Raw genomic sequence first — 288,358 nt, 5'->3', positions numbered from 1 at the left:
TCACTTGAGGGTAACTAAAGTAGTTAAAGTTCTCCATCATAAGACTATATAAGATGTTCAGAGCTGAAACAAGCCATCAAATCTTTTTTTTGCTGATTTCATAGTCCTCAACTCCACTTATACCCGTAATACTCGATTCCCTGAATAATTCAAAATCTGCCAATTTCGGCCTTCAATATAATTAATGATCAAGTCTTGACAGTCTTCTGCAGTAAAGTGTTCCATAAATTCACTACCTTCCAGAGAAGGAAGTCTTCCTTGTCTCTGCATTATATGTGCATCCTCTTACTCTGAGAATTTGAATCTTTGACTTTCCCTCATAATGTCAGGAATGTAAAAGCCCATGGTTTGGAAGTACACAAAGTTCAGTCATGCAGTTACCATGTTGGGAAATAGCCTTTACTGGACGCCAAGAGACAGTTAATGTACTTAATTAGGTCAATAAGGGTAATTCATAAAAAGAGCAAACTCTTTGAGCAGCCAGCAATAAACCATTACTCTCACAGTCTAATGGATATGTAGAATGGAATCTGAAGGTCAAGTGGTTTATGACACCTTCTATAAAAGAACTGGATGAATTTGTTTGGGACAACAACTGCAATTCATAAGATCAGTTACAGAATGAAACAATCAAATCCTGTGTGGATTCTGAGGACTGTTAGAAATGTCACATTGAGGTGATTGCACAGTGTAAGATGCTCTGTGATATAACAGATCAGTCATGCTTTGTGGGAAATACAGATTCCAGTTGGACTTAATTGACAATTAATGATACCACTGAGTCACCAATTCTGTCCATGCAGGAAGAGAAAGCCTTCTCAAACTGATCATTCAATCAGCTCTTGTCAGCAGTCAGGGTTACAAAGGGGAAATGTAATCTACCCCAAGGATTGCTGCTGCCCCTATTTAGGACAAGTGCTGTGGCTCTTTCTGGAATGACCATGTTTATTTTCTGTGCCATATTGCTGAATTGGCCATTCACAAATGACTCCTTTTTAGTGTAATTGTAAAGTGCCTTCAATCAATCCAAAGCTCAGTCTTCAGACAAAAGGAAGAACCACCACATCAAGGTCATAGAACTGTAACCCAAATCAGATATCTGCTTACTCTATCTTTCCGCTCATTGATCCTCCATGTATTTTCAGCATTTGTGGCTTTGCTCTTCCATATTTACAATTGACACTTGTATTAATTGGGACAAGTGCAGGAAATTGGGATTCGTACGCCTTTTTTGGTAGTTATGTCAGTGCAGACTCGATGGACCGAAGGGCCTTTTCTGCACCGTATGACCCTAAGTAATTTATTATGTATCATCAAACAAAAGAGAAAAATCCCCATCACAGTCACTATATCACATTCAACAGTAACTCTCAGTCAGGTGTCTACTGGCCCTCAGCTTAGGAACTTAATTCTCTCATTTTCCTTGCCCTATTCCCTCTACCACTAGCTCTGAAGCACCCTTTATGATCTCACTTACCAGATCCTGCAATTGGATCTCCAGGCTGCTCCAACTAAGGCAGTGAGTGAAAGAATGCTAGCAGAGGCATCAAGTTTGATGGAAAGTAGTATTAAGCATGCTACCTTGGCACTTGGCTCTGGAATGCCAGTGGATTCGCAAGTGGAGGGCCCAGTGGCTAAATTTGCATTGACACTGAAGGCAAAATTAATTACTGAGGGTAATAATGAGCAATAACCCCTGTTAATAGGCCTCCTGATGCTCATTAGCAAGAATCTGATATTGACATCAGAAATCTGGTTGGATAATGCGACTGTTGTTCCCACTGTTAAGAAAGGTCTCATACAACTTCTCACCCCATTCTCCTGAATTTCCTGTCATAGCCCGCATTGTTTAAGGGCTGGGGACATACTGCCCACAGTCGGTTTGTGGACTCAGTTTGTCTTTAAATTCATTCAGGTGGTGTGGGCGTCAATTGTTGGACCAGTATTTATTGCCCATCCCTAAATGCCCATGAGAAGGTAATGGTTACCTGCCTTATTGATATAGGTACGATCACACTGCCACTTGCAAGGGCTGGTTCCACAATGTTGACACTGCCACACTGAAGGATCATCGATAGCTGAGAGACTGAAAGGGAAGGTAGAAAGAAGCACTGGCTGGAAATATCACTGATCCATGAACAATGGAGAAATCTCCCTTCACAATTGGTCATATTTTAGGGCCATAGTGGGTATTTTTCATTGTTTTGAAGGTATACAGTCAGTTACTGTATGGACAAATTGTAAATCTGAAAAAGCAAAGCTACAAGTGCTGGAAATACATTGAGGATCAGCGAGCAGAAAGGAAAAATAGATTTCTCAGAACTGGCATGAATTATTGTTCCTGTTTTTGTGCGTATATGATTCCTGTACAGAACAAAAAAACTGCTAAATTAATGCTTGGGGGAGTACAGACATGCTGATATTTTGGATTTGAAAGATGGTATATGAAGTCCCCACTATTTGAAATGAAGGAAATGCTCCCACAGATCCTAGCCTGAGTTTGTCGATATCTTTACTGGCTCAGCCCCTGTTATTAACTCAACCAACTTAGATTGGTAAATGCCACGGTGACAGGCAATGTCTGTATATCACTGCTTACATTTCAGGAAGGACCTATATTTGACACAGGGCCTCATGAAGATACAGACTGATGCACAGAGCAGTCATGGTTTGTTAACTCCCTCCAGTGTCAGCATCAAGTGTTCCTGGGTGAGTATTTTGCCTCAGCAATGTATCTGACTCAATACCACCATAATGGACTAGTGTGGCAATGTATACAGTTTCCACACTGAATGACATGAACTCGGTATTCACTCTTGTACCCTGCAGTGATTGGCAGATGGATCTCATGGTATAAGAGTTCCCTGACTGGGGCTGTTAGCCTGGGCTAATCAGGGAGCCCTGGCTGACAGATTTAAAAATCAGCATGTCAGAGGGTCTGGCTAATTCTGAAGAGGGTAATACTAGAGTCAAGAATTCTCCACAAGTAAATAACTGGTGACTTGGTGATGGGATACCAGCCTTTGTGGAGATATTTCAGTACCCTTACAGCCACCAAATAAATGACACTATTTACCATCCAGTTGAACTGAGATTTAAACCTATTGTTCACCAACAGTGGCGGTTCAAAACCAAGAAATATGGAGACTTGTGGCTGCCCCAGTGGAGTTCCGAAATAGAGTCAAATCAGACTTGAAACATTAAGAAGATTTTTTCCTACATGGACGCTGCCAGACCAGATGAGGTTCTCCAGCATTTTCTGTTTTTATTTCAGATGCCCAAGGCTTGTCTGATGCAATATTCTACATGCGCAAGGACCTCAAACACTTTTTTTCATGTGATTGTGTAGGGGTTCTATGTAAATATACAACTGGGGGCCGGCAACAGTTAGAGGATGGATGTTGCAATCTTTAAGCACAGAGGAGTGAAGCAGCCCCCGTCTCTGATTCAGATGTTTAGAAACTCAACCTCCCATTCCAGAGTGCTGAGCCCAAAATGTCTCTCTTAACAACCGAGTGTGATAGCAAAGGAGTGCTGTACTGTGGGAGATGCCGTATTTCAGATAAGGCCTCGTCCACTCTGCACAAGTGGATATAAACAGTCCCATGGCATTATTGTGCGGAAGAACAGTTGAGTTATTGACAGTGATATGACCAACATGCGGCTATTAAACAACATCACAAGACTGATAATTTTTTGAAAAATCCGTTCTTTGTTACATTAATATTTACAAGGGCTTACTATGCATAACTTGGCTGTTGTGTTCTCTATGTTACAACGGTGACCTATTCATTGACTCTGAAGCATTTGGGCCTCCCCTAGACAGTGAGAAACACCATACAAACACAATCAGAGAATCATACAGTGGAGAAGAGGACCTTTGGCCCATAAAGTGTACACTAACAAAAATATATTCTACATCTACACTAGTCCCACAAGTCTTTCTTTATCCATGAAAGACACACAGGTTGATGTTGGGTGTGAATTTTTTCAAGTGCATACTGGCAATGGCAAATTTACGCAACATAAATGCCTATAGTAAGCTGCAGCTGATAAACTGCAGACAGTATAACATGTACACTTTTTGGAAGTTATCAGGTATTAGCTTAGCCCCTCAGTACTTGCAAAGGGAAAGAACATGCCCACATATTGTATCTTATACAACTGTTGCCCATGTCAATGCCTTGATGAATTGGAGACAACTTGGTAAATTTCAACTTAAATGATAGTTTGGCAGCTAACTGTTCTCTGATGCATCTTCCATGGCAACAGCTCAATCAATCAGCATTGACCTGCCAACCAAACAGCACTCTCTTTTCATGTATTAGAAATTCCCTTTGGGATTTGGTGTTCTTGCAATTCTGTCCTGATGAGTGCAAGACAACACATTTTGACAGCATGACTGTTTTCTCAGCAAGTTATGTATCATCAAGTGACTACTTCTAATAAATCTTCTTTAAAACTTCCAGCTGTAAGCATGATTTGTTATTACTGAGTATTAGCAAGGTATAGTTACAGCCAAAGATCTGCATACTTTTTAAATGGAAAACCAGTGTTTTATTTGCAATGAAACATGACAACACCATTCCAAAAGCATTGCCAGGCCAAATGCGTTTGAAATAAACCAGCTGATCAGTGAATGACTGCTGAGTTTAGCAAGATTTTGTTGAATTAGTAAGTTTTACCAACCATCCTTTTGGACCCACATCCCCCAAAAGGAATCGACAGAAACATTGAACCTGAAATATAGAATCATGTTGTCTTCCACTGAGAACAGTGGCAATATATTCTGAATTCTTTAAATTCTTAATATTATTGAGGATGGAGAATATCATTCCAATTAGTCTCAGATCTAAAAAAGTTGTTTGGGGAGCAATATGATCCATTTTTGCTTAAGAAAGAAAGGAATATGCAGAGGCCATGCAAGGTCAGTTTAATGATGAAAGGTTTGCTATAAAAGTTCTGGAAAATTTGCCTTGTAACACACAAAGAATTGTACCTTGCCTTAGTACAATGTGTATACCCAATTACCTTACATACCATGTCCCAGTGCACTACTGACACAGTGCTGTATTTTCTGAGGTGGTATCATTCAGTTAAAATATTGAACTCCCAACCCACAATCACCTAAGTATTGAAAAGGTTTCAGTGGAAAGGGAGCATGAGTTCACTCAGTGTCTTGGCTTATATTCCTTCTTCAAGCTAAAAAAAATGCCAGAAACAGAGCAGTCAGTAATTTATCCACTCAGTGTTTACAGAATGTTGTTTGGAGCACCATTGGCAGCTGCCTTTGCTTGCTTAACAACAGTGACTACACTTCAAAACATAAATAATTTGAATGTGAAGTGTTTCCAGCTGTAAGGAGGAACGATAAGGTGCTACGTGAGTGTTTGTTCTTTCTCGTACCATCAACTGCAAGCAATTTGCATTGATTATACGTACTACGCTCCCCTTTCTAAGCAAATAAAAGGCATTTTGCACAAAGGCACTGAGTGCCATCTGTAGTTTGGCCTTTGCACAACCAGGAAAAAGTGAGGACTGCAGATGCTGGAGATCAGAGCTGAACATGTGTTGCTGGAAAAGTGCAGCAGGTCAGGCAGCATCCAGGGAGCAGGAGAATCAACGTTTCGGGCATGAGCCCTTCTTTGCACAACCAGTAATAATATAGCCCCGAGACTATTTATATAAAAACATTAAGTGCATTCCAAAGACTTTTATCATTTGGAGGACCCTGGGTGCATTATTGTCATTTAAAGAAACACTCTAAAACAGTGGGGATAATTTGAGCTTCCAACAATGATTGAGTTGGGGACAAATGGGATGTTGTAATTTATAAAAGGTTTTCAAAGCAGACCGCACCGACCCTCCAAACCACACACCTCCTGTATCATTTTATTCATTCACAGAATGCTGGCATTACTGGTCGGGCTGACTGACTTAGCACAGCTCCCTGGACTGGTTCCACTGGAGCTGCAGCACTGACAATGGCCTGGCTATGGGCCTGGAGTGATATGGACCTTGCAACCCCTCAAGCTACTGATTAATCATGTCAAAGCCCCTAGGCAGACTGATATCAGAAGCTGCCCTTTGCCTACCGTGCCTGGGCTCCTGGTGTTTTCTTTAGCCTGACTGAAGACTTCACCCCCTGGACTTGAAATATGACCATTTGATTGAAGCACATGCAGTGTATTTGCTGCAGAATCTGCTGACAGTAGAGAAGCTGTGAGATTGATGCTACGCAACCACATGTTCCCACCCTTCCCTTGACTGCTCACTGCTGACAACTCTTACAAACTGCCTGGCTTTGAGCCGGTGTTAATGGCAAGGCAAGACAGAAGTACTCTTGAGTGTTTAAGCTCTGGCTGTCGAAGCAAAGGAGAAAAAGGCAAGGCAGGGGAAAGCTGAGGTGCAGTGCACATCCAAGTCGGGACAAAGTGAACGAACGCTAAGATTATAAGCGAGGATCATTGAGATTCTCCCTCTGTGAATCCATGAACTGACTGCCTGTCCCTCTGCACAAAATGGCCTGGCAGCAGCATTCCAAGAAAAGGTGCTGGTACATTCCAAAGTCCAACATTAAAATGCAGAAGCATGTTGTAAGAGAGTCAGAAATGTACCTAGAGGGTAATTTTGGGCCTGATGCATGTCCAATGCCAATGTTATGTCCAGGGGTGACTGCCTTTAGAGCACGCCCAATGATGTTGGTGCCTGCTGACCAAGACTGAGGCCTGGATTCAGCAGGTGCCTGCTCTGAATTAGAGGGCAGATAGCAGAGTAGAGACCACAATAAGATCAGCCATGATTGTACTGAATGGCAGATCAGACCAGAGGGAGTGAATGATCTACTCTTGCTTTTAATTTATACATTTATGTATTTGCATGTGCCAGGACAATCAGTAAAGGCTTTTAAGGAGCCTGGGATTTCAGGATTTGGGGGAGTGGACTGAAGAAAAGGGAGCAAGAGGAGTTCAACAAGTGAGATTATTGATTCTAAAGCTCTGCTTATGGACCAGGAGGGAGAGAAACCTTTCCTCCACATCCAGCAAAGTTTATCCCTTAACATACTTCACAATCATAGACAATCCTCCCTGATCTCTAACGTTCCTGCCTTCTAGTCTCCAACTCCCTAATCCCACTTCCCCATCTCACAACCTTCCTCCCTTATCCAAATCATCCTGCCCTGAATCCCCTGCATTTCCTGTGATCCTCATGATTGTAACATACACCCTCACAATCTTGGCATGTGAGCAACACACCATCCAAAATGAATAGCTCAAGTTTAAAGTCTCTGTGACCGTGCACCCCACCCCACCTCCTCCAGTGATGTGCCCCTATGCTGTTGGTGATAGCTCACCCACTCCTTCCCTTCCTTCCCTGCCTCAGAGATGGCCTTGCCACAAGCTTTCCTGCCTGGCGATCAGCCATGCCTGTCAATCGGACTGACTGTTGAGCAGGAAACCTGCTGAACAAATGTAAAGGAAAGCTTTTTGTTAATGTTGGCAGAGTGCCCTGAATCTCGTTCTTCCTCCTCCCCCACATCCATGGTTCCAGTGCCCATTATAATGAAGAGCCTTCTTCCCTACCCATACCTTTCCCAATTCACTTCATAAAGACTCCATCCAACAACCCTTCCCCCCTCCACCTCCCTCTCCCAAACAAGTTATGCTGCACAAAAACATCAGAATGCCCTATGAAACTACCAGCTGGGTAAAGTTATTGAGTATTCATCGCTTGGCTGGCCAATTCTAAAAGTTGTGCCCAATCCTCTAGTCCATATTATTGCATCAGGGTTTTTATTGTAAATTCATACAATTATAAAGAACATAAGACGGTGCTTTGAAACATCATATCTGTGCTGGGTCTTTGCTAGATCATTCTAATTAATTCCGTTCTTGTACTCTAGCCCCAGAGAAAACATCTTTCAAGCCTTTATTCAACTTCCTCAAAAGGTTCAAATGATTACACACTGTTCATTCTTGATCATAACAAGATTTCCTCTCATCACATCTGTGTCTTTTGCCAATCCCTGTATATTAACATCCTCTCTTATCAATTCTTCAACAGTGGATAAGTTTCTTGTGGCACAATGGTAGCAACCCTACCTCACAGCTAGGAGGTAGATAGGATAGTGAAGAAGGCGTTTGGTATGCTTTCCTTTATTGGTCAGAGTATTGTGAACAGGAGTTGGGAGGTCATGTTGCGACTGTACAGGACATTGGTTAGGCCACTGTTGGAATATTGCGTGCAATTCTGGTCTCCTTTCTATCAGAAAGGTTTGTGAAACTTGAAAGGGTTCAGAAAAGATTTACAAGGATGATGCTAGGGTTGGAGGATTTGAGCTATAGAGAGAGGCTGAACAGGCTGGGGCTGTTTCCCTGGAGCGTCGGAGGCTGAGGGGTGATCTTATAGAGGGGCATGGATAGAATAAATACACAAAGTCTTTTCCCTGGGATCGGGGAGTCCATAACTAGAGGGCATAGGTTCAGGGTGAGAGGGGAAAGATATAAAAGAGACCTAAGGGGCAACTTTTTCACGCAGAGGGTGGTATGTGTATGGAATGGAAAAGTGGTGGAGGCTGGTACAATTGCAACATTTAAGAGGCATTTGGATGGGTATATGAATAGGAAGGGTTTGGAGGGATATTCACCGGGTGCTGGCAGGTGGGACTAGATTAGGTTGGGATATCTGGTCAGCATGGACGGATTGGACCCAAGGGTCTGTTTCCATGCTGTACATCTCTATGACTGTTGTGGTTCTGTTTGCCGAGCTGGGAATTTGTGTTACAAACGTTTCGTCCCCTTTCTAGGTGACATCCTCAGTGTTTGGGAGCCTCCTGTGAAGTGCTTCTGTGTTGTTTCCTCCAGCATTATGCGCTTCACAGGAGGCTCCCAAGCACTGAGAATGTCATGTAGACAGGGGACGAAACGTCTGCAACACAAATTCCCAGCTCGGCGCACAGAACCACAACAAGCACCCGAGCTACAAATCTTCTCCCAAACTTTGAATCTCTATGACTCTATGACTCTAAGTGATTATCTGAATATTCCTTAAATGTTCATTGTTTATGATTCAACCAAACCTTCAGGTAGTGAGCTCCAGACTTCCCCCATCCTCTGGGTGAAAAACATTCTCAACTCTCCTCTTAGCTTAAATCTAGGCCCCACCCCCAATTACTGGCCCCTCTACTGTGGAAATGTTATCTTTTATTAACCCTTTCTATGTACCTCAGACTCTGATGCATCTCTATAAGGTCCCCTCTCAAACTAGTCTGCTCCAAGGGAAACAATCCCAGCCAAAGTACACATTGGAATATGCACATCAAGGTCCCTCTGATCTTCCAGGGTCCTACTATTCATAGTGTACTCCCTTTCCTTGTAACCTCTCCACAAGTGCATTACCTCACATTTTTCTGGCTTGATTTCCATTTGCCACTGCTCTAGCCAGCTGGCCAGATAATTTATATCTTTTACAATCTATGGCTATCTTCCTCACTATTTAACACCTTACCAACTAACTTCTCTGAACTTCTTTTTTTATATAATATATTTTTATTAAGAAAAAATAGATTTTTAAATATTACAACAAATACAAAACAATGCAATTCAACAAAGTACAAAAATAGTACAAAACTAAACCCAAATAATAAAAAAGATTCCCCAGCCCACCCTCCTATACGAATGTATAAACATATATAGAGAAGTATAAAATTTTTAAAAGGCCTAAACTAGCTATTTAACTAACTAAATAAATGCCTAACAACAAACAAATAAATAGTAATAACTCAGCCCAGCCAAACAAAACATTCATACATTCACAGCTCCTACTCCCTGGATATTGGACTCATGAAACACAATCGTTGTGGCTATATAAAAGCCCTTGTTAGTGTGGCAGATAAACCTGTGTCCAGGTATCTCAAAAAGGGTTGCCATGTCTTGTAAAAATTCTCAGTTTTGTGGTGTACCATATTTGTGAGAAAATCCAGGGGAATATGCTCCATAACAATCTTCCGCCAACCCTACAGGCCTGGGGGGTTTTTCTGATATCCAACCGAGCAAGATATTCTTCCTTGCACAGAATGTAAGAATATTGAAAAGTTTTTCCTTATGCAAGTCTGCAGGAAATACAATGGGTAGGCCCAAAAGGAGCGAAATAGGGTCTCTGAACGTCTTGATCATACCCCTACATTGAAGTCCGATTCATTAATGCACACCTCAATCAGCAAGGAGCTGAGCACCACGTCTTGTGGGACCTCACTAAAAATAGACTTCCAGTCACAGTGACATTTCTCTACTATCATCCTCTGCTTCCTAACTCTCAAACAATTGTAAATCCAACAGGTCCATGGGGTCTCACTTTATTCGCCAGTCAGCCAAGGGAATCTTGCTAAAGTCCACGGAGAGCAGCAAATATGTTACCTTCATCAGCACTCCGAGTTATCTCCTCAAAAAAATTTGATTAAATTTGTAAAACAAGAACTTCCTTTAACAAATCTGTCCTGACTATTCCTGGTCTCTCCATGAACAGATATATTGTGTCCCTCAGGACTTTTATTGATAACTTCTGTATTGCCAAGGTTAGACTGACTGGCCTGTAATTTAGGCAAAAGTGAGGACTACAGATGCTGGAAATCGGAGTCTGGATTAGAGTGGTGCTGGAGAAGCACAGCAGGTCTCTATTCTCTTCTAGCGATACAAGCCAGCTTTCTCAGTGGTAATTCTTTTTCTGCAGTCCAAATATCTCTTTGGTACTTGAAGTTTAAAAGGACTTTTGTTTTTGGATGTAGTGTTTTATTTCAGACTGTCATATCCTGGTTCTCTGCCTAGTCACCAGATGCTACGCCAGTCAACCATTTTCCTTCTCAGGGTTAAACAACAGATTTCCTTTCCTCTCTGGTCAGGAAGCTGGCCACTTTTGAAACAACATCAGGAGTCCCATTTGAACTCTGAGTGAAGGACTGGGGTTGGCACTGGATCCTGGACCAGTATGGGTCACATGTGAGGGAGAGGGGGAGGTTAAAGCAGCTTTTCAGAATAGCCGAAGAATTTGTAAACTTAAAGAAAAAAAAGACTAAATCATAAGCAAAGCTATGTGTTTATGATTCACTTAGAATCAGACGGAACTTGAGAGGTCATCCAAGAAATAAACTGTCGAACAAAGCAGTCAAAAATAATCAACGAGAACATACTGCTTTTAGTTTAGCAGATGAGGGGCTAAATGGATGAACAACAGAACAACAGGAAATGTTTTATGAATTTTATATTATCATTTAAAAAATCATTTCTAGGCTATTAGGCGATCCTTTAGCAAGTCTGAGTTAGCTTCATGACAGAGAATGGTCTCCTCTGTGCCATACATATCTCCATATGTTGAACATTTTACCCCAATCTGGGACAGGTTGCCACCAGGGAGCTAGCAACAACTTGATTGGTCGATAGCTCTTCGAGACGGAGTGATCTTTCCCCAGATGTGGGCAGAAGATTCACCTGAAGCTACATAACTCACGCACCCTCCCGCCCATCAGAGGGGCACATTGACCAAGTGACGTCTGTCTCTTTGTATGCCAAGGTAGGGATGAGGGTTTCCGCTCCAGTATAAAGCCCAGTCTGTGTCTGGTTTATAAAATCATGAGAGGTATAGATACGATGAATAGCCAAGGTCTTTCCCCATTCTTTGGAAGTCAAAACCGAGACGGCATAGGTTTAAGGTGAGAGGGGAAAGATTTAAAAGGGACCTGAGGGGCAACGTTTTCACTCTAGGGTGGTGAAGTATGGAACAACTTGCCAGAGGAAGTGGTAGAGGTGAGTATGATTTAAACATTTAAAAGATATTTGTATAGGAACATGGATAGGAAGGGTTGAAAAGGATATAGGCTAAATGCAGGCAAATGGGGCTAGTTCAGTTTGGGTCAGCATGGATGGGTTGGGCTGAAGGGCCTGTCTCTGTGCTGTATGATTCACTGCTGCTCACACGCTCATTTGGCAGCAGGGGTACTTTACTGGTGGCTTTAGGGAAGGTGTCTAGCAACATTCCTTCTATCTATGCAGATCTGTAGTGATAAGGAATGGAACACACAGGTATCAAACAGATCGCACAAGAGCAGTGGTCTCTTTAAGATGAACACTTGCAACGCTGCATGACAATCTTAAAGGACCCCATGCAGAAACAAACATGATGTGTGTAGTGAAGCTATAGGAACATTAGTGACCATCAATGTTTGATATTGCCAATCAATAATCATGAGATAACTTACACTTCAAGCTGTGTGAAGACACAGAAGCACCGAGTTAGATAAAACAGTTTTATTTATCTAGCACCTTTCATGATCTTTTAAAGCCAGTGACACATTATTGAACTGTAGTGGTTGTTATGATGAAAAATCACAGCAGTTAATTTGTGTACAACAAGATCCCACTACCAGCAATGTGATAATGACCCTGTTCAATTGATGTTGATTGAGTGGAAAACATTGGCCAGTACACAAGGGATAATTCTTTATTCCACATCTCTTGCTTCCACCTGAGAGAAAATACAGAGCCTCCATTTGATGTCACATCCGAAAGGCAGCACCACCAATAATGCAGCAATCTATCTGTACTGCACCAGAATACTAGACTAACATTTTGATGTTAAGTTCTGAAGTGTTCTAACTCAAAAGGACAGAAGGCTGTACCTGTGTGTAAGCTGTTATTTTAAATCTTTGTGCTTGCATTTCAACTTCACTGTGAAAATAAATGGAGACAGTCCAACAAACAGCAGACAGCTGTGGCTCAGTCCAATGCCTCTGAGTCAGAATGTTGTGAGATCAATTCGCGAGACAGAGACTCCTGATGAATGAAGTGTTCCATTGTTGAAGATGCTGTCTCTTTAAATGAGGTGTTGGTTCCATCTGCCAAACAGTGGTGCGTAACACATCCGCTGGCTCTATCAGAGGAGTCTTACTACTCATAATACCACGGCCAGTTGTATTTCTCAGTTAACAACACTAAAACTGATCAGGACATCATGTTGAGGTTTTACAGAACATGATGAGGCTACTTCTGCAGTACTGTGTACAGTTCTGGGTCACCCTGCCATAGAAAAGATATGATTAAGCTGCAGAGGGTTCAGATGAGATTTACTAGGATGTTGCTGGCAATGGAGGGTTTGAGTTATAAGGAGAGGTTGGATAAGCTGGGACCTTTTTCACTGGACCATTGGAGGTTGAGAGGTGATCTTAGAGAGGTTTATAAAATCATGAGGAGCATAAAAAAGTGAATAGCAACCTATGGTTGGGAAGTTCAAACTTAGGGGCAGATCTTTAGAGTGAGGGGAGAAAGATTTACAGGTATTCCCCGCTTTTCGAAAGTACGGTTTACACTTTTTCGAAAACCCTACATTAGTACCTGTTTTTGCTAACTGAAAGAAATCCAAAGAGGATTTTCGCTTTTATAAAAAAAAGTGAAATTTTTCCCATATAAATTAATGCTTCTTATTTATGCCATTTCAGATTACAAGAGGTTTCATAGGAACGCTCTACTTTCGGATAGCAGGGAACGCCTGTAAAAGGGCAACCATTTAGGCAGAAGGTGGTTTGTATGTGGGATGAACTGCCAGAGAGGTAGTAGATGCAGGTACAATTTCAACATTTTAAAAATATTTTCCAATTATATGAATAGGCAAAGTCTATAAGGATATGGGCCAAATGCAGGCAAGTGTGATTAGTTTAATTTGGGAAACTTGGTCAGCATGGATGAGTTGGTCTGTTTCCATGGAGATCAAGTAACTGAATATACTTAAGAGAGAAATAAATAGGTGTATATGTCCATGTATAGATTTTTTTAAACTAGCAGTTATTGTTTAAAAATAAGGGGTCTGTTTTTTTTTCTCTCAGAGGGTTGTGACTCTTTGGAGTTCCTTTCCTCAAAAGACAGTGGATGGAGAATCTTTAAATATTTTTAATGCAGAGGTAGATAGATTCCTAATTACCAAGCGGATGAAAGATTATTGGCAATATGCAGGATTGCAGAGTTGAGGTTAAAATCAGATCAGCCATGGTCTTACTGAATGGCAGATCAAGGTCAAAGGGCTGAGTGGCCCACTGTTATTCTTTATTCATATGTTTATACACTAAAGGCATCAAGGGGAATGAGGACAGTGTAAGTGTCTGGCTTTGAGATGGAGGATCAGCCATGATCACATTGAAAGGCATAGCAGGCTTGAAGGGCCAAGTGGCCTACTCCTGCTGCTATGATCTATATTTCAAACATTGCAATTCATAGCTCAAAGCTACAGCACGCATATAAAGGTGTATGTTACCACAGCAACTCAGACTCCTTGTGTGAACTGAAACACATCATCATCATCACTTAAGGAAGAAAGGATAAGATGTTTATTGCCAATGAGGATCAGAGTAAGTAATGTGGGAGGAGGATTGGATGGAGCATTAATGCTGGTATGGACCCTTTGGGCTGAATGGCCTGTTTCTATGCTGCAATCTCTGTGTATACTACATGCCATAAAGCCAGAGAAGGTGACAGTCCATAGGTTGAATATCACATCATGTTCTGCTTCACTCTGTGTCTAAACGTTCATGGCCATCAATGATGCAAAAAGCCTGAATGTTATTCTGGCAATATCAATCTTGATATTCTCAGGAGATGTGCTATCAATCTGTTACATTTGATAGCTGGCCTAGAGAACATATTAGCTCAATTATTTTTCTTCTCTAAGCTCCATAAGTTATAATGTAGTACAAACCTGATCAATTGAACAGCCATCACTCCCTCCCATTCATCCAAATGGGTAATTACCTTCAGTGAATGATTTCATCTGCTCAACATGCAGTAGAAACAATCACAATACCTATGTGCAAAAGCAATACAATTCCATTAATGAAATTAATTTATGTCCAGAGATTAAAGACACAGCAAGCACTGACGGGACATTAATTAAGCAAGTACCCTTCAGGTGACCTTATAATGTCAATGCAAATTCAATAAGCCAAATGGTTACAATAGCTCCACAGCTTCTTCCCCTACTGCACTATTCTCTGATACACAATAATGCACTCAGTATACATTGTTTCTGTGACTAATGTCCTCTTACTCAATTTAGTTAGTCTCGAACAAAGTACATGGCAATAATAATTATCAAGCGTGCTCCAAATTATAAAGTACTGTCTTTAATTAAAGTTATATTTAAGGTTTCCTCAAATAATAGACTTGGTGGGGGTCAAACTGTAGAAGACCAAAGGAAACAACATACTACTAAAAATGACATGAAATGCAGATGTGAGTACATAGATCTATAATGCACCAACAGAGTAGTTGGAAGGTGTGGCTGCAGAGAACCCACCCACCCCCACCCCCTGCCCCGTGCTAGAGGTGGATGTTAAAGTTCTGTTTCTGAAAAAAAGATTCCAATTTAACCTCTGTTGTCAAAAAGGTGTCCTCAACTGATTGCGCAGTGCATGGAATCTTCTGGTGTGCTCGGAGACAGAAAGTGAATTTAATTAGGCAAGACGGTGGCAGATGAGATTTGAGCTACAGGGTGAGGCTGAATAGGCTGGGGCTGTTTTCCCTGGAGCGTCGGAGGCTGAGGGGTGACCTCATAGAGGTTTATAAAATCATGAAGGGCATGGATAGAATAAATAGACAAAATCTTTTCCATGGGGCGGAGGAGTCCAGAACTAGAGAGCAAAGGTTTAGGGTGAGAGGAGAAAGATATAAAAGGGACCTAAGGGACAACGTTTTCACTTGGTACGTGTATGGAATGAGCTATCAGAGGAAATGGTGGAGGCTGGTACAATTGCAACATTTAAAAGACATCTGGATGGGTATATGATTAGGAAGGGTTTAGAGGGATATGGGCCACGTGCTGGCAAATGGGACTAGATTAGGTTAGGATATCTGATTGGCATGGATGAGTTGGATCAAAAGGTCTGTTTCCGGATTCTACATCTCTATGACTCTATGTTCCAATCTCTGTCCCAATTGTACTCTCTTGGAAGGCTCAAATTCAAAACCTTCCTGTCCTGTCACCTAAGTTATTTTAAAGGTCAATTAATGATGACACAAGGTCTCAGCTTGCCTGAGATGTAATTAGTTCAGTTCCAGGCAGGATATCGGGCCTGCCTGGACTAGTTGGCCAAGGCAGACAGGCTGTCAGTTTGGAGGTTCGGGTTAGGCAGTCCCTTAATCTGCTCTAATTAGTGGGCAACTGCGAGATTGGCCTGGGTCTCTGGATTACTCGTCCGGTGATGTTGCCATGATGTCACCACCTCCCCAGGGGAAAACTCCAGCTGGCCCACCAGCTTTGCAAAGAAGCCACTTACCATTCCTGCCCAGCTGAGCCAGACTCCTGGGTCCTGGTTACACTGGCAGAGCAGGTTCAATGTGAGACACAATTATTTTTACATTGCCAACTGACCTGCTGGGAGCAGCTTAACTTTTTATCCTAAGCCAACCTCCATCCCAACTCAGAAGGTCAGAACAAGGTTGGGGGTCGCATGGGAGATTTTATAATTCTTCTGTCTCATCTGACCTTCCAGTCTTCATTTTGAGGGTTAAAATAACCTTTTATTAAACCATTCATAGCACAGAGGTGTCACTGGCTGGGCTAGCATTCATTACCCATATCTATTTGCTCAGACGTAGATAGTGTTGAGATGCCTTCTTGAACTGTTGCAGGCCTGTGAGTTGGGAGGACGCCCACAATGCTGTTAAGAGAGTGTTCCCATGAAACTGCTACCCTTGTCCTTCTCAAGGTGATGCATTTAGAAGGTACTGCCTAAGGATCCTTGGTGAGATGCTCAAATAGTTCTGGTTCTATCACCTTGTGGTGAGGAGGCAAACAGCAAACCAGAGTGGAAAGGAAAGCAGTGTTGTAGTGATAATGTCACAGAACAAGCAATCCCGATACTGTGAGGACATGGGTTCATTTCCCACCATAACAGATTGTGAAACTTTAACTTAACTAAACATCTGGAATTAAAAGCTCGCATGAAGGAAGACATTGTTGTGAAAACCCATCTTGGTCACTAACATCTTTCTTATCGGTCTGGCCTACATCTAACTCCTATCCCACAGCAATGTGGTTAACTCCTAACTCCCTCAGTAATGGTCTAGCAAGCCATCCAATTGAGGGGTAATTAGGAATGGGCAATAAGAGCTGCCCCAGCCAGATTTGCACACATTTCATGATTTAAAGCTATGTTGGTCCACGTGCTTTAATATGACTGGAAAGGTCCCATTTGACAAAGGTCAGAATCTGATTGTGAAGTGTGTCTGACTGAAAAGGCTATTTGCATATACAATTGAGCGATCCTGAGTGATACCTGTCCATTTACCTCCTCCCTCCTCACAATCCAAGGTCCCAGACATACCTTCCAGCGATTTACCTTCACTTCACTTGACCTAGTCTAAAATATTCACTGCTCACAATGTGGTCTCCTCTATACCCGGGAGATGAAATGCAGATTGAGCGACCATTTTGTGAAACACCTACATTCTTTCCACAAAAATAACCCTGAGCTTCCAGTTGCCTGTCACTTCAACACACCACCCTGTTCCCAGGCCAATATCTCTTTCTCAGGCTTGCTGCAGTGCTTCAGTGAAACTCAACACAAGCTGGAAGAAAAACATATCATTTTCCACTTGGGGACCTTGCAGCCTTCAGGACTCAATACCAAATCCAATAATTTTAGGGCCTGACCACCTTCTTCCAGGTCCCTCTCCCAACCACCACACACCAATCATCACATGGGGTGCTACCACACTCAACTCTCCCATCATCCACTCATGGTACCCACTGGCAGCTACTGATTCTCCCAAGCTAATCATTACCCATTCCTTTGTTTGCCCGACTACTGTTCCCTCTCTCTGAGCTAAGTCTCCACCTATCATTTACTCCTCCCTCCTCCCTGACTCCACTTTCAGCATATATACCAACTTTTTCCTGGCTACAATCGGTTCTGAAAAAGGGTCACTGGAATCAAAATGTTAACTCTGCTTTCCCTCCACAGTTGCTGCAGGACCTGATTAGATTAGATTCGTGATTAGATTAGATTCCCTACAGTGTGGAAACAGGCCCTTCAGCCCAACAAGTCCACACCGACCCTCCGAAGAGTAACCCACCCAGACCCACTTCCCTCTGACTAATGCACCTAACACTACGGGCAATTTAGCATGGCCAATCCACCTGACCTGCACATCTTTGGACTGTGGGAGGAAACCGGAGCACCTGGAGGAAACCCACACATACACGGTGAGATTGTGGGCCTTTCCAACACAAAAGGGGTCACTCTACAAAGGTATTAGGAAAGGGGGTTTCTGTCAGAGTACAGTGTATTGAATCCATATTATGCACTGTATTGAATCGAATTTTCATGATGATGAATAAAAAGACCTGCTGAGTTGCTCCAGCAATTTCAATTATTGTTTCAGATTTCCAGCATCCACTTTTTTTTTATTATTCTGTTGAGAGGACCTCATTTCTTTCTGAGGTGCCCTCTGTTTGTGCCTGTGCATTTGGAGAAACCAGACCTTCTAAGATTGAAGTGAAGTCTCTCAGCAGCTTGAGATCAACAATTTTTTTTTGTTCTTTATTTATCGCATTCCTCACATCAAAAACATGCAGGTTGGCATCCTAGTGCCTTCCAGCTTCCATTTCCCAAGATTCCATTCACTCCCTTCAAAACCTCCTCGACATTGGACACAAATATCCTCTCCCACCCCAACCAATCCACCCGGCCTGCCCCAGTGACTAAGCACAGATTAACTCCCCCACAGTCAGCCTCCTGCCCCCCTCTTCTCGTGAGGTTGCTTCCAGAGTTACAGTGGATTGTAGTTCAATACTACTTTTACTGGGCAAGGTGCTCACTGTTTTCCAAAGATGCTCCTGCATCATGGAAATGAGGCACAAATTTCTAAAAGGGTGGGAGGAGGAGTCTCCTCAGACTTTACCATTCGTGCTTGGTGATGGGGAGGGGGTTCCAAGGCCTGCCAATTACACCCCCATCTTCTGCAGTCCTACATTTTTAACTCAATTTTGTCAGGTACTGAAAAGCTGTGGGTTACACAGTCAAATCTTTTCAATGTTTTAACATAGGAACGTACATTTTAATACCTTTGTTTTGGCTCAGCTGCCTAACCGGGCCAGGCTACTGTACAACAACATGTCTTTCATCATCATTATCAGTGTAATTGTCATAGATTAATTTACAGGAGGTTCTGGAATGGGTCTTATTCAACAATGTCAACATGGACACCTGCCAGTATAAGCTGACAACAGCCTCATAGCCCAGATCCTTGCAGGTTGGCAATCACTGACATATTCCACCCAATTCCCTGTTTCCCCTAATCCCACCCACCAATTGTCTCTGACTAGACCTCTCCCCACTGCAGGATATTGAAAAATAAAAAGTGTTTTTAAACGTCTTGCTATGTAAGTTGTATCAGCGTCAGACATCTAATATGTACTGCATCTGAGTATGTGCCTTTTTTTTAAACAATAAGACTGCTCTGGGCTTCTGTTCTTGCTTCAAATTTATTCCAACAACCCCCCCCGCCACTTTCTACTCACACTTCCTACCCTCTGCTGAACATTTCTTACCCCATTCCCAAAGTGCACTCTGACCTTTGATCTTGTCTTCCTCCCACAAAACAACTAAACTTCACTTCCTTTCCCTGAACGCTATTCGCTAGTGACTGACTTCAGCCCTCTCTCTGGCAACAGTCTGGGAGTAGCCCAGTCTGATGTTGTACTTGATTTGGAATCACCTTCCAATTTCATTCCCTCGCTGAGACCACCTATTTCCACTTTTGTAATGTTAAGGCCACTCCCTGATGAGAATTCCTATTTCGTCATGATCCGAGGAGAAGAGGGAGGAACTGGCTTCCTTCTTTACTCAAACCCCATCGCCCTGTTCTGTTGGTCTCTTAATTTAAAACAAAGAAGCCCTTTCCTCATTAATACCTTTTCAGGTTCCTATGTAGTTATGTTTCAAATGTAACAAGGTTTTGTTGAGTTCAAGAGAGGGTGAATTTGATAGTCACTAAAATGTGAGGTAAAATAAAATGCAATACCCATGGACACAGGGCGTCCATGGCAGCAAGCAAAAACATCATGGGTAAAAAAGATATACAAATCAGGCTTTGGTTTATCCATGTGGACAAGGTGATAAAACACGGAAGAGTTTAAGTTGATTAATTCTGGTGCCATTGACTCTCGTATTTGAGCAGTTAGTTTGAAAATTCTGAGTTCTGCAGATTTGCTGAGTGGAACTTTTCAGTTTCCTGTCTGACTGTGGCTTTTAACTGGCAACTTGGTTCCAGCAATCAGAGAAGTGTGTTCAGTTTCTAACTATTTCTCTTGTGTATTCCTGCAGGGAAAACACAGACATATCTTTCACCCAGACTATTATATTATATTGCACCACATCCACAGACTTTGGATGTAACTCACAGGCGATTGGGCAGGATTTTGCATTGCATCACTTTCTTTAAAGTTCCTGTGAAATTCCTTAACATCCTTCTAGGATGTTACGATATTCCAGGGTTTCTCTCAAGGCTGAGTACAATGCACATGGGGATTTTTCCAGACAGTTAATGAGTTTCATTCTCAGCAGAAAAAAACCTGTCTTACATAAAAAGGTAATCTATCCATAGGTAGTGAATTGTGAATTAAATTTATTGTCACGAGGCACAGTGAAAAGCTTTGTCTTGTGAGCAATACACGCAGATCATAGAGTTACATAGAGAAGTGAATAATAGGTAAACAGCGGCAAAAACAAAAACACAGGTACAGGCGAATGTTAAGAGTTTGTGGGTCCATTCTGTATTCTCACAACAGTAGGGTAGAAACTGTTCCGGCTGGTGCGTGTGTTCACATTGTAGAAAAACATTGCCAGGGTAGGATGGATCTTTGAGAATGCTGGCGGCCTTTCCTTGACAGCAGGCCTGGTAGTTGGATTCTATAGATAGGAGGTTGGCCTTTGGGATTGTCCAGGCTGAGTTCATCACTCTCTGCAACTGTCTCTGATCTTGAATGGTACAGTTGCCATACCAGGTAGTGATACATCCAGACAGAATGCTCTCGATGGTGCATCTATAAACGTTGGCAAAGGTATTCGCCGTCATGCCAAAGTTGATTAATGTCATGACCAGCCTTTCAATGCACTTCATGACCATTGAAGTTAGGGCCACTGGGCGGTAGTCATTGAGATATGCTGCATGAGCCTTCTTAGGCACAGGGATGATGTTGGTCCTCTTGAAGCAGGCAGGGACAGGGGCCTGCTGCAGGGAGAGGTTGAAGATGTCCGAGAAGACCTCTGCCAGTTGATCTGCACATGCTCTGAGTGCACAGCCTGGTACTCCATCGGTCCTATCACTTTACTTGGATTCACATGAAGGAAAACTGATCTGACCTCTGATGCAGTGACTGTTGGGATCGGACTTGTCGGAATAGGTGTTACCTTTCTGCCAAGCTCTGCTCAAAGCGAGCTTAGAAGGCGTTGAGATGATCTGGGAGGGGTGTGTCATCGTCTGCTATCTTGCATTGTCTCTTTTTAGGACCTGTGATGTCATTCAGTCCTTGCCATAGTCGCCAGGTGTCTGTCCAGGTTTCTAGTTTGGGTTGTAAGGTTATAAACTATTGTCATGACAGTAACATAGTCCGATTTCACACCTGTCTCAATTCATCTGGTGCTGAAATCTTCATCCATACTTTTAATACCATTAAACTCAACTATTCCAATGCAAAGTTAAAAGCCATGCAACACCAGGTTATAGTCCAACAGGTTTAATTGGAAGCACTAGCTTTTGGAGCATCACTCCTTCATCAGGTGGTTGATGAAGGAGCGGCGCTCCAAAAGCTAGTGCTTCCAATTAAACCTGTTGGACTATAACCTGGTGTTGTGTGATTTTTAACTTTGTACATCTCAGTCCAACACCAACATCTCCAAATCATGACTACAATCTATTCCAATGCACTTCTGGTTGCAAGTCTCTCAAATTCAGCACTTGAAATCATCCAAAACACTGCTGCCCATATGTTACTTGGGTCCTGGGTCAAAACCTAGAATTCCCTTCCTATGGCATAAGGGGTCTACCTACAGCATGTGGACTATATGTGTTCAAGAAGGCAGCCCACCACCACCTTCTCATGAGCAACTAGGAACTGGAAAAACATGCTGGCCAGCTAGATGTTCCCACATCCCCCAAATGAATATATATATATATATATATATAAACTTATAGAAAATCCCATTCCTTATCATCCCTGATGCTCAATAATCTTTACTAGCTCCTGGCCAAGCCATGGAAGAAAGTGAGGACTGCAGATGCTGGAAAGTCAGAGTCGAAAAGTGTGGCGCTGTAAAAGCACAGAAGGTCAGGCAGCATCCAAGGACCAGGGCTTATGTCCAAAGCATCAACTCTCCTTCTCCTCGGATACTGCCTGATCTGCTGTGCTTTTCCAGTGCTACGCTTTTCGACTGCCGGGCAAGCCATGTCTTGTTTCCTGGTCTAGTAATGTCTCCTCCCTGTTCGCAAGTCCATCAGTGGCCTCGCCACTCCCTAATTCTGTAATCTCCTGCAGCTCAGAAACACCCCTCTGAGGAATTGGTGCTCCCCTAATTCTTGCCTGGTGTGCATTTCTAATTAAAAGTGCCTAACCATTGGTGGCTGCAATTTTCATTGCCCATGCCCTGTAATTCACTCACTGCACCGTTTCCACTCTGACCTCCCGTTCCTGCTTTAAGACATGTATTAGAGCCAACTTTTATGGTCACGCTTTTGCTCATTTAACCTAATGCCTCCTTATGTGGCTTGATACCCATAAGGAACACATAGATGAGTTTTTGAGGTATACTCCAATGTAACAATGCCCTCAGTGGTCACGTATTACAGATTAGAAGTTGCAGCTCAAAGCAGGGAACCCTAATGCCTTTGTCATCATGTATATGTTGTTAATGAAGATTGTTGGAAAGAAACTTTGAGGTCTGGCCTGAACTTGTATGAAGAATACAGAAACCCATATTACAACAGTGCCATAATTTGTTTCGTCACCCTCTTGTGAGACACTTTGTAATGTTTTGTTATGCTCAAGTTGCTATATAAATATAAATTGTTGTTTTCAAACCAGCCCCAGCTTTTATCTTTTCCTTTCTCACTCCTGAAAGCTCAGTCCTGACCTTTCCTAGTCACAGAAGCAACGCCTTCACTTCCTTCCCATTCTCAGCAGCCGCACAGGACCATCACAGCGTTTCTCCCTTCCCCAGGACCTGAGAGCTAACTTTCTGGTATTGTGCATGTTATGGAAAGGAATTCCCATTCTCGCCAGAATCCTCTATCCTAGGAGCACTTTACAGCTGGAGTGTCAAAAGGTACAAACTCAACGTCAGTATTCGGGGTAATGCACACTGATTTTGAACAAATAACCAAGACAGGCCCGGGATACTGACATCCGTGTCAAAGATGGATGGGTGGGGTGCATTGTTTCCACTTCCATCAATTTCAACACAAGATCACTGAAGGAAACAGCTCTGAAATCACTTCTCTGCACACAGCAGCTTTGAGGTAATTGGATACACATGTTGCCATAGACACATACCTTAATGACGGGAAACAGCTACAGACAGCATTGCCAAGAGCCCAGAAGTGCCCTAAAGTCTCCAGCAGTCAAAAATTATTTATGTCAAGCAACCTGAAAGATGCATCAGAAGGATGTTAACAGAATTGTACATTGTTTTCATTCTCGTTGAATGATTAGTTATTTGATTCAAAATTACTTGTCTGAATAGGCAGTGAGGATGATAACACGAGTGACACATTCTCTAGTTATTTTTGGCAGTTGTGTGGTGTCCACAATCCTTTTAGTTAGAGTCCAACTTGTACACAACTGGATCTGGTTATCTCTGGGCTATTTAGAAGGAACCATGGGAGAGAGATCACGTGATGAAGGGTCTTGGAATACATCTAACTAGAACGGGTAGCCCAAATCACTCTGGTAACAGAAGGGACAGCTAAAATCTAAGATGTCACCAGTGGTGATTTTGAAGTAGGGAATGAGCCAATCACAGATCTAAAGTGAAGAAGTAGCAGATGGACTGTTGGTCTCTTCTGTCACCAGACTAGCTGTAGCCTCATGGGAATGCTGAGTTGTCTTCAAATCTCCCTCTGTATAAATTGACGCGATTCCCATTTGCTTTAGTTGGGCACTTCTCCTGACCGCAAATCCCTGCTTATTAGCTATCACAAACCGTCAGTTTAAACTACTAATTTTTAACAGCCAGCTAGGTAATGTCACGACCAACCCTTATAAGTATGTGCTCACACTTGCTCTGTGATCTACATGCTGTATCTAGAAGGAAATGGGCACCACTCAATTAACATGCAAATTTGTATGTGATCTGTTTATGAAGATCACATTCCTCAAAGCACTGATTGCAAGGAATATTCACAATATTTCACTTCATTTTATAAGCCACCCTTCTCCAACATTTCCATTCATCTATAGGTTGAAAGTCTCTCCCCTCAGCCTGGTTCCCCTGTTTGCAGTAAAGAGATCTGTCATTGGAGGCTTCAAAGAGACTCCAATGCAAGCATGTTGTTTGTGTCCAATTTCATGAGGACAGGCCAAGTTTAGGTCATGATTCTCTGGGTGCGATAGTATCCACCACCCATCTGAGGGCAAATATATTCCTTGCCCTAGTTTCCCTGGGCATCTGTCATCTGTTTCTATGGGTGAATTGCAAACTTTGTACCAGTTAGCATTTTCAGTAACATTAAATTTAGGCATTGCCCTTCAGCTCTATTATGCCATAGTAAACCAAAAAAATAACAAAACATCTGTTTTATTCATTCATAGGATGTGATTGGCCCGGTTAGGCTAGTGTTTATAATCAATTCCAACTACCTAGAAGAAAATGAAGTTAAGTTGCCTTGAATTGCTGCAGATATCAGGTTGTAAGGACACTTCAGGTGTTTAGAAGTGAGTTCCAGGACTTTGACCCAACAACAAGAAAGGAATGGCAGGTTCCAAGTCTGGATGGTGTGTAGTTTAAAGGGGAACTGGAAGGTAGTGGTGTTCCCATACATCTACTGTCCATAGCTTCTAGGTGGTAGAGGTCGCAGGTTTGGAAGGTGCTATTGGAGGAGCCCTGGTGAGTTTCTGCAGTGCATCTTGTTGGTGCTGTCCTCATTGTCTGTCAGGGGTGACCAAAATATTAATGAGGGAAACATTACAGTGCAAGAGAAAGGAAGCCATAAATATAAAATTAAATCTCTACAAATATTAAATGAAGAAAAAGAATAAACAAAGTGAGCGTTGGTCCTATTGAAATTGAAACTGGAAAATTAATAATGGGAAGTAAAGAGAGAGCAGATGAACCAAACCAGGTACTTTGCATCATTCTTCACTATAAAGGATTCAAGTAACATTGCAGAAACAGTGATAAGTCAGGAGCTCAGGCAAATCACAGTCACAAGAGAAGTATTCTAAGCAAATTGTTTGAACTGCGGGCTGACAAGAACCCAAGTCCCGATGGACTTTATGCTTGGGTTTTAAAACAAATGGCAAGCGACATAGTTTATGTCTTGGCTTTAATTTCCAAAACATCATCGATTCAGGGACAGTCCCATTTGATCAGAAGATAGCGAATGTAATCCCTTTATTCTCAAAGGGAGAGAGTCAGAAAGCAGGAAACTACAGGCTAGTTAAGCCTAACAACCGTCATACAGATGATGTCCGAAGTTATGATTAAAGATGTTTCTTACAGGGCACCAGGGTTAAGTTCAAGGCAATCAGGCAGAGTCAACATGGTTTGTGAAAGGGAAATCAAAATTGGAGATTTTCGTGGATATATCAGAAATGGGTAAAGGAGAATTGGAGGAGGCATTGCACTTAGATTTCCAGAAAGCATTTGAAAAAGTGTCACATCAAAGTTTATCACAGAAAATAAATCCTCATGGTATGAGGGGTGGGGGGTGGAGAGGTGTAACATATTTGGACAGAAGAATCTCTGCTTAGCAGGAGGCAAAGATTTGATTCGGTTTATTATCATCACATGTCCTGAGATACAGTAAAATATATTCATTATTGCACAATCCAGACAAATCATACCTTACATAAGTACATCAGGGTAATAGAACAGAATGGAAAATATAGTGCTATAGCTACAGAGAAGGTGCAGTGAAAAATTGATTTTAATGTAGGAGAGGTACGTTCAAAAGTCTGATAGCAGTGAGGAAAAAGCTGTTCTTGAATCTGTTGGTGTATGTTTTCAAACTTCTGTATCTTCTGCCCAACAGAAGAGGGTGGAAGAGAGCATAACTGGGGTGGGAGGGGTCTTTGCCTATGTTTGCTGCTTTACTGAGGCAGTGAGAAATATCAATGGAGACAATGGATGAAGGCTATTTTCGTGATGAACTGGGCTACATTCACAACTCTCTGTAATTTCTTGTTGTCTTGAGCAGAGCAGTTGCCATACCAGGCTGTGTATCCGAATGCTTTCTATGGTATGTCAGTAAAAATGGGTAAGAGTCATTGTGGATCTGCTGAATTTCCTTAGCCATCTGAGAAAGTAGAGGCACTGGTCTGCTTTGAGAAGATGTAATGTGTGGTATGCCTCAGGGATTGGAATTGGGCCTCAACTGCTTACAATTTAAGTAAGTGACTTAGATGAGGTCTGGATGGCACATCAAATTTACTGATAACACAAAGCAAGTGGAAAAGTAAGTTGTGAAGAAGATATAGGGAAGCTACAAAAATATACAAATGGTGAGATGTGACAAATGGGAGTACAATGTGGGAAAATGTGCAATTGTACATTTTGATAAGAAGAATAAAAATGAAGCTTATTACCTAAATGGTGAGAGCTTGCAGAGCTCTGAGATGCAGAGGGATTTGGGTATCTTCGTGTATGAATTGCTCATGGTAAAAATGCAAATATAAAGCTAGTAGATTTCTAACATATATCATGAGCAGAATTAAATATTGAAGTAGGGAGGTTATGTTTCAATTATAAAGGGCACTGGTGAGATTGCATCTTAATTCACTCATGGGATATGGGAACCTTTTAGACAGTTTCAAGTCATCCAAATTCTCTACCTGAAGAGTCTTTGAATATTTTTAAGGCAGACGTAGATATATGCTTATTAAGCAAAGAGGTGAAAGGTTATCAAGAATAGGTGGGAATAGGATTACAATCAGATCAGCCGTCATCTCACTGAATGAGGCAGAGGGACTGAACATGCTGCTCCTACTCCTAATTCATGTGTTCTTATAGAAGGAAGAAGTGAATGATGAAGATGGTGGATGTGCTGCCAATAAAGTGGCCTGCTCCACCCTAGATGGTGTTGAACTTCTTCAGTGTTGTCACACCAGGCCATGACAAGAAGCTGGAAAAAGTGGAGGTTATGAAAGGACAGTACATCAGAGTTGTGACAGGCAGAGCTCAGAGAGGAGGATGTAAGGGACACCGAGCAAAGAAAGAAGTCTTAGGGAGAATATATACCAAAATAAGATTCTTATAATGCAGTGGTAGCATCCCTACCTCTAAGCCAGAAGGCTTGGGTTCAGGTCACACCTGCCCCGGAAGTGTATCATAACAACGCTGAAAATATTGCTTCATAATATCTACCAACAAAAATAAAAAGATCAGCTATTGACCAAGGAGCAGCTATGAGAGAGGAAGGGATAAATGGAGAAGTGGAGAGGTACAGCAATGGCAGAGGAAGACCAGAAACTAAGAGAGACCGGAGGAAAGGGGGATTTAAACAGGAAAGTATGAGGAGCCAGTGTTGTGATTAGCACCAGCCACATCAACTAGGCACAGAGTACATGTCACAGCTTACTGTGAGGTCAGATGCTCCCTGTAAATTCTATAGGCATCCATTGCTTCTCACATGACTGAGATTACATGACAGAGAAATGAGGCTGTTTAAAATTAAAGTGAGTTGAAAATGTGTTGCTGGTTAAAGCACAGCAGGTTAGGCAGCATCCAAGGAATAGGAAATTCGACGTTTCGGGCATAAGCCCTTCATCAGGAATGAGGAGAGTGTGCCAAGCAGGCTAAGATAAAAGGTAGGGAGGAGGGACTTGGGGGAGGGACGATGGAGATGTGATAGGTGGAAGGAGGTCAAGGTGAGGGTGATAGGCCGGAGTGGGGTGGGGGCGGAGAGGTTAGGAAGAAGATTGCAGGTTAGGAGGGTGGTGCTGAGTTGAGGGAACCGACTGAGACAAGGTGGGGGGAGGGGAAATGAGGAAACTGGAGAAATCTGAGTTCATCCCTAGTGGTTGGAGGGTTCCCAGGCGGAAGATGAGGCGCTCCTCCTCCAGCCGTCATGTTGTTATGTTCTGCCGGTGGAGGAGTCCAAGGACCTGCATGTCCTCGGTGGAGTGGGAGGGAGAGTTAAAGTGTTGAGCCACGGGGTGGTTGGGTTGGTTGGTCCGGGCGTCCCAGAGGTGTTCTCTGAAGCGTTCCGCAAGTAAGCGACCCGTCTCCCCAATGTAGAGGAGGCCACATCGGGTGCAGCAGATGCAATAGATGATGTGTGTGGAGGTACAGGTGAACTTGTGGCGGATATGGAAGGATCCCTTGGGGCCTTGGAGGGAAGTGAGGGAGGAGGTATGGGCGCAAGTTTTACATTTCCTGCAGTTGCAGGGGAAGGTGCCGGGAGTGGAGGTTGGGTTGGTGGGGGGTGTGGACCTGACGAGGGAGTCACGAAGGGAGTGGTCTTTGCGGAACGCTGATAGAGGAGGGGAGGGAAATATATCCCTGGTGGTGGGGTCCGTTTGGAGGTGGCGGAAATGACGGCGGATGATACGTTGTATACGGAGGTTGGTGGGGTGGTAGGTGAGAACCAGTGGGGTTCTGTCTTGGTGGCGGTTGGAGATGCGGGGCTCAAGGGCGGAGGAGCGGGAAGTGGAGGAGATGCGGTGGAGGGCATCGTCGATCACGTCTGGGGGGAATCTGCGGTCCTTGAAGAAGGAGGCCATCTGGGCTGTGCGGTGTTGGAGCTGGTCCTCCTGGGAGCAGATGCGGCGGAGACGAAGGAATTGGGAATATGGGATGGAGTTTTTACAGGGGGCAGGGTGGGAGGAGGTGTAGTCCAGATAGCTGTGGGAGTCAGTCGGTTTATAGTAGATGTCTGTGTTGAGTCGGTCGCCTGAGATAGAAATGGAAAGGTCTAGGAAGGGGAGGGAGGAGTCTGAGACAGTCCAGGTGAATTTGAGGTCAGGATGGAAGGTGTTAGTAAAGTTGATGAACTGTTCAACCTCCTCGTGGGAGCACGAGGCAGCGCCGATACAGTCATCGATGTAGCGGAGGAAAAGGTGGGGGGTGGTGCCAGTGTAGTTGCGGAAGATGGACTGTTCCACATATCCTACGAAGAGACAGGCATAGCTGGGGCCCATGCGGGTGCCCATGGCAACTCCTTTAGTTTGGAGGAAGTGGGAGGATTGAAAAGAGAAGTTATTCAGGGTGAGGACCAGTTCAGTCAGTCGAAGGAGGGTGTCAGTGGAAGGGTACTGGTTGGTGTGGCGGGAAAGGAAGAAGCGGTGGGCCTTGAGTCCTTCGTGATGGGGGGTGGAGGCGTACAGGGACTGGATGTCCATCGTGAAGATAAGGCGTTGGGGACCGAGGAAGCGAAAATCCTGGAGGAGGTGGAGGGTGTGGGTGGTGTCCCAAATGTAGGTGGGGAGTTCTTGGACTAAAGGGGACAGAACCGTGTCAAGGTATGCGGAGATGAGTTCGGTGGGGCAGGAGCAGGCTGAGACAATGGGTCGGCCGGGGCATTCAGGTTTGTGGATTTTGGGCAGGAAATTAAAGTGATCCTACTTTCTAGATTCCTACATAAAGAAATCTTTTGAAAGGACATAGCAAGACTGTGTTAGTCTGAGTCAGAACCTTCAGAAAAGGAGAGCTTGAAGATTGGAAGAATTAAATCGGTACATTTTTAAGCTCTGATTTCCCCATGAAGTCAGAATTTCTGAATAAATTTGAAACCAGATGGCTATACACACAGGACAACATGTCTTCAATAATGTTTCTACTTCCTATATTCATGAAAGATCCAGAAGTCCTCATATAGCCTGGGGACTTTTGAAATGTGTGATAAGGGGTATTCCAATCTCCTGGTAAATTCTTACTGTTTTTTTATGAGTTTTAGATGCTGACAGCAGCTTTGACGATTAAAACTGTGAAATTATTCAGCATCATAGTCACTTGAGCTGATTTGTGGGTTTTTCCTTGAAGATAAATTAGGAATTTCAAGTGCCAGAGATACTGGTCTGTTGTACTTTGCACTGTGGCCGAACAGCACGATACATTAAAGTACTTTCCTCCCACTCCTTGCCATCTTCCTTGGCCCAGTAAATAGCTGAGCCCCTCAGAGTCAAAGCATTCCCTCGCTCAGTCTGTTACAAACTCACTGCTCTCAGGCAGACTAGTAGGAAGGTGTGCGCAGAGCCTAGAGTTAGAAGAAGGAGATTCATTGGGATTTTTGGTGCGCAACACCTTCCAGTGACCCCGGTTGTAAAGTGTAGACATTTGATCAAGGCCAGATTGCCCTCAATGTTTATTAGAGTTTGCCCATGCTCAGGGCATGAGGGCAGCCTGAGGCAAAAAGCTTTCAACTTCTTCAAGAATGTTGATGGAAACCTAAAGCTGATGCTTGATGTACAGGAATGTAATTGACTTTTACACTCAGTGAAAGACATATTTTTACCTTCTTTTCATTCAACATCATGAAAATTCGATTCAATACAGTACAAGATATGGATTCAATACACTGTACTCTGACAGAAACCCCCTTTCCTTAATACCTCTGTAGAGTGACCTTTTTTTCTGCTAGAAAGGCCCATAACTTTAGGAATTAGTCAGGCTCCCCACCATCATCACAAATTGTGGGTGGGAGCTGTTTGTTTAAGTTCAATGTTGACATTAATCTCCAATATTCACATTGCTGTACCTGCCAGCAAGTGAAGTTCTCTGTACTTATACTTCTCCATTGCCATGTGACCATCAGGTATCTCCCCAGGAGGTTCTTTCTGCGTTTGATTATTCTGAATCCGAACAACAGAACACCATCTTGTATTGAGATTCCATTTCCAATAGGCCAATACCGTGCTGCATTTGCCAGATCCCATCAGGCCATTCTCTATATAACTTGCTGAGAGATCATCTGCAATTCTTAGTCTTTGCTGCTGGCCTAAGTTGACTCAGTTTTGTTCGCGTCATAGAATCATACAGCACAGAAACAGCCCCGTCAGTCCAACTTGTCTATGACGACCAAATTTCCCAATCTAAACTAGTCCCACTTTGTCTGCATGTGGCCCGTCTCCCTCCAAACCTTTCCTATTCATGTATCTGTCCAAATGTCTTTTAAATGTAGCTGTATCTGCTTTCTACCACCTCTTCTGGCAGAAGTGGTAGAATGCATGAACCATCCTCTGTGTAAAAAAGGTTGCCCCTCAGGTGCCTTTGAAACATTTCTCCTCTCCTCTTTAAAATATGCCCTCTACTTTTGAACTCCCCCACCCTAGGGAAAAGGCCGTAGCTATTCACTTTTTCTATGCCCCTCATGATTTTATAAACCTCTATAATGTCACCCCTCAACTTCCTACACTCCAATGAAAAAATTCCCAGCTTATCCAACCTATCCTTTAACTCAAACTCTCTAGCAACATCTTTGAAATCATTTCTGAACCCTGTCCAATTTATCTTTCCATAGCAGAGTGACCAGAACTGTCTCCAGTCCACCAGAAATCACCTCAGCACCTTCAATATGATGTCATAACTCCTATACTCAATGGGCTGAGCAATCAAGGCAAGTGTGCTAAACATTATCTTAACCAACTTGTGACGCAACTTTCAAGAACTGTGTACCTGAAACTCTAGGTGTCCCTGCTTGACAACACTACCCATTCTTGAAGTGAAGGTTAGTTAGCTCAGTTACCATAGAATCTCTACAGTGTGGAAACAGGCCCTTCAGCCCAACAAGTCCACACTGACCCTCTGAGAGTAAACTAACCAGAACCTATTACTCTATGTTTACCCCTAACCCTAATGCTCCTAACCTACACATTCTGAAACACTGTAGGCAATTTTGAATGGCTAATTCACCTAACCTGCACATTTTTGGATTGTGGGAGGAAACCCACAGAGACACAGAGAGAACATGCAAACTGCACACAGACAGTCACCCAAGGCTGGAATCGAATCCGGATCCCTAGCGCTATGAGGCTAGCCACTGAACCACCATGCCGCCCAGGCCAGAGAATTAGAGCATTGTACAGAATAAAGGCAACAGCACAGCTTTAATCCTCATACTGACTATGGCAATTGTAGGAGTTCCTATAACTTCCCCCTGTCCCATGTTGTGTGCAGTGCTTACCTAGCAGCTGTACCAAACCAATTCTCTCTCTCTCTAATGGAGAGAGATACCTATAGTCTTTTGTGGGCTATGACTTCTTACATTTGCAAGGCGATCGATCTAGCTCACACATCCCAAGTACCTGTCTTCCTCCTAGTCGGGGCAAAATGGAACCTTCCTCACCCCTTGAAGGGGTGGGGCACCTGGAGGGAGATCAAATGTCCTTACACACCCCCGAACCTGACCTGGCCAGTAAATGAATGTATCCATTGCTCAGGTTGTAGGAGTCTAGCCCCTGTACATCCCCAACAGAGAGTGAAGCCCCTGTACATTCCCAGCAGAGAGTGAAGCCCTTGTACATCCCCAGAAAAGAGTGAAGCCCATGTACATCCCCAGCAGAGAGTGAAGCCCCTGTACATCCCCAGCAGAGAGTGAATCCCCTGTACATTCCCAGCAAAGAGTGAAGCCCCTGTACATCTCCAGAAGAGAGTGACATGCCTGTACATCCCCAGCAGAGAGTGACACTCCTGTACATACCCAGCAGACAGTGATGCCCTTGTATATCCCTAGCAGAGAGTGATACCCCTTGCACATACCCAACAGATAGTCTCTCTGGTGTCGCTGTTTTACCTTTATTTTTGAGAGAGGGGGAGCTGAGTGCTGATTTTCTGATGATCCTGGTCTGCAGACAGTGACGCGTCGTATCAGTGACCTTTATATATGAGCTCTAGATTAGAGTAGTGCTGGAAAAGCACAGCAGGTCAGGTAGCATCGACGTTTTGGGCAAAAGCCATTCATCAGGAATAGAGGCAGGGTGCCTGCAGAGTGGCGAGATTAATGAGAGGGGATAGGGGTGGGGAGAAGGTTGCATAGAGTACAATAGGTGAGTGCGGGTGGGGATGGAGGTGATAAGTCAGAGAGGAGGGTGGGGGAAGGTAGCATAGAGTACAATAGGTGAATGGGGGGGATAGCATAGACTACAATAGGTGAATGAAGGTGATAGGTCAGAGAAGTGGGTGGAGTGGATAGGCAGGTAGGACAGGTCATGAGGGCGGTGCTGAGCTGGAAGATTGGAACTAGGGTGACGTGGGGGAAGGGGAAATGAGGAAGCTGGTGAAACTGGAGGAAACTGGTTTATATATGGGGTACCAGGAACTTCAAGCTTGGAATTTCCTGGTGGACATTGGAACTTAATGCTTGCCCACCCATGAAATTCAGCACTTTATCCTGGAATGAACCATGTAATTACATGAGAACACCCTCCTCTGAGTGGAAATCCCTCCTGTTTGTGGGCCCACCACCCACTTTTAGTCTCAATAAAAACAAGGATCTGCCCATATTCTCTGGACTACTGGTCCAGTAACTTAACCATTCTACTATCTTATCCATTAAATCCCTTCAGAACGTTACCAATACACACCAGACTTGCTATCTGGTCACTGACTATTGCAATAAACAGCTCAGATGAGAATCTTTCCAGTAACATGATCATACTACTGGAAGGATTCTCATCTGAGCTGTTTGTGAATCTTACTGGAGAATTTAACAGATCCTTGTGGAGTGCCACTGCTTACAGACAACCCCCAGTCTTAGCCAACCCCATTGTCCCATTTTCCACTCAGCATCACATTCCCTTGTCAAACCAATCTCTATTTCAGCCAATTAAGTTACAATTAACCCTGCATTTAAAGCTGACATGCAGAAAGTTAGCGAGGACATCTGACAAACCAAGTAAGTAAATTATAACCATCAGAGAAACCTCATCCATTAATTTAGGGCCATTTTCTCAAGGAAATCCGGTGATTTGTGAGATGTGGTCCTGTGGCTCCTTAAATCATATTCTATGTTGTTGAGCAGAAACCAGTCTTCCAAAACTTGAGAGGCAGACTAAGAAAGAAATAATTCCATCCTGGCTTACTCAATGACTTCTGAATCCCCATCTTTCCGATGAGATGTTAAACCATCCGCCCTTGGGCAGACATCACAGATCCCACAGCTCTATTGAGATAAGATCGAGTGTCGGGGGGTAGGGGTAGTGCCAATGTTCTGGTCAACATTTGTCTCTCAGCTAAGATCTTTAACATGGATTATTTATTCATTAATCAGCCTGCTGTGCCCCAATTACCTTCTGACGTTATAGCAACACCTTTAATTCATGAGATATAAAGAACTTTGAGGTCATGCTGAGGCCATGACTGGCACTATATATATGCTTCTCTCTTTCATTTGATCACTTTGACCACTGCATCACTTACCTTGCCATCTTACCATCTGGCACCCAAAGCCTGTCACTTGGCACCTACTTAACTGGCACCTTCCCACCCTACAGCCCTGTCACCTACACCCCTACATCTGGCATCCCACTCCCAAAACCTACCCGCTCCCTAGATGGCACCCTTCCTACTTGGTATCCTAGCTACCTGGAAGTCTACTTACTTGGTACCCCATTCCCACTTACCCATCTGGCAACCTACCCTCCCATCCTAACCTCATGCAGTTATAGTTTAATGGCAGCTGTCAAAGTGGTTGTCAGGGTCTTTACATTTCAGAATACTGCACCTCACTACCGTGAAAGGGGGTTGGGTTTGCCTTCCTCTGACAGTTCTGCACTGCAAAGGAGCCATCAGAATGCAAGTATGGTTCTGCATTTCTGAAGAAGAGAATCTCCTCTCAGAAATACAGAGCACCCTGCTTTCTAAAAGAAAGGAAATGGGAATTTGTGTGTGATTGCCACTCCTTGGCAAATCAGCCCATCATTCCTAAAATGGGAGCATGTTTCAATATCTTCCATATATTATACTTATTAAAGTCAATATATGTACTCACCCCAAGATGGGTTGCAGAAACAACAATAAATGTGTCTGTGTAAATACATGAACAAATTGCCACAAGCACAACATTAATGGAGATATAATTGAAGAAGCTAATGGTAATCGTTGTGCATACAAGGCCGTCTAACAGGCAGACATTAAGCTCATGAATGCTTTAATGAGAAATTGATTTGCATAAATGGAAAATATAATGTTACCTATTAAATATGATAGAGACAGAGCTCTAAAAATAATTGTACATCACGATTTTCTTTCAATCTAATTGTTATGAGTTACATCACATTTAACCATCAAAAATAACAGAAGTGAACTCACTTACTGTCACCCAGTATCTGCCATAAAGCCCACTACCTACAGCTACCTCTCCAACAGAGAAATATTACAAACCATTCTGACTGCCAGCATCAACAGGCTATCATTACTGCCCCTGCATCCCCCTCAGCTATGATACAATTATACACACAATGTACCATTGATAGTAACCTCTTACTTAAATCAGGTACACAATACATCACTCGGCACATGGGATTTTCTTGATCTTTTGCACATATTTTTATATCAAGGCTTATGAAATTTTGACAACTTTACGAAGACTTTACAACTGGACATCAAGGTGGAGAGAAATTAGAGGCCACAAATACAAATTTGAGAGATGTGTGTTTAGAAATTATGTCCAAGACTGGGTGTCTCATAAACTACAGCAAAATATGAAGATGCCACCTCCTAACTTGAAGGTAACAAGGCAAAAGAGGGAACTGCATTGTAAATATCAAACGTATTCTAATTTCATTGAGGCAACTTAGAGTGCAACATGCCAAATGCCGAAAAGTTGAATTATTTGTAACCTGCAATTGGAAACGTTTTGGAATGTACCTTCACAAATGTTATGAAAAAGTAACCTTTGAAAGAAAGGATCAAATAGGCAAGGCTATTGAGATTGAATATATTTGGGAGTATTAGTGGGTTAAGTGCAGCCAAAGAATTGAGATGCCTTTACTGGTGATACAATCTGACCAATAACAGTGCACCCTTTAGTTTTGCTTCTCTGCATTAATTTGGTGCCTTTCCCCTCTAGAATTACAGTTAGCTGTTGGATGACAAGGATGCATTTGTGCTTCAAAATGTAAACTTGCCTGTAACATTGAGCTCTCAAAGAAAACTCGAAAGACATTGTTGACATTCCAGAGGTAGGTGTTCTCAGTGAGATAAGCAAACATCTCTGAATGCAGATTGGTGAAAAACAACTTGCAGCCAGTGGTTTGGGGGCGTTGATTGCTTCTTAGATAATGATCAGTTTGAAATATGATGTAGAGGAATGTAAGGCCTTTAATGAGTACTTGTTACCCCTGGACTGTGGGACCTCTTGTGTTGCAGTATTCCTACATCTGAATCAGAAAGCCTAGGTTTTAAGTCTCGTTTACTCCAGAGGTGTGTCATAACATCTTTGAACAGGTCGATTCAGAAAATACCTACTGCTGGAGTATAAATTGTCATGAAAGTTTGAAGTTTGCTGTCATAGATTCACAGAGTCCTACAGGATGGAGTCAGGCCTTTAGGACCAAACTGGTCCATGCTGACCAAAATGTCCATCCACGCTAACCCCATTCTCCTGCACTTGGCCCATATCCTTCTAAATCTCTCCTATCCATGTGTTTGTCCAAATGCCTTTTAAATGTTAACATACCCACCTCAACCACTTCTGCCGGTAGCTCATTCCATATGAGTACCACCCTCTGTGTAAAAAAATTGCCTCTCAAGTTCCCTTTTATTCTCTCCTCTCTAGCCTTAAACTGATGCTCTCTAGTCCTCAACTTCCCAACCCTGGGAAAAAGACTGAGTGCATTCACCCTATTCATGCCATCTTATACATGTCTATCAGATCTACCCTCAGTTTCCTACGCTCTAAAGAAAAAGTCCTAGCTTGTCAAATCTCTCCCTATAACTCAGACCGTTGAGTCCTGACAACATCCTTGTAAGTTTCCTCTGCACTCTTTCCCGTTTAATAATATCCTTCCTATAGCAAGGTGACCAAAACTGAACACAATACTCTGAGTGCGGCTTCGCCACGTCCTGTACAACTGCAACATAACTTCCCAACTTCTATACTTAATGCCCTGACTGATGAAGGCCAATGTGCCAAAAGCCTTCTTCACTGCCCTGTGTACCTGGGCCTCCAGTTTCAGAGAATCGTGCACTTGAACTCCAGGTCCCTCTGTTCCACTACACTCAGTCAGTCCCCACCATTCACCATGAAACTCCTACCTTAATTTGACTTTACAAAATTCAATACCTCACATTTATCTATCCCTGTGTTCATCCTAAGGAGCACAAGATGATAAACTTCAGCAATATTTGGTGTAGAATTTCCAAAGATATTCTAGAAGTGGTTAACTTGCAGAGTTTTACATCAATTTCTCATTAGTCTCAAACCATTGCCACACATTGCTCACATCTTTGATATTGAGGAGAAGCTAATTACAGGAACTGAGAAAAACCAAAACATCAGATGTAACACATGAGTTGAATAGAAATGGAAAAGGAAATGTTGACAAAAGCCGAAAGGTTGGAGAGTTTTGCTTTACTTTTCTAACATGTCCTCCAACCATATGAACTGCTTATTGATTCACAGAAAAAAAAGTATCATGTTTTTTCCCGGTTCGACCCATCAGAATAGCTTAGATTTACTTATATGATTTACCAGTGACAAGCCTCACTTCTCAAACATGTCGATCAGCAAATGATGAGTATACTGGTCACAACTATCTGACCATTAATGAACCTCAAATGAAATAGGGCCCTGCTAACAACAGTCTTTTGTAAAATTGATCCTTTTGTATCAACAAGATGAACAATTAGGAAGAAGAGCTTTCAGATTATAAATAATAACTACTTTATAGCTATTAATGCACTTGATGACAACACCTATAATTTTCTCAGGTTGAACAAGAACTTACTACTGATTCTTTTTCTTTCTGCAGCACCATTGGGAATGTTTCTTTTTAGCTACTTGATCTCATAATGTAAGAGCATAGTGTCCTCCAGACACCAATAAAGAGCAGATGATAATTCTCCAGAAAACGCCAGACTGTCAGAATCTATTCGCTCAGGCAAATGGAGCGGAGGCCATCGAGTCAACATTAAATCAAACAACTAAAGTAAGATGCATTGTGCAGGAAAGGGACCAACATCAATCTATTCAGGAACAGTTTGTTCATGTTTCACTGAAACTGCAAGTCTGGATCATGAGTTCTCAAAGCCTGGAAGTGAATAAGGATTAGAGAATTACTTGCAATGCTTTCTTTGATTTTATTTTATTTCATTTATTATTGTCATATAGAGCATAGAGTAGGATAAGAGGTCAGCACAACATCGAGGGCCTGTACTGTGCTGCACTGTTCTGAGATCAAGCTAACCTACATACCCTTCATTTTACTATCATCCTTGTGCCTATCCAAGAGCCATTTAAATGTCCCTAATGTATCTCACTCTATTACCACTGAGATAATAGAATGGTAATTATCTCATTCCATACACCCACCACTCTCTGTGTAAAGAACCTCCCTTTGATATGTCCCCTAAACCTTCCTCCAATCAACTTAAAATTATGACCCTCGTGACAGCCATTTTTGTCTGGGAAAATGTGGCTAGCTATCCACTCTGCCTAAGCTTCTCATCATCTTGTATACCTCTATCAAGTCACCTCTCATCCTCTTTGTTCCAATGAGAAAAGCCCTCGCTCCCTCAACCTTTCTTCATCAGACATGCCTCCAGTCCAGGCAGCATCCTGGTAGATCTCCTTTGCACCCTTTCTAAAGCTTCCACATCTTTCCTATGATGAGGCGACACAATATTGAACACAATATTCCAAGTGTGGTCTAACTAGGGCTTTATGAGCTGCAATATAACCTCACGGCTCTTAAACTCAACCCTTGCTAATGAAAACCAACACACTATATGCCTTCTTAATAAACCTATTAACTTGGGTTGAAAAATGTGTTGCTGGAAAAGCACAGCAGGTCAGGCAGCATCCAAGGAGGAGGAGAATCGATGTTTCGGGCATAAGCCCTTCTTCAGAAATGAGGAAGGTGTGCCAAGCAGGCTAAGATAAAAGGTAGGGAGGAGGGACTTGGGGGAGGGGCTTTGGGTATGTGGAACAGTCCATCTTCCGCAGCTACACTGGCAGCACCCTCCACCTTTTCGTCCGCTACATCGATGACTGTATCGGCGCTACCTCGTGCTCCCACGAGGAGGTTGAACAGTTCATCCACTTTACTAACACCTTCCACCCCGACCTCAAATTCACCTGGACCATCTCAGACTCCTCCCTCCCCTTCCTGGACCTCTCCATTTCTATCTCGGGCGACCGACTCAACACGGACATTTACTATAAATCGACCAACTCCCACAGCTACCTAGATTACATCTCCTCCCACCCTGCTCCCTGTAAAAACGCAATCCCATATTCCCAATTCCTTCGCCTCCGTCGCATCTGCTCCCAGGAGGACCAATTCCAATACCGAACAACCCAGATGGCCTCCTTCTTCAAAGACTGCAACTTCTCCTCAGATGTGGTTGACAATGCCCTCCACCGCATCTCCTCTACTTCCCGCTCCTCTGCCCTTGAACCCCGCCCCTCCAATCGCCACCAGGACAGAACCCCACTGGTCCTCATCTACCACCCCACCAACTTCCAGATACATCATGTCATCCTTCGTCATTTCTGCCACCTCCAAACAGACCCCACCACCAAGGATCTATTTCCCTCCCCTCCCCTATCAGCGTTCCAGAAAGACCACTCCCTCCGCGACTCCCTCATCAGGTCCACACCCCCCACCAACCCAACCTCCACTCCCGGCACCTTCCCCTGCAACCACAAGAAATGCAAAACTTGCGCCCACACCTTCCCCCATTTCCCTTCAAGGCCCCAAGGGATCCTTGCATATCCATCACAAATTCACCTGCACCTCCACACACATCATTTACTGCATCCGCTGCACCCGATGTGGCCTCCTCTACATTAGGGAGACAGGCCGCCTACTTGCGGAACGTTTCAGAGAACACCTCTGGGACACCCGCACCAACCAACTCAACCGCCCCGTGGCTGAACACTTTTAACATCCCCTCCCACTCCGCCAAGGACATGCAGGTCCTTGGCCTCCTCCATCGCCAGACCATGGCAACACGACGCCTGGAGGAAGAGCGTCTCATCTTCCGCCTAGGAACCCTCCAACCACAAGGGATGAATGCAGATTTCGCCAGCTTTCTCATTTCCCCTCCCCCCACCTTATCTCAGTCCCAACCCTCGGACTCAGCACCGCCATCTTGACCTGCAATCTTCCTCCTGACCTCTCCGGCCTATCACCCTCACCTTAACCTCCTTCCACCTATCACATTCCCAACGCCCCTCCCCCAAGTCTCTCCTCCCTACCTTTTATCTTAGCCTACTTGGCACACCTTCCTCATTCCTGAAGAAGGGCTTATGCCCGAAACATCGATTCTCCTGCTCCTTGGATGCTGCCTGACCTGCTGCGCTTTTCCAGCAATACATTTTTCAGCTCTGATCTCCAGCATCTGCAGTCCTCACTTTCTTCTAGATGATTTTTCCCTATTAATTTGGGTGGCAACTTTGAAGGATTTCTGGATGTGGACCCCAAGATCCCTCTGTTCCTCCACAGTGCCAAGAATCCTGCCTTTAATCTGTAAGCTGCATTCAAATTCAACCTTCTAAAATGAATCACTTCACACTTTTCCATGTTGAACTCCTTCTGCAACTTCTTTGCCCAGCTCAGCATCCTGTCAGTGTCCTGTTGCAACCTACAACAGACCTCCACATTATCCACGACTCCACCAACCTTCGTGTCATTGGCAAACTTACTAACCCACCCTTCCACTTCCTCACCCAAGTCATTTATAAAATCACAAAGAGCAGAGGTCCTACATATACCGACATACAGTGAAAAGCATTGTTTTGCATGCTATCCAGGTAAATCATATCTTACATAAGTACATCAGACCTGAAGGCAAAATATAGAGTTACAACTGCAGAGAAAGTGCAAAGAAAGATCAACTTAAATATATGAGAGGTCCGTACATAAGTTTGATAACAACAGGGAAAAAGCTATTCTTCAATCTGTTAGTGTATATTTTCAAACTTTTGTCTTCCTCTTCCACTTCCTGCTCCAACACTATTACCTTACCCCTTCCCTCCCATGCTGCCCTTGGTGACATCAATTAAAAGCACAATGTGCTGACACCAGCTTTACCTCACCACTAACTTGATTCCTGAAGCACTGTGAGACCTTCCAACCACCATGCTGACATCCCAAGCTGGGTGAGCTGAAATTTCTTCCTGTTAAATATTTGGGACTCAAACCATTGCTTTCAATTCATTCTCCAAACTTTAATCCTAGCTTCCAACTCTATTCCCTTCACTGGCAAGTATGTGAGATTAAACCAGTCTGTCTAACCTTGGTGTCACATCTAATGACTTTCACCCACATATTTGCATCATTGATAAGGCTGCAAAGTTCACCTTCTGCTGAAGCCCTGAATCTTTCCATTGTTGCTTTATATTTGACTATTCCAATGCAATCCTCACTGAACTGCACACAGTCTATAAACCCAAGATCAAAATTCTGCTGCTCATGTCTTAACTTGCATCAAGTCTTGATCACCTACATACACTGTATCTGGCCTTCCTTGGCTCTTGGTCTCAAATGTCTTGATTTTAAAATTCTCATCCTTGTTTTCAAATCCCTCCATGGTGTCTCCCCACCCTAGCTCTACCCAACACTGAAACTCCCTAAGATATCTACACACCGACAATTCTGGTTTCTGAAACATGCCCAAATATAATTGCTCCACGATTTGTGGCAATGCCTTCAGCTGCCTAGACCCCAAGCTCTCAAGTTCCCTCCCCAAATCTTCTGCCTCCCTACCTTGTTTTCTCCTTTAACATGCTCCTTAGAACCAGCTGAGAGCTGTTGCAAGCAGCTGGACAATGATACAAAGGTCTCAGTGAAGGGTGAGGTGAATAATACCTAGTGGTATGACACAAACAGTGGGATAAAGAAAGAGCAGTACTTACTTCTGCTAGGAGAAAGTGAGGACTGCAGATGCTGGAGATCAGAGCCAAAAAGTGTGGCATTGGAAAAGCACAGCAGGTCAGACAGCATCCGAGGAACAGGAAAGTCAACATATCGGGCATAAGCCCTTCCATTCCTGATGAAGGGCTTATGCCCAAAATGTCAACTCTCCTGCTCCTTGGATGCTGCCCGACCTGCTTGCTTTTCCAGCTCCACACTTTTTACCTCTGCTAGACTGGTGAGGCCATTGAAACAGCTCCTGTACTATATCCAAGTGGATATCCAAGTGCCCACTTGAGAGCTGACCCCCTCCCCCATCACTGCTGTCTGTGCCTAGTGGACAAGGTAATCATAGCACTCCTGCTACCCCTTTACCTACACCTTTACCAGATTCAGTTCAGAGAAAGTATTTTCCAAAGATGATGATACAGCAAGAACTAGTAATCTAAAAATCCAAGCTAATCCTCTTACATCGGATGGAATTCCTGTACAATTAATAAAAATATGGAAATGACCATGAAACTATCATTGATTGTTGCAAAAACAAACTAACTGGTTCACTCTGAGGGAAGAAATCTGCCATCCATACCTGATGTGATCTATGTGTGACTACAGGAGAAAATGAGGTCTGCAGATGCTGGAGATCAGAGTCAAGAGTGTGGTGCTGGAAAAGCACAGCAGGTCAGGCAGCGGGGGAATCGATGTTTCGGGCCAGCGGCCCATACTATTCAGTTCAAGTGCAGTTAGAGATGGACAACACATGCTGGCTTTGTCAGTGAAGACCGTGAAAGAACAAACCTCTGTTCAACCCTCGAACCCTGCGATACTTACCTGGATAGTGTTGAGTTCAGGGAGCATTTCTGATGAAGAGCTCTGGCCAGAAACGTCGATTCTCCTGCTCCTTGGATGTGCCTGACCTGCTGTGCTTTTCCAGCAATACACTCTCCACCACATGTGACTCCAGACCCACTGCAATGTAGTTGACTCCTAACTGCCCTCTGAAATGGTTCAGTACACCATTCAGTTCAAGAGCAGTTAGAGATGGACAACACATGCTGACTTTGTCAGTGAAGACCATGAAAGAACAAACCTCTGTTCAACCCTCAAACCTTATGATATCTACTGGGATAGTGTTGAATTCAAGGAGCATTTGGATTTTAAAATCTCAAAAATATACCAGTCTCTTTGTGCCAAAGAGTGTGCAGAGCCATCTGTTGAGTCACGAATGGTAGACCATGTGATAGCTTCCCATCTCCGCTGGGTAGAACTGATAGTGTTTGAAACTTGAATTGTGGTGCTGTAAATGTGGATCGCAGCTGTGATCTCATCTCCAGACACTGAACTAATGAGCAGCTATCATGGGATTTACAAGTCGTTGAAACATAAATAAACATTTTATTCCAGGAGCAAATGTGTGTGATTGTGGGAGGTGAAGAGAAATCTCTTCATGAACATATGTTCACCGAGAACTAAAGGCAGTGCAGCTTTGAAAGTGGTTGTAATTGCAGGAACCAAGACGTATGTAATGTTTTTCAAAGGATGTTTTTCCGGATCCACATAACTTTGATCGGGCCTGCTCATCTCTTCAAGTAACTTCTACTATAGATTGTAGTGGATATTCCAAAGAAATGTCTTAGAAACGTGGACAAGTTATGACCAGTGAGACTTGTATCAAGCAACACAGACACCATGCTGCTTCACTGAGTTTTTCAGCTCTGTTCTGTAGTCCTAGAGGTTGCAGCTCTTTAAATGTGCATCTCATGTGGTTTAACTGTCTCTTCCAAGCCAAGGAGAAGCTGGTAGATGGAAATGCAGGTACTTCTCCAACTCATACATCATTCAAATGTGGAAATACACTAACCTTTCCTTCATCATCGCTGGGTCAAAGTCCTAGCAGAGCTGCAGCTGCATCCACAACTGTGTTTTAGATGAGACATTAATCCGAGTGCCCGTCTGTGTGCTCAGTGGCTGTAAGAGCTACATAACGACATAAGAAATAAGTGCAGGAGTAGGCCATGTGGCCCATTGAGACTGTTCCACCATTCAATAAGATCATGGCTGGTGTTTTCGTGGACTCAGCTCCATTTATCTCCCTGCTCACGATAATCCTTAATGATTCCTGTTCAAAAATCTATCTATCTTTACCTTAAAAACATTTAACGAGGCAGCCTCACCTGCTTCACTGGCATAGAATTCCACCAATGCACAACCCTTTGTTCCTCCTCAACTCAGTCATAAATCTGCTCCCCCTTATTTTGAGGCTATGCCCCTAGTTCTAGTTTCACCTGCAGTGGAAGCAACCTCCCTGCTTATGTCTTATCTATTCCCTTCATTATTTTGTGTTTCCATAAGAATCCCCCCTCATTCTTCTAAGTCCCAAGGCCTCACTTATGTGAAGCACACTGTACTTATTCCCAGTGCCCTGGACAATCTTAATCTCCCAAGCAGCATCACACAAAAAAACAGATTATCTGGTCATTATCACGTTCCTGGTTGTGGGAGTTTGCTTTGTGACTTCGAAATAGCCATGAAAATTTCTACATAAATGCAAGTCTTTTGATTAATATGTAAAATGTTTTATTTTCAATGGTTATGCTCTTTAAATAAGAATTAATTTATTTATTTCAGTTTGGTTACTTTTCATGTTTCCCATAATGCAGTAGTGACTTCATTTCCTGCTCTAAAGTCTATCAGTAATTCATAAGATCGTGAGAAACATTTCTCTAGTAATTCCAGTTCCAACAGCACTTTAAAAACTTACCACTATCCAGGACAAAGCAGTCTTCCTGACTGGCACGACATCCACAAACATCCACTCTGTCCACCACAATGCTCAATAACAACAGTGGGTACCATCTTCAAGATGTAATGCAAAAATTCACAGATGCTCCTTAATAGCGGCATGGTGGCACAGTGGTTAGCACTGCTGCCTCACAGCGCCAGAGACCTGGGTTCAATTCCCGACTCAGGCGACTGACTGTGTGGAGTTTGCACATTCTCCCTGTTCTGACAGTCCAAAGATGTGCAGGCCAGGTGAATTGGCCATGCTAAATTGCCCATAGTGTGGGGTAAGGGGTAAATGTATGGGTGGGTTGCGCTTCGGTGGGTTGGTGTGGACTTGTTGGGCCAAAGGGCCTGTTTCCACACTGTAAGTCATCTAATCTAATCTAATAGCACCTTCCAAACGCGTGACTGCAATTATCTAAAAGGTAAAGGATAGCAGATACATAGGAAAACTACTAACTGCAAGCCACTCAGACTTGGAAACATATCATTGTTTCTTCACCGTGGCTGGGTAAAAATTCTGGAATTCCCTCCCTAATGGCATTGTGGGTCAACCTACAACAAATGGACTGCAGCTGTTCAAGAAGGCAGCTCCATGTCGCCTTTTCAAGGACAACTAGGTTTAGGCAATGAATGCTGGCCTGGTCAGTGACACCCATAATCCAAGAGCGAATTTGAAATGGAATCCTGCATCCCAGGCCCACCTATCTTCTGGGGTGTCCTGGTCCATGAGTTCAAAGATCTGTGGCCAAGAGTTAATCTGTTAAATCACATGAAAAGCCACAGCAGAAACCCTGAGTGCACTTCATCCTCGAATTGAGGGACAAACAATAAAAACCATGCTTCCAAAGTAGGCCTTTGACTGGGAAGCAGATCCAATTGCCCTAAAATGATTAAAGGTGCAACATATGGTCAAGCTCTATTTTCTTTACAAACTATTTGTTGACAGAATCATTGGTTGCGCTAGTTCTAATTAAGTATTGGACTCAAGATATTGCGCGGTCTCTGTTTTGGTTGAGTAAATAGTCGGCAATGCCCCTGTATGTACACCAGACACACAGGTGCCAGGCGAATTTGAGTAACACTATCAGTGGAGACTTTGGTTGCAGTAAAGTTGAGCAACACAATAAAACTCTCCCTCTGTGCTGGGAGTACTGAGAAATCTATTTGGGCATTTGAATGTAATGCGGTCGTATGTTACAGACTTAGTGATAAAGCACAATAATGATCAACCACACACAGCCTGTGTCATGGAGACAGCAACCATCTTCTTTTCATCAATACACCCTGCAGCCTAGATCTTCCCAGCCCTGCAGCTAGTCACGATGCAGCAACCAAACCAGCCCAGTCCTGTAAATCACTAGCCGACGTTAGTCACAGGAGGTCCCACGCTGGCCTTTACAACTCTGACTGAAGAAATACCCCAGCATGCTCTTTGGCAGGGAGAGGTGATGACCTAGTGGTATTACCATGCAACTATTAACCCTGAAACCGAGGTAATGTTTTGGTAATTCTACCTTAGCAGATTGTGGAATTTGAATTTAATAAAACAAAAATCTGGAATTAAGGATCTAATGACGACCATGAAACTGTTGCTGATTGTCAGGAAAAAACCCAACAGGTTCACTCATGTCCTTTAGGGAAGGAAACTGCCATCCTTACCTTGTCTGGCCTACACGTGACTCCGGACCCACAGCAATGTGGTTGACTCTTAACTGCCTATTGGTAATTAGGGATGGGCAATAAATGCTGACCCAACTAGCAATACCCAGATCATATGAATGAATTAAAACAAAATGTGATGTATGAGTGCTCAACAACTTCAGCTGGCATTTGGTAACTCTTAGGTCTGCCGCCAGTTGAGTCCATTGCAGCTTTAATTTTTTTTTGTCAGCAGCTGTTTCTCTACTTCTGTCTTTAATATCTCATTTTGGTTTCAAACTGTGTTCTTTTTGACATTTTGTAAATAGCTGTCTTCAGGAGACGATGCTTTCCACTGACAATGAGTGTGATTGATTTATTCCAGGAGTTGGGGATGAGAAAATTTCTTTAGGAGGTTCCCATTGGGCCACATGATTGATGAGAAGACAATCTCCTCAGCTTCGATAATACCTCAACTGGTTTGCTTCCTGCCTTCAATTCCACTTCCTCCTCCAACATCCCAGAGGCCTCACCTCCCAGCCATGACATTCTGACCTGAGGTCACTAGGGGGCTGGCCATTATGGATGGAGTGACTGAACTGGGCAACAAACTGACCTGGAGACAACCCAAGGATGACGTTAGCTTTTCCCATACATCTAACTGTGGCATGAGCATCAGGCAATGAAATGCCTCCAAAAATGACGACAGCAGTAACAGTAAAACGAAAAAACAGCGGATGCTGGGGATCTGACATGAAGAATACTGGAAATGCACAGCACAGTATAGACAAAGCATCTGTTACCAAAGGCATTTCTACATCTGTGCCATTTAGTTGCTCCCCTCACTTGTTTTACTAAGTAACAGGTTTGGACAAGGTCAGGGATTGACCATAATCACAAACATAATGCTAGGAGTTCGAGAGCCATCTGGTGGCCAAAAGGAAAAGGCTAAGATCTCCAAATCAACATTAATAATTATAAAAACCCACACCACAAATTTCTCAGACTTTGCACTACAGTTTTTTGCAATTACTTTCAGTTTTTTTTGTGGGGGGGGGGGGGCGAGTGGGGAGTGGGGCAAGTGGCGTCATTCTAGCAGACTAGTAATCCAAGATTAATACCCTGAGACAATAGGTTCAAATTCCATTATAACAGAGAGTGGAATTTAAATTCAATTAATGACAGATATGTAATATAAATAAAACTAGTTTCAGTAATGGTGACCACAGGAAACTGAAGAACCAGAAAGTCCTGGAGAAACTCATCAGGTCTGGCAGCATCTGCAAGAGAGAAACAGAGTTGAGTATAACATGATTCATCTTCAGAAACGATCTAGTTCACACATGTTCTTTAGTAAAGGATGTCCTTACCTGGCCTGGTCTCCATTGACTCCAGACCGAGAACAATGTGGCTGACTCTTAACTGCCTTCTGAAATGGTCCCCACCAACCCATTCAGTTCAAAGGCCATTAGGTATGGGCAATAAATGATGGCCTTGCCTGGGACACAACATCTCATGAAATCCAAGTATAAATTGTCCACCAATAGAGTCATAATAATAAGTCCTACTTTTCAAGACAGTTTACAGGACATAATGCTTTTTTTTAACAATTCAATGCAGTTGATAATTCGAATCAATGTAAGTTTGGTACCCAGGGATTCTCCACTCTCTCTCAGCTTTTCTATAGGAACGAATAATCAAACACACTTGTTCTTGACAGAATTCAGTGGTTAATCACGTGTAGTAAAAAGACAAGGACATAGATATCAGCTACACACCAGAAACCACCGTACATGCGCTGAAATGAAAATAACTTGTAAGTAAAATACTAAGCTCTATTCTGTAACATGACTTTCAGAGAGTAACTCAACACAAACTATAAACGTGATTAAATTTGCAACTGAACTACTTCAGTATAGCCCCAAGTACATAGAAAACAATCTCGCATAAATATAGTCTCAAGGTCAGAAAAGAAAACAAATGAAGACAGGTATCTTATTGTGAATGCTGATTGGGGCATTAACCCTGAAAGTGCCTCTATGGAATTTGTACCAGGATTTTTGTTTTGTTAGAAGCAATATTCTCCATGATAATAAATATAATTATAGATCTAAATCAATGAATTGCACTCCTCATTTCCAGATTAAGATTGTTTAGATTTGTTTGCAAACTCCTGACTTCTGGAGCCAAACAGAATGAACAGAACAGAAAACACAACTGAAGCCATCTCTTATTCAAACACCATTGCTTAAACTTTTGCATTAGCACACATAAAATTATTGAGCTATCCATTGCTGTTACATTAACCAATCATTGTTCATGTCTAAAACCAAGTGTTATGATCCCAGCTGATGTTACTACTGGATAAGTCAGATCCCAGAATGAAATCTGGCTTGATAGATTGTTGTGATTTTTTTTTAACATGATTGTCTCTCACTAAAACATTACTGAACAAAAACCCAAAGAACTGCAGAAAGGAAATCAGAAAGGAAAACAGAAATTGCTGGAAGAACTCAGCAGGACTGGCAGCATCTGTGGAGAGAAAGCAGAATTAAAATTTCAGGTCCGGTGACGCTTCTTTAGAACTATCACTTTCCTTCCCAATAATACCTATGTATTTGACTAAATTGTTTCTTCTCAGTTGCAGTCCCATGAATTGCATGGACTTTTCCCTTGGTTACTCACACTGAGATCTCAGATTTCTTCAGTCATTTAGAAATCGGCAAAGTTACAACCAACACACACTTATGTAGTGATTGCAATGAGGTCAGCTAGGTGGACCTCAAAGAATATGAGTTCTCTGATTGAGGCTGTTAATCTGGTCCAATCAGGGATCCTGGGCTGACAGATATAAACAGAGTTGTTCACACAGCATTGCCCTCTCTTGAGAAGAGCACTGCTTGTCACTGGCCACTCTGATGTTTCCTTTCATCCTGGTGGTGGAACATAAATAAAGATTTACACACTTGTTGTTGTATACTGTGTCCTACACCTGCACACACACAACATGGATGCTGGGGGAAAAATAAGCACTATCACTGTTAGGAAGTAGTGCGGGGAGAAATATAAAGGAAAACAAGAAACAAGAATGTTGGGGTAAAAAAGTAAAAGATAAAGAAAGAAAAAAGAAATAAGAGTAAAAAAATTTGTAAAAAGGATAAACAGGATTGTTAGGGGTTCTGCTCATTCTAGTAGCCAGCACTGAGCTAACTGGGTTAGTGTTATGTACTATGCACCAGTCTTCATGGAGTTATTTTATCCTGAATTAAGTACATACCTCTCTAAGTTGTGCTGATTACATCTTTAATTAACATGGCTACCCCTCCACCCTTTCCGAGCCTCCTGTCCTCCCTTTGTGGAATTATTTCAACTTGGTCTGGACATTTTCACAACCTGCAACCCTTACACCGAAGCAATTCATTCTCTTTGTTTCTCGAAACAATCTCACTTTCTAGGAAAAACTATTCTTGCAAAGACCTCAGTCAAGTCTTCTTCAAACTGCCAAACAAATATCGCCATCTCTGGGATCATCTAAGCTCAAATCAATTCTTGATTATTCCATTCCCAAAATCAAGCTAATGTCTTTCGAGAGTATTTTTTTATTTCTCATCTGTTGTAAATGTACACAATTTAAACAAACTCCCTTTGTTACTCAGGTTCCAATAAAAGTAGGAAATGATTAAACTCTTTCACAAAATAAAAGGGCAGCATGGTGATTCGGTGGTTAGCACTGCTGCCTCGCAGCACCAGGGTCCCAGGTTCAATTCCAGCCTTGGATGACTGTCTATGTGGAGTTTACACTTTCTCCCTGTGTCTGCGTGGTTTTGCTCCGGTTTCCACCCACAGTCCAAAGATGAGCAGGCCAGGTGAATTGGCCATGCTAAATTGTCCATAGCGTTGGGTGCATAAGTCACAGGGAAATGGGTCTGGGTGGGTTACTCTTCGGAGAGTTGGTGTGGACTGGTTGGGCCAAAGGGCCTGTTTCCACACTGTAGAGAATCTAATCTAATCTAAATCCCTGATATACCACTAGTTTGTATTGAAATTCTCATAACATAATGTTAATGTATATAAATCACACTTTTCATCATGTTATTCCTGATTTCAAAGACAAACACTGAATTCTGACTCATAATCATGACTATTAATCAGTCAGGAACAAACCCTTATTACTGATGGACAGATAATCTGGTGAGTGATAGGAAACAGTGAATGGGAAAAAGGCTTCAGGTTGGCGAGCCATGACCAGTGGGGTCCCACAGGGCTCAGTGCTGGGACCACAACTGTTTGCAATATGTATTCCTGAGAAAGAAAATGAATATACCACAGACAAATTGCAGATGACACAAACATAGGTGGAAAGGCAAGTTGCGAGAGGGATACAAACAGTTTAGAGAGAGAGATCGATAGTTTAAGTAAGTGAGGGAAAAAGCTTGCAAACGGAGTATAATTTGGGAAAATGTAACGTTGCTCATTTTGAAAGGGGCAACAAAAGAACGAGTTTTATTTAAATGGAGACAAAATGTGGAAAACTTCAAGACAAAGAGGGTACTTGTGCCCAGAACATGGAAGCTAGCACACATATGCAGCAGGTAATTAGAAAGGCCTTTATTTCAAGGGAGGTTGGAGTATAAGAATAGGGAAGTCTTACTATACCTGTACAAGGTGCCAGTCAGACCACATCTGGAGTATTATGAGCAGTTTTGGACTCCTTATCTTAGGAAAGATACCATTTCATTGGAGACAGTTCAGAAAAGGTTCACAAATATGATCCTGGTAAGGAGCAATTACCTGATGTGCAAAAATAACAGGTTGGGATTCTACTCACTAGATTTTTGAAGAAGATTAGTTGATCTCATTGAAAAAGAAAGGCTTCTTAAGGGGCTTGACAGGGTAAATACCGTGAGGATATTTCCCCTCATGGGAGAATCTAGGCCAAAAGGGTATAGTCTCAGAATAAGGGGGCGCCAATTTAAGATTGAGATAAGAAGGAATTTCTTCTCTCAGAAGGTTATGAATCTTTGGAAATCTTTGCCACAGGCAGCTGTGGGGACCGAGTCCTTGTGTATATTTAAGGCTGAAATAGATTCTTGAATAATAGGAGGATAAAGGATTATGGGGAAAACACAGGAAAATGGACAAAAACACAGGAATGTTGGATCACCATGATCCTACTGAATGGCAAAGGAGGTGAGAAGGGCTGACTGTTCTACTCCTGTTCCCATTTCTTCTGGTCTCATAATCCTATTATCAATTCCGAATGAACCATTCATACAGACCACTCATGAACAAACAGTAGCCGGATGGGCCATCAAAATAATGAACTTCTGATGGAAAATAATGATCTTATTATGAAGTTACAAAAGATGGACAATGATTAAAGCATGCTGGGAAATGGGAACCAGCCTTGACCAAGGGGTCTGTGCTCATCCACAAGCTGCAGAATCCAAACAGGCTGCAGCTACCAACAGACAGTTTGCAAACGAATGTGGCAGCTGCAGACCCTGCAATACCCCACACCTGGATTTGGGTTTGAATGGGACAACTGAATGTCATCCCCAGGACAATCAGAGACATTGAGGTTTGTACAGGACATTTAAGAGCCTCACACCCTTATTTGTAGGAGGCCCTACATGCACTCGGCACCTCCAGTAATGAACACATAAGGACTACCCTGCCGTCAGGAAGCCAACACCTGGTGGGTCCAATCGATCAGGGTGATCGAAGCTGATCGATCCATTGAAAGATACTCAAGACTCTCCCAACAGTGTGTGGAGACTTCGGAGTTAGGAATCACTGCAATACCTCCCTCAGGAGTGTTAACTTGAGCAGTAACTCGAGAATAACCACCGAAAGTGAAAACACCTCGGAAACCATCAGAAGGTGACCAGATGACATCACCACGTGAAGCCTGGCCAAGCTTTAGTCCAGTGGTATATGATCATCCAAAGTTAAGTTAAAGAATAAGTTAAGATTTGTAGTGTTTATTGTTAGTTCGTGGTGTATTTGTTATTCTAATATTAATTGTGTCAAATAAATGAACATTATTATTTTACTATGATTAAACATCAACTCACAGTTCCTTTGTTGGGTATAAGAATTCAAACACACTGTGTGGCAGGCATAGCAACACTATTGTGATTGATCTGTCCTGAACAAACCTTCGACTTTCAGATAGTTTTACACTATCATCCACCGCACAAATGTAGTGACTTCCATTGGACCCTCTCCAATACAAGTACATCTTTCCTCAAATATAGAAACATCATGCCAGGCAGTGGTCACACCAATGCCCTGTAGGTCTGTAGTAAAACTTTCTTATTAAAGAGTGACCATTTATTTTCTTCATTGCTTGCTATAACTGCAGGTTAATGTTCTGACTTCCTTGTATGAACAAGTACAGCCAAATCTGTTTGAACATCAACATTCACAATTTTTGTATTCTTTCTAAAATGGTTCTCCTTTTCTATTCTTTAATCCAAAAGGAATAATGTCACATTTCCCTACACAATGCTCCATCTACCAAATAGTTGTCCAATCTCTTAACCTGTCTCTGCCTCTTTGTAACCTCTGTGTGGTATCATTCCAGAATTCTCCCCTAAGATTTGTATCATCAGCAAACAGAGACATATTATTCTCTGTCTCTTCACCTTTGTCATTAATATTGATTGTAAATAGCTGAGGCCCTAGCACTGATCCTTGTAGCACTCGATTAGCCATGATCTGTCAACCTGAAAATGTTCCGTTTACACCTCGTGTTTACTTCCTTTCCATTAACCAATCTTCTGTCCTTGTTCGTAAATTACTCCCAAACATAGATTAAAGGTTGGAAAAAGAATAAAATTTACTTATGCAAAATATTTCAGCATTATGGCAAAGGTTTCAAATAACCTACATAATTTATAACTTCTCTGACTCTAAAGTATAAAATAAAAGAGGATTACTTACGAATTCACCTGTATTTGAACACAATGGGTATGTGGCTTTAGATCAATGGTAATTTAGACAAAGAATGGGACCAAAACAAAATTCCCACATCACAGTTTGAGACAAATGCAAGTCTTCCAAGAATTAAGGATTAGTCTTCTTTTGTAGCTGGTCACTCCATCATCTTCTGGAAGATAAAGAATTTTAGAATTAGAATTAGGTATAATGTCACATAAGTGCAGTGAACAATTTACAAAGTTGCCATATTAGGTACAAAGCCTCCAGACCACATCAGACTTTGCCTCCAGACCGCATCAAGGCCTTACCTTTAGACTGCACCAGGCCTCGCCCCCAGACCACGCTAGGCCTCACCTCCAGACTGCATCAGGCCTCACCCACAGACTGCACCAGGCCTCACCTCCAGACCACGCTAGGCCTCTCCTCCAGACCGCGTCGGATCTCACCTCCAAATGGCAAAAGGCCTCACCTCCAGACTGCGTTGGGATTCATCTCCAGACAGCACCAGGCCTCATCTCCAGACCACACTGGGCCTCACCTCCAGATCATGTTGGGCCTCCCCTCCAGACCGCATCAGGCTTCACCTCCATACCATGTTGGGCCTCACCTCCAGACCGCATTGGACTTCACCTCCAAACCGTGTCGGGCCTCTCCTCCAGACTGTGCCAGACCTCAGCTCCAGACACGTGTGCCTCACCTCTAGACCGCGTTGGGCTTGACCCTCAGACAGCACCGGCCCTCTTCTCCAGACCGTGCCGGGCCTTGCCTCCAGACTGCGCCAGACCTTGTATTCAGACCATGCCAGGCCTCGCTTCCAGACCGTATTGGGTCTCAAATCAAGACTGTGTTGGGCCTCACGTCCAGATAGCACCAGGCCTCACCCCCAGGCCACACCAGGCCGCGTCTCCAGACCGCGCCAGGCCTCACCCCCAGGCCACACCAGGCCTCGTCTCCAGAGCACGCCAGGCCTCGTCTCCAGACCGCACCAGGCCTCACCTCCAGAACACGCTAGGCTTCTCCTCCAGACTGCGTCGGGTCTCACCTCAGTTGGCGTCGGGTCTCACCTCCAAACTGCACTGGGCATCTCCTCCACATCGCGTCAGGACTCACCTCCAGACTGTGCTGGGCCTCACTTCCAGACTGTGACAGACCTCACCTTCAGACCGCATCGTGCCTCATCTCCAGACTATGCTGGACTTCTCCTCGAGATCGTGCTGGGCCTCGCATTCAAACCACACTTGGACCTCACCTCCAGTCCGTGCCAAAGCAGGCTGCCCACCCAGGTGTGTGCTCCTATTATTGATTATATAACTTCCCTCCATCAATTCTAAATGTTGGAGTGATATGTGTCAACATGGTGCGCAAATTACATTTAATTTTCTGCCCTGGTAAGGAAGGATCTGTTGTTGTGAACCACTTGACTGATAAGCAATGGAACAATCACTTCACACATATTAGAAATAAGAATGCTGTGAGTCTGTGCTCCATCACTGGCACATCATGATCAGAGGAAACCCCACAGGTACCAGTACCAGAGACCACATGCGCCTTTGGCTTTAAACATTCTGCTGTTAGTATTAATACCGTCTACAACTGCAGCTTAGGAACTTTCAAAAAGGGACTACTGCCACCTGGTGGATTTTCATTTTAATTTAATTTAACCAACCTGTGGGGGCAATACTCAAAATGATCTTATCAAGTGCTTGCTGTTCCTACTACACTTCTGTTGCTCTGAACTTCCCAATGTCCTGTCATGCATTGGTCACTCCATTGTCTTGTTACTTGTTAAAAGTGCATCACCTCACACGTATCAGGGTTAAATTCTAACTGTCTCTGATCTGTCCATCTGAGCGATATCCGCCTGTAACCAGCTTCCTCACAGTCAACCACCCAGTTAATCTTTGTGCCATCCACAAAATTATTCATTCTTCCCCCAACCATATTTTACTTTTATATCATTATATACTCTATATCACAAATAACAAGGAACCCAGCATTGACCGCTGTGATATGCCATGGACACTGGGTTCCAATCACACTAATAACCTTCCACCACCACTCTCTCTCTCCAACCACCAAACCAATTTTGGATCCAACTTGCTAAGTTATTCTGGATCACAGGTGCTTTCTTTATTGCATGTCTTCTTTATCAATCTCCCAAGAGAGAACTTGTCAAAAATTTTGCAGATATCCATCCACTACCAATGCTCAGTAGTAGCACTATGTATTAGCTACAAGGTGAACTGTAGAAATTCACTAAAGATCCATAAACAGCAACTTCCAAATCCACGACCACTTCCATCTAGAAGGACAAGGACAGCATATACATGGGAACATCAATAGCTGCAAGTCCTCCTCCAAGCCATTCTCTATCCCGACTTGGAAATGTATTGCTGTTCCTTCGCTACAACAGGGTCAAGATCCTGGAATTCTCTCTCTCAAGACATTGCGGTTTACAGCACATGGTTTGGTAGTGGTTCAAGAAGACAGCTCATGACCATTATCCCAAGAGTAACTTGGGATAGGTAATATATGCTGGCCCAGCCAGTGACACCCACATCCCATGAGTGAATAAAGAATAAGAATACAGAAACTGTATTACCTTTATCTGCCCGCCTGGTCATCTCCTCAAAAAATTCAATAAAATTTGTCAGTCATGACCTCCTGCTGACAAATCCATGTTTCATTATCCCTGACGAAACCTTGGCCTCTACAATTTTGGTCAGCATGATTAGATTAGATTAGATTACTTACAGTGTGGAAACAGGCCCTTCGGCCCAACAAGTCCACACCGATTGGACTGTGGGAGGAAACCAGAGCACCCGGAGGAAACCCACGCAGGCACAGGGAGAATGTGCAAACTCCACACAGTCAGTCGCCTGAATCGGGAATTGAACCCAGGTCTCTGGCGCTGTGAGGCAGCAGTGCTAACCACTGTGCCACCATGCCACCCACAAATGGACCAGAGGGTCTGCTCCTGTGCTATCTCTACTACCCTTCTTGAATAGTGGAATCGCATTAGCTGTCCTCCGATCCTCTGGCACCGCCCCTATGGCCGAAAAGAAATTAAATATTTTGGTCAAAGCCCCTTTAATTTCCTCACATGTCTCCCAGAGCATGCTGGGAGAGAACTCATCCAGACTGGGAAAATTCCAATGCCTTCCTATGTCAATTGCTCAAGAATCTCGGAGTCCCTCTTCCCAAATTCTGTACCTACATGCTCCTCCTCCAAAGGGAAGAACCACCTAATACCTTACCAATTGTCTTTGGCTCCATGCAACTCAAACCAAATCAAATCAGATTGCCTCCCTACTTTTTCCCTGGTTATCCTCTTCCTCTTGATGCACTTACAGAAAAGCAGTGTAGTGGCTCATGGTCAGCACTATTGCCTCACAGCACCATGAACTGGGTTCGATTCGAACCTTGGGTGACTGTCTGTGCAGAGATTGCATGTTCGCCCTATGTCTGAGATTAGATTCCCTACAGTATGGGAACGGGCCCTTTGGCCCAACAAGTCCACACTGACCCTCTGAAGAGTAATCTACCTAGACCCATTTCCCTACCCTATACATACTCCTGACTAATGCACTTAACACGATGGGCAATTTAGCTTGGCCAATTCACCTGACCTGCACATCTTTGGATTGTGGGAGGAAACCCGCATAGACATGGGAAGAATGTGCAAACTCCACACAGACAGTTGCCCAAGGTGGGAATCGAACCCGGGTTACTTGATGCTGTGAGGCAGCAGTACTAACCACTGAGCCACTGTGCCACCCATGCCATCTGTGTGGGTTTCCTACTGCTTCTCTGGTTTCCTCCTGCAGTGCAAAAATGTGCAAATTAGGTGGATTGGCCAAGCTAAATTGTTGTGTAGTTTCCAGGGCTGTGCAGGCAAGGTGGATTAGCTCTGGTAAATGAAGGGTTAAGGGATAGAGTGGGTCTGGGTGAGATGCCTTTTGGAGGGTTGGTGCAGGCTCAATGGACCAACCTGATGAAGGGCTTTTGCCTGTAACATTGATTTTCCTGGATGCTGCGCTTTTCCAGCACCACTCTAATCTTGACCCTGAAAAACCTGTCCAGCTTCATTCCCCAGAGCTAGGAGAGGTGATGGCCTCATGGCCTTATCACTGGACTGTTAATCCAGAGACCTTGGCAATGTTCTTGGGACCTGGGTTCAAATCCTGCCATGGCAGATGGTGGAATTTGAATGCACGTGGAATTAAGAGACTAATATTGACAATGAATACATTGTTACTTGTCGAAAAAACCTGTCTGATTCACTAGTGTCCTTTAGGGAAGGAAACTACAATCCTTACCTGGTCTGCCATACACGTGATTCCAGATACACAATGATATGATGACTCTTAAAAGCTCTCTGGGTAATTAGGGATGGGCAATAAATGCACAAATGAATAAAAGAAAGGTTCTGAATAACCCATGTTGGGCCTTCTCCATGTTAACATAAGACGCTCTCCCATCAGTTGGAGATCCAGACACAATCAATCATGGGCAATGTTGGATATGTCAGTGTATGTGCTTGGACATAGTCAGTTGATCCCTCAGGACAGTAAGGACCATATGTTTTGTATCATTACAGTTCAGGGAGTGCACCCAATCAGTCCCACAGTCCCAAAAGGGCGACACAGCGTCTCAGTGGTTAGTAATGCAGCCTCACAGCACTTGGGACCCGGATTCGATTCCAGACTCAGGTAACTGTCTGTGTGGAGTTTGCACATTCTCCTTGTGTCTGTGTGGGCTTCCTCCGGGTGCTCCGGTTTCCTCCCACAATCAAAAGATGTGCAGGTCACGTGAATTGGCCATGCTAAATTGCCCATAGTGTTCAGGGATGTGTAGGCTAGGTGCATTAGTCAAGGGAAATGTAGAGTACTAGGATAGGTGAACAGGTCTGTGGGTGGTATACTCTTCAGAGGGTCGGTGTGGACTTGTTGGGCCAAATGGCCTGTTTCCACACTGTAGGGATTCTACTAAAAGTCCCGTGCAACAAATCCAGCAATTTATGGTAAATTAGCAATTCATCATTAAAAATAAATGTAAATGGCAAAGAAGAAATAATTGGCAAGACAATCACAATGTAAACCATATTGGTGTTGATCAAGGAGGTAAGTAAGACTGATAGTTTTTATGAAGGGACACAGCAGGATTTTGAGTGGTGGCAGATTTTAATGAACACAGGTCAGGGAACCATCAACACTGTGAAGAGAAAAACAGACTGATCAGAGGAGCTGCAATGGAAATTTAAAATAAAGGAGCTGGAAGTAAACATGATCCAAGTAATGTGAGCCTGTCATTGCAAATTATCAACAGTTATTAGGAAAACAAAAGAAGTGTCTCAGAGGTGTTACATACAAAAAACAAAGTATTCAATTAATTCTAAATCTGTGCATGAATAGTAGTAACTGTATATTGGAGGTAAAACAAGGATTAAGCTTAATTCAAGTTAATATAAACTGTGTTTTGCATCTTTCAGAAAAAAGTGAGGACTGCAGATGCTGGAGATCAGAGCTGAAAATGTGTTGCTGGAAAAGCGCAGCAGGTCAGGCAGCATCTAAGGAGCAGGAGAATCGATGTTTTGGGCATAAGCCCTTCATCAGGAATGAGGAAAGTGTGTCCAGCAGGCTAAGATAAAAGGTAGGGAGGAGGGACTTGGGGGGAGAGCTGTGGATCCGGAGGGAGATCTGTTGCTGGAGGCTTCAGATTTGTTGTAGGTACTGGTTGTCCTGGTTGGGTCCAAATTTTGTTGGTCTGAATGTAGTCCGGAGTCCATGCGGGGTCAGTCGGTCCCGTAGGCAGGTGCTGAGGAAGGAGATGTGGCTGTGGTAGCGAGTCTGTTTGAGAATGTGGATGAAGAGCTTCTGGGAAGAGGAGCAGAGGATCTGGAGGGAGGTCTGTTGCTGGAGGCTTTGGATTTGTTGTAAGTACTGATTGTCCTGGCTGGAGGCTTCGGATTTGTTGGGCCCCTCCCCCACGTCCCTCCTCCCTACCTTTTATCTTAGCCTGCTTGGCACACTTTCCTCATTCCTGGAGAAGGGCTCATGCCCGAAACGTCGATTCTCCTGTTCCTTGGATGCTGCCTGACCTGCTGCGCTTTTCCAGTAACACATTTTCAGATCTTTCAGAAAAAGCCAAATAAACTGGGAATCCACCTAACGTTTGGAGATAGAGTGCTGAGGATAAAGCCAAGTACAGCAGAGTTGGACTCTAGTGTCACATTGGATGTAGCTTCAGAGAAAACAGAGAGCCCTGAGGCTATTATAATGAAGAACAAAGATATAAGAGATGCAAAGAACCAGGTTTGAAAAGAATTTAGGATTATAAGAACTTTGGAATGGGAATTAGCCTTTAATCCTGTTCCATCAGTCAACAAAATACATTACAGTGTGGAAACAGGCTCTTCGGCCCATCAAGTCCACACTGACTCGCCGAAGTGCAACCCACCCATACCCCTATGTTTATCCTTTACCTAACACTACGGGCAATTTAGCATGGCCAATTCACCTGACCTGCACATCTTTGGACTGTGGGAGGAAACCAGAGCACCCGGAGAAAACCCATGCAGACACAGGGAGAACATGCAAATTCCACACAGTCAGTCGCCTGAGGCAGGAATTGAACCCGGGTCTCTGGTGCTGTGAGGCAGCAGTGCTAACCACTGCGCCGCCCACATCTGATCTCTAATCTAATTCCATATGCACACCTTGATTCCACATCTCTTTGGTTGAAGAAAATGATCAATTAGCTTCAAAATTAACAATTAATATTGGGTTAATTCCCACAGGAAGAAGAGAGTTTAAACTTTTGCATGAAGAAATGTTCCTGATTTCACGTGTTGCCTTAATTTTTTTTAACATACTTCTGGTCCTAGACTTCCTAACCAACAGAAATAGTTTCTCCCTAATTAGCTGTTCCCCATAGTATTTTGACTAGCTCCATGATATCATACCTTAACCTTCTAAATTCCAAATAATTTGTATAACTTCTCCTCCTAGCTGCTTCCTTCAAATCCTTTCCGAAATGATAAAAGGTTATTCAGAGCTTAAATCTTAAGAACATTAACAGAAGAACAATCAGGAGAATTACTGGTATAAGCAAGTGATTGGGCAAATGAGTGATAATAGAATTAAGGTAGCAAAAAACTTGGGCGAGGTAGAAACAAGTACTTCAGGCCTGATTGGAATTGCTAACAGATAATCTTTGGTTAAGAATATCAGGAAGACTCTAAATTTGTCCCTAATCTAGTGGCATGTCATAGGTGAAAGGTGGAAGTGATTAGAGGCAGTCAATTAGTACCAGTGCAAGGGAAGACAGAGCCCTATTGAGTTAAAAATATCTCAAAGGCCTAGTGAAGAAACAATAACAGAGATTTGATGGGTGCTGAGAGCATAAATTACATTTATTGCCTCAACTTGAACAAGACTATTACAGGAAACTTTGAAATTACAGCTACATTCATAATAAACAAAGATCTATTATATAATAATTGCCCCAGAGCAACAAACTTGACAACTTGAAAACTCATCAGTCAAAAAGAAACAAAGAACAAGGGAATTTGAAGACAAGATTCTTTCTCATTTATTCAATTAAAGCTGGTGTTACCATGGGTTACCATCAAAATGTCTTGAAGGAAAAGTGATGATCAATGAAATAGCAGATGTGCTAAAGGTACTGATGAGGCAGTTTAACTTTCTCTTTGTTTTGAAATGATTTAACATCCTGAACATCATATTCCAATATTTTAATATGAAAGGTATTCAATAAGAAATATTATAAATGCCAGTTGCTGCATTTTGGAAAAGCAAATCTTAGCAGGACTTGTACATTTAATGGTAAGGTCATGGGGAGAGTTACTGAAAAAAGAGACCTTGGAATGCAGGTTCATAGTTCCTTGAAAGTAGAGTCGCAGGTAGATCGGGTAGTGAAGAAGGCACTTGGTATGCTTGTCTTTATTGGTCAGAAAATTGAGTACAGGAGTTGGGAGGTCATGTTGCAGCTGTACAGGACGTTGGTTAGGCCACTTTTGAAATATTGCATGCAATTCTGGTCTCCTTCCTTTCGGAAGGATGTTGTGAAACTTGAAAGGGTTCAGAAAAGATTTACAAGAATGTTGCCAGGTTTAGAGGAGTTGAGCAAAAGGGAGAGGCTGAACAGGCTGGGGCTGGTTTCCCTGGAGCATCGGAGGCTGAGGGGTGACATTACAGAGGTTTATAAAATCATGACGGGCATGGATAGGATAAATAGACAAAGTCTTTTCCCTGGAAGGGGGAGTCCAGAACTAGATGGTGTAGGTTTAGGTGAGAGGGGAAAGATATAAAAGTTACCTAAGAGCAACATTTTCACGAAGAATGTGTGTGTGTATGGAATGAGCTGGCAGAGGAAGTGGTGGAGGCTGGTACAATTGCAGCATTTAAAAGGTATCTGGATGGGTATATGAATAGGAAGGGTTTAGAGAAATGGTCCAAATACTGGCAAATGGGACTAGATTGGGTTGGGATATCTGGTCGGCATGGACGAGTTGGACTAAAGGGTTTGTTTCCATGCTGTACATCTCTATGACTCTATGAGAGTTATTGTTATACACAGTATTCAGCTGACATTAGCCACCGATTCACAGTGGATTAAACAACTATGAACATCTCTAAAAATTCTCCAGTTTTCAATATTGACAGTCAACAATGTCATTATTTAGACCCACTCTGTCCCAATAATTTTTACTTCATATTTATGAACAGTTTAAGTAAAAATTGGGTGATCTACTTGAAGACTTCAGAGGAAACTATAGACCCAAAGGGGGCTCTGTGAAAGGGAGATTATCATATGAAGGTGAATAATTAGGAACAAGTTACGATGTTAAGGTTAATAGTTAGGACAGTGGCATTAAATCACATAGAAAGATCTGTAAGCTTCCAGATAAGATGTTCTATCTCAATTTCTTCTGCATACAGTTTAATGTCATTTACAAGTACAGTTGTCATACTCTGAGAAGATGCAAGGGGTGCCCTCTCATTAGAGAGAGAGAGAGAGATAACTTGTGGTGAGTTCAAACTCAAGGTCACAACGTGTCAGGTGAGAGGCTAAATAGAAAAGGTGGCATACCGAGGAAGAAATAGTATAGCAGGGTTGTCACAAGGTATGTAATCCAGAAACGCAGATAGAGGGTGAAATTTGCATTTGATAAAATTAAATGTGTAATGATGACTATGAGTTGATTGTCATGAAAACTCATCTGGTTGACTCATGACCTTTAGGAAGGGAAAACTGCCATCTTTGTCTGGTCATGTGATTCCACATGTTGCCCTCAAATTCATTTGTATCAACCACCAAGAAGTCTCAAAAAAGCATTAGAATCTGATATCGAAACAGGCACCAGAAACGACAACAGCAAACTCAGCTGTCAAGTCCTTATTTCTAGTATCTGGGGGCTAGTGCCAAAATTTCGAGAACACTCTCACAGACTAGTCAAGCAACAGCCTGATGTAGTCATACTCAAGATGTGATTCCTTACACATAATGTCTTAGACACAGCCATTATCCATCAGCAGGACAAGTCCCGCAGAGGTGCAGGCACAGTGAGGATGGAATTTCCCTGGCGGCGCTTTACATTGACTCCAGACCCCGTGAAGTCACACAGCACCAGGTCAAACATGGGAAAGGATCTAACATATCCAGTAGTTACTTCAGCTAGGATCATAACAATAGTTGCAGTAATTTTATCCACCTCAATACAAAGATAATGATGTTGAGATGGTTATAAACTGTTTTGCTCTCAGCTGAACCCATTCTTGGCCATTACAACTGTGTTGTACATTGTTGTCAAATACAGACAGAAGATGAAAGATATAATCAAGTAAGTTAGTAACTGAGCATTGGTCTGTTAGAAAGTGATTCTATAAAATGAATAATAAAAAAGAAAGAGATGTCAAATGTATAAGTAATTTGCATTTTGTTTATTTTGAAAGGAAAGAAGCATATTATCTAAATGGTAAGGAACTGCAGGGGTCTGAAATGTAGAGGGATCTGGGCATGCTTAGACATGAATCACAAAACATTAGAATGCAGGTACAGCAAGTAGGTAAAAAAGCTAATAGAAAGTTACCATTTATTGCAAGGTGAGGTTATGCTTCAAAAAATTAGGGTGCTAGTGAGGCCATACTTGGAGTATTGTGCACAGTATTAGTCAGGTCAGGCAGCATCCAAGGAGCAGGAGAATCGATGTTTCGGGCATAACCCCTTCTTCAGGAATGAGGAAGGGGTGCCAAGCAGGCTAAGATAATAGGTAGGGAGGAGGGACTTGGGGGAGGGGCATTGGGAATGCGATAGGTAGAAGGAGGTCAAGATGAGGGTGATAGGCTGGAGAGGGGGTGGGGCAGAGAACAACTTCTCTTTCCAATCCTCCCACTTCCTCCAAACCAAAGGAGTAGCCATGGGCACCCGCATGGGCCCCAGCTATGCTTGTCTCTTCGTAAGATATGTGGAACAGTCCATCTTCCGCAACTACACTGGCACCACCCTCCACCTTTTCCTCTGCTACATCGATGACTGTATTGGTGCTACCTCGTGCTCCCATGTGGAGGTTGAACAGTTCATCCACTTTACTAACACTGTCCACCCCGCCCTCAAATTTACCTGGACCATCTCAGACTCCTCCCTCCCCTTCCTAGACCTCTCCATTTCTATCTCGGGCGACCGACTCAACACGGACATTTATTATAAACCAACCGATTCCCACAGCTACCTAGACTACACCTCCTCCCACCCTGCCCCGTGTAAAAACGCCATCCCATATTCCCAATTTCTTCGCCTCCACCGCATCTGCTCCCAGGAGGACCAATTCCAATACCGAACAACCCAGATGGCCTCCTTCTTCAAAGATCGCAATTTCCCCTCAGACAAGATCGACGATGCTCTCCACCGCATCTCCTCCACTTCCCGTTCCTCCACCCTTGAACCCCGGCCCTCCGCCCTTGAACCCCGGCCCTCCAATCACCACTAGGACAGAACCCCACTGGTCCTTACCTACCACCCCACCAACCTCCATATACATCGTATCATACTTTGTCATTTCCATTATCTCCAATCAGACCCCACCATCAGGGATATATTTCCCTCCCCTCCCCATCAGCGTTCCAGAAAGACCACTCCCTCCGCAACTCCCTCGTCAGGTCCACACCCCCCATCAACCCAACCTCCATTCCCGGCACCTTCCCCTGCAACCGCAAGAAATGCAAAACTTGCGCCCACACCTCTCCCCTCACTTCTCTCCAAGGCCCCAAGGGATCCTTCCATATCCATCACAAATTCACCTGCACCTCCACACACATCATTTACTGCATCTGCTGCACCCGATGTGGCCTCTTCTACATTGGGGAGACAGGCCGCCTACTTGCGGAACATTTCAGAGAACACCTCTGTGACACCTGCACCAACCAACCCAACTGCCCTGTGGCTGAACACTTTAACTCCCCCTCGCACTTTGCCAAGGACATGCAGGTCCTTGCACTCCTCCATCGCCAGATCATGACAACACGACGCCTGGAGGAAGAGCACCTCATCTTCCGCCTAGGAACCCTCCAACCACAAGGGATGAATGCAGATTTCTCCAGCTTCCTCATTTCCCCTCCCTCCACCTTATCTCAGTTCCAACCATTGGACTCAGCACCGCCTTCTTGACCTGCAATCTTCTTCCTGACCTCTCCACCCCCACCCCCACTGCAGCCTATCACCCTCACCTGACCTCCTTCCACCTATCGCATTCCCATTGCCCCTCCCCCAAGTCCCTCCTCCCTACCTTTTATCTTAGCCTACTTGGCACACCTTCCTCATTCCTGAAGAAGGGCTTATGCCCGAAATGTCGATTTGCCTGCTCCTTGGATGCTGCCTGACCTGCTGCACTTTTCCAGCAACACATTTTTCAGCTCTGATCTCCAGCAGCTGCAGTCCTCACTTTCTCCATAGTATTAGCCACTTTATTTAAGGAAGAATGTAAATGTGTTGGAAGAAGTTCAGAGAATCTATAGTGGACTCGTACATAAAATGAGTAGTTTGTCTTTTGAGGAAACATTGGAGAGACTAGGCTTACAGCCACTGGAGTTTCGAAGACTAGGGGACAATTTAATTGAAACATATGAGATCCTGGCAGCTCTTGACAGGGTAAAATCTAGGTTTGTGAAAAGATTTGTAGCTCGGGTGCTTGTTGTTGTGGTTCTGTTCGCCGAGCTGGGAATTTGTATTGCAGACGTTTCATCCCCTGTCTAGGTGACATCCTCAGTGCTTGGGAGCCTCCTGTGAAGCACTTCTGTGATCTTTCCTCTGGCATTTGGAGTGGTTTGAATCTGCCGCTTCCGGTTGTCAGTTTCAGCTGTATACCGATATACCGGCCACTGCAACGGACAGCTGGAACTGACAACCAGAAGCGGCAGATTCAAACCACTCCAAATGCCGGAGGAAAGATCACAGAAGCGCTTCACAGGAGGCTCCCAAGCACTGAGGATGTGATCTAGACAGGGGACGAAACGTCTGCAACACAAATTCCCAGCTCGGCGAACAGAACCACAACAGGTAAAATCTAGAACTAGGTCATCACAGCTTAAAATTCAGGGGATCGTCCAGTTAAAACAGATAAGCTGAAACCTTTTCTCTCAGAAGGTGTGTAAATCTTTGGAACACTCCTCCTGAAAAGGTGGTAGAAGTAGAGCCCTTGAATATTTTTAAGGTAGATTCTTCCGTCTTGTTAAGATTCTTGTTAAGTAATGGCATAAAAGGATGGAAGCATATGTAAGAACTAGGAGGGTGGGAACTGACAAAAGCCCTTGAAGTATATAAGCAAAGTAGGAAAGAACTTAAATAAGAAATTAGAAGGGCAAAAAGGGGTGATGAAAAGTCATTAGCATACAGGAGAATTGAAGTGGATGAGTCCCTGGGTCCTGATGGGATCTATCACAGAGGGAGGCAAGAGAACAAATTGCTGGAACATTGACAGACATCTTTGTATCCTCTTTGGCCACAGGTGAGGTCCCAGAGGATGGGAGAATAGCCAATGTTGTTCCGTTGTTTAAGTGAGGTAGCAGGATAATCCTGGAAATTTCAGACCTGTGAGTCTTATGTTGGTGGCATGGAAATTATTGGAAAAGGTTCTCAGTGACAAGATCTATATGCATTTTGAAGCAAATGGACTTACTGCAATAGACAGCTAATTGTGGGATTTTAACTATGAAGGAAGGTTAAATAGACTGGGTTTGTTTTCACTGGAATGCAGGTGGTTGCGGAGGAACCTGATAGAAATCTATAAGGCTGTGAATGGCATGGATACAGTGAAAAGTATGAGGCTTTTTTCACAGGGTGGTGGGGTCAATTACTATGGGACATAGGTTCATTGTGCAAGGTAGGAGAGGGAGGCGTTGGTTTGGAAGAGATGTACGAGGCAGGTTTTTCACAAAAAAGGTGGTGAGTGCCTGGAATGTGCTGCCAGATGAGATGGTGGAAGCAGACACAATATCAGCATTCAAGAAGCACCTGGATAAATACATGAATAGGATGGGAATAAAGGGATATGGATCCTGTAAGTGAAGACAGTTTTACAATGGAAGGGCAAAAGCTATTGGCGCAGGCTTGGAGGGCAGAAGGGCCTGTAATTGTGCGGTGTTGCTCGTTGTTGGTTTTCTTTGCTATCAGGGATAGGCAGGAATGCAGATTTCAATCAGATCAGTCATGATCTTGTAAAGCAGGGGTTGAATGGTCTCCTAATTCATGCAGTGATTCCATATGTTTCTCCAGTTTGCATCTTCACAAATCTGAGATATCAATTCAAACAGTCTGAAAGATTCAATGTCACTAACATTATAACACTAATGTATTGATAACAATAAGCACCAGCCACACGTCCCTGAGAGAGGGGCTGGTCCCATCTGTGAGGAAACCTACATCAACAGAGGGAGGGGGTGGATGTCTACAGTGAAACACATAATAACATCCAAAGGAGCACATAACATCAGATTTAAAACATTTTACATTAAATATATCTTTCATTCTCTATTCGGTTCTGATAAATATTCTGTAGAAAGCAAGATTTACGTGAAAATATTTCATCAGTGTTTCACATCTCCCCCCTTTTCATGTGGATGATCCAGGATGGTTGAGACCAAGTTTGTCTCAGCAGGAGGGGATTTTTATCTAAGTTATAATTTTCTTTGCCAGTAGAGGGGTATTTATGGAAGTGAATTGCCTACATCTTTATATATTTCAGAATACTCTGTACATTATGTTAATGAGAACCGGTTTAGGTCGTGAAGAACTCTGTCCAGCTCCCTCATTCCACCGTGACTCCCCTCTCCAAACTGCCGGCAGTGGTGTGTGCTGAGTAAGATGGCGGCGGTGAAGCGGCGTGAGGGCCTGAGGTTCCCGGCTCGGCCCAGCCTCCCCGCCCCGGGCTCGGCCTCCGCCCCCGCTGCACTGCCCCTCTCCCGGGTCAAACTCATCATGAAGAGTTGCCCCGACGTCTCGAGTATCAACCAGGACGCCCTGTTCCTCACTGCCAAGGCCACGGTGAGCGGGTCCCGGCCCGGGATTGCGGGGCGGGTGGGGGAGGAATAGGGGAGAAGGGGCTGAGGTAATGGAGTGCAGTCACAGAGATGTACAGCATGGAATCAGACCCTTCGGTCCAACCCGTCCATGCTGACCAGATATCCCAACCCAGTCTAGTCCCACCTGCCAGCACCCGGCCCATATCCCTCCAAACCCTTCCTATTCATATACCCATCCAAATGCCTCTTAAATGTTGCAATTGTACCAGCCTTCACCACATCCTCTGGCAGCTCATTCCATACACATACCACCCTCTGTGTGAAAAAGTTGCCCCTCAGGTCCTTTTTTATATCTTTCCTCACTCACCCTAAACCTATGCCCTCTAGTTCTGGACTCCCCCATCCCAGGGAAAAGACTTTGACTATTTATCCTATCCATGCCCCTCATAATTTTGTAAACCTCTATAAGGTCACCCCCTCAGCCTCCGACGCTCCAGGAAAAACAGCCCCAGCCTGTTCAGCCTCTCCCTGTAGCTCAAATCCTCCAACCCTGGCAACATCCTTGTAAATCTTTTCTGAACCCTTTCAAGTTTCACAACATCTTTCCGATAGGAAGGAAACCAGAATTGCACGCAATATTCCAACAGTGGCCTAATCAATGTCATGTACAGCCACAAAATGATGTCCCAACTCCTGTACTCCATATTCTGACCAGTAAAGGAAAGCATACCAAACACCTCCTTCACTATCCTATCAGCCTGTGACTTTACTTTCAAGGAACTATGAACCTGCACTCTTTGTTCAGCAACACTCCCCAGGACCTTACCATTAAGTGTATGCGACCTGCTAAGGTGTTGTACATGTTATATTGTTTGGTGATATAAAGTTAGTGTACTGGAAAATCTCAGCAGGTCTTGGCAGAGAGAGAAACAATTAATGTTTTGAGTCAAGTGACTCTATATCTCTAACAATTCTCATTTAGTGAGCTGGTGGAGACATAATGGGCTGCATGGTTTCCTTCTGCACTGTAATACTTCAACCCTGGAAACTTTTCCAAAGGACAGTGATTAGACTTGAAATATAACTCTTTTTCTCTCCATGTTTGCTATCAGATCTACTGAATTTCTCCAGCACTTACTGCTCATATTTCAGATTTCCTGCATCTGAATAGTTTGCTTCTATTGAACTTCTTGTTATTATATTTCAGGAATTATTTGTGCAGCACCTAGCCACATGTGCATACAAAAGCAGCAGTTCAGAAAAGAAGGAATTAACATACAATCACCTGGCTGACTGTGTGGAGAACTCTGAAACATTCCAGTTTCTGGCTGGTGTGTATATTTCAATAACTATTATGAAGAGGTTAAAACGACTTTCACTGAGATATTTAGGTGATGGAAAGGTCATTAAGTACAATGAATAACATCAAGTAGAGAACATTTGAATTACATCATTTACTTTTTCAAACTGGGAACAGAAAATTCTCGGAACCACAGGTCAGGCAACATCTGTGAAGAGAGCAAGCTAATGTTTCAAGTCTAGATGACTTTTTGTCATCTAAACTGAAGCAGAGCTCTGGTGAAGAGTCATCTAGACTTGAAACATTAGCTTGCTCTCTCTCCAAGGATGCTGCTTGACCTGCTGTGATTTCCAGCTTTTTTTTGTTTTCAGTACAGATTCCAGCATCTGCACTAATTTGTTCCTCCTTTTACTTTTGAAACTAGTTTGACAAATCTCAAAAGAATATAAATAAACTTGCAGAACAACTTGGTAAATAAAATTCCGAACAGATAAATCTGATGTCATATGTTTTAGTGGAAAGAAAGAATAGGAAGATCACATGTCTTGGAAGGTGCAAGTCTTAAGTGGGAGGAATAAAGAAATCTGAGTAAAAACGCAAGTCGTAAATCATTGCAGAATAAGCCTAGAGTGATAACCACGTGTGAACTTATGCCAAACAACGTTAGAGTAATCTTGTTGCCGAATTATAAAAAGAATAAAGAAGAAATGGAGGGGGTGCAGAGAAGATTGACAAGGCTAATACCAGAAGTGTGTGACTTTGCACATCAGGAAAGGATTGACAGACTGGGTCTCTTTCTTTGAAAAAAAGAACTTGAGGGGGATTTGTTTTTCTCCCCCTTTATTGCTGTATGGAATGTGGACATTAATGGCAAGGTCAATATTTGTTGCTCATCCCTAATTCCATTACAACTGAGTGCACTGTTAAGCCATTTTAGACAGCAGTTTAAGAGTCAACTGCATTGCTGTGTTTGGAGTTGACTCTAGGTCAGACTGGGAAAGGACCACACCTTTCTGTTGTGTTTACTGCTATCCATATTTGGTGAGTTCTTTAGGGGTTTACGTTGTCTTGTGCAAGCAACGGTAGACATCTTCTGGCCTAATTAGAAGAGCTTTGTCGAGTAAACAGATGTATTTTATTACACTGAAAACCACAAATGCTGGCAATCACAGCGGGTCAGTCAGCATCCATGGAGAGTGAGTAAGTGTTTGAGCGTGACCTGTTGTGATCTCCAGCATTTGTTGTTTCAGTACAGATTCCAGCATCTGCAGTAATGTGTTCCTAGATGTTATTCAAAAAGCCTGAAGTTGCATCCACCTCCCAAAAAATCCCACTTTACTATGTCACCAAGTCTTTGTGATATCACAGTGTCATGCTTATTGTGCTCAGTCAAGTAGTAACCTTTTCAGAAATCACAGTTCCACATACAGCATTTGTCCCAGTCTTGACATGACAAATTCAGTAGCTGTAGGTTTCTCATGTTTCCCTAAACAAATTATTTTCAGACTTGCAATAATTTTCTTTGATGTGTAAAAAGCAATTGCCTTGAACTGTCTTCCTGGTGGTCTGAGCTTCTCTTCTGAATTTTTAATCCCTTGTGTTTCTTTCATGTAGGATGTTATCCCTGCTGGAGCAAACACTTTTATCTTTGCGTCATCTTAAATAATTGCTTATTTCTCTGAATTGCATGCACCAATTTTTCAGTTTGTTTCCATGGGTGTTTGGTCTCGAGCTCCCCCGATTAGATAGATTTTGTCCTACTTCAATTAATTGATTAGTTTGCAATTTCTCATTTACCCTCCGCGGTTGAGTTAATAGGGAAGTAAACTTGCTCATTTCTTCAATTGTGCTATGTGAAGATTTCTTCCTTTTTGATGTGATATCTGTTTTGGTTATTGAAGATTAGTCTTTGGGCGGTAGGGAGGTTAGATGTTCAACTTTCACTTATTCCTCTCCAAGTCACCTTCACATCTAACGTGTGACTTAGATTTGTCATAACTGGTTGTTCACCATTCTATATTCAGTAGTCTGGCTCAATTCAGTTGCAGATGCTACATTTGCTTCTCATGAGGAAATTGTTCGGTTGCTACTTTATTGACCTTTTACTTTTGAAGCTTATTGTTGGAATCTTTGATAATGGTGTATACTATTTCTACAAAACCAATGTACTCACTTCCATCTCATTGTCTACATGAAACCAGAGGTACAGAAAGACATTTCTGTGGCCAGCAGAGTAAAAGCCGAATGGTGTGTTGTTTCCCTGGTGCCCGGATCAAGGATGCCTCAGAGAGGGTGCAGAATGTTTTCACGGGGGGAGAGGGGCCAGCAGGAGGTCATTGTCTACATTGGAACCAACATTGGAAGGGAAAAGGTTGAGATTCTGACGGGAGATTACAGAGAGTTAGGCAGAAATTTAAAAAAGGTCATCAAGGGTAGTAATATCTGGATTATTCCCAGTGCTACAAGCTAGTGAGGGCAGGAATAGGAGGATAGAGCAGATGAATGGATAGCTGAGGAGCTAGTGTGTGGGAGAAGGATTAACATTTTTGTATCATTGGAATCTCTTTTGGGGTCGAAGTGACCTGTAGAAGAAGGATGGATTGCACCTAAATTGGAAGGGGACTAATATACTGACAGGGAAATTTGCTAGAACTGCTTGGGAGGATTTAAACTAGTAAAGGGGGAGGGGGGGAACCCAGGGAGATAGTGAGGAAAGAGATCGGTCTGAGACGGGTACAGCTGAGGGCAGAAGTGAGTCAAATAGTCAGGGCAGGTAGGACTAATAAATTAAACTGCATTTATTTAAATGCAAGAGGCCTAACAGGGAAGGCAGATGAACTCTGGGCATGGTTAGGAACATGGGACTGGGATATCATAGCAATGACGGAAACATGGCTCAGGGATGGGCAGGACTGGCAGCTTAATGTTCCAGGATACAAATGCTACAGGAAGGATAGAAAGGGAGGCAAGAGAGGAGGGGGAGTGGCATTTTGATAAGGGATAGCATTACAGCTGTGCCAAGGGAGGATAGTCCCGGAAATATATCTGGAGAAGTTATTTGGGTGGAACTGAGAAGTAAGAAAGGGATGATCACATTATTGGGATTGTATTATAGACCCCCAATAGTCAGAGGGAAATTGAGAAACAAACTTGTAAGGAGATCTCAGCTATCTGTAAGAATAATAGGGTAGTTATGGTAGGGGATTTTAACATTCCAAACATCGACTGGGACTGCCATAGTGTTAAAAGTTTAGATGGAGAGGAATTTGTTATGTGTATACAAGACAATTTTCTGATTCAGTATGTGGATGTACCTATTAGAGAAGGTGCAAAACTTGACCTACTCTTGGGAAATAAGGCAGGGCAGGTGATTGGGGTGTCAGTGGGGGAGTACTTTGGGGCCAGCGACCATAATTTTATTCATTTTAAAATAGTGATGGAAAAGAATAGACCAGATTTAAAAGTTGAAGTTCTAAATTGGAGAAAGGCCAATTTTGACGGTATTAGGCAAGAACTTTCGAAAGCTGATAGGAGGCAGATGTTTGCAGGTAAAAGGATGGCTGGAAAATGGGAAGCCTTCAGAAATGAGATAACAAGAATCCAGAGAAAGTATATTCCTGTCAAGGTGAAAGGGAAGGCTGGTAGGTATAGAGAATGCTGGATGACTAAAGAATTTGAGGGTTTGGTTAAGAAAAGAAAGGAAGCATATGTCAGGGAAAGACAGGATAGATCGAGTGAATCCTTAGAGTATAAAGGAAGTAGGAGTATACTTAAGAGGGAAATCAGGACGGCAAAATGGAGACATGAAATAGCTTTGGCAAATAGAATTAAGGAGAATCCAAAGGGTTTTTACAAATATATTAAGGACAAGGGAGAGAATAGGGTCCCTCAAAGATCAGCAAGGCAGCCTTTGTGTGGAGCCACAGAAAACGGGGGAGATACTAAATGAATATTTTGCATCAGTATTTACTGTGGAAAAGGATATGGAAGGTGTAGACTGTAGGGAAATAGATAGTGACATCTTGCAAAATGTCCAGATTACAGAGGAGAAGTGCTGGATGTCTTGAAATGGTTAAAGGTGGATAAATCCCCAGGACTTGATCAGGTGTACCCTAGAACTCTGTGGGAAGCTAGAGAAGTGACTGCTGGGCCTCTTGCTGAGATATTTGAATCATCGATAGTCACAGGTGAGGTGCCGGAAGACTGGAGGTTGGCTAATGTGGTATGATTATTTTAGAAAGGTGTTAAGAACAAGCCAGGGAATTATAGACCAGTGAGCCTGATGTCAGTGGTGGACAAGTTGTTGGAAGTAATCCTGAGGGACAGGATGTACCTGTAATATGGAAAGGCAAGGACTGATTAGGGATAGTCAACATGGCTTTGTGCGTGGGAAATCATGTCTCACAAACTTGATTGAGTTTTTTGAAGAAGTAACAAAGAATATTGATGAGGGCAGAGCAGTAGATGTGATCTATATAGACTTCAGTTAGGTGTTCGACAAGGTTCCCCATGGGAGACTGATAAGGTTAGATCTCATGGAATACAGAGAGAACTAGCCAATTGGATACAGAACTGGCTCAAAGGTAGAAGACAGAGGGTGGTGGTGGAGGGTTGTTTTTCAAACTGGAGACCTGTGACCAGTGGAGTGTCATAAGGATCGGTGCTGGGCCCTCTACTTTTTGTCATTTACATAAATGATTTGGATGCGAGCATAAGAGGTACAGTTAGTAAGTTTGCAGATGATACCAAAATTGGAGGTGAAGTGGACAGCGAAGAGGGTTACCTCCGATTACAACAGGATCTGGACCAGATGGGCCAATGGGCTGAGAAGTGGCAGATGGAGTTTAATTCAGATAAATGCGAGGTGCTGCATTTTGGGAAAGCAAATCTTAGCAGGACTTATACACTTAATGATAAGGTCCCAGAGGGTGTTGCTGAACAAAGAGACCTTGGAGTGCAGGTTCATAGCTCCTTGAAAGTGGAGTTGCAGGTAGATAGGATAGTGAAGAAGGCGTTTGGTATGCTTTCCTTTATTGGTCAGAGTATTGAGTACAGGAGTTGGGAGGTCATGTTGCGGCTGTACAGGACATTGGTTAGGCCACTGTTGGAACATTGCGTACAATTCTGGTTTCCTTCCTATTGGAAGGGTGTTGTGAAACTTGAAAGGGTTCAGAAAAGATTTACAAGGATGTTGCCAGGGCTGGAGGATCTGAGCTACAGGGAGAGACTGGGGCTGTTTTCCCTGGAGTTTCGGAGGCTGAGGGGTGACCTTATAGAGGTTTACAAAATTATGGGGCATGGATAGGATAAATAGACAAAGTCTTTTCCCTGGAGCTGGGGAGTCCAGAACTAGAGGACATAGGTTTAGGGCGAGAGAAGAAAGATATAAAAGAGACCTAAGGGGCAACTTTTTCACGCAGAGGGTGGTACGTGTATGGAATGAGCTGCCGGAGGATGTGGTGGAGGCTGGTACAATTGCAACATTTAAGAGGCATTTGGATGGGTATATGAATAGGAAGGGTTTGGAGGGATATGGGCCAGGTGCTGGCTGATGGGACTAGATTGGGTTGGGATATCGGTCGGCATGGACGGTTTGGACCAAAGGGTCTGTTTCCATGCTGTACATCGCTATGAAACACATTTGTAATTCCACTGTAACTGACCTTGGGATTATGCCTTTTCTTATGGTTCTGCATGAGCTCATTAAGCCCTGTAAAAGCATCTACCAGCTGTTCTTGACTTCTGCTTAACTTTTGAATGAGATTGAGGTTCAATACTCTTTTACTCAGAAGTAAGAATTCCTGGTTATGAAGTACGTTATTGATTTTCTGCTACTTGAATTCTCCTGTATTGGAGTTTTGCTTGCAGCACATGTTTAACATCAAGTACAATGCCTCTGAAGCATGTAGTTGAATTTCTGTCAGCTGTAAGCAGTAATTTGTTATTGAAGGTTCAGTATTTGATAATATTGTGACACTTGTTCCCATGTCTAGCTTAAAATTTGAGATATTTATTGACACAAATGTCTACTTTTCAATTTGTTTAATCTGAGTTAAGTTTCCCCAAAGAGAGCTTTAGAATTGGAGAATGTTGTACCTCAATTATCTCTTGTTTTCATATGTTTTTTATAGAGCTGTGTATAACTTCAGCACATTTTCTGGAAATGACCTTTTGTTTTTGAATAAAGCCATCACTTTTAATAGCTGGGCACCCCTACCGAGATCTCTTTGCTCCACAATGTTGGCAAAGTTTTTGTCTGTCCTATTACATTGGCTTATCATTTTGTCTCTTTCGTACTTCAGAATTGAATGGTTTTAAAGAGCCTTCCTGCCAAGTTTCTCCGGTTAAGATTGGTGTTACCTCTGGTCTTCTGCTTCATTTATCATCTGAATGACTTTCTCGTGTCATGTTGTCTTTGGACTGCAGTACATTTGAATCATCAATGCATATGTATCATGAGTGAGCTAAGGAAATAAAAGGCAAAGATTTGTCTGTAATGCCAGCAATAGTCCAGTTTCTTGAAACCACCAGAGTCTTATTTGTTCACCTGTCCTTAGAGATTCCCCTGGATGTTATATTCTATATTCATCTGTTTAAATCCTGATTTTCAAGTATTTATTAGAGATTTAAATATTTGTCACAGGCTTTCAGTATCTTTTCAAATGTCTTTTTTGCTTTTATTATTACTTGAAGAGCAATAACATTTTACTCCTAACTGTGTACAGAAGTGTATTTACTTATGTAGTTTCTGAACTTGGTATCCAGTTTCAAAGATATTTTATGCCTTAAGAATTTTTTTCCACAGAATGTCCAATTGTATGTTCTATTAAGCCCATCTTTGAAATTGAATCTTTATGCTAACACTATTTCCTATTGTGATTGTGTACTCTATATGGAGGATTTGGTTTGCAATAATGGTGGTTCTCCCTCATTTTGCTATGGAGGATTTTTCTGCTGTTTGCAGCTGTGATTGAGATTCACAGCTTTGGGGAGTATCCTGAATAAGATTTACACCAGAATCACTTACTAATTTTAAAATACCAACATTTGTCTGCATTAAATGTTTGATTATTTTTTATTTCCCCAAAAAGTTCATTCCTGGATTTTGCAAAATTCTGTCTTGGGCCTATTGGCTCCATCTCTGTACTGAGTAGTATCTGTATGTCATGGTGGCATTATTTGATCTGAACTACTATTTATTTGGATTCTTGTACCTTCAGCCTGAATTACTGTACTATTTAAAGTTTCCCTCTTTGTACCAGAGATTTTTTAGTTTTGATGCATACATTTTCCAAGTCCATCCACTCACTGGTTCAACTTGGCTTCCCAGTTTGTGATGCAGCCTGAACCTCTTTCTTGGATCTGCAGATTTCTTCAATCCCAGCGTTCCTCTTTTCTGGTCTAGAATGCTTTCTCTCTCCCTCTCTCTGAAGTATTCTTCAGTGTTGTTTCCATAGATCTTTTTGTGGTTTGCAGGTTTTGGCAATCAATAATATCAATGTTTCTTGAAGTCTTTTGGGTTACTGACCTATTTGCCATGTTGGGATTAGTGCTGCTGAATTAAATCTTCAGATCTCTCACCATTCACCATGTTGGGTGTGCTGTAATCCCATATCTTTTAAATAATGCTGACTGCCTGTCACCTCCCTTGCTTGCTCCCTCTGGAAAGACACAATCTTTGGTCTCTGTCTCAGAATCTTAACTTACTCTCCCATGAAGTCCTCATGCATCATAGTGGGTGCTGTTTATTGGATTCAATCTAGTATTAACTCATTAGACCCTTGCAGTTCCATTTATAACAATTTCCTTTCCTAGGAGACATTACCCTACAGGGCACTTGTGAAACAAGTGGTAATTTTCCAACAATCACTTCAGTATTTTTATAAATCAGTAAAAAGTGCTTTTTAATCCAAATTGATTAATTGAATTTAAATTACACAGCCTGCAAGAATGGGATGGCACAGTGGCTCAGTGATTAGCACTGCTGTCTCAGCGCCAGGGACCTGGGTTCAATTCCAGTCATGGACGACTGTCTGTGTGGAGTTTGTACATTCTCCCTGTGTCTGCGTGGGTTCCCTTCCGCAGTCCATAGATGTGCAGGTTAGGTGGATTGGCCATGCTAAATTGCCCATCGTATGCAGGGATGTGTAAATTAGGTGGATTAGCCATGGGAAATGCAGTGTTAGAGGGTGAGTCTGTAACTGCGTGTCACAGGTGCCTCGCCTCCCTTGCTTTTTAGTGATTCATAAAAATACTGAAGTGATTTTTGGAAAATTCTCACTTCTTTCACAAATGTCCTGCAGGGTTATGTCTCTTAAGGAATGAAATTGTTGTAAATAGATCTGGAAGTGAGTCTGTAATAGGTGAGTCTTGGTGGGATGCACTTCAGAGAGTTGGTGTGGACGTGTTGGGCCAAATAGCCTGTTTCTGAATTGCAGGGATTCTATGATATCTGTGAGAGGTTTATAAAATCATGAGGGGCATGGGTAGGGTAAATAGACAAGGTCTTTTTCCTGGGGTGGGGGAGTCCAGAATTAGAGGACATAGGTTTAGGGTGAGAGGGGAAAGATATGAGACCTAAGAGACACCTTTTTCACAGAGGGTAGTGCGTGCATGGAATGAGCTGCCAGAGGAAGTGCTGGAGGCTGGTACAATAACAACATATAAAAGGCATCTGAATTGGTATATAAATAGGAAGGGTTTAGAGGGATATGGGCCAAGTTCTGGAAAATGGGACTAATTAGGTTAGGATATCTGGTAGGCATGGATGAGTTGGACCAAAGGGTCTGTTTCCGTGCTGTACATCTCTATGACTGTATAAACCAGCTTCTTCAGCCTGGATTACTAGCCCAGTGACATTATGCCATCATCTGTAGTTTAATAGGGATCTTTAAAATGATATAAGGCATTGTTTGGTTAGCAAAGAACTGTCCCTTTTGTGGGGCAGAGTATTTCTAGTGGCTATCAATATTGGAGCGTCACTCAGGAAATTCAATGGGGTGTTCAGGAGAGATGTCTTTACCCAGTGAATGATGAAAATGTTGACCATGAACAGGATAGGTGCATTTAACGGGAAAATATACAAATGTGAGGGAGAAGGGAAAAGAGAGTTGCAATGGTAGATTTTGACCGGGCAAGATGAGAAGAGACTCGAGAAGTAATCACCTGTGTTTGGGGAGGGGGAGGGGTGCAGTGTGGTTGTTGATTTGAGTGACCTGCTTCTGCATCTCATATCCTGTATACTTTGGAATGGACTGCAGAAAAGACCTAAAATTTGGAAGTAGATAAGAAATTGGCTAAAGCACAGGCATCAGTAGGTACTTATTAGAGAGGTGTTTTATGGGGGGGGGGGGAAAAAAGGATATGCTGGGTTATAGTTATTGCAAATATGACTAATCAGTCACATACTGAAGCAATGATTTGATGGATATCTGCTTTAACAAGGTGATAATACTGTTACAGATATCTTACCAAAGAAGATCTTAGCAAGTGAATACCTCAAGATGCTCGAGGAGGAGAAAGAAGGAGGAGGTGGTGATGCAGAAGGCAATGATGAAAATGACGAGGATGACGAGGAGGATGAAGATGAGGACGAAGAGGAAAATGAGTCCTAAAGGAAGTTGCAAAGTGCCTTTTCACTATACCAGCATCTCACTGGCGATTGTAAAAATGCTGCAATATATCGCAAATCTCAATGCCAAGACTCTTGTGTACTTTGAGATTATTCGACACAAACCTGCATATGCAAAACTTGTAAATTCCAAAGTATAGGTAACTGTGAAGAACTGAGTAATGATCAAATAGGAAGTCTGGAGTTAGCGTTAACAGTTCCTTCAGTTCAATGATAGGAAACTGTTTTACTTTTTGAAGAGTTTTTTTTCTTCCTGGTTGTGTTATTGGTAAATAACAGGACAAATTTGGTATAATATTGTGTAAATATGTGAAATATACTTTTGTATGTTTGGAAAAATAAAGAGACAAATTTATTATTGGATTGAGATCATTTAATGACTGAATTAGATATTTATTTTGTAGAAATGCTCAATTTTATATTTTTTAACTTTTAGTGGGGAGAATTGAGTGCTCTTACTTTACCCTCCAAATGAAAATATCCATTGGCGATGCAAGATCTCCGAACTATTTAACATTTGTATAAAAAAATTTGTTTGAGAACAAATTCCAAGTAGATATTCAGAATTTGAACTAAGCCGTTTTACTAATGTCTCAAAATCTAAGAATAGGCAGCTGCACTGTGCAGTATGTGTTGCAGTGATTCTGATGGTCAAGCAGTGAAAAAAGTCCCTCATTGTGGCTAGAACTTGTTACTTTGGATGTGTGTCATGAGTTAGGAAAGCCGCTGTACAAACTTAACAGTTCTTAGTGATGATAGCCAATCTGTCTTGACAGAGTGCCTCACTCAATGTTCCCTAGCTTAAAATTAGCATTTTGTGGGTATCTAATTTAATCACACTTGATCCAACTCAGCCATTCCACTTAGACTTGGTTCTCTTGATCTAACTGCTGTACTTTGTCAGGAAAACATTTGGAGGACTGCATCTTCCTGCACAAGAATCACAATGCTGTGAAAAATGTGGAAATGACATGTTCTGGACGTGGGTTTGCACCAAATCATCCTACACTGGCTATGCACACATGCAGGCAGCTGAATTTTTAAAAATTCTCTTACAGGTTGTGGGTTTTGTTGTCTGGGCTAGGTGGCATGGTGGCTCGGTGATTACCACTACTGCCTCACGGGGACCTGGGTTTGATTCTTGCCTCGGGCAACTGTCCATGTCTGCATGGGTTTCCTCCCACAACCCAAAGATGTGCCGGTTAGGTGAATTGGCCATGCTAAATTACCCATAGTGTTAGGTGCATTAGTCAGGGGTAAATGTAGGGGAATGGGTCTGAGTGGATTACCCTTTGGAGGGTAAGTGTGGACTTGGACCGATGGGCATCCAATTTAATCATTTATTGCTCCTCCCAAGTTGCTTTTGAAAAGGTGATGAGCTGCTGCCTTGAACTGTTTGAAGTCCATCTGGTGACTTAAAGCTTTTCCACCTAGACATTGGAGGTTGGGAATGTACTGCCTCAGAGGATAGTTGAGGCAGAACACTTCATAACCTTTAAGAAATACTTGGATGAATACCAAGTGTTATAACATTCAAAGCTATGGGGTTATTGCAGGAAAGTGTGACTAGTGTATGTAGTCAAATATTTTGACCGTACAGACTTGAAAGACTGAAGGACCTCTTCTGTCCTGTGTGATTCTACGAATCAATTGGGCTGCTTACTTTGGATGGTGTCAAGCTTTGTTGGAACTACATCCATCCTCTTCTCACCTGTGCCTTGTAGATTGTGGACATGCTTTGAGGAGTCAGGAAGTGCAGTTACTCCTCACATGTTCCAGCCTCTGATTTATTTCTGTGGCTCTTTAGATCAATGGTAACCTCTTAGCCTGTAGATAATGTGGGAATTCAGTGATAATTATGCCAGTGAACATCAAGGGGTGATGAGTGGTTTCTCTCTTGTTGGAGATGGTTATTGTCTGGCACTTGTATTAATGCTACTTGTCGATATACACCTGAAACTTGCCAGTTCTTCTTGTCTTTGGATACAGACTGCTCCAGTATTTGAGGTATTAACAAATGAACATAAATCTACTCCTCTTTAAATATTTCCAGTTAACGAGCAACTTTCTGGGATCGAGAATTTCAGATATTCAGTACTCTGGGAAAAGAAATTGCTTCACATCTCAGTTTTAAATATGTTCTCTCACTTTGTGACTCCCACCCGAGAATTCCAAAATATCTTCTCAACATCAAGCCCCTTCAGAACCTTGTATGTTTCAATAAGTTCATTCTCCATTCTTCTAAACTCTAATGAATAAAACACTAAGCTCCTCTCCATTTTTAATTCTCCAGTTGAATACTCCAAGGCTGACAAGTGCAGGAGGAGGCCATTTGACCCTTCAAGCCAGCACTACCATTCATTATGATCATCCACAATTGGTATCCTGTTCCTGCCTGATCCCCGTAACCCTTGATTCCACTATGTTTAAGAGCTCTATCCATCTCTTTCTTGAAAGTATCCAGAGCCTTGGCTTCCACTGCCTTCTGGTGCAGGGCATTCCATATATCCACCACTCTCTAGGTGAAAAAGTTTCTCTTCAACTCTGCCCTAAATAGCCTACTCCTACTGTGTCCTCTGGTTCTATACTCACCCATCAGTGGAAACATGCTTCCTACCTCCAGAGTGTCCAACTCATCTATATTGTTACAAATGGTGTGTGTAGATTTAGAGTCATAGAGACGTACAGCACAGAAACAGTCCCTTCAGTCCAACACGTCCATACTGACCAGATATCCCAAAGCACCTGCCAGCATCTGGCCCTCCTATTCATATACCCTTTTAAATGTTGCAATTGTACTAGCCTCCACCACTTCCTCTGGCAGCTCATTCCATATATGTACCACTCGCTGTGTGAAAAAGTTGCCCCTTAGGTCACTTTTATATCTTTTCCCTAAACCTATGTCCTCTAGCCCTGGACTTCCCTACTCCAGGAAAAATACTTTGTCTATTTATCCTATCCATGCCCCTCAATTTTGTAAACCTCTATAAGGTCACCCCTCAGCCTTCGACTCTCCATGAAAAACAGCCACAGCCTATTCAACCTCTCCCTATAGCTCAAATCCTCCAAACCTGGCAACATCCTTGTAAATCTTTTCTGCTTCAAATTACTGCTTACAGCAGGCAGAAATTCAACTACATGCTTCAGAGGCATTGTACTTGTTAAACGTGTGCTGCAAGCAAAACTCCAATACAGGAGAATTCATTAGCAGAAAATCAATAACGTACTTCATAACCAGGAATTCTTACTTCTGAGTAAAAGAGTATTGAACCTCAATCTCATTCGAAAGTTAAGCAGAAGTCAAGAACAGCTGGTAGATGCTTTTACAGGGCTTAATGAGCTCATGCAGAACCATAACAAAAGGCATAATCCCAAGGTCAGTTACAGTGGAATTACAAATGTGTTTCATAGAGACGTACAGCATGGAAACAGACCCTTTCGTCCAATCCGTCCATGCCGACCAGATATCCCAACCTAATCTAGTCCCACCGGCCAGCACCCGGCCCATATCCCTCCAAATCCTTCCTATTCATATACACATCCAAATGCCTCTCAAACGTTGCAATTGTTCCAGCCTCCACCACATCCTCTGGCAGCTCATTCCATACACGTACCACCCTCTGCGTGAAAAAGTTGCCCCTTAGGTCTCTTGTATATCTTTCCCCTCTCACCCTAAACCTATGCCTTCTAGTTCTGGACTCCCTGACCCCAGGGAAAAGACTTTGTCTATTTATCCTATCCATGCCCCTCAATTTTGTAAACTTCTATAAAGTCACCCCTCAGCCTCAGGTGCTCCAGGGAAAACAGCCCCAGTTTGTTCAGCCTCTCCCTGTAGCTCAGACCCTCCAACCCTGGCAACATCCTTGTAAATCTTTTCTGAACCCTTTCAAGTTTCACAACATCCTTCTGATAGGAAGGAGACCAGGATTGCACGCAATATTCCAACAGTGGCCTAAGCAATGTCCTGTACAGCTGCAACATGACCTCCCAACTCCTGTACTCAATATTCTGACCAATAAAGGAAAGCATACCAAATGCCGCCTTCACTATCCCATCTATCTGCAAATCCACTTTCAAGGAGCTATGAACCTGCACTCCAATGTCTCTTTGTTCAGCAAAACTCCTGAGGACCTTACCATTAAGTGTATAAGTCCTGATAATATTTGTCTTATGTTTTGACTTGTTACTGATTATTCTAGTTCTAATATTTGCTGTTTCTTCTATGTATATTTTATACTCTTTTCTGTCATACTTTGATTATCAATCACTTCTGGCCACTCTGCTCCATTGCTATCCTTTCTATTTGATTCTTTAAACCTTTCATTTGACATCAACCCAATTAGTTTAAATTCTATCTACACCCCCAATTATACAATTCGCTAGAGGCTAAGAAGTCTTGCTGAACATTGTGCAATTATCAGCAAACACTCCCATTTCTGACTTTGTGATGAAGTGATCATTCATGAAGCAATGCAAGATTGTTGGTGTCTAGGACATTACCTTGAGCAACTCCTGTAGGAACGTCCTCAAGCTGAGATGATTGACTTCCAAAAATCAAAACCATCTCTTTGTGTTAGGTATAACTGCAAATAGCAAAACAATCCTACCTCACCACCACTCCCCCACCTGCACTGATTCCATTCACTGCAGTTTTACAGCTAAGAGGGATTATTGGTCTGATGCAACATGTGGGTGTGTGTCAAATATGGCCTTGATGTTAAGGACAATCATCTCATCTTATTTCTGGAATGAAACTCTTTTATCCATGTTTGGATCAATGTAATGACATCTGGGGCAGAATCCAGACTTGGCACTGACCAAGCTATTACTTTAAAGAAGCCACTTGATAACACTATCGACAGCACTTTCCATCACTTTCCCAATGATAGGGAATAGACTGAGAGTCACAATGGATGTGGTTAGCTCTGGAGCACAATTCCTCAGTGCTGGAATGTTGGAACAGTCCATAAGCTTTGTGGTAGCAACCATACATTAATGATGTTACACAGAACAAACTGAACTGGTTGAAGACCAGCATCTGTGAAGCTACGGGAGTTTAGAGGAGGCAGTGATGGATCATCCACTCCTTCTGACTGAAGATTATGTTCCCCATTACTAAGAATGGGGCTATTTGGGGAGCCTTCTCCTCCTGAGTCCATTCCTGTCCATGTTTGATCTCAAGCCATGAGGCTTCATGGAGTCTGGAGTCAAAATTTATTCCACTGCACAACCATCTCTGGTGCATCTCACCTGCTGATGGTACATTACGGCAGTAACGATGTTTGAGATACTGTGTGTAAGATGTAGTTCCATGAGAGGGGTTGCTTTACCAGTCTGTTGGGGCAGCTTAACTCAATTCTAGCAGTCACAAGATGTTAATAAGGTGGCTATGCAGAGTCTACAAAGGTGCGCATGCTGTTGGCATTGCTGGTGTCTTGGTTAATCACTGATATCCTGTTGGTCCTGCTACATTCCCTTTTTTAAGGCTTTGCAGCATTCAGAAACAACTGAGCAGGACTTGGGACAGAGGTTGAATAACCAGGGCCTGTGCCAGGAACTCATCAGGTTTTTGACTGCTGCCCCTGCAACTGAGTAGCCTGCTCAGCCATTTCAGTGAACAGTGAAGAGTCATCCACATTGCCGTGTATTTGGAATTACATGTAGGCCTGACCCAGCGAAGGAAAGCAGCATTTTCTTTCTCAAAAGAACGGTGTAGTAAAAGCCTATTTACTTCACCAATCAACAAATAGTTTTATGATCACTATTAGACTAGTTTTTAATTCCAGATTCATTAAATGAACTCAAATTTTACCACCTACTTACATCCCATGTTCAAACTTATATTCCCAGAGAATTAGCGGGTCTTTGGATTTCAGGCCCAGTGACAATACCACAATATACTGCAAGCTCTCTTCTAATGTGAAGCTGTGCATTATTACTAGGTTACAGAATTGATTTAATCAGCTTTGCTGTAGAAGTTGAAAAACGTTTGTAGTTTTGTGTAATATAGGAACATGGCTGTCTACATCAAAGACATTGCAGATTCCTGTCAACGTTGAGAGCCTACAACTGAGAGACCTTGATACAGCCAACCCTAATCAAGTTGTATCAATAGAAATGAATAAAGCTTTGTGTTTTCTTCATACAGACAACATGTCAACAGTTGTTACATAAAGGGGTTTAAATTAGTCATGTAGTTTGCAGATTAAAGAAGTTAAAAGCACCCTTATAAAGAAGGATGGAAGTTTGTTTTTATTCATTCATGGGATGAGGGCATCGTTGAGGGCAGTTAGAAATCAATCATTGCTGTGTGTCTGGAGTCACATGTAGGCCAGACCAGGTAAGGATGGCAGTTGGCTTTTCAGAAGACAGTGAACCAGATAGATTTTTGATATTTGACAATGGATTCATGATCATCATTAGACTTGGAATTCTTGATTTTATTGTATCCAAATTCCACCATGGCAGGATTCTAACCTGGGTCCCCAGAACATTACCTGGATCTTTCGAGTAACAGTCCAGCGATAATACCACTAGGCCATCACTTCCCCATAAATGTCTCTTGCTGGCACAAGTAAACCTGAGAATGGCCATGAGTTCTTTAGAGATTTGAATCATTCACGTGGGTGTGGATTTAAGCTCAAAGTTAATGTAACTTTGTTTCAAAGATGCCAGTTATGACATGTTGCAATGAAAAGCTGCGGGTGAGAGAGAGTTTCCTTTATTTTGTACATTGGCTCACAGAAGCAGGCAGCCAGTAGTTCAGTTTAGAAACATAGACAGTTGTAACCCATTGAGCCAAAGGAGTAAAAGAGACAATGTTAGCAAGAATTGCACTTTAAGCAGAGAAAATACTATCATTCACTGCACAGCACTGGTGAGGGAGCAGGAGTTCAGTTGAGAGAGGAGACAGGCTGGACAATTTGCCAAGTTTGGAGACAGAAGAAATTTACATAATCTTCAGTGAAAATAAGCAAATAACTTGAAGTCTAAGCCTGAGCTGCAAACAGCACAGTTGTTAGGCTTTTAAAAAAAAAAGTTGAAGGATTGCTTAACCAAAAGCTGTTGTAAGGATCCCCATGAAATACCATAGTTCAGTTAACCAGAACATGGAAGAGAAATTAAAGTGAATTTTTGGGCTGAATCAAAAGTTCTCATTCAAATATACAATTTTTTTGCTGGAATCTACAGAACAGATACAGGATGTTTCCTTCGTTTTTGGTGTCAAGAACCGCACAGTCTCAAGACTAAGGAACAGGCCACTTAGAGTGAGAAAAAGTCTTTATTTGAAGCATGATACATCTTTGAAATTGGCTGTCCCAGGAGTCTTGAGAAGGTCAATTGTTGAGTACATTCAAGACTGAGATAACTAGATTTCTACATTTTTTCAAAAAAAAATCAAGGATAGTGCAGAAAATGGTGTTGAGCTAAATCAGCCATGATCTCACTGGTTGGTAGAGCAGGCTTCAGATGATGGATGGCTTCCTGTTATTTAAGGGAGGGCTGTTTTCTTGGAGAAGGTTGAGAAGTTTGACTGAGGCATTCAAAATCATGAATAGTCTGGTCAGAGTAAGGTAAAAACCTGTTCCTGTTGGTCGAATGATCTTTAATGAGAAGGCAAATATTTAAAGTAACTGCCAAAGCAAATTAGAGACAAGAGGAGAAACATGTTTCATGCAGTGAGTGTTTACAATCAAGGAATTCAAGAGGGAATTAGATTATCTAAACAGAAAGAACATGTATGGCTATGGAGTGAAGATGGAGAAATGGCATTTGGAAAATTATTTATTTAAAGAGCTAGTGCAGATATCATAGGCCAAATGGTGGACTCCTTTTCTGTAGAAATGCTGATTTAAACACTTTAAAACATCATATAACTGCCATTACAAATAGCACAAATTCAGATCATAAACATATGGACTTTCATTTAATGATTTTAAAATTTGTTCATGAAATGTGGATGGCAGTGTTTAGGCTAGCATTTACTGCCCAACCCTAATTGCTCAGAGGACAGTGAAGAGATGGTCACATTGCTGTGGGTCTGGAATACTCTCCCTGAAATGACATTAATGAACAAGATAGGTTTTTATGACAAACAGGAGTTGTATTACTGTCATTAAGCTAACTCTCTAATTTTATTCCAGATTAACAAGTGAAAAATTACTAAATGCAAACATTCAATCGCTGCAGACCGTACCCATCTTCACCAAATTAAAAACTCCATTACAGTACATGGTATGTTTAAAAAAAAGTCATTGTAAAGTCACTATAGTCCCAGAGGACCACAGAGTTGCTCTTCGTAGACTGACATGACTAGTAGTGGTTTAACCAGAGTGTTACTAGGCTCAGGTGAGGGGAGAAGTTGAGAAGAAGGGCCATTCATGATAACCTCAGCAGGAATTAAAACCATGCTGTTGGCTGCATAAGGAATGTTTAAAGGATTTATATTTTAGAACATACAAAAACTAAGGCATAGTACGAGTTAGATAGAAGGACACTTTCAGGAAATGGCAATTTTTTTATTTTACACAAAACTGAGTTTGTAACATGGTGCATGATATGCAGCAGTTTTCTTGGTGAGATTGTATAGTTGCAGTACTTTTGAGTGAGGGCTGGGAAAACAGAAGACAGTATAACTAAAACTAATTTACCACTTGTGGGCAAGTAGTTAAAGATACAGAAGTTTATTTGTTAAGAAAATGATCATACCATACTCCTAGTCAAAAAAAATTGATATCTTAGATTCACAAACTCATATAATGATACTTGTACATCATATTTTGTCAAATGTTTACAGCATAGTTATTCACCTCATTAAAAATATTGACTGAAAAAGGAATGGACAAATTTAACCTACAGGAAGTATTTACACAGCATTAGTAAAACAAACTGCAAGCAATGCAAATCCTCATTGCCACAGGAGTGTAAACTGCTCATTCAAGCGCAAATGGACCACAAACACTAGGTTAGGTAACAAACCTCACTTGTGCTGGTTAAAAATATTTTTAAAACGATTTGCATTCAGGATCAAAACCACCCTAGATTAAAACATGAAAGCATGAAAAAAAATTTACTGGAAGTCCACTTTGTGCCCAATTCTACCAGTGCCCAAAAAAAGGAAATAAGCCAACATCTTAAAATGCAGTAGTTACAGAAGGTAGATGAGTTTGTGCAATTCAAAACAAAAAAAAGCAAAACAAAGAATACTCAAAACTTTATCAATGCAGCATATGTCAGGCTTTTGAGGTACTTGAAAATATTTTAAATCCTCTTTTGTATTAAGGATTTACAAGTAGCATTTTTTCTCTCTTCAAAACCATTGTCCCGATCACCTCGTTTTTCCTGCAAACAGCCGTCATATGGCATAAGTGACTGCTGAGAAAGTGCAACAATACTGATCATTCTATGCAGCATAAATAACGATGCTTTACATTTTCTCAAAATATATTAAGTTTTCAACCTATTTTGTTCATTTAAGCAGTTTACGTACAGTATAGTCATACACTGCTATTTAAGCCTGCCAGCAGATTTTGACATGCAATGGGATGATTACACAAGGCACAAAGAACAAAATAAAGCACTATCATCAACTTTCGAGGAAAACAGAACTGTCTGCCTAACTTTGCACCATTTTAAAATTAATTTTTAAAAACTAGGATGTACGTTTTGAAATGTTCTTTTGGTCTTCATTTTTTTGAACCAGGGAAATATGCCATTTCTTAATTAAAGTTGCAGCAACCAACAAATGTATTGAGGTAGGTCCAGATTCAAGAGCATGGGTCAGGATTGGGAAACAAAAGAAAAATGCAAACAACAGCCAGTTTTTTTTTCCCAGCTGTCAGTGTCTCTTCCTCAAACTTGAAAATATAAATCACTCAATCTACCAGTGGGAAGGTTTGGCTGGGAATGGCCTATGTGGTTTTGAGGCAGAAATAGTAGGTCAAGGTGACCTCAATACAGATGAAAAATCTAAATGTCTTTTGTCTCCTTCTTGTGCAGTATGATAATAACTTATATTAAAGCAGTTTACTAAGCATTAATACAGAAATTTGATCCACATTTCGATGAAAGTAGAGGCCAAAGTAATAAAAGGGAGGCCGAAGTGTACACAATGTTGCACAGCCATCTTGGCACCAAGTTCACTTTCTATTCCCTCACAGAAGTAATAAATCTATGAAATATCACAAATTGTAGTTTTACTTCAAGATTTAAAGTGATCATTTAAACAAATATAACAGTCTGTGAAACATCATTAATTCCTTAAGTGGTCTTACAGTTTGTTTTCCAATGTTTTGGTAGGTTCATTTTCATTGGAGGCAAACAGAAGACAGTTGACACATTTCAGATTATTTCTGAATTTTGGATATTTCCAAAGCACCTTTTCGTTTTTGCATGATAGCTTGATTGAGGATATGTCTTTTGCATTAGTTTTTCTTCTTTAAGTGTACAGTGACATGTTATGGACAATCTGCTTAACATGGTTTGGCTGCTCAAACCTTCTTAAAAAATAGTATTTTCTAAACAAACAGATTGGAGGTTTTAGATGATGACTCTGCTACTACACAATCTGATTTGTCTTGCATCAACATAATAAACTTTAAAGCTTTTAGGAGGAAATGACAGATCAATAACTCAATGCTTAAGCTCACAAACCGAATCAAAACTGGCAGCACGATGGTTCTGAACAGAGCAGAAAGCACAAGATCTAGACCTATCTGCAAGACTACCAGTTTCTCAAATGACAACCAGCAAAAACCCCAATGCAAAATTATTCAACTACAAAGAATAGAAATCACAGCAAGGTCAAAGATGATGTCATCTTATATGTTAACATTAGTAATATAACACAAGGCTGTATACATTCTACATAGTATAGCCTTGGGATCTTCAAGTGGACTTATCCCAGGATCATAAATGGACTCCTCTATTTCTCTACATTTCAGAAAAGATTTGTTGCCATTGCTTCTCAAAATTAAAGTATGCCATTAGGATGATCCCAAATTAGCACTAAATTTTATTTCCACTGAATGTCAGAATAATTTACCTTTTATTTAAAATACGGACATGTTTCTGAAAATTTTCATCTACACTCATTCAGAGAAATGTAAGAATGCATAATTTAAAACATTTAGGAAACACTCATTGATTCGCCAATTGACTTTCGTTTGCAGAGAACGAGTGAATGTATGTTAGTTTTAACAATTTTAAGTTAAACACATTACCAGCTTGACTGACTATATCCCAGTTATCTGCATATTAAAGAAATATTTTACGTCTTGCACCTTCTAAATTTCCTGGGAGCTTTATAGGTCTATAGTCCCCTGTTGCTTTCTCAATGACAACGCATTGACTAATTAAAGTCAACCAATCAACATTCCTTCTTCCTGCAAATTGTGATTGTTTGAAGTAGACATTCTAGCAACTGCCCCGATGACAACACGAAAAGAGGTTCTGACAACCTGCCTCTCCCATCAGCAATATTCAAACTCTGTATTTACTCTATTGGAAAGTAAAGGGTTTGACTATTTTTACTGAAGCATCGTGTAGAACAAACAAGATTGGTCAGATAAATAAAAGTCAGATTTCCAAGTTTATAATTTAGACACTGTCAACTTTTCACTTAGAATTACAGCGACTTCAATATATTAATCTAAAAGTTTAAACCTTTGAAAATACAAAAGAAAGGCCTTTATTGCTAATATCCTTGGGTGTTTTCATTGTTGACAGTGGATTTCGGCTATAGATAAGTTAAATCTTGTGAGATAAGAGTACATTTCCTGGGCATTCACTATTATATATTTCTAGTATATTAGTACGCATTAGTTGGGTGGATAAGACTAGAAAACAAAGCACAAAAATTCTCTTGCAACACATACAAGATGCAGCTTATTTTTAGCACCTCAGCAAACCTTGTGAAAAGTGCGCTATAAGTATGTTTCACACATTGCTTGAAATTACAAATATGTCATGCAGTGGAGCTACTGAAGCTAGAAATTGCAATATATAAAGATATCCTTTACAAAAGCATGGGCATTTTGAGAAAAGATGATTTTTGTTTTGAAGAAAGGCCACGCAGGCTGGATATTGTCCTTCGTATGAAGACTCTCAAAAGAGAGACAGTACATAGTGTTCACAAAGACAGTAACCTCACTAACTTACAGGTGCTTATTTAATATACCTCAGAGGTCACTATGCTTCTTAACTGTCACAGCCAAGAGCTGGCAGGCATCTTACAAGAAAGAAATACAAAAGAAAATTCTGCAGTGAACTGATATCATTTTAACTTTGTCATTAGTTTTTTTTAGTTTACTGGGTTGTTTACATTGAAGTTTACAAAATTATTTACAAGCATTAATATTTCTCAATTATGCACAAGTACATTTACAATAAAAATGCTAATGGTTTTTAAAATTCCCATGGTGAATTCTGCTACATGCTTAAAATACTACACTGTTTTACACTCTAGCTGCTTCTCTACAATTTTTTTTTTAAAAACAGATTACCAGAATAATTATCCCAGTTGAATGTTGGCCACCAATGGCAGTAACTAATAAGGCAGATTTAATCAGCCAATTGCAGCACCAATTATTTCTCAAATGGCAGTGACTGCAATACATTTTCACAAAGAGCTGCTGCTATCCATTGATCACAGCATTTTATTGTTATTCATTGTCTCAGATTTATTGTCGTTATGACTGTCAATGTATAGCACAAGAACAGAGAATATAGGGGCCAGTTCACAGTAGCACCCATAACTTTGAAGCAAGGTGTAAACTTTTTGTAGTGCTGGTTAGAGATTGCTTAATAGCTAAGGACACTTTAATAACCAAATCTGCCCCAAAAAGCAGAACAGAGATACGTATCTAAGGATTGTCCAGTTCTAAATAAACAGCCCAACCTACTCATCCAACTGTAGGCAATGATGAAAAAAATGCAAAAAGAAATAATGATTTATGGCTATGTATAACTATGTATGGCTATGTAATTTGTAAAGCTGCCATAATTTGCTTGTGAATTTATTTTTTAAAACAGATTACAAAATAAGCTGAGTTGGAAGTCACCAAATAAGTGCATTAGTCAATGTGTTAATAAAAAGCAGAACAGATAGAATCACAGAATCACTACAATGTGGAAGCTGGTCATTTGGCCCATTGAGTCCACCAACTCTCCACATAGCATCCCACCCAGACCATCCCCTACCCTATCCCTGTAACCCCACATTTTCCATGGCTAATCCACCCACTTTGCATATCCCTCGACGCTATGGGCAATTTAACATGGCTAATCCACCTGACCTGCACATCTTTGGACTGTGGGAGAAAACTGCAGCACCCAGAGGAAACCCATGCAGACGTGGGGAGAATGTGCAAACTCCACACAAACAGTCACCCACATTCCAGGTGCTGAGAGGCAGCAGTGCCAACTACTGTGCTGCCCATTAGATGGAATGAAACAATTTGAAATACAATGGAACATTGTTATTGAAGATTTTTCAATTAAACTTTTCCTTGAACTCAATCAATAAACAGAGCAGCTCAAATAAGATAAACCTTTGGTTCAGAGCTTCTGTCTGGTCTATAAATTTGAAGCTCAATCATCCACTTAAACACAAAATTAAATGAATGTCAACTACTGCTTCATCAGATTATCATGCTGATTTCAGTATGCTTAGAAGGGATTAAGTTCTAACATCAGCTCACTCTATTCCAATGAAATAATCCCTTATTTCCATGATTAAGCTTTTATAAACATCCTTCCTAATTCTGACATAGTATTTCATCATTGTAAAAGAAGTGCAGTCTTTAAAGCCCTGAGTATTCGTCATGCTGTTACTACTTGCTATATTGTCACTTATTTTAATTGCCAGATTGGTCGCCCTGCATATTTGAAATTACATTGCAATCCACCATGGGGATTTTCATGGACATTAGTACATGTTCTTTGGCCAATGAACTAATTAGCTATATTCAATCTTTCTGAAAAGGATCCCCTCTCCTTTATCAGCCAATTCACACAACTGTTGATTGGCAGGAAACCTAAATAGATATGTCAGTTGAGACTCAGCCTTGAATGTGGGTATCCCAAGTAGGAAAATTGAATGCGTTAGTGTTGTAACTACTGAATGTCACAAAGACATTACTGTACTTGCACAGATTTTTCACAACTATTCAGAGGTCTCATTAGAACTATTTCAGGATTGAAAATTGATACACTTACTGTGTCCTTTGCTACATCCATTCCTCAAACTGTTTTAAAATAAGTAGAAAAGAATTATATGATTCCATAAGAAGCATTAGGAGAACATGTAACTTGCCATTTTTTTTTAGAAGCATAGCTCATTACTTTTTCTGTAGACATTTCATAAATAAAAGATCTTAAAAAAATATTGAAGACTTGTTTGGCAAAATATGCCCATTTTTGTAATGCAATTTGCAACATTACCATCCTTGTATACAAACATACCAAGTAGCCAAATACAGAAACAGTTGAAAACAATTTATCGAACATTTCTGCAATAGACTTACCTATATCTATATCATGTTTATTACTTAACTTCAAACGCAAAAGTTTATCCTGAAGATCTATGTAAAATATGGTTTTTATTCATGGCCACATGTAAGTTGTTAACACTGTAATTTATGCTGGTTGTGCCTTCCAAGAGATTTGAACATTTGAAGGGTTGAGGTATATAAAACTGGATACTTTATACAATGCTTTGAGTCAGAAGTGCATATAGGCCACTGAAAAGATGTTATATATATTCATAAAAAGGTTTGGCTTCAATCTTGGGATGGATTTTAATCCAGGAATTAATTTACATCAATTAGATGACTACCATTACAAAAATGCTTGCCTCGTGGCAAAAATCTAGCACCATCTTTGAACTGCTTTGCCAACATAACAGCGGCATGTCCTCATTCTGTTTTTGCTGCACGAGAATAACCACGAGGTAGTTAAAATTTACTTCATGCTAAAAAGTTTCAATTTCGATAGTTCTTATCTGACTGACTGTACTAACTGAATTCAAATTGATGAAGTGATAGTCATGGTAACCCTTATATTGACATGATGCCAAGCCACAGGAGTGGCTGAACAGACAACCACAGCATAAAAATGTCACTTTTGCATCACTAATGTATCGTCTCGAGATCTGAGAACTAAACAATTGCAGCATCTTACAAAAATATTAAGAGCTCGATATATAAAATAGTAGTGCCCATCTGTTCTTGTTATGTTTTATAGATTGTCTCCAAAGATTAATTGCTTCAAACGCGCACACCAATATTTTCTACTAAACACATCTTAAAAAGAGACTGCATTCCTTCTGTTAATAGTCATAGATGACATCTCAGAACTGAGAAAGTCAAACCGATACAATATATTGCCTGCACAAAAAGGAAAAGCACTAGTTCTTCATAAACTTGCTTTCAGTGTTAAAAGACTTTTTCCCCATACCCACTCAAGATGGCCGTGCTTCACAGTACTGTATTACAGTAGTCTTCACTGAATTCACTGGATAAAACTCCAGATATAATAAAAGGAATGCTGTTGATGTTCAATTCCGAGTTTCAAAATTCTGCCATTTGAAGCCAACAGTCGGGATTACTATGTCTTTAAAGACTCAAACCATCCTTAAAATTCTTCCACAATTTTGCAGTCCTAAACAACCACCATTAAATATGCTGCTGCAGCATATTATAATGTTTCCACCAAATATATATTTTCTTGTTCTACCTACAACAGCCTCCAGTCTAGTTTTAACTAACAAGATTAAGTTGCAGTTATTTAACTTCAATTCGTGACTATATATATCAAGACATCTATTACAAGCCTCCTAATATTCCCTGTTGTTGCTGTTCAAAGAAAGATTTACAGGTGATTTGATTCATACATTAACAGCCAGGTCACATTTTACCTCATAGCTGAAAGAGACCTGCAAGGTACCGCAATGTACACAGCAACAGAAACACATTAACTGCACGTTCGTCACTACACTGCCTGGAAAATGCAGCCGGTCTGGTCTTAGCCCGGCTCTGTTCAGAAATCCCAACTGAGGACACCTGTCAAGCAAAATACATAGTGCGCAGAGTGTCCTGGTGAACCTGTACTGCTTTAGCCAAAGCCTGCTGATCCCGGCCATTGCTCTGGCCAGATGTGTGACTCCCTTCAGCGCTGAAAAGGATAGAAAAGAGCAAGATTAGTTTAACTTGTCATTCTATGCTTTACATAAAATTTACAGCACAGAAATGGGACACTGTTCAAAACTACTCATGCACTAGCCAAATCTGACACCTTACTTCAAACTACATCGAGCACAACCTTGTACTTTTTTTGGCCTTATTTACTTTTCCAGCTTTTCCTCTTAATGCTTCAGTGCTGTTTACTTCAATTGCATGGAGTAAGTTTTGTATTCTAAATGCTGTCTGGGACAAAGAAAATATTCTGAATTCCTTTCAAAATTTTTTAGTAACCATCATTTGATGGTAAGGGAAGGAGGAGAAACTAAAAAGGGTCTTTATACCAACAATCAGGCAAAATAGCTGAGGTTTCTTTACCAAAGACAGAGGTGCAACCCAGGCAATGGTGACATAACAGGGAACTCACAGAAAGATTTAAAATTGACAGGGCAGAAATGTTGGATAGACTATAAAGTTAACAAGGCACCGAGGACTTTGAAGAAAGTGAAAGTGGAATTTGCAGGGACACTGGTCACAATCTTTCAGTCTTCCCTAGACTCAGGAGAGGTGCCATTTGACTTCAGAATCATAAACATTATGGCCTTGTTCAAGAAAGGTTCAAGTACAAGCCCAGCAATTACAGACCAGTTCAATTTCAGTGGTGGGAAGTTGGGTTGATTAGAAAGAACATTGATTTCTAAAAGGGAAATGAAGTGTAATTAACTTGGTGTATTTTGAAGAGGTAATAGAAAGGTTTAATGAGGGCAATGCTGTTGATGTGGTGTATGTAGATTTTCAGACAGCATTTGATACAGTGTCACACAACAGAATTGAGCAAAGTTGCATGTCATTAAATTAATAAATGAGAACCAACTTGGATAAAAACAAAAACTGGCTGAGTGATAGGAAACATTTTTTTCAGGAAGTAGACTGGTAGAGGATCCGTCAGGGTCGATACTTCGACACATGCTTTTCCTGATTTTTGTTAATGATCTGGATCTTGATGTTTCAGGGCAACTTCAAAGTTCACAGATGACATAAAACTAGTAAGTGAAAACTGTGAAGAGGACTGTGTAAACTGTAGAAGGACACAGACGAGTTGGTGGATTAGGCAGACACATGGCAGATGGATTTCAATGCAGTAAAGTGTGAAGTGTTTTTTGGTTGGAAGAATATTGAAAGACAATATGACATTAGACATACAATTCTAAGGGTGGGGGTTGGGTTATAGGAGCAGAGGGACTTCGGGTCTACAGATCATTGAGAGCGATTGGACAGGTAAAGAGAGCAGTAAGGAAAGCATGCAATTTACTTGATTTTATAAACACAGGTACAGAGTACAAGAGCAAGGAGAGGATGTTGAACTTGCATAAGATATTCGTTTGACCTCAGCTGGAATACTGTGTCTAGTTCTGCATGCCACATCACAGAAAGGATGTGAATTCATTGGAGGGTTCAGAATAGTTCCAAGGATGAGGACCTTCCGTTATGGAGATACATTGAAGAAACTGAGGCTGTTCTCTTTGAAAGGAAGAAGGCTAAAGGAAATCTGATAGGCAGTTTTCAAAATCACATGGATACAATAGAAAGGGAGAACCTGTTTCCTCTCATAAAAGGAACAAGAACAAAAATAGTAATCTGCAAAAGAAGCAAGGGCAAAGTGAGGGGATAGTTTTTTACTCAGTGAGTAGCTCTATATGGAATATAATCCCATGGAAGCATAGTGTGGACAGATTCAATTGGACACATGAGGACTTTGGATGACTATTTAGATAAAAATAATGTTCAAATGCATTGGGGAAAGACAGGAAACTGGCACTAGGTAATGATGTTTTTAAAGGAGCTGGTGCAGGCACAATGGGCTGTAACATTTGAGATTCTATTATTATATTCATGAGCAAATAATGGATTCCCTCTCACATGGCAAACTTTTTCCTTTACGTCCAGCCTATCAAATTTGTTCATGACCACTGGATAAAAACCTAATCATTTTTTCATTAAAAGTGTAACTAGGAAGTCGTTTCTTACATAATTTTCTGCTCAAATGTTTCAGAATAATGGTATTTGAAACTTTTTTCCTCTCGAGCATAATGTGACAGCATGAAATTTATGACTTACTGTCCAAACAACAAATACAGGTAGACAATCCTTTACCTGAAATCTCCAAGTCCGAAAAGCTCCAAAGTCTAAAGGTTTTTTTGTGAAGTTTTTTTCTCATTAACAAGGTTGTTTGGTGTGCAAACACTTAACCCAAGTCCACATCCACGCGATGCATGTCACTTAGATGCGATGTGTGGGGGCATGCCCAGCACTGGCAGATCTCAATTTTGTTTCAGTAAGTCTGATTTTTGGAAAGACTTAAATATTTTACCATCAAACTGCCACTTATTCTGAAATTTGAAAAATTCTAAATTCCGAAAACCAGCTGGTCCCGAGCATTTCGGATAAAGGATTGTGCACTTGTATTTGAAACAGGAAGGTCAGTCACAAGATCCTCACTGATAAGGCAGGCTACCGAGCTCACGTTAACACATTCACAGTATTTACAGCACAGGAGGCAGATATTCGGCTCAGCTGGTCTATGCCAGTATTCATGTTTCATTCAAAGATCCTCTGATCTCTGCATTTGCTCACCCTATCAGCATTTCTTTCTCTTCCTTTCTCCTTTCTGTATTTACCTAGCTTCTCCTTAAATGAATCTATATGATTCGCCTAAATTAAACTCTATGGTTGGGTTCCACATTCCCATCACTTGCTGGGTGAAGAGGTTTCTAAAAATGGATGATTAGTGTTTTTTTTTTAAATTTGTTGCCCCAAGTGGAAGCAACTACCCTATGCAAACCCCCTTCTAATTCAGAGCGCTTCCAAACCCTGATTCATCCTTCCTGATTGTAGAGAACAGAGGTCCAGTCAGTTCAGTTTCTCCAATGAACATTAAACCTATTGATTCTGGCACCATGTTTATTGAACTACCCTTATTCACGTTTCTGTCTATTGCTTGTTGTGAGACCATGATAATTCACCCAGAAAGATATGATGGGACTTTTCAATCTCTACCGGCAGTCATTTCCATGATGAAAGATCATGGGCCTGAAATGTCAATGTTATTTCTCTGCACATGCTACTAGACTTGCTGAGTATTTTTCAGCATTTTCTGTTTTTATTTCAGTTTTCCAGTACACTCTGCATTTTGCTTTTGTCCAGGTGTCAAATGCTCTGAAGAACCTCTTCAGATCCATCCCAAATTTAATTGTTTAAACCTTTTTTCAAAAATTTGCTCATGAGACAGGGGGTGTGTTGCCCTGGAGAAAATGGTGGCATGTTTCTTAGATCTCCTCAATTCGAGGGACACCCAGCGTCGTTAGGAACAGAGATCCAGGATGGTGACCCAGTGATAGTGGAAGAATAGCGACACAGGTATAAGTCAGAATGGTCGGTGGTTTGGAGGAGAAGTTACAAGTGATGGTCTCGCATCGTCTGCTTTTGAACATGTAGGTGGTAGAGGCCACAAAGCATTGGTGAGTTATTATTGCCCATCATATAGATGGGGAACACAGCAGTGAAGCAAGTGAATGTTGGAAGTGGTGGACAGGGTGCCAACCAAGCGAGCTGCTTTATCCTGTAGCTGCATTCCCGTTGAATAAGTTCACCGTATTGCATCACACTCTGAAGTGTACCTTGTAGATGGGGTGAGTAGGCTTTGGGAGACACAACAGGATTTACTCACTGCAGAATTCATAGCTTCTGATGTGTTTTTGTAGCCAAAAGAATTCATATGGCTGGTCCAATTCAGTTTCTGGTCAATGGTAAGCGCCAGAATATTGACAGCGAGGGAATTAGTGATGGTAATGCCACTGAACGTCAAGGAACAACAATTAGAATCTCTACATCACATGGTCCTAGTTTAATCTGGTGATATTCCAGATTTATCATTTCCACTCATGACACTAATTTATGTGCTCTCTAAAGTAGTTTCTCAGAGATGCTGTCCCAAGGCAAGTACATTAAAGTTTTTCCGGTCTTTTCTTGGAGTTTAGATACTCAACTCTAACAGATCAGCTTCTTGAACACAAAATTCACAGATGAAACAAAACAGTCAAAGTCTCAAAAGTGTTTTCATACCTGTCATGCTCCTTGTCCACCAAATGGTATCTGGCACGGAAAGCTACCAAATGAGCGTAATAGGCTGGAGCTGGGATGGACACTGACCGCGTACATCTGACATACGTGTGACAAAGTTGATATGTGAGGATCTGAAGTTCATCTGCATTGAAGCGATTATCATCCCAAAGAACATGGTAGTGAGATGGTCTGCTTGTCCCCTAGAAAATACAAATTATTAACACTCATTTATAATTATTTTCAATTTCTTTCTTAAATAATGTAGACGTACAATGGTTAGAAAACAATCTGCTGATGCATTATCTTACGTATTATGTTGGAATCCCAACCAGAATATTAGCACCTCTTCTGAAATGTCAAATTTGGGATTCTGATAATGATGTTTTATTAATGTCTTCAAAGGATGAAAATAAAAGCACGAAAGCATGTTTTCGTACACAATCACATGAATCAAACAGCTCTGACAGCTGTATAGCCGTCGATACTTCAGTAGATGGATAAATATTAGGATAAAATTACACATCTCTGACTCTATTTGCAAATTCAAAATAGATTGGATCAAGCCTTTCAGTGACTGGTCCAACCATGCACAAATTTAAAATTTGACAGGTTTGGCAATTGGTTAGATTTCTCTTGTTATCCATTCAAAACTCTCAAAATTCTATTAGAGGACTTTTCAAACTACTTTCATCTTCCAAACTACTTCATGTTTGCACTCTCTGAAACAGAGCATCCTTTAAATCAAATTGCCTGTTCAGGTTGATGTTAAAGATGTAAACATTGTAGAGCAGTCATGATTTGGAGATGCCGGTGTTGGACTGGGGTGTACAAAGTTAAAAATCACACAACACCAAGCTATAGTCCAACAGGTTTAATTGGAAGCACACTAGCTTTCGGAGCATCGCTCCTTCATCAGGTGATTGTGGAGGGCTCGATCGTAACAACTGCATGAATTTATGTAAAACTCTGTTATTGCACTTTTTAGATTAGAATCAATCTAAACATCAGGTCATAGACAGAGAACACAGGGGGCTAACACCTTCAACATATTGTCTAGCTATCACCATTGTTAACAGCTAACCTGAGAATGCAACTTTTTTAAAAAAAGGGTTTTGTGATTTACACATGAAATAAGTGAAACTATCACTGTATTCTAACAGATGAAAGGCTGAACATACAATCAATTTTTCAATGTATAATTTCAGTTACATCACACTGCAAATTTTTGCTATAAATTCTGTGTTACGATCGAGCCCTCCACAATCACCTGATGAAGGAGCGACACTCCGAAAGCTAGCATACTTCCAATTAAACCTGTTGGACTATAACCTGGTGTTGTGTGATTTTTAACATTGTAGAGCAGAGTTTTCTCTTGATGTCTTGACCAACATTTCTGCTCAACAAATGTCACTGAAGAGATTGGTTAGTCATTTATACTTTTAAAACACTGGCTGTCAATCAGCTATTGTACTCAAACTAGCTTGATGCCCTGAAGTCGACAGAGACAAACTGATCTTCTTGATTAATATTTTCTTTGCAATATTACACCACTTAAATGATGCATTGACCCAGAGTCAGTAGCATAAACAGTAATGTCACTGGATTAGTAATCCAGAGGTTGAGGTTAACGCTTGAGGGATCATGTTCAGGGCTCCTCATAGAACTGAAACTAAATAAATAAAATCTGGAATACAAAATTCACTCAGTTACAGCATCCATAAAGCTATGAACAATTGGAATAAAGACTTCTTTGGTTTACCAATCACTTTCAGAGAAAGAAATCTGCCATGATCTACACATGATTCCAGGTCCACAGCATGTGGTTGACCTGTAACTTTCCTCCGAAATGGCCTAGCAAGTCAGTTCAAGAACATTTCAGGATCAGCAAATGCTGGCTATATCCACATCCCATAAAAGTAATGTGACAAAACGGTGTAGTCAAAGCTAGAAATTTAGCTCTTTCAACCCTTTTCATTAAGGAAAATTTGGTCCATTCTGGAGACTTCATATCTTTGCCACAGATTCTATTTCCCTTCCTGCTACTGATGCAGGATGGATCAAACTGTTTAATCATTTTAAAAACAAACATTTTGCATCCACATCCTCCTATTCAATTTCATTGAAGCTTCTAAGCTTCTTTAGAACTTGTGGTAATCATTTCTGGGATTTGGGCTAAAATTAGAAGTAGAGAGATTTTGGACAATTCTATTTCTTTTTTGAAAGAAAGGTTAGAAAACATGTTTAAATTGCTGTTCCAAATTATCAGTTACAAGACAACATGTGACTGCATATGCTTGGGAGAATCCCTATGGTGTTAAAGGATCAGATGTTTATACTGCTGAGTTTCTGACAGGCAAAGTTTTTTTTAGTTTTATGGCAATTTTTTTAGTTTTGACTTTAGAATGGAAGGTTCAAAGTTAGTTCAGAAGCGAACAGTTCTATCCTAACATAGCAGAGTTTCACAGTTCAATTCAGGGGAATCAGTCACCTGAGAAGTGATACCTCGCCTGAAACTTCCAAAACAGGAAAGTTTGAATAAAAATAGAACATAGAATGTTACATCGCAGTACAGGCCCTTTGGCCCCCGATATTGCGCTGACCGGTGAAATTAATCTGATGCTCATTTTACCTACACCATTCCATTATTATCCATATATATGTCCAATGCCCATTTAAATGCCCTTAACACTGGTGGGTCTACTACTGTTGCAGGCAGACCCTACTACTTTGAGTGAAGAAACTACCTCTGATATCTGTCCTAAATCTACCACCCCTCAATTTAAAGCTATGTTCCCTCGTGTCAGCCTTCACCATCCGAGGAAAAAGGCTCTCACTGTCCACCTTATCTAACCCTCTGATTATCTTATACGTCTTGATTAAGTTACCTCTCAACCTTCTTCTTTCCAATGAGAACAGCCTCAATTCCTTCAGCCTTTTCTTTTAAGATCTTCCTTCCATACCAGGCAACATCCCAGTAAATCTCCTCTGAATCCTTTCCAAAGCTTCCACATTCTTCCTATAATGCAGTGACCAGAACTGCATGCAATACTCCAGGTGGTACCTTACCAATGCCTTGTACAGCTGCAACATGACCTCGTGGTTCTGAAATACAATCCCCCTACTAATAAACGCCAACACACCATATGCCTTCTTTACAACCCAATCAACCTGGGTGGCAACTTTCAGGGATTTATGCACCATGACACCAAGATCTCTCTGGTCATACACACTGATAAGAGTTTTACCATTAGCACAGTACTTGGCATTCCTGCTATCTCTCCCGAAGTGAACTACCTCTTACTTTTCCCCATAAAATTCCATTTGCCACTTCTCAGCCCAGCTCTGCATCTTATCTATGTCCCTCTGTAACCCACAACATCCTTTGGCATTATCCACAATTCAGTTACCTTAGTGTCAGCTGCAAATTTACTAACCCATCCTTCTACATCCACCTCTTGATCATTGTGGCACACTACTGGTAACTGAGCTCCAGGATGAACATCAATCACCAGCCTCAGTCTTCTTTCAGCTAGTCAATTTCTGATCCAAACTGCTAAATAACCTTCAATCCTGAAACTTTGTATTTTGTGCAATAGCTTACCATGTGGAATTTTATCAATGCCCTACTGAAGTCCATATACACCCCATCAACCGTCTTACCTTCATCCACCTGTTTTGTCATCTTCTCGAAGAATAGGAAGGGTTTGGAGGGACATGGACGAAGTGCTGGAAGGTGGGACTAGATTGGGTTGGGATATCTGGTTGGCATGGATGGGTTGGACCGAAGAGTCTGTTTCCATGCTGTACATCTCTATGACTCCATAACTCAACAAGGTTAGTGAAGGCACGATCTACCCTTGACAAAACCATGTTGACTATCCCTAATCAAATTATTCCTTTCCAGATGATTATAAATCATATCTCTTATAACCTTTTCCAACACCTTACCCAAAAGTGAAGTAAGGCTCACACGCCTACAATTACCAGAGTTGTCCCGACTCTTCTTCTTAAACAAGGGAACAACATTTGCTATCCTCTAGTTTTCTGGCACTACTTCTGTTGACAATGATGACAAAGATCGAAGCCAAAGGCTCTGCAATCTCCTCCCTGGCTTCCCAGAGAATCAGAGGATAAATCCCACCTGGCTCAGGGGTCTTACCTATTTTCAGAACTTCCAAAATTGCTAAAATCTCCTCTTTGCCAACCTTGATCCCATCTAATCTTGTAGCCTGTATCTCCGTATTCTCACTAACATTGCCCTTTTCCAATTTGTTAAGCACTTCCTCTATGTCCTCAGAGTCCAGATACAACTTTCCACTACCTTTGATTGGCCCTAATCTTACCCTAGTCATACTTTTATTCTTGATATACCTATAAAAGGCCTTAGGGTTTTCCTTGATTCTATACACCAACAACTTCTCATGTCCCTTCCTGGCTCTTCTTAGCTCTCTCTTTAAGATCTTTTCTGGCTAACTTATAACTCTCAAGCTCCCCGAGCCTTCATACCTCATCTTCAGATAAACTTCCTTCTTCCTCTTGACAAGAGCTCCAACGTCTTTAGTGAACCATGGCTCCCTCTCTCGACAACTACCTCCCTGCCTGATAGATATATACTTATCAAGTTCAAGTTCAACCTTAAAATTGTTAGAACTGAGAAAGTTCAGGCCATCACAATGTGAAAGGTTCATTCCAACAGATTGCAAACTAATTGTAAAAACTGTCTCAAAGAGAAACAAACTGAAAAGTATCAGATAAATAAATATTTAAAGCTGCAAAAGAAGTAATATTTCCCTGGCTATTGAGTTTCTATAATAAGGTAGAGCTGGAAACAGGCTGAAAATTTGTATTGATGTTTGTGTTAATGGTTTATTATCTAGCTGCAGTTTTCTCTCCTTTAGTGCAGTAATGTTTTAGATTAGACAATAGACAATAGGTGCAGGAGTAGGCCATTCAGCCCTTCGAGCCTGCACCGCCATTCAATATGATCATGGCTGATCATTCCTAATCAGTATCCGCTTCCTGCCTTATCTCCATAACCCTTGATTCCACTATCTTTGAGAGCTCTATCGAACTCTTTCTTAAATTAATCCAGAGACTGGGCCTCCACTGCCCTCTGGGGCAGAGCATTCCACACAGCCACCACTCTCTGGGTGAAGAAGTTTCTCCTCATCTCTGTCCTAAATGGTCTGCCCCGTATTTTTAAGCTACGTCCTCTGGTTCGGCACTCACCCATCAGCGGAAACATGTTTCCTCCTGCCAGAGTGTCCAATCCTTTCATAATCTTATACGTCTCAATCATATCCCCTCTCAGTCTTCTAAACTCAAGGGTATACAAGCCCAGTCGCTTCAGTCTTTCGGTGTAAGGTAATCCCTCCATTCCAGGAATTGACCTCATGAACCTACGCTGCACTCCCTCAATAGCCAGAATGTCTTTCCTCAAATTTGGCGACCAGAACTGCACACAGTACTCCAGGTGTGGTCTCACCAGGGCCATGTACAGCTGCAGAAGCACCTCTTTGCTTCTATACTCAATCCCTCTTGTTATGAAAGCCAGCATGCTATTAGCCTTCTTCACTACCTGCTGTACCTGCACGCTTGCCTTCATTGACTGGTGTACAAGAACACCCAAATCTCTCTGTACTGCCCCTTTACCTAAATTAATTCCATTTAGGTAGTAATCTGCCTTCCTGTTCTTGCCACCAAAGTGGATAACCATACATTTATCCACATTAAACTGCATCTGCCATGCATCTGCCCAATCTCCTAACTTGTCCAGGTCACCCTGTAATCTCCTAACATCCTCATCACATTTCACCCTGCCACCCAGCTTTGTATCATCAGCAAATTTGCTAATATTATTGCTGATACCATCTTCTATATCATTAACATATATTGTAAAAAGCTGCGGTCCCAGCACGGATCCCTGCGGTACTCCACTGGTCACTGCCTGCCATTCCGAAATGGAGCCATTTATCACTACCCTTTGTTTCCTATCAGCCAACCAATTTTCAATCCAATCTAGTACTTTGCCCCCAATACCATGCGCCCTAAGTTTACTCACTAACCTCCTACGTGGGACTTTATCAAAAGCTTTCTGAAAGTCAAGGTACACTACATCTACTGCATCTCCCTTTTCCATCTTCAGAGTTACATTCTCAAAAAACTCCAGAAGATTGGTCAAGCACGATTTCCCCTTCATAAATCCATGGTGACTCTGTCCTATCCTGTTACTACTATCCAGATGTGCCGTAATCTCATCCTTTATGATAGACTCCAGCATCTTTCCCACTACCGAGGTCAGACTAACTGGTCTAGAATTTCCTGCTTTCTCTCTCCCACCTTTCTTAAAAAGTGGTATAACAGTAGCCACTCTCCAATCCTCAGGTACCGATCCAGAATCTATCGAATTCTGGAAAATCACAATGCATCCACAATTTCCCGAGCCACCTCCTTCAGTACCCTGGGATGTAGACCATCAGGCCCCAGGGACTTATCAACCTTTAGACCTAACAGTCTCTCCAACACCAAATCCTGGCAAATACAGATTCCCTTAAGTTCAGGTCCTTCAGTCACTGTTACCTCAGGGAGATTACTTGTGTCTTCCCCAGTGAACACAGATCTGAAGTACCCATTTAATTCTTCTGCCATTTCTTTGTTCCCTGTAATATATTCCCCTGTTTCTGTCTTCAAGGGCCCAATTTTAGTCCTAACCATTTTTTTGCCTTGCACATACTTGGAAAAGTTTTTACTATCCTCCTTTATATTATTGGCCAGTTTACCTTCGTACCTCATTTTTCCTCTGCGTATTTCCTTCTTAGTAATCCTCTGTTGTTCTTTAAAAGCTTCCCAGTCCTCGGTTTTCCCACTTATCTTAGATACTCTACAATATGGAAACAGGCCCTTTGGCCCAAATCTACACTGACCCTCTGAAGAGTAACCCACTCAGACACATTCCCCTACCCTATATTTACTCCTGACTTATGCATCGAACACGTTGGGCAATTTAGTATGGCCAATTCACCTGGCTTGCATCTTTGGATTGTGGGCGGAAAGCAGAGCACCCGGAGGAAACCCATTCCCCCCCCCCCCCCCCCCCCGAGGCTGGAATTGAACCCGGGTCTCTGGCGCTGTGAGGCAGCAGTGCTAACCACTGAGCCACCCACAATTGTTCTATTGAAAAAGAACATCTGCAGTGTCATGTGATTATGTTTCAGTGAGCAACCACGTAAACTAATTACAAACTTTAAAAATGAGCCAGGTTCCATTCTGGGATCTGACTTGTACAGTAATACACCAGTTGAAATCACATCACACTTAAGGCTTTCTGTACCAGGCTGCACATCACTGTTCACTACCTGTCTTAGACCATTCACTACTGAAACCTTCAGCTATACTGACTTTTCCACGGCTCTTCTGATCAGCCTTCTACTCCACATGCCCTAGCCCTCAATTTATCCAAAAATTCTGTTACCCATATTCTATGGTGTACCAATCACCCATCAATTCTATCCCCATCCTAAATTAACTCTCCCAAAACCTTTAAGCTCCTTCTGATTAAATTCTTTCATGATTCTGCTTCCCCAGACTTATAATTGCATCAATTCAATTTCTTTAAACTTTCGCATATGGTGCATTCGTCACTCCCTTAGTCTAATAAATGGAAGTTATGACAATCCCACATGTCAGTATTCCTTACTTAAACAAGCTCTTTAGCTGCTGTAACCACCATCTACACAATCATCTTGATCAAGCTTGTAAGTCTCAAGCTTGGCTCAGCACTGCTTTTGCACCTTGTTTTCTTTTCAAATTAAAGATGATTGAGAAGTGCAAAATGATTATTATTTCAAAATCTTATTGATGTGGCACTTGGGAACATTCTGGCGTATCCTAATTGATTTCAGAAAAGTAAACAATCAATTACTTGCATAAACACAAAAGAGAAACGTTTCCAGATCAAAATGCAGGTCTACAGACAGAGGAGTGAAGAATTAATGAACTTTAACTATGTTCAGACACAGGCAGCATTTTGGACCACTTAAAGTTTACAGAATATAAGAGGAACTGAGCTAGGAGCATACTCAAATTTGTAGCTAACAAAACTTGGATTGTTGGCTAATTGCCTTTGGGACTTTTGTTTTTTTAAAACCTACCTGAATGCCAGCATGGCTGCACAGGTAAAAGTCAAATTCTGATGGGTGCGTTATTTTTGTATCCACCGTTGTGCCTGCTGGAATATTGCCACTTTTACCAACCTATAAACAAAAAGCAAAACTTGAATGATTAATACAAATCAGCACAGGGTACAATGGAAAAAGCCAAGCCCAATGATAGTTTACAGGGTTGAATTTAAACTATTCATATACAACTTCTACCTTTTCCAGAGAATTCTGTGGATTGAGGATACAAGATCAAATGACTGGGATATCATCCCTTCTTTCCAGAGACCACCAAGGATTGCATTCCCCCCTTTCTATTAACTGAATGTTACTGCAATATTTAATAAAAGGTTACAGGTCTTCAAGACTCCTGGATGAAATCTTGCTGAATTTTTAAATGATGTCTGTCCCATACAGAGAAGTACTAATGCATATCTCAGAGATATATGGCCCAGTTAAATTTCACAGCCTGTCACGTGCACATTGAATGTACATTTAAGACCACACTGAATTATCAATTACTCACCATTATCTGCACGAAAATCTAGATTTTTTTTCACCTTACTAAAATCAAACTCTTCTTGTCACAGGGTCCCGGGGATTCTATTTCCCTTCTTACCACTGGTTCAGGGTGGATCAAACTGTTTGATCATTTTGAGAACAATCCACAGCCTCCTATTCAACTTCACTTGAAGCTTCTAAAGATCTAAGCTTCCTTAGAACTTGCTCTGATCATTTTTGGGATTTGGATTAAGAATAGAGGCAGAGAGACTTTGGACAATTCATTTGTTTTTTTTTAAAAGCAAGTTCAGAAAACATATTTAGATCACAGTTCCAAATTGATTGGTTACAAGACAACATTTGACTGCATACCACCACGAATCCAATTTATATTAAGATATTAAAACAAACAAACCCTTTCATTCTTGTCGGTACAGAAGAGTCTGGTGTGATGCCGTTTTTGAACTACAATAAAAGTAATGCCAGGTTGGTAGTCCTTTTCAAGCTTAATACAGGCCTCTCGAATAGCTAGCAACTCATGATGGAGCACCTATGGAAGTAGTGCACAATCACGTTAGGGTTATTCGGAGAAATTGCAATAAAAACTTTGAAGCAAAATACATCGATACAGGACATACAGATAAACACAAATTCAAATAATTTCTTTCGAACACAAAAACAGAATTCAAGTATAAAATTTATATGTGAGCAAAACTATGTGGATGATGCCACCAATAGTTACTCTTTTCTAATCCAACAATTTTCCAATACCAACCAATCTAATTCTGTTTAAATTACAAAGCTTTCAAGCACATACTATTTTACAGTAGGTTAGAAAACTGACCTTGGCATAAAGTACATTTAGCAGTCTATCAACATAAATAATTTGATTTGATTTTTGGGGCTTTAATTATCTGATTCAACATTCCAAGAGAAAAAGCTCCATTAAAGGAATCTTTATAAATTTTTCATTTTACACAGAAATTGACTCACGGCAGTGTAAACACAAAGAATAACTACTTAATTTGATTAGTCTCTTTCCCACATTTTCTGCCCTATGTTCATTTCCGTTCCATTTTTCTTCAGTTTTAAAATTGAATTTTGTCTTTTGACTACATCTATTTGGGACAAGTAACATTTAAAAGCAGTGAAAAGCTCAAAGACAGCCTCACATCCAGGTATGTATCATCATGTATCCCACAAAGGACATCCTGGGGACTAGTCACCATTGACCAGAAACATAACCAGGACAACCAGAGAAAGGGCAGAGGCTGGATATATTTTGTAGATTGGCTCCTTTCAATCTTCTAAAGCCTCTCCACTACATAAAAGCCATTACATGCCACTAATGGGGTTGGTGTATGAGTACAAATGTAAGGTTGACATGGTTTGCAATTTTTGAAAAGATTTGTAGCTCAGGCAGAGGTTCAGTTTGTAAGTTTGCTCACTGAGCTGGCAGGTTTATTTTCAGCCCATTTACCAACCTCTGAGAAAAAGAATCGGAAATGTATCACCCACCTTAAGAGACCAAAACACAAATTAAAAGCAGGCCAGAACTCCAATGCTTCATTGGAGGCTCACTGATGATGTTACCTAGCATGGTGATTAAACGTCTGAAAACAAACCTGCCAGCTCAGCAAGCAAATGTACAACCTTAATTCAACTGTCTATTCAAAATCGTTTACTTGCTCAGCACCTCATCTACTCATTCAAATATACATTTAGTCCACCACTGACATACTGTGGTTGCAGTGTGAACTATCTACATCCAGGAACTTGCAATTGCCTCTTCGGGCAATACTTCTCAAATCTATAGAACCCATCACTAACGCTGGCATTGGAAGTTATATTTTACATTGGAACAAATGAAATCAGAAGAAATAAACATAGGATCCGAAAAAGAGAGGCCAATAATCCACTATAACAAGATCATTCCCTTCATCTTTTTTTGTACATTTTCCTACACTAATTCATGTAAAAACAATAATATGGTAATATATTGGAGATTTCAACTAGTTCAACATTAATTGTGATAAACGTGGCATAAAAAGGTTTAGAGAGGCAGATTTCTTGAAATGCATACAGAAGAACTTTATATAGCAACATGTAGATGGTTCAGAGCTGAACCTAATTCTGGGGAACAAAGCCAGACAGGTATTCAAGGTGACAATCGGGGAACATTTTATTGATAACGGCCATGAAACCACAGAATAGGAGGAAGACAGGTCTGCAAAAAAAGAGTTTTAGATTGAGGTAGGACAGATTTAATTAAAACAGGACAGGATCTAGCCAAAACAGACTGGGAACAGTTATTTGAGGGTATACCGAGAGCAGACAGTAAGAGGCATTCAAAACAAAGGTATGGGGAGAGTACACACCCATGTTCCCTTTAGAGTGAAATGTCAGAGCAACATGTCCAAAGAACCCTCGATGTCTAGGAATATTTAGACAAGGAGGAAAAGAGAAGCTTTAAACAGGCACCAAGGGTGAAAATCATCAGAGGCCCCAGTGGAATATAGAAAGTGCAGGGGGAAACTCAGGAAAGCAAGTAAGAGATCAAAGAGGATGCATGAAGAAAGAAGCCAGGCAAGATTAGGGAGAATCCCACCATTCTACAAGCATATAAAGGGGGAAGAGAAAAACCAGAGCAAGAATTGGGTCCATTCGGAGACAGGGACATCTGTGCATTAAGTTGGAGGAATTGGTAAAGACTGGACAAGGAGGTTGCAAGCACAGAATTCAAGAAAACGAACTGTGAAATTCTCGAACAGATTGATACAAAAAGATGGAAGGTACTGAACGTTTGAGCAGGTTTTAAAATGTCAAAGTCCTAGCTCCGGATGAGATGTATCCCACACTGCTGCAGAAGCTAAGGGAGGAAATAACAAGAGCTCTGACATATATTTTTAGAACATAGAACATAGAAAAATACAGCGCGGTACAGGCCCTTCGGCCCTCGATGTTGTGCCGATCCAAGCCCACCTAACCTACACTAGCCCACTTTCCTCTATATGCCTATCCAATGCCCGTTTAAATGCCCATAAAGAGGGAGAGTCCACCACTGTTACTGGCAGGGCATTCCATGAACTAACAACTCGCTGAGTAAAGAATCTACTCCTAACATCAGCCCTATACCTACCACCCCTTAATTTAAAGCTATGCCCCCTCGTAATAGCTGACTCCATACGTGGAAAAAGGTTCTCACTGTCAACCCTATCTAAACCCCTAATCATCTTGTACACCTCTATCAAATCTCCCCTAAACCTTCTTTTCTCCAATGAGAACACCCCCAAGTGCCTCAGCCTTTCCTCATACGATCTTCCTAACATACCAGCCAACATTCTGGTAAACCTCCTTTGCACCCGTTCCAGTGCCTCCACATCCTTCCCATAGTATGGCGACCAAAACTGCACACAATACTCCAGATGCGGCCGCACCAGAGTTTTATACAATGGTCTTTAAAATGGTCTCTGGCACAAGATAAGGGCCAGAGGACTGAAGGACAGCTAATGTGATTCCACAATTCAAGAGGGGTGGTAGAAATAGACCAGGGAGACCAGCAAGTCTCACATCAGTGGTAGTAGGGATAATATCAGAGAAAATAGTGAAGGAGAAAATTAAACTCCACTCAGAGTGAAGTAAGGTTTGATCAGGAATAGTCAGCATGGCTTTGTCAGTGGGAGGTCATGTCTAACAAATCTGGATGAATGTTTTGAGTTGACCAAGTATGTAGATGATGGTGGGGCACTTAAGTTGTTTACATGGATGCCAGTATGGCCTTTGGCAAGGTCCCACATGGAAACTGATAAATAGTTAAAGGCTAGTGGGATTCAGGGTAACTGGGAAAATTAGATCCAAAACTGGCTTAGTACCATGAGACATGGGGTGGTGACAGAAGGCTCTTTGTGTTATTGAAGCCCAGTGTGCAGTTGCGAAACAAAGGGATCAGTACTGGATTTCGTACTGTTTGTGATCTTTATAAGTGATGTAGATGACAAATACAGACAACATAGATTAGCTAGGCTGGTGACAGTGAGGAAGGAGGTCTTAGGTTACAGTGGCAGATGGAATCTAACAGTGATAAGTCAGAGATGTTGCGCTTCGGAAGAAATAATGAGACAAGAAACTACTCAATGAATAGGAAGCTCAGAAGGAGGAAGATCTTGGGGGTGCTTGTCCACAGATCACAGAAGGTCGCTGGATGGGTTAACTTGGTAGTTAAGGAGGCATACAGGATGTTTACCTTTATCAGTCGAAGCAAAGATTGTTAAAGCAGGGCAGTGATGTTGGAATTTACAGACATTTGCTCAGGACACAGGAGTACTGTGGTAAAAACAATGACTGCAGATGCTGGAAACCAGATTCTGGATTAGTGGTGCTGGAAGAGCACAGCAGTTCAGGCAGCATCCAAAGTGCAGCGAAATGGATGTTTCGGGCAAAATCCCTTCATGTGCTTGGTTCTCGTCACCACACTCTAAGGAGGATGCAACTGACAGGAGATTCACCAGGATGTCATCTGGGATGAAGCAACTCAGCTATAAGGAAAAATTGATAGTATAGCTGAGGGTGATTTTTTTGGAGCAGAGAAGGTGAAGGTGATACTCGATAGGGGTATATAGATAATAAGGGGTACGTACAAGGTGAACAGAAAATAATTGTTCCCCTTAGCCAAAGGGTCAATGACAAGGGGGTACACTTTTAAAGTGAAAGGCAGATAGTTTAGAGAGGATCTGAGGAAAATATTTTTCACCCAGAGTGTGGTAGGAATGTGGAATGCACAGCTTGGAAGAGTAGTGGGTAGGCAGGTGACTTCACAACTTTTAAAATTACTTGGATCAACATTTCAAGGTTTCAAAGTCTTGAACATTGTGGGCCTAGTGCAGGAAAGTGTATTTTTGGCAATTCAGACACGAAGAGCTGAACAGCTTCTTCTTTACTATGATTCCTCACAAAGGATTATAGCTCTTGTTCTTGACCTGTTCTGTCATATCTTCAGATCATGATCTGTGAACAATCTCCACATACTTGCCATTACCTCATTCATAAAATCTTGGAGGGGGTTAGGCTAAGTGATCTACTCTTGCTCCTGCTCACCAATGAAGCAGTAGTTCTTATATTTATTAGACTTGAGGGGTGTAACCAACAGCAATGGGCCATTCAGCCCATTGGGTATGGCCCATCATTCAATGAGATCATGACTGATCTGATAACCCTTAACTCCACTTTCCTGCCTTTTCCCCATAGCCTTTGATTCCCTTACTGATTTCAAGTCTACTCTGCCTGAAATTTACTTAATGACAGCCCTTTGTGTTAAAGAATTCCACAGATTCACTACCTTCTGCGAGACCTTCATCGCAGTCTTAAGTATGGAATCCTTTATTCTAACATTATGCCCTCTACTTCTAGATTTTCCCACAAGGTGCAACAAGCTTTCTGCATCTACCCTGTCAAGGCTCCTAAGAATTTTCTAAGTTTCAATAGGATTGTCTCTCGCTCTTCTGAACTCCACTGAGTACAGGCCAACCTACTCAAACTCTACTCATAAGGCAGTCTCTTGTAGCAGGTATCAGCCTAGTGAACCCACTCATGAGTGCCTGCAATGCCAGTAGTTTTTCTTAGATAGGTAAACCAAAACTATTCACAGCAAAGTATTAAAACTTGCAGCTAATGTGAAATTTATTTTTCCAACTTGGATCTTTGTTATACTGAAAACTCTTTGTCCCGCTTCTCAATTAATTTCGCAGGTAGCACTGCCTGAGATTTTATAAGCCCCTCCTCTAAAATTCAGTTAGCTTGTCAGCAGAGAAGCATTTTCCATGCAGAAAAATTACATGACTCCATAAAATCTACATAAAACATCAACTCCATTGTTTGATTCATCAGTCAGGTTAATATCAGATTATGCAAGGAGAGGTGATTTTTTTTTCCTTTAAAAATCATGAATGTTAATCCACTCAATTGGTAACAACTATGCACAATCTTTGGCTGCAATTGGCTTGTAAATGTGCAGCTCTTAAGTAAAGGACGGTACCATTTCAATTAGGTTAGTACATTTATAGATTCAGCAGCTTTTTTAATCTCATCTAGCTAATAAAACTCAGTTGAACGATTGAGCTGAGTCCCCTAAATTGTTGCTTACCTGTTGAAACTGTCCTTCTGAAACTCCATCTCTATAGAATATAATGCGTGTCGGTTTGAAGCGAGTAGATTTGTAAAATTGAATGAGCAGTTCTCTGACCATGAAAGCAAGGTCCTGAATGATCTCCTGCCGATGTTGCTGTACACGGACTGTGGCACAGTAACGACTTGGATGAGCATCCATACTACCAACCACCTAAGAAAAATGATGTAGGATGAAGGAGAAACAAGCCTAAGGTAAGCTTCAGTATTTAACCAAATTACATTCATATAGAAATACAGCACACAATCATGTCAGGAAGTTTTAGAAGTAATGCTTCAGTGAAACTGCTAATAACAAAAACAGACTTGAACTAAACAAAATATTTACACTTGCAAGGGAGAAATGAAGAAAGATTGTTTTAAAAATAATGAGCATGCTCAGCAAACAATGCTAAGCAGGTCCTTACATTTGTGGATCATTATAAAACATCACATAAAACGTGCTTCAGAATTGATAATCCAAATTGTCATTGCACTAAATATTGGCATTTTTAGCATGCCGCTAACCTATGTTCTATGCATCTAAATCAAAAATTATTTACCAAGACTTGTGTGAAATAATTAATCATTTGAATGGATTTGGGTATAGAATATAGTGTTCCGGTCTTTGATGGATCCTTAGAATCTAACAGCAGAGCAGGAATGTAAAATGAAGGCTCCAGTTTGGCTATCTATTTTCTCAGAGTCTTCACAAACTGATTTTGGCATTTTGCAATTGGTTCTTGAATATTTATCACCAATAAAAGGTCATTAATTCTCTTTCGGCTTCTCAGCCTAAATGGAAAGCATACATTTTCTAACCACCTACCGGACTCTATTGGAGAACATTTTAAAAAAGCAACAGAAATTCAGGTTAGGAAAGATTTTTAAAAATCATGACAGCTTGACATTTCAGAAGTTTAAAAAAAAATTTAAAATTAGTTTGAAGTATATTCTATTTGAGTACACTTCAAATGCAAATTAAGCATTGGTGAACAAAACAAAAGTTGAGTTTACCAGCAAGGTAAAACATTTTTATAACCTGAACATAAACTAGTTAGATTAGGTAAAACTAGTGTAAATCATCATCTTTGAAGTAAAAGAACCACTAAAACAATGCTTCAACAGAGATTTCTATGGACAAAGCCAAAACACAACCTAAAGTAATTGAATAATTGAGAAATAGAAACTATCCAAATCTGATAAGGTTGAAGCTAAGCAATGGAGACATTGAACACATACAGATTTTTAGGATGTCTTTAAAAACAAGGGTATAATGGGAAGATGAAGTGGTTTTGGAAGATATTCAGAAGACCACACTGCTTGCAAAGAATGAAATAAATCCATCGAAGAGGTTAGGAATCTCACTTCAGATTGATACTTGGCAGATTGACCTTACATTCATATATAAATCACACTATTTCAATTTAAAAATTGTGAAGCAATAAACGGAATGTAACTAGAAACACTGGTACTCACTGCAGCAATGGAAGGTTTCTTCCCATCTCCAGCTGGTGGATGTGTTACATCTGCACCCAGAAATATCACTGGCTGCTGAAATACCGCAGGTCTGGAAAAAATACGTAGGGATAGCTCCAATAATTTACATAATGGAAGCACTTTCCAATAGTTTTCCTCAATATGTCATTCAACTTAATGTGAAAACGGAATATTAAACACAAACTCCCATTTCCTAAACATACGTTCAGCATCATGTGACTTAGAAGACCAACCCGACAGTGTATGAATATACCGTAAAATTTTGTTTTCAGTATCTCCATTGAATTTCTGCTACAAACATTCTTTAGACTTTCATCATACAATATTTTAAAACAGTTGTCACCAGTGGAACTTGGCATATTAGTTGCAACACAAGAAACTTATATACTCTTCCTTAGATAGACACAGGTGTCAAGTTAAGCCTCACAATCTATTGTCATGGAATTAACAACTGCAGGAAGCATTCATTTAGTTTTGGCATATTATACAAATTATTTCTTAAAAAAACAATATTGAAAATATTTGCCACATTTCTTTTTAAAATATGTTATTTAAATATTGAACATGTATAGATCTACATTAGCCTTCAGACTTGGTCTCAACTGTTCAGCAGTAGCAGCAGGTGACTTCCTCCATTTGGCTGTAGCATACTAACCTAATTTGTGGTACAAGCCTAAATACTATCAAAAGTGGTGTATGTAAACCACGATTAAAAGTAATTTTACTATGAAATATGATACATTGTCGGAGGGACCGTCTTTCAGGTGAAGGTCTCTCCCTCACCTTGACAAAACATTCTACACTGCTATTTCATAGGACAGCAAGGGTAACTACCTGGTTTTCTGGTTTACATTTATTGCTCAATGAAAATAAAAGTCACATTATTAATTAGTTATTGGGTTTTCCTACATTGCTACACAACTTCACAAACTATTTCATTAGCTGTAAAGCACTTGGATGATCGGAGGTCACAAAGAGTGCTACATAATGTGCAAGTCCTTTCAGTTAGAAATGCTGAGTCAACTATACTTGCTTATTATATCTGGAGCAGATTTCATATATATGCTAAATCGTGCAATACTGGAGTATAACATGGGCAGGTGTCAGGAGTATCAGATATTCAATACAGGTCCAAATGGGATAAAACAGGAACCAGTAAGCAGAAATCAAAAGAATTATTGTTGCACAGGAGACCATTCCCACATTTGTGCCTGCGTCAATAATTAGCTAGTGCTGATCTCCTGCCTTTTCCCCGTATTCCATTACTACCCCAAAAAACTATCCAAAGACCTCCTGAGTGCCTCAATTGAATCTGCTTTCACCATATTTCCAGTCAGTGCATTTCATATTCTAGTAATTTGCTGAGTGAAAATGCTTTATTTTCCCCAAACCACAGATGCGATCAAAAGCTAAATTAAAGCAATTTTTAAAAAAACTTTTCTCACTTCACACAGGAAAGATTATAAACCAAAAATATCAAAATGGTGTAAAGAACAAGTGAGGAAACAAGAAAGAATCAGAATGTTGGCAGTAAGATGATTACAACAAGCAAATAGAGAAACAAAGAATGTGAACAGAGTGCAAAGTTTTGGCTGATGAGATGACACAAACTCGTCATGAGCTCTGCTCCACAACTTTGGTCTCAAAAGATAATGTAATCCATTAATGAAGACAAATGTAACTTTACGAAATCTTGCCTTGAGAAAAAGCCTGACATTTTGGAAATAAAATTCTAGAAATCAAGTCACTTGGCAGGGACAAAAGTTCAACTGACCTTCCTTGTGGCACCAAGATGTTGTTGACACCACCTAGTTTAACATTGATCTTCAGACAGAGATTGGAAAGTGTTTGAGGAGAAGTTTTCAGCACATTTTTCACCTGCACGCATTGCGTTGCCATGCCAAGTAATGTGTCACCCACACGTTTAACTTCCGCTGTCAATGAAACATACCACTTATTACTAAAACTATTAATTGAATTACAGTTCATTCTTATTCAATATTTAAATACACGATTAAAATAATACAGATGGTGAGACATAGCAAAAGTATCATATTTAACTACTTCAATGATTTAAACTAGTTCAAAATTATGACTGATCTGTTCCTAAATTTAATTTCTAACATTTTATTCATATTTATTGATATCCTTATCTAAAAGAGATTCTTTTTCTCAAATTTCAATCAACCCACAATCTTGTCAGATAGAATCACAGATTCCTACTATTGTTAATGATAAAAGTATTTTGTAGCTAACTTCTGAATGACACATTTGAAAATTGTGCTCCAGCTTGTTCCAAATTTCTCCATCAGGAATTAGTTTCTCCATCTATCCTATCATCTTTAAGCAACTAAATTAGACCACTTCAGCATTCTAAATGAAAAGACATGCAAGTTATTGTATTAGATTAGATTAGATTAGATTACTTACAGTGTGGAAACAGGCCCTTCGGCCCAACAAGTCCACACCGACCCGCCGAAGCGGAACCTACCCATACCCCTACAATTTCCCCCTACCTGCACATCTTTGGACTGTGGGAGGAAACCCACGCAGACACGGGGAGAATGTGCAAACTCCACACAGTCAGTCGCCTGTGGTGGGAATTGAACCCGGGTCTCTGGCGCTGTGAGGCAGCAGTGCTAACCACTGTGCCACCGTGCCGCCCATAATTATATAATCAGTCTCCATAATTTAATCTCTTAGATCTCAGTCAGACCAATTCACCCTGCATTTTCATCTCCCTTCCGTGTAAACAAAGGTTAATATATTCTTGAACTGTGGGATCCAAAGACAAACACAAAACTTCAGAAGGATTCCGACCAAGGCATTTTAAACATTTTATATCAGGGCACTAGTTTTTAGAATTTGAATATTTGGACAACAAAATACTTTCGCTTAAAACACAAAGTAAAACTGAATTATCTTTTTATGTTACAGACCAGGTAACATTCTTCTGCAAGAATTTCATTCACTCACAATGGACCTCATATTCCTTTGAGCCCTCCAGTTCCCAACTACACACCCTTTAATGACTCAATCAATGGTCATTTGCAAATTAGTGATACAATTCTCTGCTCTCTCGGCCAAGTCATTGATTCTATCGGGTGAAATGCTTGAATTTTAGGAAGCTCTATCAATCATATCCTTCATCCTCACACTGAGTTCTGCATTATAATTACAAACTCATCACAAGGAATGCTGGGAATTGTTGGGAAATAGACATGTTTCTTAGCTGAGGTAGCCACTTCACAATCTCCCAGATTAGATGTCAACCAATTATGTTCAAAGTAAACTACCCACCACCAAGTGTGCCTAAGGTACCACCCTAAGGTTTTCTGAGCAAGATGTGTCAGCTGTGGTAGCATTCTCAGTTTAACTGAACTGGATAAGCCATCACATATTGCAATGGCTCAAAGTCAGGTGAGTAACTCACCTGTTGTCTCCCCAACATCTGTCCCAGGCATAAGGTGGTGATGGAATATTCTCCACTCGCCTGGATGGTTGCAGCGCCAACACCACTCATGAAGCTTGACACTATCCAGGACAAAGCAATCCACTCAAATAGCACCTCATCATTATCTTCAACATTCATTTCCTCCCCTGTCAATGCACAGTGGGCAGCAGTGTGCAACATCTACAAGGTATGTTATATTAACTCACCAACGCTCATTTGACAGCACTTTCCAAACTAGTGACTTCTACCAATCTAGAAGAGCAACAGAAGGATATACATGGGAACACCACCGCAAGCAAGAGCCTTCCAAGCCACAGACCATTCTGACCTGTAACTGTATCACTGTTGCTTCGCTGATGACACTTTGACAAATCCATGAAACTTGCCTTCTAACAGCACTGTAGGTGTTCCTATGCCCCAAGTATGCAATAGGAGAAGGCAGCAGGGAGTCATCACTTTCTGGGATCAGAATGGACAGTGAAACGCTGGCCGAGCCAGTGATGTCCATATCATTTAAAAAGTAAAAAGAATTCTCACCCCGAGTCAGAAGGTTGTTAGTGCAAGTCCATCCATAGACTGGAGCATAGGATCCAGTGCCAGGACAATACAGCACTATAGGAAGTGTCATCTTTTAAATGAGGCTTTAAGCCAATGTCTCATCTGTTCCCCAAGGTGACCACTGCATCACTTCAAAGAACAGCAAGTGACTTATCCATAGTGCCCTGGAGAATAAATAATCTAACCAAATGACTAGGAATTTGGCTACATCTACTTTTGCATTTCTTCTTTTTCAAAAAAAAATGCACACAGATCACTAACATTGCAAATATCTTGATGGTTACATTACAAACATTTTTCAATGCATGCTAACAGGGAAAAAAATAACTTTGGAAACCATAAAATACTCAAAATACTGACCATAAACTGGCGTTTTACCAGGAAGCACCACCACTACCAGCTGAAGTCCTGCGTACGTATTCTTCAAGTGCCTGAACATAGGTTCCACACTATCCGCACCTTGAGCATATTTACAAAAACAAGGTTGGCCTTGTATTGGCATTCCTGCATCTCTGGATATCTTCCTTAATTGGTCTGTGAATGCTCTGAACAGAAGCAATATAATTGGTGAGTAAAAGCTTTTTGATCACAATTTTAAAAAGCTAATAATAAAACAATCTGGTGGGGAGCAGTAGAAGTAGTAATAGGGTTCGAATTATCACAGTTTCTTTTTAGTACTTGGCATTAATGGTTGATATAATTCAAACTTGAAACAAAAAAACTTTTTCATATTATTTCAAGATCGTGGAATTATAGCACGCCCTACAGTGCAAAAAGGGGTCATTTGACCCATCAAGTCTTGCACTGACCCTCTGAAGAGCATCGCATCCAGGTCCAGCACTGCCTGAATGCCTAATCTAATTTTTGGGCTGTGAGAAGAAATGGGAGCACCTGGATGAAACCCACACAGACACTGGGAGAACCTGCAACCTCCACACAGACAGTTGCCCAGAACCTTGGTGCTGTGAGGCAGCAGTGCTAACCACTGAGCTACCATGCTAGAAATATAAGAATAATAAGAGATGGTGCTGGAAGATTCTCAAATTTGCTCATCTGTAAAGCATAAGGATCCTTCAGTATCTCAGAGTAATGTTGAATGTGATCTTTGCCCAATATCCACACATGCATATCTACAGGGATGACAGATATTGGAGCCTAAATCAGAGGCTAATTCTAACTTGCATACTGTAAGGGAGCTGAGATTAACAAACTCAGCATCCATGAGGAATTAAACATGGACTCTTTTGTCTGTATGGTTTAGTATTTATTTATATGAAGTTCTCCACTCTATTTTTCTCCAAAAAGTTAGATTATTCATCATGCTCAGCGTTTTCCTAGTATTTAGATGTTCACTTGCAATGCCAAGGCATATGAGGCTTTTGGCCAAGTGCTGTAAAATATGATTAGAATAGCTAGTTGTTCATCTTGACCACCATAAATGTGAAGGGCTAAAGGGCCTTTGTGCCATAAGACTTCTATAACATTATCTCCACAACTACACTGTCAAGACCCCTCATGATTATGTATGTTTCGATCTATCACTTCTTATTGTTCTACTTAGAGGGGATTTTTGTGCACCACCAAGCTCTTGCTTTTCACATCTGTTGAATTTCTTGCGTACAAGTTTGGAAACACTGGATAAAATATACTGCTTACTTGAGCGTATCTTCTCTGCATTGCCTCTGTGGAGCAAAACAGGCAATTGCCCAGACTTTCACTTCAATGCCTGTATGAAATTGTTTTCCCCGCATATCCCACACACCCTGAATTGGGGTAGCAATTGTCTTGTTCTGCAACAAAAAATAAAAAATAGCATGAAAGCTGGAACATGTTAATGTCACACACTTAATTACCTACTAGCTGGAATGGCTTTCGTGAATTGCAGAATACTGTTGAGTGCTATTTACTTTCTAAACCATTTATGTATGTTCAGAGGTACAGTAGTTAACTTCAATTAACATCTATACTACACAGGTCTGTTACAGATCTCCAAAGTAAAATTTATCTTACACTCTCAGCATTTTTCTCAAATGAACAATTGTCACAAAAACTTAACTGTCACAGGATTTTTTTTTCAATCTGAGCAATTCAAGATTTAATCTTTGCCCGAGTGATTCATCGACTTTGTAAAAAAAAATGCAAGTTTCCAGTTTATGAATTTCATTAACTGTTGCCAATATTTTTGTTTATTCATTCATAGGATGCGGATATCTTGGGATGAGCCAGCATTTACTGTCCCTCTCTAGTTCCGATGAGCTGCCTTCTAAACTGTGGCAGCACCCTGATTGAATTGACTGGGATCATTCTGTTCAATAGATCGGCCAAAGAGGAAACCTTTTGAAAAGCATTGATAATTTATGAGAGCTTAGGAAACTTCAAGAAAATTAATAAGCTGTGATATAAAAGCAAGACAGTCCAAATGTAAATCTGAAAGAAAAACAGAAACACACAAGCAGGCAATATCTGCAGAGAGAATTGGACTGAATGGTAATTTTGTTTCACTCAGATGCTTCCTGACCTGTTCTGCTTTTTCAGTATTTTCTATTTTTATTTGAGGTGCTGCTTAACTTTTCAAACATGTAGATTTTAGCAAAGCTCAATATTCCAACAAACTTGACAAACACTTGAGGGCAGAAGGACAAAAAAAATTCCACTGGGTGGCAAGGTGGCTCAGGGGTTAGCTCTGCTGCCTCCCTGCCAGGGACCCGGGTTTGATTCCAGCCTCTGACAACTGTCTGATTGGAGTTCGCATATTCTCCCTGTATCTGCATGGGTTTCCGCTGGTAACTCCAGTTTCCTCCCACTGTCCAAAGATGTGCAGGTTAGGTGAATTGGCCATGCTAAATTGCCCGTAGTGTTCAGGGATGTGCAGGTTAGGTGCATAAGCTAGGGGGAAATGTAGAGTAATAGGGTAGGGGAATGAGTCTGGGTGGGTTACTCATTGGAGGTCCGGTGTGCACTCGTTGGGCTGAACATCATGTTTCCACACTGCAGGGATTCTATGATTCTTGAAGAAATGAGGAATTAGCAAGCTAACTATAGTACAATCAATCAGTTTTGTAACCTTCAAATAAAATGCCTCAGCATTATAGAGACTGCACTGAAGCTGGGTTAATGCCTCAAGATTTCAGAAAATAAATTAATTTAAACAGATTTCAAATATAGCAAAGTTCCAACTGTTGATCAATAGTTTGTCTGCTCATTTAGCAATAAAAAAGTCCTTACCCGACCACCGTACAACAAGGAAGGTGCCTGAAGAACACGACCTGGTACATCTGTCATGTCATCTCTCACTCCTATCCCAAATTCCTGAACATAGGGGTCAGCATTAAAACTCGCACTTTTCATCTGCAAGGAAAGAGCCTTCTTTGAATAATTGAAGCACACATCTGCACACAGAAAATAACTTGGTTGGCACTATTATAATATTCAGTACAGCATCTATTGGCGCACCAAGCAACCTTAAGCCATAAAGAAAATAACTGCAGAAATAAAAATAGAAATTGTGGGGAAAACTCAGGAGGTCTCACAACATCTTGGAGAGAAAGCTGAGTTACATTTTGGGTCCAGTGACCTTTTTTCAGAAATAATAACTCTGCTTTCTCTCCACAGATGCTGCCAGACCTCCCGAGTTTTTCCAGCCATTTTTGTTTTTGTTCCTGATTTCTAGCATCCGCAGTTTTTTTTTGTTTAGTGAAGAAAACAATTACAATTATTTCACCAGAATGCCTTCACCAAATTAATCACTATTCTGTTCACTGTGATTACAACTTTCAGTAGTGTTGTGAAGTCAAAAAGGAAACCTGAAACAATAGAAATGAGAGTTCCAAAAACAATCATACACTATCTGGCATGCATTGTATACCTACACATCAGGAAGATACTTCCATAGCAAGCCAAATATAAGCAATTTTAAAGGCAGTACTGATGCATGCGTAAAATTATGAAGGGAGGGAGATTAATGCATTAATTAAATGGACAAAATTAAGACAACAAAATTCAATGAAATTAATTTAATTGTGAAAAGCTAGAAACAATAGAGGCCACAGATACACAGATCACTAAAATATCATAACAGGTAATGAAATCAATCAATAAGGCTGACTGTGCTGGTTAGCTTCCTTCTTGAATTGTTGTAATCTTGGGAGTGGAAGGAATATTACCTTGCTGTTTGACAGCATGTTCCAAAATGTTGACCCAGCCACAATGAAAGAAAAGCAATTGCAGTTCCAAGTCAGAATAGTGCATGACTTGAAAAGCAACTTGCAAGTGGTGGGTTCCTTTGGATTCCCTGCTCTGCTTGTAGAGATCACAGTTTTGGAAGGTGTTGTTAAAGAAGCCTTGGTGAATTACTGCAATGAATTTTGTAGATATTAAATCATGCTCCTTTTGCTCAAAAGAGTGGATAATAAAGGTAGTTTTGTCCTGGATGGACTTGGCAAATGGAGAGTAATGCAACACTTCCGACTTGTGCCTGGAAGATAGTGGACGGGCATTAAAGCACAGTTGATCACTGCAGAATTCTTAATCTCTACTCTTTTCGCACCAGTACTGATACAGCTGATCCAGTTCAGTTTCTGGTGAATGGAAAATCTTTGCAAGTTGACAAGAGGACTTCAGCATAACTAATGCCTTTGAACATCAAGGGGCGATGGCTCAGATGTTTTGAAGATTGCCACTGAATAGCACTTGTGTGGCACGAATGCTACTTGTCAGTTATTAGCCCAAACTTGGATGTCTTCCAGGTCTTACTGTATATGGGCATGGAGCACTATGGTACCTGATGAGTTGGGAATGGTGCTGAACATTGCAAAATCACCAATGAACGTTCTGCCTTCATGATGGTGGGAAGGTCATTGATGAAGCAACTAAGATGGTTGGCTGAAGGACACTACTGTGAGGACCTCCGACAATGCTGTCCTATGCTTGAGATAATCAAGTTTCAACAACGACAACTATCTTTTGCACTAGGTACGACTTCCAACTAGTAGACAGCTTTCTCCCCAATTCCAATTTTACCAGGGCTCCTGGCTGCACATGCAGCAGTAAACAAAGTAATATTGGCGTTCTCAAAGCTTTGCCTCCAGAAAAAATTTAAGCAAACTAGGCTGCAGTGAATGAAATTCAGCAGGTTTAGGGGTAATTTGATCAAAGTACTCAAGGTATAAAGGGATGCAAATATTCAGAAGAAGTATGTCGCAGCTGGGAGTCTAGGATTCAGGTACAAAAATTCTGGTTCTCATTTCAGATTAAGATAAATTTACAAAGATATTGTAAAACAATATGGCAAATGTTTGAAACTAGTTTGTGAAGTGGAATTGATGACAGATCAATTTCTAACTCTAAATTTGAGATCCACAGATTTCTGTTGGGAAAGGCATAAGGAATACTGGTAAAGTTAGGTACGTGGACCCCAGAACTGAATGGCAGAAAAGATTAGAGCAGCTAGATGGCCCCCTGCTATTCCTTTATTACTCACCAGTTTGCTGATCTCATCTTGTCTGTCTGGTGCAGACCTGGCAGTGGCTCTAATCATGGTTGAGGTTTGATTGTCGGTCAGTTTTTTTATACATCTCTGCCCAGCTACAATGTTACACACCTGGGAAGAGATCAATTAAACATCAATAAAGTCCAATTTAATTGAATTGTACAAATCTCAAGTACCACTTTAAAATCATGGTTCCATTCAGGAACTGTTTTTTAATTACACAAAATTTGAAAAAACTAAAACTTTCCATTGGTGCTAATAAGTATTTTTAGTTCACACTTCCAACATTAGAGGTTTCACTTCTAGATTTATGACATCTACAAAATAAATAAATGATTTGATAATGAATTATAAAGGTGCACTCTTCTATCTCACTCTCAGGAGTAAATGTTACATTTCTTATCCAAATATTGCATCAATATTTCAAGTTTATCCTAAATCAATCACTCACTTTGATGCACTGAAAACAATACATGCTGGAGATCACAGCAAGTCAGATAACTAATGCTTTGAGTCTAGATAACTCTTCATCAAAGCTGAAACGAAATGTGCAGGGGGAACAGCATTTATACTACAGTGGAGTGCAGGGTTGTGGCAGTGGTGGGGTGTATAGTCTGGTGGAGAAAAGGTGTTGATAGTTCAGATTAAGTGATCAGAATGAGAGAATGGCAGAACAATGGTTATCTAGATTAGAATGTTAGCTTGCTGTCTCTCCATAGATGCTGTCTGCCTTGATGTGGTCTCCAGCATTTGTTGTTTTCAGCACAGATTCCATCATCTGCAGTAATTTGCTCCTACTCATTCTGATGTATCGGATTTGCTATCTCTTAATTCCTCAACAGACAACCTTTCATGCCTAATGTTCAACCAGAAAACAAAAAGTCTGCTTTCCTAACACTCAATATAGTATTTTTTTCTTCAAACAGAAACACTCAAGGCTTTTGAGTTATTAAAGGGACCACACAAATATTTTACAAATTTACCAATTTTTGGGAACAAAGATTTTGTAAAAATAGGGGTAAATGGGATATGGGGTACTGATGTGGAAATTAATAAAACTGACCAGTTTGGCTCAACAACCTTTTTCTATATCTGTGTAATTCTACATAATATAAAGTGACCAAAAATTGTCATTGGATAAAAGTACTACATCAGTGGAGAAAGTGATTGGCTAAATAGGAAAGCATCTCAATATAAATTTCTGTAAACTGCACCGTGTTCCTTTTAACTCAAAGTGTGTTATTCACCTTTGTAAAGGGCATGGAAGTTTACATAGAATTGTATATGTATCACACTGGCAGAAATAATTCACAATTAGTGTAGAAAACTTATATTAAAAGTGTGAATGTTTATTTAAGGGATTAGAAGACAAAAAGGCAAACTCAACACAACAAATTGAAGTCACTGTTTTTTTAGTTTCATCCAGGATCTGTACTATTGAATGAAAAGAATATTGGAGTGCTTACATGTCTAGAGTTAAGAAAAATGGACAAACGTCCTTTTCTCTACAATTCCCAATCTTATCAGTGATATTTAAGGAGGAAAACTCAAACTGAATAGGAATCGTGGTCAACCTCGCATCTGGTGATGAGGGAAAATCAAATGAGAGAGTTGGGCAAGGTCTCTGACAACTCCAGTTGCAGGCAATTGTGGCAGGTGTATGTACTCTCACAATGTGAAACTAGATGGGGAAGGTTGGAAGAAACCAAAATAAGAAGGAAACATGGGAAAAGGGGGAAAAAACAGTAGAAAATCTTCAACCAACAGACCTGGTGCAAAAGCAATTATTTTATTTCATATCTTTAATAAGAGATTACAAAACTGACGTGCCTCAAGAGGAAGATACGTATGTTTTTGCTCCTGTCCAACTTGTAGACATGGTAAATGAGGATAGCGAAGATTTAGTTTGTGCTTGTCCTTGAAATATTGTGCTACCGTGCATTCAACAGTCTGCCCATTCTCCTGCTGAAGTGGAAATCTAAATACATTCAAATGGTAAAACAATATCAGAAAATTTTACTCAGACATCATAACTTGCAAAACAAAACTATTTTAACCCTTTTTAAAGAAAAACACTTGAAAGGGTCAGTGAAGAAAGTATTTCAAGAATGAACAACATTTTCATTAAAAAATACCTTTAAATTAAACTCAGTTCAAGGAATTATAATAGCCAAATTATATCTGTTAAGTGTCAATATTTATTGCAACATAGATGATATTTCCAAGCTGAAATGCCTTACGTTTGATGGCTTGCTGGTCTTCTGGTAACATTGCACACTCTATACTTTCTTTTCATTTGTCCACAATGAGTGATCTCCACTTTGAGTCCTGCAGAAAATTAAATCCAAATTTTAACAACTCATCAAATGCTAATATTGTTACTGTACTAACTGCTAACAAAGACAGTGCAGAACCATAAAATAAAAAGTACATCACTACTCAGCCTATTAAGGGTGTGCTTTCTCACAGCCCACTAAATTCTTACCCTTCATTTATTTATCCAAATGCTTTTCAAGTCGGCAATTGAATCTGCTTCCAACACAACTGCAGGTAGTGCAGTGCAGATCAGTCACTGCATATATAAAAAAAACTTCTTGTCATCTTGGGCTTCTCTGCAAATCATTTGAAACCAGCAACCTCTGCCTATCAAATCATCTATAACTGGAAAAAATTTTGTTGAACTGCTTAATCAAAACCACTTGACTCTGAACACTACTAAAACGACCCTTAAACATCTCTGCTTCAAAGAGAACAATTCTAGCTTCTCCAGTCTCTCGACATCACTAAAGTCCCTCAATCATTGGAGTAAATTCCTTTTTCAATGTCCTTCAGGCCTCAATATAATTGAGGCTTTGCACAGAACTGCTCAGAACACTTTTGTTGAGACTCACTGCTTTTATACTCAACCACTTGTTCATAATACCAATTCTTTTTTGAACAGTTCTAAATGAACATATTTTGCACAGATTTAACAACCCAAAATTAGACAAAGTCGAACTCATGTTGCTTGTCATGTGAGTGTGTGGCTACTAAGAATAGCTGGTCATGTCGTTTCGTGGCTAGTTGGTGTTCATGGATGCGGATCGTTAGCTGTCTTCCTGTTTGTCCTTTGTAGTGTTTTGTGCAGTCCTTGCATGGGATTTTGTACACTACATTGGCTTTACTCATGCTGGGTATCGGGTCCTTCGTCTTGGCCTGGACCATAGAACAGGCCATCACCATAGTACAGAACAGGACCACACACCGCAAAAAAAACGGCACTAAAAGAAAAAATGGCCAAACTAACACACAACAAAGAGGACACCACAACACACTCCTAGGTTAGAAACCTCTTCCACAGACAGCTCAGACACGGAAAGAACAATACTGGCCAAGGGACTCAACTACAACCACAGGGACACCAAAACAGCAGGCTTCCTAGCAGCACTAGAATGCACACTCAGAAACAATGGACTGACAAGAAGAGACACAACAAACATGTGAGACAAAGTATCGTCCCCCTGATAACAAGGAAACTCACCAAGATGAACGACCCAATACCCAGCATGAGCAAAACCAATGTAGTGTACAAAATCCCATGCAAGGTCAGTACAAAACACTACATAGGACAAACAGGAAGACAGCTAATGATCTGCATCCATGAACACCAACTAGCCACGAAACGACATGACCAGCTATCCTTAGTAGCCACGCACTCAGATAACAAGCAACATGAGTTCGACTGGGACAACACTACTATTATAGGAACTGCCAAACAGAGAACAGCCAGGGAATTCCTAGAGGCGTGGCACTCATCCACAGATTCAATCAATAAGCACATCGACCTGGACCCAATATATCGACCACTGCAGCGGCAGATACAAACCACTATAAATGCCGGAGGAAACATCACAGAAGTACTTCACACAGGAGGCTCCCAAGCACTGAGGATGTCACCTAGACAGGGGATGAAACGTCTGCAACATAAATTCCCAGCTCAGCGAGCAGAACCACGAGCAAAATTAGACACCCAGCTGGGTTTCAACATCAGCAGAACTAGATTTAACAATCATCTGTAACCTCAAGGTCCAGCATATCCCCCAGTCCCTCACTGACATTAAGTCAAGAGATCAACCCTGGTTCAAAAAAAAGAGTGCAGGAGGACATGCCAGGAACAAACATACCCAAAGTTAATGTCAACCTAGTGAAGTGACAACACAGGACATCTTGCTTGCCAAACAACAGAAGTAGCTTGTAACAGAGAAAGCTAAGCAACCTCATAACCAACAAATCAGTTTGAAGCTCTGCAGCCCTGCTATATCCAGACATAAATGGTGGTGGACAATTAAAGCAACAGAAGGTGGTTCCACAAACACTCTCAACATCAATGACAGTGGAGTCCAGCACAAAATCCAAGGCTGAAGCATTTGCAACTATATTCAGCCAGAAGTGTTAGATGGATAATCCATCTTAGTCTTCTCCTGAGATCCAGATCATCACAGATGCCAATCTTCAGCCAATTTGATTCACTCCACACGACCAGAAACTACAGGAGTAGAATTAGGCCATTCGGCCCATTAAGTCTGCGCCACCATTTAATCATGACTGACCTGCTTCTGCACTCCATTCTCCTGACTTTTTCCCATAAATCTCGAATCCCTTACCAATCAAGAACCCATCTTTGTCTTAAATATACTCAATGACTTGGCCTACACAGCCCTCTGCTGCAATGAACTCCACAGATTAACTACCTTTAGGCTGAAGAAATTGTTCCTCTCAGTCCTAAAGAGTTGCCCCTTCACTTGGAGGTTGCGCCCTTGGGTCTTAGTCTCTCTTACTCACGGAAGCATTGTCTCCACATCCACTCTATGCACCAAAATATCTGCAACTGGAATCATTCAATCATTGTTGAATCCTCCAATAACATTCTGGGGTTACCACTGACCAGAAACTGAACTGGGCCTATATATATATATAACTCTCTGCAGAAAATAACTCAACGTCCTCCTCCATGTCCCCAGTGCCCGGTCCATCAACTATAAGGCACGGAACGTGAAGGAATACTCTCCATGTGCCTAGATGAGTGCAACTTCAACAATACTCAAGAAGCTACAATATGTCATAATGATTTACAAAGTGGCAAAACTGTTGGGGAAGCAGACAGGATAGCAACTTTCAAAGACGGGCAGGATAATTACCTGAAAGGGGAAAAGATTTTCAGTATAACAAGGAAACAACCGAGTTGTTAGACAATTTTACTTAACTACCCAGCAGATAGTATGGGTTAAATGGTCTCCTCTAAGCTATAACATGATGATTCCGTTTCCAAAAGTAACCTTGGCAAAATAATTTCAAAATAGCTTATGCACCCATCTTGATGAATCCATAGTCCATGCAGGGGCGGTACGGTGGCTCAGAGGTTAGCACTGCTGCCTCACAGTGCCAGGGACCCGGGCTAGATTCCAGCCTCGGGTGACTGTCTGTGTGGAGTTTGCACATTCTCCCCATGTCTGCATGGGTTTTCTCCGGGTGCTCCGGTTTCCTCCCACAGTCCCAAGATGTGCAGGTCAGGTGAATTGGTCATACTAAATTGCCCATAATGATAGGTGCATTATTTAAGGAGCAGGGAAATGGGTCTGGGTAGGTTATTCTTCGGAGGGCTGGTGTGGACTTGTTGGGCCAAAAGGGCCTGTTTCCGCACTGTAGGGATTCTAATCTAATCACTCCTAGTCACCCAATCAGTTTATAAAATGAAAACCTTTCCAGTAGAAGTGAAACCCATGTGTTCTTTCTTATAATATGCAGTCTTAGAATTTGGGTGGCGCTAGCAAGGTAGCATTTGTTGTGCACCCCTAAGTCAGTGTTAGACTTCAGTCATGTGTAAGCCTAACTAGCCAAGGGTGCTAAGTTTCTTTTTCTGAAGAGCATCACCGCAGCAAGTGATGCATAGCAACAATCTGATAACATCATGTTTTTGCTGTCAGTTCATAAATGACTAAATTTATTGTATCCCACTGCAAAACTCTCGACAGTTTTCAACCGCTGGGCTGCACATCCAGTACCATTAGATTACCACATCCCAAACGGCCTTTTGATACCATAAGCCCTCAAATAATATTGAGAACTGTTTAGTCTACTATAAGAAATAAAACCCTAAATATATATTACACACTAGCATATTAAAAATAAAATGCAGTTGCATTCGGTTCCTATACTCACCTTTGATCTCCTTGGTGAACTTCACTCTCTGGGAGTCAGTTAATGGTTTCTGCTGCTCTTCAATATTTTTAAAATCCAAAACTTCACACATGAATTCAATCACTGGTTGGGCTTTATAAAACGCTGTAGCAGATACTGAAAACCAAAGGGAAAAATATATAAAACTCACACTCTCGCTTTTCCTCTGAAGCAAATATCTGTTCTCAAAATATGTCGCATTGCCATAGATGATGAACAAATGCAATATTTCCATGCTGTGACACCCAAGAGCCAATTGCAGCAAAGAAAATTCTGCAGATGCTGGAGATTTTGAATAAAAATAAAGCTCTGGATAAACTCAGCAGATCTAGCAACATAGAGTCATATTGCTTCAAGTCCAATAGAAATTACTTTATTGGGATTGTATTATGTACCCCCTAATAGTCAGCAGGAAATTGAGAAACCAATTTGTCAGGAGATTTCAGTTAGAATAATAGGGTGGTAATGGTAGGGGATTTTAATTTTCCAGACATAGACTGGGACTACCATAGTGTTCAGGATTTAGATGGAGAGGAATTTGTTAACTGTGTACAAGAAAATTTTCTGATTCAGTATGAGTATTTACCTACTAGAAAAGGTGCAAAACTCAATGTACTCTTGGGAAATAAGGCAGAGCAGGTGACTGAGGTGTCAATGGGGGAGCACTTTGGGGCTAGCAACCATAATTCTATTAGCTCTAAAATAGTGATGGAAAAGAGTAGATTGGATCTAAAAGTTAAAATTCTATATTGGAGGAAGGCTAATTTTGACGGTATTAGGCAAGATCCTTCAAAAGCTAACTAGGGGCAGATGTTTGCAGTTAAAGGGATGTCTGGAAAATGGAAGCCTTCAAAAATGAGATAACGAGAGTCCAGAGACAGTACATTCCTGTCAACGTGAAAGAAAAGGCTGGTAGGTGTAGGGAATGCTGGATGACTAGAGAAATTAAGGCTTTTGTTAAAAAAGGAGGAAGCATGTGACAAGTATAGACAGGAGAGATCAAGTGAATCCTTAGAAGAGTATAAAGACAGTAGAAGTATACTAAAGAGGGAAATCAGAAGAGCAAACAGGGGACATGAGATAGCTGTGAATGCTGGGCCCCTTGCTGAGATATCTGTATCATCGATAGTCACAGGTGAGGTGCCAGAAGACTGGAGGGAGGCTAACGTGGTGCCACTATTTAAGAAAGATGGTAAGGAAAAGCCAGGGAACTATAGACTGGTGAGCCTGATATCAGTGGTGGGCAAGTTGTTGGAGAGAATTCTGAGGGACAGGATTTACATGTATTTAGAAAGGCAAGGACTGGTTAGAGATAGCCAACATGGCGTTAAGAATTGGACTTCATTTCTAACAAACTTGATTGAGTTTTTTGAAGAAGTAACAACATGGATTGATGAGGGCAGAGTGCTAGACATGATCTGTATGCACTTAAGTCAGGCATTCGACAAGGTTCCCCGTGGGAGACTGGTTCACAAGGTCAGATCTCATGGAATACAGGGATAACTAACCATTTGGATACAGAACTGGCTTGAAGGTAGAAGACAGAGGGTGGTGGTGGTAGAGGGTTGTTTTTTAGACTGGAAGCCTGTGACCACTGATGTGCCACAACGGTTGGTGCTGGGTCCACTACTTTTCGTCAATTAATGTAAATAATTTGGATGTGAACATAGGAGGTACAGTTAGTAAGTTTGAAGATGACACCAAAATTGGAGGTCTAGTGGACAATGAAGGAGGTTACCTCAGATTACAAAGGAATCTTGATTAGATGGGCCAATGCTGAAAATGTGTTGCTGGAAAAGAGCAGCAGGTCAGGCAGCATCCAAGGAGCAGGAGAATCGAAGTTTCGGGCATGAGCCCTTCTTCAGGAATGAGCCAATGGGCTGAGGAGTGGCAGATGCGAGGTACTGCATTTTGGAAAAGCAAATCAGAGCAGGACTTATACACTTAATGGTAAAAACCTAGGGAGTGTTGCTGAACAGAGACCTCGGAGTACAGGTTTATAGTTCCTTATAAGTAGAGTTGCAGGAAGATAGGATAGTAAAGGTGTTTGGTATGCTTTCCTTTATTGGTCAGAGAATTGAGTACAGGAGTTGGGAGGTCACGTTGCAGCTGTACAGGACATTGGTTAAGCCATTTTTGGAATATTGTGTGCAATTCTGGTCTCCTTCCTGTTGTGAAACTTGAAAGGGTTCAGAAAAGATTTACAAGAATGTTACCAGGTTGGAGGGTTTGAGCTATAGGGAGAGGATGAATAGACTGGGGCTGTTTTCCCTGGAGCATTGGAAGCTGAGGGGTGACCTTATAGAGGTTGTTAAAAATCATGAGGCATGGATAGGATAAACAGACACGGTCTCTTCCCTGGGTTGGGGGAGTCCAGAAGTAGAAGGCATAGATTCATGGTGAGAAAGGAAAGATATGAAAGGGATCTAAGGGGCAACTTTTTCACGCAGAGGGTGGTGCATGTATGGAATGAGCTGCCAATGGAAGTGGTGGAGACTTGTACAAATACTACATTTAAAAGGCATCTGGATGTGCATATGAATAGGAAGAGCTTAGAAAGATATGGGCCAATGGCAAATGGGACTAGATTAGGTTTGTATATCTGGTTGGCATGGACGAGTTGGACCGAAGGGTCTGTTTTTGTGCTGTACATCTCTATGACTCTTCTTTGGAACTCAAAGTACAGTAAAACGTGAGGTCTGCAGATGCTGGAGATCAGAGCTGAAAATGTGTTGCTGGTTAAAGCGCAGCAGGTCAGGCAGCATCCAAGGAACAGGAAATTCGACATTTCGGGCACAAGCCCTTCATCAGAAAATTCCTGATGAAGGGCTTGTGCCCGAAACGTCGAATTTCCTGTTTCTTGGATGCTGCCTGACCTGCTGCGCTTTAACCAGCAACACATTTTCAACTCAAAGTACAGGTCAACTGTAGCAGTTGCAAGCAGAATAAAGCTGCATCTTCTCTGCCCTGATAGATAATATAATCCTAACCTGTAAAAAGCAAATCTACCAATGTATGAAGCAGCAGCCTTATCTCACTATAAAAAAAATCAGGAAGTCTAAAGGAGATTCTAGAGGGTAGCCAGAAATCTTCGAGTAAAAAATGAGGTCTGCAGATGCTGGAGATCACAGCTGCAAATGTGTTGCTGGTCAAAGCACAGCAGGTTAGGCAGCATCTCAGGAATAGAGAATTCGACGTTTCGAGCATAAGCCCTTCATCAGGAATAAGAGAGAGAGAGCCAAGCAGGCTGAGATAAAAGGTAGGGAGGTGGGACTAGGGGGAGGGGCGATGGAGGTGGGATAGGTGGAAGGAGGTCAAGGTGAGGGTGATAGGCCGGAGTGGGGTGGGGGCGGAGAGGTCAGGAAGAGGATTGCAGGTTAGGAGGGCGGTGCTGAGTTGAGGGAACCGACTGAGACAAGGTGGGGGGAGGGGAAATGAGGAAGCTGGAGAAATCTGAATTCGTACCTTGTGGTTGGAGGGTTCCCAGGCGGAAGATGAGGCGCTCCTCCTCCAGCCGTCGTGTAGTTGTGTTCTGCCGGTGGAGGAGTCCAAGGACCTGCATGTCCTCGGTGGAGTGGGAGGGGGAGTTAAAGTGTTGAGCCACGGGGTGATTGGGTTGGTTGGTTCGGGCGGCCCAGAGGTGTTCTCTGAAGCGTTCCGCAAGTAAGCGGCCTGTCTCACCAATATAGAGGAGGCCACATCGGGTGCAGCGGATGCAATAGATGATGTGTGTGGAGGTACAGGTGAACTTGTGGCGGATATGGAAGGATCCCTTGGGGCCTTGGAGGGAAGCGAGTGTGGAGGTGTGGGCGCAAGTTTTACATTTCCTGCGGTTGCAGGGGAAGGTGCCGGGGGTGGAGGTTGGGTTGGTGGGGGGTGTGGATCTGACAAGGGAGTCACGAAGGGAGTGGTCCTTGCGGAACGCTGATAGGGGAGGGGAGGGAAATATATCCTTGGTGGTGGGGTCCGTTTGGAGGTGGCGGAAATGGCGGCGGATAATACGTTGTATGCGCAGGTTGGTGGGGTGGTAGGTGAGAACCAGTGGGGTTCTGTCTTGGTGGCGGTTGGAGGAGCGGGGCTCAAGGGCGGAGGAGCGGGAAGTGGAGGAGATGCGGTGGAGGGCATCGTCGATCACGTCTGGGGGGAATCTGCGGTCCTTGAAGAAGGAGGCCATCTGGGCTGTGCGGTGTTGGAATTGGTCCTCCTGGGAGCAGATGCGGCGGAGACGAAGGAATTGGGAATATGGGATGGCGTTTTTCTGGGCTGTGCGGTGTTGCCAAAGCACTGACCTGTACACCGCTGAAGCCAAACGCCAGCTCGCGGACGCCTCCTCTTATCGCCCCCTTGACCACAACCCCACCTCCCACCACCAAACCATCATCTCCCAGACCATCCAGGACCTCATCACCTCAGGGGATCTCCCATCCACCGCCTCCAACCTCATAGTCCCACAACCCCGCACCGCCCGTTTCTACCTCCTGCCCAAAATCCACAAACCTGCCTGCCCCGGCCGACCCATTGTCTCAGCCTGCTCCTGCCCCACCGAACTCATCTCCCAATACCTCGACACGGTCCTGTCCCCTTTAGTCCAAGAACTCCCCACCTACGTTCGGGACACCACCCACGCCCTCCACCTCCTCCAGGATTTTCGCTTCCCCGGTCCCCAACGCCTTATTTTCACTATGGACATCCAGTCCCTGTACACCTCCATCCCCCATCACGAAGGACTCAAAGCCCTCCGCTTCTTCCTTTCCCGCCGCACCAACCAGTACCCTTCCACTGACACCCTCCTTCGACTGACTGAACTGGTCCTCACCCTGAATAACTTCTCTTTTCAATCCTCCCACTTCCTCCAAACTAAAGGAGTTGCCATGGGCACCCGCATGGGCCCCAGCTATGCCTGCCTCTTCGTAGGATATGTGGAACAGTCCATCTTCCGCAACTACACTGGCACCACCCCCCACCTTTTCCTCCGCTACATCGATGACTGTATCGGCGCTGCCTCGTGCTCCCACGAGGAGGTTGAACAGTTCATCAACTTTACTAACACCTTCCATCCCGACCTGAAATTCACCTGGACTGTCTCAGACTCCTCCCTCCCCTTCCTAGACCTTTCCATTTCTATCTCGGGCGACCGACTCAACACAGACATCCATTATAAACCGACTGACTCCCACAGCTACCTGGACTACACCTCCTCCCACCCTGCCCCCTGTAAAAACGCCATCCCATATTCCCAATTCCTTCGTCTCCGCCGCATCTGCTCCCAGGAGGACCAATTCCAACACCGCACAGCCCAGATGGCCTCCTTCTTCAAGGACCGCAGATTCCCCCCAGACGTGATCGACGATGCCCTCCACCGCATCTCCTCCACTTCCCGCTCCTCCGCCCTTGAGCCCCGCTCCTCCAACCGCCACCAAGACAGAACCCCACTGGTTCTCACCTACCACCCCACCAACCTGCGCATACAACGTATTATCCGCCGCCATTTCCGCCACCTCCAAACGGACCCCACCACCAAGGATATATTTCCCTCCCCTCCCCTATCAGCGTTCCGCAAGGACCACTCCCTTCATGACTCCCTTGTCAGATCCACACCCCCCACCAACCCAACCTCCACCCCCGGCACCTTCCCCTGCAACCGCAGGAAATGTAAAACTTGCGCCCATACCTCCACACTCGCTTCCCTCCAAGGCCCCAAGGGATCCTTCCATATCCGCCACAAGTTCACCTGTACCTCCACACACATCATCTATTGCATCCGCTGCACCCGATGTGGCCTCCTCTATATTGGTGAGACAGGCCGCTTACTTGCGGAACGCTTCAGAGAACACCTCTGGGCCGCCCGAACCAACCAACCCAATCACCCCGTGGCTCAACACTTTAACTCCCCCTCCCACTCCACCGAGGACATGCAGGTCCTTGGACTCCTCCACCGGCAGAACACAACTACACGACGGCTGGAGGAGGAGCGCCTCATCTTCCGCCTGGGAACCCTCCAACCACAAGGTATGAATTCAGATTTCTCCAGCTTCCTCATTTCCCCTCCCCCCACCTTGTCTCAGTCGGTTCCCTCAACTCAGCACCGCCCTCCTAACCTGCAATCCTCTTCCTGACCTCTCCGCCCCCACCCCACTCCGGCCTATCACCCTCACCTTGACCTCCTTCCACCTATCCCACCTCCATCGCCCCTCCCCCTAGTCCCTCCTCCCTACCTTTTATCTCAGCCTGCTTGGCTCTCTCTCTCTTATTCCTGATGAAGGGCTTATGCTCGAAACGTCGAATTCTCTATTCCTGAGATGCTGCCTAACCTGCTGTGCTTTGACCAGCAACACATTTGCAGCGGTAGCCAGAAATCAATTTCTTCTCAAGAGCAATAACAGATGGGCAATAAATGTTGGCCAAATCAACAACACATTCAGATATTGTCAGATATTTAAGTATTCTAATTTGTGTTGTTATTTCATGAGCTTAAACATGGGTTAGAACAATAATTTGGGCAATTACAATCTATAGCTAGAAAGAGCAAGTGAAAAACTGGAAGGCACACGGCAGTCAGCATACTAAGTCATAAAAGCAGAAATATCGAGCTAAAGAAACCATGTGGATAAATCGCTAATCATGCCTGGGTATTTTGTCATCATGCTTAGTTTTGGCAGAAGCAGTTTGTCAACTGATTGGATTGCTAAACCTGTACCCATTGTAAAAGGATCACTTCACACAAGTAATATTCACGTGGTTAACAATAGATGTGCTACATCTATTTGATGAAAGCTCAGCATCTGTACATGAAATGGTTTTCACATTTCTTTCAACTAAGGTTCACTTCAGATGTATTCAATAACTAAGGTCTGTTACTTAATCTTAAGGAATTGAGTTGGTGGATGGCTGTTGCAAGTGATGTGAAATGAAAAAGTAACGTTGCTATAGTCCCAGAGGAAAACAGAGCTGCACTCTAGAGATGTGACTGATGGTGATTTAACCGGAAGGTCAATTCACCTCAGGTGACTGGAGACAGTGAGGACAGTCCTTCATGATAACCTTAATTGGTGCAGAAATCAACTCGTGCTTTTGCACCATTCTGCATCACTAACCAGCCACCTGACCAACTGAGCTAACCGATCGCCAATGTAACGCATCATGTAGGTACAAAATAATAAAATGCTGCAGATACTAGAAATCTGAAATGAAACAAATAATGCTTGGAAAAACTAAGATCAGACAACAGTTGTGTATGAAAGAAACAATATTTCACACTGGAACTTTTCAGGTCTTCTGTTGTGCCTCAATAAAGGAGAGTAGAAATGAAAAAAAAATTAAGGTTTATTCCTATATGGACAATACAGTGGTATGACATACTGAAAGGGAAAATATGAAATATGTATAATGAGTTGAAGAGGCATCCATCAGATATAATGGAAATGATTTGAATGCTATCATTCACCATAAATTATCTAGTTATTTGGAAAATATCAGGAAAGAGTAAACAAGTGTATTTTCTTGACAGATTTGCTCAAATTACGCTAACCTTGCAAAGATCATTAACAAACACGCTGACAGAATGGTGTAATTTTGACACTAATTTTGAAAGGATACTGGATACACAGTTTTGAAAGGATACCATCCTGACCTTCAAAATGGTTTGTATAATTAACCATTCTTTACCATAAACAGGGTTATAATTATGAAATCATGAAGCTAATGCAAAAGCTTTACCTGATTCCAGCAGCTCCTAAGTTTGGGTTAAAATGTATGAAATTTTAGTTTGTCATCAAAATTAGATCAGAAGTTTAACCATGGTTTGAATACCCAAATATACCATACCAACTGCACACACAAAATCATCATTTTATGTTGTCATAAATTTCTTTAACATAACTCATGCATGTCAGTGCATACTGGACTTTTAGTTTGGTTCTGAGCGAGTACTAATTACCTCTTTCTTTGTCAAAGTCACAGTACAAACTGTTAAAGCCAGAAGGTCCACAAGATTTTATATATAAATATATATACACACATTAACTCAGATATGGAAGTATAAAATTGCCATTAGTCACTTTAGCACATTCACACAGGTCAACATCCATAAAATACAGAAATCACTGTGCATAACTGTTTAGAACTTAAGCTTCAACGAATTTGTATTGAGAGTAAATTTCAGTGCTATTTTGAGTCAAGTCTCAAGTGAACATTTATATCTAAAATAAAACGGAATTTGAAAAAAAGAAAGCATTCAACATCTTGGGCCATTATTTCCCTCAATTAAAACTGCTATAATAAAAAAGACTGCCTCACCAACCAAAGTATTTGTTTGAGGTAATGCCCTCTGCATGAATTGGATACTGTGTTCCTCAATATTGCAAGAGTCAATACACTTGAAAAAATACTTGATTGGTTGTAAAGTACTTTGGAAAAACCAAGAGTTTGTCCAATGCGCAATCCAAACACATGGCTGTTGATTCTGCCCATTACCAAAATTAAACTGGTGAACACTAGTCAATGTAGCCCCACGGTCACATTTACTGGAATTCTCAAACATGTAGCACTAAACTCATTAATCGAAGTAATTAAATCACCAAATATATAACACAAGCCCCTCAAAATTAGAACAAATGAAAGCAGTAAGAATTCTATCTGAAAAACAAGAATAAATTAGTTCAATACATTAAACTCTGAAACCTACCATCAATATTAAGCATCATTTTCCACAATGAAGGTCTGACTGACTGATGAAATCCAAACCACACTTCCCTGCCCCCTCCCAAGGGATTAGAGCACCCCTCAGATGGTGTGAAGAATGAACGGCCTACAGGAGTGTACCTGCAAAGAAAACAGAATGTACTTTACTTAAAGAGTACAATCACTAATTAGTTGATTGCCATGACATTAAAATTTCTATTATGACAACTAACTGAAAAGCAGGAACAACATTTTCTTTTCTCTGCCTGGCATTGGGAGCCCAATTGCCAAGGTGCTGAATTTTAGCCTCACTGCCCACCCACCCATCTGCAAACCCTCACAGGAAAGTCAGTCATGAGCCAAGTCAATTGACTTTAAAAATAGTTGCCTGCAGCATTAATATGTGGAGGCAACCTTTACAAGGCAAAATATAGGCATCTATCCCGCAGTAACGGTGTTCTACCCAACAGCTGTTAGCCAATCAACAAGTAGCTCCAATAATATCACAACTCAGTAGTGGGCATTGCTGGAATTACGATCAGATCTAAGATTTAAAATGCAAGACAGAGGGAGAGGTCATAAGCATTGGGAGGGGCAGGGTTTCACATTTTGAAAGCTAGAGGGGAGGTATGATTTTAGGGGAAGTGGTTCTGGCAGGAGCAGAGTTTACAAACTTGCTGAATGCATTACCCACCACTATTATGCACAGAGTTTTGGGGTAAGCAGGAAGGCAGTGGGCTAGCAACCATGGAATTTCAATCATCCCTGCACACCTAGCTATAAACATGTCCAACACGGCGATCCAGAACATTGGGTGGCACGGTGGCACAGTGATCAGCACTGCTGCCTCACAGCGCCAGAGACCCGGGTTCAATTCCCACCTCAGGCGGCTGACTGTGTGGAGTTTGCACATTCTCCCCATGTCTGCGTGGGTTTCCTCCGGGTGCTCCGGTTTCCTCCCACAATTCAAAAATGTGCAGGTTAGGTGAATTGGCCATGTGTTAGGTGATGGGGTAAATGTAGGGGAATGGTTCTGGGTGGGTGGCGCTTTGGCGGGTTGGTGTGGACTTGTTGGGCCGAAGGGCCTGTTTCCACACTGTAAATAATCTAATCTAATTTAATCTCTTTCTTAGGTTCAGCTGGTAGCATTTTCTATCTCAGAACCAGCAGAGTCTGAGTTCAAATTCCAGTACAGGACTGGAACACCAAAATCAAAGCTGGCAGCTAAATGAATTACTGGGGGTAGAGTGCAGCATCTTCCACTGACAGTGATTTGCTAAGTAATGTTAATCAGTGGGTGCATGAGACATTATAGGTAAACATAAAATGTCTCAAGATTAAAAAGCTAAATCCCCGATGTACTAGCCATTAAACTTTAACAAAGACTTAGGAAGGCTAAAAGGGGCTATGAAACATCCTTAGCAAACAAGATTAAGGAAAATCCCAAGGCATCTTATATGTATATAAAGAACAAGAGGGTAGCTAGGGAAAGGGTAGGTCCACTCAAGGAAGAAAAAAGGGAATTTGTGTGTGGAACTTGAGGAAAGAGATGAAATGCTTAACAAAGGTATTCACAAAGGTGGAGGATTGAGATTAGATGTTTCCCATAGCTGGTAAATCCATAACTAAGGGATAAGGGAAAGGTTATTTAAAACTGAGATAAGGAGGAATTTCTTTACTAAGGATAATAAAATCTCTATCCTAGAAAACTGTGGAAACTTAATCTTTGAACATGTTTACAATAGAAATTGATAGATGCCTGGATACTAATGTCTTCAATAGATATGGTAAAAGTTGAGGTAGATAATCATATGTGACCTAATTGAATGATAGTGTAGACTCATACAGCTGAAAGGCTCACTTCTGCTCATGTAAGTTCACATCGTAATAAGTATCTGATCCCTACTGATTTTTTACATGTCTCCCTACAACTCTAGTTTCTACTTCCCAAGTTCACTGGTGTGCTGTAATATAATAAACAGAAAATATGTCAGGGTATTTAAAACAAACTACGACTTCTGAGGAGCTGTTTTATGAAACTTCTGAGCTACACTCTCCGTTCACCACCTCCACCTTTAGCTTCAATGTACGCTATAAACCTAAACACCAGCACAACTGAAGATTGGAACTGACTGCAGACAAACAGGAAGTTAAGGAAAGCTGAGCAGGAAACAAGTGATGTAGACCCTAAAAAATAACAGCAGGATTGATCCAACAGGTTCACTCACCTCATTGAGTTCCACTTTGACCAACAGCAATGAGTAATGGATACCCTTCCCTAACAAACTTATGGGTCCTACATTTCTTCCTCCACACATGTACCACAGCTACAAACACATACAATGACAAATATACTCAAAATATTTAACTTTTTGGGTTATCCAAATGTCAGAGTTTAACAAATAATAACTTAATGAAGTGGGTAACTAGTGAAAATAATGAAGGAAGAAGTAGGAGTGAGAGTTAACCAGGGATACATAAATGTTAACCACAATAACAATTCAAGGAAATTTAATTTGCAGAAGATGCCAAGGTAGAATGGCTTGGGGGTGCAGGACGCAGCCAAGTTCCTACAAAGGAATTTAGACTCAGACTAAGGACAAATGCAAGATACAGCATGTTAAAGTCTGGTTGAAGATTTGTAGCTCGGGTGTCCGTTGTTGTGGTTCTGTTCCCCGAGCTGGAAGTTTTTGCTGCAAACGTTTCGTTCCCTGGCTAGGGAACATCATCAGTGCTATTGGAGCCTCCTGTGAAGCGCTGCTTTGATGTTTCTTCCGGTATTTATAGTGGTTTGTTCTTGCCGCTTCCGGGTGTCAGTTTCAGCTGTAGTAGTTTGTATGTGGGTTCGAGGTTGATGTGTCTGTTGATGGATCTTCTTGCCGTTTCCGGGTGTCAGCTTCAGCTGTAGTGGTTTGTATATGGGGTCCAGGTCTATGTGTCTGTTAATGGAGTTTGTGGATGAATGCCATGCCTCTAGGAATTCCCTGGCTGTTCTCTGTCTGGCTTGTCCTATGATGGTAGTGTTTTCCCAGTCAAATTCATGTTCCTGGTTGTCTGAGTGTATGGCTACTAGGGATAGCTGGTCGTGTCGTTTTGTGGCTAGCTGATGTTCATGGATGCGGATTGTTAGCTGTCTTCCTGTTTGTCCTATATAGTGCTTTGTGCAGTCCTTACCATGCTATATAGGACAAACAGGAAGACAGCTAACAATCCGCATCCATGAACATCAGCTAGCCACAAACCAACCTGTCCTTAAAACTGATTTTCCGAAGTGACAAACGTCTAGAAGGCCTTTGCCTTTCCTTTAGGAACTAGTCAATGAGTAATCAAGAGCAACTAGCTGGGTCAAGGAAGGTTAGAATATTTCTGATTATATCAATGGCTACTGTGGGAGATAGTGCATATGGCATACTCTTAGTCTTTATTGAATACCACCCTTTTCAGGACAATTATTCGTTGAACTTGATCAATTATTTCCATTTGAAGGAAAGCTGCTGGCTCTAATTGACCTGTCACTCACCAGTGTGCGGTGGCTATATCATAAAATCCACTGACTGCATCATGTCATGGTCACACCACACCTGAAGTATAATTACGGTCACAAACACAATGGGAGGCTTACACACATCCTACAAGAAATGTAGAGTGTATCACAAGGTTGATCCTTGCTGCAAGAGCAAAGGATGATAAGGAATGAGTTGATCAAGTTGGCAAAGAGGTATGCATCATCGAGAACCTCAGAATAGCAGAAAAACAACCCAGAACATGGAACTCCCTGGTATTTCTAAAAGAAGGAAAACTGGTGTTATTGAAATTCTGGGATAGACATTAGGAAGTATTACTTTATGTCGAATGGGGTCAATTGCTGGAATAAATAGTCAAGAAAGATGAGAATCCAGAGACAATCCAAATTCTCAAAGCTGAAGTCGATGATAGATGGAATATCTTATTTCAATGAGGTCTAAATTGAGTGACTGCAAACATATGGTTAAATGCTACATAACAGAATTCGTGAAATTCCCAGGCAGTGGTGAACAAGTTAAAATAATTTTCTTTAGTCAGTAATCCTTGAAAGAACCATAATTACTTGTTAAAGTTGGTAATAGAACATTAAAAAAGAGATTGGTTTGTGGAATGATGCACCAGTAAGATACATCATTCGTGATTTTGTAACAGAAGTACTGGTTTCCTTTTACTACACATCCAAAAAGTCACATGCAAAGTTTATCTACTAAATGCCACATTTAGTCACTAGATGGCTCTTCTCACCTCATGGAGGGCAGATGTCTCATCACTACATCTAGTGCTTGAATAGATTCAAAAGGAATAGCTGGGAGACGACCTGAAAGTGCATCATGCAGGGCTTGGAGACTGACACATGCCACCCACTTTATCACCACCTTAAAGATTCTGTCCTTTCCTTCCCCTGGCAGAGTTACCTCTAGCTCCACCTATTTAAAAGAAAAAAATCAAATGCTGAACATGGATGAACAAGACAATAAAAACTACAACAAATCTAGGAGCAAAAATACCTATTCATAAGGCACATCACCAGAATCCATATTAAAATAATAACAGCAGTAATCAATTTTAAGTAGCAAGTACTGTGGTGATAATAAAAACAAATTATGATTAATAATCTTCAGTAGATAGTCACAATGGGAATTGAAGGGAGTCCAACTTTGCACTTAATTCATTGCGTTTTGCATCAAAACTAGATTAACAAACTTTCAGTTATTCAAGCAAATGATTAATGCAATATAGTCATATTAATCATGCTAAGCTACTTATAAAAATGTATTTAATAGGATTAAAAGGATAGTGCAATGGGCATTTTCCTTTGTTTATTTACTTAGGGCGTGTCAGTTCGCTCACTGGGTTAGAACTCATTTCCAGTTACTACGTGCCCTCAAGGAGGCAACGGTCAGTCTTCTGGAACTGCTCCAGTCCATACAAACAAAATTCAGCTAGCTGCTACTTGCTGGTGTGTTGGGAAACAACAGCACAAATTTATTGGGCAAGTGAAGAGCATATGGGGTTATTTTATTTTAACTTGGTGTTGTGCTAATTTGAACTGTAAAGCCTGAGTACACCAAGTGTAGAGAAAGTAGATTAAATAACTTTCCAAAGGAATTTCTAATTATACTGTGTGTTTAACATAACAGATCACCACGAGTCATATCACTGGAATTTTTTTAATCTAGACCAAGGTTCATATGTGGTGATCAAAGATTCCAGTTTTGCTTGGTGTTCTGGATTTTCATTAAACCTTGTGGAGTTTGGAAAATTTCCTCAAAATATTTGAAACACCACAAAATTTTTTGAGCTTTCACATTTATTTTTAAAGTGAAATGAGATCTAATTGAATTTAGGTTTGAGCACATGAACTTGGTTCTGGGCCTTGCCCTATAGTCAATGCAACATACTGCCCTGTCCTACAGCATGATGCTGCATTTCTGGATAACGTGTAACAATCACTTCAGGATGAGCAGGCAGAAAATGGGCAGCAGGTAGAGGTTGTTTGATTTGTTTATACCTACAGCACATAGCTTCTCAGGTCTTGTTGTGGAATCAACTTTGAAAAGAAGGGCACCAAAGTACGGTCACTACTTATTTCAGTGTTATGCTGATAAAAGCAGAGGAAGTGCTACACACAAACAGTATTAGCCCACTTTCACTCAAAGACTGATCAGCCCATTTAGAAGAGCATGTTAAGTCAGGTGACCAAAAGTCTGGTAGATGCACGATTTAATAACTTCTTTAAAGCAAGTAAGCAGAGGTAGAGAAAGGGACATATTTAGGGATGTGTTATGACTGCATGGTTTTTATATATCGCTTATGTTTTAAACTATTCTGTTTAATTCAAGGTAAAACAGAATAATGCGTATTCTACACAGTAGGAAATACAGATGCTTTTGTTAACAGATGTTTCAGCAGGAGAAATGGAAGCTCATTCCTCCCAAGCTGAAGAGATGGGACCTGCAGAAAGTTAAGGATATGGAAAATTTATCCCCACATGGTCTTGAAAAGGAACCGTCAGAACATGCTACCAGAAATCGATTGGATAATTCTGAGAAAATGGAGGGAACAGACATCTAATGTTATACCTTCACAAGGGAGATGAAAGCCCATTCAAATTTGGAAACAGTCTACAATACATGAGATATAAAAGCATAAATGTTATGTAAGGCTTTCAATCATGTTTACATGTTTAAGGAGGGTTACCTTTTCTGTATTGTTGTAGTAACTACCTATGATGCAATGTTTAGTTGATATTGATTGAGTCTGCTTTCTTACTTTACAAGTTTAACAAAGGGAAATCCTTCAAGGTGATCCTGTAGTTGGTCACTGGGTATTGTAAACTGAAGGCACAGCCACCAAGAGCGGAATAATTAAAATCGGAGATGTTTAAGAAGCTAGAATTAGACAAGCACAGATGTTGGAGAACAGATTACAGGGATGGAGAGGGATAATGTTATGGAGGGATCTGAAAACAAGGATGGAAATTTTACAGCAACCTAAAATAAAAAAGATGCTTTCCCCAGCAATATGGATTGAAGGCCAAAATGCAGGGGATAGCCCAGAAATCCTATTTTTTCAGCTATCATGCTGCTATTCATAAGAGTTTCCTGTTACCATGTTACAATTCAAACTTAAACTCTGCAATACTTCAAGCATATATAAAAGCTCTACGTAAATGTAAGCATCTACTTTTGAAAGATTGCAAAGTGGGACAGAATGCTGGAGAAACTCAGGTCTGGCAACATCTGTGGAGACAGAAACAGAGTTAGCATTTCGAATGGTATGTAACTCCTTCAGAATTCTTGAAGAGTCTTACTGGATACAAAATGTTCACTGTTTTTCTCTCTACACATGCTGCAAGACCTGTGTTTCTCGAGTATTCTGCTTTTGTTTCAGATTTTCAGCACTAACAGTACTTTGCTTTTTTAGATTAGATTAGATTCCCTCCAATGTTGCAAAAGACCCTTCAGCCCAACCAGTCCACACCGACCCCCCCCCCAAAGAGTAACCCACCCAAACCCATTTTCCTCTGAATAATGCATCTAACACTATGGACAATTTTAGCATGAACAATTCACCTGACCTGCACAACTTTGGACTGTGGGAGGAAACTGGAGCACCCAGAGGAAACCCACACAGACACGGAGAGAACGTGCAAACTCCACAAAGTCACCCGAGGCTGGAATCGAACCTGAGACCTGGTGCTGTGAGGCAGCAGTGCTAACCACTGAGCCACTGCGCTGCCCACTGTTTAAAGTTAAAGTGGGAAGCTGGCCAGAAATCCTTGGCTCCATTTCAAATCCCACAGAGACTTATGCACAAATATTTCTGTTGGCTTTACAACTAGCAATCATGATTTCAGCTGCCTACACCTCATGCTTTAGAGTTCCCTCAACCCTCTCTCAATCACTCTTCACCTTCTTTAGACACCGCAACCTCATCTTTAACCAAGTCCACATGATTACTATTCCATGTGATTGCTTCGTTATTTCAGAGACACTCCTGTCAAGAACCTTGAGATGTTTGACTATATCAAAAGGTGCTGTATAAAAGCAGTTAGTTTCAGTACAGCCACTGAGCGACAACTGGCACTTAAAATTCTCAATATCTTCCCCTTGTATCATAATCTGTATAAAGACTGATTTAAAAAAAATAAATTCAGACTTAAAGTTTATAGCTGAACTGATGACATGATTTCATATTTTAAGATGCTTGCTGTGACAGACTAAACGCATTATCAACTAAACACTACTTCTGTTGAAAATTCAATACTTTAACGTCCAGAATAGCATTAATAACACAATCAAAATAACTATCAGAATTACATTCTGCTGCCCTCTCAGTTTACATTCAATTTATGCAGAAGCCATCCAAAATGAAGCTTGGGTCTAACAGTCTGCTTCCCATCTTTTCTTTTCCCAGGTTGGAAACTTAACTCCAGAACTGTCTTTCATTGGCAAAATCTCCAGGCAAAGTTGCACATCGAACAAAAGCTAAGGAAATCATTCAACTTCATTCTAACATAAATTTTGCCTTTCCAATCAGAGTGTGAGCTCCCACACATATTCCTACAAGGTCATACTGCATGTATTTTCTTACTCTCACCACCAGAAGTTGGCAGGCAAACCTTGTCTGAAAGCTGAAGGATATCTTAGAAATTCTTCCCCTCTCAGCATCATATTGAATTGCAGCCTAAATAATATGACCATTGTCTCCAGTTGAAATTCTGATTAGTTACCCTTCAGACCCCAACTCTCTCATCTCAGAAGTATTGGTTGGAGGAGCAAACTCAAGGACGAAATGGCTTATTCCTAATTCATATTTTTGTATTACGACCTTGTACCTTTTTCCCCAATGAAACATCTACGGTCCATACATTTTGTAACAATAAACCACCAGGCTTGCTGACAAGGCAGACTTCAAAACAAGTTACATTCCCCCTTTCATTTCATCTTAAAGACTTCTCCAAAATATGACAATTTATAAATCTCAATTGTAGCAGCTGATAATCTAATAGAAGAAACGCTAAAATCTGTATAAGGTAATAATTTACCTCAGCTCCTAATAGCAATCACCTCCCTCCCCTCTAACAATGGGGGTACACAATCTTCACGCAATATTGTTCAAATTTAGAGGATATGGAACTTTTTGAATAGAAACCACTAATGTTTATATTTGGGGGGGGGGGGGAACTATGACAATAGAAAAGCAACACTAACTTTTCCCACAATTGTACATATTAAACACAATGTTCGTGCTGACCTAATTAATTCAACTGTTAATTACATGAAATAACCCTACTCACCCTGTCTCGCCCTATTGGTAGAGGCATTGCTGTATAGAGGTTCTTCCTTCCATCAAACACTGGCTTCCGATCACCAAAGATCTGATTTTTAAAATGCTGAACCATGTGTTCAACAATTTCTCTAAAAAAAAACAAAACAATTATTTCATTTCACAGCTGATTGGATAAAGACAATACTTATCCATGCATTCAAAATGATACTTTTCAAGCTGTTTCAATTTACTTCTATTGTAAAAGCTTAATTAAAATGTCTTCCCGTCAGTGTATTTTTTTAAATTCACTGAAATTGCACTTGGTGTTGTATGACAGGTTAGCACTCTCGTTGATAAGGATGGAAGTGGTCCTAGTGGCCTTATAAAAGGATCTTCTTGAAGCACAGTGGTAGCATCCCTACCCTGACTAGTTCAAGTCCCATTGGCTCCAGAGTTGTGTAATAACATCGCTGCATAAGTTGATTAGAAAAAGAGACTAATGCATTTTTCAGAATCATGTATATACAATATGGAATTATACATTATACATCACAAAATAACTTTACACAACAAATTATTATTGAAAAGTAATGACCCATCAAGCTAAACAATGGCTTAAGAATCATAGGTACCTAGATTTAAGTTTTGTTTCCATCTGTTTATAATATTGAAAAAAATAATTCCAGCTAAGAGGTCCCATTATTTGATCAAGTTCCTTGAAAGTGGAGTCGCAGGTAGATTAGTAAGTGCAGAAGACAGTTCGTACACTTTCCTTTATTGATTAAAGCACTGACTATAGGAGTTCCGAAGTCTATTTGCGGCTAGACAGGACATTGGTTAGGCCACTTTTGTGTAGAATTCTGGTCTCCCTCCTATAGGAAGGATGTGGTGAATTTTGAAAGGTTTCAGACAAGATTTAGAAGGATGTTGCCAGGGTTGGAGGGTTTGAGCTTTAGGGAGAGACTGAATAGGTTTGGGCTGTTTTCGCTGGAGCGTCGGAGGCTGAGAGGGTGACCTTATCGAGGTTTGTAAAATCATGAGGCATGGATAGGATAAATAGACAAAGTCTTTTCCCTGGAGTGGGGAAGTCCAGAACTAGAGGGTATAGGTTTAGGGTGAGACGGGAAAGATATAAAGGAGACCTAAGGGGCAGAGGATGGTGCGTGTATGGAATGAGATGCCAGAGAAAGTGGAGGAGGCTGGTACAATTACAGCATTTAAAAGGCATCTGGATGGGTATGTGAATAGGGAGGGTTCAGACGGATATGGGCTAAAGTGCTGACAAATGGGACTAGATTAGGTTAGGATATCTGGTTGGCATGAACGAGTTGGACTGTAGGGTCTGTTTCCGTGCTGTACACCTCTATGACTCTGACCAGACTGTAATTTATGGAAGCCATACAGCTCCAGATTTGCCTGCCACTATGCTAAGCAGCACCAAATCCATACTTCCACCATTTTTCTATTTCTTTATTCACAATGTGGTTAATGCCCACGCAAACACACTCATCCCATTTACAAGTTCCCATCATGCAAGGTGATGTTAATCTTAAAATAAGCATCATTCTGGTCACTACTTTTACACTGCTATCCCTTTTATGCAAACTAATCCACTGCCACTTGAGTTATTGCACCCGAGTAACCAATTATTCCTTTTTTTTTTAAAAAGGGACTCATAAGTGTCCTATAATTTCACTCACTGATCCACATCTCATTGTTTGGGATTAATTCCAGTTATTTGTGTAACTGTACTCCCACCCAGTTGCAAGATGACATTGGCTTGTAGCCCCGGAGTACCATGGCTGCCACCTTTATAGGGCGTAATGTATAGCACAGTGCATTTTACTGTGAAGATGCTTCATTAATATTTCTTTAAACAATTCATGCTTAAAAGAGTTGTGAATCATTCACTTTAAAATAACTTAAGGATTCACTTTAAAAAAACCTTTTAAAAAAGATGTCTTACAAGTCAGGTTTAATCTAATTGCTCGGATTTGCAAATTGGAAATCACATGTTTGAGTTTCTCCTTGTCAGAGGTTAAACTTTGTCCAAATTCATTTGAACTTCAGACAGGCTAGTCTGCTGACAAAGAAGCTACCCAGTTCATCATTTGCCTTTCTGAGAAAACCCTTATGGAACATTCAGTTTGGTAACAGAAATGCCTGATCCAGCTTTTCTCTTGAAAAGTCTCTGAACGAACTGCAGTGGCAAAGATCCAAGCGACAACTATTTGTGTTAATGACACCTGCCTGTGTGCCAGGATGCCAACTAAAAGACACTTGAACATCTCTTACCTTTTCTTTTTTTCTTCAAAAATTAATTATTGGCCAAAGTGCTTTTTTTGTTTCCAAAGATCTCTGCAGATTTTTTTTAAAATGGTGTGTATACTTGCATGCCTGTGGGATTTATTTACTTAACACTGATAAAACACACAGTTAAACAAAACATTTAAATTAATGTTGTGACCAGTGGAGTAATGAAACTAAAAAGGAAGCGTGAACTGCTCCAATCTCTACGCAGACAACTTGGACAAAGAAGTTTCAGTGAGCCTTCCCTGAACAGTGTGCATGGAGAACTTGACTGAAATCAAAATTGGTATATGAAATAATTTTGCAAACTAACTTTCATATTTATAAGATGTACTGCACTATTGCAATTGAGAGCAGCAACTGAATCTTACTTTAATACCCTTATCCTGTTGACAAACTCCATTCTCAGTCACAGCGCCTCATCCCACTCCCATGGAGATGAGCAGCACCACTACTCAGTCAAAATCTACTTTATTTCAAAGAGTTGGTCACACTGCAGATATTGACTTCATACATCATATTTCTTCTATTCCTGGTGGTAAGAATTGAAACAAATTTTAATTTAAACTGGTGAACAGACTATATCTGTGGAGAATCCACTCAGAAATCATTTAATACTAAAATGGAGCTATTGACAGTTGTGAGAAACATTTGAAGGACCATTTCAGAGAAATTGTATTAAGACATAAGTGCCTTTACAAAAGGAAACTAATCATTTCACATTACCTGTTTACTCTTCTTGGGCATTTATCTGGTTTTATGTCTATATCATAATGGTAGATTTCTATTTTTGGAATGTCCACTTCAAAGAAGTTGGCCTGTAACTTGATTGGTCGACCCATAGTACCAAAATCAGGTCTCACCGGTGGTTTGAAAGTTGACAACGTCTGCACAGGTGGTGTTGGGGAAGGTAGATCTAGAAGAAAACGTATTTGTAGTAGAGTTAAAAATAGATTGAGCACATAAAACTGTAATAATTGTCATCATAAGCTTGCTGGCATCTATAACAAGATAAACAAAACTTGAATAATTCTTATCAAATCAATAATTCAGAGCTAAGCAGAAAATAATACTCATTTAGCCCACCTATGCTTGTGCCAGCATTTCATAAGAGCCATCAAGTGTCTCATTCCACTGCTCTTTCCCCACAGCCTCGCAAATTTGTCTTTTCAAGTATATATCCATTAAATTATAAAAATTTACTGGTGAATCTGCTTCTAAGCAGTGCATCCTTAGTCATAAATCTGTGTAAAAACATCGCTCTCCTAGTGCTGATGTCAATTATTGAATATCTACATTTTGACAACAAGACCATAAAATATAGAAACAGAAGTAGGTCATTCAGTTCATCAAGACTGCTCCATGGTTCAATGAGATCATGACTCATCAGACAATCCTGAAACCACTTTCATGTCTCTGATTAAACATATGTCTCAGCCTTGATTAGAGTCTCCACAGCCCTCTGTGATAAAGAATTTCACAGATTCACCCCCTTCACCCTCCTCATCTCTGACCTAACTAGGCAACCCCTTAATCAGACAGTGTGTTTTGGTCCTTGACTCTCCCAAGGGCAAACCCCAAATAGATTTATATATTTCAATAAAAGTTTCCGTCAGTCTTCTAAGCTCCAAAGGTACAGGCCCAGCATGGTCATCCTCTCCTCATAAAAAATTCCTCCATACCCAGAATCAATCCACTGAACCTTCTGCAAAATCTCTCAAAATGCCAATCTGACTTTCCTTAGATAAAGATAGCCAAAACTGTTCACAATATTGTAGATGTAGTCAACTAGGATATTTTATAGTTTTAGCAAGATGTCTCTATTTTTATAAAACAAAGAACTGCAGATATTGGAGATCTGAAACAAAACAAAACAAAGCAGGTCTGGCACCACCAGTAGAAAGTAGTTTCTAAGCAAGTCTGATGGTATTTGTAGAAAGAGAAACAGAGTTAACAAAATGATACAGTGATAAAGGGTCACTGGGCTCAGAACATTAACTCTCTTCCTCCTTCTATTGGTTCTGCTAGATCTGTGTAATTTTATTAGATTAGATTGGATTCCCGATAGTGTGGAAACACGTCCATACCGACCCTCCAGCCCAACACGTCCATACTGACCCTCCAAAGAGAAACTCCCGCTCAGACCCGTTACCCTACCCTATCTTTACCTCTGACTAACACACCTAACACTATGGGCAATTTAGCACGGTCAATTCAGCTGACTTGCACATCTTTGGATTGTGGGATGAAACCGGAGCACCCAGAGAAAACCTACACAGACACGGGGAGAATGTGCAAACTCCACGCAGACAGTCGCCAGAGGCTGGAATTGAACCCGGGTCCCTGGCACTGTGAGGCAGCAGTGCCAACCACTGAGCCACTGTGCCGCTGCAATAAAAAAATCAAATTGCTGGAAAAACTCAGCAGGTCTGGCATCTGTGGAGAGAAATCAGAGTTAACTTTTCGGGTTGAGTGACCCTTTTCTGAGGAAGAGTTACAACGCAAAACGTTGACACTAATTTCTCTCTATAGGTGCTGCCAGACCTGCTGAGCTTTTCCAGCAATTTCTATTTATGTTTCTGATTTATAGCATCTGCAGTTCTTTCAGTTTCTATTTAGTTTCTCCAGCACTGTTTCTGTTCCTTTTTTTTAAAAGCAGTCTTTTCCCCTTCAAATAAAGACCAACAGTCTATTTCCTTCCCTGTTACCTGCTGAACTTGTATGTTAGCTTTTTGAGATTTACATAAAGGACCCCAATCAGCTCTTCTATTCTTCCTGCCTAAGTGCATAATCTCACATTTTCACACATTATATTCCACCTGCAAAGTTTTTGCTCACTTGCTTAATCTGTCTATATACCTCTAAATTCTTTGCATCATCCTCATCACTTACCTTCCCACCTATTTTGTGTCATCCTTAATAGGGCATTTACAATCCTCATCCAATCATAAATATATGTTGTAAATAATTGTGGAACACTAACTCCTGTGGCACTCTACTGGCGACAGGTTACCATTCTGAAAATACCTCCTTTATTCTAACTCTGTGTTCTATTAGCTAGTCAATCCTCTATTCTTTCAAATATAGCTCTCCACACAATTCAGGGTCTCTTAGCCTTACTTGTAGTACCTTAGTGAATGCCTTTTGGAGATCCAAATATATTACATCTACTGGTTCGTAAACCTATCCTGTTACTTCCTCAAAGAATTTAACAAATTTGTCAGGCATTTCTCTTTCACCAAGTGTTGCTGACTCTACTTAATTATATTATGTTTTTCTAAATGTTCTGATATTACATCTTCTCTAACAGCTGACTGGTCTTTTTCTGAAAAAACTGTCTCCTTGCCTTATTGAATAAGGATTTCAAGATGTAAGGATACAAAAAAACAGTATCAATCTGCCAGTTAGCATAACATCTGACAATAGGGAAGTGTTATTAGAAAGGATGTAATAGCAACTCTCCTGCCAGTGAAAACAGTTACTCATTTACTCAAAATCTCTCACATGAAAATTAACATTTGATATTTAAAACTGTTAGCTGCTCCAAGGAATAGATATCTAGCTTCTGTTTACACATTGGAAGTCTCTCATTTCTAGCATTCTTCTTGTAAATCTTGTCTACAGGAACCTGAAATCCTTAAAACAGAGTGCACATAACTGAGCATAATACTCCAGTTGCAGCCTAATGAGTGTTTTCATCAACGTTTAACATAACTGCTTTGCATCCCACATCGCAATTTAAAAATCACAAATCTCATATATTCTACTGCCTTCAATAATTTGCTTTTCTGTGGTCTTCAAGAATTTGTAATTATAAACCCTTAGGAGTTTTAGGACTACATTAAAACTAAATTATTTTAGCTTTATTTCTCGGGAAACCAACTAATAGTCATATCATGAGCCTTAATACAGTACTAAAATTATACTTCTTCTGCAATTCTAACTGATCACCTACGGGCGATTTTCCCATCACCAGACCTACATACAGTATTCCCTGTCAAAGGATCTGACAAATGCAGATAGAATGATATGTCTCAACTGCTTTGAGATGCTTGTTGTATGTATCCACGGATCCGAAGAACACAGGAGAACAGGGATTAGTATTGCCTGGAAAGCCATGACTTTGAGATTCTATTCCTCACTTGACTGAAGGTTAACTGGCACACTGCATGTGGAAAATTCATCAGCTGGTAGCCTTTGATGAGAAGATGAGAATGAAAAGATGGTCCACGCTTTTTAGCATATTGCACGCACTGTCAATTTTCTTGTAGGTTTCAGAGGAATAGTTTGCGATGGCCCAGAGCTCAGTAAGTGGACATAATGACATCATCTGCACACTGATGCTCAATGATAGAGGTTGGATTTCAGTTTTGGATTAAAGGTAGGGTTGTTTGAGCACTTTTCCATCTATTATGTAGATGATGTCTATCTGTGGCTATTTTGCTGAAGAAGATGAGGTACAGTAATGTAATGAGAAAGGATGGAGAATAGGGTTTGTGCAAAGGCACAGCCTTGTCTGAATTTAGTTTTCATTGGGGCCAGACTGTGGTGGTTCTGTTGGTGAGGATCACAGCTTATACATCATTGTCAAGTAGGCGGAGAATGGTGCCCTAATTTGAGGGTGTCCAAGTTTACATTCCATAAGCCTACACGGCAGGCAGAAATAAAGATTTCTGAGGTGCCCAAAAAGGCAACATATAGCAGTTAGTGTTATTCCTTGCATTTTTTTTTAATTTTCATTATGGGGTAAGGCAGTATAACAACAAATGCAAGCCAATTTGTCCAGTATTAAACTGTTAATCACACAACACCAGCTCCACTGGGCAGAATGTGGGTCATGTGCCTGCTATCAGGCTCCCAAACCAACTGTTCTACTCAAAATTCAATCATAAGTGACTCCCAATGGGATGACAGAAATGATTTTTGGATGCCCTTAAAAGCAACAGTGTAGAAATCAAACATGCCACTGACCAGTGGAAGCCCCCGACTTGGGACCGACAAATGTAGAGATTTTATTTGAGAAGGCACAAATGCATTTTGAAACTTAGAATCAAGCAGAGGCAAAGAGCGCACAAACCTCTCAAAGTATCACTACACATGACATAGAATCATAGGATACCTACAAAGTAGTGTTGCCCCGTTCTCCACCACGCCGCCCCCCCCCACCCCACCCCACCCCACCCCAGACAAAGCAACGTGCTCAGAGAGAGAATAGTTTTATCTCCTCCATCTTTATTCTGGGCCCTGGAGGGAGAGAGAACGATCGCCCATGGGCACAGGGACATTAGTTCTCGGTCTTCTCTTTCGAACAGCAGTTTCTTAATGACTTGCATAGTTATTTTACAGGGAAGAACATCCAGATATGGTAACATACATATTGATTGGGTGAAATTACAATCAGCGAGTGTCAATAGCAAAGATTAAGTAATTTGGTGTTACACAATGAATGTTCTTAACTTTAACTGGCTTCACATAATGAACACATTTCACCTTGCGAATGTGTCACTTACTGAATGTTTCCAATATTGTTTAATGGTTCTACATAAGGAATGCCTTTCCACTTTGTTAACCCATTCCCCTTGCCTCCAGCACCCAATTATTAACTCTAAGTTCTTACCTGATGAACCCCTTGTTTCACAAAACTTAACACTTTCCCTACATACACTCTCAGTAGAAGCAGGCCATTCAGCCTATTGCGTCCTCACTAACCCCATTCCACCTCTCTATCTTATCCTTGTAACCCTGCATTTTCCATGGCTAATACACCTAGTCTGCTCATACCTGGACACTACAGAGCAATGTAGCATGGCCAATCCACCTGCATATCTTTGGTCTGTGCGAGGAAGGCAGAACACCAGGAGGAAACCCATGCAGACATGGGGAGAATGCACAAACTCCACAAATACAGCAACCCAAGGGTGGAACAGAACCTGGGTCCCAGGTGCTATGAATCAGCAGTACTAACTACAGGCACCATGCCGCAGTAATGTCTGTAGCTTGCTATCGGATTCATCAGCCACCACAGAACCCACTAGTGTAGAAACCAAGGGAGTATCTATGAAGAAACAACATCTACTGACATGTGAATTGGGACTGGAACGTGAAGAATTTAAAAGGAAAGTAAAACCTGCAGTCTATGACAAGTTTTCTGCAGTTCAAGTGATTATGAAAATTAGAAGCTAAACATTGCACTTTCCTCAACTTTCATTTGAAAAACATCTAGAATTTAGTAATATAAATAATTTTCAAGACTTACCATTATTCCTGGCTAAAATCATAAAATCTGACTGCATTTTTTGACCAAAAGTAATACCTACCAGCTAATAAAAATGAAGAACGCTAGAACAGTATAGCGTAAAAAACAAAAATACCCCACTATAAATTGTACATCATGCAATGAGTGGGCCCCTACTGCAAATGGTGATTATCTACTTCAACAGTACTCTTCACTGGTCCTTATCTAACTTAAAAAGACATGCTCCTCCGAGCAAATTCCTGCTTTGTATACAATGATAAACTAACAAGTCTAATCAAGGAAGTTAATGAATCATAAAGTGCTGGAGAAACGAAGCAGGCCCAGCAGCATCTATGGATAGAAAAGCAGACTTAATGCTTCGAATTCAGTGACCCTTCAGAACTCACTAGTCTCAAAACAAAAACTCTGCTTCTCTCTCCAAGCTGCCAGTTCTGCTTGGTTTTTTTCCAGCTCTTTCACTTTTTGTTTCAGGCGTCCAACATTGCCGTTATTTATTTTAAACTAAGGGATTAAATTGGTGTTGTTACCAGGCACCACTGCAGACAGCACAGTGTCTAGCCATTAAACTATTTATATTCTTTCTTCTTTATCGCATGACATTATGCACAATGTTATTCATTCACCTTGATATATATATATTATATATAAAGAGGTGGCCAATTCCTATGTCCAAACTTTGAATATTAACAGGGAGATGGTAGCCAATAGAAATCTAGAACATTCACTCTCTATGTGTTCCTTATAAGAAAAAGATTAATCTCTGATCAAACTTCCATTGTGGGATGGAAAAAGCAGAAGTAAATCAACAGCACAAACTAATACTGCAGAACTAGCTACATCACTAGTTTAGTCTATCTGCAGAGCAGATTTCAAAAGTACTAAACAGCAATGGAAAAACAAATGCACAAGGTCAATCTTCCATGCACTAAGTAAAAGGAGTTGTAGTCTTACCAGATCTTGGGTTGCTATAATAAAGAGAGAACTGGTGGTGGTTTAACCCGAGGGTCACCACACCTCAGGCAAGGGGAGGAGATGAGAAGGATAGTCACTTGTGGCAACCCCATTCTGTGCAAGAATTGAACCTATACAGTTGGTATTACTGTGTAACACAAATCAGTTATCCAGAGCAACAAATATTTCAAAGATGGGATCAGCAGTTTTTATATTTTACCCAACTTCTTTGCACTACTGTAACTTCCACTGGTGCTTATATCATCGCATTACAAGAAATGTTTAACTTGAATAAGGCACAATGAATCAAACATGCAACATTGGTAAGTTCACAATTGCAAGCTGGAATACTTCATCAGTACTTCAATACAAAATACAGTAGGGAATTATTTGCCAAGTACAATATTGCAAAATGGGAGGCATATGCATACTGAGGCGGAAACAATAAAGTCGCAATATTTTTTGTGTTTTTCAAGCAATTTTATATAAATACAAATTTACAGTAGAGACAAAAATTAGCTCAAAATTGTAATTCATAATGAAATCGGTGAAAGCTGGGAAAGAGAGTCATAAAATAAACTATCCAATCAGACACAACATTCCATTACGTGACATTCCAGTGTGCAGGAAACTGCATTTTATTTCTATTGAAGTAATTAAGGAAAACAAATGAAACAACAGACGTTTAGGTCGAATATAAAGAAAACCTTCCAAAACATGCTTTCACAAATATATTTCAAAACGGTTTCTCAAAGTAAAAATAGGAATGCATGAAACAGACTGAAAATCCATTAAGTTATATAAAGGCAGTTTTCAAAACATTCTCAGTTAACACTCTTCAACTTTAAAACTAGTTATTTGAACTAATAACTTGTACTGAAGTGCTTTTGGGATTTTATTATCTTCACTTCTTTTCTTTAATGAGCGGTTTTATGTTTAATAATAAGCAGGCACTGTAGTACTATTCAATTTTCTACATTTATTTAAACAATCATCTTTGTTCCAAAGCTAGATACTGTGTCTGAGAGAAATAAAGCAAACCAAAGGGAAATGTATCATTCAGCATTGAAGGAACATTTTGACATTCTGTATTTATAGCTGCTCTATTGGTTGCTTGCTGATTGTGTAGAGGCTGGCCTCTACACAATGTTAAAGTCCTAATTTAGTCTACAGTAAAATCAACTTAATGCAAGGATAGTGAGTGCTGATCCAAGCAATAGAAGAAGCAACTGTTGATGGGGACTTGTGCCACAGAAAATATTCACTTAACTGGTGGTGTGCTTTTTTAAATACTGACAATATTGTTTTCCAAGCTTGTCATGCCAAACCCAATTTGATAAGATACACACAGGCTGTTCTTGCTAGTTTGCAATCCAATTGTTCACCAAGTAGGTTAGGAAGTCACAACCAGGATCAATCTCATATTTTTGTACAACCAACTCCCAAGTATTTCCATCAGGGTCAATATGTGAATCAAGAATTGGAAATTTAATTTCTTTGGCCTCGCCCAGCCAACTATTGCAGCCCAACCATTGTCTTGGTGAACAACTGTAATTTTCCAAGCATTTGTATTAAAATATCCAGCGTAGTAAGGATGGTGGGTGAAAAGTGCGCGTGTGCATCATAAATGGAAAAAAATTCATGCTCAAAAATGACAGAGCTCCCACTTATACAGTCAGAGTAGTACAGCACGGAAACTGATCCAACCAGTCCATACCGAACATAATCCCAAGCTAAACTAGCCCCATCTGCCTGCTCCTGGTCCATATCCCTCCAAACCTTTCCTATTCATGTCCGTATACAAATGTCTTTTAAAATGTTCTAAATGCACCCGCATTCACCATTTCCTCAGGAAGACTATTCCACACACAAACCATCCTGCGTAAAAAATTTGCTTCATGTCTTTTTATAAAATCGCTCTCCTCTCACCTTAAAAATGTGTCCCCTAGTCTTGAAATCCCCTATCCTGAGGAAAGACAACTACTAGTAACATTATCTATACCTCTCATTATTTTACAAACTTCTATCAGGTCACCTCTCAACCTCCTATGCTCCAGTGAACAAAGTCCCAGCCTTTTTTTTAATAACACAAACCTTCCATACCTGGCAACATCCTGTTAAATCTCTTCTGAAACCTCTCCAGCAAAATAATAACAACATCCTTCCTAAAATTGAACCGGACCAGAATTGAGCACAGTATTCCTTAAGAGGCCTCACCAATCTCAACTTGACTTTCCAGCTCCTATACTCAAAGGACTGAGCAATGAAGGCAAGCATGCCAAATGCCTTCTTAACCTTTTGTTGATATGTGCTGCAAACTTAAAAGAATTGTGTACTTGCAGCCCTAGGTTCCTCTGTTTTATAGCACTACCCAAGGCCCTGCTATCAATTGTATAAGTCCTATCCTGGTTTATTACCAAAATGCAATACCTCACATTTATCCAGATTAAACCCCACTGCCATTTTTCAGCCCATTGACCCACTTGATCAATTCTTGTCAACAGCTATTACAATTCAGCACGGAAGCTTCATAACTTCATACAGATTCTAAAACCTGTTATGGACCAGGCCAGGTCCCCTCAAAACATTTCAAGAAAGTAGCCCAGACTCTAAATTTGCTAGTTGTTTGAAGCAGGTGTAGAGTGGATATTCCAGGAGATACAGGTAGTCAAACCACTTAGATTTAAGCAAAACAGAATTTATATTTACAAGATTACCAAATGAAACACAAACAAAAGAGAATACAGAAGAACTTGACCCATCCAAAAACCCAACAGATTATCCCAGTTTAATGATGCTGTTCCAAATACGTGCAACAACCCCCTATAAACACCTCAAACAGTCTTACAGGAGAGATGTCAGAGAGAGGGGTGGCAGCATGGAACACCCTCTTCCATGTAGCTCTTTCTTGGACCAGCAGCCTCAAACTGCTTGATTACTTTCAGCGAATAGCCCGACTTCCAAAAACGAAATCAAATTAGAGTAAAGCTAAGCTGGGAGAACTGCCATTCCCCCTTCATCGTACAAGTTTTTTTTAAACTTGAAAGCCTTTTTGCATGAAGCAGTATCTGTTAGCTATAATCAAATTAGCACTAAAACTCATCCAAGGCAGACATTTCAGAATCGCTGCTTTTATGAGCTCTCTGAAAAAAAGGGATAACATAACCTTGTTAAAGGAGTAACGCCATTAAAAGTCTAATTCACTAAATCACACATTTTTGACCTCAATAACACTGGTGAAAATAACCAGTTCACTCATTGCGTTAATGAAATTTCTTTACATCATGCAGCATTTCTTCGAAGTGGAAGAGGGGTAAAACCACACAAAATATCTAGCAGACCAAAGTTGAGAATTCATAAGACACAGTAGGCCAACACAAGATAACCAATTTATTTTATAATATGCAAGATGTTTCTGTAATTATAACTGTTTGCTCAAACAATTTTGATAATCTCTGAAACACAAACTTTTTAACTATGTCAGGCAGACAAATAGTTTTCAAAGATAATATCTAACTGCTATAGATTTTTGATTATAGTTGACATTTCAGACTTTTGTACAGCTAGTTGATCCTTCGATAATAACAGAGGTTCATTTCAATTTTTCTGATCTATAGGTACTTATTTTTGGATGAATTATCCAATTCTGGTATCACATCAATATGTATACTATAAACTCTGGATTAATTGTGCTACTTTCCTAGAAAGACAAAAACTTGTTTGCCAATCCCACAGAACCAGTTTAGAAGTTTATAAAAGCATCAATAAATTTTGATTTGCTCAGTCAGTGTCCATAGCAAAAATTAAGTTTCATGTTCCGTCCAAGACCCAGTATGAAATGGTAAAGCAAACTCATGCAGTTAGAGCATAATGCAGAGCTAAGTCACAGTGGTCTATGAATCAGATATATTTAAATCATTCTGCTCAGAGATGTTCTGACACATCTTTGGAGCAGGTGGGACACTGAAGCCAAGCCTTCTGGCTCAGAGGTAGGAACATCACCACCGCATCAGAAGACTCCAAGCCTTGTTAGATTACGAATTATCTAACTAGGCTGCTGCATATCCATAGTTAGCATGAGGCAATGCAGTTTGCCGGTCAGAGCATAAACAATAGTCAAGCTTCAGATACAGGACAACAGCTCATAGTTGAAATAGTGTATAATTAATTATTTTGTGATGAAATCCATTTGCAGCGTTGCGACAATGCAATTTTCAAGATACATTCGTCTCCAAGGCTGCGACATTCGATTGTTTCAAAACATAAGTATCACCCAATTCAGCCCCGCAATAGGAGACAGGCTTATTATAAGATTGTCATTTTGTCACTCAGGACAACTCAGAGTTACTGCAGAGGAGTTCAAATATTATGGGCAGTGAAAGAGGATGTGAGAAAAAGACAGAAAGACATTCCATATTAGGAGTGCTGTGCTGCTGGATTAGCACTTTAACTACAAAGATCCTAAATATGGGACACAGTGATGAATCAAATGTGGCTGCTGTAAGTGTTCTTGAAATAATCAGTAGTTAAATGTTAGAATCAGGACTTGGTAGTCATCCTGGGAGAGTTGAGAAAGTGGGAGAAGATGCAAGACACTCAAGGCATTTTATGCGTATGTGAGAAACATGAGAATGACGAGAACGAGGGTAGGTCTGATCAAGGACAGTAGTGGGAGATTGTGTATTGAGTCGGAAGAGATAGGAGAGGTCTTGAATGAGTACTTTTCTTCAGTATTTACGAACGAGAGTGACCGTATTGTTGAAGAGGAGAGTGTGAAACGGACTGGTAAGCTAGAAGAGATACTTGTTAGGAAGGAAGATGTGTTGGACATTTTGAACAACTTGAGGATAGACAAGTCCCCCGGGCCTGACGGGATATATCCTAGGATTATGTGGGAAGCAAGAGAGGAAATTGCAGAACCGTTGGCAATGATCTTTTCGTCTTCACTATCAACGGGAGTGATACCAGGGGACTGGAGAGTAGCGAATGTTGTGCCCCTGTTCAAAAAAGGGAATAGGGATAACCCCGGGAATTACAGGCCAGTTACTCTTACTTCTGTGGTAGGCAAAGTAATGGAAAGGGTACTGAGGGATAGGATTTATGAGTATCTGGAAAGACACTGCTTGATTAGGGACAGCCAGCACGGATTTGTGAAGGGTAGGTCTTGCCTTACAAGTCTTATTGAATTCTTTGAGGAGGTGACCAAGCATGTGGATGAGGGTAGAGCAGTGGATGTAGTGTACATGGATTTTAGTAAGGCATTTGATAAGGTTCCCCATGGTAGGCTTATGCGGAAAGTCAGGAGGCCTGGGATAGAGGGAAATTTAGCCAATTGGATAGAAAACTGGCTAACCGGTCGAAGTCAGAGAGTGGTGGTAGATGGTAAATATTCAGCCTGGAGCCCAGTTACAAGTGGAGTTCCGCAGGGATCAGTTCTGGGTCCTCTGCTGTTTGTAATTTTTATTAATGACTTGGATGAGGGAGTCGAAGGGTGGGTCAGTAAATTTGCAGATGATACGAAGATTGGTGGAGTTGTGGACAGTGAGGAGGGCTGTTGTCGGCTGCAAAGGGACTTAGATATGATGCAGAGCTGGGCTGAGGAGTGGCAGATGGAGTTCAACCCTGCCAAGTGTGAGGTTGTCCATTTTGGAAGAACAAATAAGAATGCGGAATACAGGGTTAACGGTAGGGTTCTTAGTCAGGTGGAGGAACAGAGGGATCTTGGGGTCTATGTACAAAAATCTTTGAAAGTTGCCACTCAGGTGGATAGAGCTTGTAAGAAGACCTATGGTGTATTAGCGTTCATTAGCAGAGGGATTGAATTCAAGAGTCGTGAAGTGATGTTGCAGCTGTACAGGACTTTGGTTAGGCCACATTTGGAGTACTGTGTGCAGTTCTGGTCACCTCACTTTAGGAAATATGTGTAAGCTTTGGAGAGGGTGCAGAGAAGATTTAACAGGATGTTGCCTGGAATGGAGAATAGGTCGTACAAGGATAGGTTGAGAGTTCTCGGCCTTTTCTCGTTGGAACGGCGAAGGATGAGGGGTGACTTGATAGAGGTTTATAAGATGATCAGAGGAATAGATAGAGTAGACAGTCAGAAACTTTTTCCCCGGGTACAACAGAGTGTTACAAGGGGACATAAATTTAAGGTGAAGGGTGGAAGGTATAGGGGAGATGTCAGGGGTGGGTTCTTTACCCAGAGAGTGGTGGGGGCATGGAATGCGCTGCCCGTGGGAGTGGTAGAGTCAGAATCATTGGCGACCTTTAAGCGGCAATTGGATAGGTACGTGGATGGGTGCTTAATTTAGGATAGATGTTCGGCACAACATCGTGGGCCGAAGGGCCTGTTCTGTGCTGTATTGTTCTATGTTCTAAGCCTGCGAGAATGGAGAATTCAGTACAGCTGAAGGAGAGTGTGAAATGAAAATCTTAAGCAGTATTTGTTTATTGCAATGGAGGAAGATTGGAGCTCAAACTGCATTCACCAGCATTCAGAATAAAAGGAGGGATCTCATTGAAACATATAAAATACTGACAGGCAACATTCAGCAGACCAATGTGGATCACAACATTAACTCTCACTTCTGGAAGTCACTATCACTCAGAGATTTTGGAGGTCAATGCAGCCAGAAAAAGAAATAGAGAGAACTCTACTTTCAGATTTGATGCAGAGATTGAATTTCCCCTCGCTGGGGAAATTCAGAACAGAGTCATGGGGGTCTCAGGATATTAGGCCATTTTGGACTGTGATGAGGTGAAATTTTCCACTCAAAAGTGGTGAACCTGTGGAATGCTCTACTGCATCTGTGGAGGTGAATTCACCGAATATATTTAAGAAAGAAACGAATTTTCACAAGATAAAGCTGTGTTTGAGGAGAGAGCAGGAGTAAGGCTTAGAAATCAAAGCATAAGCCATGATCATGTTGAATAGAGGGACAAGGTCTATGGGTTGAATAGCCCACTTGTGCTTCTGTTTTCAGCACCCCCATGTTTTGTTTTACAATCAAGCTTGGTGAGGCAACCACTTGATGAAGAGCTGAGGTTATACTGCAATAAGTACAATTTTGGAGTCGAGAGGGTAATCGATCCAGTGAAGGAGCCTGCACAACTAGAAACACAGTAGTCATTGAAACATGGTGAGCAGCTTCTTAATGTGTGTGTGTGTGTGTGTGTGTGTGTGTGTGTGTGTGTGTGTGTGTGTGTGTGCGCGCGCGCACACGCACACGAGTGAGAGTGAGAGAGACAGACACAAAAGGAAAAAAAAGAGACAAGAGAAAAGAGAGGGCAAGAGACTGCAACAAAGAGGAGAGAGTGTTTCAAAGCTGGAGTTATAAAAGAGAAGAATTTTGATCCCTTGAATTTTAATGAGATTTGATAAAGCAACCTTGGCATAAACACCTGGGTGAGTTGCTAAAACCTGTGCATGTGTCTTCATTGCATTTGATGTGCATTATTTAAGTCATTTACCTGTAATTGCCACTAAATTTTGAAAGTTAGAAATAAGTTTACTTGCATTGTGGATTATTAAAGCTCTAAAGTTTATTGTTACTTGTTCAAACCAATGGAATATTATGGCTTTAATCTGTTAGCAAGTCATCTCAAACTTGCACTTTATTGCTTTAAAAAAAAGTGAGAATTGTGAAATGTTTCACGAAGACACCGTCAACAGAAAACTGCCACTTAAGTATCCATTCAATAGTCCAATTTCAAACACTCATATCAGAAAAATCACCAGAAATCACAAGATATTGTTATAGAACTTGGGTTGAATGTTAAAAAAGTTTTCTATCTTGTTTTCATTGAAACTGGTTGATGCTGACATGAGTTTCACTACCTCAAGGAGGTGGCAGAGGAAAGCAGATTCATTCTGAGAGGAGTCCTTAATACTGAAGATGCTGTTAGCAGCAATTTCCATGCATTCGGGGTTAGAGAAGAATGTCAGAGTCAAAAGCAGAACATTGTAGAGATGTCAGAGAGGGAGACATCCTGTTAAAGACAGGAGTTTAAGGAAGCCTGGTTAAGCAATGAAAAAAACAACTGCAGATGCTGGAACTCAAACTCAAACAGGAACTGCTGGAGAAACTCAGCAATCTGGCAGTATCAACGAGGTTAAAAACAATGAATGCAGATGGTGGAAACCAGATTCTGTGTTAGCCTCCCTGACCTATCACCTTCATCCCCTCCCCACCCACCTACTGTACTCTATGCTACTTTCTCCCCACTCCCACCCTCCTCTAGCTTATCTCTCCACGCTTCAGGCTCTCTGCCTTTATTCCTGATGAAAGGCTTTTGCCCGAAACATCAATTTTGCTGCTCCTTGGATGCTGCCTGAACTGCTGTGCTCTTCCAGCACCACTGATCCAGAATCTGGCAGTATCAGTTCTGATGACAGGTCACTGGACTTGGAAACATCAATTCGGCTTCTTTATCTACAGATGACGCCAAACCTGATAAATTACTCTTGCATTTTCTGCCTGCATTTCAGGTGAAGGAGTGAGCAACAACTACGCCTAGTCAGCAGCTTAAGGGTCTGAGAGAGACATTAAAAAGAGAAAATAGCTAAAATGATTGTCAAAGGAAGCCAATTACAGCCATGCCTGCTGAGCAAGAAGCTTTAGTGTGGAAATACGGGTAACTTAAGTGAGGTTTGAATGTCCAAAAGATTATTGCTGGGATAAAAGGGATAAAATATTTGCTATTTGTAATGTGATTTTTGTACATTGGCTTTCTGCATAAACTTTATGCTTTTTTGTTAAAGGTACATCAGAAGCCTCATTTGTATATATTCGGTGACTAATCGCCACAAGAAATAAAATGAAAAAGTAAAACTTATGGGCTATCAAAAACAGTTTCCACTCAGGCATCTCTGTCCAGTATGAATGAGTATAAAATACATTAAACCTGGATAGTTTTTACTAAAGTCATTGTTCTGAATGCTCTTATTTTAAGTAATCATGAAAAATACCATGAAACAGAAATTTCTGATAAAATAAATTTACAGTTTGCAGTTATTCTTAGGCTAGAATTTACAAGTAAAACCAGCAAGTTAATGATGCTCATTACTTATGCGCAAATTGGGTGAAAGGGAAGAGGGTGGTAACATACTGAGTTCACTGATTATACAAAATTATGGCCCAAATGAATCAGGAAACATCTCTCAGAATTGAATGTTAAAAAGTCCTGCCAAGAATTCTTTTTCTCTCTGAAAATGGTCTGGCATGGCTTTTCAGCATTTATAGAACAAATAAAGTAGATAAAATAATAATTGACCAAATTTAACAGATTAAAACAGTTGCAGAGCATTATCCTATCTGCCAAAGTGTGAAGTTTTAATATCTCATTTAGTGGATTTCTTTAGCTGTATTACAGTTTGGGAATATTTTATCCAAAAACCTCAGGACCAACTGGTTTTCAGCTAAAGGATGTTTTCAGTTTTCAATTTTCACATACACTTACAATTATAAGTCCACTTGAAGCATTTTTCTAAAGGACCTAAATGAGCCTAAAAGAGGAAACAAAAATGTTTGTTTTCCCTGAAGGCCCAAACTCAGCCAGTCTACAGGTCTGATTTCAAAAGATCTTCTGCTTTTAGGTCTCTTCGCTTTTTGCCATGTGCATATAAAGGATACATGACTTGACCCCTGCATTAGAAATATTTTACCAACTTTTTATAGCTTTTAATAATTTGATGTCACAATGGGAAGGGAGAGAAAGAAACATAAGTCGAATTTATTTTATGATAGCCATAACTGAACATAGAAACCCCATGTTCATCTGCAACATTCAGCCACACAAGGTTAACAAGCAAGATTTCAGTGAAGTCTAACAGTGTGCATAAAACTTTCACATAACAGCACTTTTAAACACCTATCTTGACAACAACAGGCTTTGTCCTTTAAGTTGAGGGTCACAACAGGAAAAGGTCCCCCCCACCCACTCAAAAGTTATCCACCATTTTGAAACAGCTGCAGTAGAGCTGGTCTGGGTGGTACTGATGAAAGACAATGAATAGTAATGCACTCTGCTTTAATTTTTTTTTTCCCCTGTTCCATATTGGCACCAAGAAACCCAAGCTCTCACTGCAGGCACTTCAGGTGCATACTCTTCCTTTGAAAATATAGCTAATTTTCATCAGAGTTAACAGAGCAACACCAAAGATAAAATATTCTACTCTAATTTTTGGAAGAAATTTTTCATTTTTACAGCTGTTGTAAGTATTCATTAAAAGCAAATTATTCATAATTACAGGATTCCATTGATAAATAGAGTTTACAAGCCAATTAAAATTGAAGCTGAGGGCTTAGAAGAAATAGAACAGAAATAATGAAGGGAATGCAAAAAAGAAAGTTAATAAGCAGGACAAGGATGGTTATAAGAAACTAGTAAAAAATTTGAAGAGAACATTAACATATTCATAAGCAAAAAAATTCTCAAAAACAAAAATAAAGCAGATCTCCAGAATTCCCGGTATTTTGCTTTTAAAATTAAAAAGGTCAGATCCTCACAGAAATGTCCATTTATGCTGTACTTTAATCATATTTAAAGAACTTTAAAAACAGTTTACAGAGTCTGTACTAAAGAAAAGGACAGCTTAGAGGATACAAAACCTGAAATGCTTTGGAGCAAGGCAAGTGATATTTTGACAGAAAGGGAAGTCTTCTTAAATTTAGTTAGGATAACTGAAAGACATATTTGAGACCAATGGAATAGCCTCTACAATCCTGAAGGAGGACATAGCAGGTGTCCAGGAAATCATATTTCAGGGACCTTGTGAGATGCAGTTTTGTGCCAGAGGAATGACAGTGGCCAACAAGTATCCACTTCCAGATGGTGAAACAAAAATAATCAACAGTAAATACAGGTCAGTTTAGTGTACGGATAAATGTTAAGGCTTTCAATTAAAGTAAGGAATTACCACATATTTAAGAAAATCGGTAGAAGTACTAAGACTTCTAAAGGAGCAATTTGATTGGCATGCTTCAAGTTTCTTTTTGAGTTAATAGAAGAGGGAACTCAAGTGAAAGATCATTTTAGGAAATGTTTAATGCACCAAACAGAGCAAGATTTAGCATATGGAAGAGTAGAAACACAGATTACAAATTGGTTAGCCACATGGTGCAGTGGTAGTGTCCCTCTCTCTAGATTAGAACACCAGGGTTCAGGTCCCACCTGCACCAAATGACTTCCTGTCCGAACACATCTACAAATTAGTTAGGAAAGGAGGATCTGGTTTTTGTTCTTAAAACCAAACACCTTAATTCAAACAGGAATGCCTACATCGATGAATAGGGAATTCACAAAATCAACTGATATGTTTGCACATCAAATTAGTGGTCAAAAAAAAAACAACCATGGATGCCGGAAATCAAAAACAAAACAAAGATTGCTGGAAAAACTCTGAAGGTGGCAGCATCTGTGGAGAGAAAGCAGAGTTAACATTTCGGATCCAGTGACTTTTGTTCAGAACTCCTCCAGTTCTGGCAAACCTATTGAGTTTTTCTAGCAATCTACGTTTATGTTTCAGGTTAATGATCATGTCACTGCTGATATTAATTCAAATTCAGCATTGGATTGAATAAATTATTGCATCCCTCCCTCACTTCTCTCTATCAATGGTATAAAAACGAGGAAAGTTCACAAAAAATTCAGTAATCAGACAACACAACCTTTGGATAACCAAACTTGAGACAGTTTACCTGCATTCACTGTCTATATGAATGACTCGAATTTATCTATGTGGAATGGCATCAAATAACTGCACATAATAGTGCAATATTAATTGTAATTTATTTCTTGCAAGAGACCTGCAAATGGATGATAAGAAATTGATAAATAGGATCTGGTCCCATTTGGAGATGGACTTCATGTCTTTAAGCCCAAGATAATGCATTCTGGTTTAAAAATCTGTTGGGTTTAAGGAAAGTGAGGGTTAAAGAAGATAGGGCTTGGAAATAACCTGGTCAAAGGGACTAAGCAAAACCACCAGCCAAAAAAATTTAAAATAAAATGGTTCTTGATTCCATTTGAAGATACTCTGAATATAAAACGGGGCATTGCAAAAAAAAAAATCTTAAGAAAACCCCAGCTACGGTTCTATCGACAATATTGGATTGCCAGACTATATGGGAACATCATTGCTTTAAAAAGAGGACACTGTTAAGTCAATAAGGTGCTGTTCGATAATTGTTCTAGAATAGTTATCATGAACTACAATTATATAAAAAATGAAAAATTAAGAACTCCTTTTATCAAAACAGCAGATTGGAGGACAAGTGATTAAAATTCTTCAAGGGTAGGAACATGGGAATACACTACTGTATACCATTTCACTCCTTGGAAAGGTGGAAGAGGTTCATGAGATTGTACCTTATCTGCTTGCCCAAATGCATGCACTGCCTTTGTCACATCCCTTACTGGCATTGGTTAACAATGCAGTGATCTCAACTATAAATTTAGCAATTAATGCCATGATCATTCTTTGCAGAAGAGGGCTCAAAAAGTGAAGTCTTTAAATGTAAAAGTGTTGCCTCAATTCAGTTAGACTAGTGGACTAGTGGAAATACTCTCTTTATTCAAGCCAATCAACCTTACAGTTCCTTCGACAACAAGCCCCTAAGATGTGGTGTCCAGATTGTTTACAGTACTCCAGATGAAATGTAACAAGGGTGTTGTATAGCTGAAGAATGACTTCTAAACTCTTTGCACTCTTGTCATTTAAAGAAAAAAGCAGCATTCTATTCACCTTTTTGATTGCTTTCTGTACTTGTCCATAACATTTTAATCATCCACACATCTAACCCACCTCCCAAAGTTTCTTTGGACTTTGCTGCTTCCAGCTTTTCGCCATTTACAAAGCACACTGTTCCATTACCTTGTAGTCCAAAGTTGATGACATCACATTTATCTACACTGACATCCATTTGCCACAGTTTTGTCCATTCTCTTAAAATTACCAAAATACTGATAAATTATGCTTCTACCTACACTGCTAAGGAGCTTTGTCGTCAGAAAATTTGAATTCTATGGCCTTCTGGTCTAAAGTTGTCAATTAATACAATGAACGATTGATACTTCAGTGTACATCTTTGAGGTACGTTGCTGGGTTATACCCTGTCAATTAGGAATCCTGCTTGTTATTTTCACTCTATGTCCTATGATGAACATATGTAGATAGTTTGTAGTCTATTAATGACTAATCATTACAATCCATATAATTGGCAAGAGACATGGGGACATGAAAGCCCACCAGTGATGGAACACTAGGTGCCAGTGGTCCAAAGACATCCATTACACACACTGCAGTTATCACAATGTCAATTTACCTACACAGTACATCCCAAAATATGCCTCTTGAAAAAAGTTGCTTTTTTATTTGAATCAATCTACATTTTGTTCGCCAAGGAGCCTATTCCGGAGATTTTGCACACTATCATTCAAATAATGTTTCTATAGCTTAGTTTCCTAGACCCTTTCATGGTATTGTGTCGTCTGACTCTATTGTTCCCGAGAAAATGCAAAAATTGGGCATGATCTACAATACTAATTCCTTTGAAGAAAACAATAAAAATGCAACTGTACAATTGCTCAACCTTCATCCCATTACTCTGGTCGCCTTCTTCTCGATCCTCTCAACACTAGAATTACATTATTCGTATTGGTAACCAGAACTGTATATAGTGTGCTAAGCATGGTCACCATACTTTATAGTTAATTTTAATCGTGTTCAGACATGTTAAACACACATCTGGGTCAGGAAGGACTTGAACTTATACCTCCTAGTCCACAGGGAGGAGCAGCACCATGGGATAACCACCACATTTGCACTTCAATGTTCACTCTTTTATCTGATTTGCATTTAACGCTACCAAACATAATCAGTCGGTTTATAGTAGATGTCTGTGTTGAGTCGACTGACTCCCACAGCTACCTGGACTACACCTCCTCCCACCCTACCCCCTGTAAAAACTCCATCACATATTCCCAATTCCTTCGTCTCCGCCGCATCTGCTCCCAGGAGGACCAGTTCCAACACCGCACAGCCCAGATGGCCTCCTTCTTCAAGGACCGCAGACTCCCCCCAGACGTGATCGACGATGCCCTCCACCGCATCTCCTCCACTTCCCGCTCCTCCGCCCTTGAGCCCCGCTCCTCCAACCGCCACCAAGACAGAACCCCACTGGTTCTCACCTACCACCCCACCAACCTCCGTATACAACGTATAATCCGCCGTCATTTCCGCCAACTCCAAACGGACCCCACCACCAGGGATATATTTCCCTTCCCTCCCCTCCCCTATCAGCGTTCCGCAAGGACCACTCCCTTCGTGACTCCCTTGTCAGATCCACACCCCCCACCGACCCAACCTCCACTCCCGGCACCTTCCCCTGCAACCGCAGGAAATGTAAAACTTGCGCCCACACCTCCTCCCTCACTTCCCTCCAAGGCTCCAAGGGATCCTTCCATATCCGCCACAAGTTCACCTGTACCTCCACACACATCATCTATTGCATCCGCTGCACCCGATGTGGCCTCCTCTATATTGAGGAGACGGGCCGCTTACTTGCGGAACGCTTCAGAGAACACCTCTGGGACGCCCGGACCAACCAACCCAACCACCCCGTGGCTCAACACTTTAACTCTCCCTCCCACTCCACCGAGGACATGCAGGTCCTTGGACTCCTCCACCGACGGCTGGAGGAGGAGCGCCTCATCTTCCGCCTGGGAACCCTCCAACCACAAGGAATGAACTCAGATTTCTCCAGTTTCCTCATTTCCCCTCCCCCCACCTTGTCTCAGTCGGTTCCCTCAACTCAGCACCGCCCTCCTAACCTGCAATCTTCTTCCTGACCTCTCCGCCCCCACCCCACTCCGGCCTATCACCCTCACCTTGACCTCCTTCCACCTATCACATCTCCATCGCCCCTCCCCCCTACCTTTTATCTTAGCCTGCTTGGCACACTCTCCTCATTCCTGATGAAGGGCTTATGCCCGAAACGTCGAATTTCCTATTCCTTGGATGCTGCCTGACCTGCTGTGCTTTAACCAGCAACACATTTTCAGCTGTGATCTCCAGCATCTGCAGACCTCATTTTTTACCCATAATCACGATGGCCTCAATTTATCAATTATGACCCTCAAGAGTCTCATTTTCCGTAGGGAGCAAGGACAACTGCTTTTGCCTCTAACAGGTTTTGCATATAAATTAATCAAGAGAGAAATAGACAATTTACAGTTGTGGTTAATAGGTGAAAAATACCTCAGGTGATTTGGTGATGGGGAAAAAAACTTCAGTGTGTAAGAGCACATCTGGATTCAAGGAAAAAAACAATAAAAATGGACAACATTTCCTGTGGCTTTTGTGGCACAACGGCAGTGTTCCTGCCTCTGGGACAGAAGACCTGGGTTCAAGGCCCATCTGCTCCAGATGTGCATCATAATATATTCAAACAAGTTGATTAGGAAATACTTATAACAAGACAACCTCTTTAGAAAAAAAATGAAGTAAAGAGAGAATTTCTGCTTTAACTACCAACTACAGAACTAATATCAGCATTCAAGGTTAGATTAAATATATGGGTCATAGCATCTCGTACAAACATGACTAGGACCAGTCGATTGCACAAGGATAAATTCTTATGGAAAGGATGCTCTCTTTGGTAGTTGAGATCCTGGTTAATGTACGGCACAGATGACTGAGTGAAAAAAATGCAATTGCATGCACTGCACTGAGACTACAATGCAAATAAATCAAGCAGGATCTTGCGGCACAGTGGTACTGTCCCTGTCTCTTGGCCAGAATGAGAATGTGTATAGGGTATGAGCAGGTAGGGTAAAAGAGTTAAGTTTTGAGAAAATGAGGTTCAACTGAGCATGACTCAGATCAGATAAGAACTTGCATTCAATTGGGTGCCACAGGCAAGGGTAATCAGTTAACAAAGTAGAAAAACATTCATTATGTAGAGCTATTTAACAATATTAGAAGCATTCAGTATGTAAGGTCAGTTTAACAAGGTGAAAAGTATTCATTATGTGAAACCAGTTATTCATTGTGTAACAGCTGATGGCTTAATCTCTACTATTGACACACGCTGATTATAATGGTCACCTAATGAATATGTATGTTGCCTTATCTGGATGCTCCTCTCTGTAAAATGACTAAATAACTCATTAAGAATCTGCAGTTTGAGAGGGGTGACAGAGAACTTGTCTCTGTGCCCATGAGCAACTGCTCTATCTCCCACAGTGCCTGGAATAAAGATGATGGAGGTAAACCGATACTATGTCTCTGAAAGTTTTGCTTCAACTGAAGGGGGGAAAACAGGACAATAAGAACAGCGAGGTTCAAATGCTGGAAATAGAACACAATGTTACAGTGCAGTACAGGCCCTTCAGCCCTCGATGTTGCACCGACCTGTGAAAATAATCTGATGCCCAACTAACCTACACTGTTCCATTATTATCCATATGTATGTTCAATGCCCATTTAAATACCCTTAACTTCAGCAAGTCTACTACTGTTTTAAACAGGCCATTCTACATCCCTACTACTGAGTGAACAAAACTCAAAACCCCTAATATCCGCCTTAAATCTATTACCCCCTCAATTTGAAGCTATGTCCCCTTACATTAGCCTTTACCATTCAAGAAAAAGGCACAAGGGACACTGTTCAACCTATCTAACCCTCTGATTATCTTATACATTTTTAAGTCACCTCTCAACCTTCTTCTCTCAAATGAAAATAGCCTCTGTTCCCTCAGCCTTTGCTTGCAAGACCTTCCTTCCATACCAGGCAATATCTGAGTAAATCTCTTCTGAACCCTTTCCGAAGCTTCCACATCCTTCCCATAATGCGGTTACCAGAACTGTTTGCAGTACTCCAGGTGGGACCTTATCAGTGTCTTGTACAGATGATGCATGACCTTGTGGCTCCGAAACTCAATCCCCCTACCAATAAGTGCCAACACACCATATGCCTTCTTAATAACCTATCAACCTGGGTGGTAACTTTCAGGAATTTATGCAGCGGGACACCAAGATCTTTCTGGTCATCCACACTGCTAAGAATTTTACCGTTAGCCCAGTACTCTGCAATCCTGTTACTTCTTCTGAAGTGAAGTACTTCTCACTTTTCTGCATTAAACTCCCTTTGCCACTTCTCAGCCCAGCTCTGCATCTTATCTATGTCCCTCTGTAACCCACAACATCCCATTCACAACTCTTCCCAACTTAGTGTCATCTGCAAATTTACTAACCCATCCTTCTACACTCACCTCCAGATCATTTATAAAAATGACAAACAGCAGTGGCCCCAAAACAGATCCTTGTGGCACACTACTGGTAACTGAGCTCCAGGATGAACATTTCCCATCAACCACCACCCTCTGTCTTCTTTCACCCAGCCAATTCTGATCCAAACCGCTAAATTACCTTCCATCCCTAAATTCCGTATTTTGTGCAATAGACTACCATGTGGAACCTTATCAAACACTTACTGAAGTCCATACACACCACAAAAACCACCTTCATTCACCTGTTCTGTCACCTTCTCAAAGAACTCAATAAGATTAGTGAGGCACGATCTACCCTTCACAAAACCATGTTGACTATCCCTGATTATAAATCCTCCCTCTTATAACCTTTCCCAACACCTTACCCACACCGAACTAAGACTCACTTACCTACAATTACCAGGGCTGTCCCGACTTCCCTTCTTAAACAACAGAACAACATTTGCTATCCTCCAGTCTTCTGGCACTACTTCTGCTGACAACGATGACAAAGATTGAAGCCAAAGGCTCTGCAATCTCTTCCCTGGTTTCCCCAAAGAATCTGAGGATAAATCCCATCCGGCTCGGGGTCATTTCTATTTTAGATCTTCCAAAATTGCTAAACCTCCTCTTTGTAAACCTTAATTCCATCTAACCTTGTAGCCCGGATCTCTGTATTCTCATCAACATTTGAAAAGGACAAAGTATTCATTAAGCACTTCCCCTATGTCCTCAGATTCCACATACGACTTTCCACTACTATCTCTGATTGGTTCTAATCTTACTCCAGTCATTCTTTTATTCCAGATATACCTATAGAAGGCCTAAAAATTTTCCTTGCTATTAATCGTCAACACTTTTTCATGTCCCCTCCTGGCTCTTCTTAGCCTTTCCTTTAGATTTTTTCTGGTTAACTTATAACTCTCAAGTCCTCTAACTGAGCCTTCATACCTCATCTTCATAAAAGTCTTCTTCCTCCTCTTGACAAGAGCTTCAACTTCTTTAGTAAACCATGACACTCTCTCTCGACAACTATCTCCCTGCCTGCTAGTTAAATACAGTAGCTGTTCCTTGAATAAGCTTCACATTTCAAGCCTGTCCATTCCCTGCAGTTTATTTCCCCATCCTATGCATCCTAAATCTTGCCTAATCACATAATTTCCCCCAGTTATACCTCTTTCCCTGAGGTATATACCTATCTCTGCCAATTGCTATTGTAAACATAACTGAATTATGGTCACTATCATCAAAGTGTCATCCACCTCCAAGTCCAACACCTGGCCATGCTCATTCCCCAGTACCAAATCCAATACGGCATTGCCCCTTGTTGACCTGTCTACAATACTGTGTCAGAAAACCCTCCTCCACACATTGAACAAAAACCGACACACCTAAACTGCTTGAACTATAGCATTCCCAGTCAATATTGGGGAAGTTGAAGTCCCCCATAACAACTATCCTGTTTGTTATTCTTGGTGCTAGTGAGAATCATCTTTGGGGAAAGGCAATTATGATGCGAATAGGCAAGATTTAGGATGCACAGGGTGAAGAAGGAAACTGCAGGGAATGGCACGATGACTCAGTGGTTAGCACTGCTGCCTCACAGCGCCAGGGAACTGGGTTTGAGTCCCACCTTGGGTGACTGTGTGGAATTTTTACATTCTCCCTATATCTGCATAGGTTTCCTCCAGGTGCTCTGGTTTCCTCCCACAATCCAAAGACGTGCAGGTTAGCTGAAATTGACCATGCTAAATTGCCCATAATGTTAGGTGAGTTAGTCGGGCTAAATATAGGGTAGGGGAATGGGTCTGGGTGGATTACACTTTTGGAGGGTCAGTGTGGACTTGTTGGGCTGAAGGGCCTGTATCCATACTGTAGGGAATCCAATCCTTTCCTCTACATCTCTGGGACAAGTCAGAGGTCTATAGAAAAGTCCCAACAGGGTGACATCTTCTTTCCTGTATCTAACCTCAGCCCAAACTACCTCAGTGGATGAGTCCTCAAACATTATCTCAGCTGCTGTAATACTACCCTTGACTAACAATGCCACACCCCACCTTTAACCATCATTTGTTTTCTTGCTGAAACATTTAAATCTGCAACAACCATTCCTGTCCCTCCTCTGAAATGACCACAACATTGAAATCCCAGGTACCAACCCATGCTGCAAGTTCACCCACCTTATTCCAGATGCGCCTGGCATTGAAGTACACACATTTCAAACCAATATCCTGATTGCTGGTACCCTCTTGCGACCTTGTAAACCTATCCCTGACCTCACAACCCTCAACCTGTACACTGGAACTACAATTCAGGTTCCCACCCGCCCCTGCTGCATTAGTTTAAACCTCCCAAAGAGCATTCGCAAATTTCCCCCCCAAGGATATTACTAACCGTCTGGTTCAGGTGAAGACCTCCTGTTTAGAGAGCTCCCACCTTTCCAGAAAGAGCTCCAATTATGCAATAACCCAAAACCCAAAACCCTCCCTCCTGCACCATCCCTGCATGCACGTACTCAGCTCTGCAGTCTCCCAGTTTTTTGCTTCACTAGCACGTGGCACAGGCAAGGAATCAGAGATAACAATCCTGCTTGTTCTAGCCCTAAGCTTCCACTCTTGCTCCCTGAATTTCTGTCTTAGATCCACACCTTTCTTCCTACCTAGGTTGTTGGTGCCTATGTGGACGGCGACTTGGGGCTGCTCCCCCTCAAGGATCCCAAAAACACGATCAGAGACAATCAAATGTCTCTCAACATATCCAGACAGATTCAAAAAACTATATTCACTGCAATCATAAAATTATAAAAAGAGTGCACAATTATGAACAGTACACATTCACAATACTTTGCAAAATCTAGGTTTCCCAAATTTTCAGAAACTACTGCACTCTGCATTTTGCTTTAAAGTTCGTAAATCATGTACGATCAGGTTGAGGTTGTTAAATTCTCAATCATTCATATATGGTTTATCAGAGTTTTATAAAACAAGGGATTGGGCTGTTTTGTACATATTCCTTCTAATCTTACTTATGTAAAGGGCATTTTCTTAATTCTATCGCACATTTGTGGTTGTGACAGGAGAGCCACAATTGGAGGACGGACTCAACCATTTTCTATCGACACAAATGGACTTAGACCAAAGCAAGTATGACAAACAATCCACTGTCAAACAAGTCATTCTTCTTTCATACTTTAAATTCCACCATAGAGAATCAATCCTCCAGGCTAGAATAAAGTTTCATCAGCTACTGAATGTATCAACACTTTGTTAAAGATCCAAAATATGTTAGTCTTACATTGACTCAAATTTAATTGATTAAACCTTGTTAAAAGGTGGGAGCAGACACCATTGAATAGCTTTGCCTTTTTAAAACGAAAACTAAGTATGGAAATGAAAAGATACAACAGGCAAGGTGATGAATAATGAAAAAAAATTACAAACAACACAAACTCAAACATGGAAAAGGCAAAAGTTGATGTCTGCATCCGAGAATGCCAAGAGAAGTGAAAGAGCAGAAGCCCTAATGATAAACTTTCAAATAATCTTCAATGTGTCAGCATTATCATGACCAGAGGGCAAATGATCCAACAGCACTGTTCAAATAAAAAGCCAAGGATAGAGCAATTATCTACAGATCAGTCAATCCAATATAGATACAAGGTACTGAGTTTCCAGTGGCCAACTCTGACTCTTAGAAGTGCATGGTTAATTAAGATGAGAGAGCATATTCCTTACTCTCAGCTGGTTGGAGTCATATCTAGCACATGGTTGATAGTTGTGGAGGTTGGTCATCACAGCTCCAGGACATCTCTGCAAGAATTCCTAAGGATATTGCCTAGGCATAACCATATTCAGCTGCTTTATCAGTGACCTTCCCGCCATCATAACGTCAGAAGTGGGGATATTCACCAATGACTGCACAATGCTCAGCACCATTCATAACTCCTCAAACAGTGAAATAGTTATGTTCAAGTGCAGCACGATCTGGAAAGTCTCAAGTAATGTTTGTTCATATCATACAAATACCAGGTGATAATAATATCCAGTAAGAGACAATCTACCCATTGCTCCTCGAAATTCAATCGCGTAACCATCACTGAATCCACTATGAAGGGTTACCATTGATCAAAAATTGAACTGGACTCACCATATAAATATTCAGTGGCTGCAAGATCAGGCCAGAAGCTAGGAATATTGCACTAAGTAACTCACCTCCTGACTCCCCAAAGCCTGACCACTATTTACAAGGAATAAGTCAGGAATATTCCCCACTTTCCTGAACAAGTGTAATTCCAACACCACTCAGGAAGCTTGACACCATCCAGGTCAAAGCAGCCCACTTGATTGGCACCACATCCACACTCAGTAGCAGCAATGTGTACTATCTACAAGATACTCTACAGAAATTCAAAGATCTCAAGACAGTATCTCATAAACCCACAACCACCAACAAGTTCCCCTTCAAGCCACTCAAATTCCCGACATGGAAATGTCTCACCATTCCTTCACTGTCACTGGGTCAAATCCTGGATGTCTGTCCCTAATATTGTGAGTCTACCTATAGCACATGGACTGCAATGGCTCATCATTACCTTCCCAAGGGTAACTAGGGACTAACAATATTTCTGAAGGTAGGTTTGCTCGCTGAGCTGGAAGGTTCATTTTCAAACATACTAGTTAACATCTTCAATTGAGCCTTCGGACGAAGCACTGCTGGTGTTTCCTACTTTCTATTTATATGTTTGGCTTTCCTTGGGTTGGTGATTTCCTGTGGTGATGTCATTTCCTGTTCTTTTTCGCAGGGAGTGGTAAATAGGGTCCAAGTCAACATGTTTGTTGATGGAGTTCCGGTTGGAATGTCATGCTTCTAAGAATTCTCATGAATGTCTCTGTTTGGCTTATCCCAGGATGGATGAGTTGTCCCAGTCGAATTGGTGTCCTTCCTTATCTGTATGTAAGGATACTAGTGAGAGAGGGTCATGTTGTTTTGTGGCTAGTTGATGTTCATGTATCTTGGTGGCTAGTTTTTTGCCTGTTTGTCCAATGTAGTGTTTGTTACAGTTCTTGCACGGTATTTTGTAAATGAGATTAGTTTTGCCTGTTGTCTGTATATGGTCTTTAAAGTTCATTAGCTACTGTTTTAGTGTGTTGGTAGGTTTGTGGACTACCATGATGCCAAGGGGCCTGAGTAGTCTGGCAGTCATTTCTGAGATGTCTTTGATGTAGGGGAGAGTATCAACAAACATATTGACTTGGACCCCATTTACCACCCCCTGAGAAAAAGAACAGGAAATGACAACACCACCCCAAGGAAAGCCAAACATATAAATAGAAAGCAGGAAACACAGCAGTGCTTCGTCCGGAGCTCACTGCAAATGTTACCAAGTATGGTGACAAAACGTTTGAAAATAAATCTTCCAGCTCAGCAAGCAAATCTAAAGCCAGAACTTCAACCTGAGCTACAAATCTTCTCAAACTTGCTAATGAACCATAACTGCTGGCCCTGCCAGCAATGCCCACATCATAAGTGGGAAAAAACTGACAAATTTTAGCTCTCTGAAATGGCAACAGAATCATTGGGTACTGTACTGTATGTATAAAGGCTCACAAAGCCTTCAATTGGAGGCCTGGCAAAGTTAAGGTAAAGGAAACTTAACATTGCGAAGGCAGCTGGCTTGAAAGTGGAAGTGCTTCTTGTGAGTGGGATGTAAACAGCAGTGTCTTCCAGTTCATAAAATGGATGCTGCATTGGACATCACCTAAGTTCATCAAGTGTCTTAATTAAAACATAATTAAATTTTTAATTGTTTATTAAACATTCCAGTGAGCAACAAGGATAATAATCAAAGAAAATGTACCTCGAACCAAGGAATGATATTTAAGAATATATACATAATCAAAGGGGTAAGTTTTAAGCAGAATTTTAATTGAAGGGGAGAGACAAAGCAGTTTGTGAAGGGGAATCAGAACATTCAGACTTAGACAGCAGGAAGAAAAGTAGGCAATTAAGGGGCAAAGAAAGTGGGAGTTTCTAAACGAGGTTGGAGATAGGAAAAAGGTCAGAGTGTTGAGGACTGGAGAATTGAGGGGCGGCACGGTGGCACAGTGGTTAGCACTGCTGCCTCACAGCGCCAGGGACCTGGGTTCAAATCCCGCCTCAGGCGACTGACTGTGTGGAGTTTGCACGTTCTCCCCGTGTCTGCGTGGGTTTCCTCCGGGTGCTCCGGTTTCCTCCCACCGTCCAAAGATGTGCCGGTCAGGTGAATCGGCCATGCTAAATTGCCCGTAGTGTTAGGTAAGGGGTATGTGTAGGGGTATGGGTGGGTTGCGCTTCGGCGGGTCGGTGTGGACTTGTTGGGCCGTAAGGGCCTGTTTCCACACTGTAAATCTAATCTAATCTAAATGCAGAAATAAAGCTCCAAGATTTAAACTTGGGGTGACGTTTTAAAATCATCATACTGGTGGACCAGGAGTCAATGAGTACTAGGATGATGGGAAAACAGGACAGGATGTTCCTAACAGTAGTTACAGTATTCTAAAGATAGTTTATGACTGTGATACTTACAGGACATTGAATCTTTGGAAAAAGTGTTTTACAAATGCAAGTTCTCTGTCATATGCAGCATACAACTTGAAGATGGATATGGTAAGCACAATCTCAATTTATGGGAGAAAGTGAGGACTGCAATCTCAATTTATGACTATTGAAAATAGACATGTTTAATTTTGATCAATTTCAAGGAAGAGAAGAAGTAAAAGATAGCTGATTGATAAAATTTTTATTGCAGAGAACTTGCAGGGATGCATTGTCAAAGAACAAGGAAAGAAAAAAAAACTAATACTAACACTTTTAAAGAACAGAAATTTAAAGACATACTCATCTGCACCCCTAAAACAGCCAGCTTAGAAATCTCTTAGCAAGCAGTATGTAAAATCCTAGGATTTAAAAATGATGGTAAACTACAAAAGCAAGCAGAAAATGCTAAACCTATAGAAATGAAGCTAGTTAGAAAGATGTACAGGGCGACTGCCGTATCCGCGGAAGTGTTTTCTGCAGATTCAGTTACCCGCGTTTTACCGCAGCCCTTAGGGAACCTTCCAGAACCTGGAACCAGGGGGCTGCCAGGAAGGTAAATTTCCCATTTAAATGAATGGGTTCACTCCGATCCCCGGTTTTGGACTTCCATGGTAGGTCTTGGAACGTATCCCTCATGGGTATAAGGGGACTACTGTATTTACTTTTTCTCAAGTGAGCTGCCCAAAGCTGTAAAGCTGCCACAGCCACTTAGGGATAAGAACATGACAAAACATAGGAGGAGAAAGCTTGTCAAGCCTGATCTATCATTCAACATGTGCATGTTGACCTTAGGTTTCAATTTCACTTTCCTGCCCACTCTCATAACACAATTCCCTGCAGCATCAAATAATTGTCCACCTCTTGTATTAAATATATTCAACCATGATACACCTACATCCCTCTGGAGTATGAATTCCAAAGACTCTCAATTGCTAAATGAGGAAATTTCTCGTCTCAGTGCTAGATAATGGTCCTATTTTGAGACTGTGACCCATGTTCAAGATTTCACAACTGGGGGAAGCAATCCCTCATTGCCCATCCTAATCAAGCCCCTTAAAAATCTTATGTTTCAATCAAATCTAACATTCTAAATTTCAGAGAACACAGGTTCCAATTTACTCAGCCGCTCAAAAGTAGAATGCACTCACCTCAGGAACCAACCTAGTGAATATCCACTGTACTGCCTCCAATGCAAGTCAATCCTTTCTTATATATGGAAAACAAACTAGCCCCAATATTTCAGACATGTTCTCATCAAAACCCTGTTCAACTGTAACAAGGGCTCTTTATTCCTATGTCCAGTCCCCTTTCAGTACAAGTCTACATACCATTTATTTTCCGAATTGCTTGTTGTCCTGCATTCTAAGTTGTGTTCCTTGCATGGGTACACGTACGTCTCTCAGAATATCAATTCTCAAGTTTCACACCTATTGGTAAAGAATTTATTTTCTATTCTTATGATCAAGTAAATAAGCTCACTTCATGATAACATCATCACAGACAACTGTCCTTCAATTTGAGGATGTCATCTGATCAGAGTTATGAGTTTCTGCTGCAGATCTTCATGTTACTGAACAGGCTGATTGTTTACCTGTGGATCTCTAACAACATGCAACAGGATGTCCCAAGAGGTAGTGGAATCCAGAGTACAGGAATTGATTCCATTCACATTCTTTGCAACTGCTCTGCTACATCTTTAAGGCTTCTGGCTGCACGTATCACTACCTGGTATGACAACTGTATCATTCAAGAACGGAGACAGTTACAGCGAGTGGTGAACTTGGCCCGGACAATCACAAAGGCCAACCTCCCACCTATAGAATCCATTTACCAGGCCCGCTGTTAATGAAAGACTGCCAGAATTCTTAAAGATCCATCCCACCCTGGCAATGTTTTTATACAACCTCTACCATCAGGGAGAAGATATAGAAGCCTGAACACACACACCAGCCGGTTTCGTAACAGTTTCTTCCTTACTGTTAGAATGCTGAATAGACTCTCAAACTCTTAATATTTGCCTGTACCTGTGATTTTGTTTTTGCTGCTGCTTACCTATTATTTACTATTATGCTACTTAACTATGCAATCTGCCTATATTGCTCGCAAGACAAAGCTTTTCACTATGCTTCAGTACATGTGACAATAAATTCAATTCAATTTTGGACTCAAAGCTTAATGGAGCAGCTGGCATCATTTTGTAAGACTGATCTTGAAGCTTCCTGATGAAGGGCTCCAGCCCGAAACATCGATTTTCCTGCTCCTCAGATGCTGCCTGACCTGCTGTGCTTTTCCAGCAACACACACAATGCTGATCTCCAGCTTCTACAGACCTCACTGTCTCCCGATAGCGAAGTGGTCCCCACCATGAATATCAATGCTGCCACACTTCAAGGAGGACTTCACAGTACTTCTGATTCATTGTTTTCCTCCTTTGGAATACTGGCCATTCAAGGTTTGAGAAAATAGTACCTGGCCAGGAAGACTGTTTTCAGATAACTGGATAGTGCCCAGTCCACAATACACCCCATCTGCCACTTTTTTGCTCACTTCATTAACGTGTTGATTTTACTTTATTCCAAATCTGCCTCACAGCTTGCATTCACACCTACCTTTGACAGATGATACAACCTTGGTACATTACTCCCAGCCTTGTCATCCAAGTATGTATTGGAAATAGCCAAAACTCCAGCACTGATCCTTGCTTACGGTCTACGACTAGTGGAAACGCCCATTTACCCCTACTCTCAGCTTACAGTCTGTTATTGATTTTAAAAAGTTGCTGAGTAATAGAAAATAAATAGCAATAGTCAATGAATATCTTCTGGAAGAAAAGCTTGTAGTGCAGTTGCCTGGATTCAATATTGGGACCCGTGCTTTTCCTGATATGTATTAATGATCTAGACCTTGATGTACTGGGAATAATTTAAAACTTGTGTATGATACAAAATTTGGAAGCATTCTAAACTGAGAGGAACTGTGAGAAATCAGACATATTCTTGGAATGGGCGAATTGGTGAGTGATGCATTTTGATAAGAAGGACATAGTTACACAATGGGGATAACTCTAAAGGATGAGCAGAGGGACCTGGTTTTTATGTAGGCAGATAATTAAAGTTGGCAGGTCAGGTGGAGAGAGCATTAATAAAGCATACAGTATCGTGAGCTTTATACTAGGGCCATAGAGTACAAAAGTAGGGTGATGCTGAATTTATAACGGACACTCAAAGACCTCAGCTGCAGTAAGTTCCGGGTGCCACATTGGAGGAAGCGGACAAGAAATTTACAAGAATGGCTTTAAGAATGAGACTTCGGTTACAAGGATAGATTGGGAATGTTCCCCTTGGAGGGAATAAAGCTAAGCGGTCACAGTTTTCAAAATCATGAGGGGTGTTGAATAGTATAGAAAGGGAGAAGTTAGTCCACTCAAAAGAATCAAGAACACAAGGCCACTGATTCAGGGTGAATTGCAAGATAAGAAACTGTGATGTGAGAAAAAAACATTCATGCAAGTGGATCAGTCAGAATATACTGCCTGGAAGTGTGGTGGAGACAAGTTTAGTGAGGTATTCAAGAAGACATTAGATGATTATTTAAATAGATACAATATGCAGGGGTATGGAGAAAAGGTAAGTGAACGACAGTCATGATGCTCATTTGAAGATCCATTGCATACAAGATGGGCCAAATGGCCTCTTATTGAGATTCTACAAACCAATCTAGGTCAACTTGACCAATCTATGCCAATACATCACCTCCAAATCCATGAACCCTTATATCTTATATATTTTTAAGTGTCAGATTTACTAAGAGGATAACAAGTGTTTATATATGAAGGGACAGTACTTAACGATTTCCACAAGCACTAATGTTAGAGTATTGACTAGGTTCTTAAATTTACACCATTTTAAGGGGTAAATAAAAGTAAACTATTTCAAGTGTTGAGAGTCAATAAGTAATGGCCATGGATTTAAGATACCTTATGCAGTTGATATAAGCAGATTATGCATAATTACATTGAGAAAGGAAAGTGGATAAACACTTTAATTAAAACTTGACAGGGTATAAGGGTAAGTGGATAATTCTTTCATAAAGTCCACAGATGGTCAAATTCACCAGTGATCCTGTAGGATTTCGAAAACAGTAAACAAAATCAAAAAACAAAGAGAGTCATAGACCACTCTAGAATAAAGTCCTGATTCCTGATGAAGGGCTTTTGCCCAATACGTTGGCTCTCCTGCTCCTCGGATGCTGCCTGACCTGCTGTGCTTTTCCAGCACCAGTCTAATCTAGAATGTAGCATCTGCAGTGCTCACTTTCACCTAAGATAAAGTCCACACTTGATCTTATGTATTTAATAATGCACATTTCCTTCTTTTAAACAAAAGTGACGTTTTCGTTTGCCATGCATTAAGCTGAAAAGCACAGTAGATATCCAATTCTAGTACAACACTCCTTTCTCTCTCACACACACTAACCCTTTTTCGTATGTTATCTTTCACTTGCTAACTTTGTCAAGCCATTCAATCTAGTTTACTTTAGTTTAACTGTGAATGGCGAACAATTGCTCTGTCTCCTCAGATCTTGAATGTTGCTAGTTAAAATAGACATTATGCCCATTCGAAGCTGAACCACAGGAACCGTGTTAAGCCCACACAGTCCTCATTTACTATATTTATGAAAAGAGCAAAGCACCACCTTTATGATTACATTTAAATTCATGGGGGGGCGTGGAAGGTGGAGGGGAAGAGAACTAAAGACAGAAACTTTCCAAACGCGAGGTGAACCCACTGCACAGCAAAGCTGGCAGCTATAACTCGACCCAGATTACAGCAAGAAAGTCGCCCTTTCAACTTCAACCCGGGGCATTGCTCGTACCCGAGTCCCAGGCTTGGATGAGGCCTGAATGCAGACAGAACCAAAGGGTGGCCGCGAGCAACATCAAACTCCTCAGACCTTGGTAATACGCCGCTTCAAAACATGAAAAACGTTTTAAACAATAAAAAAAAGTGAAACAATAACTTACCGGGTTCGCCTGCGGAATACATCCTCGTTTAAAGGGGAGGGAAGCAGTTGGCTGAGAAGAGATGGAGAGCTTCTCTTCCCTCCCCCCGTGTTTATGTAAAATTATAGTACAAACAGGAACAAAAGAGCGCTCATGAGGAAGAAACAGGAAGAAAAACATTAATAATTCCCGATGGAGGGATGGGGGAACATACGAGGAGAGATGGAGAGAACGGGACAGAAAACCCCGGGCCAGACACTTGACGGACAAGCCTGCGCGCATGCGCAGGAGGCAACCCCCGACGCGAGGGGGGGCCGTCCGTCCTGACGTCACCACCCGCCGCCTCGCGCCTCCCGCGCGCGCGCCCGCCATTCGAACCAGCCGAGGGCGCCAACGGGTGGTGCGCGTGCGCCTTGCGTCGGTTGGCCGTTGCCTTCCGGCGCAGTGAGGGCGCTGGCGCGTGCTGCGGGCCGCGGGCCGGCGTTCCCCAGCAATGACTAAGTGGGAGGATGAGTGTGAGTGTACCTGCAGGGAGACAGCTGTGGAGGCAGAGCCCTTGGGTTACATTGGAGGGGAAACAGCAAGAAAGTGAATGTGCGCAATGTCCGATTGGGCACGGTCCTATTAAATGGCAAAACAGGCTGGAGGGGCTGCGGGTCATTTAAGCGCTGCAGGATTTTTTTTGCAACCAGTTAAATACTTCTGTTTTTTTGCATTGCAAAAGCATACTTTATTCACAAAAGCATCTTTAAGTACATATGAAAGTTCTGATTCGGAGATGCCGGTGTTAGACTGAGGTGTACAAAGTCAAAAATCACACACCAGGTTATAGTCTGACGTTTAATTGGAAGCACACCAGCTTTCAGGGCGCTGCTCCTTCATCAGGTGGTAGTGGAGGGCTCAATCCTAACACGCAGAATTTATAGCAAAAATTTACAGTGTGATGTAACTGAAATTATACATTGAGAAGTTGATTGTTAAGTCTTTCATCTGTTTGAATACCATATAGTTTCACTTTCATGTGTAAATCGCAAAACCTTTTTCTCAGGTTAGCTGTTAACAATGGTGATAGCCCCCTGTGTTCTCTGTCTATGCCATGGTGTTTAGATTGATTCTAATCTAAAAAGTGAGATAACAGAGTTTACGTGAATGCATGCAGTTTTTGAGCAAAGTACAATGTAACGCTGCAAGTACAAATTCACCCACAAAATATATGTGTGCATGTGGGTCTTTGTGTGTGTGTTGGGGACTGTGAGTTTGAGAAAGTGTATGTGTGCAGTGAGTGTAGAGAGTCTTAAGTCTGTGAGGGGATGCATGTGGGAGTGTTTGTGGGTGTCTGTGTGTACATCTGTGTATATGTGTGTATAGGAGTGCCTCTGTGTGTGTGTGTGTGTGTGTGTGAGAGAGAGTGAGTGTATGTGTGCGCGTGTGTGTGTGTATATATAGTGCAATGGTGGTCACCTGTAATGTGACATGAACCCAAGGTCCTGGTTGAGGCCCTCCCTATGGGTACTGAACTTAGCTATCAGCCTCTGCTCGGCCACTTTTCGCTGCTGCCTGTCCCGAAGTCCTCCTTGGAGGATGGTCACCCGAAGGTCCGAGGCTGAATGTCCTGGACCATTGAAGTGTTCCCCAACTGGGAGGAACACTCCTGTCTGTTGATTGTTGTGCGGTGCCCATTCATCCGTTGTCATAGCCTTTGCTCGGTTTTCCCAATGTACCATGCCTCGGCGCATCCTTGCCTGCAACGTACAAGATAGACAACGTTGGCTGAGACACACGAGTATCTGCCATGTACAAGGTGGGAGGTGTCCCCACGTGTAATGGTGGTATCTATGTCCACACTCTGACACGTCTTGCAGCACCTACCGTGACTGATTTGTATGAAGTTGACCTGAAAGCCGGGCAGCTTGCTACGAACAATGATCTGTTTGAAGTTTGGTGGTTGTTTAAAGGCAAGTTGCGGAGGTGTGGGGAAGATCTTGGTGAGGTGCTCATCCTCATTGATAATGTGTTGCAGGTCACGAAGAACATGGCGTAGTTTTTCAGCTCCTGGGAAATACTGAACAACGAAGGGTACCCTGTCGGTTGCAGCACGTGTCTGTCTCCTGAGGAGGTCATTACAGTTCCTGGCTGTGGCACGTCAGAACTGGCGGTCGATGAGTTGGGCATCGTACCCTGTTCTTGTGAGGGTATCCCTGAGTACTTCCAGGTGTTCGTCACGTTCCTCCTCATCCTCATCTCCTCATATGAAAGTTCAGTAGAGTCTTTGCAGAGAAGATACACGTTGGAATTTGACCTTCCTCAGAGCTTAGGAGAAAGTGAAGACTGCAGATCTGAGTCAAGAATGTGGTGCTGGAGAACCACAGCAGGTCAGGCAGCATCCAGGGAGCAGGAGGATCGACGTTTCAGGCAAAAGCCCTTCATCAGGAGCTTGCCTGCAGTTGCAAAGCAAAAACATTTTGTATTCATGGCAGAAAAACATTTACACACATTTTGAGGCAAAGAGAGGATATGATAACTGAACCATTTCATTTGGATAAATACTGGGCACCATATTACATTTAGTAAAACAAACAACGACAAGACTTAGATAATTAAAAGTAGGGCCATGGGCAGCATTGTAGAACAGAGAGACCAGGGGTTCAGGTACATAATTCTTTGAAGTTTGCATCACATTTACATAGGGTAGTTAAGAAGGCATTTAGCATATTTGACTTCCTTCTTTAGACCTTTGAATTTCGAATTGGGATATTATGTTGAGGTTGTATAGGTGAGGCCTCTTCTGGAGTGTTGTGTCCAGTTCTTGTCATCCTGTTTTAGGAAGGGCATTATTAAGCTGGAGAGCCTCCAAAGGGCATCCCATCCAGATACACCACCTTATCCCTGGTTAGTTCCTTAGTTAATCCGCCTAGCCTGCACATCTCTGGATACTACAGACAATTTAACATGGACAATCCACCTAACCTGCACATTTTTTGATTTGTGGGAGGAAGCCAAATCACCTGACAAAAAGCCATCCAACACGGGGAGAACATGCAAACTCCACACGGACAGTTACCCAGACAATGGAATTGAACCTGGGTCCCTGGTGCTGAGGCAGCAGTGTTGACCACTGTGCTGCGGTACCACCCCAATATGATTTTGTGTGCTTGGGATTAAGGGAATATCATTTAATTATAAATGGTAACTTAGTTGGTAACCAGTTATGACACTTTTAAGTATGTTTTGTTGATAACAAACATGTTTGAGTTTATTGAAGAAATTGTGTGAAAACCTCTTAGTTTGGATAACTTTTAAAAACTTCAGTTTGACCATTTTGTTGATTAAATAAAATATTCACTCGTGATATAACTCATGTTGTAATGGAACTTGATTACCTGCATTCTCCTCCAATTAGACTTGTTACAATTGGCTCATAGAACTTTGTGACTGAGCAAATGTTTGTGCTTTTATGCATTCAGTGGCTTACGTGCCACTGCTGGATGGTTGGCTTCCACTAGGTAGAAACTAGCAGAAAGTCAAGATGAGTTTCATATTGGCTCTGCAGTGTGATTCTGCCAATGCAGAGAATTATACTCATTAAATGCTATGGAGCAGTCTCTCAAAGACTGTACCAAGGAGTTCCACTTAATCTGTGTATATACTCTTCAGGATGATGTGTGGTATTAAAATTTTGGCACTAACATATTATCAGTTTTAGTGTGTGTTGTCCTGCCTTTTCAGGACATATGATGTTAATGATTGTAAAAGGTTTGTTCTCCAATTTCAAATAACCTCCCTTCCCACCCCTTCCCTTCCTGTCTATTCCTTTGAATGACCGTTCCTAACAGCTGCCTGCCTTCACACTGCTGCTGAACTGAATCAAAACTCTAATCTAAACGAAGCCAGCTACACAACGAGCTGGTCATTCCCCTTTGATTATATAATTTTTTTAAAGACATGAAAGCCCCATTAAAACTTTCAAACCCAGCCTAGTTGGAGCCTGGTCAATTATCCCCTCTCTGGAAAAGAACTCATGGGAATAGTAAAAAAAAGCAACATTGTGATATCTCCTCCCTTCAGGAAAATGAACCAGTAATATCCAAATATGGCTTCATTTTTCAAAACTCCAGAAGTAGTGTTTAGTACCCTGAAACACACATACACATTGATGCAAAACTACATCCAGATTCAGTCTGGTTCTCCCACCACCGAATGCCTCCATGTTTCATTTGAGTCTCGATAATGCATCAGCCTTCACGTTTTCCCAACCTGCCACATGCAAAATTTTCAAATTGAATGGTCGTAACAACAGGCTTCATCGAAACAGTCTGGCATTTTTGTCCTTAAATTTCTCCACATATTTCAGTGGGTTATGATCAATGAATACGATTATCTCAGATGCATTGCTAGTAAAATAAACACTGAAATGTTGTAGTGATAACACCAAGCTCAAAGTCTCTTTTTCTACTGTCAAATATTTCTTCTGATGAACATTCAGCTTCCTGGAGGAATACCTGATAGATCTTTCTGTTTTCCTGCAGGAGCACAGCACCGACACCCGCATCACTTGCATTGATAGCCACCTAGAAAGGCTTTGCGTAATCAGGTGTGGCTAATACCGGGGCACTGGTTAACAGTCTTCAGGCTGTCAAATGCCTTCTGACAGTCCGCTGTCCACTGAAACTTCTTTCCCTCTTTTTAGCACTTTTCTGGACACTCTAGGCTCACTTTATATAATTGAGCACTTTTTGTCTCACCATGAATTCCCATTAGCAGTACCTTCTCAGGAGTACATATCCTTCAGCATCACAAAGTGAGAGGATCCTGTGTCCCGTAATATTGTAACCTCTTTACCTGCTACTCCTGGCCTATGTGAATAAACTTTACCTTTGCCGGTATATTTTCTAAGCAGATCTGTTACTTCCTCCTTAACCAACCTCTGATCAGCTTGTACACTCTAATGCAGTTTTCTAGCTTCCACTGTGCATTCTGTTACCATTCAAACAAAATTCCTGACTTGTCCTGTTTCCTACATCTGGCTTTTTCCTAGCCCACCATAAATGTGGTTTCATGTGGCCTACTTTATTGCAATGAAACACTGGAGCTTTATACCTTCTTTTTCCCTTCAAGGGTTTCCTTATTACCCTGTGGTCCTAATAATCTTCACCAAGATCTACCTTTCCCTTTCCACGTGAGGATTTCGCTTTGCCCCAGTTTCTATCCCTCATGAACTGAAATTGACTCTGGAAGTCAAACCAGAATGGACTAATGCATAATTATCAGTCACTGCAGCTGCTAAACTTGCCATTTTAACTCTCTGCTCTTCATGAGTTCACATTACGTCAGGCAGTGAATTTTTGAAGTCCTCCAAAATAATTATCTCTCTCAGAGTATTGTAAGTTTGCTCTATTTTTAAAGCTCTTATCCACCTATCAAAATTACTTTGCTTGATCCTTTCAAACTCAATATAGGTTTGACCAGGATCCCTCCTTAGATTCCTGAAACATTATCTGTAGGCTTCTGGTACAAGCTCATATGCTCCCCAGGTACCTCCTCTGATAGTGATGCAAATACCTCACTAGCTCTACCTGCAAGTCTGGTTTGGATCAATGAAACCCACATGGACAGTGGCCACTGCATTTGTTTAGCCATTTTTTCAACTGAGATGAAAAAGACTTCCACACGCTTCTCATCAAATCTAGGAATGCATGAACATACATAAACAGTTTCTCACTGTTGTTTGTCAGGGGCTTGCTCACCCTCACTCTCTTCACCCAGCCTACCTTCAGCCTTCATCTTTTAAGCTGACTTTCTTTTCTAAGTGTCATTTTCTGAAGTTCAAACTCTGTTTTTCTTTCTCTTCTGCAAAAGCCGTTCATTTTTTTCTTTCTCTTCCAATTTTAATCGTAACTGAAACTGTTTCATTTCTGCTTCTAACTGAAGCTTCTTCATTTGCAAATGAGGTTCAGCTGTCTTTACAGATCCTGATAGGATTTCCAGCAAATTTAAATGCTGAGCTATTGCTGCGATCATCTCATCTTTCCTCACATTAGGAGATAACTTCAACCCTGGCTTGTCCACACATTCCCACAGCTTGATCTTACTTGACTTTTGTCAAACCCCCAAAGTCACTTCCTCTACCTCCAGTATCTCCTTGCTGACTGAAAGAGCCATTGCTGTCCAAGTGCTGTTTAAATCAACCAAATCCACACCCGAAATAAAAGACACTAACACCTACCACTCACTGTTTAAATCCCGCAAGGATCCCCCAATCTGTTATGGACCAGGCACGAACCCTCAAGACGTTTTTAAACAGGTAGCCCAGACTGTAACTTTGCTATCTGTTTTAGGTTAGTGTATAGTGGCTATTCCTGGACTGAATTAGCTGATTCAACTGCCCAGTTTTTAAACAAACAATTTATTTACAAAATTACAGAATGAAACACAAAGAACAGAAAACAGAACACAGGATAACTTATCCTATCCAAAAACCAGACAACCTGTCACAACTTAATGATGCTGTTGCGAAAATACTTGCAATAGTCCCAATAAACACATCCCTTAGCACAAAGAGTAAAAATTAGACAAACCAGGGCTTACAGGCTTGAGGTTAGAGAGAGAGAAAGAGAAAGTGTACCCAGCTGGACTTGCCCCAGCAGCCTTTCTTCTCATACACTGCTGCTGAACTGAATCCAAAATTCTAATCTAAACGAAGGCTAGCTGCACAGCGAGCTGGTCACTCCCCTTTGATTATACCAGTTTTGTTTAAGATATGAAAGCCTTAGGCCGGAGGCGTTATCTGTTCGGGGTAGACAAAAAGAGCCCCAATAAACCTTTCAAACCCAGGCAAGTTGGAGCCTGGTCAATTATCCCCTCTCTGGAAAAGAACTCACGGACATAGTAACCTTGTAAAAAGACCAACATTGTGATACTGGTCAATGTCAGAGAGTTGTTTGTGAGGGATTCAGCTTGGCAATGTCATTGAATGTTTAGATTCTGTTTCATTGGAGGTGGTCAATGTTTGTCACTTACGAGATGCGAATATTACTTTCCACTTGTCAGGCCATATTTTCCAGATCTTCTACATCGTAGCATGGATTGCTTTGCTACCTGAGGAATCATCCTAAATATTATGCAATCATCAGCAAGCGCCCTCCAATTCTGTCCTTATGATTATGGTCAATGATGAAGCAGTTGAAGATGATGAGGCCCTCAGGAATTCTGACAAAACTGGCTTGGAGCTGAGATGATTCACTTCCAACACAAATAACCATCTTCCCTTGTGCTAGGTATACCCCAAACCAGCAGAGGGCTACTCTAGGATTCCATTGACTCCAGTTTTGCTAGTATTCTTAGTCACATGTGGTTGTGATCTGGCCAATAACTCATCTCTCCTCTGGAGTTCAGCTCTTTTGTCCAAGTTTGAAATGAGATTGTAATGAGGTTAGGAACTAAATGGCCCTCGTGAAGCATCAATGAGTCGGTTATTGCTAAGTAAGTGCTGCTTAATAATATTATTAATGTCACTTTACTAATGATCAAAAGTAGATTGATGGGGCATAATTGGCTAGGTTGGATTTTGAGTACAAGATGTGGAGGATTTCCCCATTGTGGATTTCAGTGTTGTAGTAGTTGGAACCAGTTCTGGATCACAATTCTTCAAGCTACAGTGTTGTAGTGTTGCACAGTCTTGTTGTCACCTTATTTTCCTGGGTATTGTCTTGGCCTTAGAAACTACATTTCATGCACATGCTTTCCAATGTCTCTTGGTGCCACATGCTTTACAAATATCCAGAAAAGTGAGACAACATATGAGTTAGTGCAATGAATGGCAATTGTTAGTGATTTTGTAAGTTTGGTGAACTTTTCTGACTGTAGCAGCAGTATTAGCTGCATCTATTTGCCATTGAGCTGCCACTATGGCCTGATTGACTGTATAGTATGGTATGACCCTCTTTCTTGCCCAAATGATCCTTCTTAAAAGTGTGGACACAATCATTATGTCGAAGAACCTCTTTGGAACCAATACTTATTCCCATATGCTGCAGCACCTTTAGACAAATTCCTCAGTAGGCTATATGTATGAGATGAGCTGGGAGTCTGTTAATCCTGAAATTAATTCTTGCCTTGGATTGATCTTTGAAAATTTTCTAGATTTTTTTCTGGATCTTTCTGACTGTCCCTGGAAAGTTAAATAAGGTTTTTAATCACTCTCTTCTTGGGATTGTCTACTATTTGATCTGAAAAATAGTACTACTTTCTTATTTGCACAGTTGTAATGAAGTTATGGTATCACAAGATACCTAGTTCATAAGTAAATATTAGCCTTCCATATCTTGATCTTTTCTCAGAAGTAGAATGTACTGCTATTTATTTCTTTCATCTGTTTTGCTTCTCCTTTAATTTTCCTTTTCCCTTACCCCTCTATTTCTCACTGCTGCTTCTTTACTGGCCTTGGTCCTTTTAAAAATATTACTTTAAGAACTACAGATGTAAATTTTTGCCCGAAACGTCGATTTTCCTGTTCCTCAGATGCTGCCTGACCTGTTGTGCTTTTCCAGCACCACTCTAATCTAGACTCTGGTTTCCAGCATCTGCAGTCTGTGTTTTTACCTAGTAAAGTTTAAAAAGCAAAGGTTTGTAATTGCATGTTGCAGCCTCTAGGTGGCAGTCATTCCAAATACGGACAGATTACTGTGCATTACACAAGGTTTTGACATGGATTTGAAGAAAGACCAACTGAAGTTTGGACAGAGATAAGCCTAGGTATGTAAAAATAAAATAGTGCATTTTGTGTTTTAAAAGCTGTACTTTCTTCAGTTTATTGAAACTTTTCAGATCATTTAAAAATTAGAACAATGGGCTATTGTTTCTTTTAAAAAAGAAAAGCAAATAACTCACTGGTACAACTCTTAGCCTTTGGTCTTGATTGTATTGGTACTTTGGATTTTCTTTTATTTTTAACGCATTTAGATATTCCTGGTATATTGAAAGAATTTAGATTTTAATCAAAAGAAGATGAGCTCGGTTTGGTCAATGATCTACCGATAGATCTGTTTAGTTGCTGTACTCAACTTAGCTGATGCTGCTGATTGTTTGAATTCCATTATGTCTGAAACTGTTGTAATGATTTTTAATTAGTTTTCCAAATATCTTCCACATTACCTGGGAGTCTTTTTCCTTAGAGGTGACCACAACTACTAACCTTAACATGGGTTTTGCCTCCAGCAAGTATCTTTGCCTGATGCAGCAATGCATCACAAGAAATTAGGTATGATAATGTGTTATTGAAGGATCTAACAAACATTTATTAAACTGGGAGTTTGTGTTGCAAATGTTTCGTCCCCTTTCTAGGTGACATCCTCAGTGTTTGGGAGCCTTCTGTGAAGTGCTTCTGTGATGTTTCCTCCGGCATTTATAGTGGCTTGTCTCTGCCGCTTCTGGTTGTCAGTTCTTGCTGTCCGCTGCAGTGGCCGGTATATTGGGTCCAGGTCAATGTGCTTGTTACAGTCGGAAGCGGCAGAGATAAGCCACTATAAATGCCGGAGGAAACATCACAGAAGCGCTTCACAGGAGGCTCCCAAGCACTGAGGATGTCACCTAGAAAGGGGACGAAATGTTTGCAACACAAACTCCCAGCTCAGCGAACAGAACCACAACGAGCACCCGAGCTATAAATCTTCTCCCAAACTTTAAACATTTATTAAAGCTCACAAATATATATAGAACTATTACATTCACAGGCTTATTAGTGTCTGGGTCAGTGTTAAACTATTTTGGTCACAACTGTGCAGCATGCTTGGCATGTCATGCTTTAAGTGATCCCATCTGAGACCTTATACCCTCAGGTCACATGTTATGAGACAGTGATGACATCATAAGCACATCTTTTAAGGGTATTATTAAATACTGACCAAGACATAACAAAATAGAGACTGCATATCTTCTCGTTTTACTTATTTAATCGGATAGATTGATGTTTCTCTTTGAACCTTAACATGAAAATAGATTGAAAGTAATTTTGTTGAAATCTAGCAAGCTCATATTCAAATAAATTGTAAAACAGAAAGAAACTGAGGATGCTGTAAAGCTCAGCATGTCTGGCAGCATCAGTGGAGAGAAATCAGAGTTAGCATTTCAGGTTGAGTGACCCTCCTCAGTCCTGAGGAAGGGTCAATGAACACAAAACGTTAACTCTGATTTCTCTCCACATTTGCTGCCACACCAGCAATTCCAATCAATTGTCCCTCCCATCCTCAGAAAATTTCCTTTAACTAATGTAGTCCTACATTCTGGAATTCCCTCCCTGTGCCCTTCCATGTGGTTTCATCATTTGCAGCCTTCCGAAACTTCCTCAGAACCTTCCACCCCCCACTGCAGCTCAAATCATATCTCAATTTTCCTCTGCCTTGATTTCCCCTCCGTTTGAAGTTAGAGTTGATCTATCCATCAGGGGAAATGCCTTGAACTGATTGCACAATGAATAGGTAGAGAATAACCCAGGGATAAACCCGATTATTGACTAACATACTTGTTAAATAGTATGTTGCAGTTCAAAGTTTGTGAGAAGATTTGTAGCTCGGGTGCTCGTTGTCGTGGTTTTGTTCGCCGAGCTGGGAATTTGTGTTGCAGATGTTTCGTCCCCTGTCTAGGTGACATCCTCAGTGCTTGGGAGCCTCCTGTGAAGCGCTTCTGTGATGTTTCCTCCGGCATTTATAGTGGTTTGTCTCTGCTGCTTCTGGTTGTCAGTTCCAGCTGTCCGTTGCAGTGGTTGGTATATTGGATCCAGGTCGATGTGCCTATTGATTGAGTCTGTGGATGAGTGCCACGCCTCTAGGAATTCCCTGGCTGTTCTCTGTTTGGCTTGTCCTGTAATAGTAGTGTTGTCCCAGTCGAATTCATGTTGCTTGTCATCTGCATGTGTAGCTACTAAGGATAGTTGGTCGTGTCGTTTCGTGGCTAGTTGGTGTTCATGGATGTGGATCGTTAGCTGTCTTCCCGTTTGTCCTACGTAGTGTTTTGTGCAGTCCTTGCATGGGATTTTGTACACTACATTGGTTTTGCTACATTGGTTTACTAAGGACCAGCTATCCTTAGTAGCCACACAGGCAGATGACAAGCAACATGAGTTCGCCTGGGACAACACTACTATTATAGGATAAGCCAAACAAAGAACAGCCAGGGAATTCCTAGAGGCATGGCAGTCATCCACAGATTCAATCAATAAGCACATCGACCTGGACCCAATATACTAACCACTGCAACGGACAGCTGGAACTGACTACTGGAAGGAGCAGATTCAAACTACTACAAATTCCGGAGGAAAGTTCACAGAAGCGCTTCACAAGAGGCTCCCAAGCACTGAGGATGTCACCTAGACAGGGGACGAAACGTCTGCAACACAAATTCCCAGCTCGGCGAGCAGAACCACAACAGTATGTTGCAGTATGAAGCACCTCTGCCTCTCTCTCAATCTGTGGACTGTCACTAAGTTGTCAAACTGCTTTTAAATAACGCAGAGAGTGCTGAAGAAACACTTAGCAGATCTGACAGCATCTGTGGAGGGAGAAACTTTGTTCTGAAGAAGACTGATACTGAAATCGAAATGTTAATTCTGTTTCTCTATCTCCACAGATGCTGCCAGACCTGTTGGGTTTCTCTCGCATTGTCTGTGTTTGTTTCAGACTTCCAGCATTTGCACTCACCTGTTTGCCAAATAACCAGTACTGGATGCATAGAAATTTTCCCAAATTACATATTGGTATCCAAAGCCATTGCCTTTAGTTCCTGTTACAAATTTTGTTTCCTAAATAGTGTAATTTCATCTCCTTGACAACTGTTTGATGCTAAATCAGATTGTTCACAATTTTACTGTCACCTTTGATCCCAACATTGTTGTCCAACCACATAACTGTGTTATCCATAGAAATACGTAGTTCCACTTCTGTAGCATCACCCTACTTTGTGCATGCCTCAACCCACCTACTGATATCCTCAGCCATGTCTTTGTTACCACTAGACTTGACTATTCATGTGTATTCTGAGCCAGCCTCTGTCATGTTACCCAGCATAAATTTGAGGCTATTAAAATTTCTCTAACCCATGTTCCAGTTCAACAAGTTCTGTTCCCCTATTATCCTAGCACTCACTAACCTGCTTTGTTGATTGGTTTAAGCAATGTCTTGAATTTAAAACACACACCCCCGTTTTCTATTTCCTCCATGGCTTTGCCGCATTTTTTTGTGCCATAACATTCCAAATACCTGTACTCCTCAAATTCTGTCATCTGAAAGATTCCTCATTTTTATTGCTCCACCCTGGTAGCCATGACTTTAGCAGACAAACCCTCAAATTTTGGAATTCCCTCAAAAAACCTCTCTGCCTGTCTACCTGTTTCTCATTTAAGACAATACTGAAAACTTCTTATTCTTGAAAGTGTCTTGCCAGTGTCAAACATTGATTGAATATTGTGGTATCATGAGGTGTTTTTCCATCTAAAAGCAATACACAAGTACAAGTTACTTTGGTATAAAGTAGAATGAAAAAAATTGCCCATCTCTAATTATCCTTAAAAATGATGGCGAGCCACCTTCCAGAACCGCTATAGTCTATCTGGTGCAGGTATTTCCACAGTGCTCTTAGGAAAGGAATTCCAGGATTGTGTCCTAGCAACCCTGAAGGAATGGTGAGGATGGTGTGTGACTTTGATGAGAACTTGCAGGTGGTGCTAATCCTAAAAACACCATTGTGTGAATCATAATCCTGTTTGCTTTGGGCAGGTTGTGGCAGTGTGTCCTGAGGCACACTTGTAATTCCAAAAATCTGAATACAGAAAGTTTTGTGGCAACAATAAATTAAATCAAGGCACTGTAGATGCTGGAAATCTGAAATAAAAACAGCACGTGCAGGATAAACTCAAGACATTTGACAGCATCTGTGGAGAAAAGAAAACAGTTAACATTTCGAGTCCCATGACTTTTCTTCAGAACTGAATAGAGCTAGAAAATTATGGTTTTTGTGTTCTTGACAAATTTGAGGTGGAGCAGGTGGAACAGAGAGTGAAGGTGCCCAGAGCATCAGGCAAAGGGAGTGATAATGGTCATAAAGGAAAGATCTTGATGTGAAATAGGTGTGAATGATTGGTGTGGATAGTCAAAAGTAGTTTGGTTTTGATTGGAACAAACCCATTCAAACAAGAAACTGGGAGAAGAGGATGTATAATCAAAATTGAGTCACAATTATTCACACTCTAAAATTAATCTCAGTGTTGAGTCCTGGAGCTGTGAAGTGCCTCAGCAGAAAATAAAGAGCTTTTCTTCCAACTCACATTGTGCTCTGCTGGAACACTGCGGCAGGTTTTAGATGATAATGTTAGCATAAGAGTAAGATAATATATTGAAATGACAAGCTGTTGAAAGTTTGAGGTCAACAACCTGTTGGAAACACTTTTTTATTTGCTTTATTTTTTAAAGTCCCAAGGTAAATTTTAAATGCATTAGCTCCATAAACAGCAGGAAACTGATTGAACCTTAAAATCCATTGCACTTTTGCAGTCTGTATAAACAACCATTAACCTGAGGATTGATATAGAGTCATAGAACTGTACAGCATGGAAACAGACTCTGCAATCTAACTTGTCAATGCTGGCCAGATATGCTAAATGAATCTAGTCCCATTTGCCAGCACTTCACCCATATCCCTCTAATCCCTTCCTATTCATATACCCATCCAGATGCCTTTTAAATGTTGTAATTGTACCAGTCCATCACTTACTCTGGCAGCTCATTCCATACACGCACTATCCTCTGTATGAAAAAGTTTCCCCTTGGGTTCCTTTTAAATCTTTCGTCTCTCACCATAAATCTCTGCCCTCTAATTCTGGACTCGGAAAAGACCTTGGCTATTCACCCTATCCTTGCCCATCATGATTTTATAAACCTTTATAAGGTCATGCTGCAGCCTCCGATACTTCAGGGAAAATAGCCCAATCTATTAAGCCTCTTGCTAAAGCTCAGTAGGGTGACCAAAATTGAACCGTAGTATTCCAAAAGTGGCCTAACCAATGTGCTATACAGCTGCAACATGACCTCCCAACTCCTATAGTCGGTGCACTGACCAATAAAGACAAGCATACCAAATGCCTTCTTCACTGTCCAATTTGCCTGTGATTAGACTTTCAAGGAACTAAACCTGCATTCCAAGGTCTCTGTTCAGCAACACTCCCAGGATCTTACTGTTAAGTGTATAAGTCCTGCCCTGATTTACCTTTCCAAAATGGAGAACCTCACATTTATGGAAATTAAACTCCATCTGCCACTCCTTGGCCCTTTAGCCCATCTGATCAAGGTCCTTTGAATTCTGAGGTAACCTCCTTCACTGTCCACTACACCACCAACTTTGGTATGGTCTGCAAACTTATTAACCATACCTCCTATATTCACGTCCTTTTAGTCCTCAACCAATTAAACTTTTAATCCTCCTTTGTGTGATTTTAACTTTGTCCACCCAAGTCCAACACCAGCACCTTAAAATTCTCATCGCTCCTTTAATTAAGCACAGATAGAGTCATAGTCACAGAGATGTACAGCATGGAAACAGACCCTTCAGTCCAACCTGTCCATGCCGACCAGATATCCCAACCCCATCTAGTCCCACCAGCCAGCACCCAGCCCATATCCCTCCAAACCCTTCCTATTCATATACCCATCCAAATGCCTCTTAAATGTTGCAATTGTACCAGTCTCCACCACATCCTTTTGCAGCTCATTCCATACACGTACCACCCTCTGCCTGAAAATGTTGCCCCATAGGTCTCTTTTATATTTTTCCCCTCTCACCCCAAAAATCTATGCCCTCTAGTTCTGGATTCCCCGACCCCAGGGAAAAGACTTTGTCTATTTATCCTATCCATGCCCCTCAGATCCTCCAACACTGGCAACATTCTTGTAAATCTTTTCTGAACCCTTGTGACTGGTGTGAAATGTTTTCTAAATCTTGAGTAGGAAAACAACTGATACACTCCCTCAAATCAGGACTGAGACTGCGCCATATTTTGGATTCTACCCGATTTTAGGTTGTATGTTTGGGACAGTGAGTGATCTGAATCAGATGGGGTCAAGGATCATTTGAGATGCTAGAATAGACTGGCATGTCAGAAGTGAGACAGGTAACGAGTTCAGCGCTGTGCAGAGCCTATTTGAAGTTGACTTCAATTGAGTAAAATTTTACAAAAATATATACATTCTAAACGGTTGATTTTCAAACAACTCTGATTTCTTTAGGAAGACAGTTTTGAGTGTGCCTATATTTGGCATGGAAATTTAGACCAAACAAACAACAAACAAAGTTCAGTCAAACAAAGTGCAGGTTACTTGTGTATTGTTGGATTGTTTTGCTCTAAAACACAATACTATTGATCCGGTTTCATATGGAAACAAGGGCAGCTCTGTGTCTGAATGAAGGGAGAAACATTGGTTGCGAGGGATATGGTAAATTAATGCAAATATTAAATTACCTTTTAATTTGCTATTTATTATTAATGAGATGAATTTGCAGTAACTACAACAGAGACTAATAAATGGGAAGATAAATTACTAACTACTTTGCAAAATATCACATGCATCAGGGGAAATTTATTTCCAAAAATGATCCATATTTTGCTTAGCAAAAAGTCATCAACAATTAATTTTCTACAGCAAACCAGAGTCATTGTGGTGCAGTAGGGTGTCATTCTCCCACTTCAACCCTGTTGCCATGGAAGTTGTATCCAGCCAATTTCTTTTTGAAATCAATTTACTCCTAAATCCATCACCTTCATGTGGCAATGGGTTCTAGATCATTAGTTCTCACTACATAAGATTATTCCTCTTCACATCTTCTTTCCTACTATCACCTCCCACCATTCCCCCAAATACATGCTAGAATTCCTTTTCTCTCTTTCAAATAAAAAGAAAAAGCGAACTTTCTTGCTTGCTTTTCATCGCAGCAGAGCTACATCGAACCATGAAACGCATGAGAACAGCACCTCCTACATTGATACAGAAGAGCAAGGACCCTGTGCCCTCTTTGTCTGGCACTGGTGGAGAGCCAGGTCCTGTGCAGACACCCATTATACTCTCATTGATGGGATGCTAATTATTCTTACTTCAGAACAATTAAATCACTTAAAGTATTATGTGGATGGGAAATAAAAATTGCATTCCCTCCATGATCTTCCATCTTTACATCATTTGTGTGCATGTAGAATCTGTACGTACACTTTTTGGATACAGGAAATTAACCTGTACTTCACCCCAAGAAGTGCAATTGCAGGATGGCTGGAATCACAGAGCATACGAATGGGAAAGTTATTTCAAAAGTTGTTTCTGGAATGTTAGCGTCACAGAATTATTTGGTGTAGGAAGCCAGTCACCCATCGTGTCTGACTTCATTACATGTCAGGTATTCTTCACCTATACATCTAAAAACTAAAAAGACCTAAAATCCAAAGGTCTTTTCAGAAGTGGACCCAAATGGACCTGTAAACAGGCTGAGACCTTCACTTAACCTGAATGTGTTTAAAAGTGAAACACATTTTGTGAAGGGCCGGAAAGGACCTGTAAAGACCCAGGTGGACTATAGTCAATCTATTAATGAAAATGTTTTTTATCCAAAAACCAGTTGGGTCCCAAAGATTCTCAAGCTGTATCTATTGTCATGTCAGATTGCTGACTGTATTTTGAGACATAAATGTAACAAATCTTGGTTAACATTTCACAAACACCAAATCACATTTCAGCTTGTTTCCAAGACCAGAGTTTACTCATCCAAAGAGACTGGGGGGTAAGAAATTGGAGGTCGTGCCTCACAAACCTTATTGAGTTCTTTGAGAAGGTGACTAAGGAAGTGGATGAGGGTAAAGCAGTAGATGTTGTGTATATGGATTTTAGTAAGGCGTTCGATAAGGTTCCCCATGGTAGGCTAATGCTAAAACTTCGGAGGTATGGCATTGAGGATACATTAGAGGTTTGGATTAGGAATTGGCTGGCTGGAAGGAGACAGAGGGTAGTAGTTGATGGATTATGTTCATCTTGGAGCGCAGTTACTAGCGGTGTACCACAAGGATCTGTTTTGGGACCATTGCTTTTTGTTATCTTTATAAATGATCTAGAGGAAGGGCTTGAAAGCTGGGTAAGCAAGTTTGCGGATGACACAAAAGTCGGTGGAGTTGTGGATAGTGAGGAAGGAAGTGGTAGGTTACAGCGGGATATAGATAAGTTGCAGAGCTGGGCGGAAATGTGGCAAATGGAATTCAATGTAGCTAAGTGCGAAGTCGTTCACTTTGGTAGGAATAACAAGATGATGGATTACTGGGCTAATGGTAGGCTACTTGGTAGTGTGGATGAGCAGAGGGATCTTGGTGTCTATGTACACAGATCTCTGAAAGTTGCCACCCAGGTAAATAGTGCTGTGAGGAAGGCATATGGTGTACTGGGCTTTATTGGCAGAGGAATTGAGTTCCGGAGTCCTGAGGTCATGTTGCAGTTGTATAAGACTCTGGTGAGGCCTCATCTGGAGTATTGTGTGCAGTTTTGGTCGCCATACTATAGGAAGGATGTGGAAGCTTTAGAACGAGTGCAGAGGAGGTTTACCAGGATGTTGCCTGGAATGGTAGGAAAATCTTATGAGGAAAGGCTGAGGCACTTGGGGCTGTTCTCATTGGAGAAGAGAAGGTTTAGGGGCGATCTGATAGAAGTGTATAAGATGATTAGGGGTTTAGATAGGGTAGATACTAAGAACCTTTTACCGCTAATGGAGTCAGGTGTTACTAGGGGACATAGCTTTAAATTAAGGGGTGGTAGGTATAGGACAGATGTTAGGGGTAGATTCTTCACACAGCGGGTTGTGAGTTCATGGAATGCCCTGCCCGTATCAGTGGTGAACTCTCCTTCTTTATGTTCATTTAAGCAGGCATTGGATAGGCATTTGGAAGTTATTGGGCTAGTATAGGTTAGGTAGGACTCGGTCGGCGCAACATCGAGGGCCGAAGGGCCTGTACTGCGCTGTATCCTTCTATGTTCTATGTTCTATGTTCTAAACTGTCATCTAGGCCAACGGATGCACAGTAGGCCAGACAATTCCCTGCCTGTCGGGATTTTAGAATGATTTGAATAGCTTCTAGTTCCAGTTCACCACCTGCCATGGTGGGATTTGAAGTCATGTTTCCAGTACATTAGCCTGGGTTCCAACTTACTAAAGCAGTGACAAACTTAATGTTTGTTCAGACCCTGGCGGTTACAGTTCACTCAAGTAATCTGAGTTGCTGAGGCAATGTGCATTTCTTACATACATGCTGGCATCTAGATTTATAAAATTCAAGATACAACATATCAAAGTTCACAAAGGTGACATTTTAGAATATCAATACTATGCAGTGGTACAAATTAATTTCTAGACAATGACAACATAATAGTAATCGGAATGGAGATTTTAAAATCTTTTCATATTCAATTGATTTACATTTAAATAATATGTGTGAAATTTAATGCTGTACATAAAAGATGTACAATTAATTATATCTGTGGGATTTAGTACTTAACATTTCATCTAGAGTGTTGTGTTTCTAAACACATGACAACAATTGCTAACAACATTTCCCCTTACATTTATAAAGCGCAATTGAGAGCATTCATGTAAACTGCGGATCAAGATGAAGACTGTTTTATTCATCCTGCTTATGAGTTACTTCTTTATTCCATCAGGTATTTTTTTAACAAATACAGACTTAAATTTAATGTTATATATCTCATTATTCAAGAATTTTTTTAAAAAAATCTTCTGTTGCTTTACAAATTTATTTTGGGCTCAATGTAAAGGAAGATTGAACAAGCTTCTGCTGAAATAAAAGCAAAAGACCGAAGGTCTGAAAGAAAATAGATGTTACCAGACCAACTTTCTCCAGCACTTTTGTTTTAATTAAACTTTCTGTTATGTTGGGAACATAAGTGATTAATTGTTAGCAGAAGTCAATGTAACTGAATTTAACTTTCTCAATGAAGTATGGTAGTTTGGGGGAGGTAGATTTTTGTGCTGTGGTGCTGACACAACATACTGCGGAAAATCAAGCCGGGAAGGTGTATAACAGTAAAGCAGGCCATTCGATTTTCTACATACAATCGCATCTAGGCTCACCTACCCCCTTTGAATTAATTTCTGCTTCCTCAGGTGGCTGCTCATTCAGTTTACATGGCCCTCAACTCTGGACTACTTTCTCTAGACCTCTACATTTCCTAACCTCAATTTCCTGCTCTAAGAAACTCCTGCAATTAATTATCTCCTTCTGGAGGTTAGTATCTAATGCTTTGTTCCTGTGAAGTGCTGAGGATTAATCACATGATAGTCATAGAGATGTACAACATCGAAACAGACCGTCCGGCCCAACTCATCCAATACGACCAGATATGCTAGATGAATCTATTCTTTTTTGGCCCATATCCCTCTAAACCCTTCCTATTTATATTCCCATTCAGATACCTCTTAAATATCATAATTGTACCAGTCTCCACCACTTTCTGTGGTAGCTCTTTCCACACACGCACCGCCCTCTGCACGAAAAAGCTGCCCCTTGGATCCCTTTTAAATCTTGCCCCCCTCATCTTAAGCCTATGTCCTCTACTTTGTATTCCTCCACCCCAGGGAAAAGACCTTGTCTATTCACCCTATTCATGCCCCTCATGATTTTATAAAACTCGATAAGGTCACCCCTCAGTCTCTGACACTTCAGGGAAAATAGCCTCAGCCTATTCAGCTTCTCCCTATAGTTCAAACCCTCCAACCCTGGCAACATCCTTGAATAGCTTTTCTGAACTTTTCACAACCTTCTTCTATAGCATGGAGACCAGAATGGAACACATTATTCCAAAAGGGGCCGAACAAATGTCCTGTACAATTTCTTGATGAAGGGCTTATGCCCGAAATATCGATTCTCCTGCTCCTCGGATGCTGTCTCACCTGCAGTGCTTTTCCAGCACTACACTCTCGACAATGTCCTGTATTGACACAATATGACCACCCAATTCCTATAGTGAATCCACTCACTAATAAAGGGAAGCATACCAAGTGCCTTTTCATTATCCTGTCTCCCTGAAACTTCACTTTCAAAGAACTATGAACCTGCGCTCCAAGGTTTCTTTGTTCAGCAACACTCTCCAAGACCTTACCATTGTGTGTAAGTTCTGCACTGATATGCCTTTCCAAATGCAGCTCACATTTATCGCAATTAAACTCCATCTCCTACTCCTTGGCTCATTGGCCCATCTAATCAAGATACTGCTGGACTCTGATGTAACCTTCTTCGCTATCCACCAATTTTGGTGTCGTCTACAAACTTACTAATCATACCTCCTATATTCACATTCAAATCCTTTATATAAATGACGAAAAGCAGTGGACCCAGCATTGATCCTTGTGGCACACGACTAGTCACAGGTGTCCAGTGATGTAAGCCATTGTAATAGTGTATGGAAATTGAACAGCTGCTGAGACTAATGGTAAAATTGTTATAAAGGCACTTAGGAATGCATTCACTGCCCTTAAACATTGAGCTTTTTTCTGACACCTTCAAGGCTATGTGCTCCCACTGTCTTTTTATTGTGTGGCTAGAAGACGTCCTTCCCCTACCACAGATCATAGAGTCATAGAGATGTACGGCATGGCAACAGACTCTTCGGTCCAACCCCGTCCACGCTGACCAGATATCCCAACCCAATCTAGTCCCACCTGCCAGCACCCGGCCCATATCCCACCAAACCCTTCCTATTCATGTACCCATCCAAATGCCTCTTAAATGTTGCAATTGTACCAGCCTCCACCACACCCTCTGGCAGCTTATTCCATACACATATCACCCTCTGCGTGAAAAAGTTGCCCCTTAGGTCTCTTTTATATCGTTACCCTCTCACCTAAACCTATGCCCTCTAGTTCTGGACTCCCCGACCCCAGGGAAAAGACGTTGTCTATTTATCCTATCCATGCTCCTCATAATTTTGTAAACCTCTATAAGGTCACCCCTCAGCCTCCGATGCTCCAGGGAAAACAGCCCCAACCTTTTCAGCCTCTCCCTATAGCTCAAATCCTCCAATCCTGGCAACATCCTTGTAAATCTTTTTTGAACCCTTTCAAATTTCACTACATCATTCTGATAGGAAGGAGACCAGAACTGCATGCAATATTCCAACAGTGGCCTAACCAATGTCCTGTACAGCCGCAACATGACCTCCCAACTCCTGTATTCAATACTCTGACCAATAAAGGAAAATATACCAAATGTCTTCTTCACTGTCCTATCTACCTGCGCCTCCACTTTCAAGGAACTATGAATCTGCACTCCAAGGTCTCTTTGTTCAACAACACTCCCTAGAACCTTACCATTATGTATATAAGTCCTGCTAAGATTTGCTTTCCCAAAATGCAGCACCTCGCATTTATTTGAACTCCATCTGCCACCTCTCAGCCCATTGGCCCATCTGATCGAGATCCTGTTTTAATTTGAGGTAACTTTCTTCGCTGTCCACTGCACCTCCAATTTTGGTGTCATCTGCAAACTTACTAACTGTACCTCTTATGCTCGCATCCAAATCATTTATGTAAATGACAAAAAGTAGAGGAGCCAGCACCAATCCTTGTGGCACTCCACTGGTCACAGGGCTCCAGTCTGAAAAACAACCCTCCACCACCACCCTCTGTCTTCTATCTTTAAACCAGTTTAGTATTCAAATGGCTAGTTCTCCCTGTATTCCGTGAGAGCTAACCTTGCTAATCAGTCTCCCATGGGGAACCTTGTCGAACGTCTTACTGAAGTCCTTATAGTTCACATCTTCTGCTCTGCCCTCATCAATCCTCTTTGTTACTTCTTCAAAAAACTCAATCAAGTTTGTGAGACATGATTTCCCCTACACAAAGCCATATTGTCTATCCCTAATCAGTGCTTGCCTTTCCAAATACATGTACATCCTATCCCTCAGGATTCCCTCCAACAACTTCCCCACCACCAATGTCAGGCTCACTGGTCTTTAGTTTCCTGGCTTGTCCTTACCACCCTTTTTAAAGAATGGCACCACATTAGCCAACCCCAGTCTTCCGGCACCTCACCTGTGACTACCGATGATACACATATCTCAGCAAGAGGCAATCACTTCTCTGGCTTCCCACAGAGATCGAGGGTACACCTGATCAGGCCTTGGGGATTTATCCACCTTTATGCGTTTCAAGACATCCAGCACTTCCTCCTCTGTAATATGGGCATTTTTCAAGGTGTCACCATCTATTTCCCCCACAGTCTATTTCTTCCATATCCTTTTCCACAGTAAATACTGATGCAAAATACATGTTAAGTATCTCCCCCCATTTGCTGTGGCTCCACACAAAGGCCACCTTGCTGATCTTTGAGGGACTCTGTTCTCTCCCTAGTTACCCTTTTGTCATTAATATATTTATAAAAACCCTTTGGATTCTCCTTAATTCTATTTGCCAAAACTATCTCATGTCCCCTTTCTGCTCTCCTGATTTCCCTCTTAAGTATACTCCTACTGCCTTTATACTCTTCTAAGGATTCACTTGACCTATCCTGTCTATACCTGACATATGCTTCTTTCTTTTTCTTAGCCAAACCCTCAATTTCTTTAGTCATCCAGCTGCAGCTCGATTTGATGGACAGGGTAGTTTCTTCTCTCTTTAAATGTTGTCCCTCCTAGTGACCATAGTTTCTTCCTAAGAGGCTTTCAGTGTTGATTTTCTGTCCTAGTTTAAACTTTCAAAGGAGAGATACACAGAAGATTACTGTTAAAAACATATCAATGTATTTTTACTCATATACTTGAAAAACATTGATTAAGTGAAAACATTATGAAGTCAACAGTGCATTATATTTAACATGCTGAATTCTAAATCTTGAAGGCAGTCCCAAACAGAAGCCAGGTGCCAACACTGCTGTTATCCAAGGAATATTGCCAAAAACTGCTCTCTCAAACTTTGGCAGTCAACTAACAAGGGCTTTGGCAGGACCCCAAGAACAGGCTGATTCCTTTATTCTCAGGCACTAGGGCCAGTATTTTATATTGTTGTATTGTCAAGAAAGGGGGTTGGTTAGCTCGGCTGGCTATATGGTAAAGAGCAAAGAGCTAATTAATCAGGAACCAGTTGTATGCATGAAGCTGTTCTGGCATAACGGGGCACATTCACAGCAGCACTGTCAGGTACAACACATCACTGACAGCAGATCAAAATGGATTAAAGTTGAATAGCTCTAAGCTTTGTCAACATATTTGATTATTTCTAACATCTGGAAATCTAAAGTCATAACATCTAGCAACCTTCTCTTAATTCCACACAACCTTAGGGAGGGAATCAAAGAAAGTACTCAGAATGCATAATGAATGTGTGATCCAGTTGGGAGGACAGCCAATATAAAGTATAAAAAAACATGATAGTGGATCTCAAAAACACTAAAATATGTAATTCTATTAAGAAATAACAAATTCTTCATTTGTATCTATGCTACAAAGGGTAAAACTGCACCGTGCTAAGGTTGTTGCTGTGTTTACTCTGTTTGCAGTTGTCCCCTTGCAATGCTACAGCTGCACTAATGCTAAAAGCAATGAAATCTGCAACCAGAACACACCGGTAAATTGCACAGGTAATCAGGACAGATGCATGGTAACCAAGGTCAGCACAACTTTACGTAAGTTTTCATTACTAATTATCTTATAAAAGCTGCCATTTGAGATCATAAGTTAAACTGTACAGTATTAGACATTCATCAATGTTGTACCTTTTTGAGGCTTTCGATGAATCCATCAAACATATAGAAAAAGAAGCGTTTTCATTCCTGTTAGAATATCCAGAAGTCCAGAACAGAAATGGGATGTTATCGGAGAACTTTCTGAAACATGAATTGGTGGAATGCAGGGAAACAAACCACATCCTCATCTTCACCACTGCTGACTGTGCAATATATTCAGGGAAATTTGTCTTGCACCAAGGTGTGGAACAGTTAGAGCAGGAAGGTGTGATGGCAAGTGTTTCAGGCATGGAGACAAAGAAAATAGAATCATAGCTATCTAGGTTCGTGTAATCACCTAACAAGTTCAACATTGGTCCTAGTGGTCGCAGTAGTCTGGCTGTCAGTTCAGAAATGTTTTTGATGTATGGTAATGTGGCTAGTCCTTTGGGTTGTGGCATGTCCTCATTCCGTTGTCTTTCCCTTAGGCATCTGTTGATGAAATTGTGCGGGTATCCGTTTTTGGCTAATACATGGTAGAGGTGTTCTTCTTCCTCTTTTTGCAGTTCCGGTATGCTACAATGTGTTGTGGCCCTTTTGAACAGTGTCTAGATGCAACTTCTTTTGTGTGTGTTGGGGTGGTTGGTTTCGTAGTTTAGGACTTGGTCTGTGTGTGTGGCTTTCCTGTATACCTTTGTGGTGAATTCTCCATCAGGTGTTCTCTGTACCATCACGTCTAGGAATGGGAGTTGGTTGTCCTTTTCTTCATCTCTAGTGAATCGGATTCCTGTGAGTGTGGCATTGATGATCCAGTGTGTGTTCTCTATTTCTGTGTTTTTAATGATTACAAAGGTATCATCTACATATCTGATCCAGAGTTTGGGTTGAATTTGCGGTAAGACTGTTAATTCTAACCTTTGCATTACTGCTTCTGCTATGAGTCCAGAGATGGGTGAGCCCATGGGTGTGTCGTTGAGTCGTTCATATATTTGGTTGTTGAATGTGAAGTGTGTTGTGAGGCACAGATCCAGTAGTTTGAGCTTGCATTCTTTGTTGATAGGTTCCCCGTCTTGTTGTCTGTTCTGTATGTTCAGCAGGTTGGCTATTGTTTCTCTGGCTAGGGTTTTGTCGATAGAGGTGAACAGTGCCATTACATTGAATGAGACCATGGTTTCTTCCTTGTCTATGTGTATATTTCTGATGATGTCCAAGAATTCCTGTGTTGATTGTATAGAGTGTCTGGATCCGCTGATCAGTTGTTTCAGTTTCTGCTGTAGTTCTTTAGCCAGTTTGTGTGATGGTGTCCCTGGTAGTGATACTATGGGTCTGAGTGGGATATCTGGTTTGTGCACTTTCGACAACCTCTATAGAGGTTTTTCATAGTGTGGGGTTGCAGAGGAACTGTTGCATTATAGCAGAATGACCTGTAATTAAAGAGTTAAATACATGGCTCAAGGATTAGTGTGAGAGAAACAACTTTTGATTCATAACGCACTAGCAGGAGTACTGACGGAGATGGGAATGGTATTGGTAGATGTTCTTCACCTGAACCTGTGTGCAACTGGGGCAGCAAAGAGGACTTTAAAGTAAATAGTAGAGGAAATATGTCACATGAGGAAATACGCAGTAAGTTGAAGGGCTAGATCCATGCAAGAGAACAAGTTAGTATTCATTAAATCCTTCATTGGCAAGAAGGAACAGAGTGTACAAGCTTAAGAATGTGCCAGAAGTTTGGATAGAGGTGAGAAATAGCAATGCATTAGTTGAGAATTATGCATTAGGTCTCGGGTCTCATAACAGTGTATTGTGAGACAGAGCTCAAAAAGAAATACCGGGTATTTGTAAGGAAGTTATTCTGAGCATAGATCAGACAATCATATCAGCAAAAGTAGCCTGAAAGATGAGTTTTAGGATTTTGGAACAGTTCTTAGAGCAGCACATTCTAGAGACGACGAGACGGGAGGCTATTCTAGATTAGATTACTTACAGTGTGGAAACAGGCCCTTCGGTCCAACAAGTCCACACCGACCCACCGAAGCGCAACCCACCCATTCCCCTACATTTACCCCTTTACTTAACACTATGGGCAATTTAGCATGGCCAATTCACCTGACTTGCACATTTTTGGACTGTGGGAGGAAACCGGAGCACCCGGATGAAACCCATGCAGACACGGGGAGAATGTGCAAACTCCACACAGTCAGTCGCCTGAGTCGGGAATTGAACCCACTGTGCCACCATGCCACCCACGCATTCTAGACTTGGATGCATGCAAGTGAAGAAATCTCTAGGTAGCAATGATCATAATGTGACTGAATTTTGCATTACATTTGAGGGAGAGAAGGGCAAGTGGTGTTTCAAATTTAAATAAAGAGTAAGAGGTCAGAGTCAGCCAAAATGAACTGAGAGAATAAGGATGTACTGTATCTCTGGACTATTAATCTGGAACTCCTGACTAATGTTTTGAGGACGTGGATTTGAATTCAGCTACTTTACAAAGTAAGAGCTTATGACGTAGGGAGTATCATCTTAACATGGGAAGAAGATTAATTAGCTAACAGGAAGGAGAAAAAGTAGTAATTTTTAGATTGGCAAGCTGCTACTAGTTGAGTACCAGTGAGGAATCAGTGTTGGGGCCTCAACTACTTATAATCAACATCAATGGACTTGAAAGGACTGGATGAATGGCGACTGAATTTGCTGATGTCACAAAGTTCCATAAGTAACTAAGTTGTCAAGATGACATAAAAATAGTCCATAAAGGAATTTATATAGTTTAAGTGATTGAACAAAAAAGAATTAGCAGATGCGTATAACATAGGAAAACGTTATTTTATCCATGTTAACAATACAAAATAACTGCATAATATTTGAATGCAGAGAGACTGCACAACTGATTAGCTAAGAGGGATCTGGGTGTCCTAATAAATAAAGAATAAAAGATTGTGCAGCAGAGGATTAAAAAGGCAAATTGAATGGTGATTTTTTTTTGCCGGGGTAACTGAAAATGAAAGTAAGGAAACTATGCTACAGTTTTACAGAATGTTAGCAAGACCACATCTGCAGTACTGTGTACGCTTCTGATCTCCTTACTTAAGAATATAATTCAACAGGAAATAATTCAGAGAAGGTTCCCTTGGGATGAGTAAGTTGGGGCTATACCCATTGCAATTTTGAAAAATGAGCGGTCATCTGATTGAATCATGCAAGTTCCTGAGGGGCTTTGGCAGGGTGAATATTGACAGAACATTTCCCTTTGTGAACAGTCTAGAAGCAGGGGGACACTGTTCCAAAGTAAGGAATCTTCTTTTAGGATTTAGGTAAGAAGAATTTTGATCTGTCATAGGGTGTTTGGTGTGTGGAATTCTCTCCTCCAGAGACTAATGGAAACTGGGTCATTGTTCGAGGATAGTTCAAGGGTGGCACTGTGACACAATGGTTGGCGCTGGTGTCTCACAGACCCAGGTTCAATCCCACCTGGGATGACTGTCTCTGTGAAGTTTGCATGTTTTCTCTGTGTCTGCGCAAGATTCCACAGGATGCTTTGGTTTACTCCTCCAATCCAAAGATGTGTAGGTTAGGTGGATTGGCCATGATAAATTGCTCATTGTGTCCAGCGATGTGCAGGTTAGTTTGACTGGCCATGCAAAATTGCCACATGTGCAGCTTAAATGGATGAGACATGGAAAAAAATGCTTGGGTGAGGGATTGGGTCTGCGTGGGGTCTCTTCGTGAGTGGGGAGTGGGGAGGGGGTGCTTGGCTCAGACACCTTGGGCTAACTGGCTTATAGGGATGTTATGATAAACTAAGTATATATTTGATCCACAAGAGAGTTGGGCAGACAAAAAATGAATCTGAGCAATCAGTTGAGACATGATTTCATCAGGCTCAAGGAACCAAATGGCCTACTCCTGCTTCAGTATCTGTTTGTGAGAGATTGGTTATATTGTTGTTATGCTGTATAGTGCTATTTGTTGCAAAACCCTGAATGTCAGTTACTGTTTAGAATGGACAGACAATCTCAAACCGATTTGCTCCAGTGTATGAGGTGAATTTCTATTCCCTTTGGACAATATAGAATGTAGAACAATTCAAAGCAGAACAGGCCCTTCAGCCATCGATGTTGCACCGATCTGTAAACTAATCCCATCATCCAACACTATCCCATCATCGTCCATTTGCTTATCTAAGGACTGTTTAAATGCCCCTAATGTGGCTGAGTAAACTACAATGGTAGGCAGGGCATTCCATGCCTTTACCACTCTCTAAATAAAGAACCTGCCTCTGACATCTGTCTTAAATCTATCACCTCTCAATATGCAGCTATGCCCCCTCATACAAGCAGACATCATCATCCTTGGAAAAAGACTCTCATTGTCCACCCTATCTAATCCTCTGATATGTAATATTCAAAGAACATCAAGAGATTATAATCCTAAATTACATTATGACACAAACTATCAAAAGATGTTTTGCCTCTATCAATATCTTCTTGGCAGATGGAAGGAAGGTCAACCAAATAACCTACTCATGTGCCCTTGTTAATGATGGCTTCCATTGGCTACCAATGTGAGAAAGCAGCCATATCTATCACTGTGGCTGTACAACTAGCAGGCTCTTAATTATTCTCCAAATGACAAAGTTAAAATCAATAACAATTTGTAAGAATCACATGTCTCCTGCTGGTGTTTTGTAACTCCTTCCTGGAATCATAGAAAAGTGTTCAGTAAAGTCACAATACTGATTAAAATATTAATATAACTGATGCTTGAAGATTAATGAGCTTAAATTATCTTTGCCCTCATCATTCTAGTGAAAGAAGAAGTAACTACTTTGACAAAGGGCTGCATTGAAAATTCGAGGTGTACTGGAACCATCAGTGTCATCATCGCCAGTGCTGGGACTAACTGCTGTGATAAGGACCTATGCAATGTGAATGGTTCAGTTACTTTCCATGAAAACAAATTGATGCTTACAGCTTGTGCAAGTCTCATTTGGCTCATCCTCAAGTTGATAAACTAGTTTGGGCTTTTAACATGTAGAATGCAGCTTTTGCTTACGCTGATCTAATTACAAACCAGCTTACTAATTTTACTTAGAGCAAAAATCCACAAACAAAAGTTAGCTGATGCATTTTGAAGTTTCTAACTTTGCATTCATGCCATGATTTACTATAGTGATCCCATATTGATCAAAATGCAATCAAATGCTACCACATGCTTACTATCATGTCACTCAAAAATAAGCAAACCAAATTAATAAAATAACTTAAAGATACTTAAGTATCAAATGAACACTTACCAAATTCATGAACAATGTCACCAGTGATTATGGCCAATTTTACTCCATTTGCAACTATTCCATAAGATTAAAGCGAAACTGTTCCATAGGATTAATGTGACCGCCATTAAATGTGACCGCCATTAAATGTGACCTCCATAGCATAGAGAAAAAATTGCTATAAGTAGTTGTACAACAATAAAAAAAGGGCAGCACAGTGGCCAGCACTGCTGCCTCACAGCACCAAGAACTTGGATTTAATTCCACCTTTGGGAATTGTCTGTGTGGGGTTTGCACATTTATGCCATGTCTGCATGGGTTTTCTCCCACAGTCCAAAGGTGTCAAGTGGATTGGCCATGCTAATTTGCCCATAGTGTCCAGGGATGTGCAGGCTAGTTGGATTGGTCATGATAAATAAGGGGTTACAGGGACAGGGTAGGGTCTGGGTCTGGGTGGATACTCTTTGGAGAGTCCGTGTGGACTCGATGGGCCAAATGGCTTGCTTCCTCACTGTAGGGATTATATGAATCATTGGCACAATTAGTTGTCATGTTACTATAGTCACACAATTGCATGGTTAAAAATATCTGTCATGCATTTATGTAATTATTAGAACTGTAATTGGATTCATGTTTGTGAAGAATCTATTTAACTAATTTTACCATATATAATTTGCGCTTCTAATGATGTGAGGTAGAATTGGTTATGCTGATGTAAAAGCTGAAAATGTGTTGCCGGAAAAGCGCAGCTGGTCAGGCAGCATCCAAGGAACAGGAAATTCCTCAGGATGAAGGGCTTATGCCCGAAATGTCGAATTTCCTGTTCCTTGGATGCTGCCTGACCTGCTGAGCTTTTCCAGCAACACATTTTCAGCTCTGATCTCCAGCATCTGCAGACCTCACTTTCTCCTCGAAGATTCTATGCTGATGTAAAAGTCTTGCCCACCCCTACCTCTGTAATCTTGTCTAATATGACAATCCTCTGAGATTTCTGAATTGCTGTAATTTCCCAAACTGAATCAATGCATGATTGACAGTGGTACTTTAGGCTGCCAAGACCCTAAGCTCTGTCATTCCCTTGCTTATCTTTCCATTTGTTTGCTTATGTAGTTTTGATTATCTCTCCCAATGTCCCTTCATATGGCTTGGTTTCAAATTTTGCTTGATAATATTCTTGTGAAGCACCTTGAATGATGTATTTTGTTGAAGGTGATATATCAATACAAGCTTTTTATTGTGGCAGTAATGAATAAATGTATAATATGAACTTTGAGTGATTTTGTTACTGCAGCATTTGAAAGAGACAAAGACTGTTTCACGTCATTCCCTACATCAACTACACAATGTTTCCTAAGGTGAATATGTCTGACCAACAAGATGGTTCATGTATAGGTCGCAAAGGTTATTCACTAGGTGTGGTGAAAATATTAGACGAATACCTTTCAGTGGTCATCACTCCTGAATATGATGATTGACAATTGGAATTGAATAGGATTTATGGTAAAAATAATAATGATAAATTAAATGCACACATAATTTTAAATAGAATTAAGAACTTGATAACAGATAGAACAACTAGTCCAGATGATATCCACCTGAGGGTCCCTTTTTCAATTACAGTTCATTAACCTCCAAAATAATTCATGTGGTCTGATGCACTTTCCATCAATCAAATAAGAGACAAGAGGACCCAGATAAGTCTAAGTCTGTTAGTTCATAGAACATAGAACATAGAAGGATACAGCGCAGTACAGGCCCTTCGGCCCTCGATGTTGCGCCGACCGAATCCTACCTAACCTATACTAGCCCAATAACTTCCAAATGCCTATCCAATGCCCGCTTAAATGACCATAAAGAAGGAGAGTTCACCACTGATACGGGCAGGGCATTCCATGAACTCACAACCCGCTGTGTGAAGAATCTACCCCTAACATCTGTCCTATACCTACCACCCCTTAATTTAAAGCTATGTCCCCTAGTAACACCTGACTCCATTAGCGGTAAAAGGTTCTTCGTATCTACCCTATCTAAACCCCTAATCATCTTATACACTTCTATCAGATCTCCCCTAAACCTTCTCTTCTCCAATGAGAACAGCCCCAAGTGCCTCAGCCTTTCCTCATAAGATTTTCCTACCATTCCAGGCAACATCCTGGTAAACCTCCTCTGCACTCGTTCTAAAGCTTCCACATCCTTCCTATAGTATGGCGACCAAAACTGCACACAATACTCCAGATGAGGCCTCACCAGAGTCTTATACAACTGCAACATGACCTCAGGACTCCGGAACTCAATTCCTCTGCCAATAAAGCCCAGTACACCATATGCCTTCCTCACAGCACTATTTACCTGGGTGGCAACTTTCAGAGATCTGTGTACATGGACACCAAGATCCCTCTGCTCATCCACACTACCAAGTAGCCTACCATTAGCCCAGTAATCCATCATCTTGTTATTCCTACCAAAGTGAACGACTTCGCACTTAGCTACATTGAATTCCATTTGCCACATTTCCGCCCAGCTCTGCAACTTATCTATATCCCGCTGTAACCTACCACTTCCTTCCTCACTATCCACAACTCCACCGACTTTTGTGTCATCCGCAAACTTGCTTACCCAGCTTTCAAGTCCTTCCTCTAGATCATTTATAAAGATAACAAAAAGCAATGGTCCCAAAACAGATCCTTGTGGTACACCGCTAGTAACTGCGCTCCAAGATGAACATAATCCATCAACTACTACCCTCTGTCTCCTTCCAGCCAGCCAATTCCTAATCCAAACCTCTAATGTATCCTCAATGCCATACCTCCGTAGTTTTAGCATTAGCCTACCATGGGGAACCTTATCGAACGCCTTACTAAAATCCATATACACAACATCTACTGCTTTACCCTCGTCCACTTCCTTAGTCACCTTCTCAAAGAACTCAATAAGGTTTGTGAGGCACGACCTGCCCTTCACAAAACCATGCTGGCTATCCCTGATCACGTTATTCCTACCCAGATGTTCATAAATCTTATCTCTTACCATTCTCTCTAAGACTTTGCCCACCACTGAAGTCAGACTCACTGGCCTATAGTTACTAGGGCTATCCCTACTCCCTTTCTTGAACAATGGGACCACATTCGCTATCCTCCAGTCCTCTGGTACTATTCCCGTTGACAATGATGACATAAAAATCCAGGCCAATGGCTCTGCTATCTCCTCCCTAGCTTCCCATAGGATCCTGGGGTAAATGCCATCAGGCCCAGGAGACTTATCTATATTCATCCTTTCCAATATTCCCAAAACCTCTTCCCTGCATATTTCCAGGGCATCCATTCTAATTATTTGTGATTCCATATTCACATCAGCAACAGTGTCCTGTTCCTGAGTGAATACTGATGAAAAGTACTGATTTAATGTCTCTCCAATCTCCTCCGCCTCCACACACAACTTCCCACTACTATCCTTGACTGGACCGATACCTACCCTAGTCATCCTTTTATTCTTGACATACCTATAGAAAGCCTTTGGGTTTTCCCTAATCCTACCAGCTAAAGACTTTTCATGTCCCCTTCTCGCTTCTCTTAGCTCCCTCTTTAGCTCCTTCCTGGCTACCTTATAACTCTCAATCGCCCCTACTGAACCTTCACGCCTCATCTTTACATATGCCGCCTTCTTCCCTTTCACAAGGGACTCCAATACCTTACTAAACCACGGCTGCTTCACAAGGCCCTTTACACCATGCCTGACTGGTACATACCTATCGAGGACACGCAGTAGCTGCTCCTTGAACAATCCCCACATCTCATTAGTGTTCTTCTCTTGAAGCCTGTTTTTCCAATCCACACATCCTAAGTCATGCCTCACTGCATCATAATTTCCCTGCCCCCAGCTATAACTCTTGCCCTGCGGCGCACGATTATCCCTCTCCATCACTAAAGTAAAAGTCACCGAGTTGTGGTCACTGTCCCCGGAGTGCTCACCTACCTCCAAGTCTAACACCTGGCCTGGTTCATTACCTAGAACCAAATCCAATATAGCCTCCCCTCTTGTTGGCCTGTCGACATATTGTGTCAGGAAACCCTCCTGCACACATTGTACAAACACCGACCCATCTAATGAACTCGAGCTATAGCTCTCCCAGTCAATATCTGGGAAGTTAAAGTCCCCCATAACAACCACCCTGCTACCTTCACTCTTTTCCTGAATCATCCTCGCAATATTATCCTCTACTTCTCTAGGACTATTAGGAGGCCTGTAGAAAACACCTAACAGGGTGACCTCACCTTTCCTATTTCTAACCTTAGCCCAAACTACCTCAGATGGCAAGTCCTCTTCCATCGTCTATTCCACTGCTGTGATACTATCTTTGACAAGTAATGCCACGCCTCCCCCTTTTTTACCCCCATGTCTGATCCTACTAAAACATTTGAACCCTGGAACGTGCAACAGCCATTCTTGTCCCTGTTCTGGCCACAACATCGAAGTCCCAGGTACCAACCCACGCTGCAAGTTCACCTACCTTATTCCTTATACTTCTGGCATTGAAGTATACACACTTCAATCCACCCTTCTGGTTACAGGCACCCTCCTTAGAGATCACTGCATTATTCCTAACCTCCCTACACTCAAGGTCCTGTACCCTAAAGCTACAGTCCTGGTTCCCATGCCCCCGCGGAGTTAGTTTAAACCCTCCCAAAGAGCACTAGCAAACCTCCCCCCAAGGATACTGGTGCCCCTCAGGTTCAGGTGTAGCCCATCCTTTTTATAGAGGTCCCACCTTCCCCAGAAAGGACCTCAGTTGTCCAGAAACCGGAATCCCTCCCTCCTGCACCATCCCTGTAGCCACGCATTTAACTGCTCTCTCTCCCTATTCCTCGACTCTCTATCACGTGGCACGGGTAACAAACCAGAGACTACAACTCTGTTTGTTCTAACTCTGAGCTTCCAACCTAGCTCCCTGAAAGCCTGTCTGACATCCTCACCCTTCTTCCTACCTATATCGTTGGTGCCAACGTGGACCACGATCTGGGGCTGCTCCCCCTCCCCCTTAAGGACCCGGAAAACACGATCAGCGACATCACATACCCTTGCACCTGGGAGGCAACATACCAAACGTGAGTCCCTGTCGCCCCCACAAAACCGTCTGTCTGTACCCCTCACTATCGAGTCCCCAAGAACTATTGCTCTACCTTTCTCCACCCTACCCTTCTGAGCAACGGGGCCAGGCTCCGTGCCAGAGGCCTGAACCTCGTTGCTTGCCCCTGGTAAGTCATCCCCCCCACAAGTATCCAAAACGGTATACTTGTTCTTGAGGGGAATGACCGCAGGGGGTCCCTGCACTGGCTTCCTCCTCCCACTCCCCCTCACTGTCACCCATCTATCTTGAACTTTCGGAGTAACTACTTGCCTAAAGCTCCGATCTATGACCTCCTCTGCCTCCCGAATGATCCGCAGTTCATCCAACTCCAGCTCCAGTTCCCTAACACGGGTTTGGAGGAGCTGGAGATGGGTGCACTTCTTGCAAGTGTACTCAGCAGGGACGCTAATGGCTTCCCTCACCTCATACATGTTGCAAGAGGAACATTGCCCTCTCTGCACTGCCATCCCTCTAAAAGTAAGCTTTCCTTAAAAAAAAACAACAAAACCAACTAAATCTAAAGAAACAAACAAGGAAAATGCAGCACTTACCCGCTAGTCACAATTGGTCTTATTATTAGGTTAGAGGAGGTGGAAGGGTGGGAGGCACTACTCGTGTAGTGCCTCGGGTGACTCGCCTGCGCGTTTAAATAAGGGGAGAAAAAAAAACCTTACTCAAGTAACCTAGCGCGCCTTCCGGGTCTGCTACCGCTTTTTTGAAAGAAAACTTTAAATTTTTAACTATTAAATAAACGACCAAACTTACCCACCAGCCGTCGCAAAGTCTTCCGAGAGACTGAGGCCTAAAACTCGGAGCCCGCGTTTAAATAAGGGGAGAGAGAAAAAAAACCTTACCCAAGTAACCTAGCGCGCCTTCCGGGTCTGCTACCGCTTTTTTGAAAGAAAACTTTAAATTTTTAACTATTAAATAAACGACCAAACTTACCCACCAGCCGTCGCGAAGTCTTCCGAGAGATATCCGAGTTCGATATCCTTAATAGGATAAAGGACTAGGGGAATGATAGAGTTTAATTTAGATAAATGTGAGGTATTGCATTTTGTTCGGACGAACCAAGGATTGATTGCTGCATACAATTCTGGTCACCCATATTGTTGAGGGGCATGGATAGGATAAATAGACAAAGCCTTTTCCCAGGGGTGGGGGAGTCCAGAACTAGAGGGCATAGGTTTAGGGTGAGAGGGGAAAGATATAAAAGAGACCTAAGGGGTAACTTTATCATGCACATGTATGGAAAGAGCTGCCAGCGGAAGTGGTGGAGGCTGGTACAATTGCAACATTTAAAAGGCATTTTGATGAGTATGGGAATAGGAAGGTTTTGGAGGGATATGGTCCAGGTGCTGGCAGGTGGGACTAGATTGGGTTGGGATATTTGGTCAGCATGGATGGGTTGGACTGAAGGGTCAGTTTCCCTGCTGTACATCTCTATGACTCTATGGCGCAGAAAAGATTTATGAGATGTTGTCAGGACTGTAAGATTTGAGCTATAGAGAGAGGTTGAATAGGCTGGGGTTTTTTCCTCTTATTAATTAATTAAAAAATACGATTAGATTTGTGAGATTGGAAGTTTGGAATGGGGAAGTAGTAACCTCCCCTTTTGAAGGAAGACCATGGTGATGCCATCTCTGTTCCAGATATTTTTTAATCAACTGGTTCAGGCATGTTATCATACACCTCTACAGCAGGTGGACAAGAACCCGGGCCTCCTGGCGCAAGGTAGGTACACTACCGCTGCACTGCAAAAACACTTAACCCATCTCTGTTCCAGATATTTACCTGCCAACCTACTCTGAGATGTTATGATATCCATGTAAAGCAAGTGGGACTTGAACCCAGGACTCTTGGCTCAGAGGGAAAGACATTATCACTATGGCACATAAGTCCCTCTACCCACAATTACTGCTCCATCTACCACTTGTGTCTGTTAGCTGTAACACACTAGCACCCATACTTCTTGAGTCAAAGGGACCAAGACTCAAGTCCCACTCCAGTATTTGAGCACACAAACTAAAGCTGAAATGCTAGTGCAGTATTGTGGGAAAATTTGTACTGTTGGGATATAAAACACCCACCTGCCTTGTTGGGTGGATGTAAAGGGTCCCATAACATTATTTTGAAGGTGAGTACAGGAGTTATCATGAGTGATTTGGGCCAACATTATCAGAATACCAAAACAGATCACCATGTTATTATCACATTAGTGCTTGTTGGAGTTTGCTATGCACAGATTGGCTGCTCCAATTCCTACATTACAATAGAGATTACATTTCAAGAATACAGTTAGTTCTGATATAAAGCGATAGATCCGTTCTCGTGTGACATTGCATTATAGAAAAATCATGCAATCGCCACACCATTTAAACTAATCATGTTATAGCCAATACAGGTATGGACAGTTTGCTTTCTACAAATGACAGTCTAAATTCTTCAATTGCGTTAAAGCCAATTCGTGTTGAAGAAACATGCTTTACAGCAGAACCGACTGTGCAGTGGCTGTGCAGTGCCTTAAGAAGTTCAATAATTATAAAAGTTGTGACATATACGCAAGTTGTTTTTTTCACGACTTGCGTGATTCCAGTTGATCACACCTCTCAATAGCTACTGGATCTCTCAATCATTAAATTCATACCTGTGCTGAAAAGGCTGAAAATGTGTTGCTGGAATAGCACAGCAGGTCAGGCAGCATCCAAAGAGCAGGAGAATCGACGGAATTCCTGAAGAAGGGCTCATGCCCGAGACGTTGAATCTCCTGCTCCTCGGATGCTGCCTGACCTGCTGCGCTTTTCCAGCAACACATTTTCAGCTCTGATCTCCAGCATCTGCAGACCTCACTTTCTCCTGTGCTAAAAAGGATTGGGAATGAAGCTTCATTTGCATATTAGAATTACAGAACTGCCCCTCCAGAGTACATATATGAACCTAGACCTTCTAGTGGTTCACTTTGCAAAGGAAATGTTTAAATGAGTTATAGAGACTGGGAAGTTTCAAATTCACATTTCTGGACTGTTCTGTGTTAATGTTTACACTCATGCACTCCCAATAAATGCCAAATGACCTCAAAAGTAATCGAAACAGAAGGAATTAACCCATTGTAGTCCAATAATCACTACCATAAGTGCAGTTTCTCATCTTATTATTGACATACATCTTCATACAGTCAAATAAACTTCCAATGAAGTATGTTGAGGTTCACATGAAAAATAAACATCTGTGAGAGGTGTGGAAAAGTACTGTAGGATCTGAAATTGTAATAATACAACGTAATTGTGCTGAGGAGACAAGTTATACATTTTAGTATAGCTAGGAAAGTAATCACATCTTGTTGAAAGACAACCACATTTCTTAATTGACAAATATACACCAATATGATTTTTTGACTCTCTACAAATCACAGGTTTCAGGCCTGGTGAAACCTTCAAGATGATCTTGAAGCAACTAAGTCACTGAAATGTAAGTGTATCAAATAAACAGTAAGATGTCAACTCTCCTATTTTGTCATCTGTCTTACATTAGTTGGGTGTCATCTTTCATAGGATAAAAGGCTGAAGGATGACTTACAGATATATATGAAATTATGAAAGGTTTTGCTCAGAATGAATACACAAAAATACATTCTCTGACAGAGGAAGAGCATAACTGAAGCCATTAATATAGGATATGCTACGGAGAAAACCAATAAGATAATTAAGAATGGTGAGAAAATGGAACTTGCTGCCACTAACAGTATACTAAGTGAACGGGACAGATGAATTTAAGAGGATGCTACACAAGTAGCTGAGGGAGAAGGGAATCAAATTGTTGTTTGGTATCACAGAATTGGAATGTGGCTGAAGACAGACACACTACTAGTGCTGGCACTCATTAGGACAAGCGTACCAAATTTTAAAGGGAACAATATTTTAGACTAAACAAGGATGTCGACTGGTTAGCAAGTCAATTCTGATTAGTTGAAGCATTGCCATCGAGAATGCACCAGGGAATTATTGTCCTGCACACAGTAGAATGAATAAAAATGCGATACCTAGAGTGTTCGAATTTCCTGCAGAGGACAGTCCCCATGCATGACAATATGTAGCTTCCAGGAGGTTCAAGTGAGACACTCTGCAAGCCCATCTGGTAATTAGCATGCTTTTTAACACAGAGTCTGAATTGTTCCTTACTTTGAAATCTCTCATTCTTGCATCTGTCAATAATAAGCACTAGACAAGAAAGGAATATATAACTCATTTGCCATTTCCTGATTCCCATGATTATTTCTGCATCTTCATTCTCTTAGGACTATACTCACTTTGGCATCTCTCTTCCTTTTTAAATATTTAAAGAAGATCTTGCTGTCCATCTTGATGTTACTTGCAAATTTTATCTTTTTCCTCTTCATTTTGGGTCATTTGGCTGTAATATTGATGCTGCATTATAACAACACTGGTTGTTATATTGCTGATAAAAAATCTTTCTTGTTTTGTATTACCGAACTTGAGTACTGCTGAAAAAAAGACGCATGTTGTTTCCCCTGGTTCTCCTCAGAATAATTTGCATGAAATATCTATGTTAATCGACAGAACATTTACACTTTATATATGGAGGGTGTCAATTGGTTGTCAAGTGGACTCTGAACAGCTGCAGCATTGTTTATTAGAATGTATCATTTATTTATTTTTAAAAAATTAATCTTTTCAGCAATACTCAAGGTCTTTCTTACACAGAAGTAATCATAAACATAATGCATTTCCATAAGAATAATCAAAGTTGTATTGACTGGAATCTTTTATTAGGAACATAGGAGCAGGAGTATGGGGGGGGGGTCTTCAATTTGAGTGACTTACAAATTCAGACCCATACAAGGGTGTATTAAAAGTAATTTCAACGATCCAAAATATGAACATATCCCTGCACTTATGAATGGTTATTTCGGATTGTCCTGCATTGTGTTCAGACTTGTGCACAAGTTGACTTGCAAATGGACTCAAGAACAGAATTCATTTGCAATCCATGGTCTGCCTATAGTTTAGCATTTAGCTTGGCAAACCTGTTCTGTCATTCATTTAAATCATAGCTGATCATTTGCTTGAATACCACATTTCCACACTCTCATTATATATGCATGAATCTCTGTCTTCTCAACGATTGAGCTTCCACCGTCATCTGGAGAACCCAGCCCCGCCCCGTCGCTCAGCCCCGCCCCTATCCGTCGCCAGCCCCGCCCCGTCGCCCCGCCCATCGACCACCCCCGCCCTGTCGCTCAGCCCCGCCCCTATCCGTCGCCCAGCCCCGCCCCGTCGCTCAGCTCCGCCCCCTACCCGTCGCCCAGCCCCGATACACCCCGGTGCGCGCCGCGTCGCTGACCCGGACGTCAACATGCTACTGACCCGGAAGATGCCGTGAGGTAACCGGAAAATGACGTCTGACCTGCTTCGGCCCCACCCACCGACTATATAAAGGTCCGCCCCGGGGCCTGCACTTCCTCTTCCCGCGCTGCCCCGCTCCTGAAGTGCTCGGTTCTTCGGATCGAAGCTAAGGCCGAGTTCCTCCCGGCGACTAGCACTGTTGGACCCCACACCCCCAGCACCGTCTCTGCCAGACAGCCATGGCCTCCACCTCGGAACTCGCCTGTATCTACAGCGCGCTCATCCTGCACGACGACGAGGTTACCGTCACCGTGAGTGTCCGCGCCCGCGGCGCCGTCTCACAGGGACACCCCCCCCCACCGTGTTCAGGCCCCGGGGCCCCGCTTTGCCCTCTCTCTCTCTCCGCTGGAGAAGCGGCTTCCCCCCCCCCCCCCGCCCCCAGGCCCTGGGCTTTGGCCCGGAGAGCCCCGCACGTGCGGAGGGCCCGGGAAGGGGGGAGGGGGGGGGGTGTTGGGGGATGCCCTCAGCCCCCGCGGTCCCTCAGGGGGAGAGTGAGTCTCGGGCGGAGAGGAGCCAGTCCCCCCGGATCCTCCCCCTCTCTCCCTCTCTCGGTGCAGCTCACTCAGCCGGTGATGCCTGTCACTTGCCGGTTGCTGAGCCCGGCACCATGTGCTCCTGTCCCTGATGTTGTCTTTGTTCTGAATCCCTGTGATTCATCACCTACTTTCACACTCTCTCTGTGTCTGCACAGACTCATTCCTCCACAACTGCCTCCAGTTTGCTGTTCTCTGTTTGAACATTATACTGTAGAGTGTCACCTCCTTCATAACATCAGTCTGTAGCTTTATTACTCTTTGCTGCATTATTTTAAATCTGTACTGTCAGCTTTCAGGCTTTAATGAGTCGGAGCAGTTCCTTCAGGAATCAGTTTTGTAGTTATGGTTTTCAGTCGATGTTGCCTGTGCACTTTGCATTAACCTATCTATCTCTTTTTGAAGTTGATTCCTATCATTCCCATCTCTCTCCAGACCCACCCCATGTGTTGAGTGTTCCTTTGCCATCTTGCTTCAAAGTTATGCCACTTGTTCTTTTGATGTGTGAGATTACTCTGATAACATTGCAAGTGTAGTTATTGTTCTGAATCTTCAAACTGAATATTCGAGCATTCTCTCAAATATTGGACCAAGATAGTTCTTTCTCCTGAATATATAACATTCATTTGTTTCCTTTCCTAGGAAGACAAACTCAATGCTCTGATCAAAACAGCTGGAGTAACTGTTGAGCCTTTCTGGCCTAGTCTGTTTGCCAAGGTAATGTCCAGAGTCATAGTTTGTCTGCATTAACTGTTGTTGACCATCTTAGTTGGGTAATTTGCCCAGGACAACCTTCCATTGGGTGGGTGGGGGGAAGTTGCTGTTGTAATGCAGTGGGCAGTGTCCCACCTGCTCCTGTGAACATCTGAAAGAGTATTAGAAATTATCTAGCCTTTTTCACTGTTGAGTTTAGAAACTGATGTCATATGGAGGCGATCTATGTTTGGTCGTGATGTTGATTGTCGTTACAGTTGTCTAACTCTATGATCCCAACCTTTTATCTGCATGGATGCGGTTTATTTGGACTCCCTGAAAGCTCTCAAGGCCCTATGTGAAGAATTACCCTGTTTTTTTAAATGCACATAACATCATGGGTAGCCTACTGACGTGGATAGAGAATTGATTAGCATGTGGGAAAATGGGAGTATGAAGGGCTTTTGCCCGAAACATCGATTTTTCTGCTCCTCGGATGCTGCCTGACCTGCTGTGCTTTTCCAGCACCACTCTGATCTAAACGCTGGTTTCCAGCATCTGCAGTCCTTACTTTTGCCTAGTATGAATAAATAACCTACCAAAGGCAGGTAGTGACTAGTGGGGTCCTGTAGGGATTAGTGTTTCGAACCCAATTATTCACAAATCTATAATAATTTAGATGATGGAACTAATGTAATATCTCCAGGGATCGCAGCTACTTGGGAAAGTAGACTATGGAGACGATGTCAAGATACTTGTGTGATTTGGACAAAAGTGGGTTGGATGACGTTTAATGTGGATAAATGTAAGGTTATCCTCACTACTAGTAAAAATAAGAAGGTAGATCATCTGAATGGCAATAGATTGAGAAAAGGTGAGGTGCATCAAGATTTGGGTGTCCTTAGAACAAACATAACATCATTCCATGTTTGTGAATTGCTGAGAGACTTTGGCAGCCTGTATATTATGAACAGAAGTTGTGTAAGAATAATTAAATCTAAGGGCTGCACTGGCAGATGAGCTGTATCTGGCCAAATCAGGCTTTGTTCTGGATGGTGAAAGAGGCAGTCTGGGAGAATTGAAAAGAGGGGTTCAGCTTGTTGTTGAATGTGCTATCCAGTTTGTGAACAGATTGAGTTAATCAGAGTGCTGCCGGGGATTAGTTTGGAGTGAGAAGCAAAACAATGGATTCAGTCTTCGTTCAGTACTGTCAGATGTGTTGAAATGAGTGTCTGTAGTAAATTTATACACAGTCTGTTTCAGGAAAACTTCACTAACTTATGAAATTTTTTTTAGGCTTTGGCTAATATTGATATCAACAGCCTGATCTGCAGTGTTGGTGCTGGTGGTAGTGCCCCAGCTGCAGCAGCTGCCTCTACTGCTGCCCCTGTTGCTGGTGAGTTGCTTCTTTTTGAAAAGTGTTGACAAGTTACTTTAAATTAACCAGATTTGTTCATTGTTTGGGGTTTGTGGAATGTGTGGCTGAGATTTTGTTAACTTTCAGTTGCCTCAGTATTGTGCGTTTAAAGGTATCCAGCTTTTGACGGATGAGAATGTAGTGGTAGCTCTGTGAATGTGGGTTTCTTGTCAATAAAAGATGTCATTTTTCTATCCTGCAGCTGAAGAGAAAAAGGAAGAGAAGAAACAGGAAGAATCAGAAGAGTCTGATGATGACATGGGCTTTGGTCTTTTTGATTAAATGTAACATGCAACATTGTTAGAATTAAAAAGGGAAAAATACACATTTGTTTTGTGTTGTCATGAACGCCTGAAGGATAAGTAATTTGCACAGATATGGAGGTGGTGGTGTGGTAGTCTGGATGCTCTGGTTAATGTTCTCTACTACGGACTTGATGCCGTAGCTGATGAAATTTGAACTCTGTTACTAAATCTGGAATTGAAAATAAAGGGGTCTGAAATCACTGGCTCATTAAGAAATGACCTTCCTGTAAAAAAGGAACTTACCTGTGATGCATGGAAGCAGAGTAGACCATTCAATCCATTGAAATTGCATTACCATCCAAATAATTATTACTGCTAAACTGGGTGGCACGGTGGCACAGCGGTTAGCACTGCTGCCTCACAGCACCTGAGACCCAGGTTCAATTCCCCACTCAGACGACTGACTGTGTGGAGTTTGCACGTTCTCCCCGTGTCTGTGTGGGTCAGGTTAATTGGCCATGCTAAATTGCCCATAGTGTTAGGTAGGGGTATGGGTGGGTTGCGCTTCGGTGGGTCGGTGTGGACTTGTTGGTTCGAAGGGCCTGTTTCCACACTAAGTCTAAAATCCTTGTAACCCTGGATTTACAAATCAATCAAAATTCTATCATAACAAATTCGACTGATGACCAGGTCCATATGGCTGATCTAATTAAAGCCCTGAAAAAAGATTTGAACTTGTCGACTGCAAATGACTGTCATAGAGATATACAGCACGGAAACAGACCCTTCAGTTCATGCTGTCACTTTATAAGCATTTGGATCATATGTTTTAAAAAGGCATCTGGATAGAGATATAAACAGGAAGGATTTAAATGTTGAAATTGTAACAGCTTCTGCAACTTGCTTTGGCAGCTCATTCCATGTACCCACCACTGTGTGTGAAAGCATTGCCCCTTAAGTCCCTTCTTGGACACCCTCCCCTGGTGTTGGGGGGAAGACCATTGCTATTTACCCTATCCATGTCCCTCATGATTTTATAAACCTCTAAGGTCACTCCTCAGCCTCTGATGCTCCAGGGAAAACCGCTTCAAGTCTCTTCCTATAGCTCAAACTCTCCAACCCCAGCAACAGCCTTATAAATTATTACTGAACCATTTCAAGTTTAACAACATATTTCCTTCAAAGAGAGACCAAAGTTGAATACAGTATTCCAAAAGTGGTCTAACCAGTATCCTGCAACTTGACATCCCAACTCTTATGCTTGATGTCATTACCAATAATGTTAAATGTACCAAATGCTGTCTTTGCTATCCTGCCTACTTGCAATGGCACTTTCAAGGGACTATGAACCTGACATCAATGTCACATTTAACGAGTATGGCAGTCAGAACTCTGAGTAAACATGGAAGTTAGGGAGGGGGAGAGACAGAAAAGAATTCTCTGCTGGTTAGCTGTCATTCCTGCAACTAGATTAGATTCCCTACAGTGTGGAAACAGGCCCTTTGGCCCAACTAGTCCACACTGACCCCAAAATAACTCACCCAGTCCCATTTCCCTCTGACTAATGCACCAAACACTATGGGCAATTTAGCATGACTAATTCACCTGACCTGCACATCTTTGGACTGTGGGAGGAAACTGGAGCACCCACACAGACACGGAGAATCTGCAAACTCCACACAGGCAATTGCCCAAGGCTGGAATTGAACCTGGGACTCTGGTGCTGTGAGGCAACAGTGCTGACCACTGAGCCACCATGCCACCCATAAAGTGGTAATGCATCACTAACTCTTCAGTCTGTCACTATCTTCAAGGCACAAGCCTGGAATATAATGGAATAATGCCTACTTGTTTAATGCGTTTCAGATAATACTGAAGAAGCTCTAAACCATCCAGGACAATGCTACTTAATTGGTACCACATCATCCAACTTCAACAGTCACTTCCTTCAATGTTGATGCATAAGTGGCAATGGTGTGTACCATCTACAAAGTTAGTGTTTCCAAACCTGCAACCTCTACCTCTCAGAGTAACATGGTAACTCACCCGACTCTTCAAGGTTATCCACCATCTACAAACCACACGTCAAGAGTGCGATAGATTATACTACACTTGGATAAGTTGTGCCGAGATTCACGAAACTTGACACCATCTGTTCAGTGTTGATAAACACAGTGGTTGGTGGGCAGTACGGTGGCATAGTGGTTAGCACTGTTGCCTCGCAGCACCAGAGACCTGGTTCAATTCCCACCTCAGGCGACTTGTGTGGAGTTTGCACATTCTCCCCATGTTTGCATGGGTTGCAGTCCAAAAATGTGCAGGTTAGGTGAATTGGGCATGTTAGGTGTTAGGTGAAGGGATAAATGTAGAGGAATGGGTCCAGGTGGGTTGAGCTTTGGCAGGTCAGTGTGGATTTGTTGGGCCGAAGGACCTGCTTCCACACTAAGAAATTTAAAACAATTATTTAATATAAGCTGTCAAAAGTTTGTAGCAACTTTCTGATAGTTTACTGGATTTGTTAAGAAGCAGCAGTTTATTAGGAAATTAATTAAAGCATACAACTGTGACAATGGAGAATACCCCACTGATCTTGAAGCCATTTGGTTGAATGGAGTAGTAGTGGCAGTGCATTCCCATGTCAAAGATAGAAACATAGGGGTCCATGGCATACAAAAAGACCCTTTGGCCCATTACATTTGTGCCAGCGAAACTATTCGAATCTTCTTTTCGAGCAGTTAGACATAGATACGTACTTGCATCAATAAATATACTTAGATGTTGTGAGGGTTTCAGCCTCCACTACTCTTACAGGCAGAGTTCCAGATTCCTCTGGGTGAAAACTTCTTTCCTCTCATACCTCCTACACTTAACCTCAAATCTATATTCACTGTCATTGATTCCTCCACCAAGGAGAAAAGTTGCTTTCTGTCCACCTTTTCTAATATCCTCATAACATCTCAGTCATGTTCCTTGTCAATCTCCTCTATTCCAATATGATTTCTCTTCAGCACAGGTAACATCTTGGTAAATCTCTCTGCCCCCTTACCAGTGCTCATAATACTTTAATTGAGGTCTAACCAATGTTTTATATGGTTCATAATTTCTCTACTCTTAAAATGTATGGCTTGGTTAATAAAGGCAAGCATAGGTATTCATAAAAAAGAATTGGCAGTGAATTAAATGCTAGACCAAAAACAACATATTGCTCTGAAGAATGTATACTTAAGAGAGAAATCAGGAGGGCAAAAAGGGGACATGAGATAGCTTTGGCAAATAGAATTATGGAGAATCCAAAGGATTTTTATAAATACATTAAGGACAAAAGGGTAACTAGGGAGAGAACCCTACCATTCTTGATAGTGTAGATGAGCAGTGAGATTTCGGTGTCCAGGTACATAGATCCTTGAAAGTTGCCACTCAGATTGACAGGGTTGTTAAGAAGGCACAGTGTTTTAGCTTTTATTAACAGAGGGATCGAGTTCTGGAACCATGAGGTTATGCTGAACTGTACAAAACTTGGTCACACTTGGAGTATTGTGTACAGTTCTGGTCATCGCATTCTAAGAAGGATGTGGAAGCTTTGGAAAAGGTGCAGAGGAGATTTACCAGGATGTTGCCTGGTCTGGAGGGAAGGTCTTATGAGGAAAGGCTGAGGGACTTGAGGTTGTTTTCGTTAGAGAGAAGATTGAGAGGTGACTTAATAGAGACATATAAGATAATCAGAGGGTTAGATAGGGTGGACAGGGAGAGCCTTTTTCCAAGAATGGTGACGGTGAGCACGAGGGGGCATAGCTTTAAATTGAGGGGTGATAGATAGATATATATATATATATATATATATAGGACAGATGTCAGAGGTAGTTTCTTTACTCAGAGTAGTAAGGGTATGGAATGCCTTGCCTGCAATGGTAGTAAATTCGCCAACTTTAAGTATATTTAAGTCGTCATTGGACAAGCATATGGACGGACGTACATGGAATATTGTAGGTTAGATGGGCTTCAGATTGATATGACAGGTCGGCACAACATCGAGGGCCTGTACTGCGCTGTAATGTTCTTTGTAGAATGGGGCCCCTCAAAGATCAGCACGGTTATGTGGAGCTGCAGGAGATGGGGCAGATACTAAACGAATATTTTGCATCAGTATTTACAGTTGAAAAGCACATGCAAGATATAGAATATCGGGAAATAGACGATAACATCTTGAAGAATGTCCATATTACACAGGAGGATATCTTGAAACACGTAAAGGTGGATAAATCCCCAGGACCTGATCAGGTGTACCTGAGAACTAGAGAAGTGATTGCTGGGCCTCTTACTGAGATATTTGTATTATCGATAGTCACTGGTGAGGTGCCGGAAGGCTGGAGGTTGGCTAACGTGATGCCACTGTTTAAGAAAGGTAGTAAGGTACAAGCTAGGGAACTATAGACCAGTGAGCCTGACGTCGGTGGTGGGCAAGTTGTTGGAGGGAATTCTGAGGGACAGATGTACATGTAATTGGAAAGGCAAGGACTGATAAGGGACAGTCAACATGGCTTTGTGCATGGGAAAGTAAGTAACAAAGAGGATTGATGAGGGCAGAGCGGTAGATGTGATCTATATGGATCAACATATAAGGTGTTCAACAAGATTCCCTATGGGAGACTGGAGAGCAAGGTTAGATCTCATGGAATACAGGGAGAAGTAGCCAATTGGATACAGAACTGGCTCAAAAGTAGAAGACAGAGGGTTGTGGTAGAGGGTTGTTTTTCAGACTGGAGGCCTGTGACCAGTGGAGTGTCACAAGGATCGGTGCTGGGTCCACTAGTATTCATCATTTATATAAATGATTTGGATGTGAGCATAAGAGATTCAGTTAGTAAGTTTGCAGATGACACCAAAATTGGAAGTGCAGTGGACAGTGAAGAAGGTTACCTCAGATTACAACCGGATCTTGATCAGATGGGCCAATGGGCTGAGAGGTGGCAGATGAAGTTTAATTCAGAAAAATGCGAGGTGCTACATTTTGGAAAAGCAAATCTTAGCAGGACTTATACACTTAATGTAAGGTCCTAGGGAGTGTTGCTGAACAAAGAGACCCTGGAGTGCAGGTTCATAGCTCCTTGAAAGCGGAGTCTCAGGTAGATAGGATAGTGAAAAAGGCATTTAGTATGCTTTCTTTTATTGGTCAGAGCATTGAGTACAGGAGTTGGGAGGTCATGTTGCAGCTGTACAGGACATTGGTTAGGCCACTGTTGGAATATTGCATCCAATTCTGGTCTCCTTCCTATCGAAAGATGTTGTGAAACTTGAAAGGGTTCAGAAAAGATTTACAAGGATGTTGCCAGGGTTGGAGGATTTGAGCTATAGGGAGGGATTGAATAGGCTAGGGCTGTTTTCCCTGGAGTGTTGGAGGCTGAGGGGTGACCTTATAGAAGTTTATAAAATCATGAGGGGCATGGATAAGGTAAATAGACAAAGTCTTTTCCTGGGGTGGGGGAGTCCAGAACTAAAGGGCATAGGTTTAGGGTGAGAGGGGAAAGATATAAAAGAGACCTAAGGGGCAACATTTTCATGCAGAAGGTGATACATATATGGAATGAGCTGCCAGAGGATGTGATGGAGGCTGGTGCAATTGCAACATTTAAAAGGTATCTGGATCGGTATATGACTAGGAAGGGTTTGGAGGGATATGGGCTGGGTGCTGGCAGGTAGGACTAGATTGGGTTGCAATATCTGGTCAGCATGGACGGGTTGGACTGAAGGGTCCGTTTCCATGCTGTACATATCTATGACTCTATAATTCATATCAGATTCAAAACATTAATTCTGTTTTTCAGATGTGACCAGATCTCCTGAGTTTCCCCAGCATGTTCTGTTTTATTTCAATATATAGTATGAATGCCATCAAAACATTGAAGATTTATAGAGAGGAAAGAGAAGCTGGACATTTAGCAGTATTGGACATGAAGGGCTGTTGGTATTTTTATGAAGGGATGACATGGTATAATTAAAGGAGGAATGGGCAACATTTGTGAAGAGAACTGTGTAGAACATAAGTTTACACAGAGAACAGAATAAAATGTGTAGCTAGCAGTTTAGTTGAAATGGGGCTAGACAGCAGGAAGTGGGTTATGGAGAAAATTAACATTGAAAAGGAGATGGAGAGAAACTAGAGAAAGATATGAGATGGGGGGAAAGAAGAGATTTAAAGGAAATCTGATCCAGTCGGTTAGTGGGGACGGAGTGGGAGAGGCATTCGATCTGAGTCTTGATCTGAGTAACAAAGAAGTCCATGAACATCTCGTATTTATTTTGAGGTATTTGCAGAGGAATCCCAGAAGTGTTAGGGTCCAGAGAAGGCCACTCAGTCGATTGTGTCTGCACCAGTTCTTCATTTGACAATACAGCTAGTTGTAATTCTAAATGGACACTGAGAAGAGCAAAATGTTGGAAGAAGAAGGCTTGCAGATGAGAAAAGAAATGGTGGTTGAATTTTCAATCCAGGGTACTCCCCCCATTGTCAGGAATTTGAGCAGATGATCGCACGCCCTGTCATATGATCAGCTACATTTGGCAGAGGAAGGGTAAACCAATTGTTGTTCCTTGGGCATAAAGGACCAAAGATGAAAGGTATATCAGGGAGAGTAATGGGGACTGGGACATTAAAACCATAAGAGCAGGCGTGGTTAGGCAAATTAGTCACGGCAGAAATGAGACAATTAGGGTAGATAGTTGAGATTTTTAAGGTACAATTGTGGTGAAGTGGGAAAGATACTTTGGGCAGTTCTAGAAAAAGGTCAGATTCAGATATGGATGGCTGTCCGTGGAATGTGATCCAAGGAAATACTTCAAGATCCCTCTGTGATTGGGAGTAGCAACACCACATGAGATAACAAGTATGAAGTGATTAATATGGAGATAGTGAGGACTGCAGATGCTGGAAAGTCAGAGCTGATAAAATGTGGAGTTGGAAAAAGCACAGCAGGTCAAGTAGCATCAGAAGAGTAGGGAGAGTCAACGTTTCGGGCAGGACCTTTCATCAGGATGACTCTCCCTGCTCTTCTGATGCTGCTTGACATGCTGTGCTTTTTCCAGCTCCACATTTTATCGACTGTGATGGTTAATATGGCTTAGGGAGTTTATAAGGAGAAACAGATAACCAGGCAATTGAATACAGGAGAGAGAATGTGATGAGCTGGAGACTGAAATCACCGAGGATCATGAGTCATTTGGTGTAGAAGCCGAGATGGTTGACAGTGGGGCGTGGGGACAGCTCAATGAGACAGTGCTGTATTTCTGTGGGTCTACAGAATGATTGCTTTCAACTGAAGTGGAAGAAGGTGAGATGCTGGAAGGAAGAGAAAGTGAGAAGTGAAAGGGACGGAGGTACAATCATGTAGGAAGGCTTTGTTTAGGGAGATTGTAAAGTATATAGAAAATACATAACACCTAAAGCAAATCCTAATATTCCAAATAACCTCCACTAGATGGTGCTAATACTCTTGAAAGTTAAGTTAAAGATGACACACCATGAAATCACGTGATTTACACATGAAAGAAGTGAAACTATCACTGTATTCTAACAGATGAAAGGCTTAACAGACAATCAGTTTTTCAATGTATAATTTCAGTGACATCACACTGTAAATTTTTGCTATAAATTCTGTGTGTTACGATTGAGCCCTCCACTACCAACTGATGAAGGAGCGTCGCTCCGAAAGCTAGTGTGCTTCCAATTAAACCTGTTGGACTATAACCTGGTATTGTGCGAATTTTAACTTTGTACACCCCAGTCCAACACCGGCATCTCCAAATCTTGAAAATTAAGATTGCTTACTACAGTTATGCTGCTGGTGTTAACTTTCAACCCCCTTTAAAAAGATTTTGAAGTTATGTCGTTATCCTTTGACTTAAACAGAATTCAGTTCATTTGGTTGTGAGATTAATAGTCATCCTGGATGGACATAAAAGATCCCACAATATAATTGTGATTAAAGGAATCTGGGCAGTTCAGCCTAAATTCCTGGCTGATATTTATCCCAATGGCAACTTCTAAAAACAAGATTATCTGGTCAATTGCATCATGCTTTTTGTAGCATGTTGTTTATACAAATTGGCTGCCAACCATCATCAACAGAATACCAATGTTTACACTTCAGAATTGTAGAAGTACAAAATTAATTGGTTGTACTGAGCTTTGGGGCTGCCTAAGGCTGTGATAGGCACTATACAAATGCAAGTTCTTTCAACCGATGCCAGCTTACTGGCTAGTTACTGCTCAAAGCTAAGACTTCACATCATTAACTTCATCATCACAACTGCCTCCACTTGACTCATGCTGACAACAGTACAGCTATCGCTCAATGTTTTCCGGGATTCAGTTGCTCTCTCTTAAATTAATAATTAAATCCCACTCCTAAAGTGTATTGTGTGGTAATTCAAATTCATGTTTACCCCCCCAGTTTCATTCTTGTCCCACTCTGGGCAAGGCCATCAATGATATCTGTGATTCTTGTGCTACATAGAAAATACGAATAGGAGCAGGCCATTCGGCCTTCGATCCTGGCCATTCAATATGATCATGGCTGATTGTCCAATTTAGTGCCCTGTTCCCCCTTCACCCCATATCCTTTGATTCCTTTAGCCCTAAGAACTAACTCCTAACTCCTTCACATTCAATGTTTTGGCCTCAATTAGAATATACAGCATGGAAACAGACCCTTCAGTCCAATTTGTCCCTGCTGACTAAATTTCCTAAACCGAACTATCCCCATTTGCTTGAACTAGGCCCATATTTCTTTAAACCTTTTCTATTAATTTTCCTGTCCAAACATCTTTTAAATTTTGTAATCTCTGTGGCAGAGATTTCCATAAGCTCATCACTTGCTGGGGTTGAAGACCACTCTTCTCAGTCTGAAATAGCCTTCCCTGTAACCAAAGACTGTGAAACCTTGTTCTGGACATCCCTGTCAGTAGAAACACCACCGCTGTATCCCGTCTGTCTGATCTTGACAGAATGGTATACATTTTAATGATGCTCCCTCTTATTCTTCCGAACTCCAATTAATCCAGGCCTAGGTGACTCAGGCTCTCCTCATACTTCCTGTCCCAGAGGTCAGTCTGGTGAACTTTTGCTACACTCCCTCTATAGCAAGTACATCGTTTCTAAGGCAGGAGACCACAACTGCACAAAATGGACAGGGCGTGATCTCACCAACAGTGTAATAAGATATCCTTGCTCCTCTACTCAGATCCCCTTACAATGAAGGCCAGCACACCATTTGCCTTCCTAACTGCCTACTGCACCTGCATGCTTGTTTTCAGTGACTGGTGTACAAGAACAGCTGGGTCCCCTTATACATCAACATTTCCCAATCTATCATTTAAATAATATTGTGCCATTCTGTTTTTTCCTGCCAAACTTTCACGCTTATCCACATAACGCTGCATCTAGCATGTTTTTTGCCCACTCATTCAACATGCCAAAGTCACCTTGAAAACCTCTTCACATTTTCTCACCACTCACAACCATACCTAGTCTTGTGCTGTCAGCAAACTTGGAAATTGTAATTTGATTCCTATCCAAATCATTGATATATTGTGAATAGCTGGACTCAAGCACTAATCCAGATGGCAGCCCACCACAGTCTACTTTGAAAAAGATCCATTTATATCGACTCTCTATTTTCTACTTGCTAACCAATTCTCAATTCATGCTACTTTATTACCCCAATCCCATGGGCTTTAACCTCATACCTATTGCCTTCATATCATGTACCTTGACCTAGGTCCCCTTCTCTGAGAATTAGTGGAGAAATCACATCCACATGGAAGTAAGCATGAAATAGTCAATGTCCTAAAGGCCTAGTCTTTATTAATAGCTATGTCTGTTTCAGTCCTTGTAGGAAACTGCAGGGCAAAGGCTAGCCATTGCCTACACTCTACTTTAAACATGTTTGCTGTTGGAAAAGCAAAGGACAAGAAGACAAGGCTGTTCTCCATTCTGACCCCACTCAACATGTGCCATAATAAGTAATGATGTGGAGGTGCCGGTGTTGGACTGGGGTGGACAAAGTTAAAAATCACACAACGCCAGGTTATAGTCGAACAGGTTTATTTAGAAGTACTAGCTTTTGGAGCACCACTCCATGAGATGATGAAGGAGCGTCGCTCCGAAAGCTATTATTTCCAAATAAACCTGTTGGACTATAACCTGGTGCTGTGTGACTTTGGCATAATAAGTAAATAATTGGATTGCAAACAGGAACACAATGCTGCTAATATACATTAGTGGAGGGGGTGAATATTTGCAAATATGATGCCAATACTTTGGCTTGGATAGTGTCAAGCTTCTTGAGTGTCATTGGAGCAGCACCCATCTAGGCAACTGGAGAGTATTTCATCAGACTCCTGACTTTGCCTTGTAGATGGTAGACAGGCTTTGGGGAGTCAGTGGGGCGAGTTTCTCACTGTAGTATTCCTTTGATCTGCTCTTGTACCCAATGTGTTTATATGCTAAAAATGTGTTGCTGGAAAAGCGCAGCAGGTCAGGCAGCATCCAAGGAGCAGAAGATTCGACGTTTCGGGCATAAGTCCTTCTTCAGGAAGAAGGGCTTATGCCTGAAACATCGAATCTCCTGTTCCTTGGATGCTGCCTGACCTGCTGCGCTTTTCCAGCAACACATTTTCAGCTCTGATCTCCAGCATCTGCAGACCTCACTTTCTCCACTGTGTTTATATGGCCACTCCAGTTCAATTTCTTGTCAATGGTAACCCCTAGGATGTTGATAGTGGCTGATTCAGTGATTCCATTGAATATCAAAGGCTGATGGTTAAATTCTCTCTTGTTAGATATGGTCATTGTCTATCATTTGTGTTACACAAATATCATTTGCCACTTGTCAGTTCAAGTCTGAAAATTGACCAGGTCTTGCTGCATTTGGATATGGACAACGTCAGTATTCGAGGAGCTGTGAATGGGTCTTTTTATCATTAGCAAACATCGCCACTTCTAACCTTATGATGGAGGGAAGCTCATTGGTCAAGCAGCTGAAGGTGTTTTGGCAAAGACAGACCTTTGAGGAACTCTTACAGAAATGTCCTAGAGCTGAGTTGACTGATCTTCAACAATCACAACTATTTACTTTGTACAGGCAATGATTTCAATCAAAAGGGACATTTCCCCAATTTTGCTTGGGCTCCATGATGCCAGATCCAAATGCAGCTTTGGTGTCTAAAACTCTTACCTCACCTCTGGACTTGCGGCTCTTTTGTCCATGTTTGAACCAAAGTTGTACTGCAGTCAGGAGCTGAGTGGGCCTGATAGAACACAAACAGGGTGCCAATAAGTAGTTGATAAGTAGTTAATAACTAATAGTAGGTCAATGGGTCTTTAGTTGGTGGGTTGGATTCGTCCTTTTTTTTCTGTGTAGGACATATCTTCTAAATTTCCCACATTGTTAGATAGCTGCCAGTGTTGTAGCTTTATTGAAACAGTTTAGCTAGTTCTGGAGCACAAGTCTTCAGTATTAATGCTGAAATATTGCAAAGGCCTATAGCCTTTACAGCATTCAATGCCTGTGGTTGTTTCTTGTTATCACATGGAGTGAAGTGAATTGGTTGAATGCTGGTATCTGCGATATTGGGGAGCACTGAATGGTGAGATGGATCATCCACTCAACACTTCTGGCTGAAGACCTTTGTGGATGCTTCAGCCTCAGCTTTTGCACTAATGTACTGGGCTCTTCCATCATTGAGGATAGTGATATTTGTGGAGTTAGTTGTTTAATTGATCACCACCATTGACAACTGGATGTGGCAGGACTGTAGAGCTTAGATCGGATCCATTGTTTGTGAAATTGCTTAACTTAATTACTTTCTGCTTATGTTATTTGGCATGCAAGTGGTCCTGTATTGTAGTTTCACAAGGCATCTCATATTTAGGTAAGTTTGATGCTGCTCCAAGAACGCCCTCCTGCCATTTTCTGCCTCTTCATTGAACCGGCGTTGATGGTAGTGGTAAAGTGAGAGATATGACAGACCATGAGTTTGCTGAGTACAATTCTGATGCTGCTGATGGCCCACAATGCCACACAGATGCCCTGTCCTGAGTTGCTAGATCTGTTCAAAGTCTCTCCCATGTAGCATGGTGAAGGCAAGCTTTTCTCTCCATAAGGATTGTGTGGAACTCACTCTTACTGATACTGTCAGGGACAGAGGCATCTGTAGCAGACAGACTGGTGAAGTTGAGTTCAAGTCTTTCTATTTTGTTGGTTCCCTCTGAGCTTGCTACAGACTCAGTCCATCAGGTACATTCTTTGGTACGTGACCACACGGTCAGTCATGGTACTGTTGTGTCATTTATGGTGATGGATGTTGAAGTGTCCCACCTGAAGTAGGTTCTGCGCCCTTGTCACCCTTACAGGATGAATTTGCTGTTGTCTTTCTTGGTACCTAGGTTCTTGTTAGGCTATCTGGTTTTGTTCCTATGAGGCCTTTAAGCAGTTTAGTGGAAATTAGTTGCTTGCTAGGTCATCCAAGAGTCAACTACATGCTGTGTTAACGAGGCATTGTGTAGAAGTATGGCATTCCAACTGGAACTCTATCAACAAACACACTGACTTGGATCCCATTTACCACCCCCTGAGAAAAAAGTACAGGAAATGACATCACCACAGAAACTGACATCACCACAGGAAATGATGCCACCAACCCAAGGAAACCTAAACACACAAATAAAAAGAGGGCCATATCACCAGTGCTTCATCCTGAGGCTCATTCATATTACCTAGTATGGTGACGAAACGTCTGAGAACAAACTTTCCAGCTCAGCGAGCAAACCTACTTCCAGTACATATTGTGTGTTTATCAGTATGCCAATGTCAAAGTTACTCAGGACTTCCCTGGAATTTTTGTTCTTTTAAGAAAAACAATCCTACCAATTATTTTTGGTCCCAGGTTTATCTGTTGCATTACAGCTTTAGAGGTTTGATCAACCATTTAAATGATGTTGATGTAGTGCAAAACATAGAACATAGAACATAGAAAAATACAGCGCAGTACAGGCCCTTCGGCCCTCGATGTTGCGCCGACCAAAGCCTACCTAACCTACACTAGCCCAATAACCTCCATATGCTTATTATCCAATGCCCGCTTAAATGACCATAAAGAGGGAGAGTCCACCACTGATACTGGCAGGGCATTCCATGAACTCACAACCCGCTGAGTAAAGAATCTACCCCTAACATCTGTCCTATACCTACCACCCCTTAATTTAAAGCTGTGTCCCCTAGTAACAGCTGAATCCATTAGCGGAAAAAGGTTCTCACTGTCAACCCTATCTAAACCCCTAATCATCTTGTACACCTCTATCAGATCTCCCCTAAACCTTCTTTTCTCCAATGAGAACAGCCCCAAGTACCTCAGCCTTTCCTCATACGATCTTCCTACCATGCCAGGCAACATCCTGGTAAACCTCCTCTGCACTCGTTCCGATGCCTCCACGTCCTTCCTATAGTATGGCAACCAAAACTGCACACAATACTCCAGATGAGGCTGCACCAGAGTCTTATACAACTGCAACATGACCTCAGGACTCCGGAACTCCATTCCTCTACCAATAAAGCCCAGTACACCATATGCCTTCTTCACAGCACTATTTATCTGGGTGACAACTTTCAGAGATCTGTGTAGATGGACACCAAGATCCCTCTGCTCATCCACACTACCAAGTAGCCTACCATTAGCCCAGTAATCCATCTTCTTGATACTCTTACCAAAGTGAATGACTTCACACTTAGCTACATTGAACTCCATTTGCCACCTTTCTGCCCAGCTCTGCAACTTATCTATATCCCGCTGTAACCTGCCACATCCTTCTTCGCTGTCCACAACTCCACCGACTTTCGTGTCATCTGCAAACTTGCTCACCCAGCTTTCAAGCCCCTCCTGTAGGTCATTTATAAAAATGACAAACAGCAATGGTCCCAAAACAGATCCTTGTGTAACACCGCTAGTAACTGCACTCCAAGATGAACCTATACCATCAACTACTACCCTCTGTCTCCTTCCAGCCAGCCAATTCCTAATCCAAACCTCTAATGCACCCTCAATGCCATACCTCCGTAGTTTTTGCATTAGCCTACCATGGGGTACCTTATCGAACGCCTTGCTAAAATCCATATACACCACATCTACTGCTTTACCCTCGTCCACTTCCTTGGTCACCTTCTCAAAGAACTCAATAAGGTTTGTGAGGCACGACCTGCCCTTCACAAAACCATGCTGACTATCCTTCAACACATTATTCCTACCCAGATGTTCATAAATCCTATCCCTTACAATTCTCTCTAAGACTTTGCCCACAACAGAAGTGAGACTCACTGGCCTATAGTTACTCGGGCTATCCCTACTCCCCTTCTTGAACAAGGGGACCACATTCGCTATCCTCCAGTCTTCTGGCACTATTCCTGTAGACAATGATGACATAAAAATCAACGCCAATGGCTCCGCTATCTCCTCCCTAGCTTCCCAGAGGATCCTAGGATAAATGCCATCATGCCCAGGGGACTTATCTATTTTCATCCTTTCCAGTATTCCCCAGACCTCTTCCCTACATACCTCAAGGTCATCCATTCTAATCACTTGTGACTCAATATTCACATCAGCAACAGTGTCCTGTTCCTGAGTGAATACTGACGAAAAGTATTGATTTAGTGTCTCTCCAATCTCCTCCGCCTCCACGCACATCTTCCCACTACTATCCTTGACTGGACCGATACCTACCCTAGTCATCCTTTTATTCCTGACATAACTATAGAAAGCCTTTGGGTTTTCCCTAATCCTACCAACTAAGGACTTTTCATGTCCCCTTCTCGCTGCTCTTAGCTCTCTCTTTAGATCCTTCCTGGCTACCTTATAACTCTCAATCGCCCCAACTGAACCTTCACGCCTCATCTTTACATAGGCCACCCTCTTCCCTTTCACAAGGGATTCCAATTCCTTATTAAACCACGGCTCCCTCACAAGACCCTTTACTCCCTGCCTGACTGGTACATACTTATCAAGGACACCCAATAGCTGTTCCTTGAACAATCTCCACATATCATTTGTGTTCTTCCCTTGAAGCCTATTTTTCCAATCCACGCATCCTAAGTCATGCCTCACCGCATCATAATTTCCCTGCCCCCAGCTATAACTCTTGCCCTGCAGTGCACACTTATCCCTCTCCATCACTAGAGTAAAAGTCACCGAGTTGTGGTCACTGTCCCCAAAGTGCTCACCTACCTCCAAGTCTAACACCTGGCCTGGTTCATTACCTAGAACCAAATCCAGTATAGCCTCACCTCTTGTTGGCCTGTCTACATATTGTGTCAGGAAACCCTCCTGCACACATTGGACAAACACCGACCCATCTAACGAACTCGAGCAATAGCTTTCCCAGTCAATATCTGGGAAGTTAAAGTCCCCCATAACAACCACCCTGCTATTTTCACTCTTCTCCTGAAACATCCTCGCAATACTTTCCTCTACTTCTCTCGGACTATTAGGAGGCCTGTAGAAAACTCCTAACAGGGTGACCTCACCTTTCCTATTTCTAACCTCAGCCCAAACTACCTCAGATGGCAAGTCTTCCTCCATCGTCTTTTCCACCGCTGTAATACTATCCTTGACAAGCAATGCCACACCTCCCCCTCTTTTACCCCCATCTCTGACCCTGCTAAAACATTTAAACCTTGGAACCTGCAACAGCCATTCCTGTCCCTGTTCTACCCAAGTCTCTGTAATGGCCACAACATCGAAGTCCCAGGTACCAACCCATGCTGCAAGTTCACCTACCTTATTTCTTATACTTCTGGCATTGAAGTATACACACTTCAAGCCACCTTCCTGTTTACACGCACCCTCCTTCGACATCGATGCTTTGTTCCTAACCTCCCTACACTCCAGGTCCTGTACCCTAAAGCTATAGTCCAGGTTCCCATGCCCCTGCAGAGTTAGTTTAAACCCTCCCAAAGAGCACTGGCAAACCTCCCCCCAAGGATACTGGTGCCCCTCAGGTTCAGGTGTAGACCATCCTGTTTATAGAGGTCCCACCTTCCCCAGAAAGAATCCCAGTTGTCCAGAAACCGGAATCCCTCCCTCCTGCACCATCCCTGTAGCCATTCATTTAACTGTTCTCTCTCCCTATTCCTCAACTCTCTATCACGTGGCACGGATAACAAACCAGAGACAACAACTCTGTTCGTTCTAGCTCTGAGCTTCCAACCTAGCTCCCTGAAAGCCTGCCTAACATCCTCACCCCTCTTCCTACCTATGTCGTTGGTTCCAACGTGGACCACGATCTGGGGCTACTCCCCCTCCCCCTTAAGGACCCGGAAAACACGATCAGAGACATCACGTACCCTTGCACCTGGGAGGCAACATACCAATCGTGAGTCTCTGTCGCCCCCGCAAAACCGCCTATCTGTGCCCCTCACTATTGAGTCCCCAATAACTGTCGCTCTACCTTTCTCCACCCTTCCCTTCTGAGCAACGGGGACAGGCTCCGTGCCATATTGCAAATGTGGATGCTGAACAACTATGTTGTTAAGTTTTGTTTTCTAAGAAAATATGGTTTTAGGCTTAATTATTATTATTGAATTATTTCTGAAAAAAGTAATTGACATTCTGAACTGAAATGCACACATCTACTGAGACATATCTCCTGAAACAACTGGACGAAAATAACACAAAGAAAATATATTGGGGGTTTCGAATTACATCTCTTAGATTTCCCAATTCTGATCAAAGTTTACAGACCCCAACATTTGCATCTGTCTCCATACTTGGTGACCTACTTGGTGATGTTAGTTTACTCCAAGTGTCCATCTGAATGTTCATTTGCACACAAGTTCCTGCATTAGAAATAAGAATCACAGTAAATTTCAATTAAAAAGCAGAAATACTTGAAACACACTGCGGGTGTATAATGGCGCAACATTCCTTTTCACTTTATCGTAACTTTGCAATCAATGATTAACTAGAGCCACCAATTTGTATCAATCTACAAATGACCCAGACATGAGGTGATAATATTATGTCTTTTTAAAAGCTTTAGGAACCATAGGTCCAGAGTGACCTGTCTCTCCCAGAGGTGCAGCACTAAACTAGATATTAAAATATTCATATACTGTATTCTAATAAGGTTTTTTTTAAGATTAGATTCTCTATAGTGTGGAAACAGGCCCTTCAGCCCAACAAGTCCATACCGCCCCTCCGAAGAGAAACCCACCCAAACCCAGTCCCCTACCCTACATTTACCCCTGACTAACACTGTAGGCAATTTAGCGTGGCCAATTCACCTGGCCTGCACATCTTTGGATTGTGGGAGGAAACCCACGCAGACACGGGGAGAATGTGCAAACTCCACACAGACAAGCGGGAATCGAACCCAGGACCCTGGTGCTGTGAGGCAGCAGTGCTAACCACCTCGCCACCGCATAGTCATGGAGTACAGAAACAGACCCTTCTGTCCAACTCGTCCATGCCAACCAATTTTTCCATAATAAACTAGTCTCACTTGCCTGCATTTGGCTCATATCTTCAAAAAAAACTTTCCTATTGATGTACCTGTCCAAGTGCCTTTTAAACATTGTAACTGTACCTGCATCTACCACATCCTCTGGCAGTTCATTCCACAATAGAACCACCCTTTGTGTGAAGAATTTGCCACTCCGGTCTGCAATAACACAGTCTTCAATTAACTCCCATAGATTTTTTTAACCACTCACTGAAACAAAAGGCTAAAAGTAGTGATGGGGAGGGGTTAAGATTGCTTGTCCCTCTGACTAAAATTCATCGACCAGCGAAGAAAAAGTCCACACTGCAGCAATAACACACTGCCTTATTAGGCTGACAGTGAGACAGGAGTAGAGATGGTCTGTTTCAATAAATGTAGAAACTTGGTTGGACTGCACCTGGAATACAGTATCCAGGTTTGATTGTCTTACCTCAGGAAAGCATTATTACCAAGGAGGGAGTTTAACAATAGTACACCTGACTTGTTCCCAGGATGGCAGGACCATCCTCTGCAGAGAGATTCGAAAACTGGGACTGTATTCTCTAGAGTTTTGAAAGTAAGTGGTGATCTCATTGAAACCTACAAAATACTTAAAAGGAATGGACAGGGTAGACACACCCCTGGTAAGACAATTCCTCTGGCTGGGGAGTCAAATACCAGGGCATAATTTGAAAATAATGGGAATACCATTTAGGACTGAGATGAGGGTTGCAAATCTTTTACATTATTTATTCCAGAGGGATGTGGAAGTTCAGTCTTTGAGTATATTTAAAAGTAGGGACCAAATGATTTCTGATTACTAATGGTGCAGAGGCATTGTATGAGGTAAAGACATTGAAATGTTGATCAGCCACAATTCTATTAAACAGTGGGTCAAGCTTAGTGGGCCAAATGGCCTCATTTTGTTACTATTTCTTCACATGTTGATTTTTGAAGTCATCCCCTTTTGAACATAGACTCCTCTGGTTCGCTTTTTTGGATACGGTGATGCAGCTTGTTGTGAAAAAAATAAGCAATTTTCCTGGAACTGATGTTTTCCAGTCAAGGATTAAAATAAGGAATTGAAGAAATCACTGATGCATTAGTCACCATTTTCTGAAGTTCTCTAGATTCAAGAATTGTGTCTTTGGAATAGAAAATAGCAAGTGTCATTTAGTTATTTAAGAAAGGAAGAAGGGGAGAAGCCTATTAACTGGGACATCTGCTGTGGAGACATGGAATTCATGAGAATCAGCATGACTGAGCACTTGGACAAGTATGAGCTGTTTCACAAACAGTCAGCATGGTTTCGAGAGAAATACCTCATGTCCGAAAAATGTATTTTTTTCTTTTCGGGACACTAGGTGGATGAGGCTGTTTTGTCTACATGGACCTCCAGAAGATATCTGAAAAACTCTTGACCAAGAAATTATCATCATCACCTAATGCAGTTGGAAGTAAGTATTGTGACCTGGGTTTATAACTGGCTGGGATGTATGAGACAGAGATTTAGAAAATATTGAATTCACTTATTGGATGTAAACTGGACATAAGCCACTCCAATTTAGCATCGGATCAGCCCACACCAATTTGTGCAGGCTTTGATTCCAAGGTTAAATACAGAAATGCATGCCCAACAAAAGCTTGCAATTATTTCACACCTTCGACTCAATAGCCCATTCAAATAAAATAGGACACAAATTCATGTAAAAGGCATTATAGCAAATGGTTAAAAACTTGGTCAACTAACATAGAAACAGTATTTCTTGTAATTGGTGAGAAACCATTAACTGTTGCTGTTCAGACAGATTCGAGCATCTTTCTGTCAGAACGTAAACATGCAGTTCCAGCAGGAAATTAGGCGAGGTGATCATGTTGAGATGTAAGATTCTGAGGGGGCTTAACAGAATAGACATTACGAATTTGCTTCCTGGTTAGTGCATCTAGAATTTGGAATATAGACTCAGTATAAGGGAAAGACCATTTTGAGCTAATATTTGGTGCCTTAGAGTTGGAAATATTTTGGAATTCTCTACATAAGAGACATGTGGATGCTCAGTTGTTGGGTTTCAAGCAAAGATGAACAGATCTTTGAACCCTATGGGAATCAAAGGGTGTGTGGATCTAGATTGAGGATCAGGCAAGGTCTAATTCAATGGCAGGTTAGACCTTAAAATTGACAGACTCCTGCAAATATTTCTTACATTGTTAGGAAATTGACAGAACTTCATACAGTTCTTTCACAGACAGAATATGTGAGTAGACAGAAATTGTGGCTGATGGAGTTGAATGTGCTTCTTTATTATTCATTCATCTGATGTGGGTATTGCTGGCTAAGCCAGCATTCATTGTCTAACCCTGGAGAAAGTGGTGATATGCTGTCTTCTTGAACTTACTTAGTCCTTGGAGTGTATATACACTGAAAGTGCTATTAGAAGGGTAATAATAGCCAGCCACAATAAAGTAGCAATATAGTTCTAAGTTGGGATGGTTTGTGGCTTGAAAGGGAACTTGCATCCACTTTAAATTTAAGATAAATTACAAATTTTCTCACTGGTGACAGAACAGAAAGTGCATGTCGGAAAAAGGTGATTTAGATGTTTAGGTAGAAAAATCACAAAAAACAAACCTACTGTACAGATAGAAAACGTGATCAAGATGACCAACAGAGTATTGATCATAATCTCAAAAGGAGCTAAATACAAAATGTACAGAATTTTCGACAGACCCACCTGGATCACTGTGTTGAAAGAGTATAGTGCAGATTCACCTATATATCAGAATAGAATAGAAATTTATTGTCTCATGTACCTCTACATAAAGAAAATCAATGAAGTTTTATACGCTGCCCCATCATGGCACCTTCATCCATGACAGAATAAGAGATACCAGGAGTGAGTATGGTGTAGTATCAAATCAAAAGCTCAGGGTTTTGTATTTATTATACTTGAGAGGCAGTTACAGGCTGTAGTCTGATCCAGGGATTTTGGGAGGGATTTCAGTGTGTCAGCTTGCTTGTATGCGTGTTTCTCTCTGTTAGTGCTTATGTAAGTATTCATCACTGAGTGACGTGTGTTTGTGCCTGTGACAGAGTAAATCACTGACTGACATGTTTTTCTGTGTGTGAGACAGAGAGTTTACTGAGTTTTATGTGCTTGTCTGTGTATGGTCTCAGCACTCCTACGTTTCCATAATAAAGTAGAGCTAGTTTCCCCATCCCAATTGCCACAATCCTGCCCCTGCTGAAAGATCATCATCTTTTATTGGTCAGAGTACTGAGTACAGGAGTTGGGAGGTCATGTTGCAGCTGTACAGGACATTGACCTAACCAATGTCAGAATATTGTGTGCAATTCTGGTCTCCTTCCTATCAGAAAGATGTTGTGAAACTTGAAAGGGTTCAGAAAAGATTTACAAGAATGTTGCCAGGGTTGGAGGATTTGAGCTATAGGGAGAGGCTGAACAGGCTGGGGCTGTTTTCCCAGGAACATCGGAGACTAAGGGGTGACCTTATAGAGGTTTACAAAATTATGATGGGCATGGATAGGGTAAATAGACAAAATCTTTTCCCTGGGGTCGGGGAGTCCAGAACTAGAGGGCATAGGTTTAGGGTGAGAGGGGCAAAATATAAAAGGGACCTAAGAGGCAACTTTATCACGTAGAGGGTGGTGCATGTATGGAATGAGCTGCCAGAGGAAGTGGTGGAGGCTGGTACAATTGCAACATTTAAGAGGCATTTGGATGGGTATATGAATAGGAAGGGTTTGAAGGGATATGGGCCGGGTGCTGGCACGTGGGACTAGATTGGGTTGGGCTACCTGGTTGGCATGGACAGGTTGGACTGAAGGGTCTGTTTCCATGCTGTACATCTCTATGACTCTAAATAGTCACTGCCTATATTCCCACATGAAGAATGGTGGAGGTGATTCAGAAAAACCTGTGAGAATAGAGTATTCAGATTTATATGCATAACATCAAACTTGATTCACTCTTGAACTGTCCTATATAAGCAAATGTTGTATAAGAACAGCTTATTTGGTAGCTATTATTCTAGAAAATGATGTCATATTATAAATGACTACCTCACATGCCAGAGACACAAGGTGATTTAAAGACTCCTACTGTACTGTAGGTCTTCCATGTTTCTATGTTACTTGATAAGATGATTTTCCAACTTTTCCTTATCACCTGATTTTGTCCTTTCCCCTCTCACCGACAGGAATACTCTGACCCCCTTGTAGTAATACTCAGAATAGGCCTACGATTAGAAATCTTGCCTAATGCCTTGCTAAGTTCCACACGGAAAACATCAATGTCCTGCTGTCATCAATCACTTTGCGATTTCCTGAAAAAAATTCAGTCAGGTGTGTGAGACACAATCTTTCCTGCACAAAGCCATCTAACACAAGTAAGTCCATATTTTTCCAAATAAGAGTAAACCTTAGGAATCTTCTCTAATAGTTTCTCTCCTACGGTTGCAGGGCTTACTGGCCAGTAGGTTCCCTTGCTGTTACCTGAACAACGTTGGCTATTCCCCAGTACTCTGGGACTTGTTACAAAGCTGTTCCTTTTTGCTAAAAGCTGTACCTTTTCTCAAGTGTCCAAAGTTTCTTCTTCCGTGCTCCGAAATGACTGGTTTGTACAGAGAATGAAAAGGGTATTGGGAGGCTTTTTTGTTTATACGTAAACAGAGGAGACTTTAGGCCAAAGCTTTCATGTTTTAGAAGTAACCTGTATAATGAAAGGGGAGCGGTCAGTCCTAAAAGCTGGTCTTGTTTGAGGCAGTTCAGCAGTGGGTTGTGTGGAAACTGGCTGCTAGACTCTCTCCTTCTGCCCTTCTAACTTCGACCTGTAAGCCTTTCTTTTATTTTGCTCTGCGTTTAAGGGGTTTGTTTACTGGGATGTTATATGTATTTTTTTGGCACAGCATAATTAAGTCTAGTTTGGATCGACTTGAGTTCTGTGAGCATTTTATATTCTGTCCTTTGTTTCATTCTGTAATTTTTGTCTGTTTTAAAACCTGGTAGTTAACCTACCTTATTTACTCTGGGCAATTTTCACTGTACACTTACCAAAACAAATTTTAAAGTTACGGTCTGGGCTGCCTGCTTAAGAATGTTTGAGTGGTCTGGCCTAGTCCGCAACGGACTAAAGATGATACAAAGATTTCATATAAATTCCTCACCTGCCTCGGACTTGTATATCTTAATGCTTTTCAAAACATCTCCCTATTGCAAAACCACAAAATAGAGCAGCTCACTATTGACCCTCGTCATTGCTGGCTGTACCAGTGTGTGCATGTGTGAGAGCACTCAGTGTTTGACATAAACTTGTTTTCTTTAGTTTGTGCTGTTTTATATTCTGAAAACAGATACTCAAGAGTGAGTTACAGACTGGAATCTAATCAATGGTTCTATATAAAAATGCATGTCTGGAAATGAGGTACAGATTGGAATCTAATTGAGGGGTTCAGGGTGTTCATATATAGAACGACATATACTTGGGAATCGTCTGGAATCTAATCAGGTGCTAATGATGTTTATGTTTAGAATAACAGGTAACCAGGAGTGAGTTACAGACTGGAATCTAATTGAGGGGTTCAGAGGGATTGATAAATAGATAAACTGAGACACAGGTTCTCAAATTAAATTAATAACTCATGGTTTTCATTTGAGTTTTAAAGGCTGGTCTAATGGAGGTGTTTAAAATAACATGAATTTCATGGAGTATTTCAGAGAAATTGTTCCCTGTTGACTTGGATTTCAAAATCAAAGGGCATTTCTTAAAATTGGAATCAGACCATTTAGGAATGAAATCAGTAAATACATCTCTCACACAAAGGAGATTTATAACTTTTTTTTGTTCCAAAAGGTTGTAGATACTGCATCAATTTACATTTCAAGACTGAGATTAATACAATTTTATTCATGAAGGTTATTAAGATATATGAGCAAAGACAGGCAAACTGGAATTATGGTACAGATCAGTTATGATCGAAATGAATGACAGAATAGCCTACTCTTTCTCATCTTCAGCTAAAGTACAGCTACAGAAGAAAATGAGGACAATAATTTGCTAACACCTGAAGTTTATTGATAATTTTGAAATACTTCTGAAATTCTGAAAAATTACATCACTGTTTTTCTAACAGCATCCAGTCTGCTCAGGAAATTACTTCCCAAAGATATACTGCTTAAAAGCAGCAACATGATTCAGATAGAATTACTATAATGACACTTAGAAGGACATCATGTTCAATTATACAAGCTCCAGAAGACAAATCCATGGAAGAACAGAGTTGGACAAAATCGGAGAGACCTCACCTACTCTCCAGATACAGAGAAACACGATGAAATGGACAAATATGTTTGTATATCAAAAGATATTTGAGGATACTTAAATATCTTTATTTCTAGGACATGTGGACGGATTTGGCAAAACCACTTTTATTTCCCAGACAGCTTTAGCTATGAACCACAAATTTGCACCAGAGCTACACAGGCCAGCTTCCCTTTCCTGTACAGCATGAGAATATTTGTCAACTAATTGGATTCGTATACTCTTGTGACTGGTACTTTTGGTACCAGCTCATAAATCATTTACAATTCTGGAGTTGTTGCCCAGTCCTATGCTTAACTGAGACAAAGTGCAGATGTATGTCAGGTAATATGTACAAAACATTACAAGGTTTTGCTTTTTATTAACACCTTTTTAATAGGTCAAATAACTGTACAGTTCATTATATTCTTCCTGAGAATAATTTATACCCCAAAATGAAGGAGGGAGTTCCAGAGAACAGGTAATACATATGGAAAATAGAAATAAAATGTACCACGCCTGCATACTACACTGTTCCCACAAACTCTTCGACAAGCCAGAAACAAGATGGTTAGTAACTAGTTTGTTTTTAATTGTGATTGTGGCTTTTGTTTTAAATAATTAAAAAAATGAAGTTAAACAATAGCAGAAGAAATATTAATACACAGCACTCAAGTTTGCTGCATCTGCAAATGCAGCACAATCTGTTCCAGGTTTTTTCTACACAACTAGCATGTATTTCTGCTTGAAGCACGATACAGTCTCAGGTCTATTCTACATGCTAGTTTTTAAATTAACACTTCAGAGTGTTGCTAAAATACAGGAGAACCTCCATTCACTACACTGAGGTGGAGTAACGAAGAACGATTTTAATTTTGTTACCTTAAATGACTTCAGTCTGAAAATATAACATCTTTGTTCAAATCCTGTCGACGTATTGCAGCTAAATATTGGTCTATTTCTATTCAGTGATTAGAGTTCCAGTCTGGAGTTCCTGTACTGTACAGCAAGAATTCTCAGCCCTCAGGTGTCCCGGAATCCTCGACTTGACAGTACTTTTTCTGCTTTTTATACATATGTAGATAGATAAGGTCTTTTTTTTGGCTCTTTGTGATTCCACATGCTGGTGGTAGACTTGATCACACAATCATTTCAAAAACCCCCAGAGCAAGCTTCGGGCAGCTAGAGGGGCCGAGATTGACCTCCAATCATTTTCAGTCTGGCTTGGTCAATAACATCCAACAAATTTTTGGCATCCACGGCTAATGCATGTGCAGCTGTCAGCATCTGCTTCTTGTATTCCTGCTGAAGAGTTGTCATCACATATTGTTGGGCCAGCTTCATTTTTCCAATTAATTCTGCTAGGTCAGAGTTTAGTAACTTCTGTGCCATCTCAATCTATAGAGGAAAAATAAGGTTAGAGGCTTCCACAGTCAAACAAGTGTAAAAGATTAATTTGATATATTATGATGATTATAAAAACTGGTACCAACATCTCAAACAATTAAGCAGCATTTGGTTGAATTAGTAAAACTATTCCAATTGCATGTGCTAAGGAGGACGTATAGTTGATAAGTGTTAATGCAGATATGCTACTAAAATATGAAACAGACAAAGCAAATTAGAAAATTCATTTGTGAAAAGGGAATTATCAAGAAACAAGTCAAAAAACATTGAATTTTTGATTATGAAAAGTTTTCTTGGAATGGACACAAAGGAACAGAATGTTTCCTCTTGTGGGAAGAGAATTAACACAGGTACATTGGTGTAAGACCGTCATCATAAAACCCAGAATTCTGAAGAAACATCTGCATCCAAACAGTGGTGAGAATGTGGATCTTGCTACTTAAGGGAGCGGTTGAAGTAAATAGTACAGATGCATTTGAGGGGAAACTAGTCACACTCATGAATGAGAAGGTTGTGATGGTAGAGAAGAGAAAAGACAGGAGAAGCATTGAGAGGAGCAGACGCACTGATTGGGTTAAGTGGTCTATTTCTGTGCCATATATCCTCTGAATTACACCATCAAACATCCTTTGGGACTTTTGGTTTGAAATTAATTTTAATTAAAAGAGCACTGTGCCAGGATTTGCTGGAAAATCACTGATGTGGTTACAATGCATGCTTTTACTAATGCATAAGTTAGGGAGCAAGTTTAGGCAAAGTAAGTCTCAATGAGCTGAACATCTAGAGAACTTGCTCTTTGATGATCACTGTTTCAATCTCTGCCTTAAATGCCAGCTCACCCTTCAACACCATCTCTGTAATTTTTTTCTTAAAGAAATCGCAGGATTTGCATATTAATTTATTATACGTCATAGAGAAAGTTAGGGCTTGCACTCAATGGTATCTTTCTAACTACTTAATTTTCAGTCAATGCCAATGAACCTTATCGTAATGATATGAAATATGTACTTTTGATATTCAAATTCATCATCTGATTTTAATAATGGAGACTTTCACGGAAGGAATTGTTTTATAAAAGAGGTACAAAACATCAACTTAAAATGGCCATAACAATCACCTGTTCACACAGATAAGCCAAGCTTCATGAAAACAACATGGAATAAACAAAATTGTCTGAACTGAAATTAACATTTTATGATGCTTAACCTAATTCACTGAGTCAGGAAAAAAAAACATTTTCTGTTTTGATTTACCCCGATGTGAAGTTTCACACATTAGAGATTAGCAAAAAGACACTAACTGCAATTATCAAGCTTGGAAACAATGAACTTAGACATGGAAATACACAATCAGCTTAAATTTCAAGGAACTGGTTTTGGCAGAGCAGAAAGATAGAATTTTGACAATAAACTAGACCCAGGTGGAGCAAATGCTCTCAAGAAGGAAAAGTGCACAGTGACAGAGCTGATAAAGAAGAAACACCACAAGCTGAAAATTCAAAGGAGAACTGCTGCTGATTTGCCATTGCTGATGGTTCAAGTCTCCACATTCTGAAGTTCAAACCCTACACCTCAAGGACTTTAAACTGTAATTTCCTTTCAATTCCTATTGTAATGGATTTTCTTGTGTAAACGTTATAACCAGTGTGCATAGACATGTGTCTTGCATCTTTACTATTTCTCTGGGGTAAGAAAACAATAAAATAGCTCTTCAAGTCAAGAAAACTCGGATTTGATATAGCAGACATTGGATAAATATAGTTTTATCAGAGAGAGATAGAGCCTGCAGCTAAAAAAGAACACAAATTCTAATTATGGCCAACCTGGGAGGCTGCAAAGTGGGGAGCTGATTCAATCCTCCTAAACTGGCGAGAACAAATGTTTAGTCAAGAAAGGATTCAATCTAAATACTTGAGTTTCATTCTTGAATGAAGCAATTTCCTTTTAAAGATTCAAATGAAAAATAAATCCATGCTGTCTTCCTGTTCCATTTAAGCCAAACGTTCTCTATTTTTTCAGTACGTGACTTGGTGAATTCTCCCTATTTCTTAGTTGTTCGTCTATTTCTTTCTGAAACTTATATTTAATTGGTGAAGGGAACAACACTGTTGATCATTATGTTCCCAGGTACCCTCGAGCTCTTGCTGTACTGTTTAAGTTACTGGAAGTGTGAGCTGAAAGTGTAAATTACACTTGAGGTGAAAGATGCAGTAAAATGCTCCATTTCTACAAGATTTGACTCTCAAAAACACAGGAATTGAGAGATGTAATCTTTTCAACAGTGCCCCTTTCACAATTGTGGCGATACTAAATTACAGCATATGTTGTATGCAGAAAAGGAGTACGAGATGACACAAGCGGGTTAGCATACAAAGTTCAATGCAGAAAATTTTGTACCATTACATGCCGGAGAAAAACAATGAATGCATGTACAGCCTAACTAGTAAGTTTATTGGTAAATTGGAGGAACAAAGATGTAGAAGGTAAAATACATCGCTTGTTAAAGATGTGAGTGAAGTACAAAGACGAAAGAAAGACAAACACAACTCTGGGTTTTATACATCAGGTTTCTGACAACACAAAGGAGGAAGTGATGTTGCATTTCTTAGGTCACAGCTGAAAGAATGCATGATGATCTGGGCAATTCATTATAGGAAGAATATCACCATTGCAGGATAGGGTATATGAATAGAAAGGGTTTGGAGGGATAAGGGCCGGGTACTGGCAGGTGAGTTTAGGTTGGGCTGGAATATCTGGAAGGCATGGATGGGTTAGACCGAAGGGTCTGTTTCCATGCTGTACATCTGTATGACTCTTTAGGAAGGATTGGCTACAATTGTATCAGGATTCACAAAAGGGGTATCAAGCTTGACACATTTTTACGATGCTGTAGCTTTAAGAAGTGTCCTTTGTCCTGGTTTCTTTTCGAGAGATTGGGGGCAGGTATGGAGCAATTTGAGAAGATAAACAACTTGAGACTCCTTGTTTTTTTAAAAAACAGTTGGAACAATAGAAGCAGCCTGAATGGGTGTGGTCAAGCTCTCACACATCCAGGATTTTTAGCAATAACTGCTGAAAACTAATTGAGGTCTCAGCAGGATTAGAAGACAGTGAATCTCTCCCAGCTGCTCTACACTCTCTTTGGGAGCTGCTGCATGTATCTCTTTCTTGCTGATTGTCTCACATGCAATTCTATCTTTTTTTTAATTTGCCTTTTTGCCACCTTATGGGATGTTACTATAGTAGTAAAATAATTTTTTATTCTGTTAAGTTTTCCAATAGAGTTAAATTATTCCAAGTTCCTCTTTCTTTTGTTGTATTTTAAATATAGTATTTGAATGAAGTGTGTTTTGCTTAATGTCAAGTATAGTTTGACCAACTGAAATGCATTTGGAATGCAGCATCTTTGACATCATTTACTTTTGACGTAAGAGAACATTAGGGTGTAGGCTACCTTCTCAATATATTTTCAGAACATTTTGATCCATAACAAACTGAAGGCTCTTGTTGGGATCAAAATCTCTAATTCTCGTTTTCTGGTGGTTAGAGAAGTTAATAAATGACCCTGACCTCATGAAATCGTATCTTTTCTTTGGCACCTTATCAAATGATGAGGGATCAAAACATAATATAAAAATTTGCAGACAACACAAAGTTGGGTGGGAGGATGTACTGTGAGGAAGATGAAGAGATAATTCAGTGTGATGTGGAGAAGATGAATGAGTTGACAAATGCATTGCAGAGGAAGTTTAATGTGCATAAGTGTGAGGTTAACCACTTTGGCAGCAAACAGAAGGCAGATTTATCTGAATGGTGATAGATTGGGAAAGGGGGAGATGCAACAAGACTTGGGTGTATTTGTACATTAGTCAGTGGAAGTGAGCATGCAGATGGTGAAGAAGGCAAATGGATGTTGGCAGTCATAGCGAGCATATTTGAGTAAAGGAACAGGGATGCCTTGCTGCAATTTTATAGGACTTCAGAAAGACTACACTTGGGAATATTGTATGTAATTTTGAATTCTGTCTGAGGAAGGATGTTCTGGCTATGGAGGGAGTGCAATGAAAGTTTACCAGACTGATCCTTGGGATAACAGAACAGTTAGGACTAGGCTTTAGAAGAAATGGGGGTGAGAGTAGAATCGCATAGAAATCCAGAAAAGTCTAACTAGACTAGACATGGTAAACACAGGAAGGATGTTCCCGATGATCAGGGGAGCTCAAAACTAGGTGGGCTGCTCGTTCAGGACTGAATTTAGAAATTTCTTCACCCAGCGTGTACTGAGCCCGTGGAATTCTCTGCCACAAAAACAATTGAGGCCATTGAATGTTTTCAAGAAGGCACTAGATCGAGGTCCGAGGGCTAAAGAGATAAAAGGATGTGGGCAAAACTGAACAGGGTGATCAGCTGAGAATTAGTGTAGACTTGTTGGGCCATATGGCCTGTTTCCACATAGTAGAGGTTCTATGATGATGATTTTCTTTTCCTTTTATTAGAGCTTGGAATGCTTTAATGGCTACTAAAGCAGATTACAAAAACATTGGTGATGAAATTATTCTTTCACACAAGTATAACGTGGATAGAAGTTTTAAAAAATGTAATAAGCTTAATGACCATTAATGGGAGTTCCATTATTCAAGTTCAGAAGTCGCAGTTTAGCTTAAAACAGCAGTTTAGAACTTTGGAATATCAGATGGCAGATAGCTGCCCTGCATCTAACATCTGCTTTATTTGTCTAATGTGTTCAAACACAAAAAAAGGCATATCCTGGCTTTTAAAATTTACATAATAGCTGTATAATTTTAAAAAATAAAGCTGGGATTTTACTAGAATTATTACCCATCATGTCACACACAGGGAGTTAGCACTGAAGCTAGTTAAGCGTAAATTTGAGAAGAAACTGTCATCACATACGGAAATGTGCGAAAATGCATGGTTTAACAAGTTTACACAGGTAGCTTCTGTGAAAAATGTGGGCATAGGAATTTATAATGAACACGCTGCCAAGAAGCGAGTTTAGGAGCATTTATAAATACATACACAGAAAGATTTACTCATTAACTAGCAAATACTGTATGGTAAATGGCAACGAGTTTGATCAACTCAGGCCAAACTTAGTCTTAGCTTACCTCTCTATGGGTGCTTGCTGGAAGTGAAGGAATTGTTTCATCCACTGTAGCCAATAAAGTTCTTAATGCCAAACCAACCTCCTGAGAACAAATTTATCAGAATCAAAGCACTTCTGACAATAAACCGATCAATTTAGTGCAGAACAAGAACAGTGGGACTCTCATTTACTTTTGCTAAATTTAAAGATATTGAGCTGTGTTGGCAGAACAGGATCCAATGAATTTTTATTTTTTGTATAAACACCATTGATTTGTGACATATTCAAGGATTTTATTAACTAATCTTGCTTTGAATGTTTTTTTTTACCATGATGATCTGAGAAGAAACAATTTTGAAGCCCTTTCTGTTCAGGGTAGTGAAGTGATCTTAGTTGGCTGTTTTTCATCACATTTGAGGGCAGCATTAAGGTTTGACAATGTTTTAACACAGATGATCTCAGAACTATGGAAAACATCACAGAATTTGGGGAAGTTAAACATCTGTAATTCACAATGGTACTTTCATAATAGAATACAAACTCCACATTTAAATGAAGAGCATATAATCATGTTGTTCTGTCTCAACCTACAGTCATACTTATAATATAGATTTGACATGACCAAAAAAAAACTAGGCTTATTGCTAAATGAAATCAATCAGAAATTCCTGTATAGGATTTAACTTCTCACAGCTATATGGTTAGAAGTAGCGTAATTGAAAAAGCCTGAGAATAGCACATTTCACAGGCAATTGAGATGGATAACACTGCACAGTAATTATGTGTAATTGTCATTTTTTGCTTTTAACATTCTAACCCTTTTCAAAATGATTTTACAGCATTCCACATCAGAGTGGCTGGGCTATTTTTGCCTCTTGCTATTAAAATGTACACTTGTGAAAGATTTCCCACGTCTTGCTGAGAGAGATAGGTCAATTTAGTGCTAATTAAATGCAGTTTTGTGCTCAGTTGGGAATGCATGAATCCATTTCAATATTACTCAATGGATAGTTTTTGATGTAATTCCAGAGGTGAAACAGTAACGTTTAATTGTGTGTAAAACAAAGAACTGCAGATGTTGGCAATCTGCAACAAAAATAAATTGCTGGAAAAACACAGCAGGTTTGGCAGATCTGTGGTGAGAGAAACAGAGTTAACGTTTAACTTAATTATTTTTTTCCATTTCCAAGTGAGAGAAGGAAGCTGCATCATGGTGAAAAATTTATGAATTTCTTTTTCAATTTCCACTCTGCTCTCAACTCACCAAGTCCATCTCTAACTTGTTTGACATCTTAGTTTCCATTTCTGGAGATTGGATACTGATGTCCATCCTTTACAAAATCACTGACTTCCACAGTTACTATATTGAACTATATCACCTCACACCCCACTTCCTGTAAGGATTTTTATTACATTCTCCCAGATTCTGCCTCCATTGCATTTTCCACAGGTGGGCCTCAGAAATGTTCACCGTTTTCTCAACTGAGGACCCCGTCTACTGTGTTGACAGAGCCCTTAGCCATGATCAACCAACTCTCCACATTGATCCCCAGCCTTTCTCTTTCCTCCCATAACAAAGATTTTTTTAATTTCAAAAATATACTTTATTCATAAAATAACTTGATGGTCTGTACAGTTGGACATGCCATATATATTAAACATTCCATTTCTTTGCAGACCGAAACAGAGTAATCATTCCTATTTACAGGTCTGTACGATTACATTTTTAGCCGAGGCGTTAGCAGAGCCCAAATGACTGCGCGGGTCCCCTGTTCTTCTTTAGGCAGGCAGACGTTACACGGTGGTCTTTCCCCACCGCGCCTTGGCAGCAGCTGCCCCAAGCTTCAGCGCATCCCTCAACACGTAGTCCTGGACCTTGGAATGTGCCAGTCTGCAACACTCAGTCCGGGTCAACTCCTTCAGCTGGAAGACCAACAGGTTTCGGACCGCCCAGAGAGCGTCCTTCACCGAGTTGATGATCCTCCTGGCACAGTTGATGTTCGTCTCGGTGTGTGTCCCGGGGAACAGGCCGTAGAGCATGGAGTCCCACGGCATGGCACTGCTCGGGACGAACCTCAACAAACACCACTGCATTCCTCTCCAGACTTCTTCTGCGTAGGCACATTCCAGAAGGAGGTGTGTGACAGTCTCGTCCCCCCCGCAGCCGCTTCGAGGGCAGCGTGCGGTGCGGCTGAGAGTCCTGGCGTGCATAAAGGATCTCACAGACAGAGCCCTTCTCACCACCAGCCAAGCCATGTCTTGGTGCTTGTTGGAAAGTTCTGGCGATGAGGCATTCTGCCAAATGGCTTTGACAGTCTGCTCAGGGAACCGCTCGATAGGATCCGCCCTCTCCTTTTCCCAAAGGGTCTCAAGGACACTATGTGCTGACCACTTCCTGATGGATTTGTGGTCAAAGGTGTTTTTCTTCATAAACTTCTCCATGAAGGACAGGTGGTACGGAATGGTCTAACTACTCGGAGTGTTCCGCGGCAGCGAGGCCAGGCCCATCCTTCGTAACACCGGGGACGGTAGAACCTCAGTACGTAGTGACACTTGGTGTTTGCGTATCGGGGATCCACGCACAGCTTGATGCAGCCACACACAAAGGTGGCCATCAGGGTGAGGATGGCATCGGGTATAATTTTTCCCCCGTTGCCCAGATCTTTGTACAGCGAGTCCCTTGGACCCGGTCCATCTTTGATCTCCATATAAAGTGGAAGATGGCCCAGGTGACTACAGCGGCACAGACTCTGGGAATAGGCCAGACCTGTGCCACGTATAATAGCAATGACAGTGCCTCACACCTGATGACCAGGTTTTTTTCCTGCGATGGAGAGTGACCGTAGCTTCCATCTGCCCAGTTTCTGCCTCACTTTGCTGATAAGCTCCTCCCAAGACTTGGTGCACACCCCAGCCCCCCCGAACCAAATCCCAGCACCTTCAGGTGGTCGGTCCTGACGGTGAAGGGGATTGAAGATTGGTCGGCCCAGTTCCCGAAGAGCATGGCCTTGCTCTTGCCTCGGTTTGCCTTGACCCTCGAGGCCCGTTCGAGCTGGTCACATATGTACATAAGTCTGCGCACAGACAGCGGATACGAGCAGAAAACGGCGACGTCATCCATGTATAGGGAGGCCTTAACCTGCAGGCCCCTGCTGCCAGGAATAGTCACCCCTCTCAGGCTCGCATCCTTCCAGATGGACTCGGCAAATGGCTCTATGCAGCACACAAACAAGGCAGGAGAGAGAGGGCAGCCCTGCCTGACTCCAGATCTGACTGGGAAGTTATCTGATTCTCACCCATTGATTGAGACTGCACTGACAGTGTTGGTGTACAGCTGTCTGATCCAATTGCAGATTCCCTCCCCAAAGCCCATTTTGGAGAGAACATCTCTCATATACCTGTGAGATATCCTGTCAAAGGCTTTCTCCTGGTCGAGGCTCATCAGGCAGGTGTCCAACCCTCTGTCCTGCACGTAGGCGATCATATCCCTGAGGAGTGCGAGACTCTCAGCAATCTTCCTGCCCGGTACAGCACAGGTTTGGTCAGGGTGAATCACCAACCCCAGAGCAGAGCTGACACGGTTGGCGATTACCTTTGACAGAATTTTGTAATCCGCATTCAACAGTGAGATTGGTCTCCAATTTTTGAGTTCCTCCCTCTCCCCCTTCCGCTTGTAGACGAGCGTGATGATGCCTTTCCTCATGGATTCACTCATGGTACCTGCCTGAAGCAGACTGACATACACCTCCAGCAGGTCCCGGCCAATCAAGTCCCACAGAGTGGAATACAGCTCGACCGGTAAGTCGTCGCTTCCGGGAGTTTTATTCTTTTCGAAGAACTCGAGGGCCTTGGTCAGCTCGTCCAGAGATAGCGGATGGTCCAGCCTCTCCCGTGTTCTGTCGTCTAAGGCCTCCATGATAGAGGACAGGAATGACTGGGAGGCTGCGCTGTCGGTCGGCTTCGCGTCATACAGACTGACATAGAAGGATTTACTGATCCTCATGACGTTATCGAGCCTGAGATGACGTTATTGAGCCATCTTCTTCCTTCAGGCTGCTGAGCACAGAGCTCTCTTTGTGCACTTTCTGGAAGAAGAAACATGAGCACGTCTCGTCCTGCTCCACTGAGCGGACCCTGGACCGGAAGATTATCTTGGAGGCCTCTGAGGCAAAGAGCGAGACTTGCTGGTCCTTCACCTCCTTGAGGTCCTCTGTGACATCGACCCCCATCGTCTGCAGCAGGAGCAGGTTCTGCATACTTTCCTGGAGCTGGGACAGTTTTCCCTGCCTCTCTCTCGGCTCCTGAACACCTTTGAGGATGGAGAACCTTTGATGTTCCCTTTTACTGTTTCCCACCAGTCCGCTGGGGACTCAAAGAGGGGCTTCACGGTTCTCTAACCAGTGTAGTCCCTCTTGAGCTCCTCAATGTTTCCCGGGGTCAAGAGCTTTGTGTTCAGCTTCCACGTTCCCTTACCAGACCGCTGCTCGTCCTGTAGGTGACAGTCGGGTAGCAGGAGGCAGAGGTCAGAGAAGAACACCGGCTTGACTTCGGTGGGTCTGACCAAGAGCGTTCAGGACACAACAGGTAATCTATCCTTGAGCAGATAGACCCGTCTGCCCGTGACCAGGTGTATCTACGCTGCGCTCCGTCTGCAGGGGTGCTGAAGTGGTCATGCAGTTTGGCATCTTTTACCGTGTCCAGTTTACTGTCCCCCCTGCCGGATCGTCCATCTGCATCAATGATACAGTTGAAGTCTCCGGCCAGAATGACTGGCCTGGACGTAGCCAGCAATAGTGGAAGCTGCTGCAGGATGGCCAACCTTTCACTCTAACCCACTGGGGTATACACATTAATCAGTCTCAGGGGAGCATTCCTGTACATGATGTCAGTGACGAGAAGGCGCCCGCCCACCAACCACCTCCTTTACCTCGGAGATGGTGATGTTGCCTCCTCGCAACAGGATAACCAGGCTGGAGGCTATCGTTGCCCCCCCTGACCAAACTGACAGCCCATGGGCCCACAAAGCTCGACCAGCTCCTGTAGCTGCTGAGGTGCGGTATCCCACACTCCTGCAGAAACAGGACATCAGCTTTAACGTTGGCCAGGAAGGCCATCGTAGAAACACATCGCGTAGCCAATTTGATGCTATGCACATTGACACTGGCAATTCTTATCCCCATTTTAACAGTTTACGAGGTTACAAATGTCCATTTGCTGCTGGTCTTGCCTCTCTGGGGTGGCTGTGTGCATCCCCATTTTCACCTCTCATTGTCCTCATTATTACCTATCTGTCTTTTCTACTTCCCTTGCATACTATCAACAATCCCTTTACCCAGTGTTTCCCCTCTCTTTCTCTCTGAGCTCCACCTATTCTGTCCCTACCTCTTGTCATCAAGATAAACTACCTTTTCCTAGATGCTATCACTTCTGGACAAGGGTCACTGGAGTGGAGTTGAAATTTTAACTCTGTTTTTCTCTCTACAGATGCTGCTAGACCTGCTGGGTTTCTCCAGCAATTTCTCATTTTGTGTCTAATCCTGTGTGCCCATCAATTATGCTTCTACAATCTTTTTCCAGAGTATTATTACTGACCTCAAGTGTAAAATCATCCAGAGTATCAAATTTTAAAGAGCTTCTCACCTTTACCATCGGGATGTATTCTTCTGGAGGTGCTGGCTGTATTTTACTAGACATTTCTATCACAGCCTTCACCAATCCAGTTACATTTTCATACACTTTGTCATTGGAACGGTCCAGGTTAGCTGTGGGTGGGGGGCTTATTTCTTGTGGTTGAATCTAGATTACAAGAATCAAGCTGATTAAAGCATCACATGATATTTTACTTTTTCAAATGACAACACATCATCACTGATTGTTAGGTAAAGATACTTCTGAAGCTCCATGGGGAGCTACGGAATGTTATAGAGTCATGGCATATACAGAAAAAACAGAATTCTTTGCTGTTAACTGCATCTCATTTTTTAACAATGTCACAATAGTTAGTTTTTTGTGTGATTGTTTTCACACTTTAAGGACATGTCACTCAGCCCTTGTAAAAAATGTAGCTCAGACATCACACAACAATAAAAGCTGACCTCAAAAAAATCGGGAACCACAGGAATAATTTCACGTCTGTAGGCTAATTATGGGATTTAAGTCATCATTACCTACCTCACATTACATACCAGTATTGCTCATCTCGCCCACATCATAATCTCAAAGAGGTTATAATTAACATTATTATTTCCCAAAATATCTGTTCATTTCAAAAAGTGCATTAATGTTAACAAGCTTCACTAAATGGACTTGGTACTTCTCACTGCCAATTTATGATAAGGTACAGGAGCAGAATTTGGCCAGAGCATTGAGTCTGCTCCACTACTCAATCATGGTTGGTATGCTTCTTAATCCCATTCCTCTGTCTTCTTCCCATAACCCTTGATCCTCTGACTAATCAAGAACCTATCTATCTCGATCTTAAATACCCTCAACAACTTGGCTTCTACAGCCTTCTGCAGTAATGAGGTCTGCAGATTCACCACTTCTGGCTGAAGATATTCCTCCTCATCTCAGTTCTAAAGGGTTATCCCTTCTGAGATACTAGCCTCTCCTCCTATTGGAAGCAGTTTCTCCAGGCCCACTGTATTCTCTAAGTTTCAATGAGATTCCCCCTGCTTCCCGAACTTTTAAACACCATCAACTAGAGCCATCAACCACTCAAGTGACAAGCCCTTCATCTCAGGATCCGTCTTGTAAACCTGCTAGCACATCCTCTCTTAGATATGGAGCCTAAAACTGCTCATAATATTCCAAATGTGGTCTGACCAGAACCTCATACAGGATAATTTGGAAGCATTTCACTTGAAACATTAATCCTCGAGTACTAATATTCTCTCTTTGTCTCATGATCCTACCCTAGCCTTGTAAAAAGTTGCTAATGCTAAGTATTCATTATACAGAACCTCAACTCACACTAATGGCATTATCACATACATTTTCTGTTACATGAATTTAAAACACTGAAGAACAAAGACATGTTTTCCATCCAAATAACAATGTAAAAACTTGATTTATTTTTATAAACAACATTAACTGTCCAATTCTCTGCTCGTAGAAGTGAGGAATGGATATGGGAGTACTCTGACAGGTTGAGAACCAAGGGCCTGGAATGACCATCCTTGAATTAAAGGCAGCAGAGCCAGTTGCAGAACAAAATTCCACCTGCTCTGCACCAATGTTGTACTAAAATCCTAATCTCCAAACAGTTAAAAGTTCAAGTTGCATTTCCCACGCAGTTGTTGTTATTGCTGTGCTAAGTAAGCCTAAATTTACTATGAGTGCTAAAGGTATGGGCATTATTGCGTTGAATATGCAACAAAATGGTCTGTCCAATCTTATTTCATGATGTGGAGGTGCCAAGTGTTGGACTGTGGTGTACAAAGTCAAAAGTCACATGACACAGGGTTATATTCCAAAGGTTTCTTTGAACCCTCCAGCTTTTGGAGCCTCATTCATTCCTCAGACAGTTAACGAGAGAGAATACATCGGACACAGAATTTATAAGTAAAAGATCAAAGGGTCATACAACTTATGCAAATGATTTGAACAAACTTAGCTGGCTATTAAGTCTTTAATCAGTTAGAATGGGGATGCAGCTTTCAATTGATTAATATGGAAATCCCAGAATTTCTTTCAAGTCACTGCCCGATGATATCTTCAGATTTTATCAGTATAAAGGTGACATCTCAGGTCGGACAAGAAGTTTAGGTGTGAGGCCATGTTTCGAGTCTACTTGTGTTTCAACCTGGAGTCAGACTGGTTTTATTTCCAAAGTAGGAATTTATATAACACCACCTTGACTGTCTACAAATCTTATGCTTTTTGAACAAAATAGAATGTATCTGCAAATGCAAATTCACCCCATAGATTTGTGTTTGTGCGTGTGTGTGTGTGTGTGTGCGCGCGCGCGTGTGCGTGTGCGAGAGAGAGAGAGAGAGAGCGAAGGAGCAGGAGCAAGAGAGAGAGAGAGAGAGAGAGATATAGTGTGGGTATGTATGTGGATGCTTGAGAGGGAGTGCATGGGAGTGTGAATGAGTATGTATGTGTGAGAGTGTGCATGTGAGTGTGTGAGAATGTGTGTAAACAAGTGTGACTCCAGGTTAAGCCAAAAACAGACTCACACCTAAAATAGATTGTCTCATCTGAGGTGTCACCTTTATACTGATAAAACCCGAAGTTATCTTGGGACAGTGACTTGAAAGAAATTCTGGGATTTCCACATTAATAACTGAAACCTGCATCTTCATTCTAACCGATTAAAGATTCAATAGCCAGCTAGGTTTGTTCAAAATATTCACATAAGTTGTATGACCCTTTGATCTTTTACTTATAAATTGTGTCCGATGTATTCTCGCTCACTACTGCCTGAGGAAGGAATAGGGCTCCGAAAGCTTGCCATTTCAAATAAACCTACAGGAATATAATCTGGTGTCATGTGATTTTTGACTAAATTTTATTTCATATAGCACTATGAAAACTTTGACACCATCTTCATCTCTGGTTTGGGCAGAATTTAAAGCACTATATGTTAGTTCACTGCTCAATGCAGTTTCTGACTGACCAACAACTTTTTTTTCTGGTGATATATACTAGACCAACATATCTTTATTGGAGACATGTAGCACTCCCACCAGATGGATAAATTGGATTCAGTTTACAACTGCCATTTGTAGAATCACGTATGACTACAAAGATTTAGAACTTCTATTAAAATAACAACCATGTGAATGAAGAGATTAAACAGTAAGAAAGTTTAAATGGGAACAAAATATTGCTACACTTAAACTGAATAAACAAAAACCATTTCTCTCCACCATGAGAAAAATCAATAATCAAATGTTTTTGTGCAGCAAATGGTTTTATATCTCAAATGATGGATAAAAAAAACCTACATATAATTTTTAAAATAAAAATGGAACTGTCCATTACGTAATTTTGCAAATGTTCAATTCAAGCATCACAAACTTTGGCAGTAGACAAATGAAATTCTAGCAAAGCATTTACCAAACACATGCTTTCATTCCCATCTTGCATTTCAGTACATCACATATGAATTTTATTCAAATAACAGATTCTACCAGCAATTCATTAAAACAAGGCCACAGGAAGATTAGTAAAAGTAGTCTACATCCTAAATGATTTAATTTAAATTTGAACATTAGTAAAAAGGGTGATTACGACCACATTCAAGAAATTAAGTTGAATATGTGTTGTTAAGACACACAACAAAGAGCTATTGTTTAAATATAACATCAGAAGGTGACTAGAAAAGGGAACTTATATTTTCTGCAAAAATGGGCCTCAAATTGATCTCTAACCTTTCATAAAAAGGTCAATGTCCTTATTTATTTCACTTGTAAAAAGGATACATTTGTACATCACCTCATTTGTAGTGTCCTACAAATTATTGTTGGTCATACAACCTTATGGCTCTTTTGGAATTCTGACTTATTTTTATATTAAAATTTGTTTCAGTGCGGACTATTAAGAAGTCACACAAACACCATGATAAGGAAAAAGTAAGTGCTTGCAAAAGGGGTCTACTTAAGAAATGATTATGCCTTTTGTAATACTTGTATTTCATAAGAGGTGTGCGAAGATCACACAGATTTAACAACGTTGATATGCTGGAAATATAGATCTCTGTACAAACTTAATTGTTTTTTAAAAAGTGCACCCAGGAGAAGTCTATTTCAACTTTACATTTAAATTTCATCATACATTCATTTGAGATGGCAATGTCATTAGTTGTAACCTCTTGCTAATCTGCTGCCAAAATTTTCAGTTCACTTCTGATCCACAAGGAAATGAAGATAACAATGCAGAATTCACTGAGAGAAAGATTACAGTCAGAACTTCATTGCACCTAGTAAGCCCGCTTATACATCTATAGCATGAAGTAAGGAAATTACTAGTCATTTTTGATGAAAACCTCAAATTTATTTTCTGGTCAATTTACTTCATTTAGGTTGCTCTCCCTTTCTCCAGTCCACTGTTCTAAGCTTGAACAAAAATGTAAAGGAGACAAGAGCAAGAGCCCTTTGACCTTTATTTGTTTCACACGTGAAGAGTTCAAATTAATTGAATGACTTTTCCACTTCAGTGAAAATATTGACCCATCCCAGTAATGAAAGAGAGACCAAAAAAAGTGTTAGGTTGCAACAAAGCAAAACACTAGGGATTCCAAAACCACAAGTTAGACATTGCTAAAAAGAAACAAGCTTTTTGTTTTGCACTTATCAGGACTAGGAGACAAGAAACATACTTGCAAAAATGAGACACCAACTTTGAAGTTCTGTATTCCCAAACAAAATATAGGTTTTACTTTATGGAGGTTTTAGACTCCTATTTATAAGGTGTAAAAGCATATTATAAATGTATCTATTCTCAAAATATCTGACAATGGGACTCATGCAAAGTTTAGTCAAAAGGCAATATCATAATCAGTAGAAAATTTTGTTTGAAATGGGAAATATGGGTGCAAGTAGTCCAATAGAATTGTTCTGCCATTGAGGTGAAGCTAAATAATCTTGCCTTTGCTGATGATGAAAGTAACAATTTGTTTTGCGTCTTCATACCATTAATCCATATTTTAGTCTATGATAACTGCGACAAACTTCTTCAACTTACACTACCAATTTAATCTGCATGGCAACTGTAATGGTCCATTGTTACAAGGAGGCAAGCTTCTTGATCCACTCTTAAGTACTGGGCCAGAAAACAAAACAGATGGAATGAACATAGCTGTGATAGAAATGCAAAAATCAATAAAAACAAGACAACTGCCCGTCAACAGTACTGAACTGATGTTCCTGCCTTGATTGCGTCCAGTACACACCACTGATTTCTCAAATTTTATTTCAGAATTTTAGACATAAGATCACGATCCTAAACAGAAGTTTCCATATTAACATTGGTTACCATTTGACAATTTATTTCTGCCACCTTGAATTTTAATGTGGTTGATTTTCAAAGTGGGAAATTGGTTTTCAGACAGGCCAAAGCCACAATGTAACAATTTTTAAATAAAGAGATTGAGCACTCCAAAGTACACAATAAACTGAACGAAGTGGATATTTCTCATAATGCATTTCAATGATCTGGAATACACTGCTGGAAAAGGTGGCTGTAGCAGATTTAACAATAGTTTTCAAAAAGGAATTGGATTTATGCTGAAATTACACAAGTCACAGGGCTCTGGGGAATGGGCAGAGGGTCCTCTCAAAGGGCCAAGCTGGCATGATAGTCTCAACTTTCTCCTCCTCTTCTGAAACACTTATTTTTTAAACCCTTATTTAGTCAAGTATAGAATCTGAGAGAAAGGGGGCTTCAGCTATAATAATCAACTTAAATATTTAACTGTTTTCAACAAAACATGTTGCAATTAAACAACCCTTTTCACGTCACCTTGAAGGAACAAATACTGAATGGTAAATACAAGACAACATTTAAAAAGAAAGAAATACACATATTATTTGCTTACCCTCCATGGCTAGTGGTGAACACAATGTGAAGGAAGGTTAAAGAAATTTACCAAAAGGAGAAAAAAAGGAAAACAATTATTAAAAATGCAGCAAGCAAACCAATAATGCAATGTGCAGTTAACAAAACTATGTTAAAAGCTGTGAAAACAATGGCAGTCTAAGAATATCATGCATCATCAAAATGTGTTAGAGTGCAATTTAAAAGCTGTGTACATATTTCACCTTAAAAAGTAATTCTGCTAATCTAAAAGCATTCTTTTTAAAACATGCAAACCAAATCACTGGAATATATCAAACAAGTAATAAAGTCTGGTATTTGGTTAAAATTAAATAGTTTTACTGCACAGAGAAGAACCATAAGAGCAAGAAATACTTAACTTCCCAATGGAAGCAATAAAATACTGCAGCAATTAGCAATGCAACCCAAATGATAAAAAACTCAAACAGAATAGAATGAGAAATTGTAGATGCAGATTTGCAATTGTACAATCAAACATGTTTATTACGACACAGAGGCATGTCTAAATTCACACCAAGAAGTTCTTTCCTGCTTTCCTTTGCATATCTGCCAATAGAGATGTCTAATAGAGAAATTTTGCTTGAAGTAACATAGAAAAGACAGATGGCTTCTCAACATGAGGTTGAAAACAGTTTTCTGTAAGCTGCTAGTGCTGTGATTATATTATTGCAGTTACGTATGTATTTATAATTCTTTTTAAAAATGGAAGCGTGATGACTCTGCGACTCAGAATCATGATGCTTCAATACCAGCTTAACAGTACACAGAATATAAAAATGTGCCAAACTCAAAATTTAGGTAAGAATTTGTGGAAATGAAGTTGTTTAAATTGTCAAGAGTCTGATTTAAGGAATTATATTTAAGTTATTGAATTTCCTACTATTTTAATTCATTTAAATTTCATCTGAGAAATTCAATGATAATATTGTGTTTGCTTCACCACCATAGATCATGGTGTATGTATTGACTTGGCATATATGGCAAATCCTGTTTTTAGATGTCAAAACATATATTCAGGCCTAAATACAATTATCAGTTGACCCTCCAATCTCACCACCCTTCTTTTTCAGCTAACAGACATATCTTGAGGGTTATACTCACATTAGGAATCGGCCTCAGGTTTTCAGCTCATAAAACATCTTTAAGGCTAGAGTCCTTTTATATGTTAGTGTTTCAGATCAAGCAGGTTATGGAGTCAAGAGAAGTACAGCATGGAAACAGACTCTTTGGTCCAACTGACCATGCTGACCTGATATCCTATACTAATCTAATCCCACTTGCCAGCACTTGATCCATTTCCTTCTAAACCTTTCCTATTCATATACCCAATCAGATGCCTTTTAAATGCTGTAAATGTACCAACCTCCACCACGTCATCTGGCAGCTCATTCCGTACACACTGCAACCTCTGCGTGATAAAGTTGCCCCTTTGGTCCCTTTTAAATCTTTTCCCTCTCACCCTAAACCTATATCCTCTAGTTCTAGGGAAAAGACCTTGTCCATTTACCCTATCCATGCCCCGCATAATTTTATAAACATATCTAAGGTCACCCTTCAGCCTCCGACGCTCCAGGGAAAACAGCCCCAGCCTGTTCAGCCTCTTCATATAGCTCAAACCCTCCAACCCTGGCAACATCCTTGTAAGCCTTTTCTGAACCTTTTCAAGTTTCACAATATCCTTCCGTCAGAAGGAGACCAGAAGTGCACGCAATATTTCAAAAATCGCCTAACCAATGTCTTATACAGCTGCAACATGACCTCCCAACTCCTATACTTAATGCTCTGACCAATAAAGGAAAGCATACCAAACACCTTCTTCACAATCCTATCGACCTGTGACTTCACTTCCAAGAAGTATGAAGCTGCGCTCCAAGGTGTCTTTGTTCAGCAACTCTCCAGGACCTTATTATTAAGTGCATAAGTTCTACCCCAATGTGCTTTTCCAAAATGCAGCACCTCAGATTTATCTAAATGAAACTCCATTCTCCACTCCTCAGACCATTTGCCCATCTGATCAAGACCGGAGGTGGCATTCTTCACTGTCCACTACACCCCCCCCAGTTTTGGTGTCATCTGCAAACTTACTAACTATACCTCCTTTGTTCACATCCAAATCATTTATATAAATGACAAAAAATTGTGGATCCAGCACCAATCCCTGTGGCAGACCATTGGATACACAGTTTGAAAGGCAGCCATCCACCACCTTCTATCACCATGCCAGTTCTGTATCCAAATGGCTAGCTCTCCCTGTATTCCCTGTGATCTAACCTGCTGACCAGACAACTATGAGGAACCTTGTCGAATGTCTTACTAAAGTCCATATAGATCACGTCCACTGCTTTGGCCTCATCAATTTTCTTTGTTACTTCTTCAAAAAAAACTCAATTTCATGAGACATAATTTCCCACAAATAAAACCATATCAACTATCCTTAATTAGTCCTTGCCTTTCCAAATAGAAGTAAATTCTGTCCCTCAGGATTCCCTCCAACAACTTGTTTACCACCAATGTCTGGCTCACTGGCCTATTGTTCCCTGGCTTTTCATTACCATCTTTCTTAAATGATCAGTCATGTTGCTAATGTGATGCTACGAAGTTTAAGGCAAGCCTATGTAGAGCAGACAGTATGGCGAACAAAATAGACTTTTTCTTACATTCCAAAATCACTACCGCCTATACCATTGGCTTGTGTGATATTCAATGTATAAGTCAATTTTATTCTTGGAAGAATTTTTAAAAAACTTTTAAGATTGACTTAAACCTATGGTAATAACAATAAATTTAACTTCCAAGTCAAAAACTCCAAAATTTTTGGAAAATATCTAGCAGTACATTATTGAATTATAACAAATTGTGACACAACAAAATAGAAAGTGAAAAATATAAATAGGATATAATATACTACTCCAAGGAGTTTAAGGCTGGAAGACATGCGACATTTAACCAGTGTAATGACTTCTGAATTGATTGATTGTTACACAATTCTAAGTTGCCCATTTACTTTATTCATTTGTAAGTTACAGATATTCATGTACCATCACTGTCAGACAAGTTAAATCAAAACAGAAATCATAAAAAGAAAAACCTAAGAGATTGCATGGGTAAAAACAAAAGCCATAACATTTCGCCATTCAGCTAGCCTTCTTACAAGTACAATACAGAAGCGAAGGCCAGTTGGATTTATGAAGGGACTGCTTAGAGAATCTTATATTCAGGCAAATTACAGTCATTCTGTTGTATCCGAGAGGGTGCCATTCCTCAGAACCTCTGTAAATGAAAAGGTTAAAAATTGCAGATGCGTGATTTTTGCACGCGGATGTTGATGTTTGTTTTACTTTATTTTGAGGTAGATAGATGAATTCTTGATTTGTGATTTTACAGACATAGAGGATTTACCAATTAGTTGAATAATTTCAATTATGCATTTTAGCTTCACTGGTACAAAAAGAACATCAAAGTAAAGGAGCGTTAGATTGCCCTTTCTTCTTATGGGGGAATCTAGAACTAGGGATCATAGTTTAGAAATAAGGCATTGCACATTTAAAACAGAAAGGAAGAAACTTTTTTTTCTGAGGGTTGAGTGTCTTCGGAATTCCTTTCATCAAAATGCAACGGATGTTGAGTATTTAAATATTTTTAAAGGCAGAGATAGACAGGATTCTTTATTACAAAAGGTTGAAAGATCATCGTGGGTATGAAAGAATGTAGAGTTGTGGTTATAAACAGATTCAGCCATGTCTAACTGAATTGTGGAGTAGGCTTGAACGGCCTATTCTCATTTGTTGTTCTTATTAGGTTAATCATGCCTGTCACCAATTTTACAAGATAATTGTCATAACTTAGTGACTGTTTAATTGTTAATAGATTGATTGTGAAGTACTGACTACAATTATCCAATTTAAGCTTTAATCAATTTTAAAAAATGAAAACTGCTACATATGGATCGTTAGTATAATAAAGTTAGTGGGATTGAGCCACAGAGTCTACAGCCTCTCAGTCCAATTCATCTGCGACAACCAGATATCCTAAACTGATCTAGTCCAATTTGTCAGCATTTGACCAAAATCCCTCTAAACCCTTCCTATTCAAAGACCCAACTCCACCACTTCCTCTGGCATCTTATTCCATACACATACCACCCTCTGTATGAAGAAGATGCCCCTCAGATCCTTTTTAAATCTTTCCCCTCTCACCGCAAACCTAAGCCCTCTAGTTTTGGGCTCTCCCACTCTGGGGAAAAGACCTTGGTTATTTATCCTACCATGCCTCTCATGATTTTATAAATCTCTACAAGGTCACTCTTCAGTGTCTGACACTCCAGGGAAAAAGCCCCAGCTTATTCAGCCTCTCCAATAGCTCAAATCCTCCAATCCCAGCAACATTCTTGTAAATCTTTTCTGAACCCTTTCAAGTTTAACAACATCCTTCCTATAGCAGGCAGACAAGAATTGAACATAGCATTGTAAAAGGGGGCCTCACCAATGTCGTAACATGACATCCCAACTCCTATACTCAATGCACTGACCAATAAAGGAAGGGGTTTTATTGGAAGTTACAAACAAAGAATGAAAATCTAAAATAAATAAAGAAATTCTGCAGCGTGTGTGGAGAGAAAGCAGAGTTAACATTTCAGGTCCGGTGACCCTTCCTCAGAACTGGGCTATTTCTTCTGCCAAATTTTTCCAGCAATTTCTGTTTTTGTTTTAGATTTCCATCATCTGCAGTTTTTTTTTGTTTAAACAAAACCCTGTTTGGCAACTGTAAGGATCAAATAAAAAATACGTCATTGAATATTTTGCATTATCATTGGACTCAAGCATATTGGATGCAAATTAGAACAAACAAAAAAAACAAATTGCCTGGCACCAGCTCATGATTTTGAAAAACATTAAGCTGGGTTCAGTGTGGAATAGATAGAAGCAAAAGGGAAACAAATCCGTGTAATGCCAATTACTAATTCTTTGGACTGAATTTCAAAATTTGGGCAAGGTAACACAAGGGATTTTCAGAATGACTTTCTTTGTAATTTATTCTTAGGTGTCTTGAAAAGGCCAGAATGTATTACATTCTAGTTGCCTGTATGTCAGGGTCAATCTTTTATCTTCAAGTGCTGTATTCTGTATTCTATGAATACAGAATACAGTTGTGATGATAGTGAAACTCTTCACCTTCACCATCATCACCTCATGAATCTGACAGTAACACCTGGCATCCACATTATGTAGTTAAACATGAATCCAAAGGTTGCTGGCTGTGATCTCCTGCTCCTGTAGTGTGTGTGGCACTGAAGTCCTCACAAATTTTTAGAAATTACTTTACTGACGACAAGTTCCTCTTTTATGCTGTAAAATCACAAATAATTACCCTTTGTTAATGAGGTATAACTGGATTTGTAATAGTCTACTAAGTCATAAACACTGCTGAACAACTTCTTGGTCCATGCAAATTAACTTTATAATTTTTGTAATTCTCAATTTCAATAAAATTTCTTTTAAAATAATTATCACAATTCAACAGCTCATGTGCTTGTCCAACTCTATCACACCCTTGTAAAAATTAACGAAAATAAGATTTACTTCCTAGCATGCTATCTGTGGAAATTCTTTCATATAATTGACTGATTACATCACTGTTTCTGGATGACCAGAGATCCACTTTATTTGGTAGCAGAGTCAAATTAATGTTAGAAAACGATCACGAGATCTCTGTGAATTAACTTTAACAAGGTGAGTGGTGACCACAAAATTTGGGTCATTTGAAATGATTGATGCAACCAAGTGGCTTACTACCCACTTCAATTTTGTGTTGATTAGATTACTTACAGTGTGGAAACAGGCCCTTCGGCCGAACAAGTCCACATCGACCCGCCGAAGCGCAACCCACTCATACCCCTACATTTACCCCTTTACCTAACACTACGGGCAATTTAGCATGGCCAATTCACCTGACCCGCACATCTTTGGACCGTGGAAGGAAACCGGAGCACCCGGAGGAAACCCACGCAGACACGGGGAGAACGTGCAAACTCCACACAGTCAGTCGCCTGAGTCGAGAATTGAACCCGGGTCTCAGGCGCTGTGAGACAGCAGTGCTAACCACTCTGCCACCGTGTTGATGTTGGAAAGGAGTCCCATATTGGCAAGCATTTATAAAATAATAATGAATGACAAAGCAATGCTGAAACTTAAAACAGAAAACATTAAAATGAACTAATACATGGAGACAAGAGTTGAACAGAGGATGGTTTGAGTCTGTGATCTTATTTCCAATTTCATGCATGTTAGAATGGAAATATGATCTGCAATTCCATAACTTCCAATAAAAAAGAATGTGGGCAAATCAACTGTGCCCATTCCCAGTTTTTATTAGCCAATGCCATAGCAAAAAGACAAGTATAGCGCATGGTCTAATCACTTATACACTAACTTGTCCAGTTACTACCACTTTAACATTGAATTGGAGATGCCAGTGTTGGACTGGGACGTACAAAGTTAAAAATCACACAACACCAGGTTACAGTCCAATAGGTTTAATTGGAAGCACACTAGCTTTCGGAAGCTCCGAAAGCTAGTGTGTTTCCAACTAAACCTGTTGGACTATAATCTGGTGTTGCGTGATTTTTAACTTTAAACATTGAAGTAAGATTGCTGCTGGTGTTTTGGGCAGGTACATTTTGATGCTGAAATCAAGAGTGATAATTCTTGGTCATCAGTTTGAGCTTGAATGTGGCAGTGGGCAGACAAAAATAGTGATCAGTGAGTATTGGCAGGCTACTCATCTTGGAGGGTATCATTGTTGAACATATTCCAGGATTCAGCTGAAAACTGCTCACCAAGAATCTGAACACTGCTGAATTTCTTTGCTTCTTTACCCACTGAAGCCAAATGCGATAGAGGCCAATTATGGGTCCCAACTCGCAGCCCAGCTGGGATAAGTTTACTTAGCAGTAACTGCAAGAAAGTCTGAGAGCATCAGATCTTTAAGACTTCATATTGGACTGGGAATTGCTTTTGTTCACGAGGAATATTTGAGGAGCAAATATGGATAAACAGAAGAGTTAATGTGGTGAAAGGGACATTCTGCAGGCAACAAGAGCCTATAATTAAAAAAATGTTACTTGCTATTTAAATCAAGTGCCTCTTTCGGACAACACTTTCAAAACAAGAAACAGTTACCGTTTTCTCCCTTATGGTGCCTTTAAGTGCACTCCACTCAGTATATACCTCATGGAAACCTGGCAATTTTATTTATTTGGTTAGAAAAATCGCAGTTTGTTTCCCATCCAGCTGCACAAAATTTAGCACACAAACGTCAGCATCCAAACTTTAGTTCAGCCACCACTGATGGCTTTTTAAACAGTGATTTAGTTTCTTGGAGTTTGTGGAAGAAAGGAACACGATTTAAAAACGAATACTTTTAATTCTACTTTTCATGAACCTAACTGCCTGGTCATCGCTCTTAATGATCAGCACAGCTGTGTAATGAACATTTGACCATGATGATTTAGGTTTCTATTGTTTGGATTTTGTGAAAAAGGGTTGTGATTTAGCATGTAATCTTGGTTTTGAAATGGTCAGATAACAAAATTTCAATTTTCATAGCTTGCCATGTCAAAATACACTAATTTTTAAAAAATTGCAAAAGCAACTTGGTGCATTGGTTCAATCAATCAGTCTGTGTTGGCTTCAAGCAAAAAGTCTTAATAATATTTACCCTGCATTCTAACATCATCTTGAACCTTTTTCCTTGATCTACCTTTCCAACCTAGCTGTGAATGTTGATTTTGTTTCTGTCTCAATGACAAATCCTGGAAGTGAATTCATAGCCTCGTGACCCTCTATACCCTGCTCTCTGTTTAATCAGTTATAAACATTTTTATTGTCCTTCAGTGCAAATCCCTCAAAAAATGAAAACAAACGGTTTTTATCCATTTTATCTCATCCTTTCATAGTTTTATTTAAATCTACAATTCTGTCCTATAACATATGTCGTTTTAATTAAAACAAAAGCCCCATATCTTTAAGACTTTCTTCATTCTGTATTTCCTTATACCGGCCAGCATCCTAGTCTAGCTGCTTTGTCTCCTCTAAAGGTTTAATTTCTTTCCATTCTGTGGTGCCTGACAACGTGCTGAGCACCATAACTGAAACTTTATTATTTTTAACAGACAGGTTCATCATTACCTCTAGCTATTAACTTCCTTATCTCAAGTTGCAACTTACAAACTTCTATTTTCTGAACGGTGTTATCAACTCAAGGTGCATTCTGTAATATCTTGAGGTGGCAAGTCATCTTAAATCTTTTTGTTCTTGAAAAAAATCAGCCTACTTCCACTGGGAAACTACTATTGCTCTTTTCAAAAATCAAAATCATCACCTTATTCTAATATCAAATTGCAAGATCTAATAATTTCTCTTGAGACTACAGTCTAGATCTTCCCTCCCTCCATTTCCATCATCCAGATCTTTATGAAGAATTAATTAATAATGCAGAAATGGCAGATGAACAAATCTCATATCGAAGAGATTGTTGTGGAAGTAATATTGACTTGGATTCAGGGAGATGTTCTGCCTCATCTTCACATATCATGCATCTTTATCTTACCAGATAAGGACCATCAGATAACATCTGTCCAAACGACAGAACCTTGAACAATTTAACACTCTGTATTACACCAGAAGTCAATCTGGATTGTAGCTTTTTAGAAAAGCAACAACTGCTACAATATACCTGGCATCCACTGGCATGTGTAAACGGCAAATGGTTAGTCTTCAAGGATGTAAATCCCTTGCCTTTCAACATTTCAATGACATTTGTTGTTTCTTCTAGAATTTGAGATTTTTAAAGCAATTTAGATGCATTTAGGAAAGTCTAATTTTTGAGCGAATTATACAATGAATGGTAGAGCCTTGGGAAAAGCTGATGGGCAAAGAGATCTGGGAGTGCAGGTCCATTGTACCCTGAAGGTTGCTGCACAGGTGGATAGAGTGATCAAGGAGACATACGGTATGCTTGCCTTCATTGGACAGGGTACTGAGTATAAGAGCTGGCAAGTCATGTTAAAATTGTACACAACATTGGTCCGGCCCCATTTAGAATACTGTGTACAGTTCTAGGCGCCACATTACCAAAAGGATGTGGATGCTTTGGAGAGGGTGCAGAGAAAGTTTACGAGAATGTTACCTGGTATGGAAGATGCTAGCTATGAAGAGAGGTTCAGTAGGTTAGGTTTATTTTCACTAGAAAAAAGGAGATTGAGGGGGAACCTGATTGAGGTTTACAAAATCATGAAGGGTATAGACAGGGTGGATAGAGATAGGCTTTTTCCCAGGGTGAAGGATTCAATAATGAGAGGTCATGTTTTCAAGGTGAGAGATGGAAAGTTTAAGGGGGATACATGCGGCAAGTACTTCACAGATAGGGTGGTGGGCGTTTGGAACGTGTTGCCAGCAGACGTGGTAGAGGCAGGCACGGTAGAATCATTTAAGATGCGACTGGACAGATGCATGAGTAGGTGGGGAGCAGAGGGATACAAATGCTTAAGAATTGACCAACAGGTTTAGACAGTACAGTTGGATTGGCTCAGGCTTGGAGGGCTGAAGGGCCTGTTCCTGGGCTGTAAATTTTATTTGTTCTTTGTCCTAGATTGCTGGGCACAGCTTCGTGGTTTCAAACAAGGAGGACTGTTATACTGAGCTGGATTTAATGGGGTAACTTTATTCCTCAACCTGCCAATGATTCCCATCACTACCTCACACAGATTTAACTAAGTTGAGGGGAGACTTTAACCAGAAGATTAACCAGTTGCCCTTTACATAGCCAGTGGATGCCAGGTATATTGTAGCACTTGTTGCAGTCAATATTGCTTCCACAACAATCTCTTTGATATGAGATTGGTTCATCTGCCATTTCTACATTATTAATTAATTCATCATAAAGATCTGGAAGATGGGAGTGGAGGGAGAGAAGTTCTAGACTGTAGTCTCAACAGATCTGAAGAAACTTCAACTCCTTAACAACAGGAAGTCAGAGGCTCACAGCAGTGGGAGCAGAGAATACTATCAGTACAGCAAGGACAATGAAAAGGTTTGACTCAACTAAGGGTCTCAATCGGGGTAGGTCTGCATAGACAAGGCAAAGTGGAATCAGTGACCAGGTTAGGAAGTGGGATACACTGTGGCTTGTGCCTCAAATTGGCCCCAGGGTGCTGTTAAACACCATCTTCCATTTAGGGCTGGGTTCTTGGTGCGGGTATCACCTGACATTATTTAATTAGTGGGATGAGGATTTAAATTAGGCTTGAACTACCCATTTAAGGGGCTTTAACTAATGCAAAAGAAGGAAAGCCATACAATGACCAGCCACGACTAGAATGCATTCAGAGCAGAGGTGAGTGGGAGGTAGGTGACAGGCAGGAAAGCAATCAATCTAGCTTATTGAGTTTACACCCTGACTGCCTTCAGTCAGCAGTACAATACCTGAAAGAATTGAAAGATACCAGTAGGTTTAACAACCTTTAATCTCAACATTATGAAGGAGAACGATGCAGTTCCATAAAACCTTATTTAAATAAATTAAAATTGCCAAACATAGAGAAAACCAAGACAACACAACCCTGAAGGTGCAACACCAAAGAATTAAGGTCCTATAAAATCAACCACATGATTTAAAAATAGAATAAAAATTTCCCTGATGATTCAGTGAATAGTTCATCTCAAAGAAAGCTGAGCCTCGAAATACCCTGATGTAAAAATAGCTTAACAAATGTCAAGGCTCACAAATGAATAATGGCAAATTATCAGAGGTCAATTAGTACCCATGAACTACATACCAGCAAGCAATCAGCATCTTCAGAAGAGAAGATGATGTGTTCACAATTTATGCCACTATATTTAGTCAGATAATACTGGAGAAGAAAAAAGCTCAAGCTTTTACACCATTAGGTATTGGTAAAGATCTGTTCAGATTTCATATGGATACAATACCTCTTTACTTTTACATTACTGAGAGTTGCTTACAAAAACTAAAAGCATCACTTTATTTTGCAACTTCTCACAGTAAGCATTCTGTTGAATTAAGCATTGAAATCAATCTCCACTTTGCTTACTAGATTTCTGCATGCTAAGACCACACTGGGACCTGGGCATTGAAATCCAGGTTGACATTCTCATGTAGCACTGAGGGAGTGCAGTACAGTTGGAGGTGAAGAAGTTTAGAATGAGAGGCTAAACCAAAGACCTTCCTGCCCTCTCAGGTGAATGTAGAAGATACCATGGCAAAATTTTGAAACCAAGCTGGGAGATTACCCAGGTGTCTTTGCCAATACTAACTTCAAAAATCAACATCACGAGAAACTGGTTTGTGGATTATATTGCAGTTTGTGGGAGCTTGTTGTAAGAAAATTTGCTCTGCATTTCATTTACAATAACAAATCTATTAATTAATCTTTAATTGGCAATAAAGCACTTTGAAAGCCCTGGTGGTTAGAAAAGGTTCTAGATCAATCTAGTCTTTAGATCATTCTATTCTGGTAATTTCTGTAGAAACCAAGTGAGACATAAGGACTCAGAAACTATATATGTAGAAGCAGTTCCCTTGTTACAAATCAGTTCCATTCTGGAGTCTCTTTGCGAGTTGACTTGGACACAGATCGGACACAAAATAGCCATTCATAAGTACAGGAAATGTTCATATGCTGGATCTTTAAAATTGTAGCCCAGTATGGGATCATGTTCTGAATTGCGAGCATTCATAAGTTTGTAAAACTGGAGACTCCTATGTATGACTTAAAACAACAGGTTTTTAATAAATTATATGATGGATTGAGAAGTAATTATCTAAATCAATTGTCTTGTTCCTGGTTTTTATTAACCTATTGTACATTTGAACATGTTCTTTTATTAAAAAAACTTCAAACAGCCATGTTAGAAATCCATTTTGATCCCCAAAGTTTTTATAAAATGTCAGCTGAAATCTTATAAAAGTGTCAGCTCTGACTCAAACTACAGTCTCAGTTGAAAGCTGCATATAAAATATGACGCCTCATTGTTTAGTATTGCAAGTTTACATCTAAATACTAACCTTCACTCCTTCATTGTAATTGTCAATTGGACTGTTTAGGCTGGCAATGCTTCCTCCATGGCTAGGGGCACCAGGTCGAGGAGGTTTCTTTGGTGGCGCTGCATGCTCTGTTGGACAAGGAGAGGAAAAAAAAACAAAGTTGTTACTTTATTGATTGTTATAATGCTGGAAATTTAGAAATAATACATATCTGTCAAAATATATAATAACCAATAATCAGAAACACTTCTAAAGAATGTGAAATAGACTTCTTCACAGAGTGCATTTTGACAGTCTGATCTGCAGAACGCACTTGGTTGCTCAATAGCCATGTAGGAGACCTGGTCAATTTTAGGGATTTAGTCTTGTTAGCATTAACGCCATTTCAAACAAAACACCTTGCTAGATAGGGACCCAACCTCATCTTAAATACTCACACTCCCCTCCACCAGCATATTGTGGCAACTCTATTTACAAAATGATCTGCACTAATTCATTTCCCAAACCCACAGGTTCTATTGCCTAGAAGGAAGAGGGCAGAAGTGTATGGGAACACCAATGTTGGCAGGTTCTGCTGCAAGCTACATCCTGTCTTGACTTGGGACAATTTTTCTCTCCTTTATTTCAGTTCGTCAAAGACCTTGCAACTAATTGTTCAGTAATACTGCTGTCATACCTTCATCATTGAGACCACAGTTCAAAAAGCACCGCACCACCACTTTCTCAAGGGTAATTTGGAATGGGCAATAAATGCTGGCCTTTCCAACAATGCACATCACAGGAATTAATTTAAAAAAATACTTCTACTCTATGATTCTATTTACAAAACTCAGGATTCCAGATGCTTCATTAACTGCTTTGCTAACTAATCCTACCAACGAAGGTTGGGCCTAACCCAACCTTTAATACAACCTTTCAAAAATTATACCACTGAAATTTTATCATCTCTCCTTATACTTATCAGAAAGAATGATCTCACACTCCTCTGCAGTGAATTTCATCTGTTCATCACACCATCAGCCTAGATTGTCTTGAAGTCTTCCTCTCTGTTACTACACTTCCAAGCTTCCTTTGGATTCGTTACTCACTCCGTATGTTGATAGTGAATTGTTTTCCTAATGTTCTTGACTGTGACACAAATGATTTCACTACTTATTATTTTTTATGTTAATTACAACACCAGACAGCTTCCCCACACTTTTTTGATCAAGTTAAGTCTTTCTCTCTGATACACCATTTAGAATGTCTTTTTGTGATGAAAGATCAGGTTGCTTATATGCGAATTACATTTAAATTTGCTATTTAAGATCATCGATATGTCTGCTCTGTTGGTGTTGCACCAGAAGAGTGAAATTGAACTGCATGCCATAGCGACGTCACGATGAGATTTCTGGCAGAATCACAAATGTAAGATCTGAAACTGGGTCATTAAAGTTTCATTCTACAATTCATCCTCATTTATTGACCAAAAATAACTTTGAGCTTAAGGTATTTCAATTCTTACCTTGTTTACCTACAGGCTGATAGATGTGCTGATTCCCAATCTAAATAAAAAAAGAGAAGGTATAAAAATAAAAGACTGCCTTAATACAGTTTACATATTTGATTGGTAGAGACATGATGACAATTAAATCCATTACTTAATGGAATAACATTTTTAATGTCAGTTTTTAATAGAAGCTCTTAGAGAAAAAAAACAAATTAAAAGTTATTCTTGCAGTTCACTAGGCAGCCCAGGACCTAAACTCTTGTCATTTTTTTTGCCTCTCTATCTGGTTTACTTTCAGTACATACCACTATCCTGAAGGTGGACAACTGTTTTTCACCTTTGTCACTGTGATGATACAAGTAGTGGATGACAGAGAAAGTTGCAATTGGAGGGATAAAGTATAAGGTGAAGTACAGGTGAAGCTAGCAGTTTCACACTATGACTGTGCAAGTTTACCATGAACAAGACAATGCTGTCAAGCCAAAAAAAAATTCTTTGTCATACAAATTAGTAATCTAGTATATGAAATTTCAGTGCTGGTATCATCGTAAATCTGTAGCCCCAAAGGTTAGCAGGTCGTACTGAATAGCTTGTTCCTTCAGCTGTTCACGATAAATAAGACAACGGCAGTACCCAACCAGATCATGCTTGCAAAACCCGCAAAACAGTATCCAACATTAGATGTGATTCTGCACTTAAACAACATTTGCTGGATAATCGCAAGTTTGTGAAGAACTACACTGACAATCAATTCAGAATTGACGTCAGGCGCCCAGTGTGACACTGATGTACTGAAAGCCCCACATACTAACTCACAGAGAGCTGCTTTATGTTGACAGAAAGAACAACATAAACAAGCACTGCACTTGTTTCAACTCAAAAAAAATGGATGACAGCCATTTGCTGAATTATTTGTGAGGAAACGACAAATCCAGACCAATCAATCAACTTGCCTAGCTTCAAATCCAAGTAAAGCCTAAAAATTATCAATTGTCATTAACAACTGCATTTCCATGGCAATATCTTTACTAATCAGAATCTAATTGCTAACAAATTGACATTCACCGCTTATAAAATATACATGTTATTTTTTTCCCCCTTTATTGGTTCTCTTGTGAATTATCCTGATGGGTGCAAATTTGTCATGAAGAGAGTCACAAATTTATAACTTATGCATAAAATGTTAGTGCACAATGCTGTATGGTCTCTGCTAGAAGCAAGTTAATGGGGAAATGGGTTTCTCCACAAAACTGATTCAAAACAGCAACCTCAAGTATAGCTCTTAAATTATATCAGTAGAAATAATCTATCAAAATTATAAGGAGATCTTTTGCTCTCTTGTCCAGAGTAAGAAAATCTACTTGTACCAGAAATAGTGTCCTGCAAAAACTTACTGGGTCCAGGAGACCACCATCATCTCGATCAACATTGTTCCTCATTGACCTTGGATCGGGTTTCTGGAAAGGAAATTAAAAGACAGAGATTAAAACATTAAGACATTATTATTCTTTTTCTGCTGCACAGATTGCAGTGGAATCAATTCAGCAAAATAGAAGTGTAAACAATTCAAACTCAAAGTGGTTACTTTACCAATTTTCCAACACATGACCTGAAAACTTCCATAGTATAATATTTGTCTGGGAGCGAAACAGAAGCCTATTTTCCCCTTGCAGCAAAAATTACACACACAGGATGAGAATAACATGCAATAATTCCCGTTTCCTGTCAGAGGAAGGCTTATATGTACTTGGCTGCAGAAATACAGAAAGAGTGTTCAATTACAACTTACAGACCATTTAAAATTAAACCGATAACTTGTTAAATTCAATTTGCTCCTGTTTACTTAAGACATGCTGATGGCTCTTCACTTCATAATGTGGGAATGGTAAAGATTAAAACCAGTGAAAGAAACGGGGATGTTTCTCAATCCTAACTTGCAAACCTTTTTTTTTTATTTTTGACATGGTCTGTAATCAATTTGTCCCAAGCCTCATCCCCATGAGAATTTTTTGTTTGTGATGTATTAATTATTTGCTTCTTCTTTAAACACATACTTTAAATATTTGGTTTGTGACCAATGTCTTTATTTGGATCAACTATTTTTCCTCTCTAACCCAACTATGCTGACATGAAAACAGTTTTAAGAGGGACATAAACTAGTACTTGAAATTGATTTTAAACAGAATAAGTCATCTCTCCATTCCTTTAACAGCTTGCAACATTGAGATTTTCTGCAGATTGTCATACTTTCTAACTCAACATCACTCCTAAATTCATAACTGTGTCAGGGATCTCTCTGCAGAAAAATCAGGGAAGAAATTCAACCTGAGCCATTAGTGGAAAGTTTGTTCAAAGATCTTTGTCCAATTTAAAGTGGGAATTGGGTCTCGTTTGAATTTAACTAGTGAGCTGCAATGCCAACCTTGATCTAACCCTCTTTCAGTGAATCCCAGGTTGAGGTTGGTGCTGCCAAGTGAAACGGTGTTTCAATATCTTTACAGAAATAGGAGTACTCCTCTACTTCAAGATGCCACAAAACTATAATATTTTCTTCGACAATGCCTTTATCTAGCACTGGATAGACAATGTGTGGCAGAACTGCAAACCAATTTTAATTGGGGTCCAAGAAATGATGTCATAGCTCTGAATTACATTTACAAGATACTTTGTGCTTAAAGTATAGGTGAGTGACTTGTACAGCCACAAATCACTGGATTTCAAGTGAACTGTCACACATGTCCAGGAGATCAGGCGCAAGAGGTTGCTGTTGTTTTAATGCACACAAAATAGTCATAATGATGTTAAATCTCTGCACTCTTTGTCTCTATCTGTCTTATAAAAACTTAATGAAAATATTTTACTGGGGAGATGCTATTAAGCTACTTTACACCCCCAACTCTGCCTCCCCTTCCCACCCACTTGTCTATGAAAGCAGGACTTCAACATGTGCCCCTTTGTCTCCTCCCTTATCACTATCAGTACCCTTAATATTACTTCCAGGTGAATCAGTGATAATAACATAGTTTTATTGGTGGGAATCTCGCAGAACTGCCTGAAAGAAGGGGCTTGTGCTTGTGTGCATGCTAACTTCTGTCAGTCAGTTGATCAGTGGAAACACATAGGCCATTCCTTACTAAGGATGGCTGTCC

At 41.2% G+C, this 288,358-nt stretch overlaps 5 protein-coding genes and 1 pseudogene across 14 annotated transcripts in view; 4 read left to right on the top strand and 2 right to left on the bottom strand.

Moving 5' to 3' along the window:
* The first annotated feature begins 68,006 nt into the window (after positions 1–68,006).
* On the top strand, positions 68,007–79,463 carry chrac1 (chromatin accessibility complex subunit 1). The gene is made up of 3 exons (XM_060824477.1): positions 68,007–68,199; positions 69,385–69,508; positions 78,940–79,463. Exons 1-3 carry the CDS (start codon positions 68,020–68,022, stop codon positions 79,089–79,091), a joined length of 456 nt encoding a protein of 151 aa, XP_060680460.1. The 5' UTR covers positions 68,007–68,019; the 3' UTR covers positions 79,092–79,463.
* Positions 79,464–87,344: 7,881 nt separating this feature from the next.
* LOC132815084 (protein argonaute-2) lies at positions 87,345–187,550 on the bottom strand. Its single transcript, XM_060823823.1, has 19 exons — positions 187,306–187,550; positions 151,955–152,144; positions 148,947–149,067; positions 144,389–144,570; positions 140,124–140,260; positions 131,423–131,557; positions 127,465–127,552; positions 127,055–127,202; positions 125,216–125,335; positions 122,962–123,084; positions 121,393–121,526; positions 120,097–120,281; positions 117,499–117,658; positions 115,704–115,794; positions 114,205–114,399; positions 108,481–108,615; positions 107,559–107,660; positions 99,409–99,608; positions 87,345–95,281 (listed from the first exon to the last, which is right to left on the bottom strand). The coding sequence occupies exons 1-19, from the start codon at positions 187,325–187,327 to the stop codon at positions 95,173–95,175; spliced, it is 2,577 nt and encodes an 858-aa protein (XP_060679806.1). The 5' UTR covers positions 187,328–187,550; the 3' UTR covers positions 87,345–95,172.
* LOC132815555 (U6atac minor spliceosomal RNA) lies at positions 149,242–149,315 on the top strand (annotated as a pseudogene).
* Positions 187,551–205,927: 18,377 nt separating the features above from the next.
* Positions 205,928–216,047, top strand: LOC132815247 (prostate stem cell antigen-like). Its single transcript, XM_060824062.1, has 3 exons — positions 205,928–206,009; positions 210,860–210,985; positions 215,839–216,047. The coding sequence occupies exons 1-3, from the start codon at positions 205,958–205,960 to the stop codon at positions 216,045–216,047; spliced, it is 387 nt and encodes a 128-aa protein (XP_060680045.1). The 5' UTR covers positions 205,928–205,957.
* A 10,844-nt stretch (positions 216,048–226,891) lies between these two features.
* rplp1 (ribosomal protein lateral stalk subunit P1) lies at positions 226,892–230,001 on the top strand. The gene is made up of 4 exons (XM_060823822.1): positions 226,892–227,104; positions 228,029–228,103; positions 229,376–229,475; positions 229,699–230,001. The coding sequence occupies exons 1-4, from the start codon at positions 227,033–227,035 to the stop codon at positions 229,776–229,778; spliced, it is 327 nt and encodes a 108-aa protein (XP_060679805.1). The 5' UTR covers positions 226,892–227,032; the 3' UTR covers positions 229,779–230,001.
* A 23,394-nt stretch (positions 230,002–253,395) lies between these two features.
* The window catches only part of LOC132815081 (focal adhesion kinase 1), a 557,743-nt gene continuing 522,780 nt past the window's right edge, over positions 253,396–288,358 (bottom strand). For 8 of the 10 annotated variants that reach the window (XM_060823816.1, XM_060823815.1, XM_060823817.1 and 5 more), the window contains 6 exons: positions 286,604–286,666; positions 285,225–285,264; positions 283,742–283,848; positions 265,736–265,891; positions 260,118–260,198; positions 253,397–254,980 (listed from right to left, as the gene is read on the bottom strand). In XM_060823816.1, the coding sequence (XP_060679799.1) occupies positions 254,765–254,980; positions 260,118–260,198; positions 265,736–265,891; positions 283,742–283,848; positions 285,225–285,264; positions 286,604–286,666 (663 nt within the window). In that variant the 3' untranslated portion in view covers positions 253,397–254,764. Of the gene's footprint in view, positions 254,981–260,117; positions 260,199–265,735; positions 265,892–283,741; positions 283,849–285,224; positions 285,265–286,603; positions 286,667–288,358 lie in introns of all 10 variants that reach the window. The other 2 variants (XM_060823821.1, XM_060823820.1) reach the window with 2 other exon arrangements.

Source organism: Hemiscyllium ocellatum, chromosome 4, assembly GCF_020745735.1.
Source record: "Hemiscyllium ocellatum isolate sHemOce1 chromosome 4, sHemOce1.pat.X.cur, whole genome shotgun sequence".
Taxonomy (NCBI): Eukaryota; Metazoa; Chordata; class Chondrichthyes; order Orectolobiformes; family Hemiscylliidae; genus Hemiscyllium; species Hemiscyllium ocellatum.
This window is presented reverse-complemented; position numbering and strand designations above follow the sequence as displayed.

What these genes read in the sequence shown, in the direction of transcription:
- chrac1 (XM_060824477.1), top strand. Translation starts at nt 68,020, where the DNA reads ATGGCGGCGGTGAAGCGGCGTGAGGGCCTGAGGTTCCCGGCTCGGCCC. An exon ending in TCCTCACTGCCAAGGCCACG is followed by an intron (nt 68,200 to 69,384) that starts GTGAGCGGGTCC and finishes ATTATATTTCAG; the next exon opens with GAATTATTTGTGCAGCACCT. An exon ending in AACATTCCAGTTTCTGGCTG is followed by an intron (nt 69,509 to 78,939) that starts GTGTGTATATTT and finishes ATACTGTTACAG; the next exon opens with ATATCTTACCAAAGAAGATC.
- LOC132815084 (XM_060823823.1), bottom strand. Translation starts at nt 187,327, where the DNA reads ATGTATTCCGCAGGCGAACCCG. An exon ending in TGCCCAAGAAGAGTAAACAG is followed by an intron (nt 149,068 to 151,954) that starts GTAATGTGAAAT and finishes GTTTTTTTTTAG; the next exon opens with AGAAATTGTTGAACACATGG. An exon ending in AATGATGCTTAATATTGATG is followed by an intron (nt 131,558 to 140,123) that starts GTAGGTTTCAGA and finishes TTTGGTTTTCAG; the next exon opens with TATCTGCTACAGCGTTTTAT.
- rplp1 (XM_060823822.1), top strand. Translation starts at nt 227,033, where the DNA reads ATGGCCTCCACCTCGGAACTCGCCTGTATCTACAGCGCGCTCATCCTG. An exon ending in ACGACGAGGTTACCGTCACC is followed by an intron (nt 227,105 to 228,028) that starts GTGAGTGTCCGC and finishes TTCCTTTCCTAG; the next exon opens with GAAGACAAACTCAATGCTCT. An exon ending in GGCCTAGTCTGTTTGCCAAG is followed by an intron (nt 228,104 to 229,375) that starts GTAATGTCCAGA and finishes AATTTTTTTTAG; the next exon opens with GCTTTGGCTAATATTGATAT.
- LOC132815247 (XM_060824062.1), top strand. Translation starts at nt 205,958, where the DNA reads ATGAAGACTGTTTTATTCATCCTGCTTATGAGTTACTTCTTTATTCCA. An exon ending in TTACTTCTTTATTCCATCAG is followed by an intron (nt 206,010 to 210,859) that starts GTATTTTTTTAA and finishes CTCTGTTTGCAG; the next exon opens with TTGTCCCCTTGCAATGCTAC. An exon ending in CAAGGTCAGCACAACTTTAC is followed by an intron (nt 210,986 to 215,838) that starts GTAAGTTTTCAT and finishes TCATCATTCTAG; the next exon opens with TGAAAGAAGAAGTAACTACT.